Source organism: Crotalus tigris, unplaced genomic scaffold (genome assembly GCF_016545835.1).
Source record: "Crotalus tigris isolate CLP2741 ecotype Arizona unplaced genomic scaffold, ASM1654583v1 scf7180000024419.1143555, whole genome shotgun sequence".
Taxonomy (NCBI): domain Eukaryota; kingdom Metazoa; phylum Chordata; class Lepidosauria; order Squamata; family Viperidae; genus Crotalus; species Crotalus tigris.
The window spans coordinates 377,945-646,865 of record NW_024100585.1 but is presented as its reverse complement, the minus strand read 5'-3'; the positions used below and the strand labels follow the sequence as shown (position 1 = coordinate 646,865).

The window sequence follows — 268,921 nt, the reverse complement described above, 5'->3', positions numbered from 1 at the left end:
CAGAGTCCCTTGTTTATGAGATGGGTGGCTATATAAATTGGTTTAATAAATCAATAAAAAAGAATAAACAGCAACAGCTCAGGGACCATTACCCTTAAAAAACCCACCCAAATAAAGATTTTCCAGGCTTGCTAACTGCCAGTAACAAAAGGCACAGGTGTACTCTTAGAGACAAGGTGTCCAAATATATTGGGGCTATCATAGAGGTCTATCTTTTGAAGGACGGAATGTGACCACCCTCTTTTGAGAGGATCTGACAGGATGGATCAATATAAGCCAGGGATCAGTCCCCAACCCCCAGGCTGTGGCCTGAGACTGGGCCACTGCCTATTCGCAAGCGGCCACAGGGCAGTACACACATGCAAGCACATTTCGACTCACATGAGTAGCAGGCTGGCATGCATACACATGCACGCACAACTCACAGTTGAGTTGCATGTGCATGTGCGTGCATGCCGACCCGCTGCTCTCATGAGTCAAGCTGCACACACATCAGCCCACTGCTCGTGCAGCTTGGTTTCCCTCTTCCCCCCTCCCAGCTGAGCCACCGAACCACAAAAGTTTTGACCACTGATATAAGGAAGTGTGGTGGCACAGTGGTTAGAATGCAGTATTACAGGCTAACTCTGCTCATAGCCTAGAGTTTGATTCTGATTGACTCAAGGTTGACTCAGCCTTCCACCCAGATTGTTGGGGGGTAATATGCTGATGTTGTAAACTGCTCAGAGAGTGCTGTAAAGCACTATGGAGCAGTATATAGTAGTAAGTGCTATTGCTAAGTGCTATGGGCATAATCATTTTGGAGAAGGTGGCCTTAATGCAACCCTATTTAGAGTAGACTTGTTGAAAACCATGGGATTTCAATAGACCGTAAGTTTGATTTTATCTAAATTTCACCATCATTATTTTATAATATTTTCCTGAGCTATTCTAGCCAGTTTATTTATTTGTTGGATTTATAACCTATACCTCTCAAATTAAAAAAAAATAATAAGAAAAAAGTAAAATACAAAACCAAATTAAACCTTCTTTAATATCTAATTAAAGAACAAGAATTTTAAAAATGGAACTATTCAAAATGCTCAACTGGAATTACATACCAAAATAATTATTTTAAAAACTCACAGAGAATAATTTTCTAAAATGACTTTTTCTGCAGTTTGGGAATAAGATAGGAAAAGGTGCAAAGAATAGACTAATGTAGTATAATCTTTGAAAATATTTTGAAATTCATTAAAAAACAGCTGGGTTTTCAGATTTAAAACCGTAGATATATTTGTCCAATAGCATTAGTATCAGAACATATGGCTATGTTTAAACAACTTTCTTCTGGGCATTATCACAGGTGAAATCTAACATATATGGACAATATTTGTTGACAAAAACTGTGCAGATAAAGATCTTGCAAAGCTCAATTTGAGGAAGTGATTCCAGAAATACAGGGGCATAACCTAGTCCTATAACATATGAATTGATAATAACATGATTACTTTTGTTGCATGCCAAATGTTTTTTATTTCAAAAACCACAAGTAAATTCATATACAGAGCTTATTTTGGGGCATGCTTAAGCCTAAATGTTTCTTAGTATAGAAATTAAAATTTTGGCTTTTTAAACTATTTTCATATGGGCATGCAATAAATGATTAAGGGAAATCAGCAATGCCTATTTTGGTGTTATATTACACTATCTTAAGATAAATAACTGTAAGTCGTACCATGTAGATTTGTACCTTTCTTTTGCACTAAATATGCAACTACAAACATATTGACCATTATTAGGTGAATATGATGTAATTAGTAAAAATAATTATTACTTTCTATCTCTAATGATTTTGCATCAGCTGATCATGAGAAAATGTATGGCCAGAGTGTTTCTACAGTAATAGCCATAATCAGTGGTGGGATTCAGCACCACTTCAGCAGAACCGGCAACTAATTTTTTGTTGTCCAGGCTCAGAATGGACTTCTGGAAGCGGCATCCACACGGAGAATCAGTTGTTCACATATTTGAATCCCACCACTGGCCATAATGATCATTATTTGCCTCCCCTGCCCCTACCGAATATAAAAAAACCCCATCTTTTCACTGCATCTATTGTTTTTGTCCACTGGATCCAATAAAATGGTAAACAAGAATCTGTAGAAAATCTTTACAGAACCTGTATAATATAAGTATCGCAAATAAATGAAAAGGGGGGAAAGTAGATATGAAAAACATATGATCATTCTCTGCCTTTTTACTCAGCTTTGGTGCAAAACATGATATCAGAAACCCTTACAGAAGAAGCACTAATATAAAGGATATCTACTGCATGCAAATATTGACAATAACAATCAATTCAGTTCAATTCATTAAACTAATGCTTGAGTCCAAACAACCCTGAGGACATCTAAGTATTACAAAGAAAATAAAATTCAATACAGTTATAAAAACATACATCCATATATCTCCATATACAAATAAGTAAAAGTAGATAAAAAACAAATTGGCAAACCTGGCCAAATATGGAACTCACAAGAGTTACCTTATTTATTTATTTATGAGACTTATATACCGCTTTAAGTGCAAGCACTCTCTAAGTGGTGTACACCAGTAAGCAATGTATATATATATATTTACATTGCCCCCAACAATCTGGGTCCTCATTTTACCTACCCCGGAAGGATGGAAGACTGAGTCAACCTTGAGCCGGTGAGATTTGAACCGCTGACCTGCTGAACACAGTCAGCTAGAGTGGCTTGCAGTACTGCACTCTAACTGCTGCACCACCTCGGCTCAAAGGCCTGGGAAAAGAGCCAGATCTTCAATCCTTCTGAAATGCTGTTAGGTTGGGAGCCATCTGGGTTACAAGAAGAACTTCCTACCAGAGGCCAGGCATATTGACAGAGAAGGTACATTCCCTGCATCACAAAAGATGACACTATTTAATTGAAGGAGCCTGAAATACACCCATTCTGTTAGTTCATGCCAATCTGGAGGACACCAAAGAAAATAGATGGTCACTCAAATAACAAGCCCTCTGCAATGGAGAGCTTTATTATAGGTCATGGCCAGCATCTTGAATCATACCTGGAAGGAAACTGGCAGCTAATCTGTCCTTGCAAAGCATAGGTATCACATGTGCAAACCAAGGCATTCCTTTGTAGCTTGCACTACTATATTTTGGACCAATAGAAATTTCTGAATCTTTTAAGGACAGTCCCACACAGAGCACATTATAATAGTCACATAGTCAAGCCCTGGGGTGACTAAAGCATGAGTGAGTGTCTGAAGAGCAACGTAATCCAGAAAAGGGCACAACTGGTGCACCAAATGAAACTGTGCCAAAGCCTTCTTGGCCACAGGTGTCTCCTGCTCAGGAGGAATACCCCAGATAGCATACCACCCTTGAGGGGAAGTGTAACCCCACCCAAAATCAAAGTTGGAATCTCCCAGGATCTAGGAGTCCTAACAATCACAGTTACTTAGTTTTGGTGGGATTATGCTGAATACAGTTCTCCCAATCCAGGCCTAAACAGCCTGTAGGCAATGGGACAGGGCACTGGCAGCTTCATTCATTCAATTCATTCATTCAATTGTGAGCGATCCAGAGTTTTGTATAAGATGGGTGGCTATATAAATAAATATTTTAAATACATAAATTCAGTCTAGAATCAAAATATATAATTGGATATCATCAGCATATCAATAATACCAAATCTTAAACCAGCAGATGACTGCACCCAGTAGTTCGATGTTGAATAGGAGGGGAGAGATCACTAAATACAAGGAGGGGCCTAGGGAAGGGCCTCTCCTCCCCCTACCAACACTGACTGAAACTGGCCCCAAAGGAAGGAAGGAAGACGAAAGAAGGAAGGACAGCAGAAATCCCCTAGAGCCTATTCAGAAGGATATCATGGGTAACAATACTGAAACCATTAAGAAATCAAGAAGAATGCACACCTCCATCCCAGATTTTCCAGAAGTCATCAACAAGCAAAGGGAGGACGGAGATGGGATGAGAATTAATCAGGACAGTCCAGTCCAAAACTGACCTCTTGAGAAGGAGACATATTACCACTTCTTTCAAGGACAGAGTTATCACGCCTCCCTCAAAAAGGCTGACACCACAGCATGGGCTGCCTTTATGTCCCAATATGGGCCTGTGTCTGGTAAATAGATGGTCAAATTCACAGTCCAGAGAATCCTGTCTATTTCCTCAGAGGAGTTACAGTTGGAATTCATCCCAAATGAATACATTGGCTGGACCTACCTAATCAAAGTCCATCTTGGAGTGAATCTGAATGATTTTTTTTCCTGTTAAGAGGCCAGAATGTTTCTCAAGATGGCTCTGCAATGATTCTGTGGACCGTTCCTGCCCAGTAGGCATTGGGTCATCTGAAACAGGAAGAATGAATGGCTATCAATGGATGCAATAAGGGTGATGAAATATTGATGTTTTACTGTCCTTATTGCAATGAAGAATTTCCTAGTAGAGGCCTTTATCTGTGTTCAGTCACTCGATCCAAGTCTTTTTTCAAGATCACTCCAGGCATCTCTTCTCATTCTTCATCTCTCAGAACTTCTCAGTAAATCATGGTATGCCCCATGACACAGAGAGCCCACATGGGGCTATCTACCCATATCCAGGAAGATATTAGGGCCTTAGCCAAAAGACCCACCATATTCTTGGGAGAAACTCCAGGCTGCCTCTGAAAGTCTACTGGATCCATCAGTCATTACGGTGAGCTGATTGAAGGGGTCCTATCTCTGCATGGAAGAGAATGACACTTCTGAGCCAGAATGCAATCAGAGAGTAGTCTGTCCATAAAACGGACTGATGTTAAAGTCCTCCACTATTAGATCACATTGCACTGATCAAGAGTGACATTGATTTTTATTCATTTTCTTAAAAAAACTGCCATACCATTCAAATCATATGAGATATTCAGATGAAAAGAAAAAAAATGCTTTAAAATCAAGTTAAATGGAACCAATGATCTTTTTAAATGAGATTACTCAGCTCAGGAAAAACAATAACAAATTTTGATCGAGCTGTAGGACAAGTATGGGCAACGAGCCTTGAAGGCTTCATTTGGCCCATGAATTTCTCTTTTTTTTGCAACCTCTGAAACTGCTTCTGATCCTAGTTAGTGAAAATCAGTGACTCTTTCCTGCTACTTCCTGAGATGGGAAGTACTCGTTTTTGTCAGTGGTAAAATAGGCTGCTACAATTAAAAATAGAAAGAAACCCCAGCTTTCCTCTGATCTAAGAACTCCCTTCCAAAATATCCTGGTCTCAGTTACTTTATATAACCACCACACCCACTACAGCCTCCGCACCCAAAAATGTTAAATGTGATTCTCAGCAATTAATAGGTCATCATCACTTCTACAGGAGGTTTGAAACAAAATCCAGTGTTTTTTACAGCATGAATACTTTAGTATGGTAATCTATAATCTCCCATAATTGATTGGAGAAGAGGTAACATGCAGGTGCAATAGAAGCTATTAAACATGAGTGATTTTTATAAAAAATAAAATAAAATGGGAACCAACAGTGAAGATTTGCTATGCCTCAGATGACTTTCTCACAGGCATCAGGCTGGCAGAGTCGTGGAAATATATGCTAAAAAGAAGGCATGTGGTCTAATTCAGCAAAGTAAATTTTATATTATAAAAATATTCTTGTATTGTAATGAATATAAAACATGAACTACTCTGCTATAAGCATTAGACTAAAAATACCTAAAAATGCCCAACAGAATTCATTCACATCTGTTTAAAATAAAACCATGTTTCTTGGCTTTGTTAAAACCTTGGAAAGTACACATCTTGCTTCCTTCCAGAAGATACAAATGGAATTGGGGGCACCATTCAAATAGAGAAAGCGCGCTTCCATTCGCCTATCTGTAACTCTCTTTCGTTAGAGAACAGTATTTCCAGGATTACCAACAATTAGAAACCATTACTTTATATCCCAAATTTTTCCACACACACATATATATATTGTGCACTGTCAAATGTAAGCCAAGTAGTTTTTCTGCTTACATCTTGCACTCTTTGGTTTGTAGTAACAAAAGAATTCATAGTGGAGTTAACTTAGTAACTGATATCATTTCAAACTAAAATCATATGGAAATGGGAAAATACTGTGTTAATAAGTGTTTTGGCTGGCTTGAATGGATTTTTAAAATGTATTAAACTATGTTCTCATGATTTATACTTTAATTACACTCTGATTTAACATGTTTTCCTATCTAGAGGCCAGATTTTTTTTTCTGTAAGCCTCATGCTTTTTTCAATCCTTTCTTAAATTTTCTTGTTCTTTGTTATTGTTTGTTTTAATTTTAAAACAAAAATCAGCTATTCTGACCAGCAAATGCTGCTGAAATTCTACACAAAGAGAAATGAGCAAAAGTTAATGTCATGTATAATTTTGATCTGGCAATACAAGTAGATGAAATGACTCCCATACATAGATTGCATATAGCACAACTAGGAATAATCTTTTTGTTTCATTTGTTCTTCATTCCATATTTAATGCCTTAGCAATTCATTTCTTGGCTTTCCTATTGAAGAATACAATTAAGACCATAAAGGCAATGGTAAATCATGCTGCATAAGTGAGCCTGGCAGCTAATTCATTTCACACTGTTTTTTGAACATCACTAAACTGAACCTTCAACCACGTTTGATCATAGAAGTATGTTCTGTATTAGTAACATGAGAAGCAAAAGCAACTGCCTTTTAACTACCCATTGCATTTAATGTACAATCATACTATTATAGGAAGCTGCCTACATTTTCAAAAACCCAAGTGCTGGGAATTAGCTAAAGCTGCATTTTGAGGGAGAAAGAAAAAAATGCTTAGCTAAAATTCATGAAACTATTATATATGGAGAGTACAGAAATATTCTGCAAGGTTTCTTTTGGAAACGTTCAACTAATGCTGCACTCCTTGACAGGAATATTTGGACAACACAGTTTCACACTTGTACATATATGAAGTCTAAATAACTGTTTGGAGTATTTGAAATGCATTTGATTAGGTGGGTTGGAAAGGATTTTTTGGGGGGAGGGGGAGGAATGCTGGTCAGCTGTATGTGATTAACAGGTTTTGAAAGGAATGCAGGTCAACTACAAAACACCATGTCACAAATAGGGACGCCAGCTCTAAGAATCTAGAGAGGTTGAAAAGAATTGTAGAACTATAAATGCAATTAGATTTTAAATGGTGCCATTTATGCAAATTTATGCTGAGGTTTTTTTTAAATAAAACAATAAAAGCATGTTTTTCAAACTTGGCAACTTTAAAGTGTGTAGACTTCAAATCCCAGAGCACATGCTAACTATTTTAAAGCATATGCTACCTTGCTAAATTTCAGTAGGATCTAGTAGTCATGGTTTCATCTTTCAGTGACAGTTGCAGAACTACTTGTCAAGGTTCCGACTAATGAAACCAAATAAATCAGAACTCCGAGGCTTGAAGTTTCCTCAAAGCACATGTTTATTGGATACATAATATTGGCACGGTCAAAAGTGAAACCAACTCTGAAATTTCCCTAGAGATTCAATGTAGCTAAAAGTAACATTTCTCTCCCCTTTACTATGCTATAGATCATATGACCCAATAAAATTAATTGGCAGGCTCCTCAATTCATCTTCAATCCTCCTTCCAGTTCCTGCAGGAATGACCTTGGTTCCCATGGGACTGCTCTGTGTTTTATCTAGCAATACAGTACTTTCATTTTCCTTCCCTCGTCACCTCCCCCCCCAATCTATGCGGCAACTTAGGACGACAAAGATGGCTTCAGCCAGGCTTGCTTCAGAAGTTGATACTACTACTCATATGGTTAATAGCAATTCATTGCTGTCAAATTTTCATCTGAATTATAGAAGCAACTGTATTCTACAAGACGTTCTGCAAATTTCTGACCTGCTTAAACATGCTTATTGGAATATGAGTAACAGCTCATATCACATATAGTCAGATATGTCTTTTTTTTTTGACATGCACAATTTAAGACAAAATTTCTTTCCCCCTAATTTACTGAACTTTGCCATCCATTATATATCCATTATTCAGAATTTTTATCTATTTGAATATATTATCTGCTTTCCATGTTATGCTAACCTCATTAAATATAATTCCTCCTTATCCAAACATCTGATTACTTAAATATTTTGGATATCACTCAAGTCATTTGGATACAAGAGCTATCTGGCAAGATCAAATAGCCAAATACAGAGACATACAAATGGTATTTCAGTTTTAATGGTGATGCTAATGGTGATGCTGCAGATTCAATGAAGAGAGGAAAATGAGAAGGTTGTCTGATGTTAAGAGTAACAGTTTATGACTGCGTGTCCAGTTTTCATTATATTAGCATGAAAAGAGAATCCTTGCAAGATTGTGTACTACAGAAATTTTGAGGATGGTGTAACTTTATTTTACTGACCCAACACTAAAGTCAGAACAAACCATTACATTGAGAAAGCAAATATAGACCAGCCCTAGAAATTAGTCTCCCATTGTGCACACTTTATAAATTGTTAAGTCAACAGTTTATACGATAAATAGAGAGAAAACAATAAATGATATTAAGCATATGCATTATATTTTTAATCTATAAAATAAGCAAAAGCTGTAATCTGAGAAATGTTGGATACAATCCTATATAGATTTGGCACTTAAAAGTGATTTCTATGACAAATCAATTAATATTGCATCTCATTACAATAGTCTATAAAAAGTTATGCTATAATAAATTTTGTAAAGTTTTATAATTTCAGGATTCTTCATTGTTTTATTTTTCTTTAATGTTTATATTGCACATTATTTTTTGGCTCCAATAAAATTTATATGCAATGAATCCAAGCTTTATTTAATTCCTGTAGCATTATTTATTGTTTTACAGTGGCATTTTTGAGGATGCTGCAATATAATTTTTTCTCTTTTCTTCCATTTGTAACTTGAAACAGATTTGACATACTGAATTGTGGAAAAAAGAGCATTCTGATTTTTTTTTTTTTCTTTTAAGGAAGAATGCCCTTGAAGAGAAGAATATACATTATTAACCCCTAGGCATATTCTTTCCAAGTTGTAGCATGTCACACAATATTCAAGGGAAGGAATGCTCATTTTTGTTATAGTTCAGGACCACACTCGGCCATTTATTTTTATTTATATCCTACCTTTAGGATTTTTATAGATAACTCATGGCAGTAAATATACCTATTACTCCTTCTTCTTCCTATTTCCCACCACAACAACAATCCTGTGTTGCAGGTTTGGCTGGGAGAGAGTGACTGGCCTAAAATCCACAACATGCTTGATTTAAATGAGGAGATGGGTCCAAGAGAAAAGAATGGACAGCACCAAGGCCAAATTCCATTTGACTAAAATCAAATTGGATTAAATGCGATTTTACATAATAGCTGCTCGCATATTTAATCACTTTCCCCTTATTGTTTTAAATATTATAATTTAGTAATAATTTTTGCAATTCAGTAACAACTATCAAGTTGGGAGGTGGAATCTACAATGAATTCCAGAGTTTCAGATTCTGCATCTCTATTTGGGAAGGAAAAGGACAAGCCTTGGAAAGCAGGATTGATTTTACTGATTTTACATTGCCCATTTCTATCTGCCAGAGAAAAACTGGTAATTGCCTGGATGTCAATATCTCCCTGACATTTGCATGACTGGTCAATGAACTTAAGTGGCAGCATCTATATTCTTATAAATTCTATGCAGGTTTTCTATTCTGACACTAAAACCACACACCTTCATGCACTTGTGTTTTATTCTGAAAAGTAAAATATTGTACTTCACATTAATTGAGATTTTCCACAGTCTCCTCCATCTTCTTACTTTGCTCAGCATTTTTTGCCCTGTAAGTGAAATATGTTGCCTGGTTTAAAGAAGAGCATCAAAGCTTATTGGAACAAATGCAGGTTTTGCCCGTTTCAAAATTGTAACATCATATTGAAAACTGTGTGCAGATCTAGAGGGAGAGTATATTTACAGACTCCCTGTTGTCTTTGCCATTAGATTAAGAGAATCAAGATGACACTTTTGTTTGAAAAAGACTGTTACTGTAAAACCACAGGATGTTTCAGCAAGGAGTCATTCTTTTTCCTTTACATTACAGCAAACAGTAGAAAGCGCTGAAAAATAAATCTACCATTCTAGAGTAATGAAACTGCTGCATCTGAAGAGAGCTAGGAGATTAAACTCCTGGGACTGCAATAAAAATGAATTATATGCCATACCATGGTTTGCCTTGGCCACACAGATTTCAGTGTTGCAGAATTTTCAGTTGGTATGATAAACAAGGAATTCGAATGCATTCATCATTTAAGCAATCACTAATCATTGACAACTCCGGGGGTGGGGAGTTGTCTCAGTCAAACTGGCAAGGTGAGGCTCAGGAGCGTGGAAGATGAGATTAGTAACACAAGGATAATTAAAGTGAGTTCTGTTATTACCCACCTGATAAAAAAACAGTGTCTAATGTCTGGAGCAAGAGAAAAGTGTTTATTGACATGAGCTTGTGGGCAGCATAGATCTACTGACTGTTTTGATGTATGCTTGTATGTCATGAAATCAGAGTAGCTTAACAGCCTTTAAACGGGTCTTCAAATGCTTGCTTTTCACTAAGGCCATCTTCAGACAGCTTCAGCAAAAGCTTAAGTAGTTTTAACATGGCTTAGACCAATATTAACCCATTGGTATTAGACTTCAGCTTTCATAATTCCCTGTCATAAATATAGGTATTAAGAGATTTAATTGATATGCCATAAGTACAGATATTAAGAAATCTAATCAATATGAATGTTAAATAAAATTTGCTTGTTTAAAGGTGGCATCACTCTGTAAGCTGTGTGCCAGAAACAAGTGGCATGTATTATTTGACTCTGTAATGAGAAAAGTGCTTTGGATTTGAAGTGGGCACATTCACTGTTCGCAACTTCTCCGGTCAAATTTGAAGCACCTTCCCTGCTTCCGAATACCCGAACATCCCTACTGGGAACAAATAGGGGATAAATATTGCTTTTATGATTGTCCTGTTGAAAAGAGAATTTAGTACCAAGCAAGATGGGAATTTAATTGATCTAGAGGGCACTTTTTACACGCTTCATGAAAATAGAAATGAATGCCTGGACAGAATTCCACTTCTTCATGTGTTAGTCACAGGTGATGAATTCATTGTATAGGTCAATGCTGAACAGAAATCTTTTTAGCCAAAAATTTTCAGCATGAAAGCTGCTACTAAAAGCAGTATTACCAAAAGCACCCTTGCTGCCAAGAATGGGTGTAAATTTACAGAACAAATGGTCCCAGTCCTCAATCAACTGACTGTATTATTTTAATTGTAAGTACGTATTGGGGAATTACATATGAGCAGAATCTGCATATTGCAATGACCTGTAAGCCTTGTAAACAAATAAATAGATAGCCTAGTATCATAAACTATGATATGAAGCAGTTGAGAGCTCCAATTACAAATCCAGTTCAACCATAAGGAGACCAAAGACAAAAGGGCCAGGGATAGATGCTGTGGTTGAAGTGAACTTGTGTTCACCTTTGAGGTGGACAGATATAGATCCAAAAAGGAAGAATGAAATGACATGGTTTAAGAGAGTGGTCAGATTATGATTCAGGAAAAGAAAGAAGTTATGTGGACAAGGTAAAATGAGACAAGTCTATTATAAGCTATCTATCATTAGCTTCTTTTAATGATACCACTGGATCCAAGCACGTCACTAAATCTCATAGGCGTTTATTGATATGGAACACTGGGTGAAAGAATCTAGACTTTGGTCACTTTAAGATGTGTGGACTTCAATTTGCAGAATTCCCCAGAAGCCTACATGTCTTAAAGCAGTGGTTCTCAACTGTGGGTCCGGACCCCATTTGGGGTAGAACAACCATTTCATGGGGGTCGCCAAACAATGCAGTCTGCCATTTCCCCCCCCCCTTTCCTTAGCTGTGCTACTCCCTTTTATTCTATTGGCTTTTGAAAGCCAATAGAATAGACTCTCTTTCAAAAGCCAATAGGAATTGTCCAGGCTGTCTCTGCCCTGCTGAGCCTGCCAAAAGTCCCATTCTGCAAACGGTGCTGCAAGTTGTCTGCAGCGAAGGTGAGCTGTCTGGAAGTTTCCACCCCTCCCTGCTGAGCAACTACTAAAAATGTAAGTAAAAGAGGGCCAGGGGTGGGAGGTGGGAGGCCGGCAGACACAGGGAGGGTTGCTGGCACGCGTGGGGCCTGGCGGGTGCCTTACCTCCCTTGGGCTGGGCCAGCTGGTGGCCCAGCCGGTGGTCGGCCTGCTCCGTCTCTGCCGCTTGCCAACTACGCCTCGGCCGGCACAGGGGTGGCACCACACATGCGCGGCGCTCCCGGGAAGGGAAAGTCCTCGACTTATGACCGGTTGGGTAGTCCTCGACTTACGACCAGTTGGGGGTCGCAGCATTAAAAAGGTTGAGAACCACTGTCTTAAAGTTACATAGGTTGAGAAATACTGATTTGGACTGATAACAATATTTATTAGGCACCTTTGACCCACAGAAATTAATCTGTCTGTTTTTGTGAAACCAGACTGCTCACTCTGAACCAGGATGACTGTGGAGTTTTTAGCTGTGGCCCTTGCACTCTGGAATAGCCTTCTTTTGAGGTTTGGTGAGCAATATCACTGAGAGCCTTCTGTAAATGATTTAAGGCTGGGTTATTCAAGAGGTCATTTGGGGAATGTTGTGGTCACTGTTATGTTTATGGTGTTGTTATTGAGGTTGTTGTTGTTATATTTGTTTTTAATTTCTTTTATACCCCTGCCTTTTGTCATAATGTCAACCACATGAAGTCACCAGGAATTGCAGTAGAGTAAAAAACACAGTTAAGAATAAACACAGAAAACATTTAGAGGAAAGCAGGAAGCCTTTTTTCTGAAGCTTCAGGAGAGGTTTCCAAGCTGAATTGCAGCCATAAAACTATGCCACTCACCCCTAATTCTCTGTGCTAATCCAGAAGGATATTATGGTTGATGGTATTGAAAACTGAAGAGAGATCAAGAAGGACAAGGATGAATGTACAATTCCCATCCAGTCCTTGCCAAAGGTCATCCAAAAGTGTGACAAATGCTGCTTCTGTCCCATACCCAGTCCAGAATCCCAACTGAAAATGATCCGGACAATCTGCTTCAAACAAGGTCCTGCAAAGCTGCCACACAACCACTATCTCAAATATGTTTCCCCAGAAGAGAGGTTTGGATATTGGATGAAAATTGTCCAGTATAGTGAGGTTTGGCAATGGCTTCTTGAGGAGGAGGCAAATCAAAGTCTCTTTAATAGGTAAAGGAACAGCCCTCTCACTCAGATAAGAATTGATCACTGCTAGTACCTACCTATGTGATACCCCCTCAGCTGCTTTAACAAGTCAGGAGTGGCATGGCTCTAAAGAGCAGGTGGCTGAGCTCATAGTCCTAAGCACCCTGTCCTCTCCCTCAGATCCAACAGGTCCAATCCCTTCCCTGTTAACTAGGCAAGAATCTTCCCCATGCATCTTCCTTGGACCTGCAACAAGGATGGCATCCAAGACACTAAACAAATTCCTCCACATGCTCCTGCAAAAGGCTCCCTGAGTGCCCCCCCCCCAATTCAGGAAGGCTCATGTCACCCAAAACAGGCTTTGGATGGATTGTGCAGCAGAAGGAAGAAAATCCCAGCTCCCTCTGAAACCATCCAGGTCCATCAGTTGCCAAGGCTGGACAAATCTAATGATGCTAGAGAATCCCATGATAATTAGAATGGGATCTGACCATGACATGAGAAATATGAAGAATTCATCCAATCTCAGGTTGCAGCCACTACACTAACAGGAACACCAGATCAGATATAACCATTGTCCTATATCAGGCTCTGGATAAATTGGGACAGGTCCATGACTGTCATGGTAGCCATAAATTCCTGAGCTGTCTCAGGCCCCACTTTTAGAGAAGGCATTTTGAAGCCCCCAAGACCACAAGTCAGGGAAACTGTACTGCAACCCAGAACTGAAGTCAAGGAGCTCAGGTAGGATGATGCTTTGCAGCAGGGGAGGATGGTACAACAGCAACAATTCCAACTGATCCCTAGAGCCCAACTTAATGAATAGGGTCCAATGACCTATGGTGCAATGCCCCTGAAAGCAATAAGAGACTCCCAGATGACAATCATCACCCCTCTACCCCTTGGTAAGCCTTGGCTGATGGCACATCTGAAACTCAACTGGGCATATCTGTAAAATGGCTACCCATCCACACCTCTTTCTGGACCGAGCTAGTGCAGAAGCCACTGAGATACATTAGGCACCATCTTGCCAGAATTGATTCTTCATGTGCAAGCTAGTCTTTCAGGGAAGATCTATTGAGAATCTCTTTCCCCACACACAAACATGTGTATGTAGAATTGCCAGATGACAGGCATTCTTTGTGATGGCCTCCTTTGTTGTTTGCTGCCTAAAGTTCTTTGGGATTGGAGCAAGTTATAAATTCTGACAAATAAGTAAGTATTCTTAACATAAAGTAGATGAAATCTCCATGTGTCAACCAAGCCCAGTTTATTAACCAAGAACATTACAGAAAACAAGATCATCAGCAGTCTCTGATTCAGATGAACTTTGCTCTTTTTTTCTGTATTGACAACTCATAATTGGCTTGAAAGAGACCTTTAAGAAATAAGCAACCCAATTTCTATTCTTGGTGGTTCATTCTATTCTGCAGCCCTTAACTAGCATGCCAATAAAATACAAACAGTGCCATAGTAGACATTGATAAAATTACAAGTAGTGTATATGGTGAAATCATTACATGACCCACTTTGACATCAGAAAAAAAAAACCCTACAGAGATCCAGATATCTCCCAAGTTTATGTTGCTGCTGCTGTGTGATTGCTGCTGTTTTTTGCTTCTTTTAAAATGAGACTTCTGAATGAGAAACACTTACTAAGAAGAGCAGTGTTAAATTTCAGTTTTAATTTAGATTGCCTTTTCCTTGGGGCTGGTATTAACCGATAAACAGCTGTTTGACTAGTCCCCGCTCATAGTTTCAGAAATATACAAGCTAAGTAAGCAAGTAAAAACCAAAAAATGTAGGAAGTTTAGTCCTACCCCAAACTGACAAATACTCATTCTGACCAGTGGGCACCAATCCTAGTCTCACTCTTCACTTATATTTATAAACCAGCTTGTATACCCCAAAAAGAAAGATTTAACCATAATCACCACAATTTTCATGAAGGGCAAGAAAGATGAGCCAGTCGAGTACCATCTTGTCATCCTGCTAAGTATTATTAGCAAGCTGTATGCCAGACGCTTGTGCTGGAAGCTGCTAGACTGCCTGGAGGGGGAGAATATCTTGGCAGTCGAGACAGAAAGCTTTAGAGCAGGCCAATCCACTCTGGATGGAGGCTTAGTGCTTTACCATCTGATTGGAAAATAAACTCAATTACCTAAAGCAGCTTTCTGTGCTGTCTTTGTAGACTTTAAGCAGGCTTTTAATTTAAAATCTAGGGAAATACTCTGGCAGAAACTCTGCCTCAGATGGTCCATTGCCTCTTTCCTTCAAACGTGCATTACATGTAACACTAGTCTCGAGGAAGGTGTAATGTAGTAGGACGTTTCAGAAGCAGTTGCAGCAAGAGTTAAACAAGAATCAAACAAGGATGCATCCTTGTAATCAACTCAGTGAGAAACTAACTGAACAGGAACTTTCTTCAGTGTAATGTCTTCGGCAATTCATCTTACTGTAAGCTATCTCCGTGTACATATCAATGTATTATATTTTATATTACTACTTCAATATTTCTCAGTGATTGCAATAAAGTATCTTTGATTTATTTTTCTGCTACACCTTTATTATTCATTGGGATGGGTAAGTGCTAGCAACATAAATTATTAATATACAGCTCTGAGGGCCTACAGCATAGTTACTTCTAAGCAAGAGGAAATAGGTAATGGAAACTCTAGAAGCTGAAAAGATTATGTGCAGTTTATTCATTATGCCTCAGGAAAACACATTTATTGGGATTAGGATTGTGTGCATAAATCCAAGTTTACTTCTGATACATTTTAAAGAGACAGTCAGAAATTTTTGCATTGGGGAGCAAAAAAGTATAAGTATGAAGCTTTATTTCATTTAACTTTACACTGGCTGAACATTATATCCAAAGCAGCCAACCATTCCTTACATCTATTCCAAAGTAACATAAGGTATCATGCTACTTCTCAATCTTTCTTAAATAAACTACATATACCTCTCATAACAGAAGTCATGATATTTCCGGGTTGTTAACTTTCATCATATTGAGATTGCTTCTAGCAGCTGGGTAGGCACTTGCATCAACCTAAAAATAAAGCTTGGTCTTCACCCATGAATGTCAACAGCATATTATCAATGCATTTGCTGGACACATGATTTTGTTCCTCGCCCCCCAAAAAAATTGTTTACAGCAATCAGACATGCAGAAGCTTCATTTTTATGATCCTTTGTGAAGCGATTTTGCCTTCTCCCATTGCCAAAGTCTATTAGACCTTGAGGGAGGAAAAAGACAGAAATACCATCAAATTTTATTTTATAGTCTTTGCTTTCAGTGGAATTGCAGAAAAGAATGTTATATTCTTACATTTATAAGGTAAACCTCCAAATACTATAGTAATTTTCAATCAAGATATATTTTACACAATATAGTTAATAGATATATTAGCTTTTGCAGACAATCATCCATGGTAATAGCTTGGTCATTTGCATGCATTGCTACATGCTGGACTTGGCTTTTGTCTCACCACCAATAATTTACAATTAGATATTTTTTCTCAAAGTCTTTCCTCAGTGCTGCTTTACACTAAAATAGTCATAAAAACATAGAGTTATTACCCAGCAATCTATAAAGACCAAACTTTATTTTTAGTCTGAGGCACTTTGGATCTCTTTCCTTCCTTTCCCCAGGTATTGACTTACTTTCCAAGAACTCAGTCAATGAATTTGTGTCACTCAATGGAATATTTACTTCTCTCCTAGCATACCTCCTCATTTATTATTTTGCAGAGACCAAAGGCCAAATTGCATGTTACATGAAATGTGTTTTAGCATCTGACTTTAGAATATGTTTTCACAGGAAATACTCCCAGGAGAATTTGCTATAGTGCACAGCAATGAAATAAACTTCCACAAAAATTGGCTTCCCCATCGCTGCAAAGGATGTTTCTAGTGGTGCCATAATGTCTATCTTTTCAATAATATTCACATGTCATGCCTCTAATGTGATGCTTTGTGGCAATTGTTGATTTTTTGGCATACTTTACATAAACTGATGTAATGGGCAGTAGGAATAAACTTGAGAGCCAGGAAGAAGCACCACAATCAAGACAATGGTCAAATAAAAGAAATCTGACTCTGGGCAGAAATGTATTGTAATCTGAGAAAGTGTCCCAGACAATTTCAAGGGCTAGCTCTAGGTTAAGGATAAGTAGGGCACCAGCCTAAGAGTGCCCAATTTTAGGGACAGCAAATTGAAAATACTTCTGAAACACACATTAAAAAGCAAAAAGCAGTAACACAGTACCCTGTGAGCCAGCATGCCCATTTGGGGGTTAAATATAATTTTGAAAAATTATTGTCATATGATCACAAAGGGTGTTGATGTCATTAAAGTTACTTACTGTGTAAATAGAGTGAAAATGTCTGAGAAAAGGGGGGCTGAAAATCATAAGTGTAAAGCTCAAAAACTCAAAGAAGAAAGAAAGAAAGAAAGAAAGAGAGAGAGAGAGAGAGAGAGAGAGAGAGAGAGAGAGAGAGAGAGAGAGAGGAAGGAAGGAAGGAAGGAAGGAAGGAAGGAAGGAAGGAAGGAAGGAAGGAAGGAAGGAAGGAAGGAAGGAGGAAAGGGTGTCTTTTGGAAATTCTTAACAAAATGGAGAATGAGCCAAACCACAGAGGGTACCCAAATATGATTTTGCCTAAGGCACCAAACTATCTCCAGCTGTCTCTAACTCTAACCCTAACCCTCTAGTTCTCACAAAGATAAGAGGAGGAGTACATTCAGACTTGCAAGATTTTGTTACTGTAATCTTATAATAAAAGTAGTATTAGCATTCATGACACTGGTTTCCTAGTTCGAGGTCCATAAGTTTAGCCAATTGTCTCTGCATTTAGATGAGGTAAGCTACAGTGTCAGAATACTCAGGCAATATCCGGCAAGTACCAACTAGATAGTATCTTCCAGGAAGCATGTCCTTCAGATACTAGAAACTATAGCAAATGGAGCATTAAAATATAATCTTAACACAGCGATGGTTGCTCATGTCATGGTTTATGAGAGGACAGTGCCTTGAGGGAGATGTAAGTAACCTCTTGTTAGTTTTCTGCTACTGGGGTTCAATACAGCAGCTGCTGAGGCAGCAGCTGGTCAGTCGGAAGGATCTATTGTACATTGCCATTCAGCCTACAATGTGTACTTGCCTGCTTTATGCTATTTGGAGGTTCCAACTCAATTAGGGAAACAACAATGGAATAATTTTCACATATCTCTCCTTTGGGGAAAGCATGTATCTTCTCACATCATTAACATAAGAGAATTAATGCCACATTTCAAACTCTCAAAGATTAGAATATGGTGTTTCCTTTTATCATCAAACAATAGCTTAAAAAGTGCTTTGCACTAAAAATTGAAAGTCCAGGAAAGTAACTAGTCACTGATGGCCAACTCAATGATGATGTTGAGCAGCAATAATTTACTCTGCCAATTTCTTTTCTGGGACCCAAGATTATATCTGTTTAGAAAGATTTTCTTGGATTTCTGAAGAATTCTTCCAAAGAATAGAGTGGGAGAAAATAAACAAGTTTCTCTGGAATGGGTAAGCATGTGAATGAGGAAAATAGAATATGACACTCAAGTTTGCTAGATACATCTGGGAGAACTCTTGAATGCAGATTTCCACATATTTCTGACTTCCTTAGTTTGGTTCTACATGACTAGGAAAAGTAATCAATTATGGTTCTACATGACTAGGAAAAGTAATCAATTATTTTGTGGAAAATGGCTACTTAATTATAGAACATTTTCAGTGCTAACACAACTGAGTGACATGTAAAAGATATAGAAACAAAGAGAGACCCTTACCAGATGGGGAATACAGAGAGAACTACAGAGAGTTGTGTTTATTCGTTGTCTGTAAAATAGAAGTGAAGGACAGTGTCTGAGTCTACTTAACAAAATAATTTTTGGATCTACTCCTGCTATGACTGAATTAAGAGGCAAATCCCCAGAAAAAGAACTGCCCTGGATTAGGATGTTTGATGAAAAAAGGTATGAAATAAAAAGCTGACCTTGATGTGTTTCACTCCTTCAGCTCTTATAGTTATAAGTGCAACATTTTTAAGGTGTTCAAATCAGCGTTGACTCCTGGCAAGTGTTGGACAAGTTACCACAGTTTTCTTGGAAATATTTCAAAAGTGGTTTGCCCTTGGTTCCTTCCTAGGGGTGAGAGAGGGTGACTGGTCCAAAATCACCTAGCTGGTTTACTGCCTAAAGAAGGACTGGAACTCACAGTTCACCAGTTTCTAGTCTGATGCCTTAACCACTACACCAAACTGACTCTCATCACCAAACTAGGTTTTACATATCCTAGACAATACTATGCATCTGATTTCTTTATTACTAATTCAATAATTTTGCATTTATCTCTATTAAATTACATTATTATTTAAAATCTAATCTATCCAGACAATTGTGAATATTGATTCTGTCTTCTAGAACATTAATTATCCTGACCAGTCATCTGCAAATTTGAAGATCATTCCTTTTACCTCTTTAACTAAAACATTAGTACGGTAACAATGTTGAAACGTACATGGCCAAGAACTCAATCCAGTTTAATGAAGAACCACTGACTATGGTTTGCAGGCCAGATGTAAATAAACACAATAGATAAACTATCTAACACATTTCTTAATCAGAATATCATGAGGGCTCTTGTCAAAGCCTTTATTGAAAGCAAAATATATTATGTCCTCAGCATTCCCAACCTTCATTAAGAGAGTTATTTGTTTATCATGTTTATGAATCGTGCATTCCTAGCTAGGCTAGTCCAGTTTTTAAAAAATGACCTTGTTTTTTTTTTTAACAAATCCATGTTGCGTTCCTAATAATGCTTTTATCAAATGAAAGCTTTATTTAAGTCTAGCTTCTTCAATTAGTTCTTTAGAACATATTAGTTGGTAAAACATATTATTTCTTTGCAATGACTGAGGCAAATGGCTGGGTGATTCTGCTTATCCCATCAGGAGAGCAAGTTGGTTGGGGAAGATTGAATTTGCCTGTATTTAATCCATTTCGTACAATTACTTATGCAAATATCCATTTATTTGACAAAATAATAGGCCACCCTTAAAAATTGCTTTCCCATAACAGCTTAAAGTACATTAAAGTCACAATTTAAAAAAGAAAGTAAGATAGTGGATAAGGACACACAACATATAAACCACAAAAGTGGAGTCATATGCCCTGCTATTTAACGTCCCACATTCTGAGTTATGATTCATCTATTGATGCATTCTCTTATGGAGTCTGTGGTTAGAATTCTACTTTCTTCAGCTCTCTTTGAACATTCATTCCTTCTCTGTTGAAAAAAAAAGTATCACTTTTTCTGAGTTTATTTTGTAATTTCCACATAAAAGCATATGCAGTGTACAATTCTCCAGTATTTTGCTATCTAATTCAAAAAGTAAAGTAAATTTCCATTGCCTTTTCTCAGATGCAAGAAGGCTTTTTGTATTACATCTGAAGTTTCATATCTTTTCACATTTGGGAATATAGATTGGGACATATTTTAAAAATCTATAGTATATGTTCAGATCTCATATGTTAGGTAGCCTGCATTTAGTAATAGTACTAGTGGCATCAGTAAAAGCTGTTTTGGATCTTTGTTTCATATTTCTTGATAAATGCTTACAGGTAAAGATTTAAATTGTGTGATGGGTTTGAGCTTGTGGATTCTTTTCTTTTAGAACTGGAAACAGAACATTTCATTTCTCTCTTTTTTAAACATATTGTCATCTTATTTCCACAGGAACATCTATTGTTAACTTCTAAATATGGCCTTCAATTAAAATGCTGTTTTTGATTGATACCAATTTTGTGATTTTAACAGTAGCTGTCCTTCTGTACTAGGTCAAGTCACTCAAGATCAGATATGGCACTTTCAAACATCCTGCTTTACAAATAAAATGAAACTTTGCACTGCAAATATTAATTTACAGTGTGTAAATGTGTACATTCTCACTAGTAGCAGTGAAGTCACTAAGTTTCAAAGGGAAAGAATCTGCTTTCTTGTTGTAATTTGTTCTGGGTTTTAAAACTCATGAGAATAAGTTCTTTGTAAATCTGTTCTATGAACGGGTGAAACAGTGACCTGAATCTCAGTTACAGGTATGCCTTGTAAATTTAAAGCTGAATAGTGTTGATTTTATTTGCATCATTAAACATTGCTCTATGACCCAGCTCAATTTAACATAGCTGAATCTGGGATGAAAAAGTCTTTTTTCTCTCTCTCTTCTGGGAGCAAATGTTGGCCTTTCACTCCCTTGCTAATGCATTGTGGCAGGAACACACTACAGGAGTAAAGTTTAGATAGCATTCATCTTTCTCTTTTAAAACAATCCACTGGGAGATTATGCTTACTGTTTAAAATCTACAACATAGCCCAGGGGTCTTTTCAAACTTTCTTTAACCTTTAAAAAGCCTTGTGCATTCACAGCACTCCTAGATTTTTTTTAACTAAAACAAAAAACAAAAAAACCTTTTCACCTGTGAAGCTTCGGCAATATTTTGTCAGTCTGGAAAAAAAAATTATATGCATTTTTAAAACCTTACTGTTCTATTGTGAATAGCAAAATAAAACAAATACTCAACAAATTTAGTTGGTTGAAATCCATGTCTAAATAGACAGGAATTTTAGTGTATATATTACTTTGTCTTGGTGGTATTATAACAAATCTCAGTTATATTGCAGCTGTCAAAAATGTGCATTCAGCTAATTATATACAAATCATAAGTTGGGTTTGATGTCTTTAATAGTTGTGAATCTTTATGCAGCTTAAGAAAAAGAAGGGCAACAATGGTGATAAAGGCATGTGGTGGAGTCTTGGGGGGGAAAAGATATTTAAAAATGTCAAAATGGGGATGTGTTTTGGGGGAGAAGGAGATTTTTAAAAAGTCTATATGGCTGCTGTTAAGTCCTTCGCGAAATGGCAATGACATGAGAAGCAGTTGTAGTTCTCAGGAACTCTTTATTTCTGTTCAGCATACTGGTTACAAGACGCCAACAACGCCCAAATCTCCCTGCCTCTTTTTATAGGCGATTCCCGGGCCAAACTGCAACATTTGGCGCGCTCGCACCCGTGCATGCGCGCGAGTGCTGGTGACAGCCAGTCTGGTCCCAGGCAGCTTGCACCTGCCCGGGACCGTTGCAATGCCCTGAGCCTGCTTCCACAGGCTCAGGACATAACACCCCTTCCCCCCCCGGCTAAGACTATGATCATACAATAATAATATGCAACCCAATACGAGTGTGGTACCCATACTACTTGTACCAATTGTCCCCTTTACTTCTATTGTTCCCCCAATGCTCTATTTTCCTATGTGTACAGGAATACTCTCTGTTAACTCTGTTTTGCCAGTAGGGTTACAAAATCTTCTAAATACTTAGGAGATCTTCTAGCTCTCTGTGACCTCCTAACTTTTGGGTACCTTCCAAATACCCCTTGACTGAGGGGTAATGTATGCTTGTCCCCCTTGCTAAACCCTGGTGATTTCCAAGGACTGTCCTCTAATGCCTGGCCTGCTTGCTTGCCCACTGGGCTCGTCAGGCCAGGGCTTCTTTCTCTGTTTGACCTGGTTGTCCTGCAGGCTCTCTGGCCCTCTTAAGTGACTGTCACTGTTGGGCAATTCTGTAGAACCTCCAAGGTCTGTCCTAGACCTGTCAAGAGGTTGTCTTTCCCCGTGTTCCCGTTCTGTCCCCGGGCTTGTTGGGGTTTCAATGCTGTCCCAAAACTCAGTTGTCCCCTGAGTGATGTCAGAGGTGTTGGAGTCGGGATTTGGTTCCTCGACCACCTCCGCGTGTGCTTGCCCCCTTCTAGGGACAGGGGTAGTGTTGGGCCAACTAGACGGACTGTGTGCCAGCTCTCTTGCAGGGTGTGGATTGTTTGGATGCTCCCGGATATCCTCCCTGAATGGAGTACTGAGTAATGCGGGTGAGTAGTGATTATGCCCCCGGGGTGACTCCCTGGCTGGAGTAGGCACTGGTGCCTGAGTTCTAGTTGGGCTCCATGGATTCCTGTTTGGAGCACTCGCGGAATCTCGGAATGAGCTGTCTGTAGCTCCCTTGTTAATGATAGGTGGCAGCCCGCACTCTTCCCTTTGCCCAAAGGGGTCCCCCTCCCCCCTGGAAAAGACCCAGGAGTCTCAGTGGGAAGGTCCTGTCTAGTGCAAAGCTGGTCGATGTGTCGTCTCAGGACACGACCGTCGTCCAGGGACACCTCATAGGACAAAGGACCTGTGACCCTGGAGACAGTGGCAGGGACCCATGAATGACCGGCCCGTAGTTACGAGTCCAAACCGGGGCACCCACAAGCAGTTGTCTGGGTGCCCTGGGGTGTGTGATTGTGGAAGGTAGTCTGTCCGGGTGCAACCGGTCAAGCTTGGTAGTCAGTTTGCGCCCCCAACAAAGTTCAGCTGGACTCCTCCCGGTAGAAGTGGAAGGTGTAGTGCGATAAGAAAGGAGGAAGTCAGCCAACCTGTGATGCCAGTCTCCATAGGTAATTTTCTTCAAGACATCCTTGGTGATGTGAACCATGCGTTTAGCCATACCGTTGGTGGACGGGTGGAAAGGCGCAGAGGTGGCATGATGAATCATGTTGGCCTGTAAGAAAGCTTGGAATTCGGAAGAAGTGAATTGAGGGCCATTGTCAGATACGAGGACATCAGGAAGCCCATGTGCAGCAAAAATCCCCCTCAGTACTTGCAGTGGTGGTGGAAGAGACAGGTACAACCTCAAGCCATTTTGAATGGCTATCAACTAGGACCAAGAAGAATTGACCCTGAAAGGGCTCAGCATAGTCAATGTGCACCTAGACCATGGAGACTGTGTTTCCTCCCATCTATGTACAGGAGCTTGGGGCATTTCAGGGCGCGAGCGTTGACAAAGGTGGCATGCATGCACCTTAGCTTCAATGTCTCTGTCTAATCCAGGCCACCACAAATGGCTGCGCGCAAGCGCCTTCATACGTACAATGCCAGGATGACCCTCGTGGAGGGAACCTAAGACCCTAGTCCTCATTGAGGCAGGAATGACAACTCTGCTCCCCCAAAGCAGACAACCCTGGAAGGTGGACAACTCGTTCCTTTTGGACCAGAAACTCTGAAACTCAGTGCCAGGACAGCTCTCTGGCCATCCAGATAAAACCCAAGAAAGGACACGCGAAAGCGTGAGATCTGTGGCTGATTTAGCAGCCACATCGCTTGCATCTAAAGGGGACTCAGGCAAGGCCTGAATGGAGAGGATATTGATTGTTGGTGCAGGGTCAGCTTCTAATACTGGCAGGGGTAATCTACTGAGGCCGTCAGCATGGCCCATTTCTTTCCCAGGTTTGTGAAGTAAGGAAAAATCATAGGCAGACAGAAAGATAGACCATCTCAGCATCCTCGGGGAGATGATTTGGGGAGTTTGTTTATGTGTAGTAAACAGCCCCAACAAAGGCTTATGGTCAGTGAAGACCGTGAAATGCCTGCCATATAGGAAGTCATGGAATTTTTTGATTCCAGCAACAACAGCTAAAGCCTCCCTGTCAATTTGAGCATAATTTCGCTCTGCAGAAGACAAGGTTCTGGAGTAATATGCAACAGGAACCTGAGTTCCATCTGGTCTGAGGTGGCTCAGTATGGCTCCCACCCCATAAGAAGAAGCATCACAAGCGATGCACACAGGAAGGGATTCATTGAAATGTGTGAGCACACTGTTAGAAGTGAGTAAGGCCTTAACCTCATTGAAACTTGCTTCGTGTTTTTGTGACCACTGCCACACTGCCTGTTTGTCCAAGAGCCTATGAAGAGGCTCGGCTACACTAGCCTTGTTTGGAAGGAAGGAGTTGTAGAAGTTCAGAAGGCCCAGAAAGGCCTGTAGTTCGGCCTTGGACTTTGGCCTAGGAGCATGCAAAATAGCTTTCAATTTGGATTCAGCAGGGTGAATCCCGGTAGCATCAATTTTGAATCTCAGAAAATCTGTAGAAGGCACCCCAATTTTACATTTGTCCTTCTTAAGTTTGAGGCCCGTTTTCCTGAACCTCAGCAGAACAGCCCTTAATCTCTCAGCTAAGTTGTGTGTAGAGTCTCCAGCAATTAAGACATCATCAAAATAAGGGCAAACCCCTGGTATACCCCATAGTGTGTTTTCCATTATGCTTTGGAAAATTCCAGGAGCGACATTTACTCCAAATTGTAACCTCTTTACCTTGAATGCCCCCCTGTGGGTCACAATGGTTTGAGCTACCACAGCAGCATCATCAACAGGCAGCTGTTGATACGCCTGAGCTAGGTCAAGCTTTGCAAAAATGCACCCCCCCCCTTGAGGGAGGCCAGAATATGACTGACCACTGGGACAGGATAGGCATGTTGCTGCAATGCCTTATTCAGAGTGCATTTGTAATCTGCACAAATGCGAATGTCCCCATTTGCCTTAAGAGGCGTGACAATGGGGGTCTCCCAAGGACTGGAGTCGACAGGTTCTAGAACTCCTTGCTGAATGAATTTGTCCAATTCTGTGTCAATTTTACCTTTCAAAGCAAAAGGGACCCTTCTTGCTTTAATTCTAATAGGGGTGACAGTGGGGTCTAACTTCAGTGACACAGGGGGTCCTTTGTACATGCCCAGCTGGGGGCTGAAAACATCTGCAAATTCTTTGCAGACTTCTTGTAGGTCTATTGTTTGCAAGCTATTGAGCCCTGTGATGTGTATTCCCAAGGCCTCAAACCAATCGAGTCCTATGAGACTCGTTCGTTCACCCCCTACTACTATTACATCTAGTGGACCTTCAAAATCCTTATACTGTACGTTAAGGGTGGCCTCCCCCTTAACACACACTCTGGAGTTTTGAAAGTCTGTTAACACATGTCGGAAGGCCTCAGCTTGGCCTGAAATCCGCTGCCAGAACAAATCTTCCTAAACATGTGCATGGAAATGATTGAAAGTGCAGACCCCGTATTCAGTTCTATAGCCAATGAAACCCCTTGTAGCTTCACTTTAAGTGACATCTTTTTCTTGATGGGCTTGTGTGTGCCTGTCCTATAGATGCTTCTTCGCGAAGCACAGAAATCCACCCTGTTTTGGCTGGGGACCCTGGTACCTTTCAGGTGCAATTCTTCCCGAGGTTGTACCTTCTGACAGCCCAGACACACAGCTGCAATGTGTCCCTGTTTTCTGCATGCCCTGCAGATAGCGGAGCGGAATCTACAGTCGGTCCTCTTGTGGCGACCTCCACAACTGAGGCACTTGGGGAGAGCTGAAGGGCTTTCCTTCTGTTTCCCTTCTTTCATGGGGTAGAGACGGTCTACTTCATCGTCAGGATCCTCCTCTGGGTTCCTTTGGACTCCTTCCTGGTGCACGGACACAGCATCTGGAGTGCTTCTGATCGGCCTCATGTTCTTGATGGCGCCACCCGCTGCCTCTTCTGCAGTAACCTCTCAAGGCATCTTGGAATGATAAGTCTTCTTTAGCAAAAAGTCTCTGCTGCAATTCTCTATGCCTCAGTCCGCATACAAATCTGTCTCTCAGCCGTTCTTCTAGATCCTTGAACTCGCAGTGTTTAGCGGCTTTTCTCAGCGCAGCAATGTATTCTTTGGCTGATTCTCTGGGTCGCTGATCCCTCTGTTCGAAGGTGTGGTGCCAAGCGATGACAGACAACTTGGGCTGGAAGTGTTCCTTTAGTAGTTTTTTGAGATCTGTGTAGTTAACAAATTCTAGAGGTACAGGTGCTACTATGTTTTCAGCAATTTCGAATGCGTCTTGACCGCAAACGCACAGCAGGGTGGCGGCTTTTAAACTATCTTCTCTTATTTGATTGACTTTAAGATAGTTTTCCACCCTGGCTACGTAGGACTCCCATCTTTCCAGATGCGAGACGTCGAATTCTGAAAGTCTTCCAACTTTTGCCATTTTTGTAGAAAAGGAAGGGTCTATCAGCCAGCCTACCCCTGATGCTCGCTAGATTGGCGGGTAGTTGCCGAGTCAACGCCGTTCCTACTGCTCAGGACTCTAGGGTAAGCTTACACCTGTCTTCAGTCGATGTAAGGCAATCCCACCTTCGTCGCCAGTGTTAAGTACTTCGCGAAATGGCAATGACACGAGAAGCAGTTGCAGTTCTCAGGAACTCTTGATTTCTGTTCAGCATACTGGTTACAAGACGCCGACAACGCCCAAATCTCCCTGCCTCTTTTTATAGGCGATTCCCGGGCCAAACTGCAACATTTGGCGCGCTCGGACCCACGCATGCACCTGAGTGCTGGCGACAGCCAGTCTGGTCCCGGGCAGCTTTCACCTGCCCAGGACCGTTGCAATGCCCCGAGCCTGCTTCCACAGGCTCAGGACACAACAGCTGCCATCAACATCTGTGATTGATGCTTCATGCTTTTTATGAGTGACACACTCATAAAGTACTGGGGCTTTGACTGCACAGTTATGACCTCTTTCTTGACTTCTTTGATGCTCTCCTTCCCTGCAAATGAAGGTAGGCATAGTGAAGATGTCTATAGACTTTGGTGTATTATTGTAATGGGCTGTCAGGATATCCTTCAGGAAGAACTGCAGCCTGGACAATGGTTTGATGGTCGAAATCTGAATCCAAAGCTATAGTGGCAAGGGAGTGGAGGAACACTTTCAGATTTCAGATTACGTTACTGTAACCTTACAATATAGGTAATATAAGTACTCATGACTTTGGTTTTCTGGTCTTGGCTACCTTGAAGGGCTGACAATTATTCATTTTTCCCCTATTTAGTGTGCAATTCTTCATCCTGAATAACTTGCATTTCAAGAACAGTTTTCCTTTAGAGGCTCCTATTCATATCCATTTACATTCTGTAATGCTTATAGAACAGGGTTTCTCAACTTTAAGACATGTGGACCACAATTTCCACAACTCCCCAACCAGCGTATACAGATACTGACTGGGAAATTCTGAGAGTTAAAAGTCCACTTGCCTTAAAATTGTCAAGTTTGAGAAGCCCCGTTCTAAAATATGAGGTGGCAAGGCAGAAAGAAATATGGGTCAATAAATGCTCTCATTGTGCCCTTGGCACAAACATAGACAGATTCAGGGACATTTTACCTCCTCCCCACTGTGTATATTTTTGATTGTGCTGCTTTTTTCAGGGCGAAAATTGCAGCTTCCAAACATATACAGTAGCATTTATAATTTGTGCTTTCTTTAGCCTTAAGGTATTGTTCAGAGAAAATATGCATATCCTTTCTTGCATTTAAATTAATATATTGTTTTTAAACCTTCATAAAAGGCCAATAATGACATATTTTTAACTGTAACAGTATTAGGTTGAATCTTAGGGTTCACTCCGTTAGGGTATATTTTCATGCTACTTTTAAATTAATGTATTCTTTTTAAACCTTTTTTTAAAAAAACAGTGATGACATTTTTAACTGCAAGAATATTAGGCTGAACAGCCTGAGCAGTACTAGACATTGGGATAACAGAGCTGAGCAGTACTAGACATTGGGATAATAGAGTCTTTAGTAGGATTAGGCTGGATAAACTTTTGTCCTTATGCATGAAATATACCTTCACAATATATTTGGTTTCTTGTTATTTTCTGTTTCCTTTTATTTTAATCCTTGAAGCACAACCCATGAAAATTTTATGATGGTATGGTTTGAAATTTGCAATTAAGAAAAACAGGGCAAGTGTTCATTTCCCATGGTAAGGCATAAAAAGGATGCATGCTTATGTCTTATTATATTTTTCTGCAATATTAAACCTAACATATTTAAGCTGCAAAAATCCAATTAACAACTACTGGTAACTGGATTCAAAGACTCGCCATTGAAAGATGGGCAGTTGTACTAATCAGGATGATGATAGATCATAGATGGATAATAGATAGAGAGACAGACAAAACTCTCATACTTTGCCTCTACTGACTGTTTAGATTCTTGCAGTCCAGATATGGTAGGCCTATGCAATAAACATGCATTGATCTGTTGCCAAATCTTTTCTACTCCCAATGGGAAGAGTGCAAAAATATACACTCTGTGATAATAAGAATAATACCTCTCCAAACTTGCAGTATTAACAGAAAGAAAATAAAAGCAAACAAAAACAAAAAACAATCTCAAATTACATAAGGTCCAAAAATATAAGTGGTGAACAATCAATCAGTGAAAGTTTCTCCAAGGATTGTTCTTTTTTGAAAGGCTGTCATCAAGAGGGCCAATCTTGCTTCCAAGCAAGTCCAGAGAATTGGCACTGTGATGGAAAAGCAGCACTTTCTGACCTTCATTCTTCTATCTTGCAAAGCAGTTTCTCCCAGGAAGATCTCATTATATGTATTAATTAAGATTACAACAGTGGTAATGCAGGTACCTTTTTGCCAAGACACACTGTAAAAGAAGTCAAAACAAGCATTTTGAACCGTACCTATAATCCTATTGAATATGATAATAGTGATGAGCACAAATCTGCAGGTAGATTGCTGCATTTGGAATCAACATCAGGTTCCAAGCAGTTTTAGAAAGCAACTGTAGGTAGAGCTCGTTGTAAAAATTCAACAAGTATTGGTAAGTATATGAGTCATTAAAGCCAGGTTCTCTGATGCCAGGAAGATCTACAGCTGATGCATTGGCCAAGGTGGGATAAAGGGCACTCCGGCCACAACTTCCACTTGTCCATGTAACTATGAGTTCAGGAAGTTCCCCAAACTCCTTATAGCCAGCAGAAAGCTGTCATGAACAAATTCTCTTTCTTGGTTCAACTGTAACTTGTTTCGTCCTGCCTAGACCTTAACAGCTTCCAGGCTTTAGGATAATACATTAATGGCAACTCCAATTGGATTTGGGGTGAAAACATATATCAAGAGAAAAAAGCCACTAAGGGAAAAGATAAGCAAGATAATCTATGACCTGTCGTCTGCTTGTGATAGTTTTGTTATAGCTCCTCTGTTACTCCCAGTTTACCACATCCTCAGAAAGATATACCTAGGACAAACTATTGATGCTCTAGGGCTGACGTAAATTCTGTCTCCACAATATGGCAAACACATAAAGCTAAAAGAACAAAGGAATGAAATCAAAACTGGGACTGAGTAAGATCATGTATGTACATCAAACTTTCAATGCACATAGACAGAACATATAATGATATTATTTGATTATATTATTTGATTGACTTTCCAAGAAAAGAGAAAAAGGAAATCAGGAATTAATGTATCAGAGAAATTCTTTTAAGTACTCAGTTAAAGATATTTCAAGGATTTTGGCTTTTCTGTTTTCCTTACTGATGTTTGAAACCAGGAACAAATTTAGGCAAGAGAAAACCAGTGTTGAGCTCCTACTTTTCTCCCTATTTCTTTCTTTCTTTCTTTCTTTCTTTCTTTCTTTCTTTCTTTCTTTCTTTCTTTCTTTCTTTCTTTCTTTCTTTCTTTCTTTCTTTCTTTCTATGGTGAGATTTCTAATTATCTGAAAGCAGGGGAAGGGAAGTGAAGGGAAGAAGTGTAAATGTTTCTCCCTCTTCTTTTTATTCATTTCTGGGCAGGGTTAGTAATGTTAAAACACTCTGAATGCATGAACAATAGGATTGCTCTGTAAATCTGCCTTATGTAGCATGAATACTTGATGAATAAACTCTGGCTATATGATGCCAAAGATAATTTATTTAATCTCTAGATTCCTAAATAACTGCAAACAATCACATTCTACAAATCCTGCTTTCAAATGTGAATCAAATATCAAATTTTTTAAAAAAATCTGGAAATCTGGAGTACATCATTTCTCATCTTCATTTCTTCAGACATTAATAAAATGTTCAAAGAAAGATGTTTATTTGGAGTTGTTTGAATTGCAAACTGTGCATTTAAAAATTCATCATAATTAATTAAATTACAGATGCATTTTAATAGCAATCATAGTAGTTACTGCAATATGTACTTAAATAATTCTTCATTCAAACTATTTCCGTTTCCCATAACCAAAAGGCAAACCAAAGGAATTTATTCAATATGTTCTTGGGTTGTGCTCATATTCACTGTGATCGTGAAATTTAGAAAAGAAACTAATCCATCCAGTATTTGTGACTAATGTAAATATAATTTTTCTCTCATCACAAATTACAACTTAACTTCTATAATATAATATTTTCAATACATGATGATGCATATTAGTTCCTAAAACACATATTTTCAATATTTGGAGACAAACTGGTCTTAGTGCTGAGAAGGGTTTTAGGAAAGTGTTTTAGTGGATGTGTTATAAAATTAAAACATCACACATGATTAAAGTAAAAAGGAATCAAGCATCTGTACAGTGAATCAATCCTGTTACCATGATAACTATGTTACAGTATACAGAATGGTATAGTCACTTCAGGTAGCTGGTTTTAATGAAAATACAGTTTAATTTATTCTCATTACAATTTTGTAGCCAAGGTTGAGAAAAGACTTATTTTGTCTCCAGTACCAAAACAACTGGCTAACTTTGTTTGTTAAGCAAGTTATTTATAATTTTGCTTGCTGTTCCATTTTAAATAAGGATTGCTTTAGGCAGATCTTTCATGTCTCTGATCTCCTAAATAATATTGTCTGTTTTCCTGGTAGTGGCATTTAAAAAAAAATTAGCACTTTTGTGCATTCTCTCCTGCCTCCCCCCCCCTACTTTTGCCTTGATATGGCCACCATCTATTCACATCAGGACTGTTCAGAGCAGTCCTGCATGGAGATGAGCATGGGTAGAACCAAATTTGTTCAAATTTTAAAGAATTGAAGGTTCACAACAATATCCCTTCAAGCACCTTTAGAAAGCATTGCATTTCTAATCCACAGACAAGAATGGCTGTGGTATTGCAGCCAGCAGAGTGATTTCTGTACATGTAAAATACATGATCAAAAGTCAGTTCTTTCAGAACAAAATGGCAGAAAATGCCAGAATCAGAACTAAACCTACCACAGTGTGTCTATGGCTTCCAGCTTGGTTATATTTCTGCAGACATGTGAGAAGTTAAAATATAAAAGGGGCTACAAACAGTACTAACTTTCCTTCATCCCATTTGCCCTAGCTCTGGTCCCAATCAGGCTCACATCTATGTCTTGTTGTTGTTTTTAAAAAATGAGAGGTTGTGTTGGAATCTATCACATAGATGGTTGAAATCCTGTCAGTAATTTACCTGATTATCTGCTGAGCACCCAAAAGGAAATAATGGTTAGCTTAAACCATGGATAGGTGTGCTGTATGAACATTCCCTCAGGAATAATTATCTAAGTAGTATCTAATATTTCAGAGTGATACTCTATATCCCATCACATTAATAGTAGTCAGTGTATTTGTGCCCAAACTCACAATAACAAATATTCATCCCAGTCTGCTAAAGCAGGGGCATTGACTATATTCAACAGCCAAGCATAATGTGCACCTATAGTAAGATCTCTTAATCCTGGCATTGTACAACAGAGACAACTTTCTGGTGATCTGAGTTTTGCTTCTTAGTCCTTGCATGAAGACTTTCTAAAGTAGGCTATAACTTCTGTCTGATTTACAGTATGTGTTTAATCTTTGATCCTCTTAACTATTCTGTTTTGTAGCAAAAGAAGATATTTCCCTGAAATATTTCCCTCATTTCATATGTGATTGTATAGTTTGATTTCCCAAGCAGTTAGAAATTCCAGCTAGTTTTACAAAGAAGCCATATAATATTTGAGAAAGAGAATATCCATCTGTTTGCTCAAAAAAAAAAAAAAATACAGGATGGGTAGTAGGAAGCAAACAGACATAGATGCAGGCTATGCTGTTGCCAAAACAGCTGTATTTCTCCTCAGATTGAATATCTGCATCATCTATTGTTGACTACTTCTAATATTTTTACAGTACCATAACTGGAGGCATTAGTAGGTAAAAGAGCTTATTACCATATCATGGAAAATTCTACCTTTTAATTTTTACAGATCCAGCTTCTGCTAATGACATATGACCATGCCAGGCTCTGCTTTTCAAAATGGATGTAGCAGATGTAGGCAAATGTAGTAGAAACTCATACTAATATCCATTTCCCAAAGGGAACTATTCCATCTGATCTAAAGTTTGGGATTTCCCCTTTTCTGGTCAAATGTACAAACACTTCTAGCTTCACCTGGAAGATCTATATTATCTACAACAATTAACTTTCATAACAGATGAATTTGAAATTGTAAAATTCCCCAGTTGGGTCATTAGGAGCTGTGAATAGTAGTGGTTAAAATAAAAATATAGTCACAGCAGGGCAATGAAACACCTGTCCTTTGTACAAAATGGGATATCAAAGCAGCAACACTAGGGACAGGGTTTCAATTGTACTACTGTGATAGTCATGTTGACTGTTTTGACCCCCTTCCCTGCCGAGTCTGTTCAAATGGGTGTCTGGGGAGGTTATGTGTAGGCAGATGACATCATGTACATCTTGACATTATCCTGCCAATGATGTAAATTATGTAACTCTCAGACTATCATGGCACATGTACTATCATTATGGTTTACATAAGATGCCTATGGTATTCATTCATATTTTACTCATTTTTAACTCATTCACAGCTTGAACATTTAATTTCTGAATTTTATAATATAGTTTATTATTTAGAAAATAATTTTCTGGCATTTTAGAGAAATATGTGCCCAAGAATATTGGGTAAATTAATTACAAAAATGTACAAGGCCCTGAAATGTACCTCCCAAAAATATGAAAACAGTGTAATGTTGTTTTTAAAAATGTCAATTTACAGAAAATGCAACAAACTTAAAAGTGGAAACATGAAGAAATCAATGCAACAGATTTGCCTATTCTTTATCATGGATCTATACCAGAATTTTGATGAATAGTTGTTTTTTGACTTGACACAAATTATGTATAATGTGTTTAATTTTATATTTAGTGAATCAAAATGAGTCCAAACACTGCTAGTATTGAGAAGATAGGCAATGTACATCAATTGCATGATATAATAAGACACGTCAGGAAACATACAATATAACTTTTATAGAACTGATATGCTAGTTTAATTTTAAATTAAATTACCTGTTATTTTAATTAGGCATTTTCTGTTGATAACAGATTGATTATGATCTGTTGAATATAATTAAATGTTGAAATGTTAATTGAATTATCTGGGACACTACACGTCCTCTTCACGACCTATTTTCCCTGGGAGAAGGCTTTGTGGTGATCCGCAGCAGAACATCCAGATTCAGCCACAGTTCCATTTCATACAGCATTAACCTTGTGAACTCTCAAGCTTCCTCCTTCCATTATATATTCAAGATGGACAGTATTTAATATTTATTTGTTATGTATCTGTAGGGGTGTGGATCTATACATATGTTGTATATAGTATATTTTTAGGGTATGTCATGTATGTGTTTCACTTTGAGAACGGGCAACTAAATTTCATTTTTGATGTGTGCCATTGTGCCCACAGTAAAAAAATGACAATAAAGTTTATCTTATCTCTTATCTTATCTAAGTCCTAACCATTTTGTTCTGTAACAGAGTAGCCCTTGGTTTTTACTTGGTAAGTAGAATTAATTGAGAGAAAAGGAAGCCTGCAGTAACCTTTTCACTGTACTTACTGGTAAATCTATTTTGAGAGCTAAGATGTTTAATGCTATAAATGGATTTTAGACGGGACTTCCAAAATACACCTGCTAATTTGTAAATGCTTTGGATAAGGAAGAGAAACAATTTCTTTGCACTTATTTTTAGAGAACTACAGATATGTACTAGCTCTCTAAATGAACATGTTCAATTTTGGTTTGAATTACAAAAATATGGTATATGCTAAATCCAGTTAAAGCTAATTATAGATGTAAGGGGGAAAAACTGTGGATACACTTGAATTTTGATCATTCTTTGTGCAGAATTCTGAAACCATCATAATAATCTATTAATATCACATCAAATTATCCCATCTATAAAACAACTTTTATTTGAAAAAGAGGGTAAATAGATAAAAAAATATGTTCTAGGTCAGATACAATTTATGATAGGCCTTCTGTTGATCCTGAAGTATAAATAGGGATGTATAATTAATTTGCCATTGGGTTTTCAAGGAGCTCATTGGTTTTTAATTCCTAAAATATTTACAAGGTAGAATATGTAAGTGATATCTCATATTTGTCTGGTCATTATAGAAAGCACTGAAAAAAAGACATGCCAGCATATAGAACATTTTTTTATTAAATGGAAAGAAACATCCAGCAACCCTATTATAAATTTTCAGCTCTGAACATTATCCCCCTTTGGACTGGTAAATCTATGTCTGGATTTTTAATTAAAAGTTCAGAGGCAAAACTGCTGAACTGAATCTCTGGCCCATAAAGCAGTTAATGAAACACATTATACTGATCCACACTTCCCTAATCCTGAAGCATGTCAGATAAGGAAGTCTTGGTACATATATAAAGGACATTGTTTAAAAGCCAACATTACTTGGTTATCTCAACCCCATTCTCTCCCCCCCCCCCGTATCTCTTACAAAGAAGGAACACCTCCTGAGTCCAATGTTACAATGACATTGTTTTGTAGAAGGGACTCAAACCATGTCTATGTAGCCTGGTGTCAAGAAACAAACAGAAATAGTTGAAGATAGGTAGCCCCATAAATAGTCTGTGCTATGGAAGGCTTTAAAAAATGATAACTAGGACCTTGAATTGCATTCAGAAATTTATGAGGAGCAAATCTGCTCAAGAATGGTGGCATTACCTGGACCTATTAGGGCATCTTTTTACACCAGTTGAACCAAGTCCAGTTGGTTTTCAAGGGCAGCTCATGCATTGCAAGTGCATTGCAATATTCCAAACAGAAAATGAGTAAGGCATGAATAACTCAGAACAGGGCTTCTCAATCCAAGACTGGTGCAACTGGTATATGGTAAATTTTTTTCAAAAGATCTCCTAACTCTGACTACCACTTGCTCTTTCAGCAGCAGCTAATAGTTCAAGTGTCCACTGCACAGTAGTTCTGTCTGGAGGACAATAGCCCCCTATAGAACAAAAGCTAGAGAGTTCCCAGAATCAGGGGATTAAAGAAAACCATAACAAAACTATCCACATGGATTGGGCTGAAGCCTATTCTTTACTATATAGAACTCCACAGCCTTCAGACAGTGGGAAAAAACCTAATATTTGGTCAATCTAGAATGGAGATATATATCTAGGAGTCATCAGTATATCAATAATACCTGACAGCCTACAAATGGATGACCCAGTGGTTTCATGTAAGTGTTAAACTGATAAGAAAGAGAGAGTAGAACACTGAGGAACACTAACCAATGCCAAATGGAACTGGAACTGGCCCTGGAGGAAGGAGGAGAATTATTGTTATACTATATTTCCTACTCTTATAACTTCAAAGCTTGTCTACAAAGATATCATGACTGAAGGTATTGAAAATCATCTGGAGATTAAGGAAGGGTAGATGGTTATACCCCTGCCATTGAGCATCAAATGTGATCAGTGCCATCTCAATATTATATCTTGATGTGAAACCCAACTGAAAGGGATTTAGATAATCTATTTCATCTTGGAAAGTTGGGTACTGGACAAAAATTGTCTACTATCACTGGATCCAAGGAAGGCTCCCTGAAGAGGAAATGAACTACTACCATACCTCTTTTAGAGGTGAAGGTGCAATTCCTTCCCACAAGGAACCATTTACTATGGATCCAAATATGTTTTACAGGGCCTTGACCAACCAGGAAGGACATGGATTTAATACATAGGTAGTTCAAGTCAGAGAATTGGAAACTCTCGTTCACATTGTTCCTAGATAATTGAGCTAGACAATAACCTAGTCATCTCCAAGGGACTCTACACTTACCAGGAGAGTTTCATAAGGTTAACACACAAAGTTATCTGCAAAGCAGTGGCTCTGAAGGCCATCAAAGTCTCTCAAATAAATAACTATAGCTACTCCATCGCCTTTGTTCTGGAATCATTGCTGGTGCCACACTTGAAATCCAGGTGAGCACATTTCCAAGAGTGGTGTCTGCAATTTTATAGTGATCTACACTGGTTCTATGTTGCTGTACTGTCATTCATCAGAGAGAGGTTAAATATTGCCCATCTCATTCAGTTGGATTGTGTGTGTAAACTAAAGGCAGGATTATTTTTGATCCTGAAATGCAAGCATATATAGATAAGGGGCAGAATGATATGCCACACTCTTTCCTCTAGATATACAAATTGATTCTCCCACATATGAAACACACTTCTATAATCTCTTTCTCTTTTGCTGGCACATAGGAAGAATATACAGTATGCAGTTTCCTGGATTAAGGAGCCAACTACTGGAAAAATCACATCAAACAGGCTGCCAAATTCAGCTTGAGAAAGTGCCTGCAGGGCATTTCCTTGGCTGTAAATCTCATGCTCCAGGCATAATGTCCTCTTGGGATGTGAGATTGCTAGTAAAAACCCCATTAACCATGGCAGAAAATGCAGGCTTTGGCCAATATTTTTCTGCCTATTACTCTCTACCATTTCCCCAAGGTTAGAGAAAATTTTCCTTTGTGAAAAGGGAGAGGGAATGGCTTGCCCAACAGGAAGTGACATGAGTGCCAATGGATGATTCTGTGGGGAGGAAATCAAGGATCTCAATTTTCAAACAGCAAGGAAACCAGGCCAAACTGTGTCATAGAAAATGCAATCAAAAAGTCAGAAGAACTGGTTGAGCTCCCCTAGCACTTGACTAGTAGGCAGGCTGTAAAAGAAAATAGCCATTTGGGACAGGCTGGTCAGGATTAAAGATTTCTGGACCAATCAGAGAGCCACGTGAATCTTGTCATTTAAGCAATCAATCTGCAGTTTTCAAGTGTTGGAAATGACCATTTCTTTTATTCAGCTTCTCTCTCCTATTTCCTTTTTTTTTTTTTTTTAGAATTTCCTGACTTGATTGGTTTGTTGAGTTCTGCCTATATCTCTTATAACCCCTTGGTCTGAAGACTGAATCTAACTACTTTCTTGGCTCCAGTCCCTGACTTTGGACTTGCCAAAAAAGACCCTGTACTCCTTTAATGAATATGAAATTATTGTGGGTGTTTCATTGCTAGGTAAGGGTCATACACAGGACAGAGTGGAATGGTGGGGAGGAGATAGGCATCATATAGGTCCTTTCCAACATTATTGATCATCGCACAGTCAGCCAGATGTTCAGACTGGATTTGGCATTTTGTCTACCTATCAAGTCCTTACCCAGGACCTGGGATAGGCAGATGTGGATGTTTGATGGTATTACAGATATTGTCGCAGGATGGAAGCAGTTCCTAATAAGGCCGCCTTTTGCAATTGACTAATAGCGAATTTGTCAATGCCAATGGTGTTCAAGTGGTGCTCCAGTTGTTTTGGGATTGCACCCAAGGAGCCTATCACTATTGGTACTATCCTTGCTTGCTTTTGCCACAGTCTTTCTATTTCTATTTGTAGGTCTTTGTATTTTGTTATCTTCTCCAGTTCTTTCTCTTCTATTCTGCTATCTCCAGGCACTGCCACATCCACTATCCAGACTTTTTTGTCTTTCTTATCGACAATTGTTAAGTCTGGGGTGTTATGTTGCAGGTGCTTGTCTGTTTGAATTCTGAAGTCCCAGAGCAGTTTAATTTTATCATTTTCTATGACTTTCTCTATTTTATGATCCCACCAGTTTTTGCTTACAGGCAAATGATATTTTTTGCAGATCTTCCAATGCACCATTGTTGCTACTTTGTCATGCCGCTGCTTGTAATCAGTCTGTGCAATCTTCTTGCAACAGCTTACCAAGTGGTCCACTGTTTCTTCAGCTTCTTTGCATAGGCGGCACTTACTGTCTGTTGCTGTCTTCTCAATTTTGACTTTGTATGCATTTGTCCTTAAGGCTTGGTCTTGTGCAGCCAGAATTAGTCCCTCGGTCTCTTTCTTCAATTTTCCTGCTCTTAGCCATTGCCAGGTTTTATTATTATCTGCTTTCCCAGCTATTTTTTTCATGTATTGGCCATGTAGTGCTTTGTCTTCCCATGCCTCTATTCTGTTCTTCATTTGGTCTTTCTTGTAGGCCAGTTTGGTCTCTCCAGTAGTTAGTAAGCCTTCCTGATATACTAATTTCAGTGCATCTTCATCATTGTTCTTCAGATATTCTTCCAAAGCCATTTTTTCTTCTTCAACCATCTGATGTACTTGTAGCATTCCACGCCCACCTATTTGCCTTGGTAGATAAAGTCTATCAATGTCACTGCGTGGATGAAGGGCGTGATTCATTGTCATTATTTTTCTGGTCTGCCTATCCATTGCTTTTAGTTCTGCTTGAGTCCAGTCCACTATTCCAGCTGTGTACCTAATGACTGGGATTGCCCAGGTGTTGATTGCCTTTATGGTATTTCCTCCATTGAGTTTGGACTTTAAGATCTTCTTCACTCTCTTGATGTATTCACCTCTAATCTTTTTCTTGACTTCAGTGTGCTTGATGTTGTCAGCTTGAAGGATACCCAAGTATTTGTAGTACTCTTCCTCATCCAGACTCTTAATGTTATTTTCGTGGGGCATTTTGATTCCTTCAGTTTTCACTATTTTTCCTTGTTTGATAGTAAGTGTGGCACATTTGTCCAAGCCAAACTCCATTACAATATCTTGGCTATATATACGGACAGTGTTGAGCAGCGATTCTATTTCAGATGATGTTTTTCCATACAGCTTCAGATCATCCATGTAAAGAAGGTGGGATAGTCTGGCAGATGTTTTTGATGTTTGATATTATTATTATTATTATTATTATTATTATTATTATTATTATCAACTCCCAGAATTCCACACAGCTGTTCTATGAGAAAACTTAGGAGAATCCATTGTAGGTTTTCTCCCTGATGTGCAGCTTCTTCTTTAGTTTGACTTTCTTGGAGCTCAATTTGTTGTATGTTGAAAGGAAAACTACTTTTGACATATGACATCCATATAAGGTTTGAATGCTTGTATTTACTCAGAAATAAGCACAGCGCTTTCCAATCCAATTCTGGACTGCTATGAATGAGGAAGGGAGTTTTAAACTAGTTTTTCTCAGTTGCTTATTTTCTGGAGGATAGTGATTGCATGGGAAAGGATTAAGTTCTTATTGCCATCTTGTGTTTTGCTTTTGATGGGGCATACTATCCTTACTTTTGCCTAAAAATAACCTTAATATAATAAATTAAATATAAAATACAGGCTAGCATTCAGACACATTTCCTAATTTATTTGTAAATGCCTGGCCAAAAATCTTTCTAAATATTTTTCACTGAGACAACTAACTTTTTCTACAATGTACAAGCAAGTAACAAATAGGTTTTTCAAAGCATCATTTAGCATGTGCTTAGATTGATAGTGCTATGACATCATTTAGAGTGCAGTCACAAACTGTAAAATAATTTCTTTACTTCCATGATGTCATTGATGAAATTGATTGCTCTTCAAAATCACCGGTGGGATAGGAGAAGCATTATTTTGCATAATTGGAGTTTAATGTCTGCATATATAACATTTCTTGCCCAAGTGAAGATGCTAAGCATCTCATACATCTCCAATTCCAAGTCAGCAAGATTGGGAGTAATTCATCTGAAACAGACATGTCTTTTTACAATGTCAGGCACAAAAGACCAGATCCACATGTGAAGATTCAATTGAGCTAATTTATTGCTAAAGGTCTATGCATAGGAATCTTCTCATCTAACAGTCAGCACCTGGATAGAGTCAAATAAGGGTCAACATGACTGAAGGAGAGTTGAACTTAGTTTACTTGTGGCTACATAGGGATTTTAGACTGGTCCCTGTTTCACTCCACCCACAGATTCTGCCATTCCTTTGCCTACATCCAACCACTACAAAGGTTCAGGAAAGAAATTTATGATTGTGTCAGACTACTGAACTAGGTTTAAAATTACTTCCATCACATTGTATTAAAAATAATCATAGAATGTGATATAAGTAATTTAATTTATTTCATTAAATATGGCTGAACACTCCAACAGATTCTGAATGGGTTACGGAAAAGTTATGGAATATGATACTTCTTAAGTGCTTGAAACAAGCTTTGGAGATAACAGAAAAATCATGTTGTAGAAGAGAATTTGGACGGTCACTAATTTACTTACAATAATGAAACCAGGTACAATTTGACACTGAAAATCTCAAGTGTTTTTATATTAAATTAAAAATGACTTGACTTTGAAACCTAGGTGATTTTTTTTATTCAGCTACTTTTTATTTTAAAAAAGTACATCAAACTAAATTGTTGAAATATGAGTTTGAATATACATAATTGTACTATTTGTTTGCTATACTGTCACACTGTCCAATTACCTGTCTTATTGATTATGTGCCATCAAGTCATTTTTGACTCCTAGTGACCATATAGATTTTCTCCATGACATAATCTATCATATTATATATGTATATAAAAAGCAAAACAGCATAAAACTAATATGACAATTTAAGACAACTTTAAAAATAGGTAATGAATATTCATGAAGAAACTTTTTTTTATAAACCTATTTGTATACATTTAACATATCCATAATCTTCTTAACTAAATTCCTTAAGACTGCCTAGAAAATTTGCCAGGTAAATTTAGAATGCATTTTTCCTCTTGAATTTCCTTCATTATTTTGGTAAAATACAGATTATTCGTTATCCTCATGTGCTTAGAGGGAAATGTTTGCTGTGTTTCAGACATTTGTTTTAATTGTTTGCAGGAACTGCTCTAGTTTTCATTGGCTTTTCTATTGTTTATGATAATCTTTCAAGTAAAATTTATGTTGTGTTTTCCTTGCTTGGACTCTTGTGAATATATCTATAATCAAGCATGCTAATGAACAACGTATATGAATCTCTTCAGTAACAGATGTAACTTACTAACTTGAGAAACCAACTGCAGAGAACTCTCAGCCTAATATTAGCCTTAAAAAGCCATGGTGGTGCTGTGGTTAAGATGCAGTATTGCAAGCTAATTCCACTGGTTGCCAGCAGTTCAGTTCTCAATGGCTCAAGGTTGACTCAGCCTTCCATTCTTTCGAGGTCGGCAAAATGAAGATCCAGATTGTTGGGGGCAATAGGCTGACTGTGTAAACCATTTAGAGAGAGCTGCAAAGCACTGTGAAGCTGTCTATATAAGTCTAAGTGCTATTGCTATTGCTTGTTGAATGTCTTTCTCAAACATAAAGCAAGACATCCCAGGGGTAGAACAAGAGATAGAGCTGGACGTAAAGAAGCAGTCCATCACACAAGAAATCCATTGGGGAGCTCCTTTGGAAAAAATAAGGGTACAGCTGGATTTCTACAGCTCTGGTCATCTGGAAAATAATTTTCCAAAATTCATTTTGGAAAAGCCTGTTCTTTAACCTAAACATTGGGTTTCTGATTTAGGAAAAGATAAATGAGGAAAATTGGAGGAAGGGGGAGCAGAATACAGTAATGCAAAATGACATAAAAACAAGAACACCACTTTGTAAAGGAGAAGAAGTTTTTTTCTGCTTGAAAAGCTTTGGTTCTTCCAAAGGAATGAAGCAGTCAGCACTTCTAGAGCTTACAAAATAAATTCCTAGTGCTATGCCCAGTAGCGCTGTTATAATTAGGGGCTTATTCCTAATAAACCACACATTCCAGCAGCACTTAAATAGCGTACTGTAGCCTAGTGCATACATGAAATTACTATTGGCAACAACAAGAGAAATGTGAAGTATGTTTCCATCTTCTTCATGTGGGTTGGCTCTTCTTTCTTTTAAATGAAAAACATAATGTTTGTACCATCACTGTACAGTAATTCTGGTGACATGTTGAAATGCACTTTAAGATTGAAAAATAATATCAGCAAAATGTTACAGAGAGTATCATATTCACTAATACTTGATTGAAAGAGTCTGAATATCAGACAGAAATTTTTGTGAGTATGTTAGATTGGTCTACAAAATTAGCCTGTCAGATCTGGTACTCCTAACAATGAGCAATCTCTAAAACACAATTGCATTTTCAAAGAACCTATCTCATCTACTTGATTTTTGGAAATGGTACAAAGTCAATAACATTGTATGTGTGTGCACTGTAAGGAAGGAAAAACACATTAAATAATGTTGAGGGTCTGGATGAAATTAGAAACAAATTTCAGTTGTTATTCACTCTGTTGTGCCTATAATTCAGCATAACTTAGTTTGTCGGAATAGCCAGGGGGCATCCAAATATTTGGCAGAGATTGATGTGAAACCATTCCTCTTTTGAAGGATATTTTCCAACTATTCCTCAGGATGTTTTCCTTCCCGTCTTTATTCATAGCTTAGGAAAGAAGAGGGACATTAATTCAGCCTGCATTCTGTTTGTAACAAATTTTATTCTCCATCCTTTAAGATGTTGCATTCTGTTTACTTCACTGTTCGTTGTTTGTACATGTGTTCAATAAAATCATGATTATACAGTAAAGTTGTATATGTTTTTAGCCAGAACTAAGACTCATTAATTTTAGTGGAACTTTACTTCCTATTGATTTCCAGGCATGATTTCTAGGCATTTTTGAATGGCCAACTCTTAGTTTATGCAGAAAGAGTTGATTTGGAAGTAAATACCACTTTGAGGAATGTAGAAGAAAAATTTTCTGCACAGTCAAGATTTATAGTTGCTTCTGAGGAATGATGGTTAATTCATTGATTCAGCCTATTGATTGACAATAATTATATTTATATAATCCACATACTAAAATTCCAATTTATTAAATAACTACATTTCATATCCTGATAGAGAGTGGCATAATGCTCAGCGGTTAAGATGCTAAGTTTGTCAGCTGGAAAGCTGACAGCCTGAATTCCAGACCCAAGCACTGCACAGTGAGGTGAGTTCCCATTACTCACCCCAGCTCCTGCCAACCTAGCAGTTTGAAAACATGCAAATGTGAATAGATAAATAGATACCATTTTAGCAGGAATGTTACTGCATTCCCTATTTTCCTGCTGGCCATGAAAGGTTTAAACCTTTGAACCTTCATATCTTGATATTTCGTTAAGAACTCAAAGCAATGTAACATGTTGTGTTCCAATGTTTTTCTCCAGTGATTGGCCAAAAGTCACACAGTAAGCTTCCAAGGCTTACAGTAGATTTAAGCCTTGCTTCCCTGTTCTCCTAATCCATCATTTCAGCCATAAGAATGACTGTTCTGTGATGATAATAGTATCCTATTATGTGGTAGAAAACCATAATTACAATTTAATGGTCTTAGAATGGCCTAATTTTTTTTTTGCAGTTTTGTTTGCTAAAACATTTATTGCATTTTCAGAAATAAAAAGGACCAAAAAGTAGTAACACAAGAAATGGGTCTGATTGATCTTAATTTTATTTTTATGAGATTTATCCTGAATCCAACTTTCATAGACTGAGGGCAGTTATGAATAATAGTATATATAAAACAAGGATAATATATATAAATTACATTAATCATTAAAACTAAACTTAGCATTGATGATTCAAGTCAATCCTCATAAGCCTTTCAGAATGGCAAAGTTCTTTGTTTGGTTTTTAGAAACCCTTCAGCATAGGGACAATGCTTACTTGGGACATGCCATCCCTCTAGTTATATGTGGATCCTTAGCAGGCATTCCTGCCTATAGAGATCAGGAAGGCAGAATTTATTTGGAAAAAGGAGTCAGAGATTATTCCTTCTTTCAGTTTGCTCTGCTTCTGTCTTAGCAGAAACAGCATATGAAAAATCTTCTCAGCACTTTTTCATAGCGCAAAACAAGTTTTAGGTTTTTTTAAAATTCTAATCTCCTGTTTATCTTTTTCAAGAATTTGCATTTCCACTTCTTACTTCCCCTCCAGCTCATTATTTTCTGCTACTATTTCATTTCTCCTTTAGCCTGATTTCCATAACTGCTGTTCAGCCATCAGCAAATTCTGAAATAAGGGAACTTCACTGCTCTAATTGATAGGAAAGTACTGATACCAGTTCAGAAATCTCTCTTAATTTTTATTAGATGCATGGATGCTTACTATAATGATACATTAAATTGGTAACACATTGTCCATAGAATCAAATGTATTCTTTAGTATACTTGTAATCACAGAAGAGAACTAATTGATAAGTTGATGGGCACATCTGCACTTAAAATTTTGCTGCCTCTGTCATGTATGTATACTGATTTGATTATAAACCAGCTTAAGATGATTATGTCTAGACTGAGACACTTTAGCAACAACTTACAATATATTTGGTTGGGACAGAAAGTTATACGTCCTCTTATGGGCAATTACCTTACCACTATGCCCTCATATTGTTTGGTGGGTGGGTATTCTTGGGGACATTACTTGTGTTTGTGTATTTTGTGTGTGTGTGTGTGTGTTTGTGTGTGTGTGAGAGAGAGAAAACAGAAAGTGGAATTTGTTGTACATGCAGAAGTTAAAACATGAAAATGCACCTATGCACAGGCACAACAAGCTGAGCTTTTTAAAAAAAAACATATTCTTTTGCTGTACTGTTTCTTTCCAACGGTTATTGTAATTTCTCTGCATTTTCTACTTTCCCCTGAGGTGACACAGTTTTCCCAATTTGAGAGCTGGTGGGTGGAATGTCAGATGACGGGACAAATGCTGAAATAGGGCAGCATTGTACTTGGTTTAAGAAAGAAAAAAGCACAGGGAAAAGTTTTTTAAAAAGTCAATAAAATATAGATAGTAATTAAAAAGTCAGTCCGGTTTTAAACTACTGTACCAACCTGGCATTTGCAAGGTAAGGGTTTAAACCAGTGTGCTTTTATATGGTTAATGGTAAAAGAAAGCTTTAAAAGTTATTAGAGAACAAGGTGAGCAGTGGCTTATTTAAAAAGGCATTTTTTTCTTTGCAAAGCAGCTAATCCACTGGAAGAATCCTGAAACAAAGAGTGCTATCTAAAATGGGCAAGGACTCTCAAGGCACAAGTACCATCTAAATAGGTAATTTGGTTCCAATAGAAAAGAATATATGTAGCTCAGGATGGTACTTGAATTATGGAGTCTGTGGTGCTCTCTGAATTTGGATGTTTGCTTGCAAACGTTTCATTACCCGACTAGGTAACATTATCAGTGCTGGTGAATCGTGAGTGATGGAGTTTGCTCTCTGTTTATATGTAGAATAAGTTTTCTCCTTCCGTTATATATTCAAGATGGACAGTATTCAATATTCATATGTTATATATATCTAGAGGTGTAGGTCTATACATATGTTATATATAGCAGGGCTTTTCAACCTTTTCACAAATTGTACCACTTTTAGGACATGAAATATTTGAGTACCACCAGTGCTTAGCAAGGTGTCAAAAAGGGGGAGGGAATTTTGGGTTTTACTGACTAGATTCATTTGTTGTTATTGATATATATGCTAGTTTATAATGGCTAGTTTATAATATTATGGAAAAGTAAAAAGTTGAGGTTCAATGTTAATGCTTCCTTCTCCTGCAACAGAGGAAGTATGTCCTTTTTCCCTTCTCCCCTCACTTTGCCCCCCTTTTTCCTCCCCACTGTGTCCTACTGTTTGCTTTTGTATTTTATTCTATAATTAATAAAATATTGCAAACTGTAGAAAAAAAGAAAAAAAGTACCAGTTTTAATTTCTTCTGTGGCTGTTCCTTTGCTGAATCACTTTCCCTCTGCAGTGACAAATGTATGATGAATTCAAACTTGGCACTTTTATGACTTGTGGGCTTCAACTCCCAGAATTCCTCAGCCCTCATGTCTGGTTGAGGAATTCTGGGAGTTGAAGTCCACAGGTCTTAAAGTTGCTAAGTTTGTAGACTCTTGAGCTACCTGGTTGGCCCTTTTGAGCTTTTCCAATGCCTTCCCTGTACCCTTAAAGACACAGGAATCAAGTGCAAAGCAAGAAAATAAAGAAACACAAACTCCGTTTTTTTTTCTCTTTAAGCTGCCTTAGGCATGTCACATGTCACAATGTTGCCATCCTTGGCTGAAAGGCTCGGGCAATTACGAAAAGCTTTAGCTTTAAATTAAGCCTATTTACCTTCAAAGAAAACTTTCTAAAAGCCACAAACAGACTCAATTAAAGGGGGTAAAACTAATTACATTTGTTTAAAGGGATTAAACCTTTCCTGTTGTTTTTTTTCCCCTTCCCCCACCCAAACCACGTTCTTTTACAGCTTCTCATCTCCCCCCCCCTTTTTTTTCCTTTCTTCAGTTCACCTCCAGCTCCAAGCTGCTTCGGAAGCGCCAATCAGCTGGAGCCCTGCCGGCTCCTGGGGCTTCTGCCAAGCCCAGACAGTCCTGCAGTTGCAGCTGCCTCTCCCTCAGGCTTGGTTCGCTTTGGCTCATTCCCCTCCCCTGCTACACTTGGCTAGCAATCAGGTACCACCTGTCATGTGGCAAAGTACCACAAGTGGTACGTGTACCACCGGTTAAAAAGCCCTGATATATAGTATGTATATGTTTTCTGAGGTTTTTGCGGGTGTTTGTATGTATATGTTGTAAATAGTATGTTTAGGTATGTGTCATGTATGTGTTCACTTTGAGATCAGGCAACTAAATTTCATTTTTGATGTGTGCTGTTGTGCCCACAGTAAGAAAATGAAAATATTGTCTTGCCTTGCCTTGCCTTGCCTTGCCTCACCTCGCCTCACCTCACCTCACCTCATCCTATCCTACCCTACCCTATCCTACCCTACCCTACCTTACCTTACCTTACCTTACCTTACCTTACTTTACCTTACCTTACCTTACCTTACCTTACCTTACCTTACCTTATCTTGCCTAGTAGCTTGCCCTACCAATGCTGGTGGGACTGTGATTTTCTCCTGGGTACTTTCTTGAAGGCGTACCTTGAAGTAGCTATCTTGAGATAGGTACCTTCAAGGTAGTTCCTTGAAAGAAAAGAAAATTGCACCTCCACCAACAGTAGCAGGGAAGCTACTATATATAAGCAGGGAGCAAACCCCACACTCACTATCACTGATGATGTTAGCTAATAGGATAATGAAACATCTAAACCAAGCAAGCAGGCAAGCAAACAAACAAGCTCTGAGAGCATCAAGGACTCCACATTTAATCTGAGACTGGAGCAGAAAAACATATCTCAAGATCATTTTGGTGATGTATAGGGGAGTAACAAAGAGACATCACCCCTTTCTTTCTATCTTTCTTAAATGATTGCCTGATAACTGAGCAACCAGATCCTACAGTCAAGCCTTGAAACAGAAGACAAGAAGTGTTATGGTTGGAATCTGAAGCAGAGGTAGAGAGATTAGTTTGGAAAACAGACTTTGCACTTATGTGCATTATCTCTCACAGCCTTATATCTCGAATCTAAATTCCCTGAGAATTTCTCCCAGTTTCCAGGGAGAGTTTAAGGGAGATTTCTGGGCCACATTTCCCTGGCTCTTATGTTGCTGAGCAAGCACTATTGCTTTGGAAGATGTGACATGCTTGTCTACTTTTGGATGGGCTCACTAGGAATATCCAAAAGCTGCTGCTGAAAAATTGTACATTTGGAAAGTTTAAACTTCCCATGATGATGCAGGGGTGAATTAGTAGCCTGGAAGCTGCCAGCTGGATGTGGCCTAGTTTAGTTAATAGGCTTCTTTTAATAGGGTTCTACCTACTGAGAGCAGCCGAGGATCACAGAAGCTTAGATGCAATTGATAATTGCCAAGTATTTTGTGCTTAGGATTACTAAACAAAAAACATCACAGCAGACAGCCTGCCCATAAAAATAACAGCTACAAAATTGGTATCAATAAACCCTATGGGACACGCCAAAGTAACAGCTGTAACATAAGGACATAGCCTATAAGTGACTAATTGAAATGGTTAACATTCTGATTCTGGATTCTCTGAAAGTGCCTGCCCCCCCTCCCATTAATATACTTTATTCTCTATTATTTTCTAGTTTACTGTGTGGTTGTTCCAAATGCCGAAGTTCTAAAAGTATGGTTGGAGTCCCTCTTAGAAGGATTAGAGGAGAGTGCAAGAAGAAACACTGCAAAAAAAAAAAAAATCAAAACTGGGTAGGTTATAGAGAGAAGAGATTTGAGATAGTAAAGAAAAAGAGTCAGATGACTATAAGAAAAAAAATAGTTGAAGTGCAGCTGGGTAAAAGAAGAATTAAATTATTATTATTATGGTTCATTGCACTGTCAGCCAGGTGTTTAGACAGGATTTGGTATTTTGATCAAGTCCTTCCCAAGGACCTGGGATAGGCAGATGTTATTTGATAGTGCTAAAGGTATCAGCGCAGGATGTAAACTGTTCCAAGTAAAGCTGCCTTCTGGAATTGACTGATGAAGATTTTGTCAATGTCAGTGGTGTTCAAGTGGTGCTCTAGTTGTTTTGGGATTACTATTTGGGTAGTATGTATTACTATTGGTACTACCTTTACTTTCTTTTGCCACAATCATTCTATTTGCAGATCTTTGTATTTTGTGACTTTCTCTAGCTTTTTTCTCTTCTCTTTTGCTCTCTCTCCAGGTACTACCACATCCACTATCCAATTTTAGAGATGACATCATTAATCTAATAAATCTAATAAATCAGCAGGTATGTGTACCTACATCCTTCTATTGCGATGCATGTTTAAAAGACTATTCATAGTTCTCCAGCTATGTAGATGCACTGTGGAAAACAGCACCCTTATATCATCAATCAAGGATTTCCTGTTCACAAATCTCTTTTTAATTGTCTAAAGAGACAATTTTATTTTATATTTTATTTTATATTATATATATATATATAAAATATATTATATATTTTACTCAAAAAATATATAAACACAAACAAAAAAGCTAATTAGTATATCTGAAGAAAAACCCAATTGAATGAATCAAATATGATCAGAAGCATCTGCAGCTAGCCTATTGATGTCACAATAATGAAACATTATGATGTCATGATGTGAGCCCTCTTTTTTTGAAAGTGCATAAGGCGGAATCTGCATTGCAGTATTGAAATGCATGTTTTTTCATTTGCTGCCTTTGAATAATAAAGATGCAATAATATTATCAAACACATTGGAGATGTTTTCTGTGTGACTTCAGTAGCCACAACCAGATGAAAAACTAACATATATTGCCTTAAAAATAAACACAAAAACTGGAACTATTACATAAATTTGCCTTTTTTAAAATCAGAACTGTGACATGCTTTGGATTTGATTTCAAAAAGCTTCTTCAGAATTTACAGACAGATGAATTTAGCACCTCTCTGCAACTCTTTAAACTTGCCATGTCTTAAAACACCACTATGGATCTCAGCACAAGAAGCATTTTATAGAAAAAAAAATCAACAGGAAAAGACAAATGGTTAGCATACCAGTAAGTATTGGAAAATCAACAAGGGGCATATAAAGTTATTATATTAAAGGAATTATATTAAAATAAACTTGGAGAACAAACTGCACCCAAAACCTAAAACCCAAGCTACAAATATTTTCTATTATTCCAGAGTTATATGCAGTGGTGGGATTCAAATATGTGAACAACTGCTTCTCTGTGTGGATGCCACTTCCGTATTTATTTAGATCCAACATATCAATATGTAAGAAACTAGACGATTCAAAATGCCAATCAACAAAAGAACCAATCAGCTGCTCAGAATTCAAATATAGCTCCAAACAACTGACCACACTGGCACACAAGACGCTTATGAGCTAAAGAGAATAGGACAAGAAAATCCTGCTGATGATGTTACCTAGTTTGGTAACGAAACGTTCAGAAACTATATTAAAACAAGCATGAACCATAGCGAAAACGAACCATAGCCAAAATCTAAAACCCGAGCTACAAATATTTCCTATTATTTCAAATATATAAAGTTAAATCAAGTAAGCAACTAATGGCAAAAGGATATAGTCAATGGTTTTCACAGTTATCAGAAAGATTTAAAATAGCTAAAAAGATTTATGGTAAGGAGCATAGTATGACAGAGTGTGAAGTGCAATTGTGTATGAATGATGTACATATAATTGCTAAAACATATAAACTTTTGTTGAAATTTGAAGTGGAAGAAGAATAGGTTAAAAAACGTATGATAATACGGGCTAAGAATTTTTGTCATAATAAACAAATGGATCAGTGGGAAAATATGTAGCTGAAAGAATTGAAATTTACATTATGTTATGATCTTAAAAATATTTTTTATAAAATGAGGTATAATGGTAGATGAAGCCAGAGAAATTATCTAGAATGTATGTTGTAAATGAGAGCAACATGAAGGGATATGTTTGGTGGACATGTAAAAAAGCTAAAAAAAAAAAAATTGGAGTCAAATCCGTACATTGATATAGAGGATTTAAAAGATTAAAATTCAATTGAAGTCAATATTCAGTTGAAGTCAGGACTATTCCTTTTAAGATTGATGGATAAACAGTCAGAAAAAAAAGCCTGGAAGATTATTTTGATATATGGTTACTGTGACAAGATACTATATACATCAAGATGGAAAAATTCTGCATTACCCACAATGCAGGAGCGGGTAATGAAATTGACAGAATTTGCTGAGATAGATAAACTGACTTCTTGATTAGAGAGAGATCATTACTGATATTTATCAATGACTAGAAACCCCTTAGGGACTTTTTGTGTAAGAAACAAAATGATTTTGTGACTTACAGTTTTGTTGATTAGAAGTTATAGATTATGGAAAGAAGAAAATGACGAAATGTTGGAGAAGCTTGATTAAATTTGTATGTGTAACTGCTGAGAAAAAGTCAGGCATTTCTCATATATATATATATATATTTGTTTTCTGAGGTTTTCGCGGGTATTTGTATGTAGGTCTTTGGTTGTTCGGGTTTTCTCCCACGTAAAATTGGAAGTGTCTTGGCGACGTTTCGACGAAGTCCCATTCGTCATCTTCAGGCTGGTGCTTTCAGCTTCGTGCCTCGAGCAGCAGTGTGTGGTCTTGGCTGTTTCTTCCTTTTAACTGCCAGTGGAGGTATGAACTGATTGGGTGGGAGCTTGGCTGTGTTCTGATTGGGTGGAGGTGTGTTCTGATTGGTTAGGGGCTTGGCTGTGCTCTGATTGGCTGGGGGGTTGGCTGTGCTCTGATTGGCTGGGGGGTTGGCTGTGCTCTGATTGGCTGGGGGAGTGTTCTGTTTGGTTGTGCTCAGGTTAGTCTGAGTTGCAGAGGGATTCAAGATTTTGGGCTGCCCTGCCATTCCTTGGCTTCGTGTTCGTGGTCGTGCTTCCTCTTCATGGAGGGTGTCAGTTTGCTTCATGTATGGATTGGGGGGGTTTAAAGTGGCTAATGATGCAGCTGTGGTCTGGCTTCTGGTTTGTGGTCGTGCCTCATAGTCAGTGTGGCTTTGGGTTTGTTTTTTGCGTGGATGTTTGGTGGTGACATCCTGTGTGGTTTTTGTGAGTGTGGGTCTGGTATCATTTTTTGTGTTAGGGAGTCGTTTGTCAATGAGGGCGGGTTTCCAAATGGCTGGTAGGCGGGAGGTATCATCTCGCTTGTTCATGCTGTGTGGGCGTTTTTCTATCTCAATGGCTTCTCTGATTATTCTGTTATTAAAATGTTCACTTTTGGCAATGGTTCTGGTATTTTTAAAGTCAATTTCATGTCCTGTGGCTTTAAGGTGTTGGACCAGGGAAGATGTTGGTTCCTCTTTTTTGACTGAGTTCTTATGTTCTTCAATGCGTGCACTTATTCTTCTGTTGGTTTGTCCGATGTATGTGGTGGGACAAGTGGTGCATGGGATTTCGTATACTCCTTGATTTTCTAATTCAATTTTATCTTTGGGGTTTCTAAGGATGGTGGATATTTTTCTGTTTGTGCAGAATGCTGTTTTGATGTTGTGTTTATGGAGGATCTTACTGATTCTGTCTGTGGTGCCTTTTATGTATGGGAGGAGGGCTTTGCCGTTTTCTTGTTCTTTGTCTTGGATTTTAGTGGGGGTTTCTTTTTGGATTAGGTTTGTAATCTTATTTCTATGGAATCCATTGGATGTTAGTACATTGGTGAGAGTGTGTAGTTCGGGTTTTAGGTGTTGTTCGTCAGCTAAGCGTTTTGTTCTGGAGATGAGTGTCTTGGCTACAGAGTTGATCTGTGCTGGGTGGTGGTGTGAGAGAGCGTGCAGATAGCGGTTTGTGTGTGTTTTCTTCTGGTAGATGGTGTGTCCTAGGGAGCCATTGGATTTCTTGTAGACTAAGACATCCAGGAAGGGAAGTTGGTTGTTAGCTTCTGTTTCCATGGTGAACTGTATTTTGGGGTGTAGGCTGTTGAGGTGTGTGAGGAAGTTGTCCAGTTTTTCTTTCCCATGTGGCCAGATTATGAAGGTGTCGTCTCCCTAGGACACACCATCTACCAGAAGAAAACACACACAAACCGCTATCTGCACGCTCTCTCACACCACCACCCAGCACATGATACCTCCTGCCTACCAGCCATTTTGAAACCCGCCCTTATTGACAAACGACTCCCTAACACAAAAAATGATACCAGACCCACACTCACAAAAACCACACAAGATGTCACCACCACACATCCACGCAAAAAACAAACCCAAAGTCACACCGATGACGAGGCACGACCACAAACCAGAAGCCAGACCACAGCTGCATCATTAGCCACTTTAAACCCCCCCAATCCATACATGAAGCAAACTGACACCCTCCATGAAGAGGAGACATGACCACGAATGCGAAGCCAGAAAATAGCAAGGCAGCCCAAAATCTTAAACCCCTCTGCAACTCAGACTAACCTGAGCACAACCAAACAGAACACACCTCTACCCAATCAGAACACAGCCAAGCTCCCACCCAATCAGTTCATACCCCCACTGGCAGTTAAAAGGAATAAACAGCTAAGACCACACATTGCTGCTCAAAGCACGAAGCTGAAAGCACCAGCCTGAAGATGACGAATGGGACTTCGTCGAAACGTCGCCAAGACACTTCCAATTTTACGTGGGAGAAAACCCGAACAACCAAAGACCTACATACAAATACCCGCGAAAACCTCAGAATATATATATATATATATATATATATATATATATATATATATATATATATATATACCGTGTTTCCCCAAAAATAAGACCCGGTCTTATTATTTTTTGCCTCCAAAAGAGGCACCAGGTCTTATTTGTGGCGGATATCTTACTCACCTCCGGCAGCAACAGGCCTGCCCAGCAGGTCCACGTTTTCTGGGGCTGAAGGATCAGCTTTATTCTGCAGCTGCATTCTGGCCTACATTTTGCAGTCAGGCCTTTCCAGAAGGCCTATGCAACCGAGGACCAAGCTATGGATTCAATCCATAGCTCAGTCCTCAGCTGCAGAGATCTTGCAGAACCAAGCTATGGATTGAATCCATAGCTTGGTTCTTAGCTGCAGTGGCCTTCCGGAAAGGCCTGTGACAGAGAAATGTAGGCCTGGCTGCAGAAGATGCTGCAGAAGAAGTGGGCAAGTGAGGAGAGGCCTCACAGCAAGGTAAGTGGGTGCGGGGTAGGTGGGGCAGCTCCACCCTCCACCCCCACCCTAACGTGATTTTAACTAGGGCTTATTTTGGGGGTAGGGTTTACATTAGGCCCACCCCAAAAAATCAAGCTAGGGATTATTTTCAAGGTAGGCCTTACCTTCAGGGAAATACGGTATACACACACACAATATATATATATATATATATATATATATATATATATATATATATATATATATATATATATATTAATTATTACAGTTGCTTCTCATGGAAAGCATATACTGTAGAGATGAGGTCAATATATATACATATATGTTTGCTGTGTATGTCTCTGTTTGTATCTTCTGTTATTTTCTGTTTTCTATCTTTTTTCTCTCTTCTCTTTTTTTAAATTTTTCACATTTACTTTACTTTTTTTCTTTCTTTGAGTGTATTTCTTATTATCTGTATAAAGTCTTTTAACAAAACATTTTTAAAAATTAGCAATAGCACTTATATACTGCTTCACAATGCCCTCTTTACAGCCCTCTCTAAGCGGTTTACAGAATCAGCCTATTGCCCCCAACAATTTGGGTCCTCATTTTACCGACCTCGGAAGGATGGAAGGCTGAGTCAAACTTGAGCCGGTGAGAATCAAACTGCCAAACTGCTGGCAGCCGGCAGTCAGCAGAAGTAGCCTGCAGTACTGCATTCTAACCACTGCACCACCACAACTCTTGCCATGTCTTTTCCCAGAATCACATTGCATGTGCAGAGACAGCCATAAAATTCTGGGGAAAGAGACCGGTATTTTTCTTAGGTCCATGTGGATTCCAAAACAACTTTTTGGAATTGAATGTGGAGCAATGCACAACCTATTATTTATCTCATATTTTGATGTGAAGATTATAATTTCTTTATCAGCATTAGTAATCTAATGATAAGGAGAGAAGACCAGGATATGCACATTGTAAGATAGGGGGTTAGACAATGGGGTAAAGTAAAAAAGTGCAAATGAATTTCTCCTGTGACAGGCCTTCTCCAACTTCCAACTTCTACATCTTCATTGTTTAAAGTAGTGATTAAGAAATTTGCACAGTTGATTTAGTTAGATATGTACGAAGCTCCATTAATTAATTATTAGAGCTGCTTCTCATGAAAAGCATACAGAGGTGAGGTCAATAACTGTTCATGTGCAGAAGTAATTACATTAATGTTGTTACCATCAGTTGATGAATATAAAAATCTGAACTTTGTAAGTAGGTGAAGGTGACAGATAGTCTGGAAAATATGCAGAATAGCACTTACATAGCAACAGAAAACACAAAGACAAAGTAGTGTTTAAATCTATCAAAGACTATATGAATTTTCATGAAACTTATGCTATAGAAAATCTATTAGTGCTTAAAGTGCCTTTGTTTGGTTATTGTTGTTGTGCTAGTCTAGTGTAGTTATCCATCTGGAAAAGAAAGGCAGAGGAGAAAGAGGGCAAATATTTATTCATTTATATCCCACCTTTATTATTTTTACAAATCATTCAAGGTGGCAAACATATCCACCACAACTTCCTCCTGTTGTTTTCCCCTCAACAACAACAACCCTGTGAGGTTAGTTGGGCTGAGAGAGGGTAACTGGCCTAAAGTCGTACAACTGGCTTTCATGGCCAAGACAGGACTAAGACTCTTGATTTCTAGCACAGTGCCTTAACCACTAGTCCAGACTGGCTCTAGTTAGTTAAAGTAATAACAATAACAAAAAACAGTTTCTATTCTTTCTGAAGCAGGTGGTTTTTTCCCTAGGAAATGTCTATTGTATATTAATATTGATTTTAATAGAAGAGATGAAAATTTGTAGTACACACAATGCTTTTGCAGATCCATTCAAGCTCCTCCATATTTACTAAATTGATTAGCAGAAAAGAAAAACCTGCATGTAAAGCAAACAAACCTAAGTTGTGGGGACATTTTTTGAGAATAATTCATTTAACTTCACTCAATTTATATTCATGTGAAGCAATATACAATGGGAGGGGGAGGAAATGAGAAGATGCAATTTGCACCCATAACCTTATCAAGTTGAAATAGTTTGAAAAGCAACTTGGCATCATCTCAGCATTTCTCTTACCCAATGAAATGTTGCAATAGGTCTGCAGTTAAGCTTTGGTCATTTGGAGAGAAATTTCCTTTTCCTCTAATAATATAAGTACAACTACATTATTCTGTAGAGCAGACGTGTCAAACTCACGATGTCACATGACGTCATGCAACGTATCGGGAGAGTTTTGCCATTGCCGGCAATGGGGTAGGCGCAGCTTCTGCATGACGCATCCGGCCTGTGGGCTGGCAGTTTGACACCCCTGCTGTAGAGCAATATAAGCTAGAAACCCAAGTGAGTCATATATTTCCCCATATCTATTGTTCTTCTGGGTCAGTCATAACAATTTCTGTATACCAGAAATTTTAAAAAGTTATTTAGAAGGGGGAAGTCAAAGCAAATAGATTTTTATGGGTTTTTTTTTTAGTTTTTAGGAGATTTCATCAATCTTCACAACTAAAATAGTGCCAAGGTGGAAAGAACACATAAAACATAACCCCAAATATGTTTTATCATAGGGCCAGAGGTCTGGGGCAGGTTTTGATGACACAAAAATTTCAAAGATAATCTTTGTAATAATAATTTTGTCAGATAAATAAGACCGAAAAAAAACCAGTTATACCCCTGTTCAAGGAGACTAGAACTTGATTCTTCCTGTGTTCAATGCAATGTTTAGAGATTGAAGACAACTGAACAAAATGTTTGAATAGTTGAAATCAAGAGCATTTCAGTAGAATTTATGTTAGTTTAAATGAAGAATTGTTTACTCATTTATCTGCAGCTAAAGATTTGGGTTCTTTCCAGCTATGCAGAGGGAAATTTTCTTATTGTATTAACTGATAGGTGATGAGTACTTTCATCAAGCTATCTGTGACTGAAAACATTTCTGCTGTGAAAGCACTTTGCACATATGGTGGAAGTAAAGAAAAAGTTCTCTCATCCTCTGTGCAACAGCCCTTTAAAACCATCATACTTGACATCCATGCCTGCTCCTTATTTTTGAATTATTTATATTTTTAGAATAGAATAATAACTTTATTGTCACTTTAGTGCCAATTGTCACCAATCAGCATACATTAAAATGAAATTTCATTGCATACAGCTCTCAAAACAAGATGGCGGCACCTGGATTGGCTGTGGCTGCATTAGCTCTCAAAGGTGAATTTATATTTTTATTTATCCATTCTAATTCCTGTAGTAGAACTGGGCAATTTCAATCATTCAAAGGACATGAGAAGAAGTTTAAATACTATGAAGCTGATTGCACTGTTCAATAGCTCTGTTACAGTTCTGTCAAAAAAGCAATGGAATGTCTGCCAATGTCAAAGTTTATACCTTGTAAAGGAGAGAGGGAAACATATGACCCACTAGTTCCAACTAAACTACTTGTCTTAATGTTCTTCCACAGGCCATTGCTGAAAGATGTAGACAGAGCAATGCAGCAAACACTGGAACTACAATCTCTAGATACTTCTACCTATAACAATTCTAGTATCTTAACAGAGGTTTAAAGAAGCAATTGTGTAGCATTAAAAATCTTACTTTGTACTTAGAAAATCCTATGGAATAGTAATATCATTGTGTATTGTCTACAAGAAAAAACATGCTTAACAAAAGGAAGGAAGGAAAAGTAACAGTGCCTAAATCTAATTGAAAGCATATTGCTATCATATAGTTGTCTCATCAGGTGTCCACAGGAAACACAAGAAATTTGGACTTCCTTTATGGCAAGCAATTCTGCACATTTGTGGGCTTCTCCCCTCCTTTTACAAAGATATTTGTCTAAATGAACTGTGCCTGATGTTGTACTGGTTTGCATCAAACTATGATATGTCACATCTGCTACGCACAGTAGTTTATGTACTGAAAAAAAAGATGAGGTGAAATAGAGGTCAGAAGGATACTGTAAATGTTATTCCTGCTGTGTAAGGGGGTTTCTTGCTAATATGCATGCATTTAGGGGTGGTTATTTTATATTTGTGGATTCACATGATGGACTTGATCATGAGAAGTGCTGAGCCATCCCAGCTGTCACAATCAGCTTTTAGGATGAAGGCCCCAAATGTCAGAGAATACAAAGGAGCCAAAAACTAACTATTCCTTGCTTGAACAATTTTCTCACTGTTATTTTAATGAGATACAAACTCTCAAAGCCAAAAGGCTGACTTGGACAATGTGGAAGTATATGCTGCTTTCAGGTTTTGTGGCTTGGATCCATCTACAAGTGTAACTATTAATTGTTTCTCCTGTTCTGACTGGAAGATGCTACATGGAGGAGAGAAAATTCACATATGCAACATCAGAATAAAAATAAGATATAATGCAGCAGCTCTTGTGTGGGATAAAAAAGGAAACTTGGTTATTTTTTAATTGATCAATGTTCTTTTTCTACCCATGTTCCACTTATAGATACCATAGTACAAGTTCCGAGAAACTAAACATTATAAATGGCAGAAAAATTGCCTCCATAAACTCCTTATGTCAATCATTCTGTTTTCTTCATTTTTAGGCAAATAAATATTTCTTCCATCTGCCCAACAGTATGCAGACTAATGATATAAAAGTCCACAAGATTTGGAACATTGAATATGATAATCAAAAAGATATATAAAAATAAATAGCAATAAAAATAATTTGATAGCAGGAACTGAAAGATTCAGTGAGTTTTGCATGTTCCGCTATACTACAAAATCATGATATTCTCATTTATTTTTGCCCACCCTTCATTAGGACTATTCTAATACTGGAAGGATTACTGTAGGGAAGAAGACATTGATTTTTTCCTCATAGCACCTGAGGGTAAGGCAAAAAGCAATGGGTGGAAGCTCGTCAGAGGGACATCTAACCTAGGACTAATGAGGAATTTCCTGACATTGAAAATGATTAATCAGTGGAACAGTTTGCCTCCTGGAGTTGGATGCTCCATTGTTTGAAATTTTGAAGAAAAGATTGGCAATCCATTTGTCCAAGGTATATGAGGACCTCTGGGTTGGACAGGGGGTAGGTTAGAAAATCTTCAAGATCCTTTCTAAGCCTATTATGGAAGGAAGGAAGGAAGGAAGGAAGGAAGGAAGGAAGGAAGGAAGGAAGGAAGGAAGGAAGGAAGGCTTGTGGGATTTTTTTTAGTAAAGTTTCCTGCTGTACAGGTAATTGATTTCAGCTCAGCTCTTAAAGCCAACATGAATTTTTCAAGAAATATTCCTGCCACATGAATCTTATCTTTATCTACTTGAATTAATAGGATGTGGCTTATTGGGACTAAAAGTCTTAATAAATAAGTGGTTGTAAAGATCTTCAGGCAACTAAAGGTGTTTTAGAAGTGCAAATATTTTTATTACTTTCTGTCAGATTTTAAAACAGTATACCTCTCCTGTTTCTTAGTTTCATCCAAAGGGACTCTCTGGTTACTTAATGTCCAGTAGCTTCAAAAACACATTTACATCTAACATGGTAATTTTTCTTCTTTTAGTTTTTGAGCTGTTAGCAATTCATTAGGTAGCTGCTAAAATTGTCTACCTTGTACCTTCCTGATATATAGAAAATATGGAATTTCTTAATAAATATAGACAGTATCTATGTTTCATTCACTTATATTGGTATTTCTTTAAAAACAAAAAAATCAACCAAAATTAGCCATTGATCAAGCAAGAGTTATAGTTTTAGCATCAAAAGATTGTTCCATTTGATTGAACAATTTGAGTAAACAATTGTTTCTAGACAAGATGTTTATTGTGCAATTTGTCTGCCTCATTTGTATATTTTATTTGTACTACATTATATTACATATGTAGTATCCAAACATATTTTCTGTATATTAGATTCCTACCATTTTCTCCAATTACTGCTATGTATAATATGATCTTGTTTAGTAGAATGACACTTAAAAATTTCTTTAGGAGCAAAGGGCTTTAAGACACATAATTTCTTATAAAATAACAGAATTGGAAGGGAACTTGGAAGTCTTCTAGTTTAAACCCTTACTTAAACAAGAGATCATATACTATTCCATACAAATGGCTATCCAATCCCTTCTTAAAAACCTTCAGTGATGGAGCACCACAACTTCTGGAAGCAAGCCATTTCACTGGTTAATTGTTCTCACTATCAGGAAGTTTCTTCTTAGTTCTGGGTTGTTTCTCTCCTTGATAAGTTTTCATCCACTGCTTCTTGTCCTGTCCTCCGGTGCTTTGGAGAATAAATTAATCCCCTTTTCTCTATGACAGACCCTCAAATATTTATAGACTGCTATCATGTCACACCTAGTCTTTCTCTTAGAGTTGACATTTCTAGTTCCTGCAACCATTCGTCATATATTTTAGCCTCCAGCCCCGTAATCATCTTTGTTGCTTTTTTTTACACTTTTTCCTAGAGTCTAAACATTTTTTTTTATATTGTGGTGACAAAAACTGGATACACTATAAAGCACTAGTAACATGCCCTTGATACTTTCCCTCTGTTAATGCAGCCTAGGACTGCATTGGCTTTATATCAGCTGCAGACATTCTGGCTCATTCTTAAGTAGTTGTTCACTAGGACTCCTTGATCCTTTTTACAGTTTCTGCTGTTGAGCCAGGTGCCACCTATTCCATACCTGTGTATTTGGTTTTTCTTGCCTAAGTGTAAATCCTTACTTTTCTCACCACTGAATTGCATTTTGTTGGATAGTGGCCAATGTTCAAGTTTGTCAGTTTCCTTCTGGATCTTGAGTCTATCTGCTAAATTGCTGACTATTACTCCAGCTTGGTTTATATGCAAATTTGATGAGTTCCCCTTCCATCCCCTCATCTAAATTGTTTGTGAAGATGTTGAAGAGTATTTGGTCCTGAGACAGAACATTGGAGTACCCCACTACATTCTTCCCTCAGTATAGAGGCAATTTCATTGAGAATATGTGGTTGGTCAGCCTGTTATTAGTCCATCTAGTGATGATGCTGTCAATCCCAAACTTTTATATTTTACCAAGAAATCTACTTTTTCAAATGCCTTATTGAAGTCAAAACATACTATGTCGACAGCATTTTGCTGGTCTGTAATTTAGTCACTTTGTCAAAGAATGTGATAAGTTTTCTCTGGCATGATCTGTTTTTTGACAAACTCATGTTGGCTTCTAATATTAGCTTTGCTTGTTTCTAGGTGTTTGTAAATCCATTACTTGATTATCTTTGCCAGGATCTTCCCAGGTATTGATGTCAGGCTGATTGGTCTGTAGTTTCCTGGATCCATTTTTTGGAAGATGGGGGCCACATCAGCTCTCTTCCAATTCTCTGGTAGTTCCCCAGTGTCCAGGTTCTTTGAAAGATCTGGTTCAATGGTTCTGAGGTCATGTCTGTCCGCTCCTTCAGAATTCTGGCATGTTTCCATCTAGTCCTGGAGTTTGAACTTGTCTAGAGTGGGTAAGTGATGTCTTACTATTTTCTTGCCTATTTTGACTTGTATTTGTAATCTGTCTTTTACAATACTGATTGTGAAAGGTTGGACTGTTTTTTTTCCTTTTGTGTAAAGCAGGTACAAAGAATGAATCAAGAAGCTCTGCTTTCTCCCTGCTGTCTGTCACCTCCCTGCCATCTTCTCCCATCAGTGGACTGATCATTTCCTTGGCTTTTTTTCTTTTCTTAACATGTTGAAAGAAGGTTCTTTTTATTATTTTTGATATCAGTTCATTCTGAGTCTTAGCTTTCCAAACGTCATCTTTGCACATTCAAGCTATATGCTGCCATTTTGCCTTAATTATGTGTCCCTCTTTTCATTGTTTACATTTGTCTTCTTTTTTTGTCTTTCAATTTATCAGAGAGTTCTTTATGCAACCATGCTGGTTTATACATTATACATTTATAACAGAGTTGCCCCTGGCTCGTCCCACAATCTGAATAGGACTTACTTTCTAACAGAAATAGAAATTGTAGCTAAATAAGAATGACATGTTTACATGAAGCTCTTTGTTAGAATATGATTCCACTCTTTAATCCCATCTCTATGGTCTGTGACTTCTTTTGTCCTCCCAATTTTCTTCTCACAACTCGATTAACACCCAAATGAACTCTACATGCTTGTTTTGACTGACCATTCTTCTAGTATCTGCTAACAATTACTTCCAGGCCAAAAAGGAACAGATTTAACAGATTTGGATCACTAGAAAATTTTGCCTATTTCCTAGTGATCCCAGAAAGTGCTTAATGGCTTGATGCAAGAATAATTCTCTTTTCTATCAAGTGCATTAGATATAAAATAAGTAGTACGCCCAGACAATGGAATCTTATAGAAAAGGAAAAACCCAGAAGTACATGGGTAAAGGTCCAGTTTCTTGGAAATATATATGGTCATTTTTGTTCCAAAATGTTATGTTACTATATCTTCCTTCTAGGACCACTGATAATAGAAAATTGAGAAGATATGATGGTCAAGGAAAAGACAGAAAAAAAGAACACAAAGGAAATAACTACTTATTTACAATTACTGCTTTTTAACAATAACAATGATAGAGTTGGAAGGGATTTTTGAGGTTTCCAGTCCCTGCTCAGGCAGGAAACCTATACCATTTCAGACAAATGGTTTTCCAGTCTCTTTTTAAAACCTTCCAGTGTTGGAACATTCATAACTTCTGGAGGCAGATTGCCTTTTTTATTGTGGTTGTCTTGAATAATAACAGTTCTAGTAGCATAATGAAAAAGAGCTAAAACAAGATAACTTCGTATATTAATCTCATTATTTCTATGGTATTAAATTACTTGAATAAATACAGAGGGAAAGACTATATTCCAAAAGTGTTGGGGGAAAGGAATTCTACTCCTGTAGACTGCTGGCAAAAGCAATAATAAAACTATCTTTTTAGATTATTAAGATTTTTGAATTTCATTTTCTGGGTATATGCTGCTGGTATTTCACAAATTTATTTTTATAATAAGCTGGATAAATTTATTAACACAGAAATTGTTCATTAATCAACACATCCTTGCTTTTTTCAGTTTCATCTTCATGATTTAATTTTTCCAATGTATTTGACAATATATATCAAATAATAGAAAGAATTTTAAGAAATCACACCTAGTCTTATTTTATTGAACAAAAGCCTAGACATTTATTTATTTTTTTACAATAAGCTATAAAGCACTAGAAAGAATAGCACACACCTAAGTCAATACAACAGAGGTTCAAAATTTGGGAAAGCAGAAGTGTCTCTATTGCCACCTGCTGGGGTTTGTTGATTCATGAGCAGGACAATTTGATTCCTTTCCAAATATAAAATTGGAACTGCTATTGCTGTCTGGAATGTCACTTGTATAAACAAGCAGGCAAATGATCTGTTTCTCAGATTGGGTCGGGACTATATCAGAATTAGGAACATCAGCTTTCGGTGTTAATTTATAGTGGTAATCTCTTGCAAATATTTAAAACATATGTTGGCTCACACAGCTGAGAATTTCTTGTCTCAAGGAACTTTTCAAGTGGAATGTTTTTTCTCTTAACTAATCAATCATGCTTTCCCTTTAGGTTTAAATGAATTTATTTGGGTCACACATATGTCCAGTATTGCTAGTATAGTGCCCCCCACCCCCGCACCTCCAAAAGGTCAGAAAGAATGTTGGAGAGTGTTGAATGAAAAGAGTGCTATTTTTCATCCTTCTGTCTTGTAATGTTTTCTACTGTCTTAGCAGCATGTTTAGGATTGCCATCTCAGACATAACTCTATATTAAATAGGATTGATGGAGGTACGAGAAGATATAGATTCAGAGCTTTAAGAAAATGTGTTGGATGAGTTTATACATTCACTTTAAGTAGTAATAAATGGAAACCTCGTGACAGCGAGAGGGCAATTTTAGGCCCCTTACATATTGATTTGTTGATTTTCCTGTGTTTGAAGCCTTCATGTCAAAGAATATGCATTTATAAATCCAAGATACAGAAAAAGATATTCGAATGGGTAGTTACAAAGAGAAGTTTAGCTAAATGAGAGAGAGTTCACAATGCTTTTCAACAACGTATTTTCATAAGCAGCACTATAAATGAATCAACATAGGACTTCAAACTTGAAAATAATAGGGGAACCCATTTACTGGAAGATCTGAAAGGTAGCCTGTATATCTTATATCAATTAACAGGAAAAAATATATTTCTTTCACCTTAGAATTTTCAGTTTAAGTATGATTTCCTCAAAATCCTAAGTGGCAATAATTTCAAAATTTTTTGATATCACATAGGCCAGCAACTCTGTGAATTCTTACCTTCTTTTATATGTTAGTGATTTGAAAATACAGAAGAGGGTAGTGGAAACAGATATGGTTTGCTCTGATTGCATTGATAAAAAATATTTCATTTATAAAATTTCTTCAAACTCTATTTTTCCAGCCCAAATTAACAAAACAATAATCAGTTGATCAACCAACAATTGATCAGTGATCTGAGTGCAGCATAGCCATTAAAACATGGCCATCTTGTTACAATAATGCCAGATCTGTTTTCTCTTTTCCTTAAGGGTGGCTCTTAAAACTTTTTGCTACTAAAAATGAAATGTGAATGTTGGCAACTGCATTTGCTTTTGCCTCCCATTTCTTTCCTGCAACTGCACTGCACTTAGACTATAAACTTCTCAGGAAAGGAACACGCGCCATTAGCTTAGGCTGCTGTTCAGAATGCTATATAAGTATCCAGTGTGCAATTTAACTTTGGAGATATTGAGTTCTTGCCATTGCCAGCAAAGCAATAACGTAAGGGTAATTGGTGTTAACAAAAGACTTTTCTTTTTACAATTGCTTTCCAGAATTATTTCCTCAAATATTGTTAACTCTAGACTCTCTAATGAATTTTGGTTACTTTCTGAAATATAATGATAATTTAAGCCCTATAGCAAGATGTTTAGAAAAGGTGTTAGTAAATGTCTGCAGACTTTGGTCTCAAGTGTTCTGAATGCAAAGATAGAAATTTCCGAAACTATAAATATAGCAATTAGCAAATGGGCATAAAATCTTCCAGATGATTAAATGCTTGCAAAAAAGGAATGCAAAGGACATTCTATGACATACACTATTTACACATGTGCATTAGTGTCAATTTCTATTGCAATGTGTAAACGCAATTAATCTTCACCCTTTCTACTGGCTAAGCTTTTGTCACATGCTGCCTACTTTGTGTGTGTGTATGTTTGTGTGCGTGCATGCAGAAATGAGAGAAATAATAGGTAGTCAATTCTAGTCAATTCTTGTTTAGTCAATTCTAAACTACTGCTCTTTCCCAGGGTAACATATCCAATTGTGTATAGATTGAAAGGTTTCCTCTGTCCAGTCCTGACCAACTCAAGGGTGTGATGCTCATCTCCAGTTCTCAGCTGAGAGAGCCTGCATTGTCTGAGAGACATTTCTATCATCTTGTGGCCAGCATGAAAATAAGGGATGCAGTAACCTTCCTGCTGAAGCAGAATCTATTTATCTTCTTATATTTGTTTGCTTTCAAATTGCTAGAAGGGCAGTAGCTGGGGCAAATATTAGGAACTCACCCTGTGATATGGCACTTGGGTCTCAAACCTGGGCTGTCAGTTTTCTGACAAGCTCAGCATCTTAACCGCTAGGCCATTGCCCTGCCCTGTGCATACATACATTAAGTCTTTAGTTTTTTTTTCTTTTAACAACCCTGTAATACCTTGCATCAGGGTGGAGTCAGGGTGACTGAATGGAGTTGAGCATTTACTGGCTGGATGCCCTTCCTGATACCTACGTGGAGTTCACAGCAGGCAATTACTCATTGAGCCCAGAGAGAGAAATATCTGAGGCTACCTAGGATTGAGCTCAAAGCCTCCTGATTTTAAAGCTAGAGCTCCACCTCTAGGCCACTGCACTGCCCACATTAAGTACTTAGTTATTGCATTTAAAATCATTCTTAAAATTATATTTAAAAATTTTATGCAGAGCATTAATTCCTTGTACAATTTTTGATGAGGAGCGTATTTATTATTTCTGAATTCAGCTGATTTAAACATATTTATGTAACTGGTTTAAAAATAAATTCATGTTTCCTTTTTCCTATATTATACTGAGTACATTGAAGATGTTAACAGGAACAATGAAGTCTTATTTTATTTATTTATTTTATTTGTTAAATTTCTTAAGTCTTAAACAACTTCTATTGAGAGTCAAACATTACTGAATGAAATGAAATTCTGTCTTAAGAATATATCTAACAGGCAATCTCCTCATTTGTGTTCTAGCATTTATACCTTTTAATACCATTTCAGAGATATTATTGAGTGCCCAATAAGGTTTGCATGATTTTCTTTCCAAATTCAGTTACTTGAATTGTTCCTGAGAGTCTCCTGAATCCCATGAATATTTGTTGATTGGAAGTTAATTACAATAATGAAAATGCCAGAATTTAATTACAGTAGAAGAAAAGATTTAAATTTATACAACTATTGAGAAATTAACTAAACAAAATTTGCATTTAAATATTATCTTGTTCTTATTCATTAATATTAATAACATTAATTAGTTTGAATCCCTGTTCAAATCTTATGGTGGCAGTCCAGTGGGGCAAGGGGTGTATACAAAGGGGTGTTTCTCTTTACAGTTGAACGTTTTGTGGTATTTTTTTATTTCCACAACTAGTGGCATAGCAGTTATGTTGTTGTGGCCCTTGTTGAAACCCTTCTTCTGCTGTGATTCTCTTGAAATCAACCTATCTTGCAGATTGTTTTTTTTTCCTTGTTTGTCTTTTGTTGAATACAAAAAGTGGACAATAGCCAGCTGTTGTTACTGCTGCCAATATGTGTTATGTGGTGCTCTTGCCTGCAGACTGTATAGAGTAGTGGAGGGAGGGAGGTGAGAAGGAAGGAAGGAAGGAAGGAAGGAAGGAAGGAAGGAAGGAAGGAAGGAAGGAAGGAAGGAAGGAAGGAAAGATCCAATAAAGAAAGAGACAGAGGAGGTACGGGAATAAGGGAAAAGACAAAGGAGGTAAAAAAAATGTGCTACGTTTAGGATGCATATAGCAAAAGGGCAGGGCTGACATCATCTTGACTTTTTTAATAGCATCGCCCACATTTGAGAAGACAAATGGGAATTATTGTATGCAAAGAAGACTTGTAGGTCCCTGGAAATCACTATGTGAATGCCAGGGTGCCTGAGCTGTAATATCCAGGACTTCAGGCTATTACCGTAATTTCCGGCGTATAAGACGATTCGGCGTATAAGACAACCCCCGACTTTGGAGACGATTTGCATGCTTAGAAAGTCGTCTTATATGCTGGAAACTACCGTAATTTCCAGCGTATAAGATGACTTGGCGTATAAGACGACCCCTGACTTCGGAGCCGATTTGCATGCTTTAGAAAATATGGTAGTTCTAAACTCTAACTGCATGATTGCATAAAAAACATCTCTGCTTTCTCTTTTCAGTGATATTCATATGTACTCATAGCCCTAAGCAGGGCTTTTTTTTGGTCATAAAACGCCCAGAATGGAGTTCGGGCACCTTTTTTGGATGGAACCTTGTAGGGTAGGCAAGGCAGGTTGTATGACATGTGTGAGTTCTGGCACCTTTTATTTTTACAAAAAAAAAAAGCACTGGCCCTAAGAAAATTTTTCCATGGCTTGAAATGAATGCCTTAGAGTCATGGGTTTTCATTTGGATTTATGCAGTGCAGAATTTTAGAAGAGGAACTGACCTATAGACTTAATACATTGAATCTGTTTTCCCTTCATACAGATTAAAAGGTTTACTGAAATATCACTAATAGACCTAAAAAATATTTTTCTCAAATAATATGGAATTTGTGGACCATTTTAAATAAACTTCTTTTCAGGCTAGGTGATTTTGATTTTTTAAATACATATATATCATAACTTTTAATATTATTCTTGTTTTCATTAGAAGGCAAACATGATAGCTCAGCAGTGAGAAACAATTGGCTCTCAGCTAGCTTCCTTTATTGCATGGAGACCTCCAGCACACTTCATTTGAAAACAGATGCTGGTGACAATTTTCTTAAAATTGTCCAATTTGTTATAAATACCTACAAGCAGCTTTAGGACATGAAGATGAAAACTCAAAATATATTATTCCTTCCTTTATTGCAGTCATCTTCATGGTATTATTTAACATCCAGGATTGGATTTCAGCACTTATTTTCCAATAACCATCAGCTTCTTAAAACATTTTATCTAAGCAGTGTAGAAAAAAAAGATTAAACAGTGCTTGGCTGAATCACAATTTTTAATTTACACTAGCATTCACTTGTTGGAAAGGACCTTGGAGGTCATCTAGTCCAACCTCCTACTCAGACAGGAAACCCTATACCATTTCAGACAAATGGCTGTCCAATCTCTTCTTAAAAACTTCCAGTGTTGGAGCATTCACAACTTCTGGAGACAGGTTGTTCCACTGATTAATTTTTCTGACTGTCAGGAAATTTCTCCTTAGTTCTAGGTTGCTTCTCTCTTTGGTTAGTTTCCATCCATTGCTTCTTGTCCTGCCTTCAGGTGCTTTGGAGAATAGCTTGACTCCCTCTTCTTTGTGGCAGCCCCTTAGATATTGGAACACTGCTATCATGTTACCCCTAGTCCTTCTCTTCATTAAACTAGACATACCCAATTCCAGCAATTGTTCCTTATATGTTTTAGCCTCCAGTCCCCTAATCATCTTTGTTGCTCTTCTCTATTCTCTTTCTAGAGTCTAACTGGTTCTCTGATTCTTCTTTGATAATGAAATCCTAGGTCAAATTGTGAGAGGAATCCTGGAGTCCAAGTGGACAATCACTTAAATATGAGCCAACAGTGTGCAGCAGCACCCAAAAAAGCCAATGTGGTCCTAGGCTGCATTAATAGAGAGATAGAATCAAGACCACATGAAGTATTAGTACTACCTTATAAAACCTTAGTATGACCGCACTTGGAATACTGCATCCAGTTTTGGTCACCACAATATAAAAAAGATATTGAGACTCTGGAAAGAGTGCAGAAAAGAGCAACAAAGATGATTAGGAGGATGGAGACTCAGATATATGAAGAACGATTGGAGAAATTGGGTATGTCTAGACTAGTAAAAAGATAGCAGTGTTCTAGTATTTGAGGGGCTGTACAAAGATGAGGGAGATAGCTATTTGCCTAAGCATCAGAAGGCAAGACAAGAACCAATGGATGAAAGCTAATCAAGGAGAGAAGCAATACAGAATTCAGAAGAAATTTCCTAATAGTGAGAACAATTAACCAATAACCTTGCCTTCAGAAGTTGTGGGCACCCATCACTGGAGGCTTTCAAAAGGAGACTGGACAGCCACTTGTCTGAAATGGTATAGACTCCTGCTTGTGCAGGGAGTTGGATTAGATGACCTCCAAGATCTCTTCCAACTCTGTTCTTCTACGTTCTATACTGGCCCTTCAAAGTCATCCTAAGAGATACACCGAAGTCCTAGTATGTTATCAGAATCAAAATTTTCCCATTTGGAACTCCAAATGAGCAGCATTCCTAATTCCAGGCTTGCTGACAAAGTGCCCTTTTCTATTTACCCTCAATTCTTCCAACTTCATATAGCTTCTATGTGTTTTGTAATGTAATATTAATTGAGCAAATTTGTATTAACCATTTTCTTTAAAAGTACATGTCATTGTTTCCTGCACATTTCCTAAGCTCTCACTTATTAGTGATTAAGGATGAAAAAAGAGGAGTAGGTTGGAGATTGAAGCTGTGTTTGCAAAAGAACAAGACTAACACCCACAATTCTTAGATTACTAGACATCATATGGTATACCATCTGTATTAATACAGTTAGTCTTTTCTTCATAATTATGGTTAGAAATGCATTTTTGGACATGAAATCTAAGATATCTCAACCCACTCCAGGAACATGATTCTATACATATGGAATGCACTGTTAGAAGCAATAATTTCTTAGAATTGTGATGTGACTGGTGCACAGCACAGTGTGAATTTGTGGCCAAAACTTTTTCCAGAATATGGAGAAATAAGAACATGCATTCTCATTTTGATCTGGCAAGTTGGAAAGGAAAGAATTAGATTTGAACACTCAGATACAAGGATGCTAATTTGCCTATTAGGTTTAGCTATTGTGAGACATCTAACCAATTGGTCAAATGACTCCCACATGAGATTTGTTTTTTATATCCAAACTTCATTTTCATAGTCTTCTTGAAATATGAAGTTATAAAGTGGTTGAAAGCTAAAGAGTATGAAACATGTCTGAGTCTTCTCCAACCTCGCACCATCCTGCTGTATTGGAAACTAAAATCCATATTGTGTTGCAACTGTGGGGATGGCTATCTGGATGGCTATCCTCATCCCTCAAACGGAAGAAGTATTTTCTCCTATTTTAATCAGTGCTTGGAAAATGTCAGGTTCATGTTTTTATATTCATACATACAATAAACCTGATATAGACAAATCCTTTTAGACTGGTAAAGGCATTCAGAATTTCAAATGTAGTTGCTATCACAATTAATTGGCCATGAGGAGGGTCTTGTAGAATTTTTTAAAAAGGCAAATTTTCAGTCCATTTTTTTATCTGGCTTTCTTTTCGACCTTTTCAGAAAGGCTGCTTTCTCCAATTTTTTTCATGCTATGTATAACCTTGTGTCATATGAGTTCTACAAACGCTGGGCAAGTCAGAGTGAGTGGTCAGTCTGGGTCTTTTTATAATTTTTTCTTCACTGAAAAATATTTCTTCCAGGTTTTTTTTGGGAAAGAGACTAAAATAACTCCAATTTGAATGTAGGAATGGGTTATTTTAATTTACATCTTGATGGCAGCTTATTCTTTTTCCTTTACAATAATTATTTGACCATATCATGTTTCATGTTCAGCAGACTATTATATGATGACGTGATTACTTAAGGAAAGTAGAAGGGAGAAGATTATGAAGGACCGTAATACTAATTATGGATTAAAACTTTCAGGTTAAAAATCAGCATGTGTGCTCATTAATAGTGTTAAAACTCTTGTTTCTTACCATCATTCTCTCTGTAGTGGTTACTGGACTATATAAAACTATATAGTCATCTGGTCACTGTTTTGTTAGGTAATCATTGCAAATGATCATTGTAAATAAAAAAAAAGAAATCAGATGTCTTTGGGAATGATAGCAAAACTTGTACCACTGATGCACAAACAATATACAGAGGATTAATGGTATTCCCCTCCAACCTGAATTCTGAAGAGAATTCCGGCATCATCCATCCTTTTTTCTGGCACTTTGAATTCTGTCTTCTGCCCTTCAAACTGGGAATCTCAAAGAGCAGCAAACCTTCTGCACAACATTATAACCTGTGAGCATAAAACAAGGTTCCCATTTATTGTGCTGGTATTCCACAGTAAACAATAACCTAGGATGGGTGTTGGGGAAGTAGCATACAAAACTGGTTTTGGGATTGATACTATTCTGCATTGTATCATACAAATCTTTTCAATCATCATCCACACTCACATCCATGTAGGTATGTAAACAGCCTTCAAAGATTTTTTCTATCTTGTAAAAGGCAATGGCTACAAGATCATGGCACAGGAAGGCCAGCAAATGTAAACTAAGTCTCTTCCCTCAGGTAGCTGTAGTTGTATGAAGTGAAGAACCAGAATAGACCTCAAACTGACCCAGAAATTTCATGTTAAACAAGGGGCTAAGAGGAGTGGAATTATCTGGAACAGTTGACCTTTCTCCCCCAAGACATTCAGAACCAATATACAATGTATTTGAAAAGGAAAATTTGATTATACCCACTTTTGATGAAGGCTATCAAAACTTGTATGGTCCTTATGTTGCTGCCGATTGATCCCTTAAACAGAAAATTCATTACTAAAAATAAACATTCTTATACATGATTTACTAAATGAGGAGTCTATCAAACAAAACCATTTCTTAACAGACATTGCAATACTTAGAAGAACAGTAATCAATGAATAGCACGAAGGCCACTGTCCTTTCTGTGAAGGCTCCATCTTGCAGAGGTTTCCATAAAGGTTCTTTTTGTCCTTATGAGCCACTCATCAATAATTGCTGCAAAACACTGTCAGGTGCCCCATGTCCCATATGTCACTCACATAATCAATAGTACATTAATTTTATGCAGAGCAGACTTGGAATGATTCTATATGGTTCAATGATTCTTCAGTGTTGAAACTTTTGTTCTAGAGGTGAGAGAACAATTTTGTCCTTTAAATCCTTAACATGAGGAGAGCTTTATTTTGGTATCTTTGGTTTACAGGACCGCTGATGGACAATCAGTCTGTCTGGCAGGAAGGTACGGCCACAAATACCACATGGAACTAGCTGGCTCTGGGCACTTTGCCAAGCAGACTCATTTAAAGCATCAAGATCATAGTAACCTTTGGCTGGAAAAATTTAAAAGAGAGAAAATATCAGTTTCCATTCTAGAGAATCATACTCAGTTTTTATGGAAAATAGTTTCAGGAAATACCTGTTGACTGAGCCTTTCAGTTTTAACTAAATCATAGTCCTTATGAGGGAAGAAAAACCCAGCAAAATTTTGCTTGTTGTCTCAGGGGTCACATAAAGCTAACTACAACTGAATAATCTTGTACTTCTGGAGAAACCATTTCAGCATGTGCTGCATTACACATTTTTAACGTATTTGCCTACCCTTCAAATATCAGACTGTGTTACCACATGTCTTTAAAATTTAAAAAACAAAAACAAATCCTGCTTAAGAACCAACATTATCCAACCAAGGGATGTAGAAAAAAATGTGCAGTATTCTCTATCTCACTTTTTCACCCTTGCTGTTTAGGATAAAGAATTGTGCTTAGTTCCAATTTCATTTTTTTAAATGTCTTCAGTCTGACTCAGAGTACTATTAACTCAATGACCCAAAGAGCAAAATCAGCAGACATCAGGTTAAGTCCATTTTTGTATCCTTTCCCATACACAGCAATTTCAGCTACAGTTTTATCTGCAATTATTTAGAGATTAAGGCAGCTGGCATGCATTTTAAATGCTATAATTTGCATCAACATCTTTGTTTCCACTTTTGATTTAAAAGGGGGATTTAATGCAATTTCTTTTTCAAAGAGCTACCTTTAGCTGAAGTTTAAGCCAGTAGCATCTGAACCTCACATTCTTTGTGGCAGGGAAGGATGAAAGAAATCTCAAATAATTTGCTTTTCTCAAAAGGACTGGCATTTGAAAGCACAGTTTTTAATGCATTAGCTAGATTTGAAGATACTAAGTGCAAAATTCCTGAAAACAAAGATTATTTCTGACAGAGACAAAATGATATCTTTTTTTCCATAAGAAGCCATACGCTTGAACTATGATTCATATAAGGGTAAGCTTTACATCTTTTAATGTGTATGTTCCTAATATACCTCTTTCCTAGATGAGCCATCAACTGTAGTCTTTTGGCAGCAGCAATTATACTCCTTTTCAGGAAATGAATGTTCGTGCCATATATTTAACATTAAGCAATGTGAAGCAGCACTACATTGGCCTCTTCTCCTTTCAAAAATATCTCTCTCGGAAAGGGTTTTTTGCAGTTAAAAAGTGAATGGAGAAAGTGAATGCTTAATCTTTTTCCTGTTAGTTGCATTCCCTGTTGAAGTTGTCTCTAAAGGTTTCTGTCTCGTGTAAAGTTCAGAGTTTTGGATTTATACTTATCTTGCCAGTATGAATCCAGAAGTACTAGAGTTGTGGAGAAAAGGCTGAATATTAAGGAGAACATTAAGTATGATATTCCCCCCCACACACACATTTCTTCACTAACCCCCCCCCCAGCCCCAGCCCTGGCAAAAGGAGATTTGGATTGCTACATGCAGTTCTTGTATCACACATATAGTTTGAACCTTTTGGGAAAGAAAAAGTGAAACTGGGGTAACCTATTGCATGATTGTTCCTACCCATCTTAAAAGTCCACGGACTGGGCGTTGGGGACCCCTGGTCTAAGTATCCAGTTCAGAGGTTCAATTCAAAAGCAATTTGGTGAATCCATTTAAATTTCTAAATTTAATTTCCACGGTAATTTAAAGTATTGAATAGAGTCAGGCACGTCTGAATCAGTTTGGGGGAAAAATAGTAACAACATGGAGATGTTTGATAGGTTTGATGGGATAAGTGCAAATGTACTTTTTCTGAACTGATGCAAAAATCCAAACTGATCCTTTCATAAATTAAGGTTGTTCTGAATTTGCATATGCTTGCTAGAAATCTGTGAATAACTTTCCTGTAGCCACCCAAACTTCTATTCCTATGTTTAAGAATAGCTAAAACAATTCAAGTATGAATAGTAGTGCAAAGAAAGAACCAGCTCCTCATATGACTTTTAAATTTTTTAAAGCAACAATCAGTCTGCTTAGATTTGCAGGAAGATCTGTTAAAGATAGATGCTTAGGTGAAACCCACAGTTGATTTTTCAATGGGATCTACAATAAATTCCACTATTCTACTTCTGGAAGTCTCCCAATATCCAGACAACTTCATAGATCTGGGCAAATGTTCAAGGTGTAAGATTTGGCCAGAATTCCATTCCCTGGTTCCCCAAAATTTATAATCTTTCCATAGTTTTTATTAAGTATTTTGAAAAGGAGGAGGTTGCTATGCTCATATCAAAATGTCATAACTTTTTAAAAATAATCTGTTTTTTAGCTTTAAATATATATTATAGTTACAGAAGAAAAAAACACTGAATAAAGTATTTTGGAATTTTTCTGGGATCTGTATCACACAAGTTCTCAATTATATTATGACTGCTTTTGATTCATATGAATGTCCCTGTTCCATATAAAAAGTTTAACTTTTTATTATTGCTTCTTCAATGTGGTTGCAAACACAAATAATGGAAACATTTAATTTAAATTTCCAAGATATTTACTATGCAGACTGAAGAATACCTGTTAAAATTTGCTGATGCCTTTGAAACCTACTCTAGAAGTCATATTGTCATGGCAATAGTGGCACTGTGAGGCCATGGATCTCATGCTTGCCAGAGAATTTGGTGCAGTCTTTCACAAATCGGTTTCATCCTAAAGTGTGGTCCTTCATCCCTAACCAGCATCTGCTTGGTTTGCTTGTTTGTAACTTACCTCCTATGGAACTGACAACTGGCTTTACAGGTTCAGGTCTTCGCAAATGCTTTGGCAGTTGATTGTTCTCAATATGCCATTTTTTCAGGCACTGTGGCTCATGGATGCCTATGGAATGCGTTCCATACTCACGGCCACAAATATAACAAATAACTGTAGGAGGCCGCCTTATCATGGGAGACTGCAAACAACAAATGCAGTTAAAACACAAATGAACTCTTAAAACAAATTAAATTGCAGGAAGGGAGTAATGTTGCATTAAAGAGACCTCTACTGAAAATGAGTTAGAAAAGCAAGCTCCAAAGTGTATGATAAGATATTTTAATATCTATAAAACATGGATTCAGAGGTTGATAATTTCTAATTCATAGATAAATATTTGTACTAGTTACCATGAATCTCTGGGTGGCTGGCTGATTTTCCAAGCTTTCAAGTGGGTTATTATTTGTTTTTTATGAAATCTACTGTGGACATTTCATTTCATTAAGGAGATGATAAGAAACCAGTTGAAAGAAAAGTTTATGAATATTGTAAATGGGTCTATTCCAGATATGTCTGTAGGAGATGTAATATAACACCTGCAACCAGGTGACTGAAGTCCTGGCTCATTTTGATGGATGTCAAGCATGTGACACACATAAAAAAAGGGACAGGCTTTGGTCATGAACTGAACAGTCTGCTTGACTTTTTTGACTCTTCCCTCAAGATAGCACTTATACACCACTTCATTCTGCTTTTCAGCACTCTCAAGGTGCTCCTAGTCCAGAGTTCCCCAACCTTTCCAGCTTTGTGGACTGTCAGGAGAGGGGAAGAGGGGATGGTCCCATACTGGCATGTGTTCTCATGCAAATGGAATGCACACACACATGCTCACATGCTGCCTGTGCAAGTGGGGATGCATGTGCATGCTTCCCTGCCACTTCTGCAGCCTGGTTCCAAATGGCTTACAGCCCAATAGTGGGCTGCAGCTCAGGGGTTGGGGATCCTGTCCTAGTCTGCATAACAACTTGTAAAATATTGTTCTCTAATTAGTACTAAATCTGGATTGATTTATATTTGTCTAACATTCCTGCAACATTTCCAAGATGGCAATTGCATCCTCCCCATTAACTTAAAATAATTGAAACAATAATTTTACCTTAATAAAAACATTCAGTTCAAATTTATTTTTATTAAAATGAAATAACAATAACTGAAACCTCACTAAGTAATCCAGTCTTTTGAGATGTTGGCATTCTCAAATCTCATAAGATTTGGGTTGAGGTGAGATTTCAGAATATGTAATGTAGTAAGGAAGTAGATCCCCAGAAGGGAAGAGTTGCATAGTAGAGGAGTAAGAGGCAACTTAGCCCAGATATAATGTATGAGAGAAAGAGGGTGAAGACATCTCTTCCATAATAGTTCACAAAGTATATTGTAAATGCAAACAGTAGGGTCCTTGGTCTGGTAAGATTTTGTCTAAAGTTGTGAGACAATAAAGAACTCAGATTGGAAGAATTGCCATGCGTTGTTTTGGGTTTGGGCCTGGGTACAATCACCCAAAATTATGAAAGTTAATATGGTCAGATTTTAGTCATTTAAAATGTGTTGGGGCACATATGCCAATGCTATGGAGATTCTCAATCATCCAGGTCATAGTTGTCCCAAAGGTGCTTTTTCAAGAGGCAACTGGACTTGTTTTTCTTTGAAGACTTCCTGCTTCTCATCCAAGAAGCTTCTTCAACTCTGACTGGATATTGGGAAACATGGCACAACATAGGAGAACAAACCCACCAGGACAAGATTCAACAGTCCATCTGCATTTAAAAGACCAAGGCCATTCTTTTCAAGATAGCAAAGTCCACATTTTGGACAGAGAGGATTGCTGGTTTGAAAGAGGGGTCAAAGAGACCATCTATGTCAAAACTGAACAGCCCTCTCTCAACAGAGGGGAAGGGATCTGACATCATCTATCTCCAAACTACAACACAGTCTTTTCAACAGTTCCAGGAAGGCTCCACACCCATTTGCACTACTCAGGTGACCCTGAGACACAGATAAGCCTCCAGCTGGCATCAACACCATCTCTAAAAGAATGCAAATGACCAGCTGTCTGCAAAGAATATCAGTGTTTCCATTTCTCATCATCAAGTCAGAGCTGAAGAAGCTTCTTTGATGAGAAATGAAATGTCTTCAAAGAAAAACAAAAAAGTCCAGTTGCCTTTTGAAAAAGCACCTTTGCCATATGCCAGTGCTATTGCATAATGTAACAGAATAGCACATGATATTTGAAAAAGTTGCTAGCCCCTTGCATTGTATTAACTGATTCAAATGAACTATAGCAAACCTTCTTAACATCTGCTGGAGCAGATCTACCTATCCTAACTGGAGTCTTTAACCTGGAGAGATAAGAGAAGATTTTATAAATGCAAGGAATTCTTTTGTTAGATTATGTGGCCTTTCCCCCAATATGTGAAATAGTCCCCAGATATTAAAAATAGAAAAGATTCAAAACTACCTTTGAGTGGCAAAAACGAAAACACATTTTAACCAATGTATTGTACTTGCTAATAGGTTGATAATGAGAACTTTTCAAAGTAGAAATAATCATCCTGCCTTCCACATCATGAAGTTCAATAGTTCAATATTTGAAAGAATCCAATGGTTCAATATTGTTCATTCAAGGCAGCAAATCAATTGGTTAAAATATCATGCTAAGAGTTAATTTGTTTTGGGATTCCAGCTCCCCCCTTTCCTGCTTATTGGATTATTGACTTCAGCAGGGGGAAAAAATGAGAAAATTGTGGAAAAAATTCATAGATGAACTTTCTGCCTCCAGGCTACTCAAAGCCTTGAGGTCCTGCTTCGGAGTTAAAATTATTTTTATTGTTAAATATATATTGATTTTCTGGAGTTTTAGCCCTTGCATGGCAAATGTGGGGGGTGGGGATGAATTAAAAAAATCATATGCATTACAATATCAACCCACAGATGATGGGAATTGTGTACTGAATGTCATTTGTGTCATGATGTCATAATGGGACTGCCACAAATTGCAGAACCTTGCACTTATCTGGTCAATTGTTTAAAATAATGTGGGGAATTCTTCTCAGACTTAATATACAATGATATACTTAAGGTATTCAAATCCTTAGAAATCTGCTTTCTTTCAAAGCTCACTGTTTTCTGGTCCTGTATTGGTTTTTTTTCCTTAAGGATTTAATAAAAAATAATGATTTGGGTGGAAAACATTGCTGAAATTGGTAGGTAGCCAAGGGTTAAGATTCCATCTTTATTCAATTTTATTCAGTTTCAAAAACTGATTACCTAGCACAGTTAGAGAAAAGGATCATCCCTTTGTTAGCACTCACTGAATTGACCAGTATTTATGTTCCCCACCCTAACGTTCCCCCAACATTTGTTCAGAATAGTAACTTTGCAAACAATACAGTGAAAAGAACTTGATTTGAAGAATTGCACCCAGTGATGATAATATCTAGCTATTAGCTAAACAGAGAAATAATTCACTCAGCCCTATAGAGAATGAATATTTGTGTCATATACGTGAACCAAAAATGGTTTTATGAATTGTCAGTCTTTGACCTTCCTGTATTTTATTTTTCTCTCTCCACTTCTTTTTTTAATCCATTCCCTAGGTATGTTTTAGTGTGTACACTCTTTTCTTAGAAGAGAACTCCATACATCTGATGATCATAATGTCCAGAATACCCTATGCCTTAATAAATATTTTTAGATGTTGCCAAATTCTTTGGCAGTTTTAATGCATCAGAGTAACAGAACTATCCCACTGGAAACTGGAAAAAAATGAAGCCTTTGTGGCTTCATTTTTTAAAATGATGTAGTTGTACTGGAATTCAAATACGACTTTCAGGGTGTAATGGTATGTGAGATTGACCTTGGGTGATAGGAGGGACAGCTCCACACTACCCAACCTGCCTGTAAAAGATATGTCAGCCCATAGAATGAGGGAAGGCATGAGGAATGTATCAGAAGGGACTCTTCCTAGATTTTCAGAGACTAAAAGGAAAGGAGGGGAGAAATACTTTCGGTCATGCAGGATTCTGTTAATGTACCTCTTCTTTTATAGTGATACCTTGGTACTTATCATTAATTGGTTTTGAGAGGTACAGTGAATACCAAAAATGATGAGTACCAAACATTTTTTCTCTATAAGGAATAATGTAATGAGTCACAAGGCAGCTGATACCAACAAGTTCTAGCTTTTGTGTTGAGTACCAAACAATGAGTAAAACTTTTGCATCAAAATGCATTGAGTACCAAATTTGGTGAGTTTCAAAGCGATTGAGTACTAAGGTACCACTGTACTTTATGTTCTGTTATTATTCTGTTACAATAAAGACAAAGCTAATACTCCGGGTTGTGTTTCTTGTGTGCACTAACAAGGAGGGCAAACACAGGGTAAGAAGTATCTCTATATTAGCCCCTCAGTTGCAGTGAGGAAATAGAATTTTTGATGAATAGTGACAGGAAATACCAGAAACAAAGTGTATTTTTATTTTGTAAGAAGACATACAACAGAGAAAAGCAGCAGATGGCAGTATCTGATAGTCAGGAAACAGAGCCAAGGGAATTAAGCGGTTGCCGTATATTGACAAGAAGAGCATCAAAACAAGACATTAGAAGCATTTAGTAGCAACCAAGGCAGGAAGTAGGAAAAAGTTTCCATGGAAGATCACAACCGATTTTCCTTACTGGAAGAATATTAATCTCTGGAATGCTTTTGTTTCCCATACCAAAAAGCTGTCCAAAGCAGAATTCAAGAAGCAGGATATCCAAACAGACCTGCACAGCTTAGACAAGCAAGCTTGTTTTTTTTTTTAATTTCAGCAGTTTTAATCTTAACGTTGTTTGCTTGACAAACACTGCTTTAGACTGTTTTTTGAGGTGCAATCAAGCTTGGTTAATCCAAATGAACCCATATATTCTTAGCAATGCATAACAAAACAATTATATTGAATTAACAAGCTCATAATAGAGAAACTGGCTTTCTCTACATATCAAAAAAAGACTTAGTTGGGAATAAATCAGGCCTTGAATAAAAATTCAGTGGAGCATTTTTTTATTTCATTGGTCTTGTATGGGGACCATCATTATCTTTAAGAATAGAGTTATGATTGATAGCAGTTTAATTTAACCCATGATTTTAAAGGGTTGAGAAGGTTAAAGAAAGACAGAACAAAAGCATGCCTTACAGGAAATTGCTGAAGCGGAAGGATTTTTATTTCCTTAATCCAAGAATATGAAATTATTTCCCCTACATTTTCTGTTAAGGTGCTTCTCATGAAACTCTCAAAAACTGAGTTTAAATACCCTCCATATTGTTTCCCCTTTCTGATTAAAATGCTGACTCATTCCCACAGCTAGGACTGTATATTTTCTGTTGTATCCTGTAATTAATGTTGATCCTCTATTGTTCAGTGAGAGACTTTATCAGGCCAGTCTTCAGAACAGTGTTTTTCAAACTTAGCAATTTTAAGATGTGTAGATTTTAACTTCCAGAATGCTTCAGCTGGTTTGCTGAGGAATTCTGGGAGCTGAAGTCCACACATCTTAAAACTGCCATGTTTGAAAAAGACTGCTATAGAAGGACCCTGTGGGTGGGCCTCCAATTCATTTATTCCTGAAAATTTCCCATGCAAATCAGTGAATCAAGCCAAATTACCTCTTATTTTAAGTTAGCATAGATGCCATGGGTGCAGTTTCAACCAATTTAGTAAAGGAATGTACATCTAAGAACCTAGCTCAGTATGGAGAGTAAGAATCCCCAAGGTACAGTAGTAAAAGAAAACACTAATTGCTTCTGACTGAATTTTGTGCAGATTCATTAGTTCTGGGAGAAAAGCTCTCAGTTAAAGATTAGTCACTGCTAGAACTACAAGTGCATCTACGAGTGCTTGATTTTGGCTTAGTACTAACCTGAGTTACTGAATTCTAGATTTTGTTGTTTACACTGTTTCTAAATATGATGCTACTATTTCTTTGATTTTTGAAATTTCTGTCTGAAACCTTTGCGATTTTGACTTTAAATTGAGCCTACTCCATGTAAGGATTTGACTGTGAAAAGCACCCCAAACTCTTAAAAGTTTATAAGGTATAAAAGCCTGACAAAAAAGATAATGGAATATTTCAAATCTTTTTATTTATGAACCAAAAATGGTTTTGTGAACTGTTAATCTTTAACTTTCCTATGTTTTATTTTCTTCTGTACACTTTTTTTTAACTATCCATTCCCTAGGTCTGTTTGAGTGTGTAAACTCTTTTCTTAGAAAAGAATTCCATACAGCTGATGATCATATGTTATTAGTAGTAATATTTTAAGTAGATGATACAATAATATTATAGCCCATTCTACCTTACTCCATTATAATAAAAAATATTTCTCTGGAGAAGCAAAAGAAGTATTTTTGAATTTTTTTCTGAAAGAAAAAAAAAAGTCCTATAATAGTAGCTGAATCTTTAAATTTAATTTTTTTTCCTGTGCACATTCAGCCTGAGGGAAACATAGAGATGAAACCTTAATAAATTCCATATTTAGCTGATGCTCATAGCTGTTGCTGTATCCCTAGAGGATGTTTAAAGAATATATTTTCTTATCTAAATTTTTGTAAATCACAGTTAAAGGACAAGCTCATGAAGGATTTCTTGCATATTCTGCAAGAAGCAACTTACATACCTCTGTACTGCCCTGCCACACATATACTAATCTAGCACAGAAGACACATGAAAAGATCTAAATCATTTCCATCATAAGAAGAAGTTAAATTACATTAATTTGTTTCAGAACAATCTACCTTTTGAAAAATTTTGGTCTTTATCCTAGCATTGCTATAGCAATTTCAAATTGCAAAATGTTCTGTGTGGTTCCTGTTAACTTTTATATTCAAATACATTAAATCTATACCATTGCTACAAAAGAACAAGCTGTTATGCTGAGTATTCTGTCAAAATGAAATAGTATGATTGTACCTCTCTTCTTATTTTGTCCTAGCCAGAACTGGACATTCTATGTCCTGCGGGCCACATCTGGCCCTTTGCTTGTCCCAGTCTGGCCCACAGCGTTGGTGGGGGCTGTGGTGGCAGTGGCTAAAGTGGTGGCCCTATTGATTCAGCCCTCCACCATAGTCCCAATTTTGTATTTGGTCCTTTGGGAAAATTAATTGCCCACCTTTGTCCTATAGACACAGGTCTTGATTTGAACTTCTAAGATTTTGTTGTTGCTGCCATTTGCTTATAATGTAAAATACTTATTTATATTTTCTGAAATAAGACCTTAGCATGACTGAAATCAAGAGTGAAGATTTTATCATTAACTTCAATTCCAGTAGAATATCATCTTGAAGTCTGCACATGAGAACAATGGGGCCTCTTTCATTGGTATGATGCCTTCTTATTTACCTTGTCTGATGACGATGCCCCATAACCTGTAGATGTAAGCAATTTGGAGTTTGAAGAACCTGGATTAGACTTCAGTTTGCAACTCTTTTGATGTACAAGGAGGCGATCTGGGAGGAAAGTGCGACCACAGTTTTGACAGGGCTGGAGCTGAGCTTGAAAACTTTGAGCTGCTGCTTCATTTTCAGCCACTATACCAGAAGACTTTCCAGAAAGAGCCTGAGGTTTTACTGGTGGTGGTCTCCTGAGACGTTTAGGTAGTTTGTCATTTTCAATATGCCACTTCTCCAGGCATTTTGGTTCATGAATAGGAAGAGATTTTGAACCAAATTCTTTGCCACAGATATAGCACACCCTTAAACCTGGTCTTCTTGGTGGAATAACTGGTCGATCCCATTGATCCTGAGACATGCTTCCAACACTTGACCTTTTTGATACTGTCACAGTTTTAGGCCTCTTCTTTCCAGGATTTGTTTTAACAACAGAATTTAAACTCACTACATCTGGTGAAAATGCAGGAAGCTCCGACCCAATGGAGGTTGAGGCCTGTTTTGAAGACAATCTGCTAGGAGCATTAGTAATGGTTTTTCCAGAATTTGGCAGAGTTTTATGATGTTTGCTCAACGTCTTTTTCATTAAAGCTGTTTCCATGAAAGTTATAATATTCCATTACAGTCTCTCTGGACATAAGTTGTAGTGCTTGTTTGGACTTAATCTTCTCTGTGGTTGTCTTTCAGTTGATTTTTAAATACTATGGAGTTCTTTGGGATAAAAATATCAGAAATTCTAATCTTAAAGGGTAACTGAGAGAAATCTGACTACATTTGCAGTGCTCTGATGTTTCAATAAGGTTGGTTTCTATGTGTGTGGGGGTTTTTTGATTTTCTGTTTTTTGGGGAAGTATCTTTTTTAATTCTGAAAAGAAATATATACACGTGTTTTAATGTTTTTTAAAAATACATTTTTGAAAAAGGTAAAATAAACCAAATTAAGTAAAAAAATGATTTTAAAACATATCATTATTGCACTCCTGTCATGCCTGGAAGCAGGCCAGCTGACCACAGTGGAATTTATTTTGAGTGTATATACAGTATATTCCTGAATGTATTTGAATGCTGTCTTACAAAGGCCACTAATGAATAATTTTTAAGTTATGTCATTGCCTTCATAGCAGCCAGTATAATTTTGTATTCATAACAAAAAAATGATTATCAGCATTATAGCATTTGTGTTAAGTAGAGTTTAGCTCATTCATAATGAATTTGAAGATCTCCAATACCTTAAGCTATAGATTTCATCTGCCGCATAACATAGAATATGAAACAATCTGTCATCTGTAGTAGATGGATTTTAATAAGGCAGGTAACATCATTCTAGTAGGCTGTTCCTTGAATATTCACTTGAAGAAATAACACAGTTGAAATATTTATATATCACGATAACCTTTTTTTCTCTCATCAACTTTACTAGGGAAGGTAATAATGAAATGGATATAGTGAAACATGCCGGGAATCTAAGGGCTTCACAGGGTTACAAAATGCTAAGTTGTTTAGGTCATGGAGAAGGAAAATGTGAGATTTATTAGAGAACACTGAGAAGAAACATTGGAAAATATACCTTGTTTTCAGCCTGCTAAAATTTGGTCCATCACTCCAATTTGCATTAATTGATGCATATCAGGATCGACCAAGCTGTTTACCATTTAAGGTAGTTTTAAACAATACTGTAGGTTCTGGAAAAAAGAATGCTGAATTAATTATACCATTTTGCTGAAGATCATTTTAGAAGAGAAAAAGTAAACAACTTGATGGTAATGTCTATTATTGGACTTCAAAGTTCTCAGTGGGGTACAGAATAGATTTATGTTTTATTGTGAGATTACACCGTGTGGTCTTTTTTTCTTTCTGCCAAATTGGAAGTGACTTGTAAGTTCATATTCATAAATTTGAAAACTGACAATTATGTTCTCAATCAGTTGTGTAACACATAAGTTTTTAAAAGTAATTCAGACTTTTCTTTATAAAGGCAAGGTGAAGTATTGTTTCTTTTAATGTTAGGACAAAACTAAATAGCTATATATGGTCATCATTTTTCCTTCATACAATACTTGATACATTCAGAAATCCTCAGTGGTGGCTTTGATTCAAAAAATATACACTTGCAATGGAAATAAATTTAGAATAATAGACTTACTGGCTCCAAAAAAGAGTTTATAGGAATAGAAGAGATAATCCAAATGTTGTCAGAAGGAGATGCTTTATATTTATAGCATCTCATAATAAAATGATACTTTAGGCTTAAAACTATTTTTTTTCCTTTTCTTGATGAAAAAGAGACCTAACTTTCTCCACTTGAACCTAGAAAAACAAGTCATAGCCTTTTAAATATTATCTTTATTGTTTTGTTCCTGTGTATTTTCAATACCAATAAGCAAAAACGTATACATCCAGTAAGTCAATAGCTTTCCAAAATGTCTATTTTATTGGTTTCATGATTTGTTTTTGGAAGTAACCTCATGCATATTTGTATGAGAATATTTGTTTCCTCCATCAGGGCATACCTACATTGAATATTTAAATTGCTTCTGTCCTCTGCTCCTGTTGGTTTGACTCTAAGCCACTTTAAGAAAATCCTGTCTGGTCCAGTCCCCCACCTCAAAAAAATGGGGGGAAAAACCACTAAATTGGTTTTTATAGGAAGTGCTGTTAAAAAAAAAAAAGGTTTTGACAGCCAAAATTTTCATGCATTTTACCTACATGCAAGATGTAAAATAACTACAATGTTTTATTATATCAAGTATCTTGTAACATTGTAGCCAGAATGAAACATGAAGAATTTCTAACATTTCATTGTAACAATTTCTTTCTTTCTTTCTGATTTTTTTTTCTGGAAGTTTCAGAGTTCCAAGATTTTTCAACCATAGTGAATCATGAAACAAACGGTGACTATATGCCTTCCTCCTCTGGAAAATATTCTTGAGCTTAATAATCATCATTAAAACTTAGCTTTTCCGGACTAAATAATGAGTCCCTTAGGCATCAACTGAAAGAGTTCTACTTGTTTTATTCATACCCCAAGGATTATTGCAGGAAGAGGGAAGTATCCTGTGTATTCCTGTTTTTTAGCTTTGCTCATTTAAGCAGTATGTTAAGTAAATAAATGGTTTAAGCACTAATTGGACAGATTTATAGTGAGCAGTTTAGACTGGAGGAGCCATAAGAAGAAATAAATATCTTTTCCCCACAGTAACTGCCCTAATAGAATTTCGAGTACCCTCTGCCTGCTTTTCTAAATAAAAACAACTACTCAACATTGAAAAATCCAGTGACTCATTCTTGTGTCTATGTGCAGGTATTATCTAGGTGTTCCAGTGTGGTAGAGTTTGACCCTGGGAAAAGCTTTTTCTTTCCTAAGCAGGACTTCTGTTTTTCCCAGGCTTGACTATTAACAGTAATTGATAGTTAGAAATCATGATTCTATGTTGTCCACAATGATCTGGGAATTCTGATGCAACATTTTTTCAGTGATTTGTGGAAAATGTCATATGATCTCTATCACTAGTGAGATAAAGGTAATAGTTGGTTAAGGACTCCATCTTGGGGATTAATTAGCTATTTGAACTTATTTTTTCAGTAGTCCATGGGATCTCTTGGTTAGGCTGAAAATATAATGAGAACTCAGCCGATTAATGAAATTGGAATGTCTTTCCAATATTTACTTATTTTATATTGCATAAGCAAACTCAGTGCCCTGGATATTATGGTTATTGGGTCATTTAGAAGTAAATAACTACATCAGCATTAAAGTGCTGATGAATAGGTTAGATAACTTCTTTACTCCTTCAAAACTTGTTTGAAGAAAATCTACCCATCTTCAAACATCACCTTCCATTCACATCCGTATTTTATTTTCTTCTCTAAAAAATGATCTACTGGTTCCTAAGAGGGATAATCGAAAAGATATCAAACTGTTGCAGCCCTTGAAAAGGAGAGAGAGCAAAATAGGGAACTGGGAAGTAAGTCAATTCCTACAAATGAGGAATTCCTACAAATGAGGAAATTGGTTTCTCAGAAGATCCACAAGCCTGCAGTATTATAGGAGTACGTTTTACTATGTCTTTAAGCACATTGAAACAGAGCTGGAATTAAACCGACACAGTTCTCAAGTAGAAGAAATGTTTTTGCAACACAGAGGTACAAAATTACTTGGAACTGACAATATTAGTGGGGAATTGACTGGTTTTTCTTCTTCACTCATATCTACTTGCTGTTTCCTCCAACTAGGACACTCTGCACACCCAACTCCCAGCATTAGCTTCTTGCTTCTTATGGGATTTCTATATGAACTCAGAAATAGTTTAGAACTTGCTTACCCCCACAGTGTTAGCTGTGTTTAAGGGGTTGGCTGACTTATTTCTCATTCAGCTGCAACATATTTGAAGCTACTGTAAGCTGGACATAGCAACAGCAGCAGAAATCAGGAAAGTAAATTTCCTGAGCCAATCAAGAAGACAACTTATTGTTGTCCAGTTTGCAGGTCTGCTAAAGACCCAAATTAATATGAAAACAAAATTCTCAGCATTTCACAATACGGTGAACTCGGTTTATATCCTACATATGTCTTCAGCCCCTCCCCCTCCCAAATTAGATGAGAACGATTCTTGTCCATGTGCCAAGCCAAATTATAGCTCCACTATTCCTTGAAAGATTCAGCATTAGGATGACATATATGTCCATTCATTTATGTCTTAATGTTCATTCCAGCAGTTTTCACTTATTCAGATCCCTCATTATCAGCTATCTCCTGTCTTCTGCTCCCTCTAAATACTTCCAGCCATTTATTTTGATAGTCATAACATTTGCCTTCAGAATCCCCTGAGGCCAACCATCCCCATTACTATTTTAAAAGCTGCACCACAAGGCTTTTCTGACAAAGTATATGTAGTTGGAGCAATTCCATATTTTCCCATCTGCCCTTTAACAATTTATATCAAATCGTTAAGATCCCCGGCTTTAAACATTTGTTTGCCTGTTTTGATAGAATGATAGAATATAAAGGTTCTTATTCTTTAATTCTTATATGACAGCAGAGGATTGTGCCAGAGAACATAGCTACTGAATCATGCTTATATTTGCCCTGACTGAGCAGTGATGATTTCATAGAATGGTGCCTTCATCATGCTATTTCTTAATCTTCATTTTTGTAACTATGAAATTTCTGTTCCTTGAGTTTTATACTAGCCTTTGCTAAAGTTTTAAGGGTCAAATAAATAGAGCAGTAATAAGAACCATTCCATCCAATATGATTATGTATAAAAACCAAGAATCAGTACAGCAAAACAGCTTTTATATAAGCTAATTAGCATTCATAGTTACTATCAGGAGCCAGAGTCATTGCAGTTCATTCTCTGAGAGGTGTTATACCAAACTTTTAGCCAATTAGGAATACTGGGAGCATAAGAAAGTATCTGTTTCTAAATTTATACATTCATAAAATTAGACACATTTATGATAATTTTCCTGTTAATTAGCAAAGCATCTGTGTTTTTGACAGCTTGTGATTTTTCAAAAATATGTCCTGTAATTTGCAACAGCTTAACCAAATAGAATTATATTTAATATATTCCAATTTGAATATATATAAATGAAATTAAAATACCAAAAAATAAGCAGGAACCTGAATTTCATGACCCTGAAATCTGGCATTAAATCAACATAACATGACAGCTAACTATATATCTGTATTATTTTTATACTTCATACAAATGTTTTTGTTTAATAACTAATAGTAATTTGAACAGTTCAGTCTTATAAAAAATAGGAATTCAGTAGCTGAACTCACCTTCTACTAACATTTGCATTTCTCCACTCCATGTTTGCTGTTGCTTGGGCTTACCTCGAAATCTCTGAGTCTTTAAACTTCTACTTAATGATTCCTCTGAGGACGCTGAAGAATTAACAGAAGCAAAGCACTAGGTCTTAATAGGCCTTTTCTTACTTATTTAGTATGTTAGCATCTGATGTTGCTACGGCAATGGACATCCCTTTCTTTGTCTCTAACATGTTGCCTAGCTGCACCTATCAACAAAAGTGAATGCACAAAAGTGAGCTTCTTTGAAGTTGATTGCTCTAGTCTACAGCATTATTTGAGAAAGGGGGAAAAAAGTGTGAGCGGGACCAATTTTCACAATAGATACAGAAATTCTCTAAAGCTGTTGAAGGGAAGTTCAGGCTTCCTCACTTTTCCTCTTACCTGCCAAATACTTACTGAAATAAATCACATGTTATAAAAACAAACAGTGAAACGACTACTGGCAGATCCTGGAGAGTTTAAAATCACTTGGAGATTTGGAATGGCTTAAGGTTAGGATCTAAGGCCTGAGGAAGGACTTTATACCAAGAAAAAATGAAGCTACTAAGCAAAATAGCCAAATAAGAGGCAATAATAACTTGAGAATTTGGCACATTCTGTTCAATGAAAGAAAGGCCAGGGATACCCGGAGGAGCACATTCGATTCAATGGGAGAAAGTTGAAGCAGAAGTTCAAAAAGTGGCAGTTGGAAAAGAGGAGATTTGAAGAAGGAATTCACCTTAAGCTATAGAAGAAGAAGCCAATAAAGGAAACCAGAGACTCATGCTACTATACAGAAGGATAGGTTTTTTAGAGGCTTCCTGATATAGCAAAAGTGGGAAAAATTACAATATATAGCATTCATGTCCATGTTGGTAAAAAAAAAAATTATCAAATTTTGCACAGGGATAACTTCATTTGGGCAGATAAAGAAATATAGACAGCATTTCTGGATTAAGAACAGGTGGAAGAGTATATTACTTTTGCAGCCTCTGTGTAGATTTCTGGTCTTTGAAAATTAGTGTTGATCGATTCTCCAATATTTGGAGGGGACCCAAGATGAACTCATATCCATAACTGCTTTGCTAGTACTGTTTGGCTAGGAAAGTTCAGCATGCTTCTTAGTTTCTTAAAGCCATAATTCTCCTAGAGCCATGATACTCAGAGGCTTGAAAGGTGGATCTTTGAATACTGCTCCTGTGTCTGATTTTGGATCAATTGATCATGTGAACCTGGCTGGCACTTCCAGTATGAAATATAACTGAATCAGGCTGCTACAATGTTCAAGGATGGCTTTGCTTCCAAAATCTGAGAAGGCAATGAATTAGAGAAGTTTGGTTCAGCTCCTCTGAAATCTAGCAACTTCCATGGGGCTTAACCGCAACATTGTGGAGGACCTCTTACTCACATGGTGACGCCTCTTACTCATATGATGATTGCAGTCTGTGAGGTGAGTCTGGTTTTAAATGACTCAAGAGGTTTCTCTTTGGGATAGGCAAAGTGAAATAAATACAGGAAGTCATTTATTCAGCGATTACTTGAAGGTACAATGCTGCTGAAGGAGAAAATTTATGGATGATCTTCAAAGCTGTCAAAGAGTCCATGTGGTCAAGAGAACATGATCTTTGCACTTGGCAACTGGCTTGCAATTACAATGGTCTCAACATCCGATGGTCACATGAAGACAATTTGCGACCTTCACTACTGACTTCTGACAAGCAAAGCCAATGGGGAAACCAGATGGAGGTTGTAAATTGCAACCACATGAAGTTGCATCTCACAGCTGTATGAGATACACCTAATTAGCAATGGAGTTCCTGGTCCCAATTACTATCTTTAACCAAGAACTACCTGTAAGGTAAAAAGCTTCAAACTTTCAGCGGTTCTCCTGAAAGATTTCAGTTATGAAAATAGAGGAAAAAAGGAGAAGAGAGCTGGGTAAAGTTATCTTTCTGTAGTTATAGCACATTTCTTCACGGTGGGAAAAACATCTAGCTGCAAAAAGTCTGTCTAAAATGTTGATCAAGTCCAGTTAAAGAGAATTGGGAAGAGATTAGTAAAAAGTGAGAGAAGATAGATTGGGGAAGGTTGGATTTATGGTTTTTCTCCTAGTTTGAACAAAGAATTGCCAAAACATTGATAGTCCTGAAAAAATTTGAGGAAGTCCAGAGGTTCCAAGGAAGAGCCCACGAGAGATTGAGAAATACATGCCTATTGCTTTGAATAAAATAAATGAAGAAGTGTCTGTCAACATTACCTTATTATACAGACATCCATCTGGCATTGTACTATCAAGATGTTGCAATCAGCAATGCAATAGTGTCTTCACGGTGCTACTAGCAGTTTGAAAGGTCGTCTCTGTTGCTCCTACAATTGTTGAACCTAAGAGTTTACAAAATGCTTCCCACTTTTCTTTAAACTGGGACTATTTTCCAAGCTGTATCCTTCTAAGATTACTTCTACCGAAGAAGGAGAATGCTTAGGAAAGTAGAGTAAGCAATGTTTTTGACCTATTAGCTTGACACAATATTAAGATCATGCAAACTTTGAACCAAATTTGGGATACAATTTAAAGGCAGCAAATCTGCTAACACATCACAGCCTTTTTTTCCACTTTCTGCAGTTAAATAAATGCAGAACATGTTTCCATTTGGTTATACAACTTAAGCAGTGACAATGTATTATTTGTTTTTTTTTTTCAAAAGCAAAAATACTGTTTAGATTTTATTCCATTTTCCTTTCTTCCCGTTGAACTGTCTCTAATTCTTGCTAAGTGCATTGGCAGAAACAGTGTTTTGTTTTGTGCTACTCAGCAACAAGAGTCTTTTGTAAATATCAACCTATAGCAGAGCTTTTGCAATAAAGCAAGAAAAAAAAGGGGAAATCAAGCTTTTAACAATAGCTGTCTCTCCTTTAATGCACTGAAATCATAAAGCAATATTCTAGTGCAGTTGAAGTAATGTTTTAGAATAAAGCTATACTGTGAATTCAGTAGTTTGAGGTCAAATACTTCTTACTGCTGAAGAACAATCTAAGGGGAAAAAGACATTCCATTTATTTGGTTATTTATTTAGGATAATGGCATCCTTCTTTTCTACCAGAAGGTACTTTGGTCTCTACTTGATTTACCTTTTTGATTGTTAATAGTTTTTTCCCCCTTCACTTTTGCCAGTGATTACACAGAGGTATCCCCTGTTTTGATGCTTTTGGCTGATCACTGAAATTTTGCTATCTCTCCAAAGAACTGACTGTTCTTAAAAGGTTCCAAATTGTCATATTTAAGACTGAAAATGCAGGTAGGAAAAATTGAGAAATATCAGCTTTGTTGACTTAATAACAATACCAGTTCTGTCGTCTTAGGCAATCTTGTAGGGTCAAAGGAAGAAGTGAAACCCCATGTTAACATGGTTGCCCATTATTGAATTAAATGCTCAGCTAAACTGCAGCTTCTGTCACATCCATTTAGTATTACAAAGACTATTCAAGAAGATGGGAACAGCCATCACCTTGTTTTTAAGATGATCTATACAGGGGTGTCAAACTGCCGGCCTGCGGTCCGGTTTCATCTTACTGAAGCCACGCCCACACCATTGCCAGAAATGCAAAAAGAGTCGCGATACATTGCGACACATCACGTGATGTGGCGAGTTTGACACCCGTGATCTAAAAGTTTTTAGCACGTCAGAGACATCTGGTTTCTGCAACTTTCTCCTTTTTCAAAATTACTTTTAAAAAAACTTCTGATGAATAAAGTAGCTATAGTTGCCCAATGTCATCTTTTCAGACAAAATGTGAATAACTGCTTGACTACTAAGACACGTATATCAGCTTTCCTCACTTGGTGTCTTCCATGCATATTAGATAAAATCCCAGAATTATCAGACATTGTGAGTTCCCACATTGGAGATGTACAAAGATGTTATTCTCCTTAGTTGATCTTCTGTTTTGAAACTATTTCTTTTTATTTGTATTATCTGCCACTACAGTTTTTGTGGCCCTTATAGTTCTAATGAGCCTACATTTCATGTTGCTTACCACAAATGTGTAGGTGTTTCCATTAAATGCAAAATATCATTTCTAGACACCAGGGATTCTATCCTGAAGATATGAATGTTCTCAGTTGACACAAACATTCACATTGCTACCAAAACACATTCAAATGTTCATAAACTATGTTTGCCTTTGAAGTTTGAAGTTATTCTGTGAATCTGACCGTTGTTCCAGCTGAAGCAACAAGAACTTTTGCACATGTCAAAATCTGTACTGTATGCCAAAATCAATCAAAGTAGCTATCAAATCTCAGATTACAATTTGTTTCTGCTTGCAAGTATGTCGGTGGCAATTTGGACTGATTTTATCATTTTTTGACAGAAAATATTTTGATTCCAATTCTCTGATTAGATTAGAAAGAATAATGCAAGATTTGTATACAATTTCAGACAGGAAAATATACCCAAGAGAGGCCATGTTTCTAATGAAGAGGGGGAAATTGTATTTTAGAAAGAGGAACAAAATAACAACAGCAAGCCAGAAACTTTTTAAAAAATCATTGTAATGATGGACAAAATCCAGGAGCTGTCATGGAGTGGTTCAGGGAAACATACCACTTTTCTACCAAGCAACGAAAGTATGTGATATGTATAGTGTACCCCTCTAAAATGCCCCACAAAGCTCTCCCTTGACAAGCTGACAGATGACAGGGGATGTACCAATATACCACCTGGAATACTGCATCCAGTTTTGATCAGCACGTTACAAAAAAGATGTTGAGACGTTGGAAAAAGTGCAAAGAAGAGCAGCTTAGATAATTAAATTCACAGATTTTCTGGAGGGAAATTTAAACTAAACAGCGGGGACAGGGAGTTAATTGATACGGAACAACCCTGTCCCCGGCAATTTAAAAACTATAGGGCTATCAGTGCATGTAGCATAGATGTGTGTGTGGACAAGAATACCAACCTTGCTACCAATCAAAATGAAGCCTCTAATAGCGAGTGCCACATAAAGTGCACTAACCAAATAGGTGGTAAGACAATAGGGGAACTCAGGCACCACACAGGTTATGTAGAAAGGAAACACAGGGCCACCCACAAAGGACTCAAATGTTTATACACCAATGCACAGAGTATGAACAGCAAACAGGGTGAACTAGAAATTCAGGTTAACGAGGGCAGATACGATATTGTTGCCCTTACGGAAACATGGTGGGATGAAACTCACACATGGAACACACAGCTAGAGGGATTTAAATTATTTAAAAGAAACAGACCAAATAAAAGAGGAGGTGGAGTTGCTCTCTATATAAGAAATAACTACATCTCCACAGAAATAGAGTACAACAATGATAAAAACTCTCTTGAATGCATTTGGGTCAATATAAAAAGGGGGGGGAATGACATTGCCATAGGTGTATACTACAGACCACCCAACCAAACAGAGGAAATAGATGAACTTTTTGCTAGTCAGCTAACTAAGGTATGTAGGAAGCACACCACAATAGTAATGGGGGACTTTAACTACCCTGACATCACCTGGGAGACAAACTCCGCACCAAGTGGAAGATCAAACAGGTTCCTGGCAAACCTAGCAGACAACTTTGTCTCCCAAAAAGTAGAGAAGGGAACTCGGGGATTAGCCATTTTGGATCTAATTCTCACTAACAGAGATGAAATGATAGACGGTGTTGAAGCCATAGGAACCCTGGGAGGAAGTGATCATGCAATATTAGAAGTCAACATTATAGAAGCACAACCAATAGAACACAGTCAAACTAGAGTCTTGGACTTCAAGAGAGCTAATTTCGATAAACTTAGAGAGGGCTTGGGAAGGATTCCATGGATGAGAATCCTCAAGGGGAAAACAACTCAAGAAGCTTGGGAAATTTTGAAAAATGAGATAATAAAAGCACAGTCTAGCACAATAGCAACAAAGAGGAAAAACAACAGCTCTCAAAAAAACCCAGCATGGCTGCATAAAGAACTCTCTGACAAATTGAAAGATAAAAAGGACAAGTACAGAAAGTGGAAAGAGGGGAACATAACTAAGTCAGAATATCAGCAAATAGCCCGAGCCTGCAAAGATCAAGTGAAGAAAGCCAAGGCTCAAAATGAACTAAGGCTTGCGACCAAAGTCAAAAATAACAAAAAAAGCTTCTTTCAACATGTAAAAAACAAGAAAAAAGTGAAGGAAATGATTGGTCCATTAGTGGGTGGAAGTGGCAAGAAGGTGACAAGCAACAGGGAGAAAGCAGAACTATTTAACTCATTTTTGCATCTGTCTTTACACAAAGGGAAAAAACAGACCAACCTATCAAAAATAGTGCCATAAAAAACAAAACAGAAACACAAGTTAAGATAGGCAAGAAAATGGTTAGAGAGCACCTGTCCAGCCTAGATGAGTTCAAATCGCCAGGACCAGATGGATTACACCCCAGAGTTCTCAAGGAACTGGCAGATGTGATATCGGATCCACTGAACTATATTTTTCAAAGATCCTGGAACACAGGGGAACTACCAGAGGACTGGAAAAGAGCTGATGTAGTTCCCATCCTCAAAAAAGGAAAAAAAATGGATCCAGGAAATTACAGACCTATCAGCCTGACCTCAATACCTGGGAAGATCCTGGAAAAGATAATCAAACAACGAATCAACGACCACCTAGAGGCAAACAAAGTCATTACTAAAAGCCAACATGGGTTTGTCAAAAATAGATCATGCCAGACAAATCTTATTGCATTCTTTGACCAAGTGACAAAATTAGTGGATCAGAGGAATGCTGTGGACATAATTTACTTGGACTTCAGTAAGGCATTTGATAAAGTAGATCACCAACCTACTACTTGACAAGATAGAAAAATGTGGGGTAGACAGAACCACCACCAGATGGATCCGTAGCTGGCTGACGGCCGTACTCAGCGAGTGGTCCTCAATGGAACTGCATCTATATGGAGGGAAGTGTGTAGTGGGGTGCCCCAGGGCTCTGTTCTGGGCCCAGTACTCTTCAACATCTTCATCAACGATTTGGATGAAGGGATAGATGGGGAACTCATCAAATTTGCAGATGACACCAAGCTGGCAGGAATAGCCACACTCCAGAAGACAGGCTTCAGATACAGAAGGATCTGGACAGACTTGAACACTGGGCACTAACTAACAAAATGAAATTCAATGGTGAAAAAAGCAAGGTTCTACATTTAGGCAAGAAAAACCAAATGCACAAGTACAGCATAGGTGGCACCATGCTCAATAGTAGTAACTGTGAGAGGACCTCGGAGTCCTAGTAGACAATCAGTTAAATATGAGCCAGCAGTGTGCGGCAGCTGCCAAAAAGGCCAACACAGTACTAGGCTGCATTAACAGAGTGATAGAATCAAGATCACACGAAGTATTAATACCACTCTTCAATGCCTTGGTAAGGCCACACTTGGAATACTGCATCCAGTTTTGGTCACCACGATGTAAAAAAGATGTTGAGACTCTAGAAAGAGTACAGAGAAGAGCAACAAAGATGATTAGGGGACTGGAGGCTAAAACATATAAGGAACGGTTGCTAGAATTGGGTATATCTAGTTTAACGAAGAGAAGGACAAGGGGGGACATGATAGCAGTATTCCAATATCTCAGGGCTGCCATAAAGAAGAGGGAATCAAGCTATTTTCCAAAGCACCTGAAGGCAGAACAAGAAGCAACGGGTGGAAACTAATCAAGGAGAGAAGCAACCTAGAACTAAGGAGAAACTTCCTGACAGTGAGAACAATTAATCAGTGGAACAGCTTGCCTCCAGAAGCAGTAAATGCTCCAACACTGGAAGTTTTTAAGAAGAGACTGGACAGCCATTTGTCCGAAATGGTGTAAGGGTTTCCTGCCCGAGCAGGGGGTTGGACTAGATGACCTCCAAGGTCCCTTCCAACTTTACTTTACTATTATTACTATTAGAGTCCTGGAGATTAAAACATATGACGAATGGTTGCAGGATTTGGGAATGGCCAGTCTAGAGAAAAGAAGGACAAGGGGGGACATGATAGCAGTATTTGAGAGGCTGCCACAAGGTGGAGGGGATCAATTTATTTTCCAAAGCACCAGAAGGCAAGACAAGAAACAACGGATGGAAACTAATCAAGGAGAGAAGCAACCTGAAATTAAGGAGAAACTTCCTAATAGTGAGGACAATTAGCCAGCAGGACAGCTTGCCTTCAGATGTTGTGGGTGCTTCATCCCTCAAGGTTTTTAAGAAGAGACTGGATAGCCACTTGTCTGAAATGATATAGGGTCTCCTTTCTGAGCAGGGGGCTGGACTAGAAGACCTCCAAGATCCCTTCCAGCTCTATTCTGATTCTGATATCTTGCACAGCATTGGTCCCAGTGCTTGTTGTCCCAGCTAACCAAAGTCCCTGGAGCATTTGTGGGAAGCAGAGAATGGTATTTGGGGGAAATCACATTGAGATAAAAAGTATTGGGAATTGGCAAGTTATTTCTCTGTATTACATAGTTTATTAAAAAAAATAAGTGATGCTCTTAATTCATTCTTTTTCCCCTTCTTAAATTCTTCCACACCTGGGAAGGGGGGGTAGACAATTCCTGCCCTCACGTTCACTCTTGAAGCCTGCTTGTCAGCTCCTCATATGTATCTTCTTCATCTCAAAGAGAAGCATGTGGGTTTTGCCACATACTCAAAAGGCAGATTCTCTTGCATCCCACTTCTTCCTTTCTGCTAGAGAGGAAGGCAATTTATCTTTTTTTAAACTCAAGCAGAAATTGTTGGAGAAGAAACTGGAAGCTAGTGGGATTCATCAGCTCTCCTTAGCCTTAGATTTAAGCTTGAATTTTTAGAAAGAAGGATTTTTCCAAGATACCAATTTAACACCAAGATCATTTATTCTCAGAAATAAAAGAAAATAAACAAGAACTGCATCAAATTCTGTTTTTCCTGGGCCTTATATTTAGGATAGTGATTATTGTCTTCATACACGTTCAGTTCTTGCACAGATGTCCACGGGTAGAGCAAGGAAGGGGAGCAAATGATCATGATATAAACACCAAAGGTGGAACCTGCAATGTGTTTTGCTATTTTACGCTCTTTGGGGCTAAAGGTAGTTGCCTTCCACTTCTTCTGTGTTTTATGCAAATTGGCACCTCCTCACATCCTAGTTGCCTTTAAGGTGGAAAGAGTTTGCTAGAAAGTTATCTTCTCCTGTATATTGTTCTTTTAACATGAGTCTGTAATTAAAGCAGCTTTTTATTTTTAACTCCTTCACAGCTGAATACCTTGCATGCTTGACTACTTAAAGTGAAGTAATGGTGACAGTGTTCATACCTTGTCAGATTTATCTCCAAAAACAGAGGGACTGATTTGTCTGTTCATATGCTTCAGTTTTATAGGATCAAGAACTGGACTATTAAATTTATTTCATTTTCATCATTTCATTTTCACTTTGATTTGTCAGTAAGATGGATAGCTCCTTTCATACTTTAGGCAGGCATGTAAAACTGCCGTCCCGTGGGCCGAAACTGCACCCACCCCATTGCTGGCAATGGGGGAAAAGTTGCGATAGGTCACGCGACGTCACATGATGTTGCGAGTTTGACATGCCTGCTCAGGGTTAGAGGAGAGTGTGCTGGATAAAGGCGTTCCCCCTAAGAGATAGGTGATAATAGTTGGAACTATCAAGTCACAGCAATAAGGCAAGAGATGAAATTAGTATGTGGGGACCCAGAAGAAAGAAACAGAACTTAAGACCTCAAACTGTCATCCCTTGTGCTGAGCCTCATTCTCACCCCTGCATCTTCCGTTACTAAACCTTTTCCTTCCATTTCAGAAACTGCCTGTTGGTTCATGCACCTTTCCTATTTGCATCTTCTGCCAATCCATTTCACTTCTGTGCTTGGTTCAAGAATCATCACATATATTGGAATGCAGGTCTACTAAAATTATGGCAAAGGTCCAAGAGCATAGATAATCACAAGATTAAGTTTCCTGTTTCAAATATGTGGGGGTAGTCCATTCTGCCAGGAGTAGGAAAGCCAAGGGGGGTACATTGCTGAAAATGCAGAGAAATTCATTTGCCATTCTTAAACTGGCTATTATAAACCTACAGCACTCAAACTATTTGAAGGAAAGCCAATAGCAAAACCTTTTAAAGGTGCCCAGCTGGGCCCTTTTTCCAATTGTGCATCATTAGAACATGTACAAATTTCTATGTTCAGCCTATTAAGTCCCAAATTCTTTATCTATCATCTCTATCTATATCTCTATCTCCATCTCTATCTCTATCTCTACTATCTTTATTATGTTTACAAATAACTCAAGGCAATGAACACATCTAATCCTCCTTCCTCCATACATTTTCCCCACAATAACAATCCTGTGAGGTGAGTTGGGCTGGGAGAGAGTGACTGGCCCAAGGTGTCTCAGCTGGCTTTCATGACCAAGGTGGGATTTGAACTCATCGTTTTTTGCTTTCTAGTCTGGTTTCTTAACCACTAGATCAAATATCCATAGCTACAGGAAATGCAGGAGATAGACTAGAGACTGAAATATATTAAATAGACTATTATATTTGAAGTAATTCTTTTTATAAACTTTTTCAAGTACTCATATATGACCACTGACATCAGATATTTTGATCATAAATATGTTTTTGTAAGTGTGCATCCAATGTGCATTGTTCTGTTCTTCAATATTTCCTGCAATATAAGTATTTCTCAAATGGACAAGGCAAATGTATCTACTCAAGCCTTGCTATTCCTGCTATTCCTCTTACTTTGTAAGAGCTTTCTTTGCACTGGTATGAGAGTGTTCCACAGTGGAGGCAAGGTTGAAAGAATATTTAATTGATCTTTAAAAGTAGTTAGGCATAAAGTGAAGTTGGGGCTAAGATTTATACTGCACCTGTATATTGCATATATAGTAAACATTTCTATAGAGTCCTTAACAGGGTTATTATAATGCAATCCAGAATAAAAGCTTGTTTTAATAAAGGAACTGGGAGGAAGGATTCTGTAATTTTTCAACTTACAACAAATGGGAAAATCCATAATTTCAGTGATTGTCCCTGTTTACATAATGATATATTACAAATTGCAAAAATGACATCATTTGTGACATTTTACATTAGTTGCGTGGCGCCATCATCACATAAATGACATCCATCATGCAAAGATGCCAGTATGCAAAATAGGTAACACACATAAAGAATGAAAATTGTGTTATTTCTGTAAGGACAGCTTTATACAAATTATATAAATTTCACTGAAAATTAAGTATATTCCATGAAATGTCTGTTGCACTGAAGTTTGCTAAATCAAAATTTTAATGCATATAAGTTGAGGATAAATCATGAACATCCATAGCAACCAGAGTTTTAAGCCAAATGACAAAAGGTTCATTGTGACATCATAGTGAAAGCTCCATCCCTTATTTGCTTGCCTACAACATCAGCAGTGTAAAGAAGGTATCACATACATCACAATGCATATTTTGGTCAAGGAGATTCAACACTACTGTCACTCAACACATATCTGTCTATATTCCATTATTATTGTCACTTTCCATCATTTTCTGTCTGGTTTGTTTTGCCTGGTGATGTTAGACTGGCCCTGAATTTCAGATGCTAAAATATTCTAATACTTTTGATATTTTTCCTCTTCTTAAATTTCTATCTTTCAATGTTGAAGGGCACCTGCCTGTTGATTTTATTGAGCTTCCACTTATGAACAGAATTATTAATTTAACATACAGAAATTTGGCAGACCAAGATCCTAGTGATGTGGAAATAGGTATAATCAGCCGTTAAAGTGTATAATTCAAATTGCTGTTAAAAGCAGAAATGAAATAACTGATGAAAAGTAACGATGACAAAATTTGTAAAAGACATTTGAGAAGCAGCAATAGGAATGATTATAATTAATAAGCACCAATGCTTTAACTGGTCTCTGGTCTGGTTAATAGGTGTTTTATCTAGCTATATGATACCAATCACTTCAATCATGATAATGTCAAAGATAAAGAGGCTATTGATTGGGTGGCTCAGGGTATGTATCTGTTATGCATGTCTCTTTTTTACCAGTAGAGGGAAGGAACTAGTAATTACCACTAATGAAAAGGTTAAGGTAAAATGAATAAGTAATATATGTCTAAATAAAAGCAGATAAGAATATTTTATTCAAATTTATTTCAGCAGGTTTTCAAGGAATCAATGCATCACTCTGAGGAAAACAATAAACAGACACTAGGCAATGCTCCATGATTTAATCAAAGCCATGCTTTCCCCCAAAGGGTTTAGCTTCCTTAAAAGCTTGAAGGAAGGGAAAGAAAATCTCACTGTTTTGAAATTCATACATAAAAAAATAGGTAGTTGGCTTGTGATTTCTAAAACAAAATTAATTTCAATCAAAAAAAGATTCTACATCATTAGAGGATAGGACAAATACTAGAACTCAGAAAATTTCAATAATTTTAATTGTCTAAACTCAATGCTTCAAAGAAAACTTTATGAATGCAGACTGCCTTTTTAATTTAAATGAAATAAAAATCAATATATTGCATGTGCATCCAGGTTGCTACTTTAAAAAAAATGGAATCAATAATCAAATGATTCTTTCTAAAAAAAAAAACCCAACCAAACAGCTCTGGACAAAGATGCCATATATATAATGAATGATTTTATCTTTGAAAACCCAAGTTGTAAGATGTTTCTCATTACATATCACTAATCTCCATTAGGCATCTTTTTGTTGGTTTATTATTTTTCTACCCAATGCATATTTCTCCTATCCTGTATCTTTATCTCTAAATTTTACATACTCGTTTTTGTACGTTGGGGTGTAAGATTTTTTTTTCTATAGTTCTCTAACATTATTCCCTTAGTCTTTACTTTCGTTCAACCTAAATTATCTGTACAAAATTCTATTCAAATTTGTCAGGTCTATCTTATCATCACATGTCTTTGTTCTATTCCATGACTTTGCCAACTACTTTCCTCTGGTTCTCAATGGGAGATGACTTTGACAGGCTTTCAAAATTGTTACTGTTAGTAATGATCTTTCTGGATAGCCAAGTAATTCTTGTTTTCTGAGGCCATCTTTGGGGTTTGAATTTGGCTATTTGTAGCTCCCCAGCCTCTTAAATCTGTGACTACCCTGGGCCTCCCAACACACCAGTGTCCCAGGAGTCAAGACCTTTCCTAATGACACTATTGATGGTAATTCCTGACCTTCTCTACTAAGTTGGGCCACTTGCAATGTCCTGGGCCACTATTCTTTCATGAGCTTCTTGATTGGTCTGGTTCACCAGCACTCAAAGCTCCTTCAGATAGCTTGGCCAACCACGCTCTTTACTTCTCATTTATTTCTTAGTGCACTACTAGGTGCAGGATTTCTTGACACACACACCCTTTCTTTCTTTAATCCTTCAACTATTTTGCTGCTCTTCTCTGTTTTTCTTAATCTTTAGCATTTTCCTTTTTCTTCAGGCTTTCTTCTTTTGGTTCTTTCTTCTGATTTCCACTTCAGTTCAGTTCTTAAACTCTTTTTCTTTACCTCTTCCTTCTGGTGCCACCATCCTGGAAGAATTTTGAACCACTGGCTGAAGGAACCACACCCCTTTTTAAAGGGACTGGTTCCTGTATGTACACAGTTAGGAGTCAAGATCAACTTGAGTCTGAGAGCAACTATCAATAGTCAGCAATGGAGTATTACAGTGATAATAATCCTCCCATCTTATGAAATATATTCAGAAAAAGAGTTTACTGAATTCAAAGGAGTTTATTTTTCAGTCAGCATGGACAAATGGAGAACTCAAATAAATGAAGCCCTTGTTTTATGTCTACCTAATTCTATCCCTGCACTTTGTAAACCCTGATCAGTTATGTTAGTCCCATTTCCTCATACTTTCAATCTAAAACACATGAGCCAGGTATATATAAAAAAAAGAAATGGGGAAGGGAAACACTTAGGATAATCAGAAAAGGGAATAAAATGGCAGCAGCCCAGTGACAGCTGTGGGAAGGCTTAGGTCAGGAGAGTTCTCATCAGGGGTCAGCATGACTGTTTTTTTTTCTCTCACTTGGCTCTGCAGGGTGTTGGAATTGCTGCCATTTGAGGTCAGCTGTGGGAGGTCAAAAATGGCTGCTGCACAAGCAGTGATGATGGAATAGCTCTGCTTCCCTCCAGGGCAGCTGCTTTTTCAGTAGAGGCTGAGGGACAAAGAGCTGGGCTTCTCTTTCCCTACCTTGGTGATTCTGCACCCCGGGGGACTGGCTGCTGCCAAGCGACAGTGGCCATATATTTTCAGCAACACACACAGAAATGGCTTACATGGCTTCAAGTATATTCTTGCCTTATTTTTCCCTGATTACCCATATGATTAAAAATAAGAAAGGTGGAAAATACATTCCTATGTACTCAGCACATTCAGTTGCTTGCGTGCATTTGTTTGTGTGTATGCTATCTCTGAATGTACACACTGCAGTTGTTGCCCTCTGTCCAAGACACTCTGTTTATTTTCTTGTTTGTTTGTTTTATTGCCTTTGACCTTTTGCCATGTGCTGGCTATGCATGCTATAAATCATTTATTTTTCAAACTTCTTTTTCCAATCTTTTCTGTCTTTGGAGGATAATATAGGACAAAGTTCAAACAGTTAAATCTTGAGGTAAAGTGAGACACTAACATATTTTTTAAAAAGTCCACACTGGACTAGAAACAGGAGCAATACTTTATTTTATTTAGAATTATAACTGAAGAAATCAATTAAAAAAGCTATGGCCCAATCCTGGGCCAAAGAGAAGTTCAGTTGGAAAGCAGGAAAGATTTTCTTCAGAAAGGTATAAAATGGTGTTGCTGTATGTTATTGACACAGCATTTTCTGTTTTCAAGAGTTACATAAGCACTTTGCCAATGGCTCAACTATTGCAGGGCTCCCAAATTTTGGAGATTGGTGGGGAAAATGGGAAATTGAAGAGCATACAATGTTATGGGCAGCAAGCACAAGACATCCATTGACTAGACAGGAAGATTTTCAAACAAAGCACTTGGCTGCAGCCCCTATTATTTTTATTTCCTAAGAATGAGTTCATGTTATTTCTTTATACATTTGATAAACAAACAAACATATGCATATAAAGGGGGCTATGAAGCATTCTTAATAATAAAGATTACATTTGAAAATGGTGCTCTGTTTTCTCCATATCATCTTTCTGCTTTTTATTTATTTTTTTTTAAATTAAAGGTAATAAAAATGGCAGAGCTATGGAGGCTGCAAGAGACATATCCATGGGTGCATTGGGGAACCCAGGTGCAACTGTATTGAATTAACTGAGGGGAAAAAGAAAAGAAACAAACACAGTAGTATTCCTGAAAATCCTGTTGACACCTATGAATCCAAACCTATATTTGCTCACATTCATGAAAAAGACCAATGAACTTGCAATGACAGGATAGGCTCCCAATGTGTCCCTGTCCCTGTATATACACATTTGTATATATTTATACAAAATTATGTTGCCATGGTTCCCCCTTCCAACCAACATTAATTGTCAGCAATGAATAGAGGCAGATATCTTGAATCTCTTATAGACCTTACATTCAGTAAATCTGTCTTCTTCACACTGGTGCTTTCCTGAGCTTTTGAAGGAACACAAAGAGTAACAAGGACAGCCACAGACAATGATGATTCCAAACTATTCCATCCATTTAGAAATCATGATCGCCACAGTTTGATAATAAAGATGTTCACATGGTAGACAGCTTCTGCCTTTTAGGATGAAGCATCAATAGTAAAGGAACAAGAAGTCAAGAAATATGCTGCAGACTAGCATTTGATAGAGTAACCATGAAGGCCCTGGAAATGATTTTCAGATGCACTGGTAAATCTATACCTACAAAGATCCAAATATTGCAGACAATGTTATTCCATGTCACACTACTAAAGTTAAAGTTGGATTTTGAAGAAGCAGGATAGAAAGATTATTGACTCTTGGTGTTGGAGAAAACTCCTTAGAATACCATAGACAGCCAAGAAAACAAATAGCTCATCAATGAAATCAACCTAAAGTTCTCTCATGAGACACAAATTATTATAATTTGGATATATTATGCAAAGACCTGGCCCTCTGGAGAAGACTCTAATGTTGGGAAAAGTAGAAGGATACACAAGAAGAGGACAACCAAGAGCAAGATGGATGAACTCAATTACGAGGGTAATTTAGAAATAAACTTCCATTTCAGCATGTGTGATAAATAGTGGGAATAGTGATGCCTGTCCTATGGTGCTGTGTGCAGTAGTTCAGAAGGCAGTGAGGAGTGGAAGGAGAAGGTTGTGTTGCAGTTGACTCATCCGCTAGATCAGTTGAAAATGAACTTGCCATAGAAAATCCTACCAAATGTGAAGTGTGTGCAGTAACACGATTCCTATGTGCGAAAAAACTTTCAGCAGCTACAATTCATTGTGAACAGTGTAATGTTTACAGACCAAACATGATGAGTTAAGGTGTCATACGTCAGTGGTGTTGCATGTTTAAAGATGAACAAACTGATGTGCATGATGAGCCAAGAAGTGGCCATCCATCTGTAGTCAGTGATGAACTTGTGCAGAAAATTTACAAAAAAGTCTGTGAAGTCCATCGGTTCATGATATCTGTACTTTCTTTACACTTTCCCCAAATTTCTTGAACTGTTTTGTATGAGGTAGTTACAGAAAATTTGGGAATCCACAAGTTCTGTGCTCATTGGGTACCAAAACTCCTTTCTGAGGAGCACAAAACACACCGAATGGGTTCTGCTTTGAACTTTCTCATGTATTATGTTGAGGAAGGAGAACAATTTCTTAACAGAATTGTGACAGGCGATGAGACCTGGGTGTTGTATGTGAACCCCAAAAGCAAACAGCAATCAATGGTGTAGCATCATATGCACTCACCAAAGAAACCTCCAAAAGCTTGGCAAACATTGTCTCCCAGAAAGGTTATGGCAACAGTATTCTGGGATGCCAAAGGAGTATTACTAGTGAAGTTCATGGAGCGAGGTTCGATCATCAATTCAGAAATCTGCTGTGAAACACTATGAAAACTCAGATGAGCCATCCATAACAAGTGTCAGGGCATGCTGACTTCTGGTGTGGTGTTGGTTCACAATAATGCTCAGCCACACACCTTTAGATGCACCCAAGAACTTTTGAAGCACTTCTGTTGATATTTTTGATCACCCCACCATAGCCCAGATTTGGTGCTGAACGACTACCACTTCTTCAGGCACATGAAACAGTGGCTTGCATCACACTGCTTTGATGATGACAATGCGCTTCACAATGCTGTTACGGGGTGGCTTTATTCCCAGGCAGGATATTTTTTTGCAGAAGAAATTAAACACTGGTTTGAATATAAATGAAGATTAGTTTAAGAGAGATGAACCCCTCAAGTAATATAGTATATCTTCTTTCGTTTTTCTTTTGTGTCTGGTTTTTTGACATGAGAAATATAAAAATGTTGGGATGGTTTATATAAAAGAAATGTTTTCTCTGTTTGTCTTTTTTCTCTCTGTCTTATTTTTCTTTAAGATATGAGAAATGTAAAAATGAGATGGCTTGCATGAGAAAAAAAGACTTAAATACTTAAGTGTAACTAATTTTTAGAAAATCTTAACCAGTAAGAATGTTTTGAATATTGTGGGGAAAACAAATTTAAATAAGAATATAAACAGGAGTTATGACAAGGCAATTAAGATGATTAATGAAAAGAAGCTTTATATTGATGTGGTTATTATTTGCAGAAACATGAGGAAACTGTTTATATTTAATTGTTTATTTAAATAAGAACTGTATTAATTTAAGGTTGGCAAAATAGAATATTATTGGAAGAAGAGGAAATCAAGTAAAGCTGTTATATGGACTATAGAATTATAGAAATTGTTATTGGTTGTTTTTTAAACACTAACCCAGACAGCACGATGTTTACCAAATATTAAGGTATATGTTAAAAATCAATAAAACATTTTTTTAAAAAAAGGAATTTTAAACCTTGTAAGATGTTATGGCAAACGCCTCAATTTGAATAGCGATTATGTCAAAAAGAAATGTAATGTTGTAGTTTTCTAATGTGTATAATAAAGGTTCTGTATCTGTGAGTGTCTGCCATTGATAACCAAATGGAGGTTTATTTCCGAATTGCTTTCAAATAATAGCAATAGGTATACCATTGGACTATCTGAAGAACTAGATTAAAGACAGATCATCTTGGAGAAATCTATGTCCTCATGCTCATAATCAATAAATTCCTCCATTATTGAGTCTTTTTTCTCCTATTTTTTCTCTGATTGTTCAGTTGATGTGTTAAATTTTCAGTGGACTAAACATATTCAAAACTGCACAAAGCAATGTTCTGTTTAGCTACAGATAAACCTGTTTGGCTTTTCTCAAACAGCTAAACAAGGTTAATATTTAATATCTGGTTAATATTTAATGAGCACAGAAGCTTAATGACACTGGAACAGCAAGCCAGAAATGGTCTGCACTCCAGCAGTTTGAAGTCAGCTCCACAAGATGGGGTGAGCTCCCGCCACTTGCTCCCCAGCTCCTGCCCACCCAGTAGTTTGAAAGCATACAATACTGCAAGTAGATAAATTGGTAGCACTTTGGTGGAAAAAAACTTAGCTGTTTGTGTGTGCAGAGAGTAGAAGGTGGCACTGGACCTGGCTGAACACGAGGCAATGCAACATAAGATGAGGCAAGGCAAGGCAAGACTGGTGGAGGAGCCCAGAATAGCCAGCAACCCGAGTGCCACTAATCAGCTGATTATAAACTAGTTTGCCCCCTGCGGAGTATCAAGGAGCACACAAGTGCTGAACAGAATGAACTAGCAATTTAGGCTGTCAGGACTGCATTGTGTCTAGCATTTGTAGATTTCCCTGACATTGTATACCATATGCTAAATAAATAAATAAATAAATAGACAAAAAGTAAAAAAGAAACCAGAATGAGGTAGTAGCAAACCACTTTCAATCTGTTATCAAGATAACATGATGGACATACTCATGCAATCATGAGGCATTGAGGTTGATCACAGGATATTTCATTTCATTTCATTTCATTGCTTCTAGTTAAACAACTATTTTCTATTATTTAATAATTGCCATTTCACAGATAGTTGCTGTTATTACAATATTTTGGCACATTGTTCAAAATATCAATCAACTTTTCTTCTTTGTGAAGATAAATTACACAAATCTGACAAGTAATTGGTGAAACTCATTATTTCTTTTTTCCTACTATTGACTTAAAATAGAAGTAATTTAATTCATTCTCTAAAATTGTATCAGCCTTAGTATTTACTTCAAATCAATAATCTGAAGACCTTAATGCAGCTGAGTAAACAAGACCCTTTATGAGTGGGATGTATTTTGTTAGATTTATTTGATTTGTTTTTTTATTGCAAATCATATTATTTTTCACTAAAATGCTTTATTATGAATATATAATATTGATTTATGATGGTGCCATATAAATGTATTGCTCTATCGAGTTTGTCTGAAGTACAGAAAAACAACTTTTCACAAAGATAGACATACAGTACAGAGCACTTAGTGCCATTGTTATCATATTTTTCCATATAATTATGCGGAACTTAGACTATGATTTCTGGTCTTCACATAATGATCTTCTATATAATGTCATATTATGTTTTGTTGTGTTTTGTGTTAGCCCTGCTTTATCAGTAGTGTTTTCATCTTGCAAATTATGCAAAAATTTACAGCTGCTGTTGGTCTGTTCTGTCTGAGCTGTTCAGGTCCATCGTGCTTAGAACTTCTGTGATCGACTGCAAACAGCCGATCTTTGATAGGCCAGTTAGCTGGTGTTCCCTGATTGGCTAATGGCTAGAATCTCATCCCTTGAACTCTGGACAGGGAAAGACTGAGGGACTTGGAGAAAGAAGTACTGTAGTCTCAAGGGGAGGAAATTTGAATTACTGCAAGGAAGCAAAACTACAGATCCTAGCCACTCAAAGGGGGAAAAGGAACAGTCAATCCCTGGAAGAAGGACTGGAAAAAGGTGTGTGTAGGGAGGGAGGACTGGGTGGAGGAGAACACAGCGGTGTTCTCAGGGAAGAACTGCTGTGGCATTCTGGGCTGTGGGCTGCACAGAAGAGATATAAGAGAATAACAGAGTTGGAGGGGACCTTGGAGTCCTCTAGTCAAATCCCTTGATCAAGCAGGAGACCTTGTACAACAAGTGGTTGTCCAATCTCTTCTTAAAAACTTCCAATGATGGAGCACTCACAACTTCTAAAGGCAAGCCTAGTCAGAGGTGAAGCTTAGAAGTGACTGTATTTCAGTTTCAGCTGCAGTTTCCAGATTCATTCTCTCTGACTAGAGAGGACTATTATCATAATTAAAGCCTCACAAATCCCACAAGGTGTATTAGTGCATTTGGGCCAGTAGGGCTGGTCATCTGAAAAGAGAGACAGAAGTAGCTCCTTTGGGAGTAAGCATGTTATATTATGCTATGCTATGCTGAGCTGTGCTGTGCAGTGCTGTGCTGTGCTATGCTATGCTATGCTTTATGTCATTTATGTCTAAGGAGTTCCCTATAATTTTATCCTAACAACCTATATTAGATAACCTGAAAATACAGGTAGTTCTCAACTTACAACAGTTCATTTAATGACGGTTCAAAGTTACAACAGCACTAAAAAAGTGAGTTATGACCATTTTTCACACTTAAGACCATTGCAATACCGCCATGATCACATGATCAAAATTTGGATATTTGGCCGCTGGTTCATATTTATGACGGCTGCAGTGTCCCAGGGTCAGGTCATCGGCTTCTGCAAACTTCTGACCAGCAAAGTCAATGGGGAAGCCAGATTCGCTTAACAACCATGTTACTGACTTGACAACTGCAATGATTCATTTAACAACGGTGGCAAGAAAGGTCATAAAATGGGGCAAAACTCACTAAACAAATGTCTCACTTAACCAACATAAATTTTGGACTCACTTGTGGCTGTAAGTTGAAGACTACTGTAATTTTCCCCGATACACCCAGTGAGCTTCAGCCTTGAATGGAGGCTTGAAGCAGGTCTGCCCAGCCCAGCCCAGCCCAGCCAGCCCATCCTATTGAAATGAGAGAGACCTGCCAGTTCTATAAGTGCATTACCCCAGCATAGTTTCACTTGGAAGTGCAGCAGATGGTGCTGGACAGAAGATCTTCATTTTTGCTAAATGGCTGTAAGTTTAAAATGCCTGAACAGGAATATAGTTTCTTTAAGCTCTTATGGAAGAATGAGTGGGGCTTCTGGACTGCTAGAATTTGGTCTTAAAGATTCTGTGTCAACAAATAAAAACAGGGTGAGCAAAGACATTGGGCAAGATTCATAAAAGCAAACTTCCTGCACTACGTGAGCAATTAACATGAGTTTTGAAATTTTGTTTTTTTTTTGGGGGGGGGGGTTATGATAGCATTACAACTGACCCTGGCATTCCTTTATTTGTTTACTTATTTATTTCATTGTTGCATGCACAGTCTAACTTTTCTCAGAGAATGAGTGGTAACTTACAGAGGAGGTTTCTCCCAGTTTTATCAATAATATGCCTGTGGCTTGCATGTTTGCAGGGTATGACCGTCAAGTACAGATGGCAGCTACAAATGACTGAATGCTAAAATTTTGTGCATCACATGGGCAACACACATTAAAAAATGGGCAAAGCTTAAAAAGTTTGAATGCATGAATCTTGAGTTGAGGTAGGATGCGTTCAGGTCAAAACTGGGTTAAAGCCACTTAGTGACAGGAATCTGTGTTACTTTCCAAATCAGTAGATAATCTATAAAAACTAATATATGATGAGAGGCAACATGTCTGAAGGGGTCTAATATTTTCCTTCCTCTGCACAAAAACTACTCCTATTTTAGAGATTAGATTTATGAATTGATTGTTTCCTGAAGGTTCCCCCTGGGATTCAGGTTGGGAATAAAACTAGGCACCAGTCCAGATGTCTTTCACTGCACCATGTCAAAGTTTACATTTAACAGCACAAATGCTTAATGTGATACTGTGAAAAATGCAGCATGTAATATGCAACTCCTAGTTGAAAACAAGCTTATGCAAGGGTGTTGGTGCAAGAGGCAAATCTTTCAGACTGTGATTTCAAATACATTACAGTAAAATTCCCATCTGGTTGAGATTATATTTAAAATAAATATTTACATGGAGGAATTCTGGAGAAAAATATGTGCTTTAAGCAAAAACGGAACTCTTGGGAGTTGTAACTCATTAATTGCCATTTGGTGTTTAATAGGCTGCCTTTTTTAAAAAAACACACACACCAGAAGATGAATAATAAATTACACATTACTGTGATGTTGAGGAGGAAGCAGTCAGTTCTGCTGTTAAGATACTGGAAGGATCTGAACATGTAAATGGAAACAGGAATCTAGTCTGATTCGGATGATCAATAACATTTTTTAAAGTGTAACCAACTGGAAATCCAGTTCACATTGAACTGCTTTATTTGCAGCCCATTTGTGCTTTCTAAAAATATGCTTAAAACAAGTAGATGAACATTTTAAGTTATATCAAGAGGTACCATTTTGGAAGCAGAACAAAATTGGGCATTTATAAAAGTCAGTTGCAGTTGGATGGCAGGAAAGAAAGGAAGGGAGGAAGGAAGGAAGGAAGGAAGGAAGGAAGGAAGGAAGGAAGGAAGGAAGGAAGGAAGGAAGGAAGGAAGTCCCCACATGAGTGAACTAATCACCGATATTTGTGGGTAACAAAATATGGATGCTTTTTTCAGTAGGTCCATCAGAGTCTCCAAGGACAACTTTTTTAACATTCTGTTATCAAAGTTCTATTCGTTTTGTATGATATGAACTGACTCTGGAGAAAGGCATCTCCAAGAGGTTAGGAACAGCTGGCCAAATTCAAAAGAAGGACAATTGGTACATAGAAGTATGATGAAGTCACAGGTCTTGCACAATCATGGACAAAGCTGTCCAAAGATGAATTTCAATAGGAGAAATTTATGGAACAACAGAATTACCCCATAACTCCACCTCCTTGCCAAAACATTCACTGTCCCAGATAATAAGATACCTAGACATCTTGTACACACATCAGAATTTGAATACTGTCAAGGATAGCCTTTCTCTATTCTCTGGTAAGTCCTGTTCAGGTAATTACCTGAATTCATGAATGTTCAAAGTGAGATTAGGATCAGGAACAGGGTGCTTATACTATCATCCCTTGCCTATTTTTCACTCTCACAAAGCCACAATTTATCTTAGTTGAATTGCAAAGTCTAAAGGGGAGTTCTAGGAGTATTAATCTGAATGTGAGTCAGATCTCCTTCCAATCTGGAATCCTACTTTATAAAGGTATTGTATTATTGTGATAAATATCTTTCTTATGGCCAATGCAGAAGCTTTTGCTTTTTTGTGAATGTAGGTCAGTTTCATAGAAGAACTCTTAGGAAAAGCTAACTCATATTTCACGGAACATTTTGTTAAATAATTTTGAATCTGAACCCATTCTCCTTTGGTGCACAAATTTTATTGTCGTTAAAATATAAAAATACAATCTAAGACCAGGAGAGGGCGATGAAGCCTAGCAAATAAAATGATTTTTGCAAAGTAGAACTACTGAATAAACTAAGAATTATGTCCTTTTTGCTTTTTTTTGAGGAGGGGTGGGGGGAGTCATTACCGTGGCAATATATATTTGCCCTTGTCCCAGTAGATCATTCATATAAAGTTTTGCTTCTGGCTGTGAATTTAATAACACTTGTCATCATAACTTTATTGGGAAGTCACGTATATGAAGACAGTCTTTGAGATGAAAGGAAAATCATGTTAAGCAATCCAGTGGCTGGTTTTGGGAGCTTTCTGTGGAGCAGATGGGGAATAAAGTGTTTAACTGGACAGTGTCCCAGACTAAATTCCATGGAAGAACTTGTACTTAGTAAAAATATTTGATGCATTTTTAGGAACCCTCTGTTCCAAAATATGACAATTTCTTTCTTCTTATAACTCTTGCTCTTTGATATATGGATTTTGAAGTCATTATTTAAAATGATTGGCCATTTGATGAAATCCAAAAAGAAAAAAAAACACATTTATTAACGTTTCTCCTGTATTGGAGAAACTATAAATAAAGAACCTGGACACTCACATCTAGAATCAGTCTAGACTTAAACTTCTATAAATTGGAGTGCTGGTCAAGGCTTATAATTTTCTTTGTTTTTCTTTGGAGGGACACACCCTTTATACAGATAATGTAACTTATAATTTCACAGGCCCAGTCGGTTTTTTTCCTTCTTTTTCTTTTATGGGAGAAAATGGCTTTGGTCAGTGTGAAAATAAACCTGTTCTAATCCCTGCTGAATGTTTGTCTTCATTTTGCAGTTTTACAGTCATACTCCAGAAGTTTTGGGAGGTGAAAACAGGTGTGCTACATTTAAGCAGAATAACTCTCTAGTTATTGTGGAGAAGGAGATAAATGTTATTTGATATTGGTGAAATGTAGCCCATATAGACTCAGCTCAAGATGGGAGAAGGGAAAACACAAAATGGAGTCGATAGAAAGATTTTATGAATGATACATATAGTCATAATATTCCCTGAAAAATCACGACAAATGAACAGACACAGTGTTAATGACAATGCCTACAGGTCGACGTGAAAATTTCTGCAGGATGGAAACCTTATTGTCACATATGCACCCACAGATAAAATGATGGGTCAGACAGGAAAGTCCAGTCCACAGCTAGTAAAATAGTTTTGTTTTGTTTCAAATCAAGTTTGATTCTGTAAATTGCCCACGTAAGGTATGTTTGCCTAATTCTGGGGAGGCTTTTGACTTCTAGCTTACAACTCTGCATCTTTATGGGGAATTCCCACCTGAGTACAGGTAACCACAATTGGGCCCAAAATTTCTGTTGCTAAGTGAGACCGTTGTTGAGTGAATTTTGCCCTATTTAACAATCTTTCTTGCCACAGTTGTAAAGTGAATCTCTGCAATTGTTAAGTTAGCAATAGGGTTGTAAAGTGAATCTGGCTTCCCCATTGATTTTGCTTGTCAGAAGGTCACAAAGTGTGATCACATGATCCTGGGACACTGTAACTGTAAATATGAACCAGATGCCAAGCATCCGAATTTTGATCACATGACCATGAGGACACTGCAACAGTCATAAGTGTGAAAAATGGTCATAAGTCACTTTTTTCAGTGATGTAACTTTGAATGGTCACTAAATGAATTGTTGTAAGTCAAGGACTACCTATACTAACCAGTGTTGACCTTGGTTAGTTTTTCAAGAAGTCAAAATCTATTAGGTGTTACTATATGGTTTATAGCACAGGTCGGCAACCTGCGGCTCCAGAGCCGCAGGCGGCTCTTTGAGCCTTCCCCTGTGGCTCCCAGCCTCCTCTGCCACTTGCAGAGAGAGACAGAGACAAGAGAGAGCCACTTGTGCTTCCCTGCTTCTCTCTCTGTCTCTCTCTGTGTGTCTGTGTATGTTTGTGTGTGTGTGTGTGTGTATAAAAGAGTGGACTCACGGTGTTCTCTGACAAGTTGAAAAGCTTTTTGGGCGGGGCTCCTCCCTTTGCTGCGTTTCTGCAGGAAGGAGGAAGCAGGAAGGGCAGGAGAGAGCTAGCTAGTCCAGCTATGCTGACTCAGGAATTTTGGGAGTTGAAGTCCATGAGTCATAAAAGAGCCGAGGTTGCCTACCTCTAAGCTTATTGGAGAACAGCTTGAAGCCAGCTTGCCAGGTGAACAGAAGATTGGAGAGAGAGGGGGGGGGAAGAAAGAGAGAGAAAGAGAAAGAGGGAGGGAGAGAGAGAGAGGAAAGAGAGAGAGAGAAAGAAAGAGTGGGGGAAGAGGACTGGCAGATCAAGGGCAGAAAGAGAGAGAAGGAGAGAGAGAGAGGGAGGGAGGGACAGAGAGACAGAGAGAGAGAGACCCTTTTGACATCTAAAATGAAGATAACACTGCATATATCCTTTTTTACCTTTATCACACACACACACACACACACACACACACACACACACACACACACACATTTTAAAGGTAAAAAAGGATATATGCAGTGTTATCTTCATTTTAGTTATCAAAAAGGTTTTGCAGCTCCCAGTGTTTTGTTTTCGATGGGAAACAGGTCCAAGTGGCTCTTTGAGTGTTTTGGGTTGCCTACCTCTGGTTTATAATAATCAGCTTCCTCAGCCTTGAATTCTGTTTTGTGGGATTAAATAACCCAAATGAGCGAACACAGAGTTAGAACTATTGCAGTTTGTTAGAGCCTGTGTGTGTGTGTGTGTGTGTGTGTGTGTGTGTGTGTGTGTGTGTGTGTGATGTATGTGCATTATGAAGTAGCTTTGGTTTGATTTTCATATCACTGCCATTCACAGCTGTTAAGTTACTTGACATCCTGCTTGAGTATGCAAGGCTTATAGGAATAAAGCTTTGACTACTGGATGACTTTCCTTATGTTACAAACAATGTATCAAATCTTTATTTTACAGAAGTCTTTACTGAGGTCATCATATGTTATTATTTATCAAGGCTCCAGTTAGGCTTGAAAGATATTCCAGTTATACTCCTGTTTCTAATAAGGCTGCTACAGTAGTAAAGGGAACAAAAAATTCTTTGACCTTAACTAATTCCCTAATTTTTTTCTTTAAAAATTGCTAATCATGTCCTGTCAACATTTATAAAGTGTTTTTTCCCCATAAATACTATAAACTGGTTCTGTGCCTACATAATGTCAAGCCCATGTGATAAGTGCTGATAATTGCTCTTGAGATTCTCTTGCTGTTTCATCAAGTATATTACTAAAATTCTAGTAATTAATTACCTCCCAAGGAGACTTCCTGAAATTCTTTGCCCTCTTCCTCGGCTCTTGTGATATATTCTTGGATTGAATTTTACGTTCTTTATGTGAATACAGGCTGATGGAAAATATGTTAAAACTGGAGTTTGGAAATAATTTTGACACATTTATGTAGCTTTATTTCAGTCACTTAAATTGAAATGCTATGATGTGAAGTGGAAATCAGATGGAATATTATAATTGTCAAAAATTGTGGTGGAATATTGTTTATTTAATTTATATTCCATCTTATTTTTTTTATAAATATCTCAAGGCAGTGAGCATATTTAACCTTCCTTCCTCCTCCTTTTTTCCCCACAACAATCCTATGAAGTGGGTTGGGCTGAGAAAGAGTATGATAGGCAAAAAGTTATAGATTTTTGAAAAACTGTCAGAAACAAAGGCACAGATTAATATCATCACTACCATGATCATGATCGCTTTTCCTTTCTTGCTTTTGGACTGCAAACTTACTCTTATTCTCTTATCACCTTAACAGTATTTGTGCATTACAGAAACCTCAGTGTCCACAATGGGAGTTCTCTGATTAAATCCTGCATTATATGCTTACCCATGAGAAAACACTGACCTTTCAATTGCGTATTACAATCAGTTTAGGCTACATTTAATTGGCTTTTTTCAGTGCTAATGATAATTGATATAGGTCCAGTTGTTTTAATGTTAGACTATTTTCTAGTTACAATGAATACCTTGTCACCTGAATTGCCTATAAACAGCATCCAATGAGAGATGAAACTTGTTAAACATATGCTTGATTCTTGTAGTTCCTTAATTATAGAAATAGCCAAAAGAAAAAGGGAGAACTGGCTAAGTTGTAAAGACAGTAGTGAATGCTACTGTCTTTACCATCATAATACTGGAAAAGAATGTATGAATTCTACCTAAATCTCTCTGTAGATGATTATTTCCAGCCAATCTCCAATATTCAATTATTTGGAAAATGCTGGACTTTTATGGTGGGATTTCAGTTCCAGAAGGGGTGGCATGGTGGTTCAGTGGTTAAGACGCTGGGTTTGTCCACTGGAAAGCTGGAAGCCCAGATTTGAGACCGAGTTCCACGTGACGGGGTGAGCTCCTGTCCTCACCCCAGCTCCTGCCAACCTAGCAGCTCGAAAGCATACACATGAAAGTAGATAAATAGGTGCCACTTTTTTGGGAAGGTAACAGCAATCCATGATGTTATGCTGGCCACATGACCATGCAATGCCTTCAGATAGTGCTGGCTCAATGGCCTTGAAATGGAGATGAGCACTGCCCCCTGTTGGCAGCAACTAGCAGAGTAAAATCTGCAGGGACTCCTTTACTTTTTTTTACCTTCAGGTCCAGGATTTTCTGAATTAGACAACTATCAGTATTGACTGCTATATTTTCAGGCCTAGTTATAAAACAGTACCTACTTTGTGGATGTTCGTGCTAGAACATAAAAAGGAAGCCTGGCTCCATATTACTCAGCTGCACCTTTTCATGGCTTTTGAAATCATCAGCTAAGGTAATCTCCATGACCACAGCTCCAATGGGACTTGAAGATATGGTTGTTTCATTATTCCTGAAAATGGCAATTTCCATAGGTGATGGTGAAAGACTTCTGCTTAATCCCAAAGCTGCTTTTTCATAAGGCAACTGGACTTCCTTGTTTTTCTTTGAAGATGTTTCACTTCTCATCCAAGAAGCTTCTTGAGCTGAATGACTGGATGACTGAGAATCTCCATAGATGTCTGCTTAATGTTACAGAGGTTGGTTTAGGGCACTCCTCAAAAGAGATTATCCAAATCTGGAGATTCATTGTGTTCTCTTCTTTTCACATAAATCCAAGAAAACTCTTTATATTCAAGAATTATGTATAATATTGGTATTACACACAAACTAGCATACAAACTAAGGTTAACCCAGACATACACCTGTTTAATTGAAAGCAATCAGGGAATGAGGATTCGGCTTGTTGTAGATGAGATTTGATTTTCCTTGGAGATTTAGATTTGTCACTTGAATTAACTCATAGATTCAGCATGAATATGGATGTCCAAATTGTAGATTGTTGGGGATGTGTTTGCAGAGATAAGGCTAATTCACCAACTGCCGATTCCAGGAGATGTCACAGCTGGTAATCATGACACACAATCTGATTATATTTCAAATGAATCTCTATGATATTTTCAGGTAGGACATGTGGAAGAGTAAGCTGCTTAGAAAAATATCTGTGCTGGGTATCTGTGCTGCCTTCTTCCCCTCCTATTTGAGCCTTCTCCTCAGCCTCAGTGTGGAAGATATCAAAAAAGCTGTAACTTTGAAACAGGTATGGAAAAAGGCACATGACGTATAAGCTCTGCAGCCACCATCAAACAAAGTAAAGCATGCAAATAAAAGTATTTTTCATTCAAAAGGAGTGAATAGTCTAGAGGAAAAGAAGTATAGAGTATGGGAAGGCAGCACCACACCCAGAGAAGAAAATATTTGGGGGGATTTTAAAAAGGCAGAATATTATATTTCCCCAAAGGATCTTAAAGCAGAAAAGCAGGCCCATTCAAGACAGGATCTTTGAAATCCTTTGGAGCAAGATTTGATAGCTAACAATAGCAGAGTGATAGAATTAGAACCAGCAACCCCTCACCCAAAAAAATCCAACACAGGACATAGCCAGCAGCCACAACCACAGGGAAGTAGGACATGACCTTTAGGACATAATAGGATTAACCCACCAGCATCAGAATAACCAAAAGGACATAATCAAAAGCTCAGGTCAAAGTTCATGCCAGAGGAACAGGAACAACTCCAAATACAAAAGCCCAGGAAGGTATAAAACCCCACCACTCCCAGAACCATGTGGTCAGCCACCCAGAAACATGCTGCTATCAGTGAAGTTTCTGGCAACTCAATAAACAAAAACCTTCTTTCCTAAAGCAGTCTCCATTTTGTTTGTTCCTGGCTTGGATTGGATCCTGATGAAGATTTTTCTTTCAACAAGAGGCAAAGCAAAGCACAATACAACATGGAAAGGTGCATGATGGCCATTGTGAGGAAAACAAATTCTTAGAGGAGTAGAAGCATGTTAGCAAAATATAAACATAGAAGGAATGTGCACCACTTGAGGCAATATTGAAATGCTTAGATGTCAGTAAGCTTATCAATTTTTTTTTATGGCAACATATCTACTATGTTTCTGTTAAGAAATTACTCTTTCTTGAAGACGGTAACAGTAAAAGGGTGGAAAAATAACTTCAGGTTTACTAATTATGACTTACATCATTATTACCTATGCATATTTATGACTGAATCGTTTTCTCCTCTTTTTCTGAAATATAAAAATATGAAGGCATCCTTTTGTCTGTAGGGGTCCCTCCCATTGTTTTCTGGAGGAAGTTCTTCCAATCCACATTGTTAAATAAATAAATACTGAAGTGACTCTTGATTATTGGCTTTTAGATTCTGTGTTTGATTCCACACCATTAACAGAGAAGAAAAAACAAAAATTCCCAGAGAGAAAAACTCAGATGGAACAGGATTTGTAAGCAGAAAATAGTGCTAGTAATACTATAGAGTGTAGTATAATAGAGTATAGTAATGGTTAAAGTAATAATAATAATGTAGCAATAATAGCAACAGAAAAAATACAGGATAGAGACAATAGAAAACACTCACATATAGATTTGTAGGTTTCACACTTATAGCTTGTTTTTTTAAAAAATAAAAAATAAAACATCTCCCCAGCCATTATAGGAACATACTGAAAAGTTCCTGTCCAGAGGCCAGTAGTTTTGTAGCTCTTTTGAGTTTGGATTAGTCTAATTAAATATATTTAAAAAAAGAATCTGTGACATGATATATTTAAAGTGGCCAATCGACATCAGATAGTAGTAGAACATTTCATTCCATTCCATTCCATTCCGTTATTGCAACAGCTTCTCTAGATACTTGTTTCAGAGCTAAGTTTAAAGTGCTGGTTTTAATTTATAAATGCCGTAAAATTTAGAAGCAGATTATTTGAAACAACACATTTTCCAATTTGAGCTTTCCCATATGGATGTTCCTTAGAAGAAGCTTTGCATAGTCCCATCTTTCTTAGAGCATATTTAGTGGAAATATGAGAAAAAGATTTTCTGTGACTCGGCTCTGAAACTCTTTGCCAAAGAAAACCAGAATATTTATCCCTCTTGATCTTTTATTGGCAGACAATGACATTTTTATTCAGACAAGTTTTGGCTTTAACAGGTTTTAATCATCTGGATGTGGCTTTTTTAAAAAAATAAAATAAAAATAATCATACACCCTACTTTCTTACAACTTTGTTATTTAAAGTTTTTTTTTTTAAAAAAAATCTTTTTATCCGTATTTTATAGTTAGCTTCTTTCAACAACATGTTTTATGCAAATGCAGGGAAGAAATTTAATAGAAACAGAGATATGTATATGCATGTGAGTGTCCAGTATAATTTATTCTGCACTGGTTAAGCTATAACTGGACCTCTTGTCCAGTTTTAAGCCCCCTATTTAACCAGAAAAGTAAATAGAGAAACTGGAACAAAAGAGGACAACCAGAAATTGTGCAAGTTTTAGGAATCTCTAAGGAGTGAAGGGGAAAGATTAAGAAAAGACATGATGGATGCAGGGATGAAGCTGGTTCTGTGACACCTGCAGCATCTGTTTCTTCTGGGGGTATCTGTAGGAAAGGGGCAGTATAATGCAATATAATACTGCTTTCATCCCTCCTGCTTCCTTCCATGAATGCCATTGAACAGTTTATTTTCTATAGAAGAGAATGAAGAGTCCAGAGAATTAGATGGAGGTTAAATATTGAGAGAAATTTCAAAAACTGTTCAGTAATGTTAAAATTTATTATAGGATGCGCTGAGTTTACAAGATTGCTGCTATTGCATTCTGTACTGTAAATCCTTTTTTTTTTTACAAGGGGTTGGTCTACGTCAACTATTTGCATCTAGTGACAAGTGTATCATGGGTGAAATGACGAAGCAGTCTTTGTGAGACCTAGCTCCTCAAGTCTATAGAGGCTAGGGAAACAACAAAGAAGAAGAAGAAAGATATCTGTAGATGTATACACTGAGATAGGCAGGCATATTCATTCTGGCTATGACAAAATGGAGAATTTAATTTATTTGTTCCTGAGATTCTAATCAGGAAATGAAACCATAGGCTTCTCACTGAGAAATAAGAGTAATCGTGGCATTTTTCATAAAATTATCCCTTTGTATTTTAATGTTAGTGAAATAAAAATTATTGTCAAAAGTATTATTGCAAATGTTATAAGCTTACTGTAATCAATAAATATAATATCAAATACAAATTATAATAATACGTAGTGCTTCTTGGGGGAAAATGTGTTTTCTTTCTATCTTGGTAGAATCTAGGCTCTTTGACAGGAGTCTTCAAACTTGGCAACTTTAAGACTTGTGGACTTCAACTCCCAGAATTCCTGCAGTCATCCACCACCAAATATTTCTGTAATAACACTTAATTTAGTCTCCATCTAAAAGTTGTGGATTTTCTCTTAAATAACAAACTGACAGGGGTTGTGACCAGAAAAAGTCTTAGGTCTTTCTGAAAAATAAGTATATTCTCTAGACTGACCATACTTCACCAAGAACAGATTGCCCATCATATTTTTTAAAAAAGACTTTGGTAATTTGCCTTGATTACATTTAATTTCTTTATCTGAAGTAAATGATGTCCTTATTATCATGGGGGATTGGAATGCTAAGGTAGGAAGCCAAAAGATAACCGGAATAACAGGCAAGTTTGGCCTTGGAGTACAAAATGAAGCAGGGCACAGGCTAATAGAATTTTGTCAAGAGAATACGATGGTCATAACAAACACTCTTTTCCAACAACCCAAGAGACGGCTCTACACATGGACATCACCAGATGGTCAACATAGAAATCAGATTGACTATGTGCTCTGCAGCCAAAGATGGAGAAGCTCTATACAGTCAGTAAAAACAAGACCAGGAGCTGACTGTGGCTCAGATCATGAGCTTCTTGTTGCAAAATTTAGGCTTAAATTGAAAAAAGTAGGGAAAAGCACTAGGCCACTCAGGTATGAACTAAATCATATTCCTGTTGAATATACAGTAGAGGTGACAGATAGATTTAAGGAACTGGATCTGATAGACAGAGTGCCTGAAGAACTATGGATGGAAGTTCGCAACATTGTACAAGAGGTAGCAACTAAAACCATCCCAAAGAAAAAGAAATGCAAGAAAGCAAAATGGCTGTCTGAGGAAGCTTTGCAAATAGCTGAGGAAAGAAGGGAAGTGAAAGGCAAAGGAGAAAGAGAAAGATACACCCAATTGAATGCAGAATTCCAGAGAGTAGCTAGAAGAGATAAGAATGCCTTCTTAAATGAACAGTGCAAAGAAATAGAAGAAAACAACAGAATAGGGAGGACCAGAGATCTCTTCAAGAAAATTGGAGATATGAAGGGAACGTTTCATGCAAAGATGGGCATGATAAAGGACCAAAATGGCAGAGACCTAACAGAGGCAGAAGAGATTAAGAAGAGATGGCAAAACTACACAGAAGAACTATACAAGAATGAGCTTAACATCCCAGATAACCACAATGAGATGGTCACTGACCTCGAACCAGACATCCTAGAATGTGAAGTGAAATGGGCCTTAGAAAATCTGAGCAACAACAAAGCTAGTGGAGGTGACAGTATTCCAGCTGAGCTATTCAAAATCTTAAAAGACGATGCAGTAAAAGTGCTACACTCAATTTGCCAGCAAATTTGGAAAACTCAACAGTGGCCACAGGATTGGAAAAGGTCAGTTTACATTCCAATTCCAAAGAAAGGCAATGCCAAAGAATGTTCAAACTATCGCACCATTGCACTCATTTCACATGCTAGTAAAGTTATGCTTAAAATCCTACAAGCTAGACTCCAGCAGTATGTGGATCGAGAACTACCAGAAGTACAGGCAGGATTTCGAAGAGGCAGAGGAACCAGAGATCAAATTGCCAACATACGCTGGATCATGGAGAAAGCTAGGGAGTTCCAGAAAAACATCTACTTCTGCTTCATTGACTATGCAAAAGCCTTTGATTGTGTGGATCACAACAAATTGTGGCAAGTTCTTAAAGAGATGGGAGTACCAGACCATCTCATTTGTCTCTTGAGAAACCTATATGCGGGTCAAGAAGCAACAGTGAGAACCGACACGGAACCACTGATTGGTTCAAAATTGGAAAAGGAGTCCGGCAAGGCTGTATACTGTCGCCCTGCCTATTTAACTTATATGCAGAGCACATCATGAGAAAGGCAGGGCTAGATGAATCAAAAGTTGGAATTAAGATTGCCGGGAGAAATATCAACAACCTAAGATATGCAGATGATACCACTCTAATGGCAGAAAGTGAAGAGGAACTAAAGAGCCTCTTGATGCGGGTGAAGAAGGAGAGTGCAAAAGTTGGCTTGAAACTCAACATTAAGAAAACCAAAATCATGGCATCCGGCCCTCTCAATTCCTGGCAAATAGATGGGGAAGAAATGGAGGTAGTGACAGATTTTATTTTTCTGGGCTCAAAGATCACCTCAGATGGGGACTGCAGCCAAGAAATTAAAAGACGCTTGCTCCTGGGGAGGAAAGCTATGGCAAATCTAGACAGCATACTAAAAAGCAGAGACATCACCCTGCCAACAAAAGTGCGTATAGTCCAGGCCATGGTTTTCCCAGTTGCAATGTATGGCTGTGAAAGTTGGACCATAAGAAAGGCTGAGCGCCAAAGAATTGAGGCCTTTGAACTATGGTGCTGGAGAAGACTCCTGCGAGTCCCTTGGACTGCAAGGCGTTCAAACCGGTCAGTCCTAGAAGAGATCAACCCCGACTGCTCTTTAGAAGGCCAGATCCTGAAGTTGAAACTCAAATACTTTGGCCACCTAATGAGAAGGAAGGATCACTGGAGAAGAGCCTAATGCTGGGAAAGATTGAGGGCAATAGAAGAAGGGGACGACAGAGAATGAGATGGCTGGATGGAGTCACTGAAGCAGTAGGTGTGAATTTAAATGGACTCCAGAAGATGGTAGAGGACAGGAAGACCTGGAGGAACGTTGTCCATGGGGTCACGATGGGTCGGACACGACTTCGCAATTAACAACAACAACAATCTGAAGTTCAATCAAATTGTGGGGTAACAATCCACAAGCCAGTCAAGAAAACCTCCATTTCAGTTATTTACTGGCAAGGAGTGACAATCCAGGACGATTTCTGTTCTCCTCCTTCAATCCAAAGGAAGAAAGAATGTCCCTCTACTGTGTATGGAACAAAAAAAGATTATCATTATCTCCAAGAATAGCAGTGACATCTAAACCACCATTTTCCTCACCAGAAATCCTATGATTGATTGATTGATTGATTGAATATGCCACCCATCCAGTGGTGGGATTCAGCCAATTTGTACCAGTTCGGCAGAACCGGTAGCTAATTTTTTGTTGCCCAGGCCCAGAATGGACTTTCGGAAGCAGCATCCACACAGGAAACTAGTTCACATATTTGAATCCCACCACTGCATCCATCCCACAGTTCAAGATGATTCGAGAAGATGATACTGAGGAGAAGTAGGGTATAAATATTTAAAGTAAAATAATTGTAAATCTTCATTAGAAAACCCTGGCTCATGTATTAAATCTTGGAAAGCATGAGTGTTACTGCTAAGTGATGATTTCTTTTACCTGCCTTTTTATAGTACTATATTTTTCTACTATAGTAGAAAAATAACACAATTAGCCTCTTGATCATGTTTAATCATCAAAATAAATTATGTTCATGTAACTAAAAATATTCAAAGAAAATATTCAACCACATCTATTTTCTTCCTGAGAATGATAATTGTCACTGCTGACCTACATACAAATGGCTAGAAGCTCAGTCTTTCCAGCATAGAAATGGAGAAGTTAAAATACTTGGATAGTGTTCAGTGGGTTGAATCTGCATAAATACTTAATTGTAGTCTGAATCAGTTATCAAAATGACTATTCATATGCAATATGAAATGCAAATTTTAACAAAGCAATCATTTCAATCCAAATTCCTTCTTCTTCCTTAATATTTTTTAAATAAAATGACTGATTTAATCACCTACTATGTTTCAAATAAAAAAAGTGCTGCTTAGAAAATGAAAAACATATTTTACTTGAAATTCCAGAACAGCAATAGTAGAAGCTTAGCAGAGATATTTCCAGATGGTAGGGTTCAGAGCGGCTAGAAAAAGCTCCATTTCCTTCTCAAAAATTTTTATATTTAATACCATGATATAAGGGACAATTATTTTGGTTCCCTCACTTAATTTTTTCAAATGTTATGATATGGAAAACTATAGGTAGATGAGCATGATTTGACATAAGAAAATTGTTTCCTAGAAAGAGGGATGGGACCTGGGAAACTTGCCTTTTCTTTAGTGGCCACTGGCCTTTGAAATAATCTCCCTCCAACCTTTTCATATCTGGCCTTCAAAAAGGCTTTAAAAACTTAGCTATTTATTCTAGGCATTGGGTGGGAGTATAAATATAGGCCAGATTGCTGATTTTGAGGGATTTTTTTGGTTGCAAGCCATCCAGAGTTGCACTGTTCAAGTTGGGCAGCCATATAAAATGCTTATAGAAGAATGATACGATAGAGTTGGAAACTTTACAGATGTGCCAAACTTCTGATTAAATTAGATGAATTTGAAACTTAGAACTTGGGTCCTTATATACTTGTAAATCTTCTTCCAAAGTTATACTCTTTGTGTTTTTAGTTTTTACCATTTTAAAATTCTGGTCGTATGTCTTTGATTTGCTTGGAGCAGAAAAAAAAATGATAAGCAGTGGGAATGGGGGAGGGGGGGTTGAGCCCTGCAATTTAGCCTATGAAGATTTCTCTTGCTTGACTGCCAAAACTCTTTATCCCTGAATTTCCAGAACTAAAGTTAATTTTCTTGGATTTACTCCATTGTCCTTTGGCAAAGCACTGATTGGTATTTAAGAAAATGATAAAGGTATTCACTTGTCCTTCATACTTAGTTGTTTACTTTAGTTATTTACTCTGTCTTATTTCCATTGTGAAAATTTCTTCCAAATTCTACCTACCGACCACACCAGAAACCCTTCTGAAGCTATTATATGCCTGACTCTTTTACTGAATAGATGAAGAACTAATTGTGGTTTACCCCAATATGTTTTAGGGAGGAAGGACACATAAGAAAGTTGTTTGGGGCATTCTGGAGACATCCGGAAGCAAAGTATGGTGACACAGAAACAATGACATGTGCATGAAAAGAAGAGCTCTACTATTTTATTCTTGCATTATGATGTCACATACAAATACATAAACAATAGTTTGCATTGTGATACACATGTCATTGTTTGACCCCTCCTCCTATGGATGCCTAAGCCTTTGAATGGGTAAGTAGGTACTTTAGAGGCTTGAGTAGATGAGTATGGAATGAAGAAAAATTGGGATGTTAACAAGCAGAACTTTTCACTCAAGGATACCAACTTACAAAAACACAGAACAAATACTGATTTATGAAATCAAACTATGCCAGTAGCAAGCATTACTTGACATTGGGATCATACTATTTAATATTTGCTAAATTAAAGTAATTGTAAATTCAACACACACACATATATATATTAAGTTAAATATAATAATTCTATACTACATCCAATCTTGTGGTGTTTTATGGAAACATTAAAACACAACCTATTCAGTTATATTAAACAATTTATTTGAAATTGTCTCTTAATTTGTTAGTTCAATATACAGTAGGCAGATATATAGTTAACAGGTATTCCAGGGAGAAGGATTTTTTTAAAAAATAAAATCTGATGAATAAAATTCATATTAGAACTGACAAGATTCTTCATCCAATTATCTTCTTCCCCCCAAGATTTATATCCTATCTTTCACTAAGGAGCTCAAGGCAGCATACATAGTATGAAATGAGTTAGTGTGGGTTAAAAAGAGTTCAGTGATTTGCCTTTAAAGTTTCACAGCCTGTGATGTAAACTCTTCAATCTGTGTATTCACAGTACTAAGTTCTCATGAACTTTGGCCACTTCATTTAGAAATTCTTAGATGAGACCATCAGAAACAGGTGTAAATAATAGTACTTCACTGTCTATATAGGGATGCAATTTCAGTGGATATTTAATGAAGAGAGTGTTGCACCCTTTTTACTCTTCCACTTTCTCAGACTCTTAAACATTCCATCTCAGCTTCTGACATTGGTAGGGATGGGATATACCAGTGGTGGTGAACCTATGGCACGGGTGCCAGAGGCAGCACTCAAAGCCCTCTCTGTGGGCATGCACGCCGTCGCCCCAGTCCTAGACCTTCAGCTGGGTTTTATAAAACCTTTTCACTTTAGGCCTCCACCGCCGTGTACAAAAAAAAAAGGTTCAATTGATCAGTCAATTTCAAATTCTCGCGGAAAAAAAAAGATCTTGCAAAGTTGGAATTGATTGAACTTTTTAGTCCCACCCAGTCTGCTGTTACCACCGCAGCCATGCCCACCCAATGGGTCACACCCAGCCAATGGGCCACACCCACCCGGCACCCGATGATGCATAAGTGGGTTTTGGGTTGCAGTTTGGGCACTCGGTCTCTAAAAGGTTCGCCATCACTGGGATATACCCAGCTACTGTTGGCTGCTTTGCGCTGCTGTGGGTATTTTTCCATTTGATTACCTACTGAAAGTGGGACGTAAAATGTGGATTAGGTGATGTCAGGAAACTTATGACTTTTCAAAGTCATATTAATTCTTCTTTTCCAAATCTCCCTCAGGGTGTGCCAACAGGTGTAGCAGATATTGTGGACATGATAGTGGCACTGGCTGAAGTGCTTCCAATCCATGTGTAAACTGCTGATATGGGTCTCAACATACCACAAAAGGGGTGGCTTAGGCAGAAGTAAAATAATTCTCCTGCTCCTGTCAGTGTCCCACTCCTGAAGCAGGTTGGCAAGTTGCACAGGAAATCAAGGAGAAAAGAGGTTGATTGAAATGCAGCATATTGGCACGTCCTATTGAATGCCAGGCTGATAAACTTAGGAAAGTCCTCAACTAGTGCTGCTTCCCTATGGTTTTTCCACACAGCTGCTGATATGTCATCCAGGGGAGATCCTATGTATGATATTTTTATCAGCAGGTCAACAGTGTTGGCACTGATTGAATCTTTCTACTTTGTCCAATGCTACTACTCTATGCACGATCTGGCAGTATACTGCACTGGGGATCTCGAGGGAGGAAAATGAGAGTATTGTAGGTGGATAGGGCTTTTCCAATATAGAGGAAGAGAGAGTATTTCCTGCTTTATCGGGGCCTCCTCCAAGTGCTTGATCCATGAGAGTGAAGCCCCACATAGCTATAAGACTAAGAAAGTAAGAATGACATGCATTTTAAGAAAGCAACTTTAATAGTGCTTGTACCTTGAAAACTGTAAGGAGAATTTATTGTCATATTTACAGTGAGTTAACTAAGGCAGAGTCTCTTTGAAACTTTTTTTTCATATCTTCAGCAGTTGCCTCTTCCAAGATAAATATTAAAACACCTGGTTCTTCACTCTTCCACAGTCTCTCTCAGGAACTGTTTGACAGAGCTGCACCCTCCATTATGTTACTGCCATAGATCAGTGCTGTAGTTGATCTTTGGGGTGGATAAGACCTTCCTAGCAAAGCAGAAGCAGAAAAGATTTGACCATCCAGCATCCCTGCTCTCATCTTTGGTAAAACTCATATCCTCTCCTGGCCACCCTATGTTAAGGAGGGGGATTGGTGGATGCTTTTCTCTCTGGCAGGAAAATCCAATTACTTGTTCCAAAGTAAATCTACCCTAACTTGCTAGGACCATGCTACATACCAGTCTTATTAATGAGGCAAAGTAAAGACCGGCTATGTTGATGGAGGAAATTCTTGTCAGCATACTTGATTCTCCTTCATGTAGTGGAAGACAGCAATGTTAAACGACTGAGTGTATGCTATGCAATGACAAGAGCATATGGAATAGATATGGCATGAGTATTCCTACTGTTACTATTTCTCAGAAACTGTAGCATGGAAAAGCTGGGGATGCTTTGTATGTATGGTGATTAGTGTTAATGGAAAGACAAGGGTGTGCTATTTGTATTAATGTAGATTCTTTTCCCCCCAGTTTTGTCTCGTCTCAAATTAATGATATGAAGAAATCAGGAAAAAGATATATAGATAAACTGTTGTGCTAGACTTGGAATAACTTCAATATTACTTCTTTGAACAAGGATGCTTAAAAACTTTCTCATTTGTTGAGCATGAACAGATCTTTGTTTGCATTATAGGGAGCCCATAAACATATAATTGAACTGAAATGAGTAATTTAGAGTAATCTAGAGTAATGTCATTTTTATCCAAGGAATAGATTTCTATGAGTATAATTTTTAAAAGGAGCACATATCAATATGAGATAAAGGTTTTTTTATTACACTAGGACTGAAGATCTAGGTCTAAATGTACTCTTTACAAAATTTTGCTTTTGGCCAATCTGTCACTTTTTCACCCCATATAAACTATACAGCAAGACATAGAAGGTAAAAAAGAAAAAGGGGGAAAATCCAGAATGATACTTTATCTAGCTTTAAATAAGAACAAATTACTCTATGTGAATTACATCTAAGTTTTTACCAAGATTGGTCTTCAGATGTTTTAATACCATTGGTAACACAAAGTTGGATAAATAAAATGGTGAAAGCTTCTTTGAGAAGGGTGATGCTGCTGCAGTCTTGAAATAGTTAATATGTCCCATCCTCAAAAAGCATTTACTTGACCTAGCTGTTCTGCATAATCATTGTTCTATCTCCAACCTTTCTTTATAGGCAAGATTGTAGATAAGATTACCCCAGCAATTAAAAAGCATTCTGGGTGAAGCAAATGATCTGGATCCCTGGATCTAGTCAGGGTTCAGGCTTGAGAATGGGCTGGAAAGTTTCTTGATCATTCTTATGGATGACCTATGGCAGGACTCATGTGGTGAACCCACCTCTAAAAACCTGGAGATTTCTTAATAGTATTTAATGTCTTTGACCTTTTGGACCATCTGCAAGGATCGGGTGTCATGGCCACTATTCTACAGCAGCTTTACTGTTTCTGGAGTGATTCTATTCTGCATTGGTGCAGAAAGGGAAGCTGAGCCCTTAATTGGCCTTTTCTATATCAAAAAGTTCACATGAAGAGATCATCAATCAGTTTAGGGCAAATTCTTATTTCTTATATTGATGAAAGCCAGTAATATACAAATCCATCTCAGGCTGACTAGGTGATGTGGTGGAAATCTTGATCTAGTATCTGCAGAGAGTCTGGACAGTCTAAACAAACTCAGATTGAATTCCAGCAAAATGGAATTACTTTTGGCACAAAAACTGTTAAATAATAATATAATAATATATTAATTGGATTGAAAGAGCATCTATAAATTATTCTGGGAAAAACAGGTTCATGATTCTGCTTGGAGGAGGTCTAAAGAAGTGGAAATTGTTTGAAATTATTTCTCCTGCCTATCCCAGCAATATTTCTGATGTGATGTATAGTAAGTTCCATGGGAAACACACTTTGATGTACACCTCTTTGCAAAGTTCATGTCTTCACGTCTGTCACGAACTTCTTCTGTGACTCACCCAGGGAAAAACAAAAGTTGGTATGCACAAGTTTGAGAGGGATTTGGGCCGTAATGAAAGGGCACTGCAGGAGAATGTGCAGTTGTTTTTTCATCCTGCCATCACCAGGTTTCCTCACCATAGGTCCAACTGCGGGAGATGTCTATGGTGAAAATATTTCCCAGAAAACATGTTTCTTCACTCCCTGACTTTGCTTTCTTGTCTCTCAAGTTGTGGTGGTGATCTAATAGCATTTTTCTTTCTGCATATTTTGGCAGCGCCCCACCTCCTGGCAGACCAAATTGTCTGAGGAAAGTGAAATGCCTGTATATTGTTAACCCTAGACAGCGAGAAGCATGCCGATTGCAGAAATAGACTCCTAAATACTCGATTGCTGTTTGCCTTCTTGGGGTTCTCCCGACCACGGGAAATGAGGCTGGAAAAAAAGATGGAAAACCAGAGAGGGAGAGGAACGATCTGGCTTGCACGTTTCCAATGGCATTACGTGAACAAACAGAGAATCCGTCTGCCAGAATGGGCTTGTGTAACTTTGCAAGTGTGCCAGAAACTTTGAAATCCCTCATCTCCTCCCCCTTTCCGCCCTTCCTCCAATTCTCTCCTTCTCTCCCACTGCTTCATTCCAGACTTCAGCGAAAGCGAGGACGAGGCGAAGGCTGCTGCTCCTCCCCAAACCCATCTCACTGCAAAAGAAAGCGCTGGGAGGAAAAGAAAGAGAACGAGGTGGGACTCCCTATCTTTGGGCTGAGCGCAAAATAAGTCGGAGGTCAGTAGCTAGGAAAAGAAAAGAGGAAAGCTGCCAACTGCTACTTTTGACCTCAACAGAATAACAAGGTTGGGAGGGACCTTGGAGTGCGCTCCCCTTCCCCAGTCCTGCAGCGTCGTCGAGTGGAGTTCCCGCTCGCTTGTGAGAGACCCACGCCGTCGCCATGCGCCTCAATTCCCGGACTCCGCTTTTCCTGGGCCTTGCCCAGCTGCAAGCGTGTTTCTATTGGAGTTGCCTGCTGTGGCTGCCGGCGGACGGGATGCCCCCGAGGAATCCACCGCCACCCCCTCCCGCCGTGTGGAGACAGCGGATTCAATGGGAGAACAACGGGCAGGTGTACAGCCTCCTCAGCGTCGGCTCCCAGTATCAACCCGCGCGGCCTAAGCTGAGCCAGGAGCCCGCGCAAGGCGGCCACGTTTTGCTCCTCAGGGGCAACGGCACTTCTCCTCGCAGGGCGCCGGCAACTGCCGCAGGCGGAGACGCACCCGCCACCCGAAAACCGGAGGCGCAGTACTGGTTCCAAGCCGGTTACCAGCAACCGTCCATCAGAAATATCACGGACGGGCGCCGCAGGGCCGAAGGTGGCGCCAGCTCCCGAGGCCGAGCGCAAGGGAGCCCCGTGGAGAGCGCCCCCGCCAGGACGGGCAATGAGACTGGCTTTTCTCTAAGCAATCTCCGGCAGCCGCCTCGCGGAGATGTCATGGTGGGGGACGACCCGTACAACCCACAGAAGTACACGGACGACAACCCTTATTATAACTACTATGATACCTATGAACGGCCCCCTCAGAGAGGCCGCTACCGGCCGGGGTACGGCACCGGCTATTTTCAATACGGTAAGGGCGCGCATTTCAACCAGTTGCACCAGGCGGTGAGGCAGGTTTGCCTTGGCTTTGCGGTCGCCCGCAGCTTTAAAAGGAACGAGGTCAAGAGTTGCACGTCGGTTCTGAGAAAGTTATTTAATATCTGCATGCAGATACTAATTAGCCGTTTGAGTCTGTAACGGTGTCCCTCCAAAAAGCGAGCTCCCAACCCCACCCCCAGATCCAACCCAGCCGCGTGGCAAGTCCCTCCCTTCTCGGCAGTCTGCGGGATTTCACCTCGGCCAGCCCCACATCCGCTGATCACCATCTGGTCCCAAGTCTCCCCCTCGCCCAGTAGTCGGTGGGGATCCTGCGCTAGAAAATAAGATGTTGAAATTAAGTAATGCAAAACACCCCGATGAAGAGAGAGGCAGAGAACCCTCCTTTTTCTGGAGCTGCAACAATTCTGAGATGGAATTTTCAACAGGGGAAAAAAGTTTAATTATTAGCAGTGGTTCATTTTCTTAGCTGAATTCCAGTCCTTTTTGCATATGAATTCATTAGAACTAGCTTGCCCTTGACTTTAGATGTGACTATTCCATGGCAAAAAGAAAGCTTTATAGGTATGGTAGTCAATGTTATTATTTCAAGTACTTCTATCCGAAGGGTACCCAACTAAACTTGAAAAGTAGTAATGTAAGTCTAGATAACACTCACATTCAAGATAGGCAGTTTTGGCATCATTTTGAGGTTCATCTTTGGTTGTAATTTAGTTAATGTAGCCTACTTAACAGATGTTCATGGCCTTTTGTTTGAGAATATCTATTGTTGCCTAAGACAACAAGCATAATTTATTGTTCTAGCCAAATTTCTGGTATCTGACAAACTTATTGTTTTCATCAGCTGGTGGCCTTATGAGGAAAATGCCTTTAAGATACATAAGAAAAATATTTTACAGGATCATATGTGATATAATAGTTTCAGTCTGGAAGACACATTGTATTTTAATGTTTCATTTGATCTTCTGAAAAGTGATTTTTGGTCTTATTAAATGACCATGTGTATAAGTTCCCAATTTGTCATACCATGACTAGAAATTGCAACTTTGCTGCCTTTTTCAGGAGTGAAATTTGTAGAAATTGTCTGGGCCTGATCTATTTTGTGTATATTTGTGTGTGATTTAATGCACTGCAGGGTTGCCAGATTTAGTGCCAGATCCTTATTACATCCAAGCAGCCACTTATGTCCAAAAGACGTCTATGTACAACCTGAGGTGTGCTGCTGAAGAGAATTGCCTAGCTAGGTAAGTACAGGGATGGCTTTGATTTCATATCCTCATAAAATACCAGTTGGTTAGAAAGTCTTTCCCAATCAGAAAAATCGACAGATCTGGGGGGGATACAACTCCCAGTATCCCAATCTTTTCCTATGTTGACTGGGAATTCTAATAATCCTTACATATTTGGAGAACACTAGATTGAAGAAGGCTAAACTACAAAATACAGGTTTATAAAAGAATTAACTTTCTGAGGCACATATTGTTTGAACATTATTGTTTTGTGTCCAGGATACATTACCAAAGATTTTGAATTGCACTGGTAACGTAACAAGAGGGAAATAGACATGGTTTCAGTAGAATTTAAGCAGTGGAGAAAATTCCTTTACTATTCCAATTCATAAAACATACTGTTTTTATTAATGTCTGCTGAAAGCTTGATGACCAAGCTACACAAGGTTTCCATGCCCCGATTGTTTAGGAATTATTTTCGTACTAGGATCTGTTTTTCATTAATCCAGAGCTTCATTAATTTTTGAAAAGAAGGGTTTTATTGAGTACATTGCTTTGTATGCAACAGAACAAAGTGGTTTTTAAATTGCTGTTTGATTATTGTAATTTCCAGTGTATTTATCAGCTATCTCCCTACTCTAATCTATTTTTTAACTCATTGCTTTTCAGCATCTAGATTAATTGATAATCAGATACCAAATCACAATCAGTGCAATTCATTTCATAATGAAGCTGTAATCGAATGCATACATGTGGAAGTAAGTTACATTAAATGCAGTGGGGCTTTCATAAACATGCATTAGGATAAAGCTATAAGATGATAATACATCTTAGAAGAAGTCCTTCAGAACAAAGCACCTCTCACAAGTGAAGATAATATATATGTGTCCCAGGATAATGTTACAGGATCCAATCTAAGTCGGTCACCAGGACCAAAGGTTTATTCTTCCAAGCTGACAAGGGTTTCCCTATTGATTTCCCAGGCTTCGATCGTTTCACTGGCTAGTTTTGTCCCTGCTCGCCCAATATTCACAGTATGTATGAAATTAAATGCATGTCCTTGTTCATTGTAATGTGAGGCTACCAATAAGTTCAGGTCTTATTTGTAGTTGCAATGAACAAGGACATTCATTTAATTCACAGCTACTATGATAGTTGTGTGAACAGGGACAAAAGATAGCCAGAGAAATGATTGAAGCCTGGGAAACGGGCCCCTTGTCAGTCAGTAGGAATGCTGATCTACCACCGGTCTATCAAGAACATAGGAGCTGAGGGCGCAGTGGCACAAGGAAATAACAATAACTTAATAGCCAGCGATCAACACCTCAATTAAAAACTAAAAGCTACACACAATCAGGAACCATATAAATACAATACCTAGAACAACCCAGTGCACATATTCTGGAGAGAGAAAGAAGTACCCTCATCTAGCATGAGCCCAAAAGCTTGGAAGAATAAACCTTTGGCCCTGGTGGCCAACTTAGATTGGATCTTGCAAAGCACCTCTCTCGGAAGCATGACGTAGTTGTGCCCACTACAAGGTTTATGCTGCAAGTTTGAAAGCTGTGTCCAGTTGTTTGCATATTAATGTGCCTGGAAATGCAACTGCTAGCAAAAATAATGTGCCTGTAGAGAGCTACAATTCCTAGGCACACAAGTGAAAAAAAAAAAAAAACCAAAGAGAGTTTCCAAAGCAGACAACAAGGTTTGAAAGGATGTTGTTGCTTAAACACTAAAAAGCTTTCATTTGTGAAGCACCGCTTTTGGATCCTTTGCACAGACTTAATATGAGAGAGAAAGAGAAAGAGAGATTTGAAATTAGGCCCAATTGAACTGGAGGAGACTTGCTTCCAATAAAGATGTTGCAAGCTAATTTATGAACAGAGCTATGTCTGACAACCTACACATGATTGGTTCATGTTTGACCATAGCAATTGTAAAAAAGTGTCCATTAACATTTAAAGTTATATGAATGAAGGCGAATATATGTGTCCCAGGATAATGTTGCAGGATCCAATCTGGTTCGGCCACCGGGTCCAGAGGTTTAGTCTTCCGAGCTTTGGGACTCGTGCTGGGGCCCATCCTCGGGGAACTGGAGAGAACTTCTAGAGAGACATTCCCCGTGGATGGGCTCCAGCACAAGTCTGAAAGCTCGGAAGACACAACCTCTGGTCCCGCTGACCAACCCAGAATGGATCCTGCAACGTTTAGAGCAGTGTTTCTCAACCTTGACAATTTTAAGGCATGTGGACTTCAACTCCCAGAAGTTGAAGTCCATATGCCTTAAAATTGTCAAGGTTGAGAAACACTGGTTTAGAGTTATGTTTCAAATTGATTTTTAAACTCAAACCAATTCATTGCAGTGTTAGTGTAGATTTGATTAATATTATACCTGAGGCAAGTACTTCTTCTTAAATATAGCTGTAAATCTACAGAATTAAGGGAAATGGAATGAAATTGCAGATGAAACTAGGAATATCACACAATTCCAGCTATTTTTTTTTCTGTTGAGTTTTTTTTTTTAATAAGAAAAATTATTGACAAGACAAATGAATTTTGCAGAAATTGATGGGGAAGAAAGAACTAAAGAACCAAGGGGCGTCAACAACAGAAAGAATAGATAGAAACAAATCGGTGGAAACATTGGACTGGGTGGGTCAATAACAGAATAACAGAGTTGGAAGGGACCTTGAAAGTTTTTCAGACCAAGCCCCTGCCCAAGCAGGAAATCCTATACCATTTCAGACAAATGGTTACCCAATCTCTTCTTAAAAACCTCCTGTGTTGGAACACTCACAACTTCTAGAGGGAAGTTGTTCCACTGATTAATTGTTCTAACTGTCAGGAAATTTCTCCTTGATTCTTAATTCCATGATTTCGGAAAGAAACAGAAAACCTGAGTTGCTCAGCAACCTTAATCAAAAGAAGAACATTAATAAGAAAAAGTGTTCAAAAGAGTCCACAAGTAGAGTGTGGCTGTATTTTATATAGAATTAAATAAAATTATTAAATAAAAATGGAAATATCTTTGAAGTTATGAATACTGATACAGAAGAATTTGTTATACTGCTGAGAGTAGTTCCACGTTTCCTGTAAATGAAAGCCTGATTCAACTAAAAAATATCCATGTCTTTGTTATCTAGAAAGAATGAGAAACATCAATTACATTGCATAGTCTTTTTCTAATAGACATTAGATAGTATTTAGACATTCCATAAAAATAGTTTAGCAGCTTTAGAATCTTAAAAACAGTGGATTTTCAGTGGGTTGAAAGTTCACTTGTTAGTCATGTTTAAGGTGGACCATTGAAACTAATGGGATTTATGTTAGTCCTGGTCAACTTGACTGTCCATTGTTTTCACTGATGAAAGCTGCATTAAACTTGATTAATTCCAGGAGGATGTATTCAATTGCACAAAAGTATAAATGTGACATTTTAAACTAAGACCTACTTGTTAAAATGTTTTACTCTTTTCATATGCATATTCTTGCAGCTCAGCTTATAGATCAGATGTTAGAGACTATGATAACCGAGTACTTCTGAGATTTCCACAGAGAGTGAAAAATCAAGGTACATCTGATTTCTTACCAAGCCGACCACGATACTCATGGGAATGGCACAGCTGTCATCAGTGAGTGAAGTGTTTAGTACGGTACTTTTAAATTATGTTTATTTGTTTTTATCCGTTCCACTCTTGGCTGCTGCTGTGTGAAAAACATCAAAGGATAATTTGGAGCAAGCATGACCCTGTGTATCATACTTGTTCACCCTCCTTATGTCTTTTCTTGGGTTGCACTGTAAATTTAGAAAAAGTTGCACCTTCTTTAAGGAATTATCAATAGATTAGAATGATAGTGTACCCATCTTCTCTGAATAACAATTTTCCTTTGATTTATAACTCAATTATGGTGTATTTTAGATAGCAAAATGAAGTGCTTAGTTTAATATATAAAAATGGTGCATAATTTGGGTGTAAACACAATACTAGAATATCAAAAATAAGGACCACCAATCACTTTAATGTTTGCATAAACTTTAATAACCAATCAAATTTAATTGAAAAGAAAGGTTGAATTATATTTAAATATCGCAATGAAGGCATTATTGGTAAAGGTATCTAATGTGGAGTCCTTCTGTGTAAACTTGAATTATCCACATGTAAAAATACTGTAGAGATAACAGTTAACTTCCTTTTTTTATGAAAACACTAGGAAAAATCAGAATATAGCTTTTGGTCCTTACCAGCTAGTTGGCAATCTTTATGACTTTAGATCATAAAAGTGATATTCATTTTGTAGTGTATGCGATTTTATTTTCTATTCAATATCTCAGGGTTCCTCAACCTGATGCTTTTTAGATACACCAGAACTAGAAAGAATTCCTAGCCAGAGTAAGAAGAATATATGTGGCCTGGGATTTCTAGTATTTGCAATTACAAAATGCCTAGGAGATACCTGATTACGGGACCCTGACCATCAAATCTGGGCTGCAAAAAATCCAGGTGACAATTAGAGGCCAGTAAAAAGATATAGCTAACCAGATTTTTGTAACTTGATATAATGGCCATAAACAGCAATAGCACAATTAATGGAAAATGGTGGACCACTGGTCTATAAAATGACAATAGAACTGCAGTGTACAAAACAAAAAACAAACAAAAAACAATTTTTGTTTGTAGAACCAGAAGATAACCCAAGAGACCATAATTTTAATTTATTTTGCATACCGTATTTTTCTGTGTATAAGATGCTATTTTTTTCCTGCAAACACCCATTTCAAACATAAGGTGCATCTTATACAAGTGCAGCGTCTTATACACGGAAAAATAATGGTAACCTCCGCAGCCCAGGGCATGCCTGTGTAGATTGCTATGCTGCCTGGTACAGGTGTCAAGCCCCTATGGGCTTTCCACTAATGGGAGGGGGGAAGGGGCAAGATCATCGGCCAGCCAAACTTCCGGATTTGCCAGCTCAGCTGTTTGGCACTCTGCCAAACAGCTGATTGGCGCAGAGAAACTCGCATGCCAGAGCGTCTTATACAAGGGTGCGTCTTATAGATGGAAAAATACGGTATTTTACTATGTCCGTTAAAAAAAAGGAAACATTTCATAAAGAGAAGGATCTTGAATTTATGAGAGTAAAATAAATATTTTTAGTCGGATACATTGTTAAAACAAGACTAATAGTGGGTGATTCTGCTTTCTGTATTTAGCCCCTTAATTAATCTAATAGGAAATTTGGAAATAACATTTGTCTATTTGGATTTTAAACAAACAATATAAAACCACTTTCTTAAAAACTATATTTTATTATACTCATTGGAATGTATTATGTAGACAATAGTATCACTGGGCTTCAAAATATTTGCCTAATCGATCTAAATAATGCAATATTTAAAATTTGGGGAAATATTATTTTGGCTATAGCCTTGTTGGGCCAAATTATTATTAAGATATTGATTTCTGATACAATAGGTTAAAGTGATCTTGTTAATTTATTAACAGACATTATCATAGCATGGATGAATTCAGTCACTATGACTTACTTGAAGCAAGCTCACATAGGAGAGTAGCTGAAGGACACAAAGCAAGTTTTTGTCTTGAAGACACTTCTTGTGACTATGGATACTATAGGCGATTTGCATGTACAGCCCATACACAGGTAAGGTGTAGTTATTAATATTACTACTCTTTAAATAGAATTTAGATTAATATCAATCAATTTCTATTGACTATGAAACTTTGCATTACAAAGAAGTACATCATGAACAGTTTTATACCCTTTGATTTAGTTTTAAAATGCTTAATCTATCAAGAGAATAGTTAGGAATAGAATCAATGAAAGCTGATGTTTAAGTTCCTTTAGGAATGGTGAGCAACATCTTTCTAATCTATTGCCAGTAGACTGAATTAGTGTGAAATACAGATAGTCTTCACTTTATGATTAGTTGTTTTATGACTAAAATTATGGCAGCCATGATATTTGTGTGTGATGGGATGCAAATCATCCCTGGCTGTCATAAAATGGTTGCGCTGTTGCCCCCAGGGTCACATGACTATATGTTGGGTGGGTCAGCTTTATGATTGGTCACAGCATTCTGCAGTCACATGACTTGGATTCACAATGTTGTTTGCTAGTTTCTGACATTTGCTATGTTCAACAAAAAAAAAAAACCCTATTAACAACTGGCTACCAGCTACATTTACTTAAGGATTGCTGTATTTGCTGAGCAATCTCCACAAAAAAGGCTTGGAAAATTACTTCCAGTCATATGTGAACCCCAACTTATGACGGCAATGACTTACGACCATCATTCCAGGCTCAATTACAGTAATACAGTTAAGTCCAGGACTACTAGTATCCTTAACAGAATAGTACAAAGAATTCTATCTAATAATCAGAATAGAGCTGGAAGGGACCTTGGAGGTCTTCTAGTCCAGCCCCCTGCTCAAGTAGGAGTTCCTATATCATTTCTGACAAGTGGCTATCCAGTCTCTTCTTATCTATGAAGAGTTGCTCTGGGGATCTTAGTGTTAAGTTTTCTTAAAAATGGGCAACAGTTCTTGATAAACTTCCCTCAAAATAAAGAATGAATAAAAATCATAAGACTGCATAATTATGAACCTAATCTTGATTATCCTGTCGCCTTTTGGGATACAGCTCTACTTTAGTATATAGCAATAGTTTGTAAATGAATTGTTTACTCACTTGAAATATGTAATGCAAATAATCAAGATCATTATTAAAAATCATAATGATTTTTAAGTAAATTTCATTCCCAGGATGCTATTAATTTTCATTGATTATACCATCAGATTAAATTGAGTATAATCATGTTCAAATTTAGCAATTTGTCTTTCCTTAAACAATTTTCAATTTCAATTTAATATTGATATATAGTATTATATCAGTAATTATAGATCCTTTTCAAAGATTTATTGCATTTTAAAGCTTGATAGAGAATTACTTAGCTCAGTTTTTCTCAACCGTGGCAACTTTAAGACTTCAACTCCCAGAATACCCCATCCAGCGAATCAGAAATGATATGAAAGAAGGGCATTGGACTCTGAACAAGAGCAGTTTTCTTGGTTTTTATGATTTGTTTAAGCAGCTCAATTTTTTGAAACTTCCACATAAGCCTGAAAAAGAGACGTGGCTGTTGCTTTAATTTTAATGGGCAGATTTGCTAAGATTAACTTTGAGTTTGTAATAGTTTGCTCATTTCTCTTGGTGCATTGGTTTAAAGGAAATATCAACATTATCATCAGCTTTGGCTTGTATCTTTCTGCCCTTAGTGTTATGAATCATTTAGTTACAGTATATACTCAATACTCTAGCAGTGTTTCATGAACATTATTAAATATTAATTTAAATAATCAAATTGTAATATATAATGTACTACAAATAAGTAGCACAGGACCAGTTTGGTGTAGTGGTGAAGGCATCAGGCTAGGAACTAGGAGAACAGTGTTGTCTAATCCTGCCTTAGACACAAAGCCAGTCACAAACTGATCTTGGGCCAGTCACTTAATCTCAGCCGTCAGCCCTAGGAAGTTAGCAATGGGAAACCACTTCTAAAAACTTGCCAAGAAAATAGTAAGGGTCTGAATGGAAGAAACAGCAAAGATCATATTCTTATATCATCTACATCAAACTAGATATATATTTGCAAAAATCTAATAATTATGCTTCGACATTACCTAAATTTTAAAAGTAATAGCATTAATAGTGAACAGAGCATAGATAAAAGCTTGATTCAGATTTCTTGTATTAGAGTCCTGTTCAGGTGAAAATTACTAACATTCTCTCTTCTATTATTTTGACTTGCTATAAACATATCTTCCTGTTCCTACATACATTTTTCAGCAGCATTACTTCAGTTTTTCCATAGCTAATAGAACTGTATTACATCAATTTCAACACTGTCCTTGACTATATTCTGATTGACATGGCTTAAAGCATATTAAGGTCTGGATGCAACTGGCAATATTTAGTCTCTGCAGCATCTATCTTACAAATAAGTAACCAACTGTATCAAGCCTTATAGTATCATACTTTGAATTTTTTAAAGAATTTATCTTCATCTCATTTTAAAATGATTATTATAAAGATCTTCATTTTATGAAGCATTTTCCTCAGCAATTACTGAAAACTGCAGTCTGATTCCAAAACTAAAAATATATTCAGCTGCCAGCATTTAATATACCCATGACCTTCCTTTCCATAGCCAAGACTGTTCTTGCCAAATGACACATAGTCTGTGACTAAACATTATACTTTTACTAGAACCAGTCAAGATATCACTTAGAATAATTTCATAGTAGAGAAAGGGATAGATCTTGAATATTGGAAATTGTGAAGATTATATTTGTAGCTTAAATGGAGCTATCCTCTCAAGGTATTCAAGCATGGTAGCAGTTAGAGGACAGCAACATAAGAATTTGTTTTACTGGCTTATTCCAATGGATGTCACTGTTTGCTTTTAGACCAGCCTATGGGAAATATTAGACTTTAAATACTTCAAGAAGAAAAATCTGCCAGTATTTGAAGGCTTCAGTTATGGCAAAAATAGACCACTATCTTTACAGAAGAAAAGTTACTATTCTACAAGTAATATATGACTATTGTACTGTATTTTTAAATGGTTATTCTCTCAGTTTTTTTAAAAAATCAGCATTACATTTCTAGGGGCTGAGTCCTGGTTGTTACGATACCTACAACGCTGATATAGACTGCCAGTGGATTGATATTACAGATGTTAAACCTGGAAATTACATTTTAAAGGTAATCAAATTTCATTAATTAAAAAGCCCAAACATGTTTAGTATTATATGAAACCTGTAAAGTTTAGCATGTATTTCTTTTGTAGGTTAGCGTCAACCCAAGTTACTTGGTACCAGAATCAGACTATTCCAACAACATTGTACGTTGTGATATCCGCTATACAGGCCATCATGCATATGCCTCTGGGTGTACAATTTCCCCGTAAGTTCTTTCTCACTTCTCTCTAGTATTTTGCAGTAGTACTAGTAAAATGTAGCATGAAGATAGAAGTGCATTGTAATGATAGAAAGCATATCAAGTATTTTTTTAATGAAATTGTCAGACACAATGTGCAAATAAAGTTACGTGCTATACTTCTATAAGGGATTTATGAACTCTTTTTCCTTCCCATGCAATGGCTATTCTTTTAAGTAAAATTCTGCATTGATCTTAATACAAATTTTCACACAAGCCAGGAGCCTAATTATTTGAGCTAGCTATTGTTCAAATTATCCTTCCTTAACCAATTGCTTTATTACTTTTGAATTTACAGTAAAGTAAAATATTTTGTAAAACGAATTGTCATCTAATATGTGGAGGATGTCAAGGTTGAGAATACTAACTTTCTAGCCAAAGCCTCCCTCCCCTCCCTCCCCCCAAAAAGTTCAGGTATGATTGGGAATTACATTCATTTTAAAAGTAAAATATTGTCCTCAATAAAGTGGAAGTTGTTTTAGGAAGAGGCTTAAAAGCATCGCGTATTGGGGCTGTACATCAATGTGAATTAACTTATAAAGGAGATCTATGTGCTTTCAGGGATATGACTTGGATGAAACCAGGAAGCAGATACAGCCATTTTTAAAGGTTGCTATATTTGCAAGCTGTATTTGTGGAACTGAATCCTTACAAAGTAGGACTGTGCAGTACTTCAGATTCAGTTCCCAAAAGATTTTGCAGAGTACATGGGACTTGTCTGTAACTTTTTAAACTTTTTAATTTCTGCACAGTTGCTGTGCAGAAATACATGCAATCCTGGGAAAAGACATGGCTGTTTTAGAGATTTGCAGATAGGTGTTACATTCTGGGTTCCTACATGCTCTGGAGTACTATTATGATTTCACATATTTGGAACTGGGCCTGTGTCTGCCTGTATTTATACTTGTTTTGGTTTCATGTTAAATCCATTCCATTATAAAACTGAAATTGCTTAACTTTAATTTTTTCCATAAATCTGTCTAATCGAGTGGCCTAGAATGAACCTAGAATAATGCCAGATTTGATTGTTTGCCAAAGCATGATACTCAAATTAGATTGTTTATGAAATACTTCTGTAGAAATTCTGTTTTGAACGTTTAAAGGGATTGGTACTTCCCTACTGCTGCATGAATTTTACAAACAGCTGCTTTTATTCCTAGCACACACTGACAAATCCCTAATAGTAGCTTATCTATTTAAAATATAGATCATCATCACAATTATGACTTCCCCAACTCAAAATCATGTAAATATATCTTAAAGTAGAACACGTATGTAATTGTTAGGAAGTTTAGCATTTTCCATTTTCCAACATGCCTATATCTGAAGACTTTGTCATGCTTCTCTGTATAAATACTTAAGTAGCTACCTAAGCATGGCATTTGCACATCTCAGATTTAATATTAATCTTTCAGTAACTAAGATGATTTATAACAATGTAACTTTTGCCTTATTCTCTCTAGAGCCAATTTCCCTATTGCTTCCCTTTATTCTTTAATTTGCATTCAAGAATTCAGCATTTGGCATCTACCAGTATTGCCGCTACATGCTATTTATCAAATAACAAATTGAATTTCACTATCAGTTTGAAGTAATGGTTGGTTTACAGAATCAATGGAGGGACCATACGTTTTTGCTGCAGCCCAAGCTAATGAGTTCTATTAGCAGAACTGAGAATTTGACATTTTTGACATCTCAAAATTAAAGTTTAAACACTGGAAATTGCTGTCTGTGTTATCGGTCCCAGCAGAATGTACAGGTGGTCCCCAACTTACAACAGTTCACTCAATGACCATTCAAAGTTACAGTGGGACTGAACAAAATGACTTGTGACCATTTTTCACATTTACGACCATTGCAGCACCCCCATGGTCACGTGATCAAAATTCAAATGCTTGGCAACTGATACTCAGGACGGTTGCAGTGTCCCGGGGACATGTGATTGCCTTTTCTAACCTTCTGACAAGCAAAGTCAATGGGGAAGCCAGATTCACTTAACAATTGTGATACTAACTTAACAGCTACATTGATTCTCTTAGCAACTGTGGCAAGCATGGTTGTAAAATGGGGCAAAACTCACTTAATAACTATCTCACTTAGCAACAGAAGTTTGGGCTCAATTGTGGTCGTAGGTCGAGGATTACCTGTATATGCGTGCACAGACAAGAAAGGATAGCCTTTAAAGCAGCTCTGAAAGCCTCCTAAAAGATGCTACTACATTATTCCTTCCTGCTTTTAGGGTGTTTCATTCGTGCCAGTACAGATAGTGAACTATCTGTTCAGTGCTTCTGTCTGCAGTGTTCATGAAAACAGTTTAAACAAAAGACAATTACCTAATAAGAGTAGGCAAATTAGCTGAAATCCAATTCAGATTAATAATCCTGTTTGAATTTTTGAGTTGACTCGTCAGTTTAATTGGAACAATGTGTATATAATTGGAAATCATTTGAATTTTCAGACTGAATTGTCTTGATTAAAAAAATATTCTGATGACTCAATAAAATCTCATCCAAATTGAATTTCTAAATTGAAATTTACTACATTCACAATAGCTAAAAATAGTTATTGTATTTTAAAAATTGTTATTTGTAATTTTCTGTGCAGCATTCTGTTCCTAATAATAAACTTATCTTTTTTTCTGTAGATACTAAGATGAAAGAAAATTGGTTTACTGATACCCAAGGTTTGGAGATGCAATTATTTTATAAACTGAATAGGATGTAAACATTTTTGAAAAATGAGAAGGACCAGAATATACACAAAGAATCTTAATCTGACTCTGAAGTCTTAAGAACTTCTTAAAAATGAATTGATTGTTTGATTAAGCTATCCAGCTTTTGAAGCCAGTGAAACAATGGTACTCTATAGAAAGAATAATGAATTCTAAAGGAAGTTAACCTACTTATATAAATATCTTTCCCATTGACTACTGGACATCAGTATAATATTTGAGACTGCTTTTTTAGATATATAAAAGGTGCTAGCATCGGCAGGTACTCAAAGAGCTGCTTTCAGTTTCATTGGATGGTTCAGGCACATCTAATGGGAGTTCAAACATTTATATTTAAATAGCAATAGGCCCATTGCTTCATAGTATCATGAAAGTCTTCTAACATCTTTTTGCAATATTTTTTGTTACCAACAGTCAATGGTACTAGTATCCAAATCCTCTGGATTATAGAATAATTTCATAGTTCTTTGATATGCAGTCATGTAATATCGATTGTGAAGAGTATAGGAAGGAACTGTAGTTGTGGAACAAATTGGTAGGGAAAATGAAGCTTCCAAAAATACCAAAGCTTCATTTTTTTGTCTAATAGATACAAAAGTAGGCTTCATTTTAAAGGACAAATTTTAATGTTTAAGCACCCGATAGCATACAAAATGATTCTATTTTTAAAGCTTAAACCAAAAAGTATATCAATATTTTAAAACATTACTTAGAATATTAAAACACCACATTTGTCTATTTCCAGTGCTTCCTGCAGACTGCTTTGCATTTTCTCCCCTTCCTTTCCCTCAACTGGAAAGAGTTTCAATTACAAATGTTGGAAAGATTTTGAATTACAGATGTTTAGAAACCACTTCCCATGAATTGGACTTGGATAACAGATTGAAAATGATATATGCTCACCAGAAAAAAAGTTCATAAGCTTGATGCTTTATGTTGTGTTCCATTATAAAATCTAATTTCTAGCTACATGGAAAAAAAAACATTCAGGTGAAGTCATAAAATGAGCCTTACCCAGATTTGTCTCTGTTCCTCATGAATGTACAAGAAAATGTTATTTTAAAGTATTTGTTCAGGAAATCAAAATGAATTATTTTATACATATATGCAAGCACAGATGTGCTCATATAGATATACTCAAACCTGTAAGCACCTGCATCAGCCAGGTATTATACAGACTTGGAAATAAAGTTGCAGTTCAGATTTCTACTTGGGATATTATATAGACCAAACCAAATTTAAAGCACCGTTAATTGTACTAAGGAATAGTAAATCAACTTACTGGTAAAACAGGTTGACATTTCCCTCAAAATGGATATATAAATCCTCATTCACTGAATCATCTTGAGATAGAATTCTTAAATTGTGAAATACATGCTGTTATATGACATGTAACATTTGAAATAAAAAAAATTGTGGAAAGATTTTATAGTTAGAATCCCAAACATTTGGGTGCTTTTTAACTTTCATTGTCCAATTGTCTGTGGTGAGATTCCCTTCCATTCTAAAGCAAATTTCCCCAAATCTGCTCTGGAACACCTACGACACTGCATTGACAAAAAATAGCAATTTACCTTCATCCAATGAGCACTATAATTTGTTCCACCCATTTAGATTAAGCATTTATTCTATCATTCAAGCAATGTGCCCACAAGTATGTGTAGACAAAATCACAAGACTGGATCCTTCCTATCTACTTGTCAAGGCCTCATCTTTTTGATGGTTGTTGAATTGCCAGTCCTGATCATATTCTCAACCACACATTAACATATGTTGCACTATTATGTCAACCACTTGAATTGTTTATACATAAGCTCCTGTTTAAAAAAAAACAACACCCAGATTTTTGTAGCAAGGAACTGTAACTGGTATTGTGATACCAGTAACTACTAAGAGGACAATCCCTCAGGAAAGTTGTTGATCTTCTCTCAAGTAAGATAAGAAATAGTTGGCCTGACAATTGAGTAACTGCAATACAGGATCACAATGTAAAAGATGCATTTTTTCTTATGATAAAACCATATTTTCATATATAAAAGTAGCATATCTATTATTTATTATGTGAACAGAAGGTATGTATAGAATCCAGAGAAGGGCATGAACAGAAAAGGATACTATTTTGTGAAGGATGCTGTAATTTAAGAATTTTTGTTCACCTTAAATAATGAAGTAGAATTCCTAAATCATAAGGAATATTTCTTTCTTATCAACATGGCCACTCAACTGGAAGAAATGTTGAATATGGTAAAGATCACAGGAGAGTTCCACATAGTGAGGTTGACCCATCTATGTGACTTTTACTAAAAACAGAAACCTTGCTGTGCCAAATATTTAATGATGCACTACATTAAAAGATTTTTTTAATGACAAACTAATAATGGAAATTTCTATACATTCCTATCACTTCAAGCTGGATATAACTAAAGTACTATACTCATTTCGTTAAAAGTGGTCTATCCTGTGCTTTTCAACACAACAAAAATTTTCACATTCTACAAATTACAAAGGTGCTTATATTTAACTTGAACTGAAAAAAGTAAATATCTTATTTTCCCAAGAACCTTACTTTAAAATCTAAACATCTTTATATGAAGTAATTTATAATTAATCATACACTAACATTGTATTCTTCACAGAACTTCCATATTCTTATACTGTTTGCAAATTTATGTGAAAATGACAAATAAAAATGTTTCAAATGCTCAAAGTCTCCTCTAGTTTCAACCAAAATGTAGTCTAGATCTTTAATAAGTTAAATCTTTATGTCTATGATCTGGCATTCTTTTACGGAGAGACATTTCAAATCTCTAATAAAAATATAAATTTGAGACTTTGCACAAGATATGGTTGAGAAGGAATAGGAGCTCAGTGGTTTGGATGTGAAAACAGGTTTTGATCCATGTATTACTGGTGAATTTACATCTGCTGGATAAAAACTATCAGCTAGACAGGGTTCTGGATTGTACAGCAGACATTTTTTTAAACCAAATAGTGTTTGAATTTCTTTGAATGCAAGTAGCATTAAATGGTTGCATTTCATACCAACAGATCTCATTATAGCTCACAACACTAAGGTTAAAAACTCACTTGTTTGTCTCGCTACCTTACCAATGTTGCTGCCTCACATAAAATTATATAGTTTCTACATCTATCTATTTTGATTTTGTTACTTTATATGGATATACTGCATAGATGTGCATACATGAACATTTTATAGAGACTCTTCATCTACATCCTACTTAATCAAAAAAAAAACCCCGATTTCTGTTAATATAGACTAGGCATATTTTGGAATGGTTCCAAACTATTGTATAATATTATTACAATTACTCTTAGCCATTTTAATATTACATTCTAAGAAAAAGTATCTCCAGATTGAATTTAACACCTGGGGACTTCATGAATACAGCCATGTTATTTCCTTCGCAATGATATGAAAATGGTTACTTTCTTCTGCCAGGATATGTTTGATCGTGTAGTTTAGTTTACAGCCCTGAATATCTCAATTATTAACCAGGACCTATCCTACTTTGCTTTTCAAGATCAGCCATGATTGGCTAGCTGCTATCTGGGCTCCAAGCAGCATTTAAGACAAATCTTTCAACAGCTGACAAATGGGATTTGAGGGTTTTTACCCCTTTGGATGTATTAAAGGTAGATTGCTGCTTAAACCTACTAGTGCTGTTTTTGTCCCCAAAACTGCACTTTTTTCAGCAGCATGAGTTCTGAGGATTTACTGAATCCCATTGGCCCTTAAACCTAGGAGAGTCAGTTTGGTGTAGTGGTTATGATATTGAACCAGAAATGACAAAAACCTAGATTCATCACCAGTCATGGAAACTCATGCAATGATTTTTGGGCAGCAATCTTGCAATTTAATCTACTGCACAGAATTCTTATGGAGAATACAGAAGAAAGTCCAACAAACACCACTCTGAATTTCTGGATAAAAGTGGGATATAAATAAATAGGTTGCCAATTTCTGCAATGTAGAAATATAAGAAATCAAAAATCATACTGCTGGATAATTTCACCCAGATGTTTCATGTAGATATTACAGAATAGGGAGAATATATCGAGCTGTGAGGAACTCCACAAAGAAGAGGCTCTGGGATAAATTTCTCCTTTCTCATCAATACCAGTTGGAACCATTCTTAATCCCCTCATACCGTCATAATACTGAAAGCCACTGAGAATATGGATGGACACATCATCCCCTTCTTCCACCAGAGGTTATCCATAATTGTGATCAATTCTGTCTCTGTCCTGTATCCCAGCATGCAACCTGAGTGGAAGGGGTCCAGATAATTTGTTTCCTGTGGGTTTCTATGAACTTGTAGCACAACTACCCTGTAAATAGGAGAGAGGATGAAAGTTATCCAATATAGTCTAGCAATGGTATTTTGAGGAGAGGACTACCTTATTTTTCAGTGTTTGTGGGACCAGCTCTCAAGGCTACCGCCTGGATCCAACTACATATCAATAATCCCACATGATTTCTAGAGCCCAACTTGACGGGTAGGATCTCCCATTTGGGGATGCAGCGGAGACAGTGCCTCTGAAAGCTGCCAGAGTATTCCAGATAACCATAGCTATTCTATCACCCATTCTAGAATACTTGATTGATATCATACCAATCTGGTGTTCAGTAGCAGCAGCAGCCGAAATCCCAGGCCTCTAAAAATATGCCTGGGAATTGAGGTAGAATACAGGGCTCCAGAATGCAGAACAGAAAACAAGATCATGTTCCCCAAAAGAACTCTTTATAATGGTGGTAAAATAGCTACAGTAGTAGCCAAAATTGTGGAAACCTTTTGGGAAAAGTATACAGTAGAAATGCCACCTTTGGTTAAGTTTCCACCAATTTTTCTTCTAATTTCTTTATAACTGTAGCCTTGTTCACTTAATAATACTATTTTACATCGCTTTCTGGGAAACCAGTCAACTCTTTGCACCATTACTTTAATTTTATTACGTTTTACAAGCTCACTAAATGAAAAAAAAAAAACAACCAACTTGATAGCGATCACATAACACAGGCATGTCAAACTCACGTGACATCACACGACGTATCGGAGCTTTTTCTCCATTGCCGGCAATAGGGTGGGTGCGGTTTTGGGATGACATGTCTGGCCCATGGGCCGGCAGTTTGACACCCCTGACATAACACACTGACAAATGTCCTCCTCTCAGCTTCAATACATGACATCAACAACTGAATCCTACTGTGATCTGATTGGCTCATTGCCAAAACAAGATGATACCTGATTGGCTCTCTAACCACTCAATCAGATGAAGGAAAGCTACCTGATATCAACCTAAGCAAGTTGTGCTTCCTTTTTCTGGTTATTTGGCTATAACTTTTCATAGAATACAGTACAGATAATTGAACAAATTTTGTTGCATTACATTCTTGATTATCTTTCCATTGATATATAATTTTATGGTACTACTCCAAAAAAAAGTGGTGTTATTAGCCATCAAATCTCAAAAATACACTTTTCTCAAAGGTTTCCCACAATTTTGGCCACTACTGTATAGCTCTAAATCAGTGGTTCTCAACCTGTGGGTTGGGACCCAATTTGGGGTCGAACGACCATTTCATGGGGGTCGCCAAACAATGCAGTCTGCCATTTTTTTCCCCTTTTCCTTAGCTGTGCTACTCCCTTTTATTCTATTGGCTTTTGAAAGCCAATAGAATAGACTCTCTTGAATAGAGTCTAATTCTATTGGCTTTCAAAAGCCAATAGGAATTGTCCAGGCTGTCTCTGCCCTGCTGAGTCCGCCAAAAGTCCCATTCTGCAAATGGTGCTGTACCAGTTGAGTAGTCCTCGACTTATGACCCGTTGAGTAGTCCTCGACTTACGACCGGCTGGGGGGGGGTCGCGGCATTAAAAAGGTTGAGAACCACTGCTCTAAATGGAGATTGCACTGCAGACACAAGCCGAACCAGCAATAGAGGCACCAGCCCACCTCAGCTTCTAGGAGCCCATAGTGGTTAGCTATCAAAGTCTCCAGCTCCCCAAGGTGCCCTATTGCCACTGCTTAAGGATATCCATTACTATCTAATCTTCCATAGCCACCTTCACCTACAAAGGCACATCATGCCTCCTCCAGTGGTATAAACAACTTCTTTGTTGCATTATGCTGCCAGTTGCCAAATAGTTCATTAGTACAATAAAGGCAGAGGCCCAATTCTGCCATTTCCGCTGATACTCTGGGGAATTCAAGCATTATTCCCAATACAGCAGGAGACCAACAACCAAGCATTTTTTGCTTTTGTTCACTTGTTGCTAAAAGTCCCAACATAGGGTAAAGCCTGTCTTGGCTCAACTTGAGGCACCGTTCTCTTTCTGATCTGTCAACATAGGGGAAACCTATTTGGGAGATCCCTCAATCTGTTCCTGCTCACTGCAATCCTTCTTCAATATATTAAAGCCAACAAGCTGAGCTGTTAGTACCTTAACAAGTAACACCAACAGGTTTTTCACCAATTACAAAAAAAGTGCAACACCTTAGTAATCTGCAAATTATGCATAACATAAAGCATTTTCAAATTTGTTTCAGATAACAAAAATTAAAAAATATATTTTTATAACTGGTTTCCACTGAAGATTTTATTTAGTATAAAAGTAAACTTAATATAAAAGATAACTGACTGCATAATATCCAATAAAAAAGTAAGAGATAATAAAAGTTAAAATTATAGTAACCAGCTACTGGAGGCAAACTAGTCATTATATAGACCATCTACACTAAATATATTTTAAATATATTTCAAATAATGTACACTAGCAATCCAACATTTAGGATTACTTTCTTATACCCATAATAATTAACTATTCCTCAATAGTTGCACAAAATGTATGCAACTATCTGCAGCCTACACTTCCTTAATCAATCAACTCTAGATAAGTGTAGAGGTAATATTTTTAAATGCAAATACTTTTATATTCTCAAAAATTTAAAAGACCAAATAAAAGCATTGTCATGTTCCATTTCAATTTTCATTTGGAATCTATTCTACCACTACCATGGTTTCACATCAGCTATATGTTTAGAAGAATCATTTTCTGAATATTTCACAAATACTCTCTGAAGCACCCTCTAGTTTTAAAGTTTACAGTGCTTAATCAGGCCATCATCTATTCACTAAACTTGTTCAGGAAATAGTAACTAAACAGAAAAGCTATATTTCATGCCATAAATGAAGCAATGTAGTATTTTAAATTATAGATTTATTATTTCAAAGGTAAAGTCTACTTTCATAAGATTCATCAATTATTCTTCAAACTGCATACATGTTTCTGTTTCATATCCATGACCACAGGAAAGAAGCAGTTGAGTAGGGGCTAAATGGAAACAAACAAAACCATCAAACCATACAATCAACCTTGCAACCAAAATCAACCTTGCAACTGAATTAGCATTTAAATGCATATAAACCAAACATATTGCTACAATGAAGGTGGAATAAATAAGAACCCACTGTTTTCTTAGTTTAAATTTAGCTATTTAGAGCTCTCTTCTTCCTCTCTTGGTTAATAAACATCTTGCAGATCATCAGCAATGGGTCTTAGAAGATTCAAAACATTCTCTGTGAAGGATTTCTACAGGTTGATTCAACAGACCAGACTGAACCCACTGATCTTTTTATGCAAGATCTCTATAAGATCACCTAAAAATATGTTTGCTAAAAAACAGGAATGTTGTGCAATGAAAAATTATTTTTCCTCAAAGTAATTTTTTTAGCTTATACTGCTTCATACATTTGTGCACGATTGTCAATATGTAACACTGCAAAAACAGCTAAAAATCAGTGATGCCATCTTTAAAAAAGAACATTCTAATCATCAAATTTAATTTTTTTCCCTTGGAATGCTGTAATTTGAGATATTTGCTCTCGCATTTTTCTGCTAGCTTCCCATGATGGATGAAGAGGTTGATGTGGAGGGCTACTCTTAATCGTATATTTCACTGCTGAACTTTTAGGCATCCGTTTCTGTGGGTGATTTTTTTCAAAAGCTGTACAAAAATTAACAAAGAATAAAGTGTAAATAACTCAATCAGTTATTCGCTCAACTTTAGTTGTGTAACAATACCAAAATTTAGAACGATTTTATTCTTAGAAAGATTCAATCTCATTTCCAACAGCCTTTATTGAAGAGAAATTCTCAAAGATCCCCTTTGAATAGAGATTGTCAATGTGATGGAGAAATAATTGAAATAATGAAACATTATTTTATAGTGTCCTCCCTACACAGACATTCACCAAGAATTATCATCTCCATTCTTTACTTAATACCCTGGCCATTCTGATTTCTTTTACTTTGTTATTGTCAGACAAATCAGATTTTGTTTCCTTCCTAAGTACTGTTATATAGTTTGTACAGTATGCCATATTTTTTTCCTGAGTCTTCTTAGATATTTCAGAACTTTTTTGTTTTTATCCTAATTAATTGTGATATTCTTGCTTTATTTGCTGTCTAGGACCAAATAAAAATTAATTGATTGACTGAAAGTATTAGTAACTTTTCACATATTACAGATTATATTATAAACTGATGGTAAACCACATTCATATATATTTATTAAGCAGAAACAACTTTAATATTGTTACAGACATTTCAATTTTTAGACTATTAAACATACTAATACTGAGAAATTCAAAACCCATGATGAATAAAAACATTATATAATTAATGTAAAGCTAGATTTCATTCTTCATGAGTCCAAACAAATGCCAAGAATATTACTTTAGTATTCTCACTTACTTGTCTTGTTTCTAGGAAGATGGCCTCTAATATTTCTAGAATAAAAAATATAAAAGTTAATAGTGAAAAAGATAATAGTTTCAAGCAAAGAACAACACACTGCTCTTTAATAATGAATTCAAAAATTGAATCTAATGTACACACATAAATGCATATTTACATAAGTGTGCTTACATGGTCAAGCTAAGTCAAATATGACTTAATTTCTATAATGTTTCCCAAAATTAATCTAGATGCTTCTTAATCTGTTAATAGTGCTAATACTATCCAGTTTCTCTGTGTAACTTTCTATATGAAAACTGACTCAAACAGAATAACTAGGAAGGGATCATGTAAAGCAGACGGTAGGGAAAACACATAGCTTGGCCATAGATAGTAGATGCAGTATTACTTTGTATGGGGAAAAAATATAGGAACATCAAAACACAACTTCATACAGAGCTATTTTTCCTTCAAATATGCAGCACATAAATTACAGGCATGCATTTAATGACATGTTTCTATGATAGTAATTCTTTAATGCTATGTTTATTGGGCCTAACTGGAATGTCTTCCTCACTATAAGGCTCCTTCTGTTTCCTCTCTCTGGAAACTTGGTACACAAATTCAGTCCCACTCAAAATAAGGGACTTTTTTTGTTGTCCCAAGTGCATAATTCGTTTTTGCTACATGCCACATTAAAGAGATGGGGAAAACCTCTAGGTCCTGGGCTTGAATCTCAAGACTGAGGAGGATACTATTCTTTTACATTTCATTATCAGAAAAATATAAGTCGTTTTTACACTATTGTTTGAACATTTTTAAACGTTGTTCCAACAAATCACTCATCAGATTTTCAGTCCAAAAAATTGTTCCTACCTTTTCACATGTTCAGGTTTTTGAGTGTTGGACAATGAATAATAAAACTCAGATTCTAGTTTTCCTGCTTTTGAACTCTGATTGCTGTCTTTTGAATTTGGGTCTGTAGGCTGTGAAGTATTAGCCGTTCTCTTTTTTTTCATTCTCTTTACTTTTCCAATGAAGAAATCATCATTGTTGTTACTTTCATCAGTGCCGGAAGACTCATTATAGAACCTCTCTTCTGTACTGTCATCAAAACATTCCTCCTTTCCACTGCCCTCATTTTTACCTGGATCTTCACCAGAGCCATCCACTGCTTTGTTTACAATGTCATTCAAATATACTTTTTCTTGTGAATATTCAGAGTTTCCAGTTTGATCCTGATGAATTAATTTACCATTTTCTGTGTCAGGCACAGCAGAAGTGTATGAGGGACATTTTTTCATATTATCTCCCATTTTCTGTATTCCACTCTCAAAATTGTGTTTTTTCCCCCTATCAATTTGTGGTTTTTCGATTGCCATTGTTTTAGCTTGAGATTCAGCTTGTTTAAGTGTATTGCTACTAACAGAATGCTGGGTCTCTCCAAGATGCTTATTAAGCTGCTCTTCCAGTTGTTGTTCTGTTGAAGAAATAGCTCTAGCTGGTTTCTGTCTCGCATTTTTAAAATCTTCCACTGCAGCTAAGAAAAAGAAACTTAGGTTTGATTAAAAAAAAAAAGCAACAAGTTATATATACGCCCAGTAATAATAAAGAAGTTATAAAACAATCCTGTTATTTACAAGTTTAAGTAGTTTACATCTCCTCAAAGTCTTTATTTAATCAACTATATGTCTTTTCTACTAATTATGTTACTTTCACAATATTACTAGGGATTTTAAAATCCTTGGTTCTTTTCATTAGTTTTTAGCTTCGCAAGAAGGAGGCAGAATATTAATTAAACCTTTGTAGCCTATCAATCTTCTATTACCGGTAGAAGATATACATACAAAATTATGTACATGCATAGAAAACTTATAACAGCTTTATTTCTACACAAAAAATACTGCAGCTATTTGGATTATATGAAGTTGGGGCATCAATTAATTTTCTTGGTGATCCTGGAGGTCTTCACCCTTTCCTTCAGGTGAACAGAATGCAAAAATAATTAAAATGCATGGTAACTATAAATGTTCTTCTTCAGAGGCTAACAATATATAGACACATTATTGTATAGTTTAAGATACATTCAAGCAACACATTGCAAGTATAGAAACAATCTTGTACACAGATGAGTTGGGGTGAATTCTGCTTACTTTTAATATTAGCAATTTTGGTCTTCAGTAATGGATGAGATATCAATCTAGCAATTGCTCTGTCTCTTGCTGTAGAATTGGGCTATATTAAGAAAATGAAAAATTATGTTGAATGAGACAACATAGTAACAAAACAGAAAAGTACATAGAGGTATTTGATCCTGCAAGAATGTTCCTTGAAACAAGAGTGTATCGTGAAGCTTTATGTCATGGGCCTTTCAATCCCAAATTAGAGCTGCCACATTGCTTAAGAACTGCCTATATGCCATTCAAAATGGCAAATACAACTTCAACCAAAAACTGATATTCGCTTCTTTAAAGTCCCAGATCCTCCTAGAGATTTTTGTGGTGGAATGACCGGTTTCAAAAGAGGGAAATAATGTGCGTTTTGCATTTGTTAAAACATCTTAACTAATCTCCCCCAAAGCATTCAAGCTACATAGTCTCTTAATACATACAAATTTAAACACCTAAGAATCTATTGCTTGACATTTCATTAACTAAATTTAACTGAATTCACTAGACCTTGTTTTTATATATTGTAACTTTTCCATATCTTAGAAGTTATTGCTGCTGTATTGTGAAATATAATTGAAGTAGATGGTCATTATTTCATTCTAAAGAAAAAATGAACAGACAGTACAACAAATCTTGCTTCTTTAGATTTTATATCCATCTTCCAAAGATGCTATTCCCAAATACATAACCATCCATACAAAGCACCAGCCTGTCTTCTCAACGAAGTGATACCTATTTATCTACTCGCATGTAACATGCTTTTGAACCATTAGGTAGGCAGAAGCTGAGACAAGTGATGGGAGCTCACCCCGCCATGCAGTGCTAGGACTTAAACCACTGGAGCAAAGACCAGCATCATTAAGCCACTGAGAAACTGCATCTCTTATAAAAACCACTGAAAGATGAAGAAGAAGCAGAATAATTGTACCGTCCTGGTTCTATACAGATGTCAACTACAAATGTGAACTATTTTGGTTCTATGCCCTTCCCTGAAACTTAGCTGAAAAGAATCCTGACAATTTACTCAAGAACATTACCACAACAGACAAAAGCTCCTTGAAATAATTTCTGTGTATTAGCTATTCTTACAAGAGTCATAAAGAAACTTGCTACATGGATTTTATCCTGTTGAAGAAATATTTTCTTACCCTATGCATGCATCAAAGAATAATAATTGCTCACAATTCAAACACTGTCAATAAGCTCTATAATATTGGAATTCAGATTATTATTTTCTGCTCTATGAAGATTTTATTCACGTGCATTAAGTTCACAGTTATTATTGTGCATCCTAAGATCCCCTTTTGAGAATCTTAGGGGTTAATGTTATTTGAGTGACATAAGTAAAGGTTGAACATATAGAAACTGACTACTCACATGGTAGATAATGTTCTAAATGCCTACCAACCCTTCAAAGTAGGCCAGGTCAGGAACCAGAGTCCTCATGCATGATTTAAATGCTTCTTTATTGGTATAGGCCAGGGACAGGCAACATTGGCTCTTTTATGACTCATGGACGTCAACTCCCAGAATTCCTGAGCCAGCATGGCTGGTATAGGTATAGGCCATGGGTCGGCAACCTGCGGCTCTGGAGCTGCATGTGGCTCTTTGAGCCTTCCCCTGCGGCTCCCAGCCTCCTCTGCCATTTGCAGAGAGAGATATAGAGACAGAGAGAGGCACTTACACTTCCCTTCTCTCTCTCCCTATGTGTGTATGTGTGTGTGTATAAAAAAGAGAGTGGCTTCGCCTCTGATGAGCTGACAAGCTTATTGGGCATGGCTCCTGCCTTGGCTGCGTCTCTGCAGGAAGCAGGAAGGGGAGGAGAGAGCCAGCCCAATAAGAATATGTGTCAGCTTGTTGGAGAACAGCTTGAAGCCAACTTGCCAGGTGAGCAGAAGATCGGAGAGAGGGAGAGATGGGGGGAGAAAGAGAGAGAGAAGAGAGAAAAAGAGAGAGAGGAAAGAGAGAGAGAGAAAGAGAGAGATGGAGAGAAAGAGAGGAAAGAGGAAGGAAAGAGAATGTGCGCATGTGTGCACAAGTTTTGCAGCTCCCAGTGTTTTCTTTTCTCTGGGAAACGGGTCCAAGTGGCTCTTTGAGTGTTTATGGTTGCAGACCCCTGATATAGGCTATAGTAACAGAATCTTGAAAGCTGACTATGTTCCCCCTCCCCCCCAATACCCCAGTGAATAAAGATGCAATCAGTTTGATTTTCTTTTTAATGCCTTCTTCAAACATTCTTATTAACTGTCACTGCAGGGTTTCTCCATCAGTGGCTGTCCATAATGCCTGAGCAGGATATACAAAATGGGGGAAATTCTCCTACTTGGGCAAGCTGACATGGACATTCTGCAGGTTACAGCAAGGGAAATATTCATGCAACTTCAGCAAAAGGTTTATATGCAGATGAGATGATCATCAACAGAATTAACACATTCAGGGAATCCGAGCTTATGATCATAGTGAAACTTAATGACTATACTGTAAATAGACAAAATCTTCAAGTTAAGTATTATTCCACTTAAATAGTAATCTAAGAGAGGAATATTTATAACTAACTTTTTCTTGAACTAGTTTTGCTAAAAGATATATTCTTTGGCAATGAACAAGATACTAATTAGTCAAAAATTTTTTACAGCTCTGAAAATATTTAAGAGCACAGTTCAAATATACACATTTTCTGAGGATCAGAAGATTTATTCATGTACCTTACTGGAACAGAATTAGTCATTGCAGGCAAATTTTACACTTCCATGTAACATTCTCTCATCACCAATGTTCCCAAAGTAATCACAGCTATTTCTGTTTAAAGTTCACATCTGTTTGCCATGGAAATTTATCAGGAAACTGTGGTTTTATACATCCACAGTCATTTCCATTTCAGCCAAGATCAAAGAGCTCTTTTAAATCTGTAAAACTTATCTCTAAAATACTAATTTTGTATTTGTGGAAATAAGAATATTTAAATATTATTACTTTTGCATCCAAGGAACTCTAAGTAGCATTGGGAGCCAGCTGGGAGTCAAGCCCACAATCTTAAAGTTGATAAGTTTGAAAACATTAAGATAACTAAGCAATAGTATTGCCCAAAACAAAACAAAACCAAGTCTCCTGGTGAAAGTTCCACCTTTATACCGCAAGTACTTTAGATGCAAAAATACAAGTAAAGAGCAAAGCCCAGACCTGTGATAGAATTCCATGTGCATACAATATAAAGTATATGTATAATATCAAATATTACATTAATTTACTAAGAGCTGCTAAGCCACAAAGTAAAGACTTGATTATTTATTTATTGGCTTCGGGATTACATATACATTTCTTTTAAAGAAAAGAATGTAAAGAGTTTATTTAAGTAATCATGTGTTTGGTTATTAATGCAGTAAGAAATGCCAACATTTTTCAAAGCATTTGAAAAATAACAAAATAACATTTTCAAAGTTAAGAGTCTTAATCCATCAAAACAATACTGATTTGTGAGGACTGCATTCCTACATTTCTGAAATCACTTGACAAACATTTAGCTCTAATGCTCATTGAAAAAGTACATTAAGATTGAATGTACTATGAGACATTGTCCTGTATTTAAACAAATATCCTAATATAACTGAATTTCATAATTTAATATAAATATCTATATGCCTACATACAGGAATTAAAGGAAAATCTTTAATATAGAATAGAATAGAGCTGGAAGGGACCTTGGAGGCCTTCAGCCCCCTGCTCAAGCAGGAGAACTTATACCATCTCAGACGAGTGACTGTCTAGCCTCTTTTTAAAAATCTCCAGTGATGGAGCGCCCATGATTTCTGGGGCCGAGCTATTCAACTGGTTAATTGTCCTCACTGTCAGGAAGTTTCTCCTTAATTCCAGGTTGCTTCTTTCTTTGATCAGTTTCCAACCATTGTTTCTTGTCCTACCCTCTGGTGTTTGATGAATAACGTAACCCCCTCTTCTTTGTGGCAGCCCCTCAAATACTGGAATACTGCTATCGTGTCTCCCCTATTTCTTATTTGCTTTAGATTAGCCAAACCCAAGCCTTGCAGCCATTCTTTGTATGTTTTATTCTCCAGGCCTTTGATCATCTTAGTTGCTCTTCTCTGATTTTTTCCCCCAAACTCTCAACATCTTTTTTGTGCTGCAACAATCAATCAATCTCTAAGCACAAGATGTACCTTTAGATCTGTTAGGAAAATTCTTAATTTTATAGCAACCCAATTGCAATCTTGATGGTGGAAAAATGATCAAAGGCAATCTTGGTAGATGTTCAATAGAAAAAAAATGTACCTTCCTGTTAATTTGCACAGCTTATTCTCTCTTTTCCCAAACCATTCTAAAGAGCTAAAAGTAATTTATATTTTTCTTTTGTTTGTTTATGCTTAGGTAATTAAAAGGTGAAATATTTACAAATGGAGAGAAACCAGAGTATAAATGTATTGGCCAAATGTAGAGTTATTGATCTAATCATGACCTTACAAGTATCTTCAAAAACAATCATGCAACTTCTTCAATTTTACATTAACAAAACTTGCTTTTCCTTTTAAAATGAAAACTATCCAATATATACAAGTTCTCCTACTGTTCATTGGAATATATACTGTTGCTTTTATACCATTGGATGATACATAGTGGTACGGTCATCCTTACCCTTTGTTTTAGACTCACTCACTAAATGTAACTGGCTTTGTTTTTGTTTATGAATAAAGAAAAAATGATGGAAAAATAAGAAAGAGGAAATAAGCAGAAATTTGGAAATCTCAGGATCCCGGATCAAAGACTGAGGTATGTGCTGATAACACAAAGAATTGGCCCCTTTTGTTATAGCCATTATCTTCAGCAATGAACCACCCACAAAATAGTTCTTCCCACTCTTGAGACTACGTGAATTTTTCAAAACACTATTTCAGAACAATAAAAAAACTTATATATTGTTCTCACTTACTAATCACCTCATTTGCCAACCATTCAAAATTAGGATAGTGAAAAGAAAAACGTTGTGACCAACCCTCACATTTATAATCTTGTTATAAGCATCTTGTCACAGCATCCTGAGGTCATGTGATCACCATTTGATACTTCCCAACCAGCTTGCAACAAACAAAGTTAATGAAGAACACAAAAGCATAATCACAAGTCATGGTCATATGTTTTGTTTAATGAGTAAATGGGAAGTGACATACAGTAAGCCTGTTGCAACCATGTGATTTTCTGCTTAATGACCACAGGACTTAGCAACAGAGTTAGCAATTCCAAATGTGGTTGCTGTACCTGCATTTAAATGTTTTCTGTGCTTTTAAGTTCAAAACAATTATTTTTTCCCATTTACCAACATCTAAAATAAAAGTAAGGTTGGTGAAAAGTTTTTAAAAACATTTATATTTATTTTTATAGCAAAAATGCATAATTATTTCCAATTCTATAGGGATTAGTTTTCCCCATGATCATCAAATGCTGGAAGCATTGACAACCACTTTGTCAACTGTCATATAAAGAACTACTCCTTGAGACACCTAATTGTCCCTTTTTTTATTTTGCAGAATACTGAGAAAATGTAAGAGATTTTTAATTATGATTAGAAACCTGTCACAGATTCTATCATGCCAAAACATACATTTGGAACTAGAAAGCCAGAGCATTCAAGAACAACACTGCTAATAAGAGTCTGTATTGACATCTGTACAGACCATATAATATGTTGCCGAAGACATCTGCAGGAATGGTCAATACCAACAAAATGCAACTAGATGATCAAAATCTTGCTTTTTTTTTTTTTAAAGTGCATTGCATGGTTGCACACTAAGACACACACACACACACACACACACACACACACACACACACACAATAAAAGATGGCAAGGTTTTGATCATCTGGCCATGCCTACCATTTTGACACTGCTATATGCTTCTGGAGATGTTTCATATGAGGCACTGACACGCCACTGGGAAGCTTCATCTATCACTTATGTTAAAAGGAATGTAAACATTTCTGTTTGTGTTAATATACTTAATATACTTCTACTTATGGTAGAAAGAGATTTTCCAAACAAAAATATAATTTTTAAGAAAAGTTGAAAGCATCATACCTTTTTACAGATAACTCCAAAGTCAATTTCTCTCCCAAGTGCTGATTTGGTAACGTGATCAAGTTTTATTTCCTAGAAAATATAACAGAATTTGTTATTTCTTCTGTGCATGTCTGTCAGCAGTTTCAGTATAAGAAACAAGTTATGCAAATGTTATTTATGTGCTGCATTTTTGCTCAGGGAGAGAAGTCAATAAAGTAATTAGTTAAACATAAGTACAGACAAAAAAATGAAGTAGAAATTACAGCAAAAGAAAAACCCATTGAAAAGCAAAAATATAATTATCTATTTCTTGCAATTATTTATATCCTACTTTTCAAACAACTCTCACAAATTCAAGTAATGCAATTCATTGCAAATAAAATACAAATTATACTCGAAAAATCTGAGATCCTTTCTTGTAAAATGATAATGGCCAAAGAAGTAAATAGAATTGGCCCAGATGAAACAGGATTCAAAAATAGACCTTCCATAGATTAGTGCAACTGTTAAAAGTAAACAAATAATTGTGTTTGTTTACAAAGTAAAGCTTACATTCTAGACCAGGTACTGAAATGGTAGACAGTGCAACTTTGCTCAATCACCTTTATTTATTCCTGATGACCTGTAACAGTTACCGGGGTGATGGATAGCAGAAATGCCAGGTAGGTGTTAGGCATGCTGACACAAAGGCATGAGGCCACAGGCACAAGGTTAGGGACAATAATTCTAAAAAAAACAGAAGACAGTGTCTTCTGCTAGTGCTTTTCACCAGGGTCCACAACCCCTGGCCCACTATTGGGCCATGGCCTATTTGGAAACAGGCCATGTGAGAGGCAGGCTGGTGCACATAGGCAGCTCCACTCATGCAAGCAGTGCCCCAATTTTGCATGAGTGGAGCTACGCACATGGTCTGAGTCCTCTCTTTCCCTCCAAGCCGGGCTGCCAAGCCACCTACTCCCAATGCTCCAAAAGTGGAGTGGTGAGAGCAGAGGCTAGGTGGGACGAGCGCCCCCTGTTCAGCTTCACTGATTCACCGAGGTTGCCTGCGCAGGACACCTGATCTGCTTTTGGAGGATGGTTCAGCCTTGGTGAATCTGAAGGAACACGAGACCCCACCCCCAAAGGCTTCTCTTCTCCGTGCCAAAAGCTTTTGCAAACGGACAAAAGGCTTTGGCGGAGCAATCTTGTGCTACTTCAGGCCTTCCGTCCCTTTGCAAAGCTTTTGGCGTGGAAAAGCCTGAAGGAGCGCGAAACTGTACCCAAAAGCTTCTCTTCTCTCTTGTGTGAGTGGAACTACCTGTGTCCATGCATGCACCAGCCCACCACTCACAGGGCCCAGTTCCCCTCTTCCCTCCAGCTGAGCCACCAAGTGGCAAAAGTTGGAGACTGCTGCTTTTGGCCATCTTTCTATAGTATTTCCGTTTGTACTTTTACATTTGGCTCCTGATAGCATTTTCTGATGGAAAAGCTAATTCTGGTAATAATTATGAATCTTACCTGAAAAGATTTTACAAAACTATAATAGTTGCTTTTGCAGCTTTGCAAAAAATAAATTCTTCCCCAGTTTAACACTTTCCCATAAAGTCTATTTAACATACCTTGTGGCACATAACTAGAAGTAGGCCTAAAGATTATTTAGTAAAAAATAATCTCCAAGATTATCTTCTGTGTTACAGTGCTCCATCCACAACTGCTCTTAAATATTCTGGCAGCATGCCATTTGACTTGCAATGTCAGCTTTCTCTTCCATGGAAATTTTTGAGGCAGTAGAGAGGACATTAAATCAATATGGGGGACACCCACTAGGATCATCCATAACATCTTCCTGTTAATCTGGGTAAGATTTCTTCCTGCACTTTTTCTAAGACTACATTAAATTGTGTTGCTAAATATTAACACAGACTTCCACTAGTAAAGCAGACATCATTTTCAACTTAACGGCTCTCACAATCAGCAATGCCTTTTCCTTGGCGTATTAAACTTTGACAGATGCTTTGACCTGCATTTGGCTGTGTCCCACTTTTCCAATACTTGGAGAATTTGCAAATGGGGTTCTTTCCAGGAATTGTATGTAACATATAACAAGTTTGGAGACATGTGGTATTTTAAAGATATTTGGGAAAAAAAACCACCACCCCCCATAACTTTCTTCCTAAGAGCTTACAAGAGTAAGCAAAGAATTTCAAAATATAGAAGTGTAGACAGGATGAGAATAAATGATTTTGTGATCAAATTAGACAAGTGTTGAAAGAGCTCTACTGACTATTGATTTGCTTAACTATTTTGATATTAAACTTTCTAAACAGCTTGGGTTTAAGCACTTTGGGATTTGGATGCCTCTGAGAACACTTTCTTCCTTACAGATCTGCCTAGTTGCTATGATTAGTAGAGTTCGTCCCTCTTTTGGTAATAAGGAAGTTTTAAAATACCTTCCATAACTGGCATAAACATTTTAAATCAAAGAGTTAATGTATTAGGAGCATGGTCAGATATAACAAGAAGATGAATAGAAGAACCTAAAACATATTATATGGGCTATGTTGTAAAGCTATTATCTATTTGCCTTTGCGTCAGAGCATGTGTGTGGAACAACATATAGCAGAAAAAGGTGTTTTATTTCCAGGAGTGCCAATTGTCAGAAATCATTGGATCATATTGTGGCACAGAACAGTTTTGATAATAGTACTCATGAATATTTAATTCTTTAGAAAAAAATGTACTTTCATAATAGGCAGTACAATCTTTTATTGAATAGGAGAGGTGGAAGCTGGGATTATGCCTTTAAACCAATTATTATGTAATTATTATTTTAAGGATTTTTCCTGACTTCAAATTAAATTTGTGCTTTTAGTTCACAACAGTGCAGCATTTTCAACAAGTATTTTGAATGGCTCAATATGAGTGAGACACACTGATCACTTCAAAGGCCTGTGAAGCTTTCACATTGGAAGGTATCTATGACAAAATAGACTCGATAATATATTTCCCTCAAAAGAGCAGGAGTTTTTTTTTTAAGTAAACATTTTGGAATAATTTAAATATGAACTAAAAAATTGGAATCTCCAGTAATGCTCTATCAATGGCTACAATTCTTAAAAATATTAAAATGGTATTTGCAATTAAAGATTTGCAATTAAAGTTGATTCATCAAAATTTTAATATGTGTCTATTGGACTCCCTAAATAATGAATTCAAAAGGAAGGACATCAACATTTCATGCTGGAGGTGTAAAAATGTGATATTGACCCATAAGATATGGTTCTGTGATCATTTGTCAGTTTTTTGGAATGGTATTTTAATGCATGTAAGCAGACGTAGGGGAGGGATGTGGTAACCTAGCAGTTAGATGTTGGCTTGTCAACCAGAAGGTTAGTAGTTCAAGACCCAAGTACCATGTGATGGGGTGAACTCCTGTCCTTGTTCCAGCTTCTGCCATGCTAGCACTTTGAAAGTATGGAAAAGCAAGTAGATAAATAGGTACCAGTTCAGTAGGAAGATAACAGCATTCCCTCTGCCTTGGTGTGTAGTTATGTTGACCACATGACCACAGAAGCGACTTCAGACAATGCCAACTCCCTTAGCTAGGAAATGGAGCACCACCCCCTAGAGTCGGACATGACTAGACAGGGGAAATCTTTATCTGTTTTCTTTTTTTAGGCTTATGGGATGTTAAATGTTAAAGATGTCAAAGTGGTATTAAATTATGTACCAAATCTTTGGAACTTGTTTATCAGGAATTGACTCTATCATGCATGAGGAGTGTTTGAGAGAGTAATGTTGAAAAATTAGAAAAATGGCATTATTCCAGACATTGAAGAATAGCTTTTGGAAATAATTTCTTATCTGGCCTGCAAAAGGCAGTATTTTCCACTAATCAAAGGAAAATCATAATAAAGGATGAGGCAATATATTCTACTTCAGCATATTATATTGCAGTAATATTTCTCAATATGCTCAATATTAAATATATCTTCCAAGTCTTTCACATACTAGTTAGGTTAAAATGTCACTTGTTTATAAGGTAAGGAATTGACCAATAGGGAAAATCAGCTATATACCAACACCATTCAGTTTTTAAAACTCTGCAACACTTTTAATTTTAATGCATTGCAATAAAAAACTAAGTTTTTTTAAAAACAAGTATTTAAAGTACAGAGATTTTTCTCTGAGGCTGCAGTAAGATATTAAAATCTAACAGCAATAAGAATCTAGTTGCAGCTGGTGAATCACAGCAGTTTTCCAAATCTTTTTCAAAAGTAGTAAAGACTAGATCTTGAATGGCTTTTTACTGAGTCAGGTGCTGCTTGAACATCTGCCATTTTGCCCAGCATGCCATTCTGTAGCCGGTAGTACCAAAGACTTGATCTATCTCCAGTTTTATATCACCAGGCTAGAAAATTTAAAAATAAACTAATAACCCATTTGGAAGCAATGTCCAACATTCACAGAATTCATTGGCAACTTCGTAAAATTACAGGATACAGCTGTAAAATGCTTCCAACCTTGAAAACTTTCAAATCATGTCCTAATCTTGAAACATCTGAAATGGTTGTTTCATAATCAAACTATTTTGAGATAATTTTGTATGCAATGCATATATACTAAATGCAGTTAGCATTATCCGTCTAAGACAGTGGTTCTCAATCTTCCTAATGCTACGACCCTTTAATACAGTTCCTCATGTTGTGGTGACCCCCAACCTCCCATCCAGCTGGCCAGAGGGGTATCAAAAACTTGACCAAAAAGAAAAAGAGGAAAAAATGGGAAAGTATAGGTAGTCTTCGACTTACAACAATTCGCTTAGTGACACTTATGAGTGTTGAAGCATCCCCAGGGTCATGTGATTTACATTCGGATGCTTGACAATTGATTCATACTTATGACATTCACAGTGTCCCAGGGTCACGTGATCAATGGCCAGGGGGCATGGCCAGCTGATCACTCAGGTTGTAGAGTGCCTGTGGGGGGGAATCTGTGGGTCTCTGGGATGGGACTGGGGTGGGTGCCTGCCTTCCTTCCCTCCCCTTGTCCCTTCCTTCCTTTTCTTCCTTTCCTTCACCTCCCTCTTAGTCTCTTCCTCCTTCCCTCCCTTTCCCATTGTCCCTTCCTTCCTTCTTTCCTTCCTTTGCTTCACCTCCTTCTTATTCTCTTCCTCCTTCCCACCCTCTCCCATTGTCCCTTCCTTCCTTTCCTTCCCCTCCCTTAGTCTTTTCCTCCTTCCCTCCCTCTCTCCCATTGTCCCTTCCTTCCTTTCCTTCCCCTCCCCTAGTCTTTTCCTCCTTCCTTCCCTCTCTCCCACTGTCCTTTCCTTCCTTCCTTCTTTCCTTCCTTTCCTTCCCCTCACTCAGTCTCTTCCTCCTCCCCTCCCTCTCTCCCATTGTCCCTCCCTCCCTTCCTTCCTTCCTTCCTTCCTTCCTTTCCTTCCCCTCCCTCAGTCTCTTCCTCCTTCCCTCCCTCTCTCCCATTGTTCCTTCCTTCCTTCCTTCCTTCCTTCCTTCCTTCCTTCCTTCCTTCCTTCCTTCCTTCCTTCCTTCCTTCCTTCCTTCCTTCCTTCTCTCCCCCCACTTTTGTGAGGATTGTGGCATCCTTGGGAAGCCAATGGTGCTTTGAAGCTTAGGAGAGGAGGAAGAGTCCCTTCCTCCTTCCCTCCCTCTTGCGTCAGCTGGCACAAGTTTGGGGGTCGCCAGCTGACAGGCGCAGGAGTTGGGTGCTGCAGCGGCCTCCACTTTGCTGACCTGCATGCATGAAAAGAAGTCAATCTGGTCGCTGCACAATGAGTCTCTGGGGAGGGCGGGGCCTTGCTCTGTGCCTGAACTCTTCATGCGCCCCCTGCAGGGCACATTTGGTAGAGTTCGTGCAGACTGCCATCAAGCAGCATATTTTCCACAAACAAGTGAGGTGGAGCGGAGGGGGGGGGGAGGGAGAGAAGACAGTTGACAAGCCCTGCCTAAGACCATTGGAAATTTGTGTTTTCTGATGGTCTTAGGCGACCCCTGTGAAAGGCTCGTGCGACCGCCAAAAGGTCCGCGACCCACAGGTCGAGAACCGCTGGTTTAAGAAATCTCATTCAGAACAAGAATCATGTTCAACTGACCACATTTTACAACTTTTATTCAGACCTCTTTACCAGCACAAACATTGAAAAGGAAATGGTTTCCTGAATATTACGTCCCTCTACATTACGGGTGTCAAACCCGCCACGTCACGTGATGTGTCACGATGTATTGCAACTTTTTTTGCATTGCCAGAGCTGGGATGGGTGCAGCCTCCGTATGATGCAACCGGCCTGCGGGCTGGCAGTTTGACAACCCTGCTCTACATCTCCTAATTAATAATCTCTTAATAGGAAGTGGGGTTGATATACCTTTGCAACTTTGTTCAGGTCAATGATTACAGTTAGCCCATGAGTGGCATGATGGAGGCTCCACTCCAAAAGTCGCATACCAGTAAAAATTTTAACTTGATAATTTAATGTATCTTTAAAGTTAATTAAACATTGCACTGATTAAATCACATTCATAATCACTTAAAAATGCAGTTTAATTTTGGAAGAGCTCTAGAGGCTGCAAATCTGTTTTTTTTCAAGAGTCTCTAGATGCAACTCCTTCCTGCTTTGAAGATCACGAGATGTACTGTAAGTTATTGTGGCACGAACAGGATCAGAAGCCCTACATAAGTTTTCTCATTCTTAAAGCATCAGAAACGTCCAAGTATAGTGTTAGCATAATAACAGTAACACTTTATTTATTCTATTTATTTATAAAATTTATTGGCCACTCATTTTACTATAAGGTAACTCTGGATGACTTACAGTTACATCTTAGTTAAAACAAAAATGTTAAAATCAAACCTTAAAACCAAAGACACATGGGGGGGGCAGAGTGGGGGGGGGAAGTGGGATCCATTATTACTCAATCAACCACCTTCATTGTGCTGATCCTGCACTGGGGCTGCAAGCTGACTGGCACAGCCACATTTTTAGGCCCTTACGAAAATATAGGAGGGTTGGGGCCAACCTCACATCGGGATACAAGATCTCCCAGAGGGCAGGAGCAACAGCAGAGAAGTCCATACTCCTGCCAGCCAGAATACTGATGGGACCTGCAGCATGCCTCCTCTGCTGGGATGAATGGTATGGGCCAATCCTAGTGGGGTGAGATGGTCCCTCAAGTAACCTGGACCCATGCTATGAGTGACTTTAAAGGTGATCACCAAAATCTTGAATTGCACCTGGAAGCATACTGATAACCTGTGCACTTGCAGAGCAGTGGTGTCAGAAGGAACATTCTTGGAGCCCCCAAAACGACCCCCGCTACTGCATTCTGCACCAACTTCTAAATGCTCTTCAAGGATAGTCCCATTACAAAGTGCATTACAATAGTCCAATCATGAGATGATTAGGGACTGAAAGACTGAGTGAGGGAATCTTGGTCCAGGAAGGGCCGCAACTCACACACAATATGAAGTTGTGCAAAGGCTCTTCTAATCATGACTGCAACCTGTTCCTTGAAAAGAATCATGAGCCCAGGAGAACCCCCAAGTTGTGGACCGTGTCTTTCTGGGGCAGTGTCACCTCATCCAGAGTCAAAAATGACAAAGTCCCTGATTTCCAGGTACAGAAGCTTGAGGGTGCAATGGCTCAATGACTTGTGGGCGCGATGGCTCAGCAGTTAAGATGCTGAACTTGTCAGCTGGAAAGCTGACAGCCCAGGTTCAAGATCCAAGAGCTGTGCAATAGGGTGAATTTCGTTACTCACCCCAGGTCCTGCCCACCTAGCAATCTAAAAGCATGCAAATGTGACTAGATAAATAGGTACCACTTCAGTGGCATATAGTCATGCTGGCCACAGGACCACCAAAATGTCCTCAGACAATACTGGCTCCCTCAGCTAAGAAATGGAAATAAGCATCGCCCCTTACAATTGGACACAACTGGACAGGAGAAACCTTTACTTTTACCTTTATTTAAAAACAGAAGAGAGTCTCTGCTCATAGGTTTAAATATCTGGCATAACAACAAATGAAAAAGGTGAGCAGAAAAACGAACTATATATTGAATTCCACCAAACTCAGTGGGAGTTACACATAGGATCATACTTCATAAATACTGCAAAAGTGCACCAAGGTTTTTATGTTGTACACTTAGTATTTAAGAAGTCACCAAGAGAAAATGATGTAATGACTTCAGACTAAACTCTAAACTGGAAATTATTTTAGACAAAATCACTAAAGGAACTATTTCAAATAGAAGAATCATAATTTAATGTCTTCCCCTTAAGATGCAACCATCAATGAACAAGATAGCAATTTTGTGGTAATGTTAAAAACAGTAGTTCTTCAAAATGCTCTTTGCTAGCTACTGCAGGAAAGTAATTTGGCTATCAATTCTAGAAAAACTAAATTATGCAAAAGGAAAAAGCTAGATCATAACATTATCCAGTAGGGCAACCAAAGAAGCCAAAATTATAATGTTTGAATGTTCTATTTCCTAAAATACTCCCATTTTGAAAGTCAGCATTTACTTGTGATGGTATCTTCTCTTTTTCATTTGAAGTGCTGTCTTTATCATCTCCTTCAAAATTGCGGTTAGTGTTCATTTATATCCAGTCCTGGATTGCTTTCCTCCAATTGCTCTTTTCCCATTTTGGCATTCTTCACAGCACTCCCAGGTTCTTTTTCAAAAAAAATTTTTTTTGGGGGGGGGGTAAAGAGTATAAGGAGCATTTCCACGCCTAAATTCTTCCCCCAAATATACATTTTTCATGTCATTTCTTCTCGTTTTATCCCACTAGTTCATTAAACAAAAAATAATTTATGACAGAGACCAATCATATGTATACCCAAAGAAGTGAGTACAGTAGCGTGTTTGTGTTTTTGTGTGTATGTATACAAACACACACACATACACCTCAACAACCTTGGCTGATCTACTTATTAATGGAATTAAATATTGATTCAATAAAGTGAAAATTATAGAGACCATGTAACAGAACACAATGTAAAAAAATTAAAATGCAATATTATATACATATAATATATACATAAATACACACAAGTGCTGGAAGAAAAAAAGAAAAAAAGCTCATCCAGCAGACTAGCCACTCCTATACTCAGTTACTTAAAGAAAATCCTCAGATCTCTAAAGACATGCATGTGTTGGAGTACCCTCCTCCAAAAGACAGAAAGATTTGACAAACTGTATTTACTACCTTTAATTTATTCCTTTAATTTCTACACCTGATAGCCTAAATATGGTTAACTTCTATAATTAAAGCTAACCAATGTTCAGGAGATAAAATCTTAGAAAAATAAATAAGGAGAGAGAAAGTGGCTGCTAAAGCTAAATATGTTCAGGGATAAAAGAAAAAAATCTGAAACTTAAAGCTAAAATTAGTAGATAACTTTAAAATAAATATCAAGCCTTGATAAAGCAAATACATATTGGGGCCAGATCCATGTCATAATGCAGAAGAATCTTAAAATGAATATAAAACTGAAACCTGAAGCTTTTCTTTTAGTATTATTGGGTGAGGCATTGGAAAAAAGATTTGGAACTTTGTTATTGTATATGTTAAGCGTAGAAATGGAAAGATACGTCAATACCCACAAGAATGGGTGGAAAAAGTAATGGAGCTAGCAGAGATGGCAAAATTGACTGTTTTAATTAGTGAAAAAATATATCCAGGTTTGTTTCTACCTGGAAACTTTTTCTGAAGTTTCTGATTGAGACAGAAAAAGATGATATCTTGACTTGGGTTTTGCTGATCAGTTTGCTATTATAGAAATGGCTAGTAACTAGTGGGTAAAGTTGAAGCTGTAATTCTATTTTGTACTTTACTGAGCTGAAAAAGTTGGAAGTCAATGCTTTTTTTTTCTTCCCTCACTTTTATTTTCCTTCTCTTCTCTTTACCATTTTCCGATTACTTTTATTTTCATTTGTATTTTCTACAGGATAATTTCAACAACAACAACAACATACACACACACATATACATGCATACATACATGTATATATGTATGTGTGTGTGTGTATGTATGTCTGTATGTATGTCTGTATGTATTAAGCTTGTTGTAGCTGTGACCATATGAGCTGTGCTTGGTGTCTAACATGAACAGGATAAAAAATAACCCCAATTTTTTTGGCTAAAAATGTTGCTGACAAATATATAGAAGAATATAGATTTCCAGGTGAATATAAGATTACAGTACTTCCCAATTATATTTGCATTCTTGATCCACAATCTTCCTGGCTCATTCTTGGAATTCGATAAGGGGTGTGTGTGTGGGGGGGGGTTTCTGGCCTACTCATTTTCCTTATAGTATTTCCTAATTATCTTTCAAATAAATTAATAAATTAAAATCAGTGTCCTTTGATTTTGGGAAGTAAATATTCCTCATTTACTATCTTAGTTTTTTTTTAAAGGTAAGTTAAAAGTTACATACTAATCTGAAATCCTGCCCCACTAAGATACTTAATCCTTAGCTGACTATTGTAGATCACAAATATTTGTATCTGTGCAAGTCTATATTTGTATACCACAGAAGATCATCCACCCTTAAATATAAACCATTGTTTCTAAAATGAGAAAATAATTTGCTCACAGTTATTCACCCTCCCAAATTACTAGTCATTATTTGGGGTGGGGATGGAATTGAACTTTTTGCAGGGCTTTTGCTTAGCTTGAAAATTCCAAACTAAATACTATAAGTAACCAGAAGAAGGTAAAGTCACATACTGGTTGTTTTATATTTATCCAAAGATCTCTATAGATTTCTTCATGTAGTTACCAGAAGTTGAAGATTCATAGATTTTACTTAAAAAAATAATAATAAATCTGCAAGCCTGTACTATATACTTAGTCTAGTTCAAATTCTAACTGAAGACAACAATTATAAATGTCACTTTTTAACTTTAAGTACTATTAACATTAATAGAAAATTCCTTAACCTCAGTTAAAAATAATGAGAGAATATTTATTTCCGGGGGGGGGGGGGTGTCATAGAAACAATTAGTTTTCATTTTCTCAATAGTGCTGAAGGGACAAACAAGTAAGTTTTGTTTTTTAGGAGTGCCACACTCTAGTGTTAAATATTATATTTTAACATATGAATATACTCTGAAATAGTTTAAATGATGTATTATACAAATACATTGGTATAATTAACAGTTCACTGCTATAAAAATGTTTGCTGAGAGCTTGCCGACTTTTAATGGCCCATCATGTCTGTGTAAGAGAAATAAAAGACTTGCAGAAACTAATGAATGCCTTAGCTTAGGGGAAAAAAAATGCTATGGTTTCAATCCACTTTGTCAGTTGCTGCTTTGTACATTAGAGCAGTGACAGCACCACACAAAAATGTAAGGAGTTGGCAAGAAACAGACTAAGAACGATGATATCACCCACTGTAATGGCCATCCATGCTCTCAAGCAGCAGCAGCACTTAACAAAACCGTTTACCCCAGGAACTGAGTCTGAGATTCATACTAATATTGGAAAAATGCAATTCTGGAAATCAAATGTGACTATCATCTTGACAATTATACCAATAAACAATAAATTTAATTTACAGCAGTATCTCATCAAATTTACAATCTGGTCCTTTCTTAGACATAATAGTTATAGACAAACCTAGCATATATAAGAGCTAAAACCAAACTCACTTAAATTAAAAAGTTTTGAAAACCAAAAGCTTCAAAAATATATGTACAATTTAAATTGCATGCAATTTGAGCTGTTTACAATAGGCATGGCACTACCTTCATGGCATGAATTTCTTCTAATAATCTCTGTGCACGTCTGTGGTTTTTCAACACTGCATCTTCCGTACCCCTGAAAAAGAAAGGCATGTACTGTATTAATGTGTGTGCATATGCGATCACAAACATTTATCCTCTATGCCCCCCCTTTCTTAAACCATTTAGAGAAATACTTTGCTCACAGCATTACCTTTGAAGATCTGAGAAAGCTGCAACCTTTGTCATGTGGAGCAGTGCTCTGAAAAGCCATCTAACTGCTTTCCACAGCTCTATCATCTATCAATTACATTATTGTTTTATAGGCAATAAAATAAGCTATGTTAAAAACTAAGAATGCTTGCTATTATACACTGTGTGTAACAATACAGGTAGTCCTTGACTTACTATGACAACTGAGTCCAGAATTTTGGCCATTGAGATTGCTAACAGTTGCAGTCATTAAGCAAATCTAGGATATCCAATGGGCATTTTCTGCTATTTTCTACTGGAAAACACCAAAAACATCACAAATTATGGTTACATGTCCACAGGATACTGCAACCGATCATAAATGTGAGCTGGTTGCCAGGAGCCTGAAATGTAATCATGTGACCACACAAGAGGGTGTGGCAGTCTTAACTTCAAGGATAAGTCATAAGTAGTTTTAAATCTATTGTAAGTTGAAATGGTCTTTAAGCAACTGATCGTAAAACACGGATCATCTATACATAATTCACTGATTATATGTGGTCAAATTGATGTCAACTGTTAGCAGCCACATAGATTTTCCTCCATAGTGATCTGTCCCTAACGTGGTCATTCAGGTCTTCTAGTGGTGACTGACTAATTTCAAAAGGACCTAGCTTTTTGAAGTAAGATACTTTAAGATCATTTGTGTTTTTAGTAAGAACTATGGGAGATTTGTTGAACAATCCATTTGATTGTTTTCTTGGCTGTCTATGGCTTTCTCAGGAGTTTTCTCCAATACCAAACTTCAAAGTCATCAATACTCTTTCTATCCTGCTTCTTCACATTCTAATTTATGCTTTTATAGAGTGTCATTTACATAGAATATCACCACAATTCTGGTATCTGTAAGTAGACATATCTGGCATCTCAGTATCTTTTCATTGCTACTCTACCACGTGCTAGTCTTTGGCTTACTTCTTCACTGCTGCTTTATTTGATATTGATGATTGATCCTAAAATGCAGAAGATATGTATCACAGTAGCTCTTCTAACTTTATCAGATAATACATAATAAAACTGCTGTCTAGAGGGAATTGATATTTGTCTAGGTCTGCTTGTTCTACAATTAATGTATCTTCTGGTCAGTGTTAACAGTTTCTGATAAATGCATACCATATAGTTCATCTGAATATAGTCATTATATTTATGTTTCTAGTTCCTTGGATTAGATCTTGCTCCTTTTTAATATATTGGGATAGCAATATCTAGAGTCTAATCAAACAGGAATCCCTTTCTAAATAACTTCATAAGAAGCTTTCTACTAAAGTAGTACTCTACTATTCTTTCAAGATTTTCACACTGTATAATGTTTAACATCAAAGGTAAAAAGTCATTTTTAAAATAAATTAAAAAATATGATGTCATATAAGGTCACTTATGGCCATTATAATTTTTTACATGTTATGCTTTAATATAGACTCACCAAGGAAAAAAAATCACCCCCTTTGTTACAACAAAATCCATAAAACCAATCCCTCCAAAAGAGAAAAACAAGTAATTCACAGAAATACTGTATTACATATTCAAAAAGTCAGTCCAATTTTTAAACACATCATTAATCTTTGACCACATAAAGTAACGATGTATTACTCAATCCTTCCATTATACCACAAGAGCCAGATCAGAGACAAAAACTGAACAAATTTCTTTGATTCAAGATTAAAATCCTACACTGCCTTTCCAAAAATATAGTAAACTTTTTTTTTGCTGTATCCCATATTTGGTTAATCTATAAGTCTAAATACAATGAAATTCTTTGGTATATAATTTAAAATTACATTCAGATTTTTAAATAATACTGCTCTTTGTTATGCCATATCAAGTCATAGATATTAAACCAGTACAGAGCAAAGGTGGCGTATGTCCATATCATTAGCACCTCTCCTCCTTTCTTATTTCCAGCATAGTGCCTGATGGTCAACTCTTTTTAACAACAATAAAAAATCAAAGTACCACAAAATTTGAGAACTGCTACATTTAATCTAAATTTCATTAAAGGTAAACCCATCCACACAAGAAGGAGAAAAATATGTTTCTCAAACTATCATAAAATAGGGTTGCAAGTACTTTAAATTTTAAAAGCATACAAAACATGAGAACATGTTTGCTTTCAATTAGGCATCTTCCACCAATATAGCAGCTTACATGGTCAGAAATCAGACACAATTATATTTGGTCCATTTATTCTATACAAAAATCATAGAAGTATAACAAAAAGAGTTAAACTTACTTTTTCCCCTTCAGTTTAGCAATATGCCTAGTTAGTTTCCGAATCGTTAAAACTCTGATTTTCTTCACTTCTTTTCTCATTTTGACAACCTGTGAGTGGGAAGGGGAGGAAGAGATGCATTATCATCAATATACTAAAATACTAGTTTACCACTTCCTAACTTACTAAAATTTTTAGTTAATCTTATTGGAGTCAAAAAGCTTCTCCATATTGTCAGTCAATTAGGGAATACAGGTAGACATTGGTTAATAATGATAACTAGGAGTGAAATTTCCATTGCTAAGCAATGCGATTATAAAGCACAATGTCACATGACTCAATCGCTTACCAATGGCATTTGCACCAGAATTTGGCATGGAAAAATAGGTCATTTTTTAAAAAATTACACATTACATTTCATAATTTTCTAATGAATGTAATTGTTTCTGAAAATACTAGAGTTTCAGTATAGCTAGATCTTGTCCATCCAACAGAAGTTACTATATTACTATATTTTAAAGTTGCCTGAATCAGTATTTAATACTTGACAATAGGTAAGCATGGTAATATAATTCCAGATTTAAAAAACCAAAAATCCTTCCTCATTAATTGGTAATTATATTTTCTATAAAGATATTCTTGGAATCAAAGAACACTACTGACATTTTTTAAATGAAGGATATATTTTCTGAAATGCTGTATTTTAGGGACATGAGTTGTATACTGTATGCTGTTCAATTTCCAAAAGGTGAATTAAGCATAGGGCAATGACATCTCAAGTAAAATTTGATTTTTAAAGAGGACATAAAACATAAAAATTCTTAAGAAGATAACTGCCTGGTAGAAAGGTAGTTTACATCTTCAAACCCATAAGTCATAAATAATAAATCTGTCCAAGATGACTATTTCACATTAACCAATACTTAGTATAAACAGGAAGCACTATTTTTTAGAAATACTCTTACAAAGTGCACATTTAAATAAATTATCCCTGCAATAGTAAATATTTGTCTTTAAATATTATTCCTGATTATGTTTAAGGAAATATGCTCAAACCCACATAACTTCAATAAATAATCATGTAAAAAGGAAAAATATTTTATTTAGAAGTTTCCTTGGCTATTTTAGGTACGGATATGAAAATGGAGTTTATTTATAAAAAGTATCTAAATTAGAGTGGGGTTCTCATTATGAACTTTTGGCAAGGCTTTAAAAGCTTTTCATCAAGTATTCCGGTCAACAAGGCTCACCTCCTACCAAGTTTTCTATCGTATTTTGCCCACACATCCATGTTTCTCATCATGCATTAAAACAACCTAGTGCTTCAGCTTTTTTTTTTTTTTTTTTTAGCCAGACTTGGCCAAATGTCTCCTGACATTGAATTTTGGCATGTAATCAACAGTTAAATAAGTACAGCTCTTATTCTCACAGAATGTCCATGGCATGAATAGCTGCACCAGTTGAATTTCTGCCTAGCATGTAGCCATTTAAAGATTCAAAATCAGTGAACTAAAATTTCAAAACCTTACATCTAGAGAAAAGAAGTACATCAACTATATTGCATAGAGGTTTCAGCTGATGTGAGTGAAAAGCTCACAAACTATAATAAGTAAAAGTAACAACAACCTGGCATATACAAAAACCTACAATTTAAAGAATAACAGCAGATCATTATGCACTAAAACATATATATTTAACTTCCTATCCAATATTTACTCCTTTCTAGAAAACTATGTGGAGGAAGAGTATATTTTTAGTAACTAATTCAACCAAAAGCAAATTCTAACTGTTGATCATGAATATGAAAAATGCCAACCTAGAGGAATCCAAAGGGCTAGTTAGTCTCACGCTCTCTTCCTGCTTTGATCAAGCAAGTCACTAAAGTAACTGCACCTTCTTGGTCATGTTCTACACCATCTAATATTCACAGACATTCTGCCTCTAATTACAAAGAGAAGAACAAAACAATCACCAGCATGTTGGATAGATTCAAATACAGTGACAAAGGGTGCAAAACTGGAAGACCTGAAGAACCAGGTTGGGGACAGACCACACACCTGTGTGGTTTGCAACAGTTGATATTGTCTTGATGACACATAATCACTCAATTATAGGGCATAGCAGCAGGGGAATTGTCACTACAACATAACCATAAATCACCTTTTACTCTGTCAGTTTTTCAAATTCTGTTTTCTAATTCAGTTTGGTGATTTCACATACTACAAGTAGCCACTAATTTTGTGATGTTACACTGCCACTACGACTTACATTTCAAATTTAAATTCCTCTTATAAAATTTTAAAATTTTCTTATTCAGCCAAAAATACATTCTATAAAACTTAAAAAGATTCAGTTTCTTGAGAATCAAATATATTTTCCAATTTCCTCTTGCACACTAGAATAACAAGTATTTAATAATGACACACAGAGCAACTGCACATTTTTTTAAACTAAAAAGTGCCTAGGACATTCAACTCAAACTAACAACTTGAAAGAAAATTTAAGACAAAATTAAGAGGAAGACAGTGGAATGTTAAGAGGATATATTAAAAAATTATCTGAATCTCATCCAAATTTTATACATTGTAAAGACCTTGTAAGGGGTGGCAAATATTGGAAAAAAATATTGCATTAGAATAAAATGTTATGCTTGGCTGCATTGGGGGTTTGTTTTTAAGTTGAACAGAGAAAAGGCATCCAATTTAAGCTAACCCAAAGCCAAAAAGTTAAGATACTATTTGGAAAGTTTGACCAAATGGGGAAAAAAAATCTTAATAGAGGTATAAATAGAATAAAGCCACCAAGGAATAAAAATATTACAAGTGTTATCAAGTTATGCCATCTTTCCCAGATCAAAATTTTTGTCTTGAATACTCAGCTAAAATTGCAAAATCTAAAAAACTTTCACAGTAATATTAATCTAACAGGTATATAATAACACTGAATAAATTAGTGGATTATGCTATAAAACAAAATGACAGCCTTAAGTGCGATCCTAAGCATCCAATGTACATTTGGAAGTCAGTATGTCAATCATATTGCAATCCTGAGAATAAATAAGCAGAAAGTAATCTGTTCAAGATCCCTAACTGCTGATATTTTGCATGTGGCCATCCAAGTGCTGCTTTAAATTGTCCAAATTACATTTCCAAGATACTTACCAAATTATGCAACATCTTGCAGAAAAATTTAACACAGCGCATAAAGTGAGGTAATGTAGCATGAATTATTGTGGTCCAAATGACACAATTCTATTGTTCACACATGGATTGATTTAATTTTTGTTTCTAATATCAAAATTTTGGTATACATGTTAAAAATACATCCAATACAATAAAAACAAAGAGAGATAATAATCTGGGGACTAATACACTTAGGATGTTAATAAAATTCCACAGAAGACTTTCCTAACCCTTGGCAAAAAGCCAGATCTTCTCACCCTGTACAAAGAATGAGACTATTGTGGCAATTCAAAATTCCATGGGGAAGCTATTTCAGATAGCAGGCATCCTGGCCTGAGAAGTTATGCTGTCTAACTCCCATCAAAGGACACTGTTTTAAATATGGGTCTTGGAGCATGACTACTCTATCAAATCTTACTGGACAGGAATTGAAATATTGGGAGCAAATAGTCTTTCAGAGATCCAAATCTTATTTCATCAAGGGCTTTATGTATCACAACCAGCACTTTGAATTTTGCCCAGAAGTTTATTGGTAACCAAAGTCTCTCATATTGTAAAATGAATGTTACATGGGATATTGAGATGTGTCCGTATATGTCCATGTCGCCACATTTTGGTCCATTAACTCTTGGGGATTAATATTAGTCATTTTGGGGAACTCTGGTCTGGGGAAACTGAACATAACAGACTTACTCCTCTCCTTTCTTCACACCTAGACCCTGACAAGTGTGCCAGGACTGAATGAAGATATTCACTGCATCCAGCCTGGGTAGAGATGGAGACATTAATTTGGTCAATAATATATGAAGGCAATCAAACCGGTCAGCCCTAGAGGAGATCAACCCTGACTGCTCTTTAGAAGGCCAGATCCTGAAGTTGAAACTCAAGTACTTTGGCCACCTAATGAGAAGGAAAGACTCACTGGAGAAGAGCCTAATGTTGGGAAAGATGGAGGGAAATAGAAGAATGAGACAACAGAGAATGAGGTAGCTGAATGGAGTCACTGAAGCAGTAGGCGTGAGCTTAAATGGACTCCAGAAAATGGTAGAGGACAGGAAGGCCTGGAGGAACGTTGTCCATGGGGTCGGACACGATTTCGCAACTAACAATAACACCTCATTCCAAACTGATGGATGTCTTATCCCAATAGTTTCATGTAAATTAAAAAGGGAAAGAGGAAGCCCTTTAGTAACGTGGAAGAACTAGTGAGCTGATCTCTTCAACCTCCACCATAACAGAACTATCCACTAAAGCAGTGGTGGCGAACCTATGGCACGGGTGCCAGAGACGGCATTCAGAGACCTCTCTGTGGGCACGCGCACTGTCACCCCAATCCTAGGCCTTCAGATGGGTTTTATAAAACCTTTTTGCTTTAGGCCTCCATCGCCATGTACCAAAAAAAAGGTTCAATCAATCAGTCAATTTCAACTTCTCGTACGAAAAAAAAAAGATCTTGCAAAGTTGAAATTGATTGAATTTTTCAGTCCCACTCAGTCTGCTGTTACCACTGCAGCCACACCCACCCAATGGACCACACCCATTCAATGGGCCACACCCACCGGGCAATGCATAAGTGGGTTTTGGGTTGCACTCGGTCTCTAAAAGGTTCGCCATCACTGCACTAAAGAATAATCACTGCAAAACTGTGCTTTGTAACTAGTCCCTTAGGGTATCCAGAAGGATACTATGTTCAATGGTGTCAAATATGATTGACATCTGAAAAGACTATAAAGGACTCATTTAGGAGTAAGAGCAAGACATCTTATTTTGGTAAATCCAACATGTGTGATGACAAACTTAAAAACTATCAGGAAATGACTGGCTTACAACTTTCAGTTCTCTTACCAATTATTCTGAGGTTAAGATAAGTCCGATGTGTGACCACCTACTATAGGTGAATTAAATCTGAAATTATCCAAGATAAGCCTGTATGTATCATGTCACAGAGGCCATGAACCCCAGGTTTTTCTGAAAATTCCTTCCTAGGACATGAAGATTGAAGTACACTAGCACCAAAAGCTGGGAAGATGCCAAACCATTCTTTTCAGAGTTTCAGGAGTCTGGGAAGGGATACTATATGCACCTGAAGCCCATACAAGGAACTTGTAGAATGTTTTTCTGACACTGTGTTGATGAACCCAAAAATTCTTGGAGAGCTAGTATGCATCCATGTATTAATATGTGCACGCGACAAGGACACACTTAGAATCTCATTTTTTCCTCCTCAGGGAAGCCAATCATATGCAATAATATTAAACAGTTCTAGTTTTCTGTAAGACTCTTTCTCCTTCATTCTATGAAGATTCACTTCTGACAGGAAATTCTTAGATCCAGCTACTTCTTCCAGATTGTTTTCTTACATTTAATTTGAGAAAAACAAAACAGATAGCCAATCAAATGATGCACTCCTAATTAAGGAGAATGGTATTAATTCAAACCTTCACAAATTTGGAGATATATAAGACACTGGAGTCCATATTCAAGCTAGCTGAAATAACAAGAGAAGAAGGATCTTTGAAAAGCTGTTATATAAAGGACCAGTTTGGAACATCATTTATGCCTTTTTCAGAACCTTCCATTCAATTTTTGACTGAGTACGTTCAGCTCTCATTAACTGTTTTGATATTACAATAAATATTAATAAGTATTGTCCTGCAATGTGGTCACATAAAAAACAAATTTTCTAGCTATCAATGCTACTTTCTAGGTTGATTCTATGTTACATAAGGGAAAAACATTTTAATATTTATGTGAAACTGTCAGATGTATAGTTTTAGAATTTATTTTGAAAGAAACAGAAAACTAAAGGTTGGGAAATATGCATTCCTTCCTTGTTACTTTGTTCACTGATCAAATACATGCCGCCCTGGCAAAGTAATATATTTATCTGTGTTCCTAACTTACATGACAAATTCAGAAAAAAAATGAACTTTGTGCTGGTGAAATTGAAATAAGAAGTCATCAAAAAAATGAAATATATTGTTTGGCTGGAAATATAACTGCAAAAATGAATGTTTTATTTATCATCTCTCCAAATATGCACCCATCCAAATATGTTCAATTAGGCAATGTTGCATGCAGCAATGTGTGTGTGTGTGTGTATAAATCAATATGAATATTGGTATTTGAAAACTCTTATTCCAACATACACATTAGAATCTTCCAAATAGGTATATAAAGACACCTTTTGAGCTGACTGACACCTAATGGTTACATTCCTCGGCCAGAGTATGGAAGATGTTTTCAATTTCCTTCTTTCCCCTCTCTCTCCTCTCTGCCTGCCCCCCATCCCAATTTGTGTACCTTGTGTTCTTTTATATAAGTACCAAACTGGGCTGACCCTGTTTAAATTCCAAAGTCAAATGGTTGTTTCCATTCACTGAACTAAATGCCCATGCACTGGAATAAAGGTAAATGGAAGATTACATGAATACCAATAATATTGTTTACATTTAGGAAAAAAATTGGGGCTGAAATATAAAAGTTTATTTATTCCAATTAGAAAAGCATGAATTAAGTGTGTTTTGAATACTAAACTAATTAATAGTACAAAAGCCAAAATTAAAGCAAACCAGAGCAATCTTTTGGTGGCAAAGAGCCAAATATAAAGGGAGGGGGAGATTGCAGTAGAAGGAATAAACTACACACAGGAGTTTAGGATTGATTACACTGAATTAGAGGGATATCTATGGTGACAGATCTGAATAATAATTACAGATCAACTGTGCCAGATGCCTTTTAAATTCATACTTCAGACACCTGTAGATAAATCAGTATAAAATAAGCATCATTTTCATCACAGCTATGCTAAAAACATTTTAAATATAGTCTACAGTAAGTTCCCATGACCTAGCTTGCATATTTTGATTCTGCACCAGCCAAGTAAGAAGCCACATGTTTTATTTTTGTCAACTTCTAGCTAGCCTACGTGGCCCAGCCACACACATTTTATACAAACTGCTCAGAGTAGAAGAGGGATAATATTCTGTGACACACACTCATTTAATAATTTTAACATATAGCAAACATGCCTACTGTGCTTGCATTTTTAATTTTAATTTAATTTGCTTTTGTTGAAGCAAATATGTCTGAAATGCTGATCATAATTTGACTTTAATGTTCTGATGCTGATGATGTGGCAATCTGAACTTGAAGGAAAGCGGCTGGAAAAGTTCCTAGGACAAAATGCTGTTTGCCTGAATTCCATCTCAGATTCTGAGCTTGGAAATTTCATGATCTTTTAAAGAAAGGTTGCTTACAACATTGACATTATTTCACAGACAATGAAAAAAATAAGCATGGTACAGCTCATTACAGGAAATTCTTATTAATGAACTTATATTCATAATTATAAACTTATTACTTGTATTATCAAAGAATCAAAAAAGGACTGAGACATAAGAATGGTTCCTTTCCAATTTTTCACACTTTTAAGGTATTTATGAGAGCCACTGTAATGTAAAAGGTTAGGAGTGGATAGACCCAACTTGTAGTTCTCAGTCCATCAGAGAAACTACCTGAATGACTTTGGGCCAATAACTTGCTCTCTGTTTTAGATTGGGAAGTTGAAAAACCTCTGACTGTACCTTCACAAAATGAAGACAACTTCATCCTGCAATGAATTGATTCGGGCTGATGAGAACACAACAAAAAGGTGTAAATGTTTGTTTCTCTTAATCTTCAAGCAAATCAAAATAACCCAGCCTTGAATCTGCTCGGTATAAGATGGGACAGCCAGAAAATCTTTCAAGATTCTTGAAATCCCTGCCAGGCCTGTTTCTTGACCTTGCCTACCCTGACATAAATACAAGAACAGAGTTATTGGATAAACAAATTTCCAATTTTTAAAAAAGTTTCTTCTGCCAGATTTAAAGCCAGGAAAAGAGGGTAATGTAACTATTGAGAGACAGCGAATGAGTAGCAATCAGCAAGAACTAAAAAGCAAATGCTGTGATAGCCATAAATTATGGATAATATCTATAGTTGTGAAGTTTTTGTTTTTAGTTTCTATTTGCTTCAATTATGAAAAGTATAATTATACAACTATGTAGACCAAAAATGAGCAACCTTCATATTATAAAACCCTTTTTATAAAATCACTAAAATTGGAGGAACACAAATGCACTTAATTTCACTCCCTTATTGATTAACAAAGTGTATTTCTCTTGTACATATATTGTAGGCAATAATAAGGAATAAGACAGCTTTACAAATAAATTTAACCACAGGAATACACAGCTGCCTAGCCTCAAATCAATGAGTTGAGTGCCTTCATCCTGTAGGATAAAAGGAAGAATTATGAGTATTAGCTAAAGAATCTATGTACTCAGGATTGTATTTTTTTAAAAAAAAATGTTAAGTCATGTAAGATCCTTCAAACTGTCTCTTTATAATTGCAAATGATCTTAGGAGCTACAACAGAACTCTAAAAATACAGACCTCAAAATATTGGTCTTTGTTATAATTGTTTGCTCTATCCTTTTCTTCTGTAGACTTTGATTTACTCTTGGCAATAACAAAATAGACTATGAAAATACAGTGACATCAGATGGATATAATTTAGACTTGTTTTTTAAAATATATTTACTTAACAAGTTGCAACAATAAGAGACTGCTTCTGAATAAAGATCCTATGATTAGACTGTAAGGAAGTGATGGTGTACCAAAGAGAGGAACAAGGAAATTAAATCTTATCAGGACTTGGAAATAACAAGAAGTAAAAACAAATAACATGAGCTATGTAGTTTCAGAATTCAGTTCATTCTGAAGCTGGTGAGATAGGAATCGGGACTCCTCAAAATGCAACATGTTGTTCTATAACGACTAGTACACTCCAATCTTATGGCTGCGGAATGAAAAACAAATCTGTTAACCTCAATGAACTGTGAGGAAAAGCCTTGAGATTTAAACCCCAGAAATGGCCTACAGACAGTTCTCGAGTTATAACCATTCATTGAGACCATTTGAAGTTACAGCGGCATTGAGCAAAGGGACTTATCACTTTGCCATTGCCAAAATCACAGCCATTGCAATGCCCCCATCCTCACAATTCTGGTGCTTGGTAGCCTGCTCACACTTTTGACTATAAGGACATTTTAACTCCGACCCATCCACCTATTCCCCCACCCCAATCTATGCCCTTTTGGCCCCTGTAGCCATTGATGTCTTAGCTGATATTTCCATTTTGTTGCTCCCACTGCTGACCATGCCTTTGCGAGGCAGCCGCTGGCTGCACAAAACTTTCTTCTCAAGGTTGAACATGGAAATTTCCCCAAGAGCCCTGAGGAAGATGGTCTCACATGGCCACCAACTGCTTTATGGCTTTTATACTTGTATTTAATACCAGCACAGGCCTGCCTCATCAGCAGTGGGAGTAAGACAATGAAGGTCCAGGAGAAATGCAGGACAACAGGGGCCTGAAGTGCAGGGTGATGATCGTGACTGGGACTGGGCTAGGGCAGCTCAGGTTTCCTAGGTTTTAAGCACTACACTGCCAGGTGGCTGTGACTTCATCCTATGGTTCAGGGGTGTCTTGCAACACCAGAACCACAAAACACCAAGAAAGCTGAGTCATAGCATGGCAAGCAGACCCAAAGCCACAGTTTTGGGAGTGCTTTCCATCCCAGAAGGCAGGATGCAGGGCAGCCAAAAGAGCAGAAATGGGGGGCATAGGTCTGGGGGAGTTTGAGGCAATCCTTTACCTTACTGAGGCTGAGGTTTGGAAGGGACCAAGCTGGGAATGGCTTTGATTGGGGTGGGTTTACCAATTGGTGGAATTCAGTTAACACTGGTAACAAGGAAGTGCTGGAATTGTCATTGCTTAGCAATGCAGTCACATGGACCTCGCACTTTATAACTGCATCACTTAGTAACAGAAATTCCAATCCCAATAACCATCATAAGTCAAGGACTTTATATATCTATATAAACGACAATTTTTGTGTACTGTAGCTGGCAGTTTATATATGACTTATTTCTTATCTTCAATGTAGCAAATTATCTAGGAATATAAAGTATATAAAGAGTTGTTAAATATTGTAAATTGAAGAGAAATCTTTTTTTTATTATTAAAAATTTTTAAGTTTTACAAAAAAACAAAAATTCCCTCCCCCACACCCTCCCACCCCTCCCCTACCCTCCCCCGATCTTCCCAGAGCTGAATACAGGCTTAATTAAAAAATTTTTAAAAGAATCTTAAAACACATATAAACCATAAACAAATCTAAATACATTAATTAAACAAATTATAAAATAATTAACAACAATATGTAAAAAAAATACCAGAAGAAAGAAAAGAAAAAACAGAAAAAGAAAAAAGAAAAAAGATTTAAAAAAATCTATGAAATGTCTTAAACTTTAATTATAAATTATTCAAAAACTAAATAATATTTTTTTATATCCAACTTATATTGTATAAAATCTATCCATCTTTTCCATACCAGGAGGTACTTCTCCTACGATTGATCTTTCAAGAAAGCCGAAATCTTTGCCATTTCCGCCAAATAAGAAACTTTAAAAAACCATTCTTGCAAAGTAGGCAAAGATTCCTTCTTCCAACATTGCCCTACTAACAACCTGGCTGCTGTAATTAAATTTAACATCAATATAGTCTCTTTACTGTCGTAATCAGAAACAATACCTAACAAAAACAATTGTGGGGTAAATTTTATCCTTCTTCTAAAAATTCTTTGAATATTCCACCATATCTTAATCCAAAAAGCTTTTATATTTTTACATGACCACCAGATATGGTAATAAGTAGCATCCAAACATCCACATCTCCAACATTTAGGTTGCAAGTCAGGATACATACGAGACATTTTTTGTGGATCAAGGTGCCATCTATAAAACTTTTTATAAAAATTTTCCCTTAGATTTTGGGCTTGTGTAAATTTAACATTCCTCACCCAAATAATCTCCCAGGTATCTAATAAAACCGGTTCATCAAAATTTTGTGCCCATTTAACCATACATTCTTTAACTAATTCTGCTTCTGAATCCAATTCTACTAACACCCCATAGATTCTCTTAATATGAGTTCGTCTTTGATCTTTTATTTGTTTTAACAAATTCTCATCTTCTCTAAGCAAACCCAAATTACGATCTATCTTCCACCTCTCTACTATTTGTCTATACTGAAACCATGAATAAATAATATTTTCTTGTGTTAAATCTTCCAAAGATTTTAATTGCCAATTTTTACCATCCCATCTAAGTAATTGTGCATAAGAAACACTATCCATCTTGACTCCTCTCCTTATCCCTTCTATCGCATGCCATGGTATAGCCCATAATGAAATTTTAAAATAAATTGAAGAGAAATCTTAACATAATATGACTTAAACCCTTGGAGGAAAATGAAGTATCAGATAATCAAACAATGATTGAACTCTGACACAAAAGTCTACATTTGTATGAATACAAAATGTACCTAATTTTGTAACTATTCAGATGCAATACTCAAAATGGATAATGCTTTATATTCAAAATTATTAAATTTATACTAATTTTTAAAAATTAATAAGTACTTTGGCCTTCAATCAACTTATGCATGCCTTTTTAATTTTATTTTTGGCTCTGGAAAAAAATGACAAAATTATTTTATACTGTTGCCATATGGATATTTATGAAATCATCACAAAGTAATTTCAACTTAGAGACTGTATGGGGTTTTTTGCTAGAAGTGCCTAACTTGTTCAACTATGCAATTTACAAAGGCTAGAAATTGATTTACTAAATCAATTTTCAAAAGTCGGCTTTTGTCATTGTAAAAATTTTGGCATGTGACCCAGGGCTCCTGAAGACCTTTGGTATAACTCCCAAAGATCTCTAGAAATTACGAGTAATTTTTAATATGACGGAAAGGAAAAAAAAACTGAAATAGTTTTAAGAGTAATTATAATGAACTAGATAGAATCTTTACTATATATAAATGAAATCAAATTGAGTTTCTCATCGTAGTCATACTACCTTTTTGGAAGAGGGTTTCCTGCATGCAATTCTAAATCAAAACCCAACCCCTAGACCACAGAATGTTATAAACTCTGTTGACACAGAGTACCAACTGAACAATATATACCAACTTACAATTCTGGCAAATTGTAGAAAAGCATCCATAAAAGAAACAAAGCTTAAGTATTGTTCCTAATAATTTTTCAGAACTGTATTTAAGATCTTGTTATCTCTGTCATTTATAGGAAAAAGAATTAAGCTATTTGATTTCAAACAAACCTATACATCCAATGGAATCAAAATATATACTTCTATATGAGTAAAACGCCATGTATATTAAAAGAGGTTGCATAATTTTGGTGAGAAAACTGTTCAGATTGATACATTTATATTAATCACTTAGAAAATTAAACTTATTTGTAAGAAATCTTATACAAGTACTGACAGAAAGGGAGAAATCCATTACTTATTTTGTGCTGCCATCTAGCAATGTTTTCAAGAAATATTTGCACATGAATTCATATATGCAACCCTTCTTAAAATGTGTTCATTTATATCTACTCTCTTCAATCTTGCATATGTAAATTCAAAGAGATACCTTATTTAAATAAAATAAAAAAAAAAACCCTTCAGGGTTGCACTAGTTTTAACTTTAAAAGTGAAGCAAGAATACCTCCAGAATAACCCTTTATTTAAAAGTTCATTGTATAATTAAAAATCATTAAATTCAATATTGAAAACATACCCATACAGAAAATAGAAATAGCCAGGTTTGAGTTACTCTATTCTTAACTGCAAATACTTCAAAGCTCATTGTTATTGCTTTCATTTTGCAGCCAAAGAATTCTCCCACATTTCAAAATTTACTTACGGTAAAATAAAAAGAGATAGAATGAGGACCTGTTAGAGTTTCAATTATCAAATTATTTATTGCTAAATGCCTATGCACAAGAATTTGCTCAATTCATGGTGGGCACCTGCTTAAAGTTAGATAAGGAGATTATCTGCCATACCACACTCAAGGAGGGTTAGCCTTAGTTCTCTTTCCAGCTACATAGGGATTCTAGGCTGATTCCCCCTTTTCACTCAGGCCCCAGGTTTTCCCTCCTGCTACACGAATCAATGATTGCTGAATGAAAATGTATCAATACAAAAGTGAATAACCAATACAAAATTAGTATATCAAGTTGATTTGTACATTTAACATGAATGAAGAATACAAAATAAATGCAGGGTTCCCTTGTGTTATGAGAACTGACTTTATATAAATAATTTTCATTTTCATTCTGGATACAAAATTCACTATATATATTAAAACCCTCACTATATGTGCTATACGTTATATGTGCTAGTCCAGTAAATCTTCATCAAAGGTCTAGACACTTGTCTAGACTATTTTCTGTCTTCTCTTTTCTGCCTTCACTCACACATTTACCATCATGTTGTGCAGCCTATCTCCAACTTACTTTCATACTTGCAATAGCATTATTGTTAGTATGGTATTAAAATGTTACCTTGTCCAATCTTCTTATGCAAAAGGACTTTCTATTAGTAGAAATAACGTTGACTTATTTTGTTGCACTGAAGGTGATAAAGAATGTTTAGCCTGAGAAACTATTAATTTGTGCAAATTTACTATGTACAACAGGGTCCCCAACCCCCAGTCCGTGGACCAGTACCGGGTCACGGCATGCCAGCAACTGGTCCACACAAATAAGTAAAGCTCCATCCATGAGATGCAGGCAGCATGCCCCCTCCGATCCACGGAAAAACCTCTTTCCACAGAACTGGTCCCTGATGCCCAAAAGGTTGGGGCCTCTGGTGTACAACATAAGAATGTTAATAGAATTGGTAGTACCATGATGCAGTGTATTTCCTTCTCTGCTATGATAACCATATGCATTAGAAATCCAACTATAGAAAAGACGGAGAAAATGCTTTTACACAGAACATGAGACAAGAAAATCTGTCAAGTAACAAGAGATGATATAAAATTCAAAGTATGCCTTCAATTTGGAGCTGCTCTGTTTTAAGTTTGAGGTGCTTCTAGAAGGTATTAAACAGACCATTTCACGTATAAAACATCAGTTTTACAGTAGAAACATAATTTTCTGCAAGATTTTACTAGGTTCAAGGTGACATTCTACCACAAAATTCCTTGGATGATTTGGGAGCAGTCTCTCTAGGATCATCCTATTTCTCAGTGTTGTCAATAGAAGGATAAAATAAAGGGAAACAGCTTCCCATCTTTTTTCAGAAAAAGACAGGGTATCGATGCAAAATATTAAAAATACAATAAAAGCATCTGTTTTGTTATCTGCAGTCTAACAAAGAGGACTCCAAGAAACTCTTATGTGAACCAATTCTTTGAAAAGTATCATAGAAATGTAAAATGTGTATATGTATTATTACCCACATGTAGCCACCTGCAAAGTACAGTGATTATTTACTGTACTTTAGTATTGCCACTCCACTAATCTTCAGATTTTTTCTCTCTCCATCATTCTTCTTCAAATGAGCATTCTGAGGTTGATGCTGCTAATGCATTCATCAAAAGCAAGGCCAGAGTGTCTCACCCATAGAAGGCCAATTGTTGAAGAGTGACCAGCGGGAGTCAGCATCCTCACTAACCCTATCTAAAAACGCTGGAAGGGCTACACTTAGAATGTCCGCAATATGCTTTTTTCAAGAGGCAACTGGACTTTTCCTAGTTGCCTCTAGAAAAAAAGCACCTTTGGGACAACCGTGACCCGGATGATTGAGAATCTCCATAGACATCTACACTTAGGATCCCTTACTCTTTAAGAAGGAGCTCTCCTCTCCAAAGTTTTCCAGTCATCTGGGACTTCTCCTCCATCGCCCCAAGCCAGCATGTCCATTATTCTTACAGACGACGGAAGACCTGTGCCACATATAAAGGGCATACAATGGAGAGAAGTCACCCATCGCCTAATGACCCACCAAGAAGCACACGCCTTTACCCTCTCCAACCGCTCAACCCCAACGTTTCACATCCATAGCTTCCTTCCCTGCCAACTCGAAAGGCCACCCTATCTCTACCTCTCGGCAATATGGCAGCGGTCACAGTCAGACTCTCACCTCATTGTTGAGGTTCAAAACCTGCGCCATGACAGCCGCTCTAGGGTCTTCACCGGCACGAAAGGACAGGTCTCCCACGGGGGCGACTTCTTACCTCCGCACGCTTCCTCCCAGCAGCGCAAACGAAACTGCGCGCCTGCGCCGTTTTCACCTGCTCGGTTTCCGGAGACGCTCTTGTTTTCTCTTTATGGTTACGAAGAAAATAACGTGCCTGTAGTATGAGAATTATCCCGGAACGTTGAACAGAAGGCGTATTTGAAATAATTTTTGTATGAACGATCATAATTTAAGGGAGGCATTGGAATCAAACTATGATCAATTGAAACACGTTTCCTTAGGTATCTGAGATAGCAGCATCCCATCCCATTTTAGTGTGTTATAGGAATGCAGTTTGAGCTGTTCCCTACGCTGATTTTTATCAAGTTAACACAACATTGCCCACTTACGGTACAATCGAACCTGCATTTACACAGAAAGACATTCCGAGAAATAAAAATACTTTTTCCTACAAAAAAATTAAAGGCCAAAGTTACTGTGGTTTTGTTTCTGATGCTAATAAGAACTTTAGACTGTTTTCTCACTATTTAAAAATTATTCAGAATATGGAATTTATGACCTTGTTTTCAGTCATAAAAAAACTTGATTATTTTTGCTTTGCCTACCAAAAGGCAAATCATTCTCTGAAGAAGTGCGATTCCAACTGTGACTAGTTTGACAAAAGAGTTTTTGCCAGTTTTTAAATGAAATCAATTATATGCACTCCTGTTATAATGTGTTTTTAACCTGCATATGAAAGTTGGAAATTTAGTATTCTATATGCTCACTTTATCATTGTTCATTTCACTAATAATCCTTTTCTTATTTCGTTTTTAAAAAACTGAACCAACCACATGTTACTAATGCAAGAATATAGTAAAATATTCTTTATTGGCCAAGTGTGATTGGAAACACAAGGAATTTGTCTCTAGTGCAGAAGCTCTCAATGTACATACAAACAATAAAGTAATATATTTTATACATCAGTTCTGAAAATGTATGCATGAAATGTATCCATTGTAAGACTTTGGTATTAAAGAACTATGGTACAATGCAAAATGTGCAAGCATGGTACATTAATGAATTTATAATCCCTAGATTTTATTTTTAAAAAAATCAGGTTATCTCATGACTATCTGTGTACTAATCATTAGTGGTCCCTAGGTGGCATGGCTTAGGATAATTAGTCAAATATTTCTGTGTTGGATTGTAGATTAATGATTTACAAACCTTTGGGTGGCACTGTTGTTTAGGAATTGCACTATTTTGAATTATACATCCTGCTTTTCTCTTTTTAGAATTTATGGTTTGAATTTGTATTTTTTGGGAGACAAGGCTTGAGTGACTTGCTATGTCATAACAATTGTCTATTTAATATAAAATCCTGTGCATTGGTAGATGGATGCCTGAGACAGGTTCACTGCAGAAAATTATGATAATTGCCATCTCTTATTGGTAATTTCTAGTCTCTGACATTAAGAAACATACCGTCCAACAAACAAAATGTTGCTGTTAGCTTTGCAGTACTGTACTGGTATATTTATTTTCCATATTTTATCTATAGTGGTGAATATTCATATATACAAGCTGCAGTTGCAGCATCCAGTAGTAATTTTGCTTTCTAAGCAGTGACCATAGTTTCTTTGCAAATATATAAAATATCTTACGCTGTGATTGCAATAGCATTGCATAATTGGTGTGTCATATGTTGAGGCTACCCAGTGTTTTAAAAACAATAGTCTTTAGGTTAAATTCATCTTCTGTATTCAGCTAACAAATTATATGTGCCTTCCTACACTGGGCTTGGTGTAAGAATTGACACTGTTTAATTTTCAGCTTGTTTTTTAAAAAGAACTTTATAGATGAAATTCCTACTGCACAAAAAGGGCAGATATAATGAAAGCAATGTTAATGATACTGTTTTCTTATTTTCTTTACAGCCATACCCTGAGTTAAGGGTATGGCTAGAATAAGAAAAAAGTTATCTGTGAAATGCATTTTATTGTTTCTATAGTAGTGCAGTATTATAGCACATATGTTAATTAAGATAAGCTCGAGATGAAAATGAAAATATACAGCAGTTTTCTTTGGCAATGTACTCTAAGTCTTTGTATACAATTTCTTTACATATGTTGTTAGTGTAAATTTCTCAATTCCTCAAATAATTCAAATTTTTCCTATGCATTTTTTTGTTAAATTTTCCTGATAAAGGCTTTATAACCCTTTTTCATGCATTTTTTTTTAAAAAAAAACCAATAACAGACATAATTATTTTCAATGCTGGATCTTTGTCACAATATAATTAGATTAGCACATCTGCTCTCACAAAACTCTGTGGAAAATTTCATAAAGAAAAATCCATTGAGGATCTAAAACCTAGAGTAAATTATATATGATCACCAAATGTTAATATAGGTTCCAGTGATTTTTCTTATGCTAGATCAGTGGTTCTCAACCTGTGGGTCGGGACCTCATTTGGGGTCGAACGACCATTTCATGGGGGTCGCCAAACAATGCAGTCCGCCATTTTTCCCCCTTCTCCTTAGCTGTGCTACTCCCTTTTATCTTATTGGCTTTTGAAAGCCAATAGATTAGATTCTCTTGAATAGAGTCTAATTCTATTGGCTTTCCAAAGCCAATAGGAATTGTCCAGGCTGTCTCTGCCCTGCTGAGCCTGCCAAAAGTCCCATTCTGCAAACAGTGCTGCACCAGTTGAGTAGTTCTTGACTTATGACCGGTTGAGTAGTCCTCGACTTACGACCGGTTGGGGGTCATGGCATTAAAAAGGTTGAGAACCACTGTGTTAGATCATATTTACGCATCCCACTTTTCTGGTAAAAATAATCTTTGTTATTATTTGCACCATGTGAAAATAAAGTTAAAATCGAATATATACTGTAGGTTGTGATCAATAAGTTCATCATATGACATAAGTATGTAATATTGTAATATATGACAATCTTCCTTCCTATTTAGGTGCAATTTATTTGGATATCTAGCTGAATTCATCACAACTTTCTTCCAATAAAGCGAGTATAAGATCATCACCTAACTGCTAACTTGTGAATTAAATTTAAAAGAAAAAGCAAAGTGTTTATATTCCCTTACCAAAGTTTTGAAATATGGCATCATTTACAGAGCAACGAGGAGAGAAAGTGTCAGAGAATCTTCAGAGCATGGCAATAGAAACTGAAATAATACACAGGAACTAATAGTTGAGGAGTCGAGGACATAGTTCCAATAGTTATATTGCCTTTATCACACATATAAGAAGCAAAGAAGATGAGCTACTGCAAGCGACCAAACTATTTTTAATAGTCCCTGGATTTAAATCTTATGTCTTTTTTCTCTTGCTATTATGTGATAATGGACTTTTTGCCATTTGGCAATGGAGTACTTTGAAAGTACGATAGTCATGCTATCATTTGCAAAATTTACATCATGCATCTAAGTACAAAGTTGGAGGAGTTGATTGTCCAAGATCACATCCTAGAAGAACAGCAAGCTGGTTTTAGATCAGGTAGATCAATTAATTGGCAAATAAATATATCCCAATTTTTCTATATGCCATCATATGTGCATTTAAAGAGGGCTGTTACAGGTTAATGCAACACTCCAATCGACAATTAAAAAGCCACACACAACCAGGCACCATATAAATACCATGTAGAAAATAGCCCAAAGCACACATTCTGTTAAAGAGATGCTTCCTGAGGATGGGGTCCAGCACGTGTCCAAAAGCTGGGAAGACTAAATCTCTGGTCCTGGTGACTGACCCAGATTGGATCCTGCAATGTTCTATCCATAACAAGGGATAAGGGACCAACTCCAAATCAAACAAACACTGCCATGAAGGGGCGAGACAAAGACCCCAGGATCGGCACTTCCGGCTCACCCGGAAGAGAAAGAAGGAGGGGGCGGAGACAGGAAAGGCTATAAAAGGAGGCAGTTTTGGTGGGAGAGGGAGAGAAAAAAAGACGCTGAAGAAAGAGTCAGAAGAGAAAAGGCTTTTGTCAGAGAAGCAGTGAGAGAGAGAGAGAGAGAGAGAGAGAGAGAGAGAGAGAGAGAGAGAGAGAGAGAGAGAGGAAAGGCTTTTTGGGAGGTGTATGTGCGTGAGAGTGGGAATGATTTTGGAGGGACGTGTGTGTGAGAATGAGAAGGATTTTGGAGGGATGTGTGTGAGAATGGGAAGGATTTGGAGGGACGTGTGTGTGAAAAAGATAAAAGGCTTTTTGTGAGAGAAGCAGTAAGGAGTAAGTAAGAAGAAAAGAGAGGAGATGGGAATGAGAAAGAGAGAGGAAGGGAAGGAGGGAAGGAGGGAAACAGGAAGGAACAGAAAGAAGGAGAGGGGAATGAGAAAGAGGGAAGGAGGAAGGGAACGACCCTAACCCTAACCCCCACAGGCGCCCCCCAAGTGAGCGATGTAGAGCTGGCCACACACACCCACTCCCCCCAGACATTAACCACAATGCTGATGCCCCCTCAATGAAATCAAGTTTCAACACCCCTGATATAAAAGGACGAGGGGGGAGGGGAGAGGATATAAAAGAAAAAGGTGTGAGAAATTTGTTAAATGAGTTTTGCCCCATTTTACAACTTTTCTTGCCACATTTGTTAAGTGATTCACTGCAGTTGTTAAATTAGTAACACGGTTGTTAAATGAATCTGGTTTCCCCATTGACTTTGCATGTCAAAAGGTTGCAAAAGGGGATCACATAACCCTGGGACAGTGTGACTATCATAAATATGAATCAGTTGCCAAGCATGCAAATGTAAATCACATGATTGCAATAGTCATAAATGTGAAAAATGGTCATAAGTCACTTTTTTCAGTGTTGTTGTAACTTCGAACAGTCACTAAGTGAACTATTGTAACTTGAGGACCACCTCAAGTTTTTTTCCTTTTTTTGGTCATCAAGTTTTTGACACCTTGCTAGGCGACTGATGGTACTCGAATATTGCCATATCCTAAAAGTGGTACAATCTGTACCACTTTATATACAGTATATAATTATATATAATTATATATATAATCCAGATCTATGTGATCTCTAGATTAATGCAAAAGTTGGATGGATAGATTTGATGAGAACAAATATAAGAAAAACTATGATCATGTATAGATCATATATATAGGGTGATTTATTCATCTCTAATTCTTAGGGAACTTAAACCTGATTTCTCTTTTGTTTGTTCTAGGACATAATTAAGGTTTGAATATTGTATAGTTGCCATAAGCAACATGGCTTGTTTTAACAAAAGATTGCCGTGTCTTAAAGTCTGTCCAGAAAATGTCAATTATTGAGTTTGTGCTTTTTCATCATATGAAAGTAAGAACCTTGCACAAAGAAGTGATGACATTTTCATGGGTGATTAACTTTTAAGGTTATTTTTGCCCTACTTGATGTATATGTTACATATTGTGAGAAGCATCCTGAGCTCATAGACAATATCATCAATTCATGAAATATGCTAAAATTAAATAAAAAATAATGAAACATAGAAAAGAATACAGTCATTACCCTCCTACTCTATGAAATGAGAGAATAATACAATAATAAAACCTACCAACAAATATTTATTCTGGGATGATTTGGGAATGGGATAGAAACTAAAACATTTTATCTCTTTAGAACAAGAAATTAAAACAAATTTATATAGAAATATTATTATTCAAAATTACTTTCTCAGTTAGGACTATAGATGGTGGTTTGAGACAAAATATTGCAAACAATTGACTTTTGACCATGCATTCAGCATTAGGGTTACGGTTGCATCAGATGCAAATAACCTGGAGCAGAAGTTGAGTTCACAACACTAAGAGTTTATTCTTGCCCTATAAATTATACATAAGAATCTGAGCAACTAACAGTACAAGCTAAATTGGTGCTAGATAAGAATCCATGGGAGGTTAGACTTGGGTCTCTTGTGGCTACATAATTACTCCAAACTGATGACACATTTAACCCCACCTTCCAGCTCAGCCTGCTCAGTTCCTACAGGTTTCAAATTACAATGGTGCTAATAAAATGGAATTACAATGTGTGCCTGAAATTATAGTTGTTTCAGTACCCCTGCGGTCATGTGATCAAAATTTGGGCATATGTGAGCTCATTCTCAATTGCAACCACAAGGCTGCTTCAACTGCCCTAGCATCTATGGTCTCATGCCCCTCTATTTTGCAGTTTTATTGGCTTGAAATCCAGATTTGGTTTTATTCTTGACATCTTATTTAATCTAAGCATCCAAAGCACTGGAAGCATTAATTAAATTTAATGGATATTCAAGGTATTTAAGATATTTACTGTTTTCTTTTGCTCCCATTAAGCATTAGAAGATGCCCATGTGGCATCTTTGTTCTGGAATAATTGTACATTATACTTGGTGAGTTCTGAGAAAAATATTATATGCAAAAGACAGCTTGCAGTGTGAATAATGTCATAATTGTTGAAGAAATGAAAAGAGAGTTAAAGGCACAAATGATGATTTAGTACCTCTTGAATTAACAAAAATAATTCAGACTGGAGAACTTTCAGTGAAAGTACACAAACTTTCAGCTTCAAGCAGTAAAGGACCAGGAAAAGCAGGGCTTTTTTTGTCAGAGAACATCCAGAACGGAGTTTCAGCACCTTTTTTGGATGGAACCTTGTAGGGTAGGCAAGGCGGGTTGTATGACGTGTGTGAATTCTGGCACTTTTTTTTTTTTTTTTTTTACAAAAAATGCACTGAGGAAAAGTATCAATCAAGATAAACAAAGAGAGGAAAATAACAAGAAACCAAAACTTGGAGTTCCTAAGAAAATCAAAGTAATCACAGGAAAATTTATAACTAAAGCAGGAATATTTAAGCATACCCACAGAAGAGATTTAACAAAGCAAATGAAATTAAAGAAAAGTGAAAAGTATACATTAAAACCTCTTACAAATGAGATTATAGAGGGACAAAAATGTTTTCCTGTAGAAGACATGATCAGAAGCTTTGCCAATAAAAAGTGAGGGCCAGTGAATAGTGGATCAAGTACCCTTCCAAAGGGTCATAGGCAGAAAGATAATGCTACTTGAATCAGAAGGTTCCATAAGAGGCAAAGAGACATGATACTAACAGCTAACATGAAATAGACTATGGAGAAAAGAAGAGTATGTAGCAACAAGGTATATTTTTCTTCTATTGACCATAGCAAAACTCTTGTTTGCGTATATTATGCCAATAGGCATAAATTTATTGTGTATATCAGAATCCATGATTATTCTTCTGAAGAATCTTTTCAATGAATTGTAAAACTGAGCTTGAAGAAATAGATGGTTCAGAATATCAAAAGGCACGAGTCATCTAATTGTATAGTAAATAAAAGAATTTTAGGACCAGTAGAGTTGACAATTGAATCAAAATAAGAAGCTAGGACACTATCGGTTTGAGATAGGAAGCATTGCTTTGTTAGCTGAAAATAAAAAAAAAATATGTAGAAATGCTCATTTCTACATGAAAAGTAAAATAGAAAGAGAAGAATCTCTAGGATAACATTAAATAGAAAATAAAAGGCAATGCTGACCAAGTACATTTACAGTTTACAGAAAAAATAAAGGTGATGGATGATCTTATTTTGTGAACTAATAATAGAAGATAAATGTGACTTAAGTGGTAGATCTTTATTGCTTACCATTAACTTTCTAATCTCAAAAATTTACTAATCAGCAACAGACAATGGCACAATATGACAGGAAAATCCTGTAGAAGTTTCACTGGCACATTACTTAAAGACCTAATAATATGATCTCTATTATTCAAAGGAACATAAGGGTGGCTTGACCCCCCCCCCCCGGTATGTGCCATCATTTGTCAGCAGTAATTTATGTTAGCCAACCAGTCAATTTGTGTGTACAGAAGAAATGGACAAAAATCTGACATCAGAAATGGCAAAACCCAACAGCTTTTATGGAGACATCAAAATCCCAAGACGTTCTGTTTTTGATCTCAAAGTGATGATATTTGAGAAAAGGAATTATGAAGACTGTGAAAAATATAAGATAATATCCATTAGAAAAGTCAATATCATTTCACACAAATTAAATATAGACCTCAACCTGCTTATCAAATTACATATGGCTACTCCTTATTCAGTACAAGAATATTTGTGTATTACACCTCATTGACACTTTATGCAGTAATGTCCCTCACCTTTTCATTAACCTTTTCCCTTTCTGTCTCTTCTCCTCTTTCTCCCAACAATAATCTACTTTCTCAGAATGTGTAATTAATTCATTAGTCTTAGACATGCCACAGAACTTGTGGCCTTTTAAAATTGCAATAGGCTTAATTGCTACTCACAGAAACACAAAAAGCTGCTTATTTATAGCATTATACATTTAATTCTATCTTGCTTCTCCAAGATAATTTTTATAAGTGATCCTGATCTGTCCTTATCATTCCATCTTTCATCTATGGCAGGTGTGTCAACTTCACAACATCACGTGATGTGTTGCGATGTATGATGACTTTTTTGCTATTGCTGGCAATGGGGTAGGTGCGGTTTCACTATGATGCATCCGGCTCGTGGACCGGCAGCTTGACATCCCTGGATGGAGATTCTCAGTTATCCAGGTCATGGTTGTCCCAAAGGTGCTTTTTCAAGAGGCAACTGGGCTTTCTTTGTTTTTCCTTGAAAACATATCACTTCTCATCCAAGAAGCTTTCTCAGTTCTGAGAAAGCTTCTTGAATGACAGGCAAAATATCTTCAAGCAAAAATACAGAAAATCCAGTTGCTTCTTGAAAAAGCACCTTTGGGACATTCCATCTTTTCTTTTTGCCCATTTTAACTACTGTGTATATATAAATGTTCCTGTATTAATATGGCATATATTTGTTCTTCATGTTAGGTTTAGCATCACAATTACTACAGTACAGAAATAACAAGAGTCTCCAGGCATATTGCTTATATTACAATGAAAAATATATTTTATTATACAAATATACATTGGTATATTTAACTACAGATGTTTTAATACATGTTCAATGCTAAGTAAATGCCAATTCTTACGAGTCAAAGTATAAAGACTTAGTCCAACTGAGGTAAACTGGTACCAAGTACATACTTCAATTTGAAGAACTGGAGTGTATCCTCAGGTGGTTGATAGTGAGATGGACTGCAGATATGAGGGTTGGCTATGATAAAAGTGAGATAAACAGGAATTAAAAAGCAGTCACAAACTCTGAGCAGCATTGTCAGCAGGATGTAGTGAACTGTTGGGTCAGAAATTAATTCTATATAATGCCACAATAATCTAAAGATGGCATTGTGACAGGATGAGCTGAGACTATCTTAAAATGTAGCCCATTTTGCTGACTATTGGCGATGGTGTAGTCATAGCGCCAAGAGGGAATACTCTATGGCCAGACTGTCACAGGTAAAGTTGCTGCACTTCAGTTTATTGAGGCACCGGAAGGAACAAAGGAATGCAAGCTACTTTTTCACATCTGTCAAGAAAATTCATTGAGAAAAACTCAATAAAAATGTGTTATTGAAGAACGAGACCACTATATCTGGAGATAACTATTTGGCTATTGGAAAGCAGCAAAAGTTTTATCAAATAGGTCTAGGCATTCTGACATGTATGGATCAAAACCTTCAATAAATTCAGTTGCTGAAATATCCAGAACCAAAATAGACATTTGGAGTTCGCTGAAAACATTTATAGTGGAAACATGGAATATCTGCAGTATGAACCAAGGAAAGCAGGATATTGTTAAAGCTGAAATGATATAGACAAGAATAAAATTCTAACAAGAAATGAATAAAAGCTAAAGAAGTAGTTGAAGGATTTTATGAAAAATTACAACAAGCAATAAATAAAAAACCAAAGAAGTATGCTATAATAATTGTTGGTGAATTTAAGGAAAACATTGGACATGAATCTTTATTGGAAATGGAAAATTTGGATTAAGAATCCACAGTGATGCAGGGCAATGATTGATAGACTACAGCATAGGAAATGGACTGTGCACTGCTAATGTTTCAGAACAAAACTCAACTCCACAGCTGGACCCAAATGAAAAACACTGTATTCAAATAGATTACATCTAATGTAGGAACAGATGGAAAAGCTCTATGCTGAATTGCAAAAAGCTGCCAATTGCTGACTGCAAATCAGATCTTCATCACAGAAATACACATCAGTCTGAAAAAGACTAGAAAAGATATAAACCCATCAAGATATAACCTGGAATCCTTTGCAAAAGAATATAATATTGAGGTTGGAAACACATTCATAGATCTAGATCAGAGAAGAAAGAAGTTAAATGATTGTAAAAGAGAAAGACAAAAAGCACATATGGTAATAAGAACCAGAAGGAAGTGAAGAACACACTGGTTATCAAAGAAGTTCATAGAAATAGCTATGAAAAGGAGGTTGACAAAAATCAGAAAATATGATACATATTCTCCAAAAGAAGAGAAAAGAAATTAAATAGGTATATCTGAACTCAAAGTATACAAAAATAGTACAAAATAACAGAATGGGAAAAACAAGGAAACTACTTCAAAAAACAAATCAGAGAAATCACAGAAACTTTCCAATCTCATGTCAATATCATATGGGACAATCAAGGAAATAAATTAATGATGGAATATAATATGAAAAAGAGGAAAGGAATACACAGGAAATGTATACAAGAAGACGTGGTCAGATGGCATTTAAGAGAACCAATAATGTTTGAGGAGGAAGTCAGAGGAGTTATAAAACAACTAGCAAATTGGAAATCCACGTATTGCTCTTAAAGGCAATTGGCATGGAAATCACAAAGATTATCAGCCAACAAACATGGGGAGAAAAAGCCCCAACAGACTAACCAAAAGACTGGAACAGATTGGTCTCTATCCCAATCCTTAATCAGGGAAATTTAAAGGAATATTCTAATTCCATGACAATAGCCCAATTCCACACATCAACAAGATATAGCTGAACATTTTGCAGAAGAAATTAGAGCCTTGTAGAGACAGAGATGTGGTAATTGAACAAGCAAGCTTCAGAGAAAACAGGAAAAACAAAGCAAAACAATATAATTAATATTATGTGGATGATAGAAAATAAAGAGAATATAAAAAAGCTGCTTTATAAACTGTTCCAAAGCTTTTGGTAGGTTGACCATTCAAAATTTTAAAAGTATTTCTTAAGCAATGAGCACAGCTTAGCACCTGATTCTTCTGATAATAAATCTCTACAATAGTGAGCAAATGACAGTGAGAAAAGAATTTGGTAAGAGTGAATGGTTACTATCATAAAAAAATCAGTCAGGTTGCATTATATCACTATATCTTTTCAGTTTAAATATTGAATACATCATACGGGTCATAGGCCTGAAACAACTAAAGGCTGGCGTCAAAATCAGTGGAAAGAACCTGATAATGCTACCTTGATTGCAGAAACTGAAGAAAACCTAAGAAAAATCGTTCTAGAAGTAAGACAGGACTGCATTTTTTAAATATTTCCTTGAAGATAAAAAATAAGACTATGTCAAATGGAAAAGTAGAAGAATTTAAAACAAATAATGAAATGATAGAATTAATTAACTGGTACAATTTTCTAGGCTGCAGAACTGATAAAGATGGTGACTGCAAAAGAGAGCCAGAAATGAACAGAAATGGCATTGAGGGGTTTAGAAAAACTTCTTTAAAATTCCAGTAGATGACAACACTAAAGTATCTGAGACACAACCTTAAATAGTGCAAGCAAGGTAAACACCCTAGAATGGGGTCCCCAACCCCAGACAGTGATTCATTTGGAGTTGGGCCACGGAAGCAGGAGGAGATGTGCACACGTGCGCACGCTTGACCACCGCTCACATGAAACCATCCCCATCCCCCCCCCCAGTCTGCAAAGCTTAAAAGATTGGGGACCGCTGCCCTAGGAACTTAGGTAGTGTTACTTGCCTGAAACTGTGGGGAATTCCAAGACTTATTTTAGAATGACTTTTACTCCATAATGCCATCTGTATTTCCATTCTTTAAAGTTCTCTAAGATATATAGAAAGAAGGTAAGCAGAATCCTGCATTTTACTTCCTCTCTATTTACCTTCTAGATTACTATTGCTTTGTCCAGCCTTGTCTCTCATTTTTAGTGATGGATTTCTAGGTCAGGTGATTTCTCACACCCCTTGGAATTGTTCCACCGACTTGTATACTGAGGAGTTTTTTGAGATGACTATAACCATAACAATAATAATTATAATTCAAATCAAACATATTGTTGAAGAAAAGTATATATTAGCTAATAATGGAAATCATAGTCAAGAACAAGCATTGATGCACATTACAGATTGAAACTTATTGAATGTACAGGAAACACAAATATTGCAATAATATAATAAAAATACAAAGAGAACGCTGTCAAGAAAAAGCATTACATGGTTAATTGCTATGAATGACTGAAGGGAAAAATGGAAGGGACAACTGGAACATTAAAAAAGAAAGTTAAAGCTTAATTTTGGCTTGTCAAGAACAAGTTATTTGAACTAGTGCAATCAAGGTCAGAATTGAAAGATCATCGAATGATTCAAAGTGCAGATTATGCAAAGAAGCGGAAGAAACAGCTTCTATATTCAGCTTGTGCAGGAAGACTGCACAAATCGATTATAAACAATGACATAACATGGTTGCCAAAGTGATTCACAGGAACATCTGTAAAAATTATCATGTACCAGTAATGAAAAATTGGTATTCCAACTGTCTCATGCTTTCCAAGAATTTTACTATTTCTTGGGGAAAGAGTTTGCCTATCATGAAATTCTGAATCAGCTAAAGAGATAGCTTTATGAGAGAGTGATATGTATGCAGGGATAGCATTTCTTCTTTAAATTAGCTGCCTTTCCGTTTATATGCTCATTGGCGTCTAAGGGAGTTAACAAGTTAAATGAGCAAAAAGCCATCTTTATTGCAAATGGTTCCCTAAATTTACTTTCTTCATTTCATATCATTGAAAACTCTAAGTGATATCCTTCTGGTGTTGGTGCCAAGTTAATCGAAATTTCATTTCTATAATAAAAGCCCATAACTGGAGCAGTCAGCTAGGAAGTCAAATGCATAATTAAATATTTAAGGCATATTTCTTTTCAGCCCTCCCATGAATATATCAAAATTCGTATTTAATACCTCAGCAATTTTACTGATTTTATATTTTTGCAACTTTTAATAGTTGTTGCAATCTTTCTCCACTTTTACTCATATTATTTTGTATACAGTAATGAAAGTGTGGGATTGAGTATTCATACCTACATTTCCATCTCTAAAATACTGTTCTGGAATGTGGCATCAACATCTATTTATTATGTTTTTACAGTCTCTCTTTTTAGCATCTGGTTGTTAAACTTTATTATTCTGCAAAAATAATAAAACAAAATAACCTGGATTTTATATATAATTTATCAATTAAATCTGATACTTTGGTCTAGGAGCAGTAGAATATGTGTTTTACAAGTGATTTTGGAGAAATTGTGCTTTAAGCAGGATGTAATCTAACAAAATTATATTTGTGGTTCATGCTTCATCATTAAAACAAAAGTTCCAAATAATTTAATGCGGTGATATTGATAAGACATTCCTTACTTTTTGAAGGACGTATGTCTTAAAGAATCATTTATGTGACTTAAGTTAGGCATAAGGGAAGGTCTCTCAAAGAAGCCTCAGTCTTTGGCTATGTTGATTTCTGAGACTATGAAAGATGACGTCTAGCACATCCAGAAGACATGCAATTTTGTGAGTGTTGCCTTTTAATTTACAGTAGATAATTGTGTGAAACTAATTATAGTGCCAGGAATTACTTTGGCTAGAGGGGAGGAGAGGGGAGGGGGCAACCACGTGTCATTATTTTCATTGCCTCCTGACTAACGTGATTTAGTGAGCAAATATGCCTATGATATTCCAGTGGAGTCACTATGCTAAATATACAGCAATGGATTTCAGAAATAGTGTCTGAAAATCTGTGAATTTAGAGCAGCTGTTTTTTATTGCTGTATTTGCTTGCTCTGTCTTTTCTTATCACCTAGTCAATTTCATTCTGATCTAAACTAGGATCTTGATTCATATGTTATTGTAATAACATTTAACACATGAATGCCAAGATTTGTTTTCAGTTTTTTTCAGAGATAAAAACAAAAGCAGACTTAAATAAACTGAGTATTTAATCAGATAGAAAGTGAAATATTGGTACACTAATTTTAAAGGATATGCAGTAAGTACATAATTTAGCGCAGGGGTGTCAAACTCGCAACGTCATATGACGTGTTGCAATGTATCGTGACTTTTTCCCCATTGCTGGAGCTGGAGTGGGTGAAGTTTCAGCATGACACATCTGGCCCGTGGGCCGGCAGCTTGACACTCCTGATTTAAAGGATGAATTCATAGTCAAAGCCATTCTACCCTATGTACTAAATAAAGAAGTATGAACAACAACAATAATTATATTATATATCATGGAAGGAAACACCCAAATGACTTCAAAATACCGAAGACTGTCATTCTCATAAATCCATTAGCCATGCAGGATGAGATTATAGGAAGTGAACTTCAAAATATCTGGGGAGCACCCTACTTCTGCCCTATCTGTGTTCTGTCTAGATTTTTTTTAATGATTTTTCCAATCTACCAGTGGAATGTTAGGCAATTAAATAATTATTTAATCTTTTCATAGACTGTAGCTTTAAATATCTCACATGTATTAACAACTGGTTTGAGAATTTAATATACACAAGTAATAGTATTGTATCACCATAACACAAGCTCCATGCCTTACATATAATGCATGTACAAAAGAGAAAAGGCTTCTTGCATTGTGTGATGTGAAAATCAGTTACATTTTCAAACTATTAATGACCAAACTATTAATCTAACCAGTGCTTTTTTTGTTAAACAAAACAAAACAAAAAAGGTGCCAGAACTCACACACTTCATACAACCCGCCTTGCCTATCCTACAAGGTTCCATGCAAAAAAGGTGCCGGAACTCCGTTCTGGATGTTCTATGAAAAAAAAAAAAAGCCCTGAATCTAACTATTAAGCTTTTCAATACATTTATATTGGGTACACACCCATGTAGCAACTTTTGGTGTCTTAGTATTACATGGGATTCTTAATCATGGTATATCTTAAGTAGTGTCAGAATTGCAGCAACTTCATAGTTAGATCTTTGTGCAGCTGCCCTAAATATCCTGAGATTGCAGTATTTATTTAGACGATTAAATCTTTAACCTTTGTCTAATTCCATCAACCCAGGCAGACCATTAAAAGTTCTTGGACAAGAATAAATATAGAAAGGCTTTCTGTTCCAGGTAAATTTTGTCTGGGAACAATGGTTTCCTAAGTTTTCCTATGTATTTGTATCCTTTGGATATGACTCCTGCTTTCACTTTTATAATTCAAAGTTGCTCTGCTATTCTTAGTTTGGGTCTCAGTTTTTGATTATAATTTCTAGGCTACTAGTCTTGCAAACAATCCTACAAGTTTAGCCTACATGTAAAGTTAACATGTCATATTTTAGCATTTTTATTTGTGAGGACATTATCAAATTCCAGTCCTCCCCCAATTTAATAATTATTGAGTATTGCAAGTTGAATAGTTTTTCCAGTTTCATAAAGTTCCTTTTAAAAAAAGAAGCATTTTAAACTTCAAAATATGGGTAGCAAATGTGATTCAGATGCAGTCAATTCCAAAACATAACTGCTAGATGAGAAAAGGCTCTAAAATGTGAGGTGTCTATTCTGATATAAGAGAAAACTGACTTGAATTGCAGGATCAAGATGAGCATAGAGGAACATGAATTTATTTAATTTGTTAAAATAACTGAGTGCCTGTTCACAGTGCTTTTTTTTGTTAAAAAAAAAAAAAGGTCCCGGAACTCACATACGTCATACAACCTGCCTTGCCTACCCTACAAGTTTTACCTTTGTAGTTACACTAAAAATTGAAGGGTTTTTTTTTTCATCTAAAAGACTAGGATTTTGTTCAAGGTAAGTCAATACTATTAATGTTACCATGCACTGTGTGGCTTTAAATTACAAGAAGGCATTTTATTAATCTTTTGGGACTTTTACCATTGGCATACCCATTTTGTTTAATGTGGAAATGTCAGCTTTCTATCTGGAATGAAATTAGCCCAATAAAACAAAACTTGGTTTCTTGTAAAAGATTGAATTATTTTTAAGAAGTTGTCAAACAAGGTGGAAAAAATTATATTTTGAGTTTAATATGGATATTGACTTGAAACAAATTAAGATTGAAACTTTTTCAGTGAACAGATTACTTTTAATTTACCTTTAAGTTAAACCCAATTTAATAAATAGATCTGATTAAACCTCATACTGTAGGTCTACCTTTACATCTGACCAATACATAATTAATATATATTATTATTAATAATAATACCTCCAAATCACATTGGCTTTATTCTTATTCTTCCCCTCTGCAGTTTGAATATAAAGTATAAAATACTAAAAAGTGATTTTCGTAGACATCCCAGCCTTTGAACTACCCAGGGAACCGAAATAGCAAAGTTTTGCTGTCAGGCAAGCTTCCACGCCAGCTGCCTTTCTTTCCTCTTGCTTCGCCTCTTTTTAACCTCACACCCCACCTTCTGTAAAGGAAGGCAAAAGGCTCACTCACCCTCTCGTGAAAGATGGCCTCCATATTTATGTGTCTCCCACCACCACCATCGGTTTCTATACCCCATAGTCTGACCCAGCCAATCAAGCCACACTCTGGCTATGCTGCTCTGGCACCTCATGGCTCTTCCTAGAGGAGACAGACAGCACCGGAGTGGACCCCACTCGCACTGTACCACCAACGGGACATTTTCAAAAACAAACGAGGATCGGAAGGGAAACAATAGGAGAAGAACGCAACTCTGGAAAATCCATCAAAAAAAGGTGCCGAAATGCTGTTCCGATGTGTTCTATGACAAAAAAAAGCCCTGCCTGTTCATATAACCTAGAAAATGAACCTATCAGTTTGAAATTGCAATATTCCTTAAGTTCAAGTGAGTGGAATGTGGAAAGAAAAAAAATTCTGGACTCTAACTAGAACAGAGGTCTCCAACCTTTGGGGCACTGGAGACTGGTTCCATGGAGAGAGGTTTTTCTGTGGGCTGAACGGGGCATGGTTTCATGTACTGCCTGCATCCCGCTTTGCATGTTTGCACAGGGGGCTTTGCATGTTTGCACAGACCAGTTGCTGGCATGCACAGCCCAGTAGGGTCTATGGACTGGGGATTGTGGACTCCTGAACTAGAGTACAGGTAGTCCTTGACTTGCAACAGTTCATTTAGTGACCATTCAGTAAAAGTACAACATTACTGATCATTTTTTACACTTATGACCATTGCAGCATCTCCATGCTCTTGTGTAATTCAGACTGTTGGCAACTGCCTCACATTTGTTATGGTTGCAGTGTCCCGGGATCATGTGGCCATCTTTTGTGACCTTCTGACAAACAAAGTCAATGGATAAACCATATTCACTTAACATCCATGTTACTAACTTAACAACTGCAATGATTCCCTTAACAACTGTAGCCAGAAAGGTCATAAAATGGGGCAAAACTCACTTAACAAATGTCTCGCTTAGCAATGTAAATGTTGGGCTCAATTGTGGTCGTAAGTCAAAGACTACCTGTATTGCCTGCCAACAAATTGCTCCAATAGGCCAGCCAAGGCATGAACTAATTGCTCAGCCATCTCACTAATAGTATGTGCACTAATTCTTCAGGTAGTCAAAAGGTAAAAGTGATCTGCCAAAAAGCTTTGCTTTACTAGAGAAGCTACATAAATCATGAACTTTTATTTTGCCTTAATACAATTGTTAAAAAAAATAAGTACCTCCATTTCTTTGATTTTTTTATCATTTTTTTCATATCCTTTTAGGTACTGCAACCAATATGATACAAGACACCAATATAAACAGCCAATAGCTAAACACAAATAACAGTTTACACAGATGGAAAAGAGGCAAGATGATTTCATAGATGGAGAAATGGGGTAAGGAACCAATGAGAAAAATTAACCAGGAGATGAGGTAATATGGAATAGCACCTTAAATTTAAAAGGAAAAATGTAGAGGAGGTGCAACTGATTGTCCTCAGTCAATTGGCAGAAGATATGATCAGAAATTCCCTAGAGAGCAGACTGTGAATGATCTCCAATAGAGAACAAAAAGACCATCATTTCTTCAGAAGCTGTGTGAGTGCAGACAAAAGAAACTATACAAATTCATCAGAGACCAGGTCAGGTTCTTGTGGTTTTACCAATGAAAGTATTTTAAGAAAGTTTCTGATCTATAAAAGGTCCCAGATCTTGAACCACTAGTACAGGAAACTTCTGGATCTATTTTAGTTTCATTAAATTAATGTAGCTATGTTCTAAAGCTAGTATGAAAAGTTGAAAAAAAGATTAAAGAAATGGATAAGAGCCTTTATATAAGCTTACCAAAAAGAAAACTAAAGAAAAAGTCCTTCTGATTTGCATGTATGTATGTGTGCTTGAGGTTTTTTTTATTATACTGTGACAGACAAAAAATATTCAGAAAATCTTATTAGTATTTTTCCTCCAGTTATGCAATTTATCTTGTAATATAAATTCTGTGACCATTTTATAATTCAAAAACTGAGAATGAAATCTCTCTCTCTCTTTCTCTCATCTATCTATCCGTCCGTCCGTCCGTCCGTCCGTCCATCATCTCTCTCTCTCTCTCTCTCTCTCTCTCTCTCTCTCTCTCTCTCTCTCTCTCTCTCTCTCTCTCTCTGTCTCTCTCTCTCTCTCTCTCTCTCTCTACTTACCTGCCTACCTATCTTCATCCAAATGTAACTGGGAAATTTATGTTGCCTGGGGAATTATGGAAGTTGAAATCCACACATCTTAACATTGTGAAGGATGAAAAATATTATTAGAGAAGAATGGAAAAAGATTGAGACATTAGGATAGGTAGAGGCAACTGGTAATTGATTTTTATTTTTTTAATATAAATAGAGCTTGTTATTAATAGATGCTCCAGGCATAGTACGTAATATAGCTTTGATGGTGACAATTACTCAAATAGTTAGCTTCTGGGATATGGTGTATTATTTCAGCTTTCTTACATCTCTCTCTGTTTCTCTTTTTTAATTTCAGAAGTCCTGCCATCTTTTTCTGCTTCCCTTATCCTTTGTGACCTCTCAGCAGTCTTGCCAACTGAAAATGAAATGGACATATTATTCTTTTGAAATACTGAACCTTTTTTCTTATTTGGCAGTATTCAGTCTACACGTTTTTCTTCTCAAATGCTATATCTGAAAAAGGCATCTTTAAACATGAGAATTTAGGAGAACCTCAGGGCATCCACTCTGAGTACTAGCAGTAATAGCCTGACTGTAGAGATCATTATAAAAAATTGTCTATAATTTACCTATTAATAAGATTGATAGCCTATGGCACTCATAAATACACACTGGAAGCTCACAAACCAGAGGAATAACATAATAAATAAGAAGAATAATGCAATACTTATATTAGAACTAACTACACTTGGTATCAAGACCCAAACACCCTTTAGAACAGCTTGCTTTTCTGTTGCTTTTGAAAGCAGACAACATTGGAGCTAATCATTCCAGAGAGTGTCCCCATTATGGTACAGCATTTTCTTTTGGTTTTCATACACACAGTCACAGATACACACAGATACATAGAGAAACATCCTTCTGGAAACAGGGACAATGATATATTTCTTGCTCATGACCAAAATTGTCAGTAACACTGTGGATTGAAAAAAAAAAAAGGTCAACTCAAGAATCTCCAACATTATTAATTAATGATTCATCAACAGCATGTTTCTTAACTGATGGAAATGATCTTGTTTGAATTAGGATTTAGATTAAGGCCTAGATAGTCTTATGGAATGAGCATATAATTGGAGATGACTTGCCTTGCTGGCAACTTTTTCCTTGAAAGGATGGAAGAGTACAATACACTATTTGTACTGAATATGGAAAACAGCACTAAAGAGTACTCATGGTGAGGGTTCACTGTCAAAAGCTGGTAAGCAGTGATTCAAAGACCAAATTGTTTATTAGTGTACCAGCAAAATCCTATGGATATCATTTACTTGGACTTCAGTAAGGCATTTGATAAAATAGACCATAACTTACAACTTGATAAAATAGAAAAAAATGGATTAGACAGCATTATCATCACCAGATGGATTCGTAACTGGCTGATCAACAGTCAACATGTAGTCTGTAATGGAACTGCATCAACATGGAGAGAAGTATGCAGTGGAATACCCAAAGGTTCTGTCTTAGGCCCACTACTATTTAATATCTTCATCAATGATTTAGACTAGGAGACAGAAGGAGATCTGAACAAATTTGCAGGCGACATCAAACTGGCAGGATTGGCCAACACTCCAGGCTCAAGATACAGAAGGATAAAAAAAGAAATAAAAAAATGGAAAAAATATCCTGTCATGTCTCATACCACATACAATGATTTGGTAATGTGAATATTCTCAGGAAAAACTGCTTAGAGTGAAAGAACCTGAGTAAGAGAAGTCTTAATAACAACTTAATGGGAATCTATAATTATCACACCAAAAAATAGTTTCCTTGGCCCTCTCTTCAATGTCATTGTAGACATCAGTGGATATCTTATAGCTGTCACACTTGTTGAATAACTTAAAAAGTAATTTTATAGCTTTAAAGCCTATTAAAGTATTAATACCTAATAAAAGAGAAATAAAACAATCTGCTCCATCTAGTGACAAGAAATTTGTTTTATGGCTATGCAGCATTTTAGTAGCAATAGAATGATAATTGAGGAAAAAATCCTTTGCATCTTCTTAAATCTTTTCTGTTATCGGGGTCTCTTTATCTGCATTACTGACTCGTTCTCTCCTCAGAGTAAAAAGAAAATGGTGGTAATTCATTCACTAGAGAGGAACATTTTTAGAAATGTTAGTTCCTCCTTCAGGACCTAGTGCTTCCCCAGTTTCTCTTTCCCTTCTTCCTGATGTTGCTGTTATTTGGCACTGTTGCATCACCATTGCTGTTTTCTGGTCCTTGTCTAGTTGATTGGCCAGTACATGCTTGCCTGTCTTGATCTGGAAGTTCCACAGAATCTTAGTTTTCCTATGCTTCACAACCTTTTGTGGGATCTTCCATCTAGCCCATATTTTGTACACAATGCCAGCTACTTGATTGTGCCATTCAATATATGTGGTTCCTGCTTGCATCTTACACTCTGCCACTATGTGTTGCATTGTCTCTGAGGCCTCTCTGTGTAGCCTGCACCTTGGATCCTGTCTAGTGTGGTAGACCCCTGTTTCTATGGATCTGGTGCTTTGTGCTTCTTCCTGTCTGCTATGATCAGTGCCTCAGTGCTGTTTTTCAGTCCAGCCTTTTCCAGATACTGGTAGGATTTGTTTGCCACCACAGCTTTCGGTTGATGGTACATCCAATGCAGGGTCTTATCTTGCCATGGATATTCCTCTGATTGATTTTCCTCCCACATCTGCTGCTACCTCATGCTTTCTCCCAGTAACTCATCTTTGGATGCCATCTTACTGATATACATCCATTACAGTGGATTTGACACTCACCAGACCTTGATTGCCCTCTTTCTGCCTGGTGTACAATCTCAGGATGTTGGACTTGGGGTGTAAACCTCCATATATTATGAGGAACTTCCAGATCTTTACACTGGCATGTTTGATGTCCTTTTTTGGCTAGCTCCGAACCTAGACATTGTGATTTATAAAACATGGTTTATGGCTTAATCTAGCTAATTGTAGTTCATCCAATAAGCCATTATATTTCACTAAATGAGTAAATTTCTGTCTTTTTCTTGTCATATGTTTAGTAATATATATTTACAAGTTTATATATTTGCATATTTTTATATATTTCATGGCATCCGGCCTTCTCAATTCCTGGCAAATAGATGGGGAAGAAATGGAGGTAGTGACAGATTTTATTTTTCTGGGCTCAAAGATCACCTCAGATGGGGACTGCAGCCAAGAAATTAAAAGACGCTTGCTCCTGGGGAGGAAAGCTATGGCAAATCTAGACAGCATACTAAAAAGCAGAGACATCACCCTGCCAACAAAAGTGCGTATAGTCCAGGCCATGGTTTTCCCAGTTGCAATGTATGGCTGTGAAAGTTGGACCATAAGAAAGGCTGAGCGCAAAAGAATTGAGGCCTTTGAACTATGGTGCTGGAGAAGACTCCTGCGAGTCCCTTGGACTGCAAGGCGTTCAAACCGGTCAGTCCTAGAAGAGATCAACCCCGACTGCTCTTTAGAAGGCCAGATCCTGAAGTTGAAACTCAAGTACTTTGGCCACCTAATGAGAAGGAAGGATTCACTGGAGAAGAGCCTAATGCTGGGAAAGATTGAGGGCAATAGAAGAAGGGGACGACAGAGAATGAGATGGCTGGATGAAGTCACTGAAGCAGTAGGTGTGAATTTAAATGGACTCCAGAAGATGGTAGAGGACAGGAAGACCTGGAGGAACGTTGTCCATGGGGTCGCGATGGGTCGGACACGACTTCGCAATTAACAACAACAATATTTGCAGTATTGCAGACTAATTCTGCTGATTGCTGATTGCCAACAATTTGGCAGTTCGATTCTCATCGGCTCAAGGTTGACTCAACCTTCCATCCTTCTGAGGTTGGTAAAATGAGGACCCAGATTGTTGGGGGCAACAGGCTGACTGTAAATCACTTAGAGAGATCTGTAAAGCACAATGAAGTGATATATAAGTCTAAGTGCTATTGCTATTTGTATTACAAGTTGAGAATCTGAATCTTATTTCTTATGTATCACAATTTACATTTGTTTTTGTGAAGTCTGTATTTAGTTAACCTTAACAAGAGCTATTTTGAATTTTTCCCTATGTAGTTAAAGGAATATGTGTGTACATGTGTTTGTGTGTGCATGTGTGCTGTAAATAAATATCAGAAATAACATCCACTGTCAGTAAAACTAATGCAATATTTATATATCTATTACATGACTTAATCTCAAATTCCGTGTGAACTTTATACATTATTCAGTGTTCAGTCAGGCTAACAAAGTTATGGTTTCAATAAATGATGTTAATTTGTTAATGGCACTTCAGCACCTTTCTGAAACCAAGTTAGTTAAAGATTCTTGTTTCCTTTGAAGCCACTTAATACTTTTTGGCATAAATATTTCTGCTATAATTAAAAGGCCTGGGGTCTGTGAAAAAAAGGTCAGTATTATTTAGCAAGTGGATATATTACCAGAATTATTTTTTCTGCTTGATAGCAAGAGGATTATACTTTGTTTTATAATTAAATTATTTTAAGTTGGAATTATGTTCTTAAACATTTTGTAATTTATAATAATGTAAAAAATAAGCTCCCTTTTCTTCTCTATTTTTCTGAATTTTCATCCTAGAATTTCCATCACCCAGATTGATATCCATTGCATATTCATCGCAATTCCTTTTGAATGGAATTTGCTTTCCCAGGCTCATTCTGATATACAGCATACCAGGCAGTAGGTTTTTGGGAACATTTCAGCTATTGCTATGATAACTAAACCTTCAGGATCACATGTAGTTCCAGAAGCTCTGAATGGGGTTAGGGCTACCAGATTTGGTTTGTAAAAATTGTGGCATCATTAAATGGCAGAAAAGAGATGCAGAAAACAGTAGCTTTTTATTTCTACCTAGTGGCCATCTGGAAGCTCTAGATATGGTCCCTAGAACATTTTTTTTCCAAAATGACTACAGCTGTTGTAGATTTTAAAGGGTTTTTTAATCTTTCCTTTACTATTTTTTTAAAATAAATTACTCAAGGTAGCAAATATACAGTACTTAACACTCCTTTCTTTTTACCTTGCTTTATATGGCCTCCAAGAGTCATATGTTTGAATGGGATGTCCAAAGAAGCTGATTAAATAAGTAAATAAACAAATAAAAAACCCTTTTTAAGCATGTTTCTCCAACCCATGTCTTCAATTTCAATTTCCATCTGATGGTTTTATTTCCATTTTTTTCTACCTTATTCTTTTTTCCTCTTCAGTTTATGCTTTTTCTTTGAGGGAGATGGGTGGCCTAGAAATATGAAATTAATAAATAAATAAATTCTGGCCCATTCTTACTTCTCCCTGAGATTTAGCTGCTTTTAGCTGAAGAATCTGTCTCTTGCGCTGAGTATGATAGAGCATGGAAGAATCAAAATTGCTTTTTATCCCTCTTCCATTACACTACAGTTTTGTACAAGAAGAAACCTATTTTCAGACATAGAGAACTGAAGATATTCATTTCAAATGTTTCACATGAAGACTTTTTTGTCATTAAAGTGCTATTTTTACTAAGACAAAGGGGAAATCCCAGAATTCCCCATGTCATGGCTGGCTGGCTGGGAAATTCTAGGAGTGATGTCCACAAGTTTTAAAGTTTCAAGTTTGGAGAGCCCTGATTTAGCTGAAAGACAGTGACTGAATATACTTTATTTGAACCTGGGCAGTAGTGGGATTCAGCCAGTTCGTACCAGTTCAGCAAAACTGGTAGCTAATTTTTTGTTGCCCAGGCCCAGAATGGACTTCTGGAAGTGGCATCCACACAGAGAACTGGTTCACATATTTGAATCCCACCACTGAACCTGGGTCTTGTGAGTCCTAGGCTAACACCTTAATTGGGATCCCATTAATGATTCTCACTGAGAAACATCTACTATTTCTGCTATCCTTTGATAATGTTGACTGAGATGCTCTTGCTTTCTGCATTATCCTTCAGTGTGATCCTTGATCTTGCCAACTGGCTTTTATGATAGTTGAGTTCTTATTCCTAGCTCTCCTCAGATTTCTGACCAGGACTGAAATCTGTTTACAGATAAATCAGAAAGCCAAATTAGAGAATCCTTTCCTTTGTAGCCATAGATATCTTCCCACAGGGTAAAGACTGTCCAAAGTCATCCTTCCATGATAATCTTAACAAGTTTAGAAAGATTAGATACCATTAGGTTTTTTTAGGTTTTCAAAATCAGGTCCAGCATCTAGCACTAGTAAAACATGATTGTTGTTGTTGTTATTATTACTATTTTATGAAATGTTTTAAATTTCATTTAAGATATGGGCTGTAAAAGACATATTGACTTCAGATAATACAATATATCACTTCATTACTTACAATGTAGAAATATTACCAAGAAATACTGCCTACACTTAGTTTGCCAATATATAAAATTGTTAAATGGAATATGCTAGCTAATAAGACAGCAATGGACAATGTTGTTGATTTATTTTTTTAAATCAATGGGATGTTAGCATGTTAAACAGAAAGAAATCAAAGCTGCAATGATTGTTTGGCTCCTAAAGACTGAAGAGGAAACTATATGTAAATTCTTGGAGTACACTTAGTTTAGAAGAAAATGTTGACTTTACATTGCTTTTAGAAAAGGAATACAGTAAAAATTTGCAGATAATTTGGTATCACAACTATATTTAAAGTGTTTAAATATGTGGCATCTACTTTGCATATTGAATTGATTTAGAATTATCTTAAAGTAGTACCTACCAAATATGCTGAAACTTCCAGCTTCCCCCATATAATCAATAGGGTTAACTGGAAATGATGGAGTATGTAATTTTATACATCTGGAAGCTTCTAATGATAATATCCATTGTGAGCAAGATGGTTGGTCTCTAAATATGATGTATAAATAAAATAAGATAAATTGTATGTGTGTGCATATGTAGTTGTATAATTTGTGTATAACTTCTTAATTGTCATTATAATAATCCCATGAAAATTCTTTAATCTAGAATAGGGAAACAAAATCATATGAATAGAATAGAATAGAATAGAATAGAATAGAATAATAGAGTTGGAAGGAACCTTGGAGGTCTTCTAGTCCAACCCCCTGCTCAGGCAGGAATCCTATACCATTTGAGACAAATGGTTGTCCAATCTCTTCTTTAAAATTTCCAGTGTTGGAGTCCTTCTTTTCATTAAATTAGACATACCCAATTCCAGCAACTGTTCTTTATACGTTTTAGCCTCCAGGCTAAATTAGGAAGGCTAATTAACCTTCCCTCCATTTCTATGAAGTTTTAGAATGAAAAATAATGATTGTGTCTATTTAAGTTCTACATATATATTAAGTAGCAAGACATTACTTTAACTCTTGTATCGTGATAAAAACTCCTTCTACAATTGTATAGATCCTCTTTTTTAACAATAACGTCTGTTCTAATTGTTAGCATAGGGAGCTACCCAGAATATTCTCATCCCAGAGAAAGTATGTTTTTCTTCTTGCACTTCAAAGTTATATTTTTAGTTCAATGTCAGTGTGTCTGCATGTGCACATGTGCACACACACATACATAAATTCATGACACTATAACAACATTTGCCTGTAAACTGTTTTATATCTAGAGTTCAGTTCAATTTCTGTTATTTTCATAACATGGGCCACTAAATAATAGGCTTGAAAGGCAAAAAATACCTTGACTATTCTACCAATTTCAGAAGCATGACATTTCTATGCTGTTCTTTTTTTATGATTACTTCCATCATTATGAATTTAGAATAGTTATCCTGGTTTTTCAGATGTGTTTCTATCCAGGTACAGATCACATTCAGCTACCTTTTCTTCACAGACTTCATGCTGTAAGAAAAGGCTTTGGCTGATAAAGTTTAGCACCTGGAATGGAGAAAATTGGTGTTTAAATTTTGGTCCCTGCTTGAGATCTCATCTCAATTTCTCCATGTCTGTTCTTTGAATTAATGAAAGCTCATTCCAGGGTTAAGTGAAAGAGCAAGCACAGGAAAATATAATCTGTATTGTCTCACAACAAAAGGCAAAGGATTTTAATCCCTTCTTAATCTCCAATATAAATTGAAAGCTCAATCATCTGAAATTTATTTTTAAAATTATATTCAGATTTAGATATGACATGTTGTTTAGCTTTATTGCATATGGATCACTGCCCATAAGAAAATACTTTTCTGTGCCTTTTAGATACAGAATAAGCTTATTGTAAAACAAATCCTCACTGCCCAATCATTTTAAGTAGTTGCAATTTCAGCATAACCTTCATTAGGACTAAAAGGATGTCTTGCAAAAAGTTAATTAGTTACTATTCCTGTCCTGCTGCATAGCTCTTTGTGGCTTATTTTGGGATGTGGCTAACAGAGCACCTTTTGTACATCCCCACAGACCCACCCTGACCGGTTCCACCCTCAATACCTTCTCTGACTCACACAGCACATCTCACGTGCTCCCATGCATCCTGCCTGACCTATACCATCCCCCAGTGTGTCTTACCTAACTTATGTGGCACCTATTCTGCTTTGCCACACATCCTCCTTAACTTGTGCATTTTCTACCTGCCATCCCCAACTTATGCAGAATCTCCTTAGCAGTCTCACATACCCTTCCCAATCTGTACTACTTCCCTAATGCACCATCTCTGATCTGCGTGGCACGTTTTACCCCCAGGCCATTCCCCATGTACCCTATCTGACCCTCATGGAACCTAGGAATTCCCAACCTACACAGCAACCCCCACATACCATTCCTGACATTTTGTACCCCTCCCCGCCTGGCAGCAGCCTCTTTTCTGCCTGCTGGCCTTAGACTTCCAAGCTCATGCTGGCTTCCCTACTGATTTCTCCCTGCAAGTTTTCCACAAGAAAAATAAACTGGCAGGAAAGGGAGGGAGGGAGGGAGGGAGGGAGGGAGGAAGGAAGGAAGGAAGGAAGGAAGGAAGGAAGGAAGGAAGGAAGGAAGGAAGGAAGGAAGGAAGGAAGGAAGGAAGGAAGGAAGATTTCTGATGCTCCCTCCCACCTTCCAACAAGGAAACTCAGTGTGGAAGTTGACAAGAAGTTGGAAGTCATTCGTGCTCCCACTGCTTTTCTGCCCATCCATGGCTATTCTGTTTCTCTGTTTAGGTAAGGAAATATGTCTGAAATGATGGTCCCATTGAGCATGGTTTATCTAGTTCCAAATTAAATTTTACCAGGACTTGTCACCTTAATTGATTTGCATTTTTGAACCAAAGAATAAACATGAAATAATTTAGTTCCCCTCCCTTGTTTAAGATTTCCTCTCTTTCTCTCTCTCCTTTTTAGTATTTCATCTTTGTAGTAGTCAAATACAGACTTTATTTATTTATTTAATTTACTTGGCTGCCCACTAGACGCATGACACTGGGCAGCTAAGAGTCAATTGAATAAAATCAACAATAAAGGAAAATGATTTAAAACAGCACAATGTGTTTGGAGCAATTTAATAACATGACATCCAGGAACACCAAGACAGTTTCAACCAATAGCTTGGCTCAATGCCTGGGGGAATTCATGCAGGGCCACAGCTGCATATAAATGGTTTTGTCAGCAAAGTTCATGTCGTCAATACTAAAAGACCTGTGAGCTGTCATACTGTAATCAGAGTAATCAATCACACTATAATGTACACTACTTTCTGTTAGTTCCAGTGACTTAAGATGGAAGTATATTTGGCATAAATATAAAGAATGCCACCTTGTATACGTTTAGGGATTGCTTGTTTTTAAACTAACACTATTTGCTGCAGTTTGTCTTTTTATATTACTGGAAATACAAAATTAAATTTAACGTAGGGTTGCTTGAGGTATTTTATGAGCTTTATCATGATGATGATCATGAGTCAGAATCATTTGGCAGCCATCATCCTTCCAAGTGTTATTTCTAAACTTAGGTATTGAAGGGGGACAATGGACAGACTTGGAATAGGTGGGCAGATTGCTAAAGCACAATTGAACTTTGAGAAAAAGTCTTTAAAACTTAGAACATCTCCTAAAACCAATTTAAAAAAAACCACAAGCATGACTGAGCTAGTACATATTTGAGCATGAAGTTAAAAATAACTTTGTTACTTTCCAACAAGATTTTTAAAGAACCCTTTGATATCTTTGTAACTTCCTTGATCACAGCTCTTCTGATCTGCATATGGGGAGCATCACAATGTAACATTCTAATGTGAGCTTTCTAGAAAACTCAAAGTTGGATTAAAGTGGCTTTAATAAATTAATCCAGGATTTTTCTATAACAATGTTTGCAAATGTGGGAATTTGACTACAGGTAATTTTCGATTTACCAGACCACAACTGAGCCCAAAATTTCTGTTATTAAGTGAATTTTGCCCCATTTATGACTTTTCTTGCCACAGTTGTTAAGTGAATGATTGTAGTTGATAAGATAGTAACCCAGTTGTTAAGTGAATCTGGCTCCCCCATTGACTTTGCTTGTCAGAAGGTGATCACATGACCTTGGCACACAGCAACTGTCATGAGTCAGTTACCAAGCATCTGAATTTTGATCATGTGACCCTGAGGATGGTACAAAGGACATAAGTGTGAAAAATGGTCATAAGTCACATTTTTCAGGGCTGTTGTAACTGTTGTAAGTGAAGGACTACCTGTATTGCTAGTGAGATATACAAGAGATAATATTTCATACCTATATTTCTGTTTTCTTAGCATATTTTATCATACCACTTACAATAAAAGTTGAGGAATCTAGCAGTTGTTTAGCATGCCCAGTAAATATTTGAATCTCTTAAATTGGCTTGAAAAAATCTTGGAAGGAAGCAGCCAGTGGTTGGCATCAGTTTTGTTCTCAGCTTCCAACTTCTGTCAACAAAAATATATCTGCATGCAGCAAATGCACATTGTAATTGCACATGTCAAATAAACAAAAATGTCCCTTTATGAACAATTAAACTCTTGATTGTAGGCCCTCATTTTTCTATAAAGTGTTTGATTAATTTAATTATCTGAAAAACACAACTTTGGTTTGCTCTTTTAAAACAGTGTTCTTGGTTTTGATGCTGGCAGGAAAAAAGCTGGAACAAATTAATGATCATACTTAAGAATTCAGAGCACAAATTGAAAACAATTACATTCATTTGAATGTTGGCAATATCAGACATCCCTAGTTGAATATTTGAGAAGGCTTAGTAGATTTAAACATTTTTGCCACATGCCACTTCTAATCTGCAAATATTATGCATTTCATATGATTTCATATAAGTTTTAAAGTTTTTCCTCTTCAGGTGTAAAAGAACTTTTCTAGGAGTTAGTTTAGTTATTTCACTCCTCACAGATCCATGGAAGGTTGAAGACTAGTAGGGCCAATCTCTATCCAGTGTTCATTCTTTTCCAGGAAAAAAAAAAATCTTCCTCATTTTTGAAACTGTAAAAGGTAGCAGGAGGTCCCCCCCCTTTTCATTTACATATGAGAAATGTCCACATTAAAACATCTTAATTCTTCCCACAAATGTTGATTCTCTTGTTCAGTAGATCCTGAATTGACTGTAGAACCATTCTCTTTATTTATTTGTTTAATTAACCTATAGATTACCTAATTACATGACAACTTTGGGCAGTGTACAATAAAGGCAATCTAAAACAATGCAATATCAAATTCTACAAAAATGTCTGGAAAAAGAAACTCTATGCGATTGATCTTACACAGGGGTCCCCCAGTCACCCTAGCTCAAGGTCTTGGAGAAGAACTAGATTTTAAGGTCTTATTTAAATGTCAGAATATCATTCCAGAGGGCAGGTGCTATAACAGAGAAATCCCACTTCCTTGGTCCCATCAGATCACATAGTTCAATTGATGGAATTAGCTCGTGCTGACTCAGTCGGATTGTATAGGGCATGCTGCAACCGTGGAAGACCATCAATCCCTCAGATAACCAGGTTATGTCTACCATGAAAGGTAATAATAAGTCTCTCAAATTGAACCCAGAAACCTCGTGGTAACTAGTGCAGTTCACAAAGCAGAAGTTTATGTGGGTATACAACTGCATATCCATGAACGTCTATGCTACAGCATTCTGGACCAACTGCAACATCCAAATGATCTTCAAGGACAGCCCCATATTGAGTATATTGCAACTGAGATAACCAAACCATGGATGACTGTTCTAAGGGCCTCTTGGCTTAAGAATGGGCAAGGTTGGCACAATAAATGAATTTGTCTAAAGGCTTTCCTGGCCACTGTTGCCAGCTGCTTCTCAAGCAGGAACTGTGAATCCAGGACAATCTCCAACTTGAGCATGACTTCTAAAGAGTCAACAGGCAGCATCTGTTTATAAATCTAGCTATAGATACTCCTCAATGTACAACCACAGTTGGGACCAGAATTTCCTTTGCCAAGCAAGGCAGTTGTTCAGTGAATTGCACCTGATGTTAACAATGTTTTTTGCCATGGTTGTTAAGTACATATGTGCAGTAAGCTGATTCAGATAGGCCCATTAATCAAATCCAGTTTCCCTGCTTGGCTTGGCTTATTGGAAACCAGCTGGAAAGGTTGCAACTGGTCATCATGTGACCCCAAGATGCTGCAACTGTGATAAATACATGTTGGTTACACAGTGCCTGGATTCTGATCACATGACTATGAAGATGTTGTTACAGTCTTAAGGTGTAAGTCACTTTTTTTCACCCCCATTCAGTGGTGGGATTCAGCCCGTTTGCACCACTTTGGAAGAACTGGTAGCTAATTATTTGTTTCCCAGGCCCAGAATGGACTTCCAGAAGCAGCATCCACATAGAGAACTGGTTGTTCACATATTTGAATCCCACCAGTGTAAGTTTGCATGGTTGCTAAACAAATGGTTTTAAGTTGAGGATTACCTGCAATTGTGTAGACATATTTTCAGAAAAAAATTAGAATCTGCTATGTAACAGCCTATATTGATTTCTACGGTCATGTAATGACACACATTCACTAATTCTTTGTAATTTTTTGTATCTAGTTGCATATCTTTCTATCCATTTCAACATCTTCATGATGTCATCTGAAAAGTCAAATATCACATGAAGAACAAAACTCTGAAGAATGGGTATATGTATGTGTGTGTGTGTGTATGTGAGTGTGAATTTTGTAAAAAATTAAATCATTTCTTACATTTCCCATAGTAATAAGCACAATCAAAGTTAATGAAACACACTGATTTCTTTCAGTTTCAATTCTTTTTATTCAATTTCAGAAAGAATAGTACATTGTAATAAATCAAACCAATCAAATAGCATTCTCCTTTGAATTTGTCTACAACTGGGAACTGAGCCACGACACTTGATCAGGTGCCAGTAAAACTTCTATTTAAACTGAAAAATGCATTGCATAATACCTTAACAACAATATTTACTGTGGCCAAAATATCAGATGTACTGCAAGAATTTAAAAATTGGCTCTTATAAATTGGCTGGTCATGAATAAAATAACAGAACAGAACTTTATTGTATGAGACAGTATATTTAGAGTCTGGTAAATCCCAGTCATTTAACTATAATAATGACTGAAGGGAAAACATCACAAATGATTAAGTTTTATAGTCTGGAATAATTACATTTTTCTGCCAAAACAAATCTGTGTAAACATGCTTGATTTCCACCATACAGATTTTATCTTCACTTACAATAAGTATAAGGGAAGAGGCAAATAATAATAATAAAAAAATAGGCCCGCTCACAGCACATTTCTTTATTTATCTTTTTTTATCATTTTTTTGGTCCTGAAAACAATAAATCTTCATTTTAGTGCCACTTTTATAATAAAATACATTTATTCATTTATTTTTATACTTTTTATTCAGATGAGTACTTGAGGCTGACAACATTTTTTCCCCAAAAAATCAGTTAATAAAAAAAGACATAAATTTTCTACTAAAATAATACTAAAATCAAATACTTAAAATTTGTGCAAGAGATAAAGTATCTACAATGGATCTTTAACTTGGTGTTTGCCCTGCAAAGTAGTCCAGACAAGAAGCACAGCCAAAGTATTAGCTCTATCTTTGTTGTAAGGGTACACTAACAGAATCTTGCAAGGCTATAAATATTTCTTCTTTCCTTTTCTTTTACTCCCCCCTTTCCTTTTATTCTCTGAAAAACTAGGGAAGGCCTTTCTGAAGCATTCGCCATGCCATCCTCCCTTCTGTGACCTGAAACATCTTTTACATGCTGATTTTCTTGTGGCTCTGTGGCTCTGCCTCCTGCCTCCCAAGGTCCTTCTCACATGCCTTTAGGTAATAGTCTCCCAGCACCATCTTCTGGATCTAGCTAAAGTTAAAGGACTGGAACCAATCCAAGATGTTATATCCAAGGGCGAACCTTACCTAATTTTATTGAAATATGCAATGTTTGTTACTGAAGGCAGTGTAAGTGGCAGAGTTTCAGGAAGATTGGCAGGTCCATTCAGTTGCTGCTATTTATATCTACCAAGCAACTAAAACAGTTTCATTATTGTTCACAAAGTAAAATCCAACTAAAATAGACCCAAATAATCAGCATCATTTGGATCATCCGTAGCTGATGATCTCTCTAACAACTGTTTCAAAAATTAAATATTTGACCCTAGTTTGTAATTGTACAAATTTCATGTAACAACGGAGGGGTTTTTCAACAGAAATGTTGTCTGTTTTATAGAGAGAGGAATATATCTGGCAAGAATGTATTGTATTGAGCAACTCCCCTTAAATAAAAGATTGTCTGAATTCTGAACTGTTTCATTATCCAGGAGGGACAAAGGTAGTTAAACAGATAGTGGTCCTCACTGAGCTATAAAGTTGCCTAGATCTAGAAGAAGAAAATAATCCATAAAAACTGGACAAGAGAATGTTGAGTATATACTCCTTTGTCTGCTCTAACAGTGGAGGCTAGGTATTGATCTGATCAGTACAAAGCATTATATTTTAAAATCATATAATTCCAGAAAAATTAATCCATGGTAGTTTTCAACAAAATTAAATAAATAGTAAAGCTAAGTGTGATACACATATATTCATATTCATATAAAACCATAACAAATATGTACAAAATATGATATTGGAATAAAAATCAGTCAGTGAATTAAAACATAGTCACTATGTGGGAAAGATTAAGATATCAAAGTAGATACTATTTTTTTTCTTAAGATTTCCAATTATTACTTTTGCTTTCAGATGTGACACTTACATTGGTAATTCAAAGCACTTAGCCTCTTGTTTTTTCCCCCCCCCATGCTGTTTTCTCAAAAAAAAAAACAAAACAAAAAAAACAAGCAAGTCACTAATAAAATCCAATGAAACTGTATCTATATTTGGGGAGTAGACTTATAGACACAAGGATACTTGAAGGTGGAGGTGATGTGAAAGTGGATACCCATACTGATAAAGAGAGTAGTAACCATTGTATCCAGGTGGAAGCTGGCTTCCCTACTTAGAAGAAACAGGTTTCTCCCTATGACTGAAAGTACAGAAGGAAAAAAAGCAAGAAAGTCACTGTTTTGAATTGTCTCTCTATATATGATTTACAGTTAAAAACAAAATTACTTGTTGCAATTCTTACACTGCCATTTTTTTCCTAATAAATCTGACTAATCAGAAACCAGAAAGAGTTCTTCCCTGGTTGTTAGTTTCCAGTTCTGATTACTGCTAGAGGATGTTAACAGATGCTTCTATATATCACCTAGTCTGAAATCAGATTGAAAAACATCCAAATCTTAAAGTGCTTGGATTTATTTTACCTGTTTCAAACACCTTGGATAAGAATGAGAAACATGACACCAGCTCATAATCGTTGGAAAGAGTAGTTGTAATGATAGTTTTTTTCAAGAGATGGTGTGCCACTGTCTTCTTTAAGGCAGGCAGTGTCAGCTCTACCAAATGGAGGATTCCTGACTGTTACCAAGTTGGTTGGAAGGTTACAGGAACTGATGGAATATGTTCTAACCAAGCTATGCCAGCCAGTTCGGAGAATGACACAATGGCCAACACAATGGAAGAGGTCAATCTACATTTTAATATTTAAAAAGCAGAATGAACAGAGTGCAAAAATTATTGTGCAGTTTCATATTTTATCAAAATAATGCTTAGAACCATCTAATGAAGATTAGAGCCAGACTTAAATTATTCTACTTTGGGAACATAACAAAGACCTAGCTCTTTGGAAAAGGCTCTAATGGTGGGAAAGTTGGAAGGAAAGAGAAGAGGACAACCAACAGCAGGTGGATGAACTGAGTTATAGTCACAATGGGTGCACTGTTGGAAGATTTGAAGGACCAGATTAGGGAAAGATTATCATGAGCAAAATCTGTCTACATGGTTGCTAAGACTGATGGTATAGAATCAATCAAATGAATCATAGTAATCACTGACATTTAAATCTTTACAAGGACTAGCTCAATTTGAATTGTAGTTCAGTTCCCTAACAGTCCTTGGTATTGATTCTTACTGAAAAAAACGGTAACTTATTTTTCAATTCCATCTAAGCTTATTCACAAGCCTTGTTAAGAGGCTTGTCCAGCTCTTCTGTTTATTAACTGAATCTAAAAATATATTTTCCCCAATTTACTTGGACAGATGTAAGATTAATATTGTTCCAGTTTTCTGGAAACATGTTGCTTCCTTGTTTTTAAAAAAACAGCTTTAAAATCAATTTTATTTTGGGTACAATCCATTTAATGATGCCACAAAATGTACATAATATGTAATTGCCCAACTAGTAAGTCTTGGTTTGATTATAAAACAAATATACATTTTATATTATTGTTCAGGGCACACTTTTCTTTCCATATTGCTTAAATGTTGCATTGGCACCAACTTCAATATCATAGTAACTAAACGTTTATCTCCATGACAGGTGATCACTGCAAACATTGCACCAGATTAGCAAAGCTTTACATGATTAATATGTCTGTCACAAACCCATATTTCAGCTCTTTATTGTCAAATCATTGTTTATCATATTTCAGCTAGGAGAATATCTTTCAGATGACAGGAAATCAGTTTTACATCCAAGATTTGAATCACTTCATGGGACCATCATTCTTATTTTCTTGACATAAGGTTCTTTGGATGAAAGACTCTCATCCTTTCTGAAAGCAGATAAATTTGCAGCATAGTTGTTGATAATAATTATTCCTTTAAGGCTAAACTGGGCAAGCAGAAGGTGGATAATTATATAAGTGAGACACAGCATTATGTATCTAGTGAGCACCTAAACCCAGGAGCATTTTGGATGAGGAAATATTTTCCTGGTGTTAAACTAGGTCCAAAAGTCTGGTATTTATCAGGTTTTTAGATATTATGCTTTGGGAAATACAATTTAGTTCAATTAAAAATATATATACATTGTAAATCTATTTATGTCTATAAAGATTATCTTTAAACTTGTTAATATGTATAGTAAGTGCCATTTGTGTCACTCATAATAGGAAAGCTGGAAATAAATGTATCTTTTTCTTTGATTGTCTCAAACATGCTTTTTCTTCTTTTTCAAAAAGGCAACTGGACTATGTTTTTTCCTTGAGAAAGAAGAAGACATTTTGCTTCTCATCCAAGAAGCTTCATCAGTTCTGGCTGGATGGTGAATGGGATGGAAGGATTAGTTCTGACAGGATGGTGTGTCTGTGCGGGATGGAACAATTACACAGTATTTTTTTTGTAGTCATCTTGCCATAAACACTCTCTCTGAGAGCCTTTGAGGCCACTTGGGGCCCCTGTGACCTTTGTAACTTATCTGTGATAAACCTCCAAGTGTCCTCAAAGGCTCTCAGAAAGAGTGCTAATGACCAGCTGACTGCAAAAAATATAATTCTTCCATTTCTCCCTACACACACACACACACACACACACACACACACACACACACCCCATCCTGTCAGAACTAATCCTTCCTTCCCCTCCACCATCTAGCCAGAACTGGTGAAGCTTCTAGGATGAGAAGCAAAATGTCTTCTTCTTCCTCAAGGAAAAAACATAGTTCAATTGCCTTTTTGAAAAAAGAAGAGGAAAAAAAAGCACCTTTGAGAAAACCATGACCTGGATGACTAAGAATCTCCATAGACCTTCTCTTTGATAAATCAGTAATCTTCATAATGACTTTAGTCCCTGCTACTTGTAATGTGTGAGCTGAATATATGATAAGCGTTATGCTATTTGTTTATGCAAGAAATTAATAGACAATATAACAGAATGATAAATGACCTTGTCTAAATGATGCGCTATGAATAAAATCAGGAAAATTGTTGTAAAAACTTTATGAAGAGTTCGAAAGTAAAACACACAGGTATTTTGTAGTGGTTTGGTATAACATATACTATAACTCAACGTGTTATGATTTCAAATGTTCTGTTCTGCTTCATGATACTACTGAAATTATGTGGGTAGCTTGTCCCAGTGACGCCAGTCCTATAGCAAAAATAATGTAGCCAGTGCCATTGACATAACAAACATATTTTCTATTTCACACTTGAGAAACCCTGCAGCTCAGATTAGCTTTCCTAAATCAATTATTGCAGTTGTTCTAGAAGATTCATTTCAGGAATATTCTTTTCTCATATATCTCCACTAAACATGCCAATAGGGATACATTTCATCCAGTTCTTACATGTTTGAAACAAGTTTATAAACATTTGTGACAAAGAATATATATGTAATACTTAATTTGTATTAAGGTCCTTGAGTTTAGTCCCAGTTCAAGATATAGAATGATGGAATAATGTTAAAGATCTGAATAGTATTCTAGTCTATAGCAACATCCACATATGGAAGATCTGGAAGGAACCAGATCTCCTTCCCACTCCCATACAGTATATATGAACAAAGCCTGACACATCAATCAATCAGGCTAGAGCTGGAAGGGACCTTGGTGGTCTTCTAGTCCAACCCTCTGGTCAAGCAGGAGAGCCTATACAATTTGTGACAACTGGCTGTCCAGTCTCTTCTTAAAAACCTCCAGTAATGAAGCACACACAATTTCTGATGGCAAGCTGTTCCACTGGTTAATTGTTCTCACTGTTAGGAAAGTTCTCCTTATTTCCAGGTTGCTTCTCTCCTTGATTAGTTTCCATCCATTGTTTCTTGTCTTGCCTTTTGATGCTTTGGAAAATAAGTTGACCACTCTTCTTTGTGACAGCCGCTCAAATACTGGAATACTGCTATCATGTCACCCTTAGACCTTCTTTTATTTAGATTAGCATACCCAGTTCCTACACCATTTTTCATAAATCAGATAATTAGTCTGCCAAACATACACAGCATGTACCATTCAATCTTTCCATTCCAGGGGTTCAAATATATTCCTTCTAATATATACATTTAGATGTGTAGAAGGACCAGTCCTATATCCCTCTTGAGCAGACATAGACGTGCATATTAATTGAGCAGAAATACACATGCATCCTTTAGCTAAAACTGTAAAGGAACAGACAGTGATAGGAAAACTGGATATTGGTAGGAAGAATTCTAAATGTAGCCAGGAATGAGTTTTCTCTCACTTGACCAAGTCCTAATAGTCACTGCCTTCTCAATCAGGCCATGCTCACCTAGACCTTATTTCCCTTCCAGGGAGGACTTAAAAAATGAAAAACAAAACAAGCTGGAATGAGGAAGAAAAGAAATGAGAAACAAAACAAAACTAGTATTCTATGGTGCATTTATGTTTTTCCTCCCCAACATGCTTACAGTTCTATTTAGACTACAGTTTCTAATTGCAACGATGGTTAGAATAAATGCAAAATGCACAGCATTTGTAATTTCATGTGCTGCCTGCTGAGTAATGCATTATGCATTTCATGTTATTAAGTCAGTAAATACAGTTTAGCTTTAATAAGTACACATTTCACACTTCATTCCCTTTACCCTGAAATTGCATTTCTTCTCTTTCTAATTCCCCCCCCCTCTGCTCTCCAAATGAAAAGACAGTTTTATTTAGTCTGGGTTTCTGTCCTTTAATAATAATAATAATAAAAAATGTGTTGGTTTTCAGGAAGATGATTTTTGCTTTCAGGTGTGCAGAAAGTACAGGAAGGATGGGTTCCAGCACAAGTCTGAGAGCTTGGAAGACCAAACCTCGGTCAGGCTTGGTGACTGACCCAGAAATGATGATGATGATGATATTTATCATTTCTGATTATTTTTTTTATCTCCCTTTCATCTCCCAAGGAATTGGATCATCTGTTTAATGAGTGCACTAGACAAAAGACTCTTGGATAATAATAGAAATTTAGTCTGTAGACAAAGGCCACATTAAACACCATGTTAATTGAATCAATATAATTAATGTGCAAAGTTATTTGTTATATGTAGGGAAGAAAAATGTCTTACACATCATTCAGTTCCTCAGAGGAATAAAATTGAATTACTAATAATTGAAAGATGGGTTTGGAAAAAAATGCCGAGAGAATGAAACACTTACTATTTTTCCCAAATGTATGCTGAAATTTGTATTTTTGTCAAATCTTCTGTTATAGTATTCAGTTATCCTACTTTTTTCCTATTACTTCCATTTGCTCATTACCAGCTACATAAGACATCCCTTTTATTTAATGTCATAATCAAAAAAGATGTGTATATGGACAATTAACAATGTAAAGCTTGGGGAAAAAGACAAGAATTGAAAATTAAATTGCTCAAAAATGTATTCTATGCTTTAGGTACAATTTATTTATTTATTTATTTATTAGACTTTTCTATCTTTATTACTTTATAAAGATAATTTATAAGTATCTCAAGACAGCAAATGTACATAATAATCCTTTCTCCTCCCATTTCCCTGCAAAAACTGTGTCACCCAACTGAATTTCCTATCCAATGTGGGACTATAATTCATAGTCTCCTGGTTTCTAGGCCAACAACTTAACCACTATACCAAACTGGCTGTCATAATGGTTCTGTTTTTCCATACTGAATTTCCCACTGCCCCCAACAATTTATTTTAAGAGATTTCCATTTGAGATGTCCCCTGTGGTCTATTCATGGTTCTGCAAAGCAACAGCTTCCATGCTCTTTATAGTGTATTTGCATTGGAAGCCCACTGTGAAAATTATACGGGGAAAATGTGTTTCTCGTTGTCTCTTTTTTTCAGCTAGACTAATATGTAAAAACATGTTACTGTGTCTGGAGCAGTATTTACTTCGTTGTTTATAATTTCATATGTTGCCTATTCCAGTAGCTCTAAACAAAATACACACATACACACACACATTCAAAATGTATACTTGAAAACCTTGTTAAACTTACAAAGGTGAATTTTAAGCTTCTTTCTAAATTGTAAAATGAGAAGGGGGGAGGGCTTTATCTCCAATGGCTATTTATTCTGAAGGATGGCCCCCACCATAGAAAAATTGACTATTGATGTTTAAAATGTGGGGATATTAATATCTGCAATACAATGCTAAGCACTGAAAGTGCTTGAGAATTATTGACCCATTTTCTGTTACATCTAGATAGTTAATCATTATAAAAGCTATTTTGAACAGAAAATACTGTATTGTAATCTCTTTGGTATTATGTACATTTAAAATTTCTAGCTCTTGAAAATTTATGTTTGGCAGTTTTGGAAAAAGGATGTATTATCACCAATTTCTCCTTCAAATGAATTAAGGATTCTATTGTCATATTTTAGTGATCTATTTAATGTCATATTAATTGTAAGAAATGTCTTGTAGGCATTTTATATGTGCTAATGTAAATATGCTAATATATGTGAATTCCATTAAGTAAATTTACATTTTGATTCTGTCTCTCTAGTCAACATAGTAACTTTATCATTAAATTAATGTCACATTTGTATTAATTACATATTCTGGTAGCAAAGTGCTTACCTTACTTTCTTTAAATCTAAATGAATGTTACTTTTCTGTGTCTAAGAATCTTTAATGAACTTAGTTACCCCTGAAGCATGTTTACTTGATATTTGTGACATCACCACAAATCCTATATGTTGTAATAATATAGGAGAATATTTGTAGCTCAGGGTTGAAAATGAGGGGTCCTTGGTGTTCTCTGAGATTGATTGTTTTCTTTAGACCAGGGGTGTCAAACTTGCAAGGTCACATGACGTGTTGCGAAGTATTGCAACTTTTTTGCCATTGCCGGCAATGGGGTGGGCATGGTTTCGCTTTGATGCATCCGGCCCATGGGCCGGCAGTTTGACAGCCTTGCTTTAGACATTTCATTATCCAAAATAGGTAACATTGATGTCTAGCACTAATGATGTTACCTTGTTTGGGTAGTGAAACTGTTAGAGAATTTTAATTTCTCTATTGGTGAAAAAATAAATCAGAAGCTCTCACAGTTGACTGCATTTAGCTGATTTAAATAACTTTATATTTATATAAAAATATTTACAATACCATTCTTCTTTACAGCAACATATCTTAATGAAGACTTCTTACAGAGACAGACCAGAGACAAAACTTGAGACAAAACCTTGAGACTGGAAATCCAGCTCCTAACTCAATAACTTCTTTTTGCACAGACTCAGTAGCACTTTCTTTATATTGGCTGACTGAGTTACCATATGACTCTTCCTGTTCATGAATCTTCCAACACTCCTCCCTTCATGACAGGAAGAGACATCAGACCTATTAACTTAATACATTATTTAATCGTGAAAAACCTTGTGCCACTAACCTGGCCTTATACTGTACATCGTTATTTGGCAATACCTTTTTTCTTATATACCCATTTACAACCCACAGCTTTGGTTCCCTGTGGCAAAGTCACTGATTTAAATACTTCATGGTCTCCCATGGATTTCATCTCTTTATCCATGGCCTCCTTCCATCTTTCTTGTTCAGCTTTTGGTAATGCCAACACTTCTTTATAACTTCTTGGCTCATACCACACATTGCAAACCTTTATCTTGCTGGCAGAATACCTGTCAGGCGGAATTCCTTTATTACATCGCTCTGACCCACGTGGTATTAACTGCTCCTGTGTCTCAATTCTATCCGGCTTCATGTCTTGTTCAGCCTCTCCTCCCTGAACATTGACATCTTCAATGATTTTTTCATCATTAGATGAGTTATTGTCACTAAACAGATCACCGTCATTAAGTGAGACATACCCAGAATTTGCATTAATTCTGTCCCAATTAGCAGATCTTGAAATTATAATTCTTTTACTTCCATCACTAAAGCGATATCCTTTTGATCCTGGCTCATAGCCCACAAACCTGAGCTTTCTTGCCTTCTGCTGTCCCTTTCTTCTGATTGCTTTTGGAATATGTACCCATGCAATACTTCCAAAAATTCTCAAATGTGCCAGTGATGGCTTTCTCCCATATAGAATGGCATATGGAGTATTATTAATGGAGGAACTCCACAGCCTGTTAACTATATAATTTGCAGTCAATATGGCTTCTCCCCAATATGACCTGCTCATACCAGAATCTTCTAATAATGAGTCTTTTATTGTTTGCAAAACACCATTCCTTCTTTCAGCTACACCATTCTCTGCTGCTTGTAAGGATTTGTACGTCTGTGTCTTATCCCCAACTGCCCCAACCACTGTTGGAATTTAGTTGACATAAATTCAGTACCTCTGTCAGTTTGCAACTGACACACTTGTTGTCTGTACCTTCTCTCTACAAAACTTACCCACTGTTTGAATTGTTGTAGCACCTCTGTCTTTGCTCTAAGCAAATAGCAAAATGAATACCTGCTATAATCATCAACAATTACCAGTGCATATTTTGCTCCTCCCAAACTGGCTTGCATAGGTCCCACCAGATCTGCATGAACCAGCTCTAGAACTCTTTTTGTTTGTCTTGTGCTACATTTACTAACTGGGAATGCCTTTGACTTTGATGCTTTGCATACTGCACAGTCCAAATATGTTTTGCATCCCTTCAAATTTAGCCCTTCTGCAAAATCTTGCATTTGCTGCAAAACTTTAAAGCTTGCATGACCAAGTCTTCTATGCAGAAGATGAACACATGAATCATGCTCTGCAACATTCTTAAATATATGGGAACATTGAACTTTTTGTCCCTGCAATACGTATAGATTATCTTCCTTTATGCTTTCTGCACAAATATTCCCATTCCTTTTGATGAGACATTTCCCATTTACAAAAATGACCTCAAAACCTTGTTTGTCTAAATTAGACACACTTAACAAGTTATGTTCCATCTCAGGTACACAAAGCACATTGGTAAACTTGGATTCCAAATATGGAATTTTTACATCGCCTCTTCCAATGACTTTTGCTTTCTGGCCATTTGCCAAAGCCACAGCTTCTTGTGCTACTGGAACAAACCTGCAAAATAATTCAGAGTCATTAACAATTGTTTGACTTGCCCCACTATCAATTAGCCACTTGTCTCTGTTGTTGCTATAGCAAACTTTTGCAACACCAAAATGTTCCTTTTGCAAATTAGTCTTCTTTGCAGGCACAAATGTCCTTTGCTGCAAATTGTTCCTCTGCAAACAGTTCCTTTGCAAATGTGTGCTCGCTCCACAAATGTAGCAAGTCTTTTCCCGCCGAGCAGCTCTCTGCTTGCAAAATCTCTCCTTTGTTGCAATTTGGTCCGGGTCTGATCTGCTTGTTTCTTCTCCGGAGACTTGCAGTCTGGACCCCCTCCTCAGGAATTTCTCCTCCTCGTGGCTGCTTCTAAAATGGCGTTTTTCCTCTTCATTAAGCAAACATGCCTTTAAAGCCTCAAACTTTAAGTCTTGCTCTTCTTTGCATTCAAATATTGCAGAAACTGTGTCCCAGGTTTTATCTAAACTGTTCAACACCAATAAAACCTTCTGGGACTCAGGGAATTTAATCCCATATTATTCTAAGTCCAAAAATAAACTTTGCATTTTATTTAAATGCTGTTCCACAGATTCACCTGGTTGCAAACAGGCTCTGTAAAGTTTTCTTGACAATTGCACTATGTTGCAAGCAGAAACATTCACGTGCACAGCTCTCAATTTCAACCATATCTCCTTTGCAGTCTTTAAATTTGCAACATTTAGAAATTGTGCATCATCTAAATTCAAGATGAGATAAGCCAGTGCTCTATCATGGTTTTTCTGATCAACTGCTGCAAACACCTGTGGTGGATTTTCTACAATATACCACAGCTCTTTTGCTTTGAGCAAACATTCCATTTTAGCAGCCCACACAATGTAATTCTTCTGGCCCAAACGAGGCACACAGCTTTCTTTAAATTCCATTGCAGCCATTCTGCTAATTCTGCCTTGTTCTTATACTTTCTAAACACAGGCAATTTCTTCCAGCTTTAAATTACAATGCAGTCCTTAGTAAGCTCTGGGCCCATAACCTGTTAGAGAATTTTAATTTCTCTATTGGTGAAAAAATAAATCAGAAGCTCTCACAGTTGACTGCATTTAGCTGATTTAAATAACTTTATATTTATATAAAAATATTTACAATACCATTCTTCTTTACAGCAACATATCTTAATGAAGACTTCTTACAGAGACAGACCAGAGACAAAATTTGAGACAAAACCTTGAGACTGGAAATCCAGCTCCTAACTCAATAACTCCTTTTTACACAGACTCAATAGCACTTTCTTTACATTGGCTGACTGAATTACCACATGACTCTTCCTGTTCATGAATATTCCAACAGAACATCTTCAAGAAAAGAATAAAGCTCAGAGAGCTTAAGAACCCTTCAATCCTATATGTGTTCATCTGAAATATGTTTGACTGGTTCTACAAGGCTTATTATTAGGGCTGGGCATTGCTTCAGATTCAACAGCCAAAAGGTTATTTAACTGTTTAAAGCAATTGCACCTTTCCTGGGATGGCAGGGTTGCTACTATGTGATATTGCCATGAGATGCTGGGGAAAGCTGCAACTATTTTACAATGCACAATACAATATACAATATAACTGTCAATATTGTGCAATATGGTACTATAAAGACTGTGATTCTAAATACACTTCCCTAGGAGTAAAACCCATTAAACTTACTAAAGCTTATTTCAAAATAAGTGACTTCCTAAATGAAGCAAAACAAGAAACTTTAAAATGAGGCAAAAGCTAAATTCTGATCAAGGGTAGCAGTGTGTAATAGAGATAGGTAACTCTTCAATTTTTAGCAAAATATGTCCTTTTTTAACCTGCTTTTAGCAACCACACAAGAAGATAGAATACACATACCCAATCTGCTTGTAAGTTGTATTTGTCCTGCTCAAACATGATTTATGCTCAGTCATGGTTTAATGATGTATAGGTATAGCCAATGTCCTTGAATGGAGAGCAGGACAAAGTTAAATTCCTTTCATATCATTTCAGGACAACAACAACAACAATAATAATAATAATAATAAAAATGATCTTGGAAAACTGCAAGAGAAGGAAGACCAACCTGAATGTGGCATGGATTGACTACAAAAAGGCATTTGACTCTCTGCCACATGATTGGATAATCAAGTGCCTAGAAATAACAGGAGTCAGTAGAAACATCAGAAAATTTGTGCAAAGATCGATGGCACAATGGAAGACACAGTTGCAGATCAATGGTGAGAGGCTGGGAGAGGTTAATATCAAGAGAGGAATATTTCAAGGAGATTCATTATCACCATTACTATTTGTTATTGCACTGTTTCCTCTGTCAACAATACTGAATAACTCAGGACATGGCTATCAAACATCAAAAACATCTACCAGACTATCCCATCTCCTTTACATGGATGATCTGAAGCTGTATGGAAAAACATCATCTGAAATAGAATCGCTGCTCAACACTGTCTGTATATATAGCCAAGATATTGTTATGGAGTTTGGCTTGGACAAATGTGCCACACTTACTATCAAACAAGGAAAAGTAGTGAAAACTGAAGGAATCAAGATGCCCCACGAAAATAACATTAAGAGTCTGGATGAGGAAGATTACTACAAATACTTGGGTATCCTTCAAGCTGACAACATCAAGCACACTGAAGTCAAGAAAAAAATTAGAGGTGAATACATCAAGAGAGTGAAGAAGATCTTAAAGTCCAAACTCAATGGAGGAAATACCATAAAGGCAATCAACACCTGGGCAATTCCAGTCATTAGGTACACAGCTGGAATAGTGGACTGGACTCAAGCAGAACTAAAAGCAATGGATAGGCAGACCAGAAAAATAATGACAATGAATCACACCCTTCATCCACGCAGTGACATTGATAGACTTTATCTACCAAGGCAAATAGGTGGGCGTGGAATGCTACAAGTACATCAGATGGTTGAAGAAGAAAAAATGGCTTTGGAAGAATATCTGAAGAACAATGATGAAGATGCACTGAAATTAGTATATCAGGAAGGCTTACTGACTACTGGAGAGACCAAACTGGCCTACAAGAAAGACCAAATGAAGAACAGAATAGAGGCATGGGAAGACAAAGCACTACATGGCCAATACATTAAAAAAATAGCTGGGAAAGCAGATAATAACAAGACCTGGCAATGGCTAAGAGCAGGAAAATTGAAGAAAGAGACCGAGGGACTAATTCTGGCTGCACAAGACCAAGCCTTAAGGACAAATGCATATAAAGTCAAAATTGAGAAGACAGCAACAGACAGTAAGTGCCGCCTATGCAAAGAAGCTGAAGAAACAGTGGACCACCTGGTAAGAAGAAGATTGCACAGACTGACTACAAGCAGTGGCATGACAAAGTAACAACAATGGTGCATTGGAAGATCTGCAAAAATATCATTTGCCTGTAAGCAAAAACTGGTGGGATCATAAAATAGAGAAAGTCATAGAAAATGATAAAATTAAACTGCTCTGGGACTTCAGAATTCAAACAGACAAGCACCTGCAACATAACACCCCAGACTTAACAATTGTCGATAAGAAAGACAAAAAAGTCTGGATAGTGGACGTGGCAGTGCCTGGAGACAGCAGAATAGACGAGAAAGAACTGGAGAAGATAACAAAATACAAAGACCTACAAATAGAAATAGAAAGACTGTGGCAAAAGCAAGCAAGGGTAGTTCCAATAGTGATAGGGTCCTTGGGTGCAATCCCAAAACAACTGGAGCACCACTTGAACACCATTGGCATTGTCAAATTCGCTATTAGTCAATTGCAAAAGGCGGCCTTACTAGGAACTGCTTCCATCCTGCGACAATACCTGTAATACCATTAAACATCCACATCTGCCTATCCCAGGTCCTGGGTAAGGACTCGATAGGTAGACAAAATGCCAAATCCAGTCTGAACATCTGGCTGACTGTGCGATGATCCATGATAATAATAATAATAATAATGAAAATGATAAAATTAAACTGCTCTGGGACTTCAGAATTCAAACAGACAAGCACCTGCAACATAAAACCCCAGACTTAACAATTGTCGATAAGAAAGACAAAAAAGTCTGGATAGTGGATGTGGCAGTGCCTGGAGACAGCAGAATAGAAGAGAAAGAGCTGGAGAAGATAACAAAATATAAAGACCTACAAATAGAAATAGAAAGACTGTGCCAAAAGCAAGCAAGGGTAGTACCAATAGTCATAGGCGCCTTGGGTGCAATCCCAAAACAACTGGAGCACCACTTGAACACCATTGGCATTGACAAATTCGCTATTAGTCAATTGCAAAATGCGGCCTTACTAGGAACTGCTTCCATCCTGCGACGATATCTGTAATACCATCAAACATCCACATCTGCCTATCCCAGGTCCTGGGTAAGGACTTGATAGATAGACAAAATGCCAAATCCAGTCTGAACATCTGGCTGACTGTGCGATGATCATCATCATCATCAACAACAACAACAACAACAACAATAATAATAATAATAATAATGATGATGATGTTGGAAGGGACCTTGGAGGTCATCGAGTCCAACTCAGGCAGGAAACCCTATACCATTTCGGACAAATGGCTGTCCAGTCTCTTCTTAAAAACTTCCAGTGTTGGGGCATTCACTGCTCCTTGAGGCAGGTTGTTCCACTGGTTAATTGTTCTAACTGTCAGGAAGTTTCTCCTTAGTTCTAAGTTGCTTCTCTCCTTGATTAGTTTCCATCCGTTGCTTCTTAACCTGCCTTCAGGCGCTTTGGAGAATAGCTTGACTCCCTCTTTTTTGTGTTTTGTTACTAAGGCATACATACATTTCTTTATTTTTATGAGTCTGACAATGTATAGCATAAGAGAAATAAGTTTGACAGAAATAATAAAAGAGGGATGAAGCCTTCTTTAAGTCCTGGGAAGCAAGATAACATTCAGAAGTGACTTAGACAAGCTCTTCTCCAATTCACTGGAATATAAGGAGAAGGGGAAGTAAAGCACACACATTTGCAAGCTTCTGTTATCATAGCCTATTTCCATAAGGCAGGCCTGGACTAACAGTTCAGCAAAATAAGCACATGCTTAGGGTACCAAGGAAGGGGGCACCATAGAAGTTCTTCCTCCCAATAGCTTACTTGCTCTTAAATTTTTCATTGTCACACTTGTGTTTAATTTTCAGTATTTATTGAGTCTTATGCAATAAAATGGTCTAGAGAGGCACCATTGTTGAGCTGTGCTTAGGTCATCAGTTGCCCTTAATTATGTCCTACAGTAAAGTATACTTCTGGTTCTGTCTTGTGGAGTTGGTTTTCTGGTCTGCTTTACTTAATGGTATTGACTCAAGGATACTGTTAAGAGAATAATTTGTGGTTTTTGTGAGCCGGAGTGAAACAAGAACAAATCAAATAAAATTGAAATTCAGATATACCATGCAAAAGGAGATTTAATTCTCAAGGTAGGTTATGGAGAAAATGTGGTTCACGGACTTGATTTTATAGGGGGATGGGTCCTTTGTATGAACTTCGGGTGTGGTTTATGTACATGTTGGCTTCAGCATGTCCTTCCTATGCACTTTGGGATGCCCCTGCTTTGAGCTTTGATCATGTGTGAAATCTGGAAAAGGTAAATTGCCTTGATCCTCAGACATGCAGGCTACATCTCTGAAGTCTCCCCCACCCCCACCTGGAGTGAATTCCTGTCTCCCCAGAGGACCAGTGAGGTATTAAGAAAGGAAGGGGGATATTGGAGGTCTTTTAAGCTTCTAACAGTACAAATCCATTGCCATGTGAACTGTGATAATTAAGCTGATGAAATGCTTGAATAAAGTAAAATGCACAATTGTAATGTAACTTATTATGAAAAAACACACACACAGTGTTCCATCTTCTAATATAACTCCTCAACTTGATGGTACTTTGGCTACTTCAGATTAAAGCAAGATAAACATCTAAAATATTTTTCAATCTGTACTGAATTTTCAAATGATTTTTATGTTGTAAGCTACTGTGGTACAATGGTAAAAAGTAGAGCTACTGCTGGACATGTGTCTTTAAAAAGGAAAAAGAAAATAGATGAGTATTTATAGCACTTTTTTCAAATGAATCTTAATAGAGTAGGACAAGGTGCTTTCTATAAGAAAACCTTAAATATATATCCCTTATTAATGCTTTCTGATAGTGAACCACACCAGCGATTTCAGCTCTGACTTATGTTCATCAGCTACAATATTACAAAGTAAGAAAGTAACAGTGATCAAGTATTTGTGATTTTGGCATTAAGGTTAAGTTCCGTTTATATTATAACTTTTGGTGTGTTATGTTAGAGTTGCCTTATTAGGGTGATGGCAAGCATATAAATTTAATAATTAAAAAAACCAAAATAATATTAATTAACAACAGTGGCCAATAATAATGCAATGTATTAAGAACACTAAATTCATAAGTAAAATTCTTACATTTAAGAATTGAAAATTGTACAACATTGTGCAGTTTTTAATACATGGAACTAGTTAATATCTAACTATAACAATAACACTAGATATTGGATTCTAAGCATCATCACATCTGAGTGGAGAAGAAGGCAAAGTGGATTCTTCAGACAGTAGTATCTAGGTACAAATTCAACATGATGGTGAACTTAATATCACAATATAAGCACTGTTCCTTTTATATATCTGTTGAGATTGCACACAAGTTCAAAAAGAGGCGGGGTTTGCATTACAACATTCCATCCGTTATCATAATAACTTTGTCACTTCTTGCTGCTTCCAAACATTGCCTTCAACTCCAATCAGTATATGATATAGCTGATGTTCATGGAAAATGGTAAGTATACTGCAAAAATATCTGAAGGGCTACTTTATCCTATATAACGTTGCATTTAGCTGAGTTTTAGGAATGTAGGTCAGTTTTCATCTTTTACTATGTAAAATAGTACCCATTATTTAGGAATAAGCAAGAAAGTGTTGTAATTTATTTAAAAAGTTCATGGTATTTTGTTTTGTTTTGCTTTCAATATGGAATATCCTTTATCTATCAAGTAATCAGCATAATGAATCCTTTGAGGCTTGGATCCTCCCTTAATAAAGAAACCCTGGCCATTTTTCTTCTGTGTTAACAGTTCCTCAGAGTTGTTGCCTTTTTATCTTGTGCTAAATTAATTCCTAGGTCATTTTATTTCTCTCTAGAGACTGAAATCTGTTGCATACCTCCTGTTTTCTGACATGTTCACCTCTCTGTTTTAATAAATTTCTAATATGTTTATTGCTTTTACCTTTTGTTTTCATGGACTAAACTTTTCCATTCTTTTATTGTCCTACTTCTGATAGCAATTCTAGCTGACTCCCAAGAAGAGCTGGCATGGATTATGCCAATATCATTATTAAGCACAGATTTGTGTGTTGTATTTATTCCATGCTGTGTTGGCGTATTCTGTAAGAAATATAACTCTTCCAGTCTTGTATCTCATGTCCCATAGGACATTTAGCTTAGGAAAGCAATATGATCTAATGATGTTATTTTTTTAAAAAAATACTAAACCCCTTTAAGTATAATTATTGCTAATTAATCAATATGAGATTATGAAGACGAGATCTTCTAAGTCATACAAAACCCAATTTTTATTTTTGCAAGTATAGCGGGGCTGGCTGAAAGTCTTTGCAGAAGCTTGACCGGGGAGAGGGAGGCTCAGACAGCTGCTGCCTGTTTGGGGCATGGTGAGGGTGGATTAGAAGGAAGGAAAGAAAAGGAAGGAAGGAAAGGACAGAGGGGAGAGTTGTTGCTGCTTGTCTGAAAGAGGCCAGGTGAAGACAAAGAGGGGTTGGAGGTTTTAAGCTGATTTCTTTCCTGTGAAGGGGAGTGGGAGGAGAGAGTGAGAGAGAGTGAGAGGGATGGAATTTTATTGATTGCTTTCGCAAAGGGGATATCCCAAGCAGAGGCAAGGGAGAGTGTGAAGAGAGAAAGTTACTGGGGTTGCTAACTTCAGATTTTAATAATAAAGGATAGTGGGGAGGATTTTGACACCGACGAGACCTGAGACTGAAAGCAACAACAGAAGAGAAAGAGAGGCTGGTTGTCACTGCTGTGAAGACTGGAGGTCATCCAAACTGTGATTATAGCTGCTTGTGCAAGTTTTAGACATTGTGGGGAGTTGCCTTGGGGAGACGAGCTGTTACTGCAGCATGCTGACTGCCTTTGTTCATGTTTCTACTGTTGCCTGGAGCCGGGGCTTTTCCCCACCCCACTTGTTTCCAAATGGTCGCTGGGGAATCATTGACTATTGCTGCTATGACAGCCTGGGGCTGTTAGACACCACCACAACATTGACTATTGGGGCTAGGGGCTGGTCATCTTTGTTCCTGGAAGCCATTATTGATGACCAGAGCCTGCCACCTCCTCACTTCGCGTGAACCTCTGCTAGAAGAGACACTTTACTAACACCTAGAGGGCACAGCTGCAGAGCCCTACAGAGGGGAATGGGGTTGGGAGGGCCTGGGCTTTGGCGGCCTCTGAGGAGTTAACACTACACAAGCTTCAGGCTATAGTTCCAGAAAGTCACCACTTTCATAAGGCTGAATCATATGTCTTTTCCAACCATATGAATACAATTATAATCTTAAAATACATCTAGTCTGATTGAAAAAAGAAAAAAGGTTGTGCAGCAATTAACTGTTGTATTCTGTGAATTCCTTTCTCTGATAAAATGTAGTTCTGTGTGAATCAAGAATTATATCAGCCTTTCATTTCCATGCTAAAATAAACTATAATTATTTCATTATTATTTATTAATTTTTATGCCACCCATCTCCCCTATAAGGTGGCTTTCTACAAGTCAAATCATATTACAGGTAACCCTTGAGTTTTGAATGTAATGGAGCCTGCCAATTACATTCATAACCTGAGGATTCGTAAGAGTGAATCACATAACTTGAATGTGATCACTCCCTGCTTTCGCCCCTGCATTTGTTAATCGAATTCGCAGGTCATTAAGTGCATGAGATATCTCAGAGTGGGGAATGCCACATGGGGGGCTAGTGCTTCTAACCACTCAAGGTCCCCCCAAACCACTGAGATAGATCAAGCTTTTTCTCCTCCCCCAATCCTGCCCAACCAGGTCACTTACCTTACGTAGATCTCAATGATTAAAGGAACTGTCTCCTCTCCAGTCTCTCTATTGCAGTTTCACCTTGAGCAAAGGCTTGCTGAGGCCTGCAGAGATAAGGGATTGCATCCCTATAGGCTCCGTCATCTTTGCAAAAAGCCTCTGCCACTGAGAATGGAGGCTGGGAGGGGCGGGCGTGTCCCTCAGGGCCTCCATTTATGGCAGCAAAGTCTTTTGACAAAGATGGTCAAAGGCTTTGCAAATTGAGGAAAGGCTTTGGTGCTTCAGGCTTTCACTCCATTTGCAAAGCCTTTTGCTGCAGATCTCATCCAGGCCTCCATTTGCAGAGAACAGAGGCCTAAAGTACCGTGAGATCACGTGAGATCAGTAGCACGAGATTTCACATTACTGATCTCATAGTACTTTAGGTCTCCATTCTCTGTGAACACATCAAAGGCCTGAAGCAGGCCAAGAAACTAAAGACTCGCTAGATCTTCACAAGATTAGTATCAACAGGCCCAGTGCCTGTGGAGACCCGGCGGTGGGAGTGGGTGGATAAATAGGCAGGGAGAATGTTGCAGTGCCTCTGCAGTCATTCATAAGGGTGAATGACTGCTGTGGTGCTGCAACATTTGTAACTTTGGGACTGTGTTGTAAGTACTTGGGAGGGGGTATATCGTAGCTTTGAACTGACATAACTCAAGGATTATTTGTATATATATTAAATAAACTTATAATTACTGACAGAAAATATTTTCCTCTTGCCTAATTTAACTTGCTGTCAAACACAAAAATATATCTTCCTTGCACATTTCCTTGATCAGTATCATGTAGGCTATTCATCAATTGGTCTAAAAAAAACCCCATCCCCCAATAATTTTATTCAGGGATTCATAGCTGTACTCATAAAACAATTAGTCTAGTTCCTGACCAACTATTATTATTAACCTTTGTGGTCTGCCAAACAGAACAAAATCTAGCAGGAGGAAAGAAGAGAAAAGCAAACAAGTGAGATAGGAGAAGGTTTAGCAAGAAGTGACGTAAGTAGATGAGTGAAAAAGCTCAGTGAATTTGTGAGAAGAACGAAGAGAAAGGGCTTGTTAGTGGTTCTTACCAGATAGACTGGGATTTGCAAGGAAATTAGTTGTTTATTTGTACAATATATATGACTGCTGAGGTTCCAGACAACCAGGAATAGTGGAGTTTACAAAGGGAGTTGTCCCAAAGCGATAAAAGGAAAGACCCTTTAATTGCAGAAAAGGAGCACAGGATGTAAGATGACTCTCTCTCTCTCTCTCTCTCTCTCTCTCTCTCTCTCTCTCTCTCTCTCTCTCTCTCTGTCTCTGTCTCTCTCTCTCTCTCATGCAATATAGGTGGAAGATGGCTACCAGGTATTGTACCCCTGGAGGATAGTTGATGATAGCTGGGACTATTAAGCAATTTTTTACACCACCCCAAAACACAAATAGGGCCAGAATGTGAGTACCCAATGGACTTCTGGGAAAAAATGTTTGGGACTTACAGCTTTACATCTATGGATCTATCTGTTATACAAATGACATGCTGACTCTGTAAACTGCTTAGAGAATGCTGTAAAGCACTGTGAAGTAGTATATAAGTCTAAGTGCTATTGCTATTGCTACATTCTGGAACAAAATGATGTATGAATCCAATGAAAATATCAGCAGTCATTATCACCAATATCTACTAGGAAAAGAGCCAGTTCAATTACAACTGGATAACCAATTACTGTATATTACAACATCAAGTGCAATCTTGAACATGCCAATACATATATGCCAGTACATATATTAATGCATTTTTATGATATTCCTGTTACATTTGTATCTGTGGATAATTGGGGTAACAATGAGTTTGGAACTTGTGCCAGCAGTTCCACACTACTGGGGTATTTAACATCAACATTTAAATCATGTGTACATCTATTAAGCAACAGTTTCATGTATTTTATCAACCACAAGAAACCCTTATTTTGTCATGGTCAAGGTTCCTATGTGGAAAAAGGACAATCCTAGTTAGTCCTTATAAAGGACTTGCATATATTTATATATGTATGTATGTATGTATGTTATGTATTTAGTTAGCTAGTTATGAAATTGATATGTTGTTCATCTCCCCAATAAGATGACTCTGGGTAACTTACAGATCATAAAAAGATCAATAGAAAAGCAGTTAAAGTTTTAAAAATGCAAAAATCAGAAGCCAAGGAATAAACACTACAGGGATGCGGGCTTTTTACCCCAACAACCAACCAACAAACTTAATTTTTTATATTCTTCTGGAAGACCAAAAGACCAGGAGCAGTTCTCAGCTCTGGTAGTAGAGTTTTCCACAGGGCTGGACCTGTACTTTTAACTGAAACATTGGGAATTTCTGCATATGTGTCAGTACCCACTGCATATACCTCTAAGTTGGGGGTATAGTCAACAATACATTGGCTTACAAGCTAGTCTCTAGATTAGTTTAGTGACCCCCAACTTGTAGAAAATACTGTAAATAAACTTGGTGTAAAGCTGAGTTTTGGTTGTGCTTATAGCACACTAATCTAAATATAACCCAATATTATTTTTCCTAGGAATGTTTAAGAGTGTGCCAAAGGCTGGTAATCTTCCTTGTATTACTAAAAGGCATCCCGTGAAAACCTCAGTTGATCAAAGCCAAAGAGGAGATGACCATGCATATGAAAGACTGTGACCTGGAATATAAATGGAGTCAAAGTTAAAGTGTATGAATAAAATAAAATAAAAATATATACATCATATATCTGTCCACCAGAACAAAAATCAGATCAAAATGATTTGATCAAAGAGAAAAGCAAGGTAACAATGAATAAAAATGTGAAAGAACAGTGCAGCTTTATGCTCAGTAGGGAATCTTTAGAGTCTATGCTTGCTCTTCAGTGGGTTATTGAAAAATGTTTTAATATAAGAAAAAAGTTTATTGTACGTTTGTTGACTTAGAAGAAACATATGATAACATAAATAGGACTGAATTATGCACTGTTTGCATGAATATGGAATTGAAAGTTGGTTGCTGAATGTGGCAATAGCAGTATACGATGGATATTATTTGGATTTTATTTGGCCTGCAGTTTTTAAAACAATATGAAATATTCATTTATGCAAAAGTAACTAATAAAATATTGAATATTCTTCTCTCATAGCTTTAGTCCTATTTAATTCTATGATGCTTGTAAGTTCCCCTGTTTATTTGCTCAGTACTTTATTTTTCTTTCTTCTCTTATCTTTTTCCCCTTTCTCAAAAATGTGTAATAAAATACAATTTTTTTTAAAGTATATGATGGAAGTCAAACACACAGGGAATAAATGTAATACTTAGCAAATGGTTCAACATTAAGCAGTGAGCAAGACTTTTGGCTCTTTAATGCATATATGAGTAAATGCATACGGAATACTTGCAGTGACTGTAGAGTGCATAAATTGGTGAAGTGAGCATCCTTTTATAGGCAGGCATTGTCATGATATTACCTTTGTAGCAAATTATAGACAGATTGTGCATAGCATCAAGGAATATGGAGCTGAAACTTTCATGTATAAAATATCAAGGGAAAATGGTCTGAGCAACTGCAAGTTATACATTGTACACTACCCAGACCCCCTCACTGAGGAAAATGAGTGGCTAATAAATAGGAAATATAAATAAAATATAAATAAAATATATAAGTGATGAAAACTTAGAGCAAGCAGATGAGTACACATACATTGGCAGAAGGTTTTCTAAAGATGAGACAATGGATAGAGAAATTTTAAGAGCAATTCATGTTGGAAAAAAGTTGTAGATAGTACATAATCTGATGAGAGGAATAAATGTTTGTCTAAAGAAACAGGCCATCAACAGTAAATATCCAGGAGGACAGGTAGCTTTTCAATATTCAAAAAAAATATCTTCTTGAAAGATTCTCAGAATTTACCATATGGTAAGGCTTTAAGCCCTGAAATAGCCCTATTGTCTGCTTCACATTTTTATGCATTCAGAAGACGCAGAGAGAAAAGTGACCAATGAAGTTCTCAGATTTCAAACAAATCTTAATTTTGGGAGGGGTCCAAGATCAAAGCCAAATTAGAAGACAGAATTGTGTGTGGTAACAATCTCTGAACTAATGAAAATCTCTTGTACTGATGTAATTCAAGTAAAGCCCAGCTATCAAGCACATGGTTTTCCCACGTCTATTTCTCAAGTACCTTAAACAGTATATTAAAATATGGTTCTTACTAAAGAATGAAAAAAACTGCAGAGACATCATTTGCAGTCACTTGTAGTAGAGAAAAAAGATAGGCACAAAGCTGTACACATGCCATTTGTATACTTACTTTAGACAAGGCCTCTTTTTTAGTGAAAAAAGAGAAGATTTTTCTTACAACTTGCCTAACTGGAATTCACTTAAACTTTTGCACCTGAGAAACTTCTGTCACTTGAACAAAGGCAAAGGGTAATCCCCTTCTACCAGCAAACCATAAACACTTTTAAAATGAACATCTGGAGTTGGATTTTTTAAATTTATTCTTTGCTTTTATTTTTTTAATATATTTTATTATTTTTTTACAATAAAAATCTTTAGTGCTTAGTAAACAATGTGTTGTCTGGGTTCATATATTTAAAAACAATCAATAATAATTAATTTCTATAGTTGATCAATATGTTGATAATATATTTCTTTGATCTTTTTTTCTTCCAGTAATATTCTGCTTTTGTCTACATTAAAGAAATATAATTCTTAATACTTTCAATACATATAGATTTGGATATAAACATTTTTCTAGTATTTATACATATAACAATAACATCAACATAAAACTTCTTTTCTAATCAGATTATGTTTCAATTGTATTTATAGAAGCCATTTATTAAGTCATTATATGTCCTGTTTTCAAGATTCTTATTTAAGTTTTATTTCCTCTCAGTATTGAACCACTCATCAGTCATAATTTTCTCAAAATTTATTACCTTTGAATATCCAAACTTTTCATTCAAATACACCGTCTTAATATTTTTATTTTCATATATTATAAAAATATTATACTACTTATATATGTTATCCCTCTTACTATTGATCCCCTTTATGTCCAAACTTTATCTATTCTTTTGACCGTGTTCAAACAAGTATTTAATTATATAATACACCATCTAGCAATCTTACTATAGGGCCTCTTTATATCCAAACTTTATATTTCTTAACCGTATCCAAACAGGTGTTTAGTCATATAGTATTCCATCTGGTACGTTGAATCACATCTCTTAAATCTAGTTCTAATCTTCTTTTGCCAGGTCACTTTCCAAATCAGTAGGCTTAGCTTGCCAGTTTGTACTTTTGTAGATATAGTTGGGGATAAAAAAGACAAATTGAGTAGAATATTCATTTTTTTTGTCTCCCATGCTTTAACGATTCTCTTGACAGCTCTTTAATCCTTTTATTAAATCTTCTTTTTTGTCCTCAGGTTTGTTTTGAAGTCCTGGAAGATAAAACATCTTTTTTTATTTCCTTTGTTGTAGCAAAATTTTGCAGATTTTCTTTTGTTTGTATTAAGTTGTAGTTCTCTTCATTTGTAGCTTTCATATTTAAGTCATTTTCCTCTGATTTGTGTTCTATTGTCTGATTTATTTGTTCATTCTTTATAATCATTTTTGAGTGTTGTTTAATTATGATTTTAGGTTAGAGATATGTTCATTTATGTTATCAAAGTTGTTTTTAATCTCATCATGATTTAAGACACTTGTTTGAATCTGTCGCAGTATTGCATATATTTTCTCCTGGAATGTATTTGCTTTGTTTTGAGTCATTATCCTGCGGATCTCTGATGTTCCATGCTGGGGTCTTCAGAAGGAGGTGTTAGGTGTGGTTTTCTATCACTTTTAGATAAATATACAACATCCATTTTGTCTCCCTCCTCTAGGTAGTCTTTCACCAATGCCATAGTTTCTTTAATTAGCTTTATCAAACCAGCCCATCTTAAAATCCAAACAACCAAAGCTTTTGTAGTTCTTATCTTTATATATGGTTTTTGTAATCCAATACATACCAATTATCAAAGCACCACTGAAAACAGTGTTTTGTAATAGTTCTTTATTTTTTCAGGGATCTATGATTAGCAACCAGCCAAGATTTCAATCCAAAGTGTTTAACCACTGGAAAGTTTTCCAGTGACTTCCCCTTTAGAAGATTAGCCAAAGGCCAAAGTTTTTCTTTTTCTGCAAACAGTTCTTAGACTTAAAAATGCAGCTCAGTGTGTTTATAATCCCAGAAGGTCAATGTTTTCTAAACATATATAGTTTCACTCTGTATTAGATAGTCCAATGCTTTGTTCCCAGCTGTTTTTTGCTATTTCTGGGCATCTTGCCAAATTCTGAGTCAATGCAGCTATAGTTTTCTTTAGTCCTCCACTAGCTGTCAGTAACTGTTTATATATATATATATATATATATATATATATATATATATATATATATATATATAATTTTGTCTGGCAGGCAAAAGTAGCAGTGGGATGTGGAGCACCGTAATCCCTCAGCTATGAGCTACGATGCAAAACTGGAAGTCTTCTTTTATTGTTTATAAATAATTACAAAAAGAAAACTAAGAAAACTGCAAAGATAAAAATACATACCGTGGTGGAGAAAAGACAATAGAAAATGAAAAAAAAACTACAACAAAAGAACAAGAAGAAAAGTATAACATTTTAGTAGTACCTAGTTACTATTCTATATACAGTCAATTAAGACAATTATTATCAGTATATATATCACTATTTCAGTAGTATTATTAGTAAGAGCATTATCCTTATTAGTACAGATAGTCCTTAAGTTACCACCACAACTGAGTCCAAAATTTATATTGTTAAGTGAGAAATTTGTTAAGTGAGTTTTGCCCCATTTTATGACTTTCCTTGCTACACTTGTTAAGTGAATTACTGCAGATATTAAATTAGTGACACAGTTGTTAATTAATCTGGCTTCCCCATTGACTTTGCTTGTTGGAAGTTTGCAAACGGTGATCACATCACCCCAGGACACTGCAATGGTAATAAATGTGAGTCAGTTGTCAAGCATCTGAATGGGGATGCTTCAATGGCATAAGTGTGAAAAATGGTCAGAAGTCACTTTTTTCAACTTTGAACAGTCACTAAATGAACCATTCTAAGTCAAGGACTACCTATATGCCAATATAAGCTTTTTTTTATAGTCTTTTCGTCTACAGACCTTATGGAGTTTAATAATTTATAAATATTATATCCCGCTATATCAATCATAATTTGAGATCCATTGATACACTTGCTATAGAAGGTAAGACACTCTCCCATTCTTTAGTTTAGGCAATATAGGAAACTCTAATTCTTTATTCTACTAATATCTTAACATCTGCATATGAATTTGATTTATTGGTAACAAATATCTATAAAAACTAATAGTAATTAAAAAAAAATATTAAAGGAATTCTAATATCTTAGGCATCTCAGAAGCTGAAAACGCTGCTGGTCCAAATAGGACTTGATTATGATGCAAGGAATATAGAGGGAGGAGTACAGTTGTTCATGTGAGTGAAAGTAGCTCTCACAGCCTTACACTCATTCCCTTATTTATTGCTTGAGAATGGGAAATTAATTGCAAACCTACTCTGGAGCAATATATACAGCAGACCTTAGCTGCGAACCAAGCTGCAGCTATTTTAGAAATAGCATTTCTAAAATGCTATTTCCTTGTCTGAAAGTAAAATAATGTGTAGACAGCCTCTTAAATCCATACATGCAAATGGCCTCTAGACATTTAAGTATTATTTTCTTTTGCCTTTCTTCATGAAATAATCCTAGTTGGGAGAATAAATCTTCAAGTTTCTGTGTGCTTAATACTAAAAGGCATCTGCATGAGGAAAAGAAAGATTTTAGAGTAGGCAAACTAAAAATTAGTATTTTTTTTTTACTATAAGACGTAAAATATAACACCATTCTAGCACCAACTTTGGATTATTAATATTTTGCCTCAATGTCATTGGAAATCATAATACAACAATAATAACAACTGCAATAAGATTTTATTAAATGTAATTCAGATAGATAATATAATAACTAAAACATATATTATAACCAACAAAAAGCACAGAACAATAGTAGATATTAATTTATTTATAAACATTTATCTGCAGCCTTATACAGGCTGGCTTGGTCACTAAACAGCGAGACACTGATGAAGTGGGCACAGCAGCGTCTGTATTTTCTGTGTTGCATGAGAAAAGCACATCTTCCTTCCCCTGTCCTTACCACTTTCTACAGAGAGCTTCCTGTCATACAGCATCACAGTCTGGTTTGGAAGCATCACTGCTTCAGACAGGAAGGAGGTGCAGAGAGTGATGAGGATGGCTGAAAAGATTATTGGCAGTTCCCTTCCTTCCATCCAGGACATAGCATATAAGCATTGCTTGAGCAGGGTCCCCAAGATTGTCTGGGACACTACACATCCTCTTCACGACCTGTTTTCTTTGTTACCTTCTGGGAGAAGGCTTCATGGTATCCGAAGCAGAACATCCAGATTCAGTCACAGTTTTGTTCATAAGGTATTAACCTTGTGAACTCTAAAGCTTCCTCCTTCCGTTATGTATTTAAGATGGACAGTGATTAATATTTATATGTTACTTATATGTAAGGGTGTAGGTCCATACATATGTTGTATATAGTATGTTTAAATGTGTGTTATGTATGTGTACACTTTTGAGAGCAGGCAACTAAATTTCATTTTTAATGTGTGCCATTGTGCCCACAATAAACAACAAAGGTTATCTATCTATCTATCTATCTATCTATCTATCTATCTATCTATCTATCTATCTATCTATTTAAAAAATCTGGGAGTAAATTTTGCTAAATTTATTAAGGTGTTGTTTGATAAAAAAGAATGCCAGTTTAAAAGTGAAGAAAGATTTGATAGGCAAAATAGCTTCCAATTAGACTTGAATGTCATTTGCTAACTTTCCAGTAAAGATGATTCAGCAATATACTGTATTAATCAAAACAATGCAAACCTCCAAATATTTAAATAATAATAATAACTCCTGAACAATTTTATTTACTGGTAAGTTCTGAAGCTACAGTAAGCAGGATTTGACCAGGTTAGGTCTTAGAAGAGAGACTATTAGGAAATACAAGGACTTTTACCTATACTAGGAAGTCTAAACAATTCCTCAAAAAAGTCAGTAAGCAATCACTTCCAATTGCTGCCAAAAAACCACAAAGATGTGCCTGTGGAATTAGAAGAATTGAGTTGAACTTGAATGACACATTAAGTTTTTTTTATTATTTTTAATTAATAGTAGGCTGGTATGTGCCAATGAATAGTATTTATTTAAAAAAGAGGTCTGCAAAATCAAACAACCAATTATACCTTCATGCCTCTTCCACTGTTCATGCTAAATACAATAATAAGGACACAATTTATTTGAAGATAGCATTTCTCCACCTTGTAGTTCTTTTCTCTTGAAAGCTTCTGAAACTTCCTCCGGGATAGATCAGAGACAAGTAGTTCTCATTTTGCCACTTTTTTGTGTTTGTAGCCATTCAGTGAAAGCAAAGACATAACTGGCAATTTGTGAGCCCTCTTTGCTAACTGTTAATGTACATACAGAATCAACACTAATTTGTAGAAGAATCTGTGTAAACTAATTTTTGGAACAATGGTTGCTGCCCATAGAAAACAATATTTTTTTCTTTTTTCACAAGAGATATTTCTTGTGAAATATGATATAAAAATTTCCTCCTGTTCTGCAGTATATTAGTATATATGTAGCTTTATTTAAGAGCAACAGAGAGTATTTATAATTACAGAATACAGGTTCTATTATAATGGGGATGCTCACAGATCCATAATTAACTTAATCTAGAGCTCTTTGGTTCAGAAAACAAATCTAATGGGTTTATAATATTCTGCTGTATCATAGTTTCAATAGTATCCTTTTAATAAATGCCTTAACAGTGACTAAATAAATATTTAAAGGACTTATTATTATCATTTCAGAATAGAGCATAATAGAGTTATCTGATCATGTCACTAATGTTCTTCTCAAATTCTCAATCATGTTTACAATTGAAATAATTTGGTAGATGATAATCTGAATTTTTCCAGGAGTCTTCTAACAATTTTTCAGGACTACTCTTTAATAATATTAATATTAATATTAAAATAATTGATGAAAAAATATCCTTATGAAGTTTTCTTTTCAGATTTAAGTAAAACACCAAAAGTACAGATCACAGGAAGGAAGATTAGGAAATGAAAAGATTTGCCCATCCCTTTAGCTACCTTGTATTTAATTCAATGTGAAAATACCGTACGTAGGAGTATTTCTGAAATCGTTTGAAAGCAAATCCTCTTTCATGAAATTGAATGAATATTAGTAACAAATGGACAAGAGAATCATTTTTTTCACTTGGTGAAGAAATGTAGTGGAGAAGTATTATGAAGCAAAGGACTATAATAAGTAACTTGGATTTGGCCTTGAAGTAGGTGCCTGATATTGTAGAACCTTTAGGTATTTATTTTACTTTGGCTTAGCAGAATAGCATAACATTAAAGGAACTTCTGTAGCTTTACAGATAAGGCTAGGATTATCCTTATTTTTTTGAGAGAGGTCAGAAGCCTATGGAAAGACAGCATGTTTCAACAGATTTATCGGTCTTGTTTTGTCCTCCACCCACTTCCTTTCATCTTCAAGATCCTTGATATTGTGCTAAAAACATTCACATATTTTCTGCCTTCTTTATTTAAAAAGTACTTTGACACAAAATTGGCTGGCTAAAACTCTTATGACAGTGCTTCCTTTGTACTTCATATTTTGCTTAAACCGTAGGAGATAGTTATAAACACAGACACACACAGAGACCACCTTCAGACCTATAATATAAAGTTTAGGAACTACACTGGTGAAGGGCAATTTTTTCAAGTAAGCTTCGTAGTCCTTGATCCTGAGGATAAGACAATATGTTTCAAAAGATAACACTGGGGTATTTTCAATAGTGTAGCACCATACACTTTCCTCTTTGTCTGGAAACTGAATAGAAATATGATGCCTAGTAGCCAACAACTGTTTTCATGTTAAAGGAATTCCTTTCTCTTCTACACCTATTAGGAGCAATTGTATTATCAGTCAATGTCCTTTTTCAATGCCAGAAATTGTAAGAGGTTTTATTGTTGAAGTTAAATTCAAGTAAGTTGGAGTTGCCTTTTTTTGCATCAGGATTTCCCATTGTTACCAATGTGATACTCATAAAAGAGTAGGCTCATGATTTGGCAGACTTTGGCAATAGAAGATGGCTCTACTTGGCAATAGAAGATGGAAATGGTAAAGGGGGCCTATACCCAACTTTGGCAGGTATGCCAAATGTAGCCTTACCTGAGGCAGGAGGTTTTATCTAATGACTTATATCCTCATCACCACACAGCTGAACTGTAAAACATGGGGATAATATTAAAAACAACTCAGAAACTGCAGTAGTCCATGTATTCCCTGGCAATTGTCATTGAGGACATAAAATTCCAATGCTGCAGGTCCTGCATTGGTTATTCGTATATTTCTGGGTACAATTTATAATAATAAAGTTTTGTCCTGTAAAGCCCTTTATGCCACAGCCCTGAGGGCCTACAAGACTGCCTTCTCCAACTAGTATCAACCAAATTTATTAGCTTATCTAGGAAAAAAAAACAATATAGTGACACATTGGAAGAAATTAGATGAAAGAAGACTCAACCAACACTACAAAAGAAATAAATGCTAGAAAGCAATGAAGTAGCATTTTAAAGAAATTATGGATGCTGGTGAATAGAAAAAGGCAAGAATAGAGTCTTACTCTATATAACATTACAAGGACAGTATATTATTAATATAAAAATAAGGACAGGCAAGGGATGGCCTGGAGATCTGGAAATTGTAGCTGGAGTCTATGGTTTTTGCTGTCACTATAACAAATTACCTTGCAGTGCAAAGATGGTAACTAAGATCATGAAGAAGCAGAAGGTATGGACAGAATGGGATGGAAGATATATTGCACATCTTGATCGGAATTAAACAGAAATTCTTGGCCAGTAAGCTTTTAGTAACTAATGTATTTTTCTTATATATCACAATAAGTCACAAATGAGTTTCATTAGACAGAATAAGATTTGGAGAAATGATTGTGATGTTTCCAAAGTAACCAGCTTGCAAATTTGAGAAGTAGTTATTGGAGTTTGAACAGTTCACAACAGAACATTATCTTTTCTTGACATTTTAAAAAGGGATAGAAGACATGTTTAAAAAATTAACCTTGGACCAGTAAAGTTACACTTATTATTCTATTTTGTTACAAATCTGTCATTCAATAAAACAGTTCCTGGAATAATCTAAAATGACTTTATTATATTGTATTATTATGGTTTGATACTATTAAGTGTTATTTTTAAGTAAATGTAGTCCTCAACTTATGATCACAATTAAATGAGACATTTGTTAAGTGAGTTTTGCCTCATTATAGGACTTTCTTGCCACAGTTGTCAAGTGAATCACTGCAGTTGATAAATTAGTAACTCAGTTGTTAAGTGAATCTGGCTTCCCCATTGACTTTGCTTATCAAAAGGTTGCAAAAGGTGATCACATGACACAGCAATGGTCATAAGTATGAACCAGTTGCCAAGCATCTGAATTTTGATCACATGATCAGGGGGATGCTGCAACGGTCTTAAGTGTAAAAATAGTCATAAGTCACTTTTTTCAGTGTTGTTGTAATGGTCACTAAATGAACTGTTGTAAGTCAAGGACTACCTGTAAATCTTATGCTTATTGTAAGTTTAACCTTATCTTGATTGATTTAAGATCAATCCGTATGCTTCTGACTCCTTTTTATTTTTAGTATTTCATAAGATGTATTATGTATGAATGTTTCTTACCATTGTTAGAAGAATAACTTTGGGGTTCTGCAAGCTGGGTTGTGCAAGAACAAATCCCTGTTCAAAATGAATTCTAGACATACTGTGAGAGACGGAGATTCATTTATTCCCAAAAGCAAAGAGATTTGTTCTGGGGGTTAGGCTACAGAGAAAATGAAGTCAGAGACTTGGTTTTGTAGGAGGGCTGGTCATTGGTGTGGACTTGAGGTGTCTGGCTTGTGTACTTGCTGGTTTTAGTGTGTGACTCTGTGAAAAGGCAATTGTCCTTCCTGTGCACCTACCCTGGGCTTTGATCTTAAGGCATGTGTGACATCCGGAAAGGAAGAACATTCTCAGATATATAGATTCCTTCCTAGATGTGGATTTATTATGATGGCATCTTCTTTTATCTTGAGGGGATTCCTGCTTCTCCAATAGAGCCAGTGAGATGCTAAGGGGGTTTAGGAGGGCAAATCAGAGGCCTTTTAACTTCCAACACCATGACTAAGAATTTTCTTCTTTACTTCCTCTTTTACTGTTTCATGTGTCAAGGGACATAACTAACAATTACTTATTTATTTATTTGATTGATATTCATTGCAATCAATCAGACCATCAATAATTTAGAATAAACAGCAGAGTAAAATAAAACTCTTCTTTTTTTATTAAAAGTTTTACAAATTTACTACAATATAAACCCCTCCCACCCCTTCCTCCCCTCCCCCACTTCCCAGAGCTGATTACAGGGTAACAAATAAACAAACATAATCTAACTAACATAAACCAATTATACTAACAAACAAAACCATAACACACTTTAACTCCTTTTCAAAACAAATATTAACAAATTAAAACAAAAATAATAATATAATTAAAACTATTAATGATTATCTAAAATCTACACATATGCAAGATAATACTTTTCAGCTTCATATTTCTTTTGAATGTAATCAATCCATCTTCTCCAAACCATAATATATTTTTCTTGTGATTGATCCTTCAAGTAGGCGGAGATTTTCACCATTTCTGCTAGATTAGACACCTTAAGTATCCATTCTTCCAAGGTAGGCAGTGAGTTTTTCTTCCAATATTTCCCCACCAATAGACTTGCAGCTGTTAAAAGATTCAACATCAAACTGATTTCTTTAACATCAAAATCTAAATAATACCCAACAAAAATAATTGTGGAGTAAACTTTATCTTTCTCTTAAAACCCTTTTGAATATTCCACCAAATCTTAATCCAAAAAGCTTTAATATCTCTACAAGTCCACCAAATGTGAAAATAGGTTGCATCTAAATTACCACATCTCCGACATTTGGGCTGTAAATTTGTATACATGCAGGACAACTTTTGGGATCCAAATGCCATCTATAAAACATTTTATAAAAATTTTCTCTTAAATTTTGCGCTTGAGTAAATTTTACATTTCTAACCCAAATTTTCTCCCATGTATCCAATAAGATCAGCTCTTGGATATTTTGAGCCCATTTAACCATACAATCTTTAACTAACTCCGTTTCTGAATCCAATTCTATTAAAGCATCATAAATTCTCTTTATATGAGCTCGACTTTGATCTTTAATCTGTTTTACCAAATTCACATCCTCTAAAGTAATACCAATCTTTTGATGTAAACTCCACCTCACTAACAATTGATTACAATAAAACCAAGAATATATAATGTTTTCTTGCTTCAACTCAGTTAAAGGCTTTAATTGCCAGTGCTGCCCAACCAAACTAAGTAGTTCCTTATAAGAAATCTTATCCAAATTTACTCCCCTAGATACTCCCTCTATCCCGTGTCCAGGAAAACCCTTATTGTTAAAACATCCACAGTACAAAATATATGTATTAAACCCATAAAAATAAACTTACTAAACATTAATCATGGTGTCCCATCACTCATTATTAATGATGTCAGAAATAGGACTAGCAATGCCTGGCTTCTCCTTCTTCACACATCTTTTCCATACCTGTAAAAGTCTAGAAAGCAGTATAACTAACAGAGAATCTGACTATCCTTAGCATAGAAAAGTCTCAATTTAAACATATTGAACAAAGTATTGAGAACAAAATGAAAGCTGGAATCTTATAGTTTACACATCCTCGAATGTAGATCAGTGGTTCTCAACCTGTGGGTCGGGACCCCATTTGGGGTCGAACGACCATTTCACGGGGGTCGCCAAACAACGCAGTCTGCCATTTTTTTCCCCTTTTCCTTAGCTGTGCTACTCCCTTTTATTCTATTGGCTTTTGAAAGCCAATAGAATAGACTCTCTTGAATAGAGTCTAATTCTATTGGCTTTCAAAAGCCAATAGGAATTGTCCAGGCTGTCTCTGCCCTGCTGAGCCCGCCAAAAGTCCCATTCTGCAAACAGTGCTGCACCAGTTGAGTAGTCCTCGACTTATGACCGGTTGAGTAGTCCTCGACTTATGACTGGTTGGGGGTCACGGCATTAAAAAGGTTGAGAACCACTGATGTAGATGAATGAACAAGTGGTAATTAATATCCATCTCCCTAAAATCTTTTTTTTTCTTTTGTACAATTACGTCCAATTGTTAGAGACTGTCTGGCAAATCCAATCCCTGCAGTTTTTTTGGCAAGGTTTTTCAAAAGAGGTTTGCCGTTGCCTCCTTTCTAGGGATGAGAGAAAGTGACTGGCCCATTGATAATCAGATGTCTTTGTGCCCAAATGAGACTAGAAACTAGTCTTCCAGTTTCTAGATCAGACATGTCAAACTCACGATGTCACATGACATTGCACAACGTATTGGAGCTTTTTTGCCATTGCCAGCAATGGGGTGGGTGTGGTTTCCTGATGACACATCTGGCCTGCGGGCCGGCAGTTTGACACTCCTGTTCTAGATGATGCCTTAATCACTACACCAAACTATATCTCCCCTACAGGATAAACTGGACAGTATTATCCTAGTAAAAAGAAAGAACTGAAAACTACAATCTTTCAGAAATGCAGGAATAGCTTTACATGCATACAGTATAAAGATGGCTATTGTAGACACTGATCCTTTATATGAGTAGTCTTAGAACCTTTAACTGTATATTCAGCATATGGAATTGTTACTAACATTATCATTTTGGATTGACAGATAGTTTGCTAAGGGATGTTGTTCACAGAAGTGATTGTCTCTTAACACTTTTCAAAGCAAAAGCTAACTCCCCGGTTATTTATTTATACACAGCTCAAATGCGCTAAGCATTTTAACAAAAAGAAAAGATCTAAGTTTGTGCCTAAAGGAGCTAATAAACTCTATCAGGTATAAAGCATCTTCCCACCTGTGTTTTATTGGTCAAGAAGCTGCTAATTTGTTTTATGTCTTGTTCTTTCCTTTGTTTATGCTAAGTGCCTATAATGTATTCCCAGTTGTGGCAATTAGTTTTGTGAACTGCTCTTTGACGAACTAAAGTGGTGCTATCAAACTGTCTTAACGTCTGTGACAGCCAGAAATACATTTTGCCTACAAGGATATTTATAAATTTTAAAAAATGTAATTATGTACAGTAACTTTCTTGCATAACCTGAATATTAAGTCAGTAACATAGTAACTTGTGAACTCACAGATAATTTACTTTAGGTGTGTGTGTGTACACTTATATCTATACTAACCTTTTATTTCAATGAATAATGATTGGTTGACTTAAAAGTGTAAACCATAAAGATCTATTCTATACCATACAGTATTGCACTGTAATTTTTCTAGTTAATATGAAGACTATTTCAGACAAGAGAACAGAATAGAATGGATACATACCAGGAAAAGAATTTCAGAAAGACATATTGGGTCTGAAACTAATTAACATTTTAATGAAATTTCAAAGGTTTGGACCTTTTTCAATACAGGAAGAATTCCTACAAGATGGTATAGCTATACTTCAGATTTGAGGTTTGAAAGTCTCTCCTTGAGTACAGCTGGCCATCCTACTGAAATTGGAACAATCATGGGACTAGAAACAGAATGTTATGAGTATCCAAATTCAATAGAGAGACTGAAAATGGAAGAGTGAGGGTAGGCTACAGTAGGGTTCCTGAAGTACCTGAAACCATATTATCCAGAAAAATATTTTCAACCATACAGATACAGGTTGCAGAACCAGATTTATATAACCGAAAGACAGATTCCAGCTGAAAGGGAAAAAAAAGTCTAATAGCAAGAATAATTCAATGGGGGAACATATTTTCCAGAGTAGTGATAGGTTGTCTATCATTGACTGTCTTCATAAAGAGACTGAATGGCTCTCTGTCAAGATTGTTTTAATGTAGATATTGGCATGGAGTAAGGGGCGGGGGTTGTCAACCAACTCTAGGAGTCTATGACTCTCTATAACTTGATCTGTATAACTTGACTTAATACTAAGCTATGATTTTTTATACACACACTTCATAATTTCTCTCTTTGTATAAGAAACACTAAAAAGGTTTCCCTGTTCAGTCATGTCCGACTCTAGAACATTGTTCTCATTTCCCTTTCTTAGTTGACAGAGCCAGCATTGCCTGAAGACACTTGGGTGGTGATGTGGCCAAAGATGCACAGATCCCACTGAAGTGGTGCCTATTTATCTACTCACATTTTCATGCTTTCAAATTGCTGAGTGGGCAGGAGCTGGGGCAAGGAATGGGAGTTCACCCCATTGCTTGGTGCTTGGGTCTTAAGCCTGGGCTGACCGCTTTCCAGCTGATGAAGCTCGGCATCTTTAACCTCTAAGCCATCATATCCCCACCTGTATAATTCTCATAACTTTTTCACCATTACTTATTCCAATTCTCTCAGATTCAGTTCAAATCCAATTCAGATTCATCATTTTAGATTTACAGGAGATGAAAACATATTTGTTACATTTCAGTTTATAGTTTGTGGCAGGTATGTCCTGAAGTTTATAAACCCATGGTCCTTCTGAGTCTTGGCTTCATTTTAGAAACACCATTCCATTTAAATTACATAGTAGAAAATCATTCTCACTCTTTCATCACTATCTGGCCACAATTTATCCAACTCTAAAATGACTCACTTTATTCAATTTCTAAGTCTATTTTCTTTCTTCTGTTCCTTCCTCATTTGGATTTATTACCACCACAATTCTTTTGCTTTAGTCAAGGGAAACTTTAAAATGCTTAGGCAAGTCACATATTTCTAAATGCTGGTTTGAATAAGGAGGAATACAAATAGTGAAGAAAGCCTGTCTTTCAGGAATCCAAATTGCTTTTCTATAGTATGAATCTCAACTATTACCTCTTAGTAAAAGTTGGTTCATATTTTAAAATAGTTGAAAGGCAGAAATGTAGGCTGACTATGTAGAATAAGGAATGTATCTATTTTGAACAAAGGGACTGTGAAGATGAATTTTGAATATTTTTCATTCATGAATTTTAATAAGCAAAGGGCTCACTATAAGATGTGCTGTACATGAATGCTGAAATGATTATAATATATAGTTCAGCAATAAAAATCTATTTTATTAAAGATGTTCATCCTGAAAGCCACCTGTTCTCAATATTATTTTGAAACTGCAGCTGTTTTATCATACATACATAGACATAGACATATAAAGTCACCCAGCCCTGGTTTGGGCCTAAAACAGGAGTAGAACAGATGATCACCTGACTGCAGGGTTATTAAAAAAAATAAATTTCCATTGATTAATTAATGTATTACACATTTTTTCCCCATTTATGCTAGTTGTTTCTGAATTCATGCCAAAATACTGCTTTACAGCTAGAATATACCATTAATCCCATTAGAAAAGAAATATTTTGTTCTATTTTTATTCTATTTTTGAATTTTTTAAATTAAGATCCAGACAAATATCTGTTTTTACTCATAACATTGCCTAACACAGAAAACTTGCCTTCATATTTTCTCCAATTGCATATTGTTTTAACTGTAACATTCCAGAGAAAATGTTTTTTTTAAATTCATGATTCCCTTTGAGCCATTTTATATAAGATAATAATAACAATAGTATGCTGATGAGCTTGAGAGCTATGCTGGTGGAGACAGTCAGACAGGACTTAGCAGAGGGGCCACACTATGAAAAATCCTTTATTGGATTGGTCATTATTCCTAGGCATCTGTTATCAAGTGGAAAATGGAAATCAGGAACTATGGCCTAGTCCTATAGGATTACAGCAAGAGACCACCAACAAGAGAAAAGTATAATGTTTTTGAAAGTAAGGCAATGCCAAACAAAAGTATGTATAGTCAAGGCCATGGTTTTCCCAGTTGCAATGTATGGCTGTGAAAGTTGGACCATAAGAAAGGCTGAGTGCCAAAGAATTGAGGCCTTTGAACTATGGTGCTGGAGAAGACTCCTGCGAGTCCCTTGGACTGCAAGGCATTCAAACCAGTCAGTCCTAGAAGAGATCAACCCCAACTGCTCTTTAGAAGGCCAGATCCTGAAGTTGAAACGCAAATACTTTGGCCACCTAATGAGAAGGAAGGACTCACTGGAGAAGAGCCTGATGCTGGGAAAGATTGAGGGCAATAGAAGAAAGGGATGACAGAAAATGAGGCTGGATGGAGTCACTGAAGCAGTAGGTATGAGCTTAAATGGACTCGAGAAGATGGTAGAGGACAGGAAGACCTGGAGGAATGTTGTCCATGGGATCGCGATGGGTCGGACACGACTTTGCAACTAACAACAACAACAAATTATAAATTGGAACCAATAGAATGGGCCTACCAAAATGAATATTTGAATGTCAGAAAAGAATTTATTGAGACTCAAATACCACTAAAAATGATTAGCAGATCAAAGAGATTCATTGCCAGAAATAAAATAGAAGAGATTCATAAAAATTGTGAAAATGTATGTCCCCAAAACAATAGCAGAATAGGATCAGAAACTCAGATAATATAAATTGGAAGTCTAAAAGAAACAACTAATATGAATTATACACATGTAAGTTAAAAGAAATAATAACAACCAAATAAGTACAAGCCAGCAATGAATCAATTATGAAATGACTCCCTGCTAAGGAGAATTAAAAGAGAAAATAATAACTACTTGCAGAATTATCAGTAGAAAAACAAAGCCTGCCAGCATTGAAAGTAGTACCCAAAAAGACCTCACACCTATAATGAAGGATGTGAATAAGATGCTTGCAAGGATTAAAATAACATCTGTTGAACAGACCAATCAGCTGCCTACAGTCATGGTTACAGAAAAACCATCAAAATTAAAAAAGCAAAAGCAAAATCATATTCAATACCAAAGTGAAAAAAAAATCAGACTGTAGTCCAAAATAAAGACATTAAGATCAGATGCAAATTATTTGAAAAATATAAAAAAGGAAAAATTGAAGAATGTAAGATAAGCCTAATAAAAATATTATAATAAAATAAAACAGGAATAGAATGCTGGCAAGGAAACGCATTACCTGATCAATTTCTAGAAAATATTGAGGAGACGGGGGATAAAAGACAAAAGCTGGCAATGGCTTATAACTAGAACATTAAAACAAATGAAGGCTTGATTTTGGCTTCTCAAGAGCAAGCAACTGGAATTAAAGCCAGAACTGAAATATCATCAAATGCAAATTATGTAAAAAAGCAGGAAAAATAGTAGACCATATACTTAGTTCATGTAAGAAGATTTCATAAACTGATTACAAATGACAATATAACACAGTAACCAAAATATTTAATTCATAAACATCTGTAAAAATTATTTTGTTTCTAATAAAAAATTGCTGGGAACTTAGAGTTGAAAAAGTAATTGAAAATGAGCAGGTAAAACATTGTGTGATTTTCAGATACAAACTGGTAAAGTCTTGGCTCATAACATATAAGATTTAATTGTAGTTGAAAAGAAGAAAGTGTAGATAATTGATGAGGTAAGACCAGGGAATAGCAATATAGGAGACAGGAACTAAAAAAAAAATCCTGAAGTATCAAGATTCAAAAAGATTATGGCATAAACTGGCTGTGGTGGTCCCAATGGTTACTGGACATATCAAAACGTCTTGGATGACTTTCCATTTACCAATTACAAAAGGCTACATGGCTTGGATCCTCATATACATATACATATACAAAGCTGGTATGGAATTCCTAATTTTTCTTGGAAAACTTTTAAAAAGACATGTTCAAATATTATTTACATTTTTGCCATCTATCCGGATAGGAACGTAGCCAGCCAAGGGTGGTTTGTGATTTTGGGTATCGATTTTCAGTGTGCATTCTAGAGTTTTCTTATTCTTCTCCTTTTATAAGCACTGGAGTATCCAAGAATGGGATAGTAATAAGCACTCTCAAAATCTTTGGAACACCATCTGAACACCAGCAGCATTGACAAAATCACCACCAGTCAATTGCAAAATGCAGTTTTACTTGGATGAGCTTATATCCTGCAATGATACCTATAATACCATCAAACAACATCAGCCTATGCTAGGTCCTTGGGAAAAACTCGAAAAATGCTAATTCAAGTCTAAACATCTACATGACTGTGAGACCAACCATAATAATGCACTGGTTTTCTATTAAGCTTTCAGAAACTTCAGAAAACAAAAGATCTTTCTTGGCTCTATTTTTCACAAACTATTCTAGGTGGAGGTTCCACTACCTAAATTTATGATCAAGTCTGTGATAAGATCTGCTGCCAAGCCACCCCAAATGTTATTGTTTATTGTCCCCATCTCTTAAAGAAAAGTATTAAAATGTAGCAAAAGTCTCCAGAGTTTGAACCTCAACATAGACCCAGGACTTGCTGCACAACTGCTGGCTTCAAGAATCACATCCACTGTCGCTCTTGAGGTTCCAGCATGCTGAAAGAAGTGAATTGGTTTAGCTTTATTAACTCTTTTCATATTTATTCAATAACATCCTATTTGGCATTTCACTGTAGTTTGAACCTATTGCCTTCTAATTCTAAAGAACTTATTGTCTCCTGACTGGCCACACAGTACGTTATTTATAACAAGTGTCTTAGCACTGAATTCATAAAAGAAACAATTCCAATTTCCATCTAATTTCAAATTATGTGTTTTAGAAACTTTGCCAATAATTATTTCATCACGCTGGTAACTTACTGATGAATTGGTGGTGTTTTTTCAGCCCTGTTTGGGGAGAAAATAGTCACAAATGGTACAGCAAAACAAAGCAATTATAGGTCTCCTTTATTGATGATATTGTGAACTGGGAATTGATCCAAAGTAAAATTATTGCCTTAATACAAACATTATTCTTGAAAACAAATGCCAGTTACTTTGGTTCAGTGCAAATTTAAAACCTCCATTTATTTTGTCAAATAAATTGAGATGAATAGCTTGCACCTTGACTTTGCTGCTGCAGAATTTGTCTCTTACAATGTTGTACAATCATGAAATCACAGTATCATCCCATGCAAAATATTATGTCACAGATGGTCCTTGTTGTTGTTGGCAGTTGTTTCCTTCTGATTATTCTCCTCCTTTCAGATATGAAATTTCTAATTTTTCTTCGAAAACTTTAAAAAGAACATAGTCAAATATTATTTACATTTTTGCCATCTATCCAGATAGGAATGTAACCAGCCAAGGATGGTTTGTGATTTTGGATATCGATTTTCAGTGTGCACACTAGAGTTTTCTTATTCTTCTTCTCCTTCTATAAGTACTGGAGTATTCCAAGAACAATGATACCTCATTATTACTTAGTTCCTCTGTTTCAGCTTTATTGTTTTTACTGCTCATCAGCCAGTTATATTTGCTATTAGTGAAAGTAATAAATAAAAGTTAGAATCTGGTGGAGTGTTGATGGCAGTAAGAGATGGGGAATAGCAATGGTTAATTATGTACATATCTTAATTATATTCAATTTCTACTTAATAAATCTTTGGTGCTCTTCCAGGTGTAATTTAAAAGACCTCAAGCAAAATAAAATTTGATGAAATCAATAGGTTAATTATGAGGTTAAAGTCATTTCATTCAGGGTATATTAATTTTGTTTAGGGATAGCATTTGATGTTAACACAAAACAGGAACAGATAAATTATGCAGTTTGGAAATTAGCTGTTAATTTAAAGGTAATAAAATATAGGCAGTGGCCAATCTGGCTTTCCAAATGCTTATAATTATTCTGACACTAAAAGCAGAATTGTTAATAGTTGAGTTGCCTTATTTGAAACCCCTCCCCACACAAATTATTTTAATCAATACAATGAAAACTATTTGAGTTTTAATTGATGTTAGGCAATTAGATCATATGAAAATTAATAAATTTAAGTACCATAAAATTTCACAATTTCCTAAACTTTATTTCTGTTAAAATGGATAAATACTGTAGTGTATTATTATACTAATATCCATAAACCAGTTATTGCCTGATAAAGTCTTTAAGTTAGTGGTGGGATTCAAATAGATGAACAACCGATTCTCTGTGTGGATGTCGCTTCTGGAAGTCCGTTCTGGGCCTGAGCAACAAAAAATTAGCTACTGGTTCTGCCAAACTGTTGCAAACCGGCTGAATCCCACCACTGCTTTAAGTAGAAAATATTAAGAATATTGGTAAAAATGCAAGCATGACATAACTTGAGGTGGTGAGATTAGTTCTAAATTTTATATTTGCTACAAGCTCAGGTCTCAGCCAGATATGATAGTACCACTCATGTATGAAAGCTGAATTTGCTGAAACAGGTTAAAAAAGGCAAAGGAATCTAAAGGTTGAAATAATTAACCTCTATGAGTAAGATGACAATCCTTTTTTCAGCATACTTGCTTTAAACAACTTTTTGAAAAAATCCTTCCTAAATAGCAAACATTTTGTTTCCTCTACAAAATATTAACTCTACTTTTTTTAAAGGGGGGGTATTTTAAATGATACAGATGTATTATTTATACGTACCGGCTAAATGTGTTATTAAGAATTTATTTTAGAGTTGAACTGAAAATAGATTTCCTATTTAAATTCTATGATTAGTGGAAGTAAGGATACTTTAGGAATTAAGTGCAATCCTAGCTTGGTGGCAATTTTTATTTAAAGTTAAAAATCCTGAAAAATTGGTTGCTATATTGTAGTGCACTGCTGGTTTTCATACAGGAAAACCAAGAATGTAGAAGGTAGGCTTGTCAAAAATTATTTAAGTGTAAGAAATATTTCATCACAGGGCAGAACAAATACAGGATTGTCTCATACATGTTTGCTTTCTTTATGGACATTTTATCTTTTGCAACCACCATATGTTACCAGAAGCAGAACTATCATTATGGTCTATGTAATGCAGTATTTGGGCCTCAACATTTAGTGAAGGCAAAACCATAAGAACTCTTAAGGTAAATTAATATCTAGGAGATTCACCCACATTCATATCCACATCCACATCCACATCCACATCCATATCCAAATCCACATCCACATCCACATCCACATCCTCATCCACATCCATATCCACATCCATATCCACATCGAGAGAGAGAGAGAGAGAGAAAGAAAGAAAGAAAGAAAGAAGGAAAGAAAGAAAGAAAGAAAGAAAGAAAGAAAGAAAGAAAGAAAGAAAGAAAGAAAGAAAGAAAGAAAGAAAGAAAGAAAAAGAGAAAGAGAGATTCCGTCAGTAAAACACATTTTGGAAAAAAAGACATTAAGATTTTACAGAATTTTAGTCATAAAAGAAATAAAGGGCTAAGTGAAGGCATTTAATGCTTACCATTGGTTTTATTCCTAGATATAATATTTCACTGTTCTCTTCCCTCTTCTTTTTCTGTGCTTAGTATTCATTACAATTAGTTTCATTCCAGTTTACTATTTTGTTCAGCTACTCTGTCCCACATGAGCCAAGAAAGCTGGCTGGGTGACTTTGGGCCAGTCACTCTCTCTCAACCCAATCCCTCCCACAAAGTTGTGGGGAAAATGGGAGAAGGAATGTGTTGAGTCCTTGGCGGGAAGCAGACACGAGAAGCAGTTGAAGTTCTCAGTTTCCTTTATTCAGCGTTCAGCTTACAAGTAGGTGGCTTCAGCAGCTCCCAAAACCTCCCAGCTTCTTATATAGACGCTTCCCGGGTAAATGTGATACTTTTCCTGCGCCAGCACCCGCGCATGCGCACGGCGCTGGCGACAGCCTGTCTGGTCCCGGGCAGCTTTGCACCTGCCCGGGACTGCCTGCAAACGCCCGAGCCGTTTGCAAGGCTCGGGACATAACACCCCTTTCCCCCGGGCTAAAACTACTACCAACATATAATCATTTATTTTATGCAGTGTTCTGCTTCTCAGTGCTCCTATCGTTACCTGGCTTTTGTTTAGCCATCAATGTTATGTAATCCTCTA

General features: G+C 36.7%; 3 protein-coding genes across 14 annotated transcripts; 1 reads left to right on the top strand and 2 right to left on the bottom strand.

Annotated features, from left to right (window-relative positions):
• Positions 1-63,809: 63,809 nt before the first annotated feature.
• Positions 63,810-89,193, bottom strand: LOC120301976 (zinc finger protein 474). Of its 7 annotated transcripts, none has more exons than XR_005555080.1 (6): positions 89,038-89,188; positions 84,814-84,928; positions 83,200-84,111; positions 75,784-75,964; positions 71,899-73,080; positions 63,810-68,903 (listed from the first exon to the last, which is right to left on the bottom strand). XR_005555080.1 is itself a non-coding variant. In XM_039329839.1 (6 exons), exons 4-6 carry the CDS (start codon positions 83,845-83,847, stop codon positions 72,929-72,931), a joined length of 981 nt encoding a protein of 326 aa, XP_039185773.1. In that variant the 5' UTR covers positions 83,848-84,111; positions 84,814-84,928; positions 85,761-85,898; positions 89,038-89,171; the 3' UTR covers positions 69,991-72,928. The 7 variants fall into 7 exon arrangements, 5 of the variants coding, with proteins under 5 accessions (XP_039185773.1, XP_039185775.1, XP_039185772.1 ...); XR_005555081.1 differs by having other exon boundaries at positions 63,810-67,539; XM_039329839.1 differs by lacking the exon at positions 63,810-68,903 and adding an exon at positions 85,761-85,898 and having other exon boundaries at positions 69,991-73,080; positions 89,038-89,171.
• A 156-nt stretch (positions 89,194-89,349) lies between these two features.
• LOX (lysyl oxidase) lies at positions 89,350-148,407 on the top strand. Of its 4 annotated transcripts, XM_039329835.1 has the most exons (9): positions 89,350-90,904; positions 130,803-132,144; positions 133,306-133,414; positions 136,894-137,031; positions 138,904-139,060; positions 142,088-142,183; positions 142,269-142,384; positions 145,062-145,100; positions 145,894-148,407. In XM_039329835.1, exons 2-8 carry the CDS (start codon positions 131,472-131,474, stop codon positions 145,066-145,068), a joined length of 1,296 nt encoding a protein of 431 aa, XP_039185769.1. In that variant the 5' UTR covers positions 89,350-90,904; positions 130,803-131,471; the 3' UTR covers positions 145,069-145,100; positions 145,894-148,407. The 4 variants fall into 4 exon arrangements, with proteins under 4 accessions (XP_039185769.1, XP_039185771.1, XP_039185767.1 ...); XM_039329833.1 differs by having other exon boundaries at positions 89,351-90,904; positions 145,062-148,407; XM_039329834.1 differs by lacking the exon at positions 89,350-90,904 and adding an exon at positions 117,972-118,207 and having other exon boundaries at positions 145,062-148,407.
• Positions 148,408-152,369: 3,962 nt separating this feature from the next.
• SRFBP1 (serum response factor binding protein 1) lies at positions 152,370-191,704 on the bottom strand. 3 transcript variants are annotated; one of them, XM_039329855.1, is made up of 9 exons: positions 191,568-191,688; positions 191,267-191,370; positions 176,356-176,444; positions 173,898-173,970; positions 162,158-162,229; positions 156,058-156,139; positions 154,781-155,444; positions 153,923-153,957; positions 152,370-153,173 (listed from the first exon to the last, which is right to left on the bottom strand). In XM_039329855.1, exons 3-9 carry the CDS (start codon positions 176,433-176,435, stop codon positions 152,995-152,997), a joined length of 1,185 nt encoding a protein of 394 aa, XP_039185789.1. In that variant the 5' UTR covers positions 176,436-176,444; positions 191,267-191,370; positions 191,568-191,688; the 3' UTR covers positions 152,370-152,994. The 3 variants fall into 3 exon arrangements, with proteins under 3 accessions (XP_039185789.1, XP_039185787.1, XP_039185788.1); XM_039329853.1 differs by lacking the exon at positions 191,267-191,370 and having other exon boundaries at positions 191,568-191,704; XM_039329854.1 differs by lacking the exon at positions 191,267-191,370 and having other exon boundaries at positions 154,781-155,438; positions 191,568-191,704.
• Positions 191,705-268,921: the final 77,217 nt, after the last annotated feature.

Excerpts from the sequence above, each read along its gene's own strand:
- LOC120301976 (XM_039329841.1), bottom strand. The coding sequence starts at position 83,847 with ATGGAAACAGCTTTAATGAAAAAGACGTTGAGCAAACATCATAAAACT. Across the intron at positions 75,965-83,199 it reads GGGCATCGTCATCAGACAAG|TCTCCCATGATAAGGCGGCC; the intron begins GTAAATAAGAAG and ends TGTTGTTTGCAG. Across the intron at positions 73,081-75,783 it reads AGTTGTCAGTTCCATAGGAG|CCAAAGGTTACTATGATCTT; the intron begins GTAAGTTACAAA and ends AAATTTTTCCAG.
- LOX (XM_039329835.1), top strand. The coding sequence starts at position 131,472 with ATGCGCCTCAATTCCCGGACTCCGCTTTTCCTGGGCCTTGCCCAGCTG. Across the intron at positions 132,145-133,305 it reads CACCGGCTATTTTCAATACG|GGTTGCCAGATTTAGTGCCA; the intron begins GTAAGGGCGCGC and ends AATGCACTGCAG. Across the intron at positions 139,061-142,087 it reads CATGTACAGCCCATACACAG|GGGCTGAGTCCTGGTTGTTA; the intron begins GTAAGGTGTAGT and ends TTACATTTCTAG.
- SRFBP1 (XM_039329853.1), bottom strand. The coding sequence starts at position 191,597 with ATGGCGCAGGTTTTGAACCTCAACAATGAG. Across the intron at positions 176,445-191,567 it reads TTTTGAACCTCAACAATGAG|GTTGTCAAAATGAGAAAAGA; the intron begins GTGAGAGTCTGA and ends TCCCACTCACAG. Across the intron at positions 162,230-173,897 it reads AAGAAATTCATGCCATGAAG|GAAATAAAACTTGATCACGT; the intron begins GTAGTGCCATGC and ends TATATTTTCTAG.